Source organism: Myotis daubentonii, chromosome 2 (genome assembly GCF_963259705.1).
Source record: "Myotis daubentonii chromosome 2, mMyoDau2.1, whole genome shotgun sequence".
NCBI lineage: Eukaryota > Metazoa > Chordata > Mammalia > Chiroptera > Vespertilionidae > Myotis > Myotis daubentonii.
The window spans coordinates 41,439,589-41,711,244 of record NC_081841.1 but is presented as its reverse complement, the minus strand read 5'-3'; the positions used below and the strand labels follow the sequence as shown (position 1 = coordinate 41,711,244).

Sequence of the window (271,656 nt, the reverse complement as noted above, 5' to 3'; positions counted from 1 at the left end):
CTGGACTAGGTCCAAGAGAATGTGGAAGAGGAGTGAGTAAAGTATATCCTTGGGTTATGTCAAAGTTCCGTTCCTACGGCGCGACGTAAGGCGATTTTCACCGGAAGTCAGAACCCACCTACATAAGAACCTATGTCACTCCCATGGAGCACATACACAGCAGTAATGAAGTGAAACAGTAAAATAATTTAAAAGAAAGATAACAATTCCTGACCTTTACTAGTGGTAAATAAATAATGAAAAACAAAAAGCACATATGTACATACGTCGAAATGACGGAACTTTTTTTTTTATAAATAAATGGGAGATGGTGACATAACCATGAAATGACATATGTCGAGTCTGATGTAGCCCGAGGACTGTCTGTACAGTTACATCTTTAGAGGAGCTTAGTTGTAAATGGCAGCAGAGATGAGGCAGTGGTTGGAGGAAATGTGGGTACGAGTGTGCTGTGTATGTTGACTTTTTTGTTTGATTTTAAAATAAACTGTAGGCAATAATTTGCTGAGGTCTAAGATCTGTATTTAGTTGTACATTGTTTGAGGTTAAGACTGACCTCTTTGAGTAAAAAATAAACCAAAATAAAAATCCACAACACATTGATTAGAATGGCTAAAATCTTCTAAACACTGATAATCCCAACTGCTGGTGAAGATGCAGAGCAACAGGAATCCTTATGCAGAAATGCAAAATGCTAGAACCACTTTGGAGGACGATTTCTTATCAAACTAAACATAAACTCACCATGTGACCCAGCAATTATGTTCCAAGCTCAATTGATTTGAAAATGTCTGTCCACATAAAAACCTGCATGCAATTTTTATAACAGTTTTATTTATAAATAACCAAAAGCTGAAACAACCCAGATGTCTGTCCTTCAGTGGGCGAATATACAGGGGTGGGTATAGAAAAAGGCATGCAGGTTATGATTATTACAATAGTTTTATTAATTCTGTTTCACATATTCATAAGCTGTAAACCCACTTTTGCCCACTCCTGCATATATGGCAATGACACCCAGTAGCAATGAACATACCCAAGACTCAGATCTTGTCTTCTAATAACATTCTTCAATAAAAGAAACTAGACATCCTTGGAGAAATGGCTATTTCTAGGGCTGGGACAGAACATATATAAAATGAATCTGGAGCATAATGTTGTACCAAAAGTAAAGAAATTCGGAAAAAAATAACTTGATGGGAGTGTGTCAAAGAGACACAGGAGCCAACTGAATAAGTTTCCAAAGGCCAAACTGGGACCAATTTGAGCAACAAAACTAATACCATAGTATTGAATTTTAACCCTAAGTATAAAATAAATATCCATCAATCCATACTGAGATAGCTAAATGATTGATTAAATAAGTAAACAACAGAGAGAGAAATATGTCTCAGAGAGAATAATTCCAGATATTTTACGAAGAAACTTCAACTGTGGGCTGTGCTTAGTGACTTCCTTCCAAAGAGAATATTAAGAAAAAGGGGGGGAGTAAAAAAATAACTATACAGAGAAGAAATCTGACAAATACTTCCTCAGCCAGGTGGTCAAGGTTAATATCACCAGTGATGAGTGATGCTGATAGTACGTTTTGTGGATGGGTGGTGTTGAAAATGACATTTCACCTCGGTGATCTTCCTCCCCTAAACCTGTAATCCCAGTCAAATTGTGAGATAAACAAATCCAAATTGGGAGATATCCTACAAAATACCTGACCAGTACTCTTCATAACTGTCAAGTTCATTAAAATCAAGAAAACTCTGAAAAACTGTCATAGTTGAGAGTAACCCAAGAGAACAATGATGACAAATATCATGTGATGTTGGATAGGATCCTATTACATAAAAAAGACCATTCGGGGAAAACGAATGATATCTGGTAAAATATTGAGTTTAACAATGTATCAATTTTGGCTCATTATGACAAATGGATCATAGTAATGTAAGATGCCCACAATAGGAGAAACTGGGTGTAGGATAGCTGAAGATTCTCTGTACTAGCACTGAGACATTTCTGTAAAGACTTACTTTGGTGCAAAACATTTTATAAAATTACTTTAAGAGAAAAAAGCTTATGAAAAAGAAAACATATGGAGCTTGACAAGAGTTCACATATTTGTCTGGAGTTTGGCATCGACTTCCCAGCAGGAGTCACTGCAGTCACTGTTAAATTATCTCTTCAGGTCATCATCATTCCAGCTTCCCATTCGTTATGACTTCCTCCAAAGTTGCTGTGACACCAATATGGCACTTGTGCCTGGTTATCTTACGCTCCTACACAGTGTAAAATAATTATGGAAATATAATTATCTTTTTAATTTCAAGGGCTTCCAGCTGTTTACACTATTCTAATGAAACTGCTATTGATATCCAGATTGCTCTTGTATTAAATTTATGTTTGACCCAGAACTACAGAGATGTGATAAATATGGTGTGGATATCCTTAATGATACTCACAGTGTGCAACTCCTAGAATGGTCAGCATGGTATAAATAAACTCATTTATTTATGAGGTCTGTCATGGGCCCCCGCTGTGACAAGCATGTGCTGATCACTAGGGATATGAAGAGAAGACATCATTTCGACCTCTAGTCTAGTACATTTACAGCCTTTTTAAGGAGCCATGTCAGGGTCAACTAGAAAGGAGTGGGGGACTTGTGGCAAAAACCAAGTGTCTTGCCAACCTCTTTACAAGTCCCAGACACTGGTCCTGAGTTCGGATCCCCAGGTCCGAAAGCCTTGGGACAGAATAAAACTTCCTAAAGCCCCTTGCAGGGGCTCATGCAGATCAAGAGAGACAGTGGGAGATTTTTAAAAATACCACTCATCCTTGATGACCAAGGGAAATGACACCAAACATTTCTCACTGTGGAGGAACATCTTACCCTATAAACCCAGAGATGTATGAAATTTTCAGGAGGAACTTTTAGAGAACTACATGAAACAAACGTTTCTTTTCAGGAGAGGCAGAACACACCACACAGCATGCCACTACTGTAAGGATCTTTTAAGGGGCTCCATTGAATTCTTAGCTCTTTAATAATGTAAAAGTTCCCTCATGCTGCGTTTTCCAAAGCAAATGTGATTTTACAAAGAGAATGAATTTAAAACAGATCGAAACTAATCAGTTGACTATCACCTTAAAAATGTTCCTTGAACTACCCATTGACACTTTCTTAAACCAATCTCTGGGAACTTTTTATATATATATATACATTTTTATTGATTTCAGAGAGGAAGGGAGAGGGAGAGAGATATAGAAACATCAATGATGAGAGAGAATTATTGATCAGCTGCCTCTTACACGCCCTACGCTGGGATCAAGCCTTCAAGCCAGAGCATGTGCCCTGACGGGGAATGGAACTGTGACCTCCTGGTTCATAGGTCGATGCTCAACCACTGAGCTATGCCGGCCAGGCTTTCCTGGAAATTTTTAAAACCTGAAATCACTTAGAGTTAGACCACAAAATCTTTTATGGGATATCCATCAATAACACCCTATATGGCTTCTTTTGCTTTTTGGTTCTACATAGTATATATAGACTAATGTATTTTATTTTATTTTTGCAAACCCCCCTATTTATTTTCTTTATTGTTGATAAATATTACTAATGAGAGCATTATACAACCAGGAAACAGAACTCCTCTTTATAGGTGCCCCATTTTAAGGACTCTGAATAAAATCACATATCAGTTGTATTACATGCTGGAATTATTTCTTTAAATTTTTCTCTTTTTTTTTAAATCTTTATGTTGAGATTATTACAGATGTCCCTCTTTTTTCCCCCCCATTGCCTCCCTCCACCCACTTCCCGCCCCAGGCCTTCACCGCTCTATTGTCTGTGTTCATAGGTAATGCATATATGCATATAAGATCTTCCTTTAATCTCTTCCAACCCCTCCACCCCCTTCTCTCCAAGAATTGTCAGTCTGTTCCATTTTCATGCCTATGATTCTATTTTATTCACCAGTTTATTCTGTTCATTAGACTTCTTATTTATTTTGATTTTTAGTTTCAATTGTTGATAGGTTTGTATTCATTGCCATTTTGTTGTCCATATTTTTAATATTTTTCTTCTTCTTCCTCTTCTTAAAGAATACCCTTCAACATTTCATATAATACTGGTTTTGTGGTGATAAACTCCTTTAGCTTTTTCTTGTCTGTGAAGCTCTTTATCTGACCTTCAATTCTAAACGATAGCTTTGCTGGTTGTGGTCCTTGCTATTCATCACTTTGAATATTTCTTGCCACTCCCTTCTGGCCTGCATAGTTTTTGTTGAGAAATCAGCTGACAGTTGTATGGACATTCCCTTGTAGGTAACTAACTGCTTTTCTCTTGCTGCTTTTAAGATTCTCTCTTTGTCTTTAGTCCTTGGCATTTTAATTATGATGTGTCTTGGTGTGGTCCTCTTTGGGTTCCTCTTGTTTGGGACTCTCTGTGCTTCCTGGACTTGTAAGTCTATTCCTTTCATAGGTATGGGAAATTTTCTGTCATTATTTCTTCAAGTAGGTTTTCAATATCTTGCTCTCTCTCTTTTTCTGAAATCCTCATAATGCGAATGTGGGTATGCTTGAAGTTTTCCCAGAGACTCCTTATACTATCTTCATATTTGTGGATTCTTTTATTTTTTTGCTCTTCTGGTTAGGATTTTTTTGCTTCCTCCTATTTCAAATTGTTGATTTGAATCTGAGTCCTCTAGTCTACTGTTGAATACTTGTATATTATTCTTTATTTCAGTCAGTGTATGTTTAATTTCTTGCTGGTCCTTTTCCATGTGTTTGGCATTCTCACTAACATCCTTGAAGGTCTCACTAAGTCTCTTGGAGGTTTTTAGAAGATTCTTGAATAACCTTATAACTGTGGTCTTGAACTCTATATCCAGTAGTTTGCTTTCTTCCATTTCTTTCATTTGTGACATGTTTCTTTGTCTCCACATTTTGGCTCCTTCCCTGAGTTTGTTTCTATGTATTGGGTAGAGCTGCTAGGTCTCCTTGAGTTGATAGAGTGGCCTTGTGTAGTAGGTGTCCTATAGGACCCAGTGGCTCAGTCTCCCCAGTCACCTGAGCTTAGAACTATAGGTGCACCCCTTTGTGGGCTGTGAGGACAGTCCTGTTATAGTTGAGACTTGATTGCTGTTAGTGTCACTGGAAGGAATTGACCTTCAGGCCAATTTTCTGTGAGAACCAGCTGTGACTACAGTAGGAGAGCTGTTATGCAAGAGACACTCCTGTGGAGCAGGATTTGCTTCAGTGGGGCTTTGGTGTTCACTGAGTCTGACCCCTGAGTGTGTCACTTATGGATGTGTCAAGTTGTAATCTGGTATGGGCTGACACTGACCACTGGGTACACTGGCTCTTGGGTCTCCAGGGAGGTGCAAAGTCACAGTCACTGCTTGGGGCCACCCAGAAGGAGCTACAGAGAGATCTGCAGATTCCTGCTCTTTGTATCAGATGAGGCCCAGCTGTGAAGCAAGGCAGGCTGGTGCCAGGTCTAGGGCCTTTTATTGATAGGTTTGGGACTCCCTGATCCAGCTGCAGCTTGTTTGAGATTTTCAATGACAGGCTATTCATATGCAAAAGCCACTGCAGGCAGCTTGAGTGGGGTTGTAAATTGGATGAGGCTGGGTCTTAGGGAATCACCAGGGTGGAGCAAATAGAGATGGCTGTCAGTTAGCCCTGTAACCCGGGATGTCCCAGTGTAGGAACAATGATCGCTGTGAGTGCCACCCCCAAGTTCCTGCCTGGATGCCAGACAAATGTGTCCCCAAGATCCTTGCCCTGATGCTAGAGCTCAGAGGAAACGGGTAAGTTCAGTTCGTGGTGCTGACCTTTTAAGAGGAACAGCTGGGTCTCTAGCAGCCTCTGTATCACTGAGCTCCAGTCCCCACTGGTTTTTACAGCCTGTAGTTACAGGACTTCTTTCCCCAGCTCTGGGACCCTGGGCTGGGAGTTTGGTGTGGGGCTGGGACCCCTTGCTCTGCCAGGCGGCTTCCACAGAGATGATTAAAAAAGTGGCACATGTGGGTGCTGGACCTGCCTGCTCCACACCTCCTACCAGTCTCAGTTTGCTTTCTCCTTCACTTTTCTAGTTGTAGGACTTCCCTTCAGCCAGCTTTCCGGTGGTTCTAGAATAGATGATGGTTGTTCTGTGTTTTAGTTGTAATTTTGATGTGATTGTGGGAGGCGGCGAGTACAGGGGTTTACCTACGACGCCATCTTGGTTGCCCTGTATTTATTTTTTCAGCTTAAAATGTTTTACTATAATTTAGATGTTTCTCCAAAAGAAAAAAAAATTATAGCATTACATTTATTTTTACTAGGAAAAAAATAATATTTAACAAAAACAAAGTTCAGTGAAGGTAGTATGGTTATCAAGCCTAACAGTACACAGAAAACATGGGATTAATTTACTTTCAAATGTATTCTGAAGATGACTGCCTAGTCTGAACCCACAGAACATGTGAATTCAAACAGCATATATCAAAATAATATTATCTAGTCCTTTTACAGCCCCAGTATATATAGTGGGATGAGCAAGATGAGGGCTATATCACAAAGTATATTTCACATATTGATTATGAATCAGTTTCCCTTATTTTCAAACAAAAGAAGACCCTCTGCTTATTTTTGTCAGTGTACTTATATAGAAAGCAAACTCACTCTGTTTTTTCACACCAAGAAAAACAAATGATACTGCAATTGAGGGAAATTAGTGCCAATTAAGACCATTGTGCAGCTGTGAACAAGGGCATGTTTAGATCGCTGCCTTTATGGTATGCTTAATAATGGCAAATCTAACAGTGTGATGTGTAAATCAAGGCTTATAATCTTCAACAAAGTTTTAACTTTTATTTGACAAATTGTGCTATTTTTATTCGGCTCACAAATTGGAACAGATCTGTGTAAATTATTTAAAATGCATGCTGGGGTGTTCATTGTACCATCACATTTTTCCATTTGCTTTCCCCATTCCATCTGTCTTTCCCCCACCCCAGAGAATTCTGTGTGTTAAAATAGATAATTTCTTGTGGTGTTAATTATGTACAAGAGAAAACCCAACTGTGAATGGACTGTCATCATTAAGGACTTCACAGTTTTATGCTTTAAGTATATATATATATATATATATATATATATATATATATATATATATATAGTAGTAAAGTGTTCAGAGCTAGGCAGACACAATAATGTAAGTAGCACAACCTACATCCTCAGACATCTTATAGATGGATATATAGTCAACTTACAGACATAGAGACCGAAAGGATTCCAAACACTGAACAAATACATATGAAATGCAATGTTTGTATTGCATAGAAATGTAGTATAGACCATGTTTCTTGGGTAAACATCCCTGAGAGATGGGAAACAAAGAGGGTGAGGCTTTAGGAGTGTCTCAGAGGAGAGCTTCCAGGCCATGGCTCACAGAGAGGGCTCGGGCACAGCCCAACTGACTCCACAGTGCAGGAGACACAGTTTGGAGTGGGAGGCCAAGGTGGCCCGATTTTGTGGAGCAGAGGACCAGGGAGGAGAGAAAGCTGCTTTATACTTCTCTGAAAGCAGCCTAATGTGAGAGTCAAAGAAATCAAATATCGTTTTAAAAATTGAATTCTAACCTACTGATCTACAAATCTAACCCACTATCAATCGTAATCAAATTCTAAAATGCTTCCATATTTCAAATACTATTAAAAAGTACGATTTCGAATGCACAAGAGTTCTAACTAAAATCCCCTTCTGTCGCACTTTGCAGCTGAACTGACGGTTATACTTTATGGAATGTTTCACTCTCTTCAACACCTCAAACCCCAGCCAGAGGCAAGAATGGTCCTGGCCTTTGCTCTGATGGTCCCTCCTTCTCCTCTCCCATCACCTGGCCCTCTAGAGCAGTGGTTCTCAGCCTTGGCTGCACATTAGAATCACCTGGGAATCTTTTTAAAATCCTCATTTCTGGGCTTCATCCTCCAGAAATTCTGTCTCTTTGTTACTAATGTTTTGGTCCCACCCCATAACAAAGAAACAGAATTTCCGGAGGATGAGGCCCAGAAATCAGGATTTTAAAAAGATTCCCAGGTGATTCTAATGTGCAGCCAAGGTTGAGAAACACTGCTCTAGATGTTCCCTGCCTGTTCTCCATTAGGAAAGCCCAGCAGCCACTATCTCCTAAATCTCTCCCCAAGGGAGAGATGCTGAGTGGGTTAGTCTCCTAAGTAGTTTTGGTGGAGGAGGAAACACCTGCCCGTGAATAAATCTTGTCCCTCCCACAGAAAGATAAACTGTCATAGATACTTCTCATCCTTTTTAAAAATATATGTTTTATTAATTTTTAGAGAGAGAGGAAAGGAAAGGGAGAGAGAAATATCAACATCAATCAGCTGCTTCCTGCACACACCTGCTGGGGATGGAGCCTGTAACTCAGGCATGTGCCCTGGTCAGGAATTGAACCGAACTTCCTGGTGCATGAGTTGGGTCGATGCTCAACTACTGAGCCATACTGGCTGAGCTCATCCTTTTCTTCCTTCTTTCCTTCCTTCCTTCCTTCCTTCCTTCCTTCCTTCCTTCCTTCCTTCCTTCCTTCCTTCCTTCCTTCCTTCCTTCTGCATGGAATTAAATAATCTTTTCAATGGGGTGCCCTAAAATAAAATTAACTAAGTTTATGGCATTCTGCAAAAAGACCAGGGCTGATTTTGTAATTCATAGTATTTAAGATCACTGTGGCCAAACTGTTAATTAATTCAACTCCAAATATTCCTACAGTCTTCCTTTGGAAAAAAAAACCAGAAATTTCTAGAAAGGAATTTTGTTTGATAGTTTTCAGTCAAAAAGCCTAAAATATTGAATTTATTTAAAGGAAGCAAATGTAGAAGCAGAAATAACATTTCAAGCCTCTATTGTTTCTTGAATTTATTCATTTATTTTAATCACATTCTATACACATACACACAAAGATGCCAGATTCTTCCCACATAGGTTTTATTAGTAAGTAATGAAGCTCTCATAACCAATTCTAAGTGAGAAGTACAAAGGTAATACTGAGCAGATAGAATTATCAACATGATGATAATAACTTATGAAAATTTGTTAATCTATATTGAAAAAAGAAGAATCAAATGAGATCATTGCACATTTATATACTCTAGCTGCCAAGTTCTGCGTAAAATTTCTTGATTGCAAATTTTGAAGCATACATTTTAAGCTGAGTGCTATAATGGAGGATGACAACCTTATCAGAATTTCCTTGAGGAAAAAAATATTGAAAAATAAATACAATACCGCATTTATATTTAAATTCTTTGATATAATGTCACCATCCAAAGACACTCATTGAATCAGAATAATTTACAAATAAAAACATTTTGTTCTTTGAGCCTTGATTTTTTTCTTTAGCATCAAACACAAATACAACCTTAGCTCCTACCTTTAAGCTTGGATGAACTGCATAGCAGTATCTTATCGCAGACATTGCAAAGGCAATTTATTTACACCTTCTTAGACATAATTAGTAACAAGGCAGGAACAGGGCATATCAAATGGAAGTTGCAAAGATGCACTACATGGATCAGTCTGATTTCTATAGTAGTGAACAGTGCATGTCCTAGGCCTGTGTAAAGATCCATATCTATATTGGAAGAAGTCATGGGATCTTCAGGAGGAGGAAGTTGAGGAAAGGGGATGAATAATGGCACTATTGGTACCAAACGGAGATGGAATTGAGATGATAGAGTGCCCAGGATTCAGCATGAAGTGTCTATTACCAGCATTGTTTGATAGCACCACAAAACAAAAGACGGAAAAGCAGGTGTGGCCTCATGTCATAGCCCCTCTTCAGCACATCCAGTCCTGTCTTTCTGGCACTAGAAATCCCCCCAGTAGCAAATCAGAGATGATTTCTGGGCATCACTTGAACCAAATCCCCCTTAAAACTCAGCCTGAGAGCCAAAAACATCCGCACTAACACACCATTCACAGCACAAAATTCATAAAATGTGTACAATGGCAGAGAAACAGACTGTCCTTTAGGAGGACAAGTGAGAGCCTGACTCCCTCCAGTAAAAAAATCCAGGGAAGTGTTGGGGTTTGGGGGAGAAAGAAATGAGAGTGAGGCCAGTGGAATCATTCATTCTTTAGTGAAGAGTATCTTGTTGCAAGTTAGAGAATAGAAAAGGGATGAGAATGAGTAGAAACAAAGATTTATGTTTAAAGTGTTTGTTTTCAGATAGTGTGCCATTTCTTTTACTATTGACTATGATTATTATTTTACTCATCTTTAAAATTCTTAGATGGACCAGTTTATCCAGCTGAACTATCTCATTTCATTGATTGATCTACTTCAGGGAATCTCTATGTTAATAAATCTATATACTGGTGTGTCTCCATGTTAGTAATATGTCAGTAAAAATTAGACTTTTTTTTTTTGTGAGAACACTAACCAAGAGCCCCATGACCTCTATTTCAAAAGAGGAAAATTACAGAATTAAACTAAAACCCAGTAAATATATATGAATAGCATACTAACATTTTAGGATCTACAGTGTTTTAAACACAGCTTCCTGATAACCAGTGATTTTGTAAAAAAACAAACAAAACAAAACACACACACACACACACACACACACACACAACAACTGCTTTTTAAGCAGTAGCATATAGAATTTGCATGAAATGCCATGATAGCTACACAGAAAAAAGCCCAACCCAGCAATAAATACATTCGTTATAAATAAGATATACAAAAATAATAATTATAAACAAGGAAATTTCTTGTAATACACTTTAGTTACTAAATAAAGTGGAGACTTAAAACTTGAAAATTGTGAATGAAGAGTTTAAATGTACTTTCACTTAGTATGGTTTTCAAAATGTCTAACACATGATTTTGGCAATCTACCCACTTGTACATGGAATGCAAATTTTTTTGCACATTCTTTTAAAAATGTTGTATTGAGTTTAGAGGAAATTAATACACTTTTCCATATAAACATGGCCCAATAAAATGTGAATTAATAAGTACTTGCACTCTATACATTTTGGTACTAAAAACTAAGAATCATGTAAAAACAGATGAAATATGGTTATGATATGTAATTGAGTTAATAGTATTGTATCAGTATTAATTTCCTGGTTTGGGGTATGTATTATCCTAAATACAAAAACCCTGGCTCGCACTGAAGCTCCACCAGTCAGTCCTGCAGTCAGCTGCTTCTGCTGTAAGCCTGGTGCCCTGCTGATTGCCGAGGGGGCTGTGATTCAGGGTCAGGGAGAGGCCTAAAGAGAGAATCAGGGACTGATCTGTTGCCTCTGTGGCAGCTGTTGATCAGTACTTGCCTCTCTTGTTCTCTCCCAGCCTGGCCAGCAGCCCCGCCTCCATTTCTCTCCAGGGCTCCACTGGGGCAGCTGATCAGCCCTGCCTTTCTGACCAGGCCCTGCTGATAGGCCCAGAGATGCTGACTGGCATAGGAACCGACCAATCAGAACCAAATGTGGGTGTTGTGAAGAACCAATGGCTACCTAGGAGGCAGAGCTTTTGATGCTGACTGGCATAGAAACCAACCAATCAGAACCAAATCTGGGTACTGTGGGGAGCCAATGGCTGCCTAGGAGGTGGAGCTTTTGATGCTGACTGGCATAGAAACCATCCAATCAGAACCAAATTGGCCAGCAGAGGAGGGCAGTTGGGGGCGAGATCAGGCCAGCAGGGGAGGATAGTTGGGGGCAACTAGGCTGGAGTGGTGGGCAGTTGGAGGCGATCAGGCCAGCAGGGGAGGGCAGTTAGGGGCAATCAGGCAGGCAGGCACGCAGAGGCAGTTAGGGGTGATCAGGCAGGCAGGCAGGTGAGCAGTTAGGAGTCAGCAGTCCCAGATTGCGAGAGGAATGTCCGACTGCCGAAAGCAGGCGGACATCCCCCAAAGGGTCCCCAATTGGAGAGGGTGCAGGCTGGGCTGAGGGAACCCCCCTTCATGCACAAATAACCTCTAGTGGTAATATGTTTTCAGTGGGGAAGCAGGGTGAAGGGTAGATAAGATATTTACTTGTTTTTCTTTTTGTTTTTTATAACTTCTTGTGAATCTTAACTATCTATAATAATAAAAGTGTAATATGCTAATTCAGTGGTTCTCAACCTTGGCTGCACATTAGAATCACCTGGGAATCTTTTTAAAATCCTGATTTCCGGGCTTCATCCTCTGGAAATTCTTTTTCTTTGTTTCTTTGTTATGGAGTGAAGCCACAACATTAGTAACAAAGAAACAGAATTTCCGGAGGATGAGGCCCAGAAATCAGGATTTTAAAAAGATTCCCAGGTGATTCTAATGTGCAGCCAAGGTTGAGAACCACTGTGCTAATTAGACCAGACAGCCAAATGACCTTTCAGACATCATTCCAAATGTCCTTCTGGACAAAGCCGTGGTGGCAGGGGCCAAGGCAAAGGTGGCTAGCGGGTGATCAGGCAGGCAGGCGAGCAATTAGGGACCATCAGGCAGGCTTGCAGAGTGGTTAGGGGCTATCAGGCAGGCTGTTAGAGTGGTTAGGAGTGATCAGACAAGCAGGCGAGTGGTTGTTGGGGGAGATCAGGCAGGCTGTTAGAGTGCTTAGGGGTGAGCAGACAGGCTGGCAAGTGGTTGGGGGCAATCAGGCAGGCAGGCAAGAGGTTAGGAGTGATCAGGCAGGCAGGTGAGGGGTTGGGGTGATCAGGCAAGCAGGCAGAGTGTTTAGGGGTGATCAGGCAGCAGGCAGAGTGGTTAGGGGCAATTAGGCAGGCAGGCAAGCAGTTAAGGGTGATCAGGAAGTCAAGCAGAATGGTTAGGGGTGATCAGGCAGTCAGGCAGGCAGAGTGGTTAGGGGTGATCAGGCAGGTAGGCGAGCAGTTAGGGGTGATCAGGCAGGCAGGAGAGTGGTTAGGGGTAATCAGGCAGGCAGGCAGGTGAGCTGTTAGGAGCCAGCAGTCCCGGATTGCGAGAGGGATGTCTGACTGCCTGTTTAGGCATTGGCTCGATCCCACAGGAATTCCTGTGGAATCGGGCCTAAACTGGCAGTCTGACATCTCCCGAGGGGTCCAGGATTGAGAGAGGGTGCCGGCCGGGCTGAAGGCCTCCCCCCGGCATGAATTTCATGCACCGGCCTCTAGGCTATAATAATAAAAGCATAATAGGCTAATTAGACCAGATGTCCTTCCAGACAACATTCTGGATGAGCCAGGGCTGCGAGGGAAGCCCAGGTCCTGGGTGCCAGAGGGAAGCCAGTGCCAGCAGCCAGGGGAAGAAAGGCCTACTCTTGCAAGAATTTCGTGCATCAGGCCTCTAATTTCAAAATAAAAAAGAATCTTAAAAAGCACTATCAGGGAAGGCATTGTGTGGAGCATGTCTGTGTTTTCTTGGTGTTACTGACTTATAATATTGGGCTTAAATTAGGTTCACAAAATAAGTCATAACTATTCTTAGAATATATTAAAGGTACTTTGCCTTCAAGTTGGTTAGAATGTATTGATTATCATAATCTGATCACATTACTGAGATTAGGAACTAAACTATTTGTGTAAAAAAAGAAATCTTCAATAGAATTGATATAGCTTGTAGATCAATCTGAATTGGTACAGTGAATGTATTAACAATTTTTAGCTGAAAATATTTCTGTGTTCTGTAAAATGTGGTGAATTCATTCTAGGTCTTTAAAGTCAAACCTCATACTGCAATGATTAGAATTTGTGTTTCTATAATTCATTTTATAAGAGCCTTACTATTGCTAACTACATGTCAAATTTAGACTGGCCTTCTAGTGAGCAAAGGAGAATGAGGTAAAACAATTCATATTTATAGAACCCCTATTGTGCATCAAACACAATGACAGGCACTTCCATTTTCTTATTAAATCTATCTAATCACTGACTGCAAGTCAAGTATTATTATTCCCACTTGAAAGATGGGAAAATTGATGAAAAGAGACTAAACAATTTTTCAAATGTTTCACAGCTAGTGACTATTTCAGATCATAATTTAAACTCAGACCTGCATCTCTCATTTAGCCCTCACTGATTTAGCATGGTGACTGACATTGATTTTGATGCTAGCTTAGTAATTGCATTTGCCAATAGAGTCAATAAATCTTTGACTGAACATGGCCAGTGTGGCTCAGTTGGTTGAGCATCATCCCATGCACCAAGAGGTCAGTCCCAAAAGGGGGCTTGTAGGAGGCAGCCGATCTCTTCAATATTTCCATCTCTCTCCCCTACTCTCTCTCTAAAATCAATAAAAACATATTGAAATATATTTGATCTTTCCTAGTCTGGGAAAGTACTCTGTATTTTATTGATCATTTTGCCCTTCTAATCTTCCTGTACTTATGGGGAATACTTGTACAGATAAGGACTAATTTCTACTTTAAGTTTTCCTGAGCCACTTGTAGTATCCTACTGTGTTATATATAAGGGTTCACTCAGTGTTTTGTTTCCAAACACAATCTATCCCCACCACTTCCACAGAGAAAGGATCTATTTAAGATACTGGGTAGGTCACAGAATCTTCTAGTGAGTCAGACAAGCAAAGCTGCCAGAAACAATGTCCAACCAGATTGTAAAGGACTTTTCTAGCTAAACTATCACCACCGTTGCTGCTTGGTTTCTATGACACTCAGAACTGGACGTGAGAACCTCCAATATCGGTTCCTCTAACAAACCAATGCCTGCATCACACCAGCCAGAATGTAAATTTTTCTGACTGTAATTGCATGAATGTAATGCACATTTCCACATGCAAGTCTTGTGCAGGCGTGTTTGATTTGTAAAATCTAGAATTCGGTGTCGTCGTCTTGCATAACTAGAAGGCCAGGTCCACTTGAGGAAGCAGCTTTCAACAAGTGGCAAAAGCACACTTCTTCCTAGTCTTCACTGGAAACACTACAGTCACTTCTCAGTGTGACTGTGCCTTGCAGAAGGAGAAACGCCAAGGACTTTCAACGATAACAGAGCCCTGGCCCTGAACTGACATGAATCTGGAATACCTGAAATGCCTTCATGCTCCATCGGTGAGAGCAGGGACTGTGGAGGCCAGGAGGTAAATGGAGTTTTGGCTCAAGTTCCTGTTGAAGTGGACCCCTAGGTCTATGACCCTAGAGTTATTCACCAGGTTTCTGAATTCATAATTGGGATAGGTAACTCAGCACTTGCTGAATAACACATTTGTTAGCAGCGAAGACCTGCACTGACTATCTGATATGGCACCAATTCCCACAGAATCATCTGATCATCTTTCTTTTCATTATGAAAAGGGCAGCGATTTGATTTCAGTGGAGCAGACACTAAAAATATGGATTTGTTTTCTCTGCCCACAATGTTTTGGCCAGTATTATCATCTAAAGACCTAGTAAATGTTTTATTCAACATCATAATTTCCAATAACATTGATCTGATCAAAGAACTCCTTGGACAGCAAAATGATATCCATGAAGAAACACAAGTCTTATCACCTACGCTATCAACAGAAGGAGACATGATAGGACTGTGCAATGATATATTAAAGACTAACTTAGGTTGCATATTTAATAACCAACTACGAGGAATTGATATGCTTCTCCAAAAGATTAACCAGTATACGTTTATGATGCTTTTGTCTCCCATATTCAGAATATATGGATCAGATAACTAAAAGTAGAAAAGTGATTGACCCTAAGCAAAAAAATAAAATAAAATTGTTTTTTGCTTCTAATACCCTCAAGTCTGAACTCTATTAGTTTAGAAGTCTTATATCTGAAGAATGCAACAAAAGGAAGAGAGTCATTGTACTGGATAAAGTAACTGGTTCCAATTATCAATGAAAAAGAAAGCTTTTGTCACACAGTGGGGATCAGAGGAAGTGTGGAGCTCAGAGGATTCTCTGAAGCACCTATTTTTTTGTTTCTTTGTTGTTAATCCTCACGCAAGGATATTTTTTTCCATTGATTTTAAGAGAGTGGAAAGGGAGTGAAGGAAGGGGAGAAGTAGAGAGGAAGAAGAAAAGGTAGAGAAACATCCACATGAGAGGGACACATTTGATTGGTTGCCTCCTGCAAGGCTGAGGTACACGCCCTTGACCAGGAATCAAACCTGTGACCCTTAGGTCCACAGGCCAATACTCTAATCACTGAGCTACCAGCCAGGACTAGGGCACCTTTTAATATTTCCTTTTACAGTGATAGAAAAAATAGATGGCTACATCTACTCTTGCAGTTAAGAACACTAATGATTTAGATCTTTCAGAAATAAAGGTTTGGGTAAACAAACACAACAAACTTACAACTAATTGAAGAACCATATAATAAGTATTAGAAGAAGAAAATGAATATCAAAATGGCTTCATGACTGGTTACAGAAATAAGGACCATATTATCTATGCATATTTTCTTCCTTGCTTTGTTATGTATATGTTTGCATATGTTATTTTCCTCTCCACTCTCTCAATTTTATGTAGGATCTGTTAGTGACTTTTTAAAAAACCTTATTAATTCTTGGAAATGTGCACTTCCTTTGCTGTAGGGCTCTGCTTAGATCACATGATGAGAGGCAATTATGAGAAATTCTTAAGGAGAGAAGGACAAATAATTATTCTCTAGCAGCAGCTGCAAGCATTCTCATGGACATCAACGGACAGCAGTATTGGGAGCTGTGGAAATGTAACCCTGCTTGCATCACTCTATCCCACCACCGTTTCATAAATACTGGCAGGAGACATGAGACCCCTGGGTCGGAGGAAAGAACTGTATTACTCATGGCATCACAGGCAGCACAAGCTTCATGTTTACACCAGCTCCCCTGGAATAAATAAAGAGAAATATAGAGCTCTTATGTGATAAAACTTCATGATTAAATATTTAAGTGCTTTCTGAATTATATTAAAATTTAAATACAATGTTTATAAAAATTCCAACAGCATGAAGAATGGCTCAGAACAATGAAGAGGGAAACTATAGGTGAGGAGAAGTAAACCATCAAAGCATCCAGGAAGAGAGGAAACCTTGGTCTAGATGCACTAGAGAGGCATTAGAGCAGAGATGAAAAACAGATCTCATGATTCAAAGTGCTTTTCGTTCTTCTATTCAAAGTCCATTTATTCTATCATACTAAAAGTTTAAATTTGTATACATTTTTTATCACGGAAAAAGATTAATGATTACTTCCTTTGACCAACAGAATTTCTTCCATTTAATCCTGATATTTTAAATGTAAGGAATTCAAAGGTAGCATGTTAAATGTACTTTTTATTATATACTAGAGACCCAGTGCATGAATTTGTGCACAGGTGGGGTCCCTCCGGGTTGCCTGCAGGGATCGGGCTGAAACCCGCAGTCCAATGCTGCCTGCAGCTCTTACCTGCCACTCCTGCTCATCCGGGCCCCACTGCGCCTGCCACAAGCTAGTGCTCAATCAGTCCCCATCAGGAGAGGCTCACGCCACCACCACAGAGCTCACCAGCCATGAACCCAGTGCTGCGTCTGATGCCCTCCTGAGGGAAGTGGCCTGCAAGATCGGCCGAAACTGGTTCTCTAACATCCCCCAAGGGGCCCCAGATTGCGGGATGACACAGGCCAGGCCAAGGGACCCCCACCAGTGCACAATCAGGGCTGGCGAGGGACCGAGGGAGGGCTCCAGGGCGTGTCTGGCCCCATCTCGCTCAGTCCCGATCAGGGCCAATCAGGACCAGCTGGCTGGGGAGGGATGTGGGAGGTTGGCCAGTGGGGAGGGACCACGGGAGGGCTCCAGGGCTGCCGATTGGCCGGACCGATCAGCTGGACCCCAGCAGCAAGCTAACCTATCAGTTGGAGCATCTGCCCCCTGGTGGTCAGTGCACATCATAGCGAGCGGTTGAGTGGCCTTAGCATATCATTAGCATATTACACTTTGATTGGTTGAACAGTTGACCGGTCACCGGATGACCGGACACTTAGCATATTAGGCTTTTATTATATAGGATGAATATGATATCTGTGACTAAAATCATGTTTGGAAGCCTTTCTAATGGGCTGTGGTTTCTGTTACTCGGCATCCTCTCCTGGTTTGGTTTCTGGTTACAGTGCTGCTATTTTCCTTCAGGGAGCTACCTCACCTCCATTCTCATTCCATGTGTTTTGATGCACTGACACTTCTCAGCCCCAGCAGTGTACCTTGGTGTGGGGAGTGGGGAGTGGGGTGTGGGGTTGGCTAACCAATCAGAGTATCACAGCTCCCCAGTCCTGTGACTGAATTGAGATTCTGCATGGGTCCCAACCAGACCTAATGAAATGTAATCAGTTAGCTTTTTACCAGTTATCACCAAGAGAAGCAAGTTTTCTTCTCCAGTGTGACTATTGGCATTCTTAATGAGAGACTGGAGCTGACTAGGAGTATGATAATGAAGACAACAGAGGAGGAGGAGTGAACAATGTGAACTCCTGGGTCAAGCCCTGCTTTTAAAATATTATTTAAAATATTATTACTAATATTTTTCAATTTTTGATTTAATAAATTTTCTTTCTGTTTAAACCAACTGATAGAGTATTCTGTTACTGCAATCAAAAAAGAGTCCTGATTCAACCAACTATTTAAAGGTGAATAGAGTGAATACATTTTTTAGAAAGAAAGTGGAAAGATTGTATATGTTAATGTAATACACAAAATAAGAATGTAATACCAGACAACTTCAGTGGCAGCAATGTTTAAAGGCTTTTAAATCCTATCTGCATTATACCCTATAGCTTTTTTTTTTTTCAGACAAACAGTCCTTTCAAGAGACAGTTGCTTTTATATGCAAATTTCCTTAATAATTAAAAACTCATTTGAAGAACTCCATTTGAAGATGTATAATAACTCATACTCAAGATAAATATGTATTCACACTTATTAACTCTGAACAAAAGCCTGACTCATTTGTAAGAGGAAAATACAAAGTGGATGAGAGTTGACACAATTTACTGAGCTACGAACCAATAATAGACAAACATGGTAATTAACCATACCTTTGCTACCATCGCCATTGGCTGATCAGCATGCCATGCAAATTAACTGCCAACAAAGATGGCAGCTAATTTGCATACTGCAGGCAGGGCGGAACACTGGGAGCTGCCATCCAAGCCCCTGTGTGCGACCCCAGGAGTCGCCGGAAAGCCAGGCCGCAGACAAGGTGGCCCCCTGGGAACTAGGAGCCGCCTTGCCTGCCGCCCATGATCATGATCATGATCGGAAAGCCAGGCCGCAGGCAAGGCGGCCCCCTGGAACCCAGGAGCCCGTCGGCAAGGTCTGCAGACGAAGCAGCAATCAAGCTATGAGGGGGACAGTGGGGGGCGGAAGGAGCTACAGGAGCAGCTCTGGCCGGAGACTGAAGACTCTGGCTGGAGCAAGGAGCAAAGACTGAAGGCTCCAGCCACAGCGAAGACTGTGTCCAGAGCGAAGATGGAAGGCGGTGGCCAGAGTGAAGGTCTGGGTCCCGGGTGCCAGAGGAAAACTGGTGCTGGCAGCCAGGGGAAAGAAGGCCTATTGCACAAATCTTTGTGCAACGGGCCTCTAGTCCTATATAATAAAAGGCTAATATGCGAATAGACCAAACAGCAGAACAACTGGTCGCTATGATGTGCACTGACCACCAGGGGATGCGTGCAGAACATGGTGGGCATCAGCAGTAGGTGGCAGAGTGTGGAGCATGGTGGGCATTGGCCACAGCAGGATGGTGGAGCAGGTGAACGGGGGCGCCAGACCAAGGCGGGCGCTAGCTGCTGTCATTGGGGCAAACCTCTGGTGGTTACTGAAAATTATTTGCTCCCGTGCCCCACGGTCCCACCCGGGTGCTCACACCCACTGCCGGCACCAGCCCCACTCACACCTGCTGCCAGCACTGGAGCCACCACTTACACCTGTTGCCAGCACTGGAGCCACTGCTTGCACCAACTGCCGGCACCGGCCCCACTCGCATTTGCTGCCAGTGCCCAGTGCCAGTCCCGATCACTCAGTGCCATCAGCGGGTGTGAGCGATGGCTGCTGGCCCTGATCTCCCCTGAGGACTTCTCCACCTTCCCCTGCTCCTGAAGAGCAATGGGGGCAGCAGCCGCTGCTTGCACTCACTGAGAGCGCTGGCCCCGCTCGCACCCACTGTTGGCGCCAGTCCTAATTGCTCCATGCCATTAGCAGGTGCAAAAAGGGCCGGCACCATCAGCACATGGGAGCAGCGGCAACGGGGGAGGGGCTTCTGGCAGACAGTGGACCTGGGGCCATGGCAGGAGGGGCCAAGTGGGAGCATGGAGGATGGGCCAAGACCCGCCCCTGTGCCCACCTCAGCCTTGCGGCCCATAGTTCCTTTTAAGGTGCATGAATTCGTGCACTGGGCCCATAATGTAGATATAAAACTCTTCTTCCCTTCCCAATTGCTGTCTTTTTATACTAGTAGTTCCCTGTCACTATCCACATATCTGATCAATTTTGTCCAGTGTGGGGACCTCATCATCACTGTGATTACCCATTTGAAACCTGGCTGCTCAGTTCCTGATCTGATTTCCTACTTATAATGACATACAATGAACATTTATCAAGATTCTGGGCTTCATTTGCAGTGACCTAGCTGCCCTCAAAGACTGAATGTTCCACTGGAAAAGGCTTGAAAATAATAAAAATAATAAATAACTTTATAATATGATGTCAGGTAGTTAAGTGGGGTGAAATGAAATATAAAGATATAGGGAACACTTAGAGTGGTCAAGAGAGGACTCTGGGAACTGACATTTAAGTAAAGAGTTCAATGGTCTAAGGCAGTGGTCGGCAAACTCATTAGTCAACAGAGCCAAATATCAACAGTACAATGATTGAAATTTCTTTTGCGAGACAAATTTTTTAAACTTAAACTATATAGGTAGGTACATTGTTATTAACTTAATTAGGGTACTCCTAAGGCTTAGGAAGAGCCACACTCAAGGGGCCAAAGAGCCACATGTGGCTCGCGAGCCGCAGTTTGCTGACCATGGATCTAAGGGATGGCCCATGCAATATTTTGGGAGGGAATTAATGGGACAGCAAGAGTGTAGGGAAGCATGGGACTTGGTTGGAATGTCTGTAAGGAGGATTCTCCAAAAGATTGGGGGCCTCTGAGGGACCTTACTGAAGGTGGAGCCCCAACCTTGACTTTTCTAAACAATTCCAATCCCCCGGGGGGTTTTATGAAAATCTCTATGTTTAGTCTTTAAAGACCCAACCTTGTAGAAGTAGACACTTTCTCAAGGATACTTACCCTGCTGATTGTATCTAGAGGTTAATTTTAGTTCAAGCTGTTGTAAAAGCCTAAGAAGGCAGGTGAACAGGACTGCTTTTTACTTCTAAAGTAAAAGAGTCCCTTAGCCCTCTCTTTCACAGAAACCTGTGTCAGAGCAATCTGTTCATCCGTCCCTCAGGGTCTGCTGGTCAGCCCCTGCACAAGAGTATTGTATCAGAGACAGAGCTTGGGTGCTATGTTGGAGACAGAAGCCTGCTTCTAGAGCAGAAGAAACGAGTGTGATGGAAAACGAATTTGGAGAGGTAGCCAGAAGCCAGATACACATGGCCTTATATGTGGAAGCAATTTTGAATTTAATTCTAAAAGCCTTTGGAGGGCTTTGAACAAAAGGAGACATAAGATGGTTTACAATGAAAAAGGATTACTGTGGTTGAAGTGCAGAAAATACTAATAGGAGGAATAAGAATGATATGAGTGGAAGCAAGGGGCAGTCTTCGGGATTGCCTTAGGCAAGGAGAGAAATGGTGGAGTCTTAGATCAGAATGAAAAAGTGGCGGCATTTGTCACCTTGGTCACACACTCCTAAGGTTACACACAACCTTGTCATTAATCTTCTACTTAAAAATTCTGCTCTACAACCAAAAGTTCATATCATTTCAGCTGGCTTCATCAATTTGTCCAATGATGATCTTTCTTTGGCTTTACTAGGGCCTCCAGGCCATTGATCACTGTGCTCATTCCTGATCCATCACTCTTCTCCCCATTTTGCTATCCACTTTATCCAGCTTAGATTGTATGGTTTCTTATTAGTTAACATTGCTGCTAGCATCTCTAACACCCTGTATTTTAGTTTTTCCATCTCACCAATCTGTTAAAAAAGGCCAACCTAAATTACCCCATTATTTGCTTTCTCTATTTTTTGTACCACAACTTTGTACCACCACCCAACACACACCACAGAAAAACCTGGTTATCATCCTTAATATTCCTTCTCCTTTATCTCTGATACCCATTTACAATATATCACCAAGTTCTTTCCATGTAGTATCCTCAATATCTTTACAGTTGATTTACTCGTTATCTGCTCCTCTTCCATCTACTCTTCCTCTTATTTCTACTTCTCCAATTTCTCTCTCTCTGCCTCTCTCACTTTTTAATGAGGAAATGAACGCTAGATTTTAAGTGACTCATCCAAGACATTAACTTTCAAACTAGCAATTTCTGGAATGGAGATCATTAAATTCATATACTTGCAAGAAATATCTGTGAGAGTGTGTGTGTGTCCTTGTATGTGTTTCTCCCTGGAAACAGATCCTTTCCTTTCTTTGCACTCTCAAAAGAATCTGATAAGGATGCAGATCTCCTTGAGAATAAATATGGATGCAGAATCTGATGAGAACATAGACTCAATGGCCTATTTTTTTAATTTTAATTTTCATTAAGTGGTTAATTTTGTACATTTAGATATTTTCATTTCATTAACTATTAACAGTAAGGTATATACCTTCTTCTACCTTTAGACCTGGCTAAATTGCAGCTGTAAAATAATTAAAAGCTTTATTTCAGAGCATTTTATAATGAAGAATGGAAAGTTTTTTCCCTAATCACTCAAGAAATAGATGAATACTGATTGTAAACACAAACACACACACACACACACACACACACACACACACACACACACACACGCAGTAAATACAAAGAGCTAAAAAGGAAATCCTACTGCTCCACAAATTATTCTCCTTAGAAGTACCCACTCTTTACAGTTCAGTGTCTATCCCAGTGATGGCGAACCTTTTGAGCTCGGCTTGTCAGCATTTTGAAAAACCCTAACTTAACTCTGGTGCCATGTCACATATAGAAATTTTTTGATATTTGCAACCATAGTAAAACAAAGATTTATATTTTTGATATTTATTTTATATATTTAAATGCCATTTAACAAAGAAAAATCAGCCAAAAAAATGAGTTCGCGTGTCACCTCTGACATGCGTGTCATAGGTTCGCCATCACTGGTATATCCACTCAGACTTTTCTATGGATTTACATCTATATGTATGTTTAATAATATGTATTTTTTAAAATACATAAATGAAAGCATTCTATGTATTTTTTTTCTTGTGGCTTACTTTTTCTCCCTAAAAAAAATCATTAGCATACAATTCTGTGCAAGTTTGTATTTTCTGTAACCACTTTATTTTAATAAATAGTATGAATGCACTATAATTTAACTCATCTCATGCTGATAAATAAGTGAATTGTTTCCAGTGTTTGTATTGCAAATAGTATTGTGGTGCATGTCTTGTACATGTAACATTGTAAGATAAATGCCTATTTCTGCAGGATGAATTCCAAAAAGTAAAATTATTGGGTCAGTGGTTCTCCTTAAAATTGTATTCAGTACTACTAAATTGCCCTTCCAAAGGCTATATAGATTACTCACCCACCAGCAGTGAGTTTCAGGGCCCATTTCCCCACACAGATGGTAGTAATAGTTATTATCAATCCAATTCAGTTTTATGTACAAAAGTATATTTTTCTGATTCCTACTCAGTTTGAATGTCATTTACAGATCTATGGACCATTTCTACTTCTTTTTTGAAATTTTATCCCTATTCTATTAAAATAATTTTTTGTAGCCATCCTTTATACAGATCTTATTTTTCTATCCTATTAATTTCAGATATTCACTTTCAGTTTTTTGCTTGTCTTTAATTTTGATTGTATCCTTTGATATAGAGAAGTTTTAATTTTGTGTATTTTTAATTTTTTCAATTATATTTATTGGGGTGACATTGGTTAATAAAATTATACAGGTTTCAAATATACAATTCTATGATACATCATATGTATATTGCATTATGCGTTATAGTGTTGTTTCTTGCTAAGAAACTTCTCCTGCTCATCAAAATTTAAGAAGTACATGTATATTTTGAATGTTTCCTTTTAATAGTATCATAAGCTTGTTTTATATATTTTTATTTATAATCTATTTAAAACATTTTTAATAGACTGTGAGGTAAGAATTATTTTTTAACATCTTTGTTAAATTTTTAATAGCATTTATTAGATAAACTATCATTTTGCTATTGATCTGAATTGCCAATTTTGTCATAAACTATATTTCCATTAAACCAGGGCTTTTTAAAAATTTAAGAATTCTTTTGACAACATAGTAGTATTTTTTGTTTGTCTTAATTAACATAACCTTTCATATATTTTGACATATATTATGGTATATGTCAAAGATATAATACAAATGTCATAATATAATAATTCAATATATTAAAGAGGTAATATGCAAATTGACCATCACTACAACACACAAGATGGCTGCCCCCATGTGGACACAAGATGGCCAGCAGGGGAGGGCAGTTGGGGGCAACCAGGCCAGCAGGGGAAGGCAGTTAGGGGTGACCAGGCTGGCAGGGGAGGGAAGTTGGGGGTGACCAAGTCTTCAGGGGGGGTTAGTTAGGGAGGACCAGGCCTGCAGGGTAGAGCAGTCAGGGGGGACCAGGCCTGCAAGGAAGGGCAGTTGGGGCAACTGGGCTGGCAGGGGAGCAGTTAGACATCAATCAGGCTAGCAAGGGAGTGGTTAGGGGGTGATCAGATTGGCAGGCAGAAGTGGTTAGGGACAATCAGGCAGACAGGCAGGCGAGTGGTTGGGAGCCAACAGTCCTGGATTGTGAGAGGGATGTCCAACTGCCCATTTAGGCCCGATCCCTGTGGGCCTCTAGTATAATAATATAAATAATATAAATTATATAAATTTTTATGAACAATTTTCAAAGATTTGATTATTCATGCACATTTTTGATTCTTTTAAAATTTAGAACTCCCAAACCCTGATGGTATTTTATCATAATTGGATTTACTTTTTAGAATAATTTCAGCAAATGGGTTTTAATTTATTGGCAAAAGTAAAATATATCCAGGTAGTTGATATATTTTCCTTGCAATCCAATGTCATAGTTTTATTCTCAGGACTATTACATAGTTCTTATCATATGCCGGGGTCCAACCCCAGCAGGTCCAGGGGTTCCCAAAGGTTTGGACAGAGTCGGCGAAGAAGGAATGACACGGAGACAGTGTTCAGTTGATCAGCAGCCTAGCCAGGATCTCCAGCCAAGTTCTGGTCTGGATCTCCAGAGAAGTTCTGCTTAGTATCTCCAGCCAGGTTCTGTGTCCATGTTCTCTTGCTAGGTTCTCCAGCCAGGTTCTCCAGCCAGGTTCTGTAGCCATGTTCCCTCACTAGGTTCTCCAGCCAGGTTCAGTCACCAGGTTCTAGTCAGTTTCTCTTGCCATGTTCTATCCAGGTTCTGTAGCCAGGTTCTGTCTCTAGGTTCTGTGGCCAGATTCTGTCCAGGATCTTTTGCCATGTTCTCTCCAGCGAAGTTCTTCTGTCTCTAGGTTCTGTGTAGGTTCTGTGTCTAGGTTCTGTGTCTCTTGGTTCTCTCTTCTAAGTTCTGTCTCTTTCTGTCTTGTTACATCTGTATTTATACCAGTTGATTCAATCCTATCAATCTCTATTACAAAGGTTAGGGCGTTTCTTATCTCCATTCCAGGGAGTAAAGATTATGTAGCTTAAGCATGATTGCTCGTAGTTAAAGTGATTAATTACCCGCCTGGCACTTAGTTAAGAGGTTTTATTCCCTCCCTAACTTCAGGGGAAAATCCCTACCTGGGGAAACAACCTTTCTCAGAGACCTTGGTTAAAACACATAGTGCCAAGAAGGTGAGCAAACATATTAAGAACAGTATGCCATATATGCCAGGTCCTTTGAAACAGCAAGGATGGACCGGCTCCCGGCAATCATATGTATTCTAATTCTGGGACAAAAAAATATATAAGATGAACCTAAAACATCTTTTTATACCACAAAGCATGAAGCTCTCAAATACTACTAGGGTCATAGCAAAAAAAGACTCAGGAACCAAGTTAAATGGATTCCCAGGGCAAAGATGAGAAAAAATGATAACCAATATAAGCAGTATCTGGAATGGCTTCTAACAAGAATATATTTTAATCCATATGCTCACAATGGCACTAAAAATGTTGTTTGTTAACTTGGGAAATTGCTAAGAAACTTATTATTTGGAAAAATGGAAAAATTGATTCCTATACCTTTCCTATATAAACAGTGCTTTAAGGTAAAGTACCTGAGTAATTAGGGAGCTGTTTCTTTTATAGAAGCATTCCAGATAATAACCAAAGAGTAATTGCCAGTCTGAAATATCTAATTAATTAAGTGCACAGCAATGATTATAATCAATGGTTGCTGACATTACATAAGAACATACATTATGTATGTTCTAGCCAAAGTCTACATCATCACTTATCAAGTATTCTTGTCCTGATTTAAAAGAAAACTGAATCTATAGTAGTCCCCCCTATCAGTATTTTTACTTTTCATGGTTTTAGTTACCTGTGATCAGCCATAGTCTAAAGATATTACATGGAAAATTCTAGAAATTAGCAATTCATAAGTTATAAATTGCAAACTATTCTGAGTAACATGATGAAATCTCTCCAATCTTGCTCTGTCTTACCTAGGACATGACTCATCCCTTTGTCCAGAGTCTCCACACAATGGCACTACCCACCTGTTAATTGCTTAGTAGCTGTTTCAGGTTATCAGATGACTGTCCTGGGATCACAGTGCTTGTGTTCAAGAAACTCCTATTATACCTAACAATGGCCCTAAAGCATAAGAGTAGTGATGCTGGTAATTCAAATATGCCAGAAAAGAAGCTCATAAAGTGCCTTTTATACATGAAAGGTGAAAGTTCTTGACTTAATGAGAGAAAAAATATCATATGCTAAGGTTGCTAAGATACCCAGTAAGAACAAATTTTCTATTTGTGAAATTGTGAAGAAGGAAAAAAGAAACTAAAAGTAGTTTTGTTGTTGCCTCTAAACTGCAAAAATTATGGCCATAGTGCATGATTAATGCTTAGCCAAGATGGAAAATACATTAGATTTGTGCATGGAAGACACAACATCATCATGGCTCAATGAACTTCCTTCTGACTATTGTCATGTCAATGGAATTCTAATGCTACGTCACAATGTCTATGTCACTCAACTCACTTTTCTCATCATATAGGCATTGTATCACCTCACATTATCATAAAAAGAAGGTTGACTATAGTACAATAAGATATTTTGAGAGAAAGCACATTCATATAACTTTCATTATAGTATCTTGTTATAATTGTCCTATTTTTATTATTGTTAAATTCTTACTGTGCCTAATTTATAAATTAAACTTTATCATGGCTATGTGTGTGTAGGAAAAAAGCAGTGCATATAGGGTTTGGTACTCTCTGCAGTTTCAGGAATCCACTGGGGTCTTGGAACATATCCCCCATATATAAGAGGGACTAGTGTAATTAAGCCATTACATCTAACCTCCAATTTCTAAGACATACAGGGGGCAGAAGAACAGATTAATAGCTAAAGAAAAGGTGTAGCCAGCAAAACAAAGACTTTGACAAACTCCAGCCAATTCTTTAAAATATAACACCTCTAAAAAAATCACACGAAAAAATATGGTGGGAAAAATAGAGAATACAACATAACTAAAATATATACATGTTTTGATTCCTGATCCAATAAACTAGAGAAAATATTAAAAGACAATGGTTATATGTGAACTAACCAGATATATTATGATATAAGGACATTATTATGTTTTAAATGATATAATGAAAATGCAGTTGTTTTCAACTACATTCTGGGAAATTGCTTCAATGTTCAGCTCAATAATATAATTTTTAGCCACATTTATATAGCAATTAAGCCTACTTGTTGAATTTTTTATATTTTAGTAATTGCTTTTTACATTTCCACAAACTCTTTCCTAAAAATTCATTAATGTTTTATTGAATGTAATGGCTTTTTTAGTTTCTTTTATGACATTATTTTAATTTGAATGTGTTCTCATGTAGTATTCTGCTCATTCTATTCCCCCCTTTCAGATGTTGGTTGTTTTGTTGACTGAATTCAGTTGACTCTTTCACAATGTTGATTTTTCCTAAGTTTTTACAACTTTTTTTTATATCTTCACATTTATGAATAAGTGTGATGGCAAAGGTAAGACCTGGCATATAGATGAGAATTAGCTAGAAAAGACAAGGAGTGTAGCAGAAAAAGTGATAAAAGTGAGAGAAAAAAACAGGGCTAGTATGAAAATGCACATTATTTAGTATGGCTGAAATAAACTTGCTAAAGGGGTGTGATTATGATAGCGTGGATCAGAGAGGTTTTTTTTAAATAAAGAAATCACAAAAGGCTGTATTCTACTATCAATGAAAAGTAATAATTGTGGTTTATAAAAAGTACTTTAAGTGATTTTCAAGAAATTTAAGTATTCCTTTAAAAGATGAGCTTTGGTGATATAGGATTGGTTTGATAGTTGGTTTCACAACTTACATGCTTTGTGTGTTAGGTCAAGTTCTATCACCACACCTCCTAAATGTCAGGGTCTTTCAAAAAGTTGCATCAAATAATGCTCACCTCATGAGTTGTGTAAGAATTTAGTCTTGCACTGTACTTACCACAGTAATATAGTAAACGCTCAAGGAATAATAGCTCTCATGATTATTATCATGCTAGTAGATCTTCTTTTGGTCATAGTGAGTTGGAATTGCTGTAGGACATTATTAAAAGCCAAGCAATTGACATTTTAATTTGGGCTGAGAGTCTTAGTATATGCATAATATCCTATAGCTCCTCACCTCCCTTGCAGTTAAGTTTGGGGCCATATAATTAGTTCTAGCTACTGAAATCTGTGAAGTGATATATATGTTCATACCATAAAGAGATTGTAGGTCATATGTTTCATATGACATGGCTAAAATATAGAGATGGAATACCTGATTTGCACAGATATATGTTATCAAGAAAAAATAAAACTTAGATCATAGGGAACATATTGGAGGGCAGAGTCCAAGGCTCCACCATGGATCCTCTGATTCAGAATTTGTGTGAGTAACAATGTGAATCTTTTACAATTGACTCAGGTGATACTTAATCCATGCTGTAAAGTTGGAGAACCCCTGATCTGGAAGAAGTCTTTAAGACATTATCCAAATAGCTAAAGTAGAAGACAGAAGGAATGATAATTATCATTTAAGATAGAAAAGTAAAGTGTTAGAGATCTGAGAGTATATTTCTACTCTGACTGAGAGTGTGTTTTGTCTAGGTCTATAGTAGGGACTGGAGAAGACATGGATGAGGTTGCATTTGATTTGGGACATAAAAGGATAATAAGATTTTGGCAGATGGACATAAGCAATTCAGATGAAGGAAATAGTACAAAGGAAAGAGGAGGTAAATTTTTAAAATAATCATAATATTCAATTTAATTATAGGCCCTCTATAAATAGCTAATATTTGTAGAGGGCCTATAAGCTTAGACACAGGATTCCTAAATACGGATCTCCAGTTTTAACCTCTCAGGATCCTGTCATAACAAATATTAGAATTTTTGGTTCTATGTAGATACTCCCACACTATAATATGTTAGAAATACATTTTGAAAATGGCAATTGTATGATTAGAGATGTAACAATTTTATGCTAATATTGTAGGCTGATTTTTGTCATAAATTTAGGATGCTCTGATGGCAAGACTTAAGTTTATTAGTTGCTTAGATTCCCCCTCTACCCCCCCATAAGTGGATGGATTACTAACCCTTCTTGCCATGACAATTGTTGGATTTTCCTAGCCTTTTCACCAAATAATAGTTTTTAGGTCTCTCCTTAGATTCTGAGTCATAAAAAGATCTCTAAGATGTGTTAATTAATGACTTCCAATGGAAACAAAGCAGGAGGTTGTGGGGGAGTGATTGATACTTACATCCTGTGGCACTTGAGTTCAATTATACCATTGAAATCTAGAACAATGCCATGCTGTAAAGACCAACTTCTCATATTGTGGGTTGCTTACAGGCTGGGGAGGGGAAGGCCTTTATGTTTTTTTGGTAGGTGAGAACTCAGCATTGTGAGTCTATTATTTGTGATGATACCTTGTCATCTACAGCTACCACTATGGTACTTACATAATATTTCTCTAACCCCTGTTTGATGTGTTACTATAGAAACAAATGTTCATGTAAAAATACCTCGTTTGATTCAAAAATTAAATTTGGCTCAATTTCCTCTTCAATTTCCCCTTTGTTATGTTCTTTAAGTCAGTTGCATAGGGTCCTCTGGAGCAAGCGTCATAACATGGTACATAGTAGAAAATATATTTTTCCAAAGACATATTCTCCATGTAAACCCTTTCCGGCCTTTCAAAATAGAGATAATGACTGTGCTATTTCCTACAATTACTTGGTAGGAACTATATACAAGGGTACAGTAAATAAAACTTGTCAAGTCACCATCTTTCAATAAAAGCAAATCTTGGAATAAGGCTCCTTATTTTCACCAACTTTTAGGCATGATTATGTAGTGGTACTAATGCCAAAAATCAAAGTTGGAAATAAGAAATTGCATTTAATCTTGTAAGGAAGATATGAAGAGGGTGTTCTCTGGATTCAGCGTCTTTGGGTCATTTGGCTACCATTTCAGAACACTGGACTTGTGATACTACCTTTTTCTGCCAACTGGCCTGTATGGGTTACATTTTCTAGTCTAAATTCCAGACTTATTAACAATGAGTGACTTAGGAACTGGGGAGAAAGGGATTCTACTGATTTTTAGTTAAATTTTAAAAATAATCATAATATTCAATTTAATTTTCACTAAAAAAGGAACTCTTACCATTTGCCACAGCATGGATGGAACTGGAGAGCGTTATGCTAAGTGAAATAAGCCAGTCAGAGAAAGATAAATACCACATGATCTCACTCATTTGTGGATTATAGAGTACAACATAGACTGATGAAAAGGGACAGACCCAAAGACTGAGAAACAGCGATCAGGCTATCAATCCCCAGAAGGAAAGTAGGGGAGGGCGGGGGGAAGGGGAAGAGATCAACCGAAGGACTTGTATGCATGTATATAAGCCAAACCAATGGACATGGACAACAGGGGGATGGGAGCATGAGTGTGCGGGGCGGGGGGGGGGGAAGGTTGGGGGTTAAAGGGGGGGGATGAGGAGACATTTGTAATACCTTAACTAATAATAATAATAAAAAAAGACTTAAAAAATCATAATATTCAATTTAATTTTCACTGAGAATAAATTTTCGTTATGTGTGTATGATAATGGGGTGGGTGGAAACGTTCATTACTGTTGATGTTATACAACTAACAGAATCATCCTGCTAATGTGTTACTTCCCTACTTTATTCATTCATTCATTAAACACTTTTGAGTATTTATTCTATGCTAAGAGTACTATCAAAGGTGCTGAGGGTAGATAAAGAAGTGATTAAGACATGGTCCTCGATCTCCAGAAATTAATACAGTATAGTGAGTGTTAAATATTACCTTCAGTATAGGAGGAGACTTTCAATGGTTGTTTATTTAAATTTGGTGTTGTCACTGACTATATATACCTGTTTGGGGGAATTTTGTCTGTTAAGAAGGTATCATACATTCAACTGCTTATATAGAGAAAGGAAATTCTTATTTTACAAAACTCAGTCTCCCAAAACAAATTTATTTTTTCTAAAACCGAACTTACTCTCAGTCTCAAGTTTCTATTCTAGCCTGTAATAGAAGCCTAATCCTGCAAACTTAGGCTAACCTCAATCACTGTATGGTATTCTCTTCCTGTCCTCTCTCCCTAGGTTAGCAATTAATTTCTAGAGTCTAATATAGCATCATGAAAGCATATGTCCATGATCCAAAAGATTGAATGTCTCCGAGTAATATTAAAACTAAGAATCTATTCATGTCTGATTCCTATTCTTGTATCTCTGGCTTCTACTTCATTATTTATTTTCCTGTAATTTAAGTTCCTTGGACAGAAGCATGTTACATGGTATTCCATGACAGTAATTAAGGTTTGGATGTATTAACACTCAAGGCAGGAATGCTTTCAACTTATCAACACAGTAATGGTTCTGCTGAATCAGAAGCTGTTACTCCCAGTTAGACGGATGCTTCTTGCCTGGCTTTTTGAGCCTATTCAGAAGATAATGATTTGTGGTACAAAGAGGGTTTCCCATATACCCCAAGGCTGAGCAGCAGTTTGTCTTATAAAAGAGGAGAAGACTCAGTTACCGTGCCAGCTGGGAGACAAAGTCTTGTGAGGCTGTGCTGCTCTTCTACAGGATGGTTTATATGCTCTGAATTCATGAATGGCACATTTTCTCTCCTAGTCATAGTATTTGTTTCTTATGTATACAACTCTGCATTCTTCTCGTACAGGTTTGCATATATCTAAAGAGGAATGTTTTCCCTGGAGCTTCTATAACAGTTCTATTAAGTTGAAGCTGAGATAGCTGCCTGGCAATTTTAGGCTACTATTCCCATTACCTGAGAGGCAAAAACACTCAAGTGGCTTAGGTGATGTAGCCTAACTCTCCAAAGGAAACACATTTGCTACTGCATAGTGGGGACACAGAGAAGTATAGATAGAACCCAGGATGGGTTCTGGTCCGTCCATGTCCATTAAATGGAATAAAATGCAATATGATCGAGATAGGATTTCCAGAGTGTGCTTTCTATGAAATGAAGGCTTAGGCCAAAAGCTTAGGCAAAGAAATCAGGCCAGATAAAGTGTTGGCTGAAGGAAAAAAAGAATGCGGAAATGGGATAATTAATGAGATGTGAAGGTCATAAATACCAACTATTACCTTATAACCAGTTGTAGATTCAAAGAGGGATATACCCACATTTTTTTCCTTGCAGAGTCATGTATATAACACACATTACAAACTAATTTCCATTTTCTTTCCTCCTCCTCCCTTCTATGTTTCCCCCCTCTCTATATATTATTTTATTAGTTAGTCCATACTTTAAAAGTTATTGAAGCAGAATTATCTTGGAATAGGAAAAGAAATAGGCATACTCTAGAAATCTTGAAATGGGATGTGGTAACTAATAAATCTTTGTGGAAGGAATGAGTGAGTATTTTATGTGCAAAGCATACTTATGTCTTGTTATATGTAACCATACATGTAGATGTATGCATCCCAATACCCATTTAGAAATTATAATAGGATAAGAACCTCACTGGGTATTTTTTGGCTGTTCACTGCCATTATCCTGTTCTACATTTATATTATTCTCAGCTTGTGAATTTTAGTGGGAGATATAGGCGATTTCTCCCTAGCATCTGGAAAATGGGCTCTTCTTTCTCTTGGCCTAGTGTCCCTAAGGAAAAGAAGCTGGAATATTCTTTCTTTGCTAGTGCTGGCAGTGGTACCAATGGTGTAGGTGGTAAAATATGGCAGTAGACGTGGAAGACCTGTTAACAATGGTAGCAAGATAGCAGTTGGGGCTATCGTGTTTCATGCAGGTCAGTTTTCCAGAGACAATAATCAAGTGGTTCTAGGGGCAGTATTTTATAGCCTATGTTATCATAGCAACAATACCAAGACAATATCTAATACTTGTTTAGAGAAGTTATGATGTGCTCATTAGACTCTTTTTAAGGTGTGATTTTTAGGCATTGTTTCTTTTTATTTATTTTTTCTTTTTAACTTTTTATGGTTGAAAGCATTACATATCCCCCCCCCCCCTCCTTTATTTTCTTTTATTAACCTCTTCTAGTTATGGGCATTGCTTCTAACTTCATTGCCTTTGAGACTGATTCTCTTGAGTTCTTAGTGATTCTGGGAGCTATTCAATATCCAATTAATTAATTGATTTTCTGCTTCAGTCAATCAGAGCGTTAGTTGCTTATAATTAAATAACTTGACCAATGAGACCTGTTGATTTAAAACCTTCCTCTGAGAGAGAAAGGTATGTGGAGTCAGAAGGAGAGGTTTTGCCAATTCTTCTGACAACAAGGATTTTTTCATTCTTGTCTGATTACATTCCTTTTCTGAATATGAGCCTTGGAATTTCCATCCCACATATAGGTTAAACTTATAAGAACCTGTCTCCTATAACATTTAAAAAATCATTTATGGGTATTCTAAGTTCTTTAAAATGAGATTGGCTTTTCCTATATTAATACATTTTTTCTTATATATTATTTTGGGGGTTTCTTATAAGGGGAGTACTCTCAATTTCTTTTTCTGTTCTAGTGGTTTACCAAATATTATTTTTAATGAAGATTTTGGGTCAGTGTGAGAAAGCAAAAAAGCAAAAGACTAAGTACAACTGGCAAAGGACCTTTAATTAATTGCTTTGGGCTTGAAAATTCAGAGATGGCTAAATATAACACCAGTCAAATAAAGTTAAAACTGCTATATATTTGTTACAGGAAGTATTAATACCCAAGGTTAGAAAATATTGAATACTTTAGGGTTCTTGAAATTGACTTGGTGCTAAAATAAAATAATTTAGTGAAAGATTTTTTAAAAAAAAAAGCCCAAAGATTTTAGAGGCACTAGACATGTACAAGAGAGAATAACAAAAAATGTCCAAGTTATTTATATTGATATAAGAAATTACAGTAATTTAAAGAAATTATGTCTACTAATAGACAGCAGTGGGCAAAAGCAGGTTTACAGTTGTGAGTACAAAAACAGTATATTCTTGTATTATTATTTATTGAGTATTGTATTATTTATTTGTATTACAGCTGTAAACCTACTTTTAGCCATTCCTGTATATATAGTTTGTGTTCTCTGTGTCCCAGAGAGCTTACTAATAAAAGCTATATGTATCTCTTTAGGAAAAGCATTTCTCCAAACAATATTTTATACATAATTTTATAATGTTTATTGACTCCTTAAAGCCTATCTATCAATTCTTTCTTAGAGTCTTTGGCTAGCATATTAGAAATCTTTGTTCTACTGTAAATAATCTACAAAAAGAAATCCAACCAACTTTTCTGCCAATTTATTTGTAAATTTACATTATCACATCATAAGTTTAATCAGTTCTTTAGAATTTAAAATTAACTTGATCCAAGCAACTTAACCTTATTATATGTAACTAGAGGCCCAATGCATGGATTCGTGCACCAGTGGGGTCCCTCGGCCTGGCCTGTGGAATCAAGCCAAAACCAGCTCTCCGACACTCCCTGAGGGGTCCTGGATTGCGAGAGGGTGGTTCTCAAATGACACATCCCAGAATTGGGCTCCCTCCTCTCTGGTTCTGGATACGTCACCCGAGATCCGCGGCAGCCAAGTCACCGCAGCTTGGCAGCTCCTGCGTTGAGTGTCTGCCCTCTAGTGGTCAGTGTGCATCATAGCTACTGGTCGGACGGTTGGATGGTCGCTTAGGCTTTTATATATATAGATAGTTTATGTATAGAGTATGAGGAAACATTATACATTAAAAATATCATTAATTATTTTAAAAACAGATTCTTATTTCTATTTGACTTAAGGGGAAAAGGAAAAAATCTTTAGGAAAACAATAGTAATTAAAAAATCGAAGTCTGATTAGTCACAACAGTCGCAGCTGCTCACAACAGCAGGAGGAAAGGACACTGGCAGATAATTTGGTTACTGATTATTTGTGCTCACTAGCAGGTAGGCATGTGCCACCTGCTGGTCAGACAGTGTGAGCTGTGAGTATTCTTATTATGCTACAAGCATGAGTCAGAGTCTGAAGAGTGGAGATCTATTTTCACAAAGCAAAACCTCTTGGGAGTAGCCTTTTTTTATTTTGTCCTGTTCTAAAAGGAGGTATTATATTGCAGCATAATCCTCAAATTAGACTTTCAATGTCTTGTTGATTGAATTTATGAAGCAATTCATAAATTGAAATAGAATTGAAATCCACTTTCTGCACAAATATAAACTCTACTTTGATGTTATTATTGTTTTTCCTATTTTACTGAATTTCCTTTCCTCTAAGGCAGTGGTTCTCAACCTTCCTAATGCCATGACCTTTTAATACAGTTCCTCCTGTTGTGGTGACCCCCGACCATAAAATTATTTTCGTTGCTACTTCATAACTGAAATTTTGCTACTGTTATGAATCATAATGTAAATATCTGATATGCAGGATGTATTTTCATTGTTACAAATTGAACATAATTAAAGCATAGTGATTAAGCACAAAAACAATATGTAATTATATATGTGTTTTCCGATGGTCTTAGGCGACCCCTGTGAAAGGGTCGTTTGACCCCCAAAGGGGTCGCAACCCACAGGTTGAGAACCACTGCTCTAAGGCATATATAAGAGAATGTTCAACTGAATTATAGAAATAATCCCTGGGAAAAGACTCTTCTATCTTTCCATAATGGCCTGAGGTGGGATACATAATAGGTGGCTTGTCAAGTCTTCCCATGGTGATATTCAAAGATTTATGGACATTTCTCAAAATGATCATATACAAAGTCATAAAAGAAGTCTTTGACAAATTCTAAACTGTTATCACATGATCCATATTATCTCACAATATTGCAACTAAATTATTAAGCAAAAATAAAAAGGTAAAAAAAAACTCTTTGGAAAAAAGATAGGTTCTTAAATAATCAATTGTTTATAGATGGATTCAAAATGAAATCTATATATATAAAAGGCTAATATGCTAAGTGTCTGACAATCTGACTGGTCGCTATGATGCACACTGACCACCACAGGGCAGACGCTCAACACAGGAGCTGCCATGACATGCACTGGCCATTTACATAGAAACAGCACCACAGACCTGGCACCTACAAAGCAACACTTGGCTTCACCCAAGTGGGACACAGGTCCCGCCACCACCCTGGAGTGACAGTCCACCAAATCGCAGCTAACACTGCTGAGACCCCATGGTGCAAAATGAGGCCCACTGCCCAACCCAGCCTAAAAATGGTCGCTGTGGGCAAGGAGTAATGACAACACCCAGCTTCCTCTCCCTAGAGACTAGCCTCTTGCAGTTTCTTCATCCCAGGAACACAACTTGCTTTATGGCTAGATGCAAACATTTTACACTTCAACCACGCTCTAAAATGCCATTCAGTAGCCAATAACACATATGTACTTGCTATTTGTGTATCTTCTTTGGGGAACTTGTTAGCTTTCTTATTGAGTTTTGAGTGTTCTTCATATATCCTGAATACAAGTCCTTGATCAGATATATGTTTTATAAATTATTTCCACTTTGGTGCTTTGTCTTTTTATTTTCTTCACAATATCTTTCAAAGAATAGAAAATTTTACCTTTGATGAAGTCCAATGCATCAATTTGTTGTTTTATGCTTTTGGTGTCACATCTATGTAATATTTGCCTAACTCAAGATCATAAAAATTTCCTCCTGGTTTTATAATTTTAGGTTTTACATTGAGGTCTATGATGCATTTGGGGTACATTTTTGTATATAGTATAAGGTACATGTTAAAGTACATTCTTTTTTCAAATGAATATCCAATGCACTATTTTTAACTTTTACATTTCCACCAGCCATTTATGAGAATGTCTCTCACAGTTTCACAAACTCTTATTTACCTGGAAAAATAGTATCTTCATCTATTGTTAAATTTTCTCTTTTAAAATTATAAGTGAGTTGAGCAACATTTCATATATTTTAGAGCTATTTGCATTTCTTTTCTCTGTGTACTATTTCTGTCTTTTGCTCATTAATTTATTGGGTTTTTGGTCATTTTCCTTCTGTTTTAGTAAATTAATTTAAAAATTTTAAATCTATTTGAATGCTTTTTAAAAAAATAAAAAAAGATCAGAGTGTAACACATGTATACTAAGTTTGGAAAAAGCATTTAAACTTTAAAAACAAAAATGATGAAAACTATCGCTGAGTTAAATATGGCACTTTAAGAGTCAATTCTAATTAGCCAAGTTAATTTTCAATGGCATGGCTGACTAGACCAGCATTTGAAAAGTCCAGAGGCACAGTCAGGCCATGAACATAGTTACTTTGACTTAAATAGACTAAATGTTTTACTTTCATTTACTTTCTGTATTTGCAAAACAAGATCAAATAATACAAAAACTTGGCTCCAGTCAACAAAATATGTGTGGGTCTTCAACAGAAGGATTTCTGACTGTCACTCTCCTTAACAGCATCATCAGTGTTTTTTAGCACAAGTATCATTTATGGAGATTTGGTCCCTCAACATCAACAGGCAAAAACCGGCAGATTTTATGATGTAAACTTAAAAATAATTGTTCTGTGGGTAGCTCTTCATAGATAAATTTTAAATAAAAAGATCTTAATAAATGCCATAAATTATCCTTTTGTTAAAGCAGAAACTAAACCTTAACATATTCTTTTAGAATAAGTAACTCAAGTCCTTCCTTTTAAAGCAGTTACCACTCCAGTGACTGCGAAAACTTTTCCTCAACATCTAAAAGCCTAACAAAAACAATTTATTTCTATAAACCATACAATAAGGGACTCACCTTGGAAACACAATAACTAAATGATCTGAACTTGAATAGAAAACACGCCATCTACTGTGACAACTCATGGTAAATTTAACAGCAATTATCATGGTTATGAAAAACGCTTTTGTAAATTGCAAAGTTCTGGCCAAATCTCTTGGACAGCTAGAGAAAGGTCTTACAAAATGTTAGCATTTTTGCATTAAAATAACTATTTTCAAATAAAATGAAAGGCTGGGCTATCCTAGAAGAATGTTAATTTTACCAAGGTATTAAATAGATTCATATTTTTTTGTGTGTGTGTCTCTCTATTTGCAACAAAACTTTTGTTCTTTTGCATGGTTGCACATTCTAATTGTCCAAGCTGGAAAGACACCAGAGTAGACTCTGACCACACACTAGTTAACATGTATCTGCCCTGCTCTAGAAGGAATCCAAATCAGATTTGAAAATTAGGCATTCATTCCTCACACATCATGGCCATAACATGCCAGAGGGGTTGTTCCTGTGTGAGTTCCTCAGCATGCAATTTCTTTTTTTTAAAAAAAAAAATCTTTATTGTTCAGATTATTACAGTTGTTCCTCTTTTTTCCCCCCAAAGCTCCCCTCCACCGGGTTCCCACTCCACTCTCTGCCCTTACCCCCCCCCCCCACTGTCCTCATCCATAGGCGTACGATTTTTGTCCAGTCTCTTCCCACACCCCCAACCCCTATCCCCCAAGAATTGTCAGTCCACTCGCTTTCTATGCCCCTGATTCTATTATATTCACTAGTTTATTCTGTTCATCAGATTTTTTATTCACTTGATTTTTAGATTTACTTGTTGATAGATATGTATTTGTTGTTCATAACTTTTATCTTTACCTTTTTCTTCTTCTACCTCTTCTTAAAGAATACCTTTCAGCATTTCATATAATGCTGGTTTGGTGGTGAACTCCTTTAGCTTTTTCTAATCTGTGAAGCTCTTTATCTGACCTTCAATTCTGAATGATAGCTTTGCTGGGTAAAGTAATCTTGGTTGTAGGTTCTTACTATTCATCACTTTGAATATTTCTTGCCACTCCCTTCTGGCCTGCATAGTTTCTGTTGAGAAATCAGCTGACAATCATATGGGTACGCCCTTGTAGGTAACTAACTGTTTTTCTCTTGCTGCTTTTAAGATTCTCTCTTTGTCTTTTGCTCTTGGCATTTTAATTATGATGTGTCTCGGTGTGGTCCTCTTTGGATTCCTTTTGTTTGGGGTTCTCTGTGCTTCCTGGACTTATAAGTCTATTTCTTTCACCAGGTAGGGGAAGTTTTCCATCATTATTTCTTCAAATAGGTTTTCAATATCTTGCTCTCTCTCTTCCTCTGGCACCCCCATAATTCAGATGTTGGTTCACTTGAAGCTGTCCCAGAGGCTCCTTACACTTCATATTTTTGGATTCTTTTTCCTTTTTGCCTTTCTGGTTGGGTGTTTTTTACTTCTTTGTACTTCAAATCTTTGACTGGATTCTTGCGATCCTCTAGTCTGCTGTTGGATCTCTGTATATTATTCTTTATTTCAGTCAGTGTATGCTTAATTTCTAGTTGGTCCTTTTTCATATCCTCAAGGATCTCACTAGACTTATTGAGGGTCTTACTAAATTTATCAGCAGTTTCTAGAAAATTATTGAAAAACCTTATAACTGTGGTTTTGAACTCTATATCCATTAGTTTGTTTTCTTCCATTTCTGTCATTTGTGACCTGTTTCTTTGTCTCTGCATTTTTTATACTTCCCTGTGTTGATAGAGTGGCTTTCTGTGCTAGGTGTCCTATAGGGCCCAGTGGCTCAGTCTCCCCAGTTACCTGAGGTGGACACTCTTGGTGCACCCCTTTGTGGGCTGTATGCACAGTCTTGTTGTAGTTAAGCCTTGATTGTAGTTGGTATCACTGGGAGGAATTGACCTCCAGGCCAATTGGCTGTGAGAATCAGCTGTGTCTACAGCAGAAGGACTTCTGTGCTAGAGCCATCCTTATGGGGCAAGACTTGCTTCAGTGAGGCTTTGGTGCTCACTGAGTCTGCTCCCTGAGTGTGTCCCTTATGGATCTGAGGAGTTGTAGTCTGGATGGTCCCACACTGACCACTGGGTACACTGGCTCTTGGATCTCTAAGGAGGTGCTAATTTAGCCTCTTCCTGAGGCTACCCAGCAGGAGCTATGAAGAGATCTGCAGATTCCTCTTCTTTGTTTGGGGTTTGGAGGTGCCCAGATGAGGCCCAGCTGTGAAGCAATGAAAGCTGCTGTGGGACCTTGGGCCTTCTTTTGGATGTTCTGGTCTCTCTGACCCAGCTGCATTTCCTTAGGTAAATTTAGATTGCAAAGGGCCAGGTCATTCATATGCAAAAGCCTCTGCACACAGCTTGGGTGGGGCGGGCTCTCAGAGAATCAACAGGGCTGAGCAAACAGCTATGGCTGATCCTCAGCCCTGCCCTAAGAGGCCCCAGGTCTCAGTGTCCCATGGTAATCGTGGTAATCGCTGCAAGCACCTCTGAGAGAAAGCCGCCCTTGAGTTCCGCCCACTGCCAGACAGTCCAGTTTCTCCCATATGAGTCTGAGTCCCCAGAGACTCGCTCGGAACTGGAGTTCAGAGCAGTAGGGAGCTTGTGACTCCCTCCCGATTGAAAAAGACAACCATGTCCTCAGTTACCAGCCCTTTCTGCGAGCACCTCTGTACCTCTGCACTTTACTTCCTCACCTCCTCTGAGTCTCAGTGTGCTTTTCTCTTTCCTTCTAGTTGTAGAATTTCCACTCAGCCAGCCTTCCTGTGGTTCTGGATGATGTCCGTTTTTTCTTTTAGTTGTAGTTTTGAAGTGGTTGTTTGAGGCAGCAATTTCAGGTGTTTACCTATGCCGCCATCTTGGTTTCTCTCCTAGCGACCAGTTTAAGGTGGCATCTTCTTCAGGGTAAAGGATTGATAACATAAAGAGATTTTATCATTTATTTTCTGTCAACAGCTACAGCTGGCTTGGTGCATCCATTACATCAAGTTTCATTTACTTGACTATTTCTGCCATAGGCAATGAGTCAGCGCCGGGAGATGCTGAACACGGAGCTCTGGGTCCACGCAGCCAGGGGAATGCATTTCCAGGCCCCACACCACCCTCTACTTCAGCATGCAATTTCTTACTGGAGATCAATTTTCTGCACTGAAGACTTCTGGTATAGGGTGGGCTTCATGCTCAAGGAAGTGAAGCAGGGCTAGAGGTGAGCCAAGGGCATTTAAGTATAAGAATCTGAAAGACAGATCTGGAATGATAACTGAAACATTTTAGAGGATTCTATAACATTGGAAACTTCCTGAGAGAGAATTTGGCAATCTGCAGTGGCAATGAAACAAGGCAATAATACGACTTCTGTAGCTTCTGCTGTCATGATCCTACTGGCCCCCTCTTAAAAGCATCTTCTTCCTTGTCCTTAGTGTCCTTGTCCATCCTGGAGTTTTTCTCCCGTTTTTTCCAGTTCTTCTCCCCACCCATTTCTTCAGTGGGACCCTTGTTTGTCCTCCTCTCCCCAGGGAAGTTACTCATCAGATTTTATTTTTATTCCTCTTTCCTTTTCCCTGGAATGTTCACCGAAATCCTTGGCTTCTACTACTAACTCTAAGTTATTTACTCCAATCTAGAAAATCCTCTTCCCTCAGCCTAGTCCTAAATGCCTGTTGGACATTCCACTTGTGGGCTCAGCTCTCTCCTGAACTCAATATATCAAAGGAACTTTCAATAGTTGCTGGCCACCCAACACCTGACTCATATCAGTCGATATGCTGGGCACAGGAGAGAGCCAGTGAAAAAGAGACTGGTCCTGACGCTCTTGAAGCTCCAAGTCTAGCAGGGGAAACAGATATTAGACAAGTTGTCACACAATACTTATTCTAATAATATATTTAAAGGTAAAAGGTGCTTATTTGGGGCATTTAGGAAGGCCCCTGCAGGAACGAAATAATTTAGACTTCATATCCTACTCTAAGAATGTTTTCTTTCCTATATTCTTTTGATAAGTTTCAGAATTTTTTTGGCCTGCTCTTTCTGACTTAGTCTTACAGATGGATTTCTTCTGGCAGCCTTGAAAAAGCAAACTCTCTGAATTAGCAGTTTCTACTTGGAAGAAACTTTAGATAAGTTTGAAGGCTGAAAACATTCATCAAAAGTAAGAACTGTTTTGTGTTTAGTAACCATGAAAATATATCCTTAAAATTCTTACAATAGGCCCCTTTTAAAGACACCTGGATTTCAAGACGTATAGGGTTTATTTTAGGAAAGTTCTTAATGTTAACTGATTATCATTAGATAATAATAGTCAAATGAATGACTATACCTCTATAAGAAGTGTAAACTGCCATTGTCCCTTAATAAATATAAGAATCTTAGAATTTAATCTCTATCTCTTCTCTGCACATAAAGTAACTTATTCTGTTAGATTAGTTATGCGACTGAGTTATAGTATGTCATATGAGCTTTGTAAGTCATTTTAAATGATTACTTGACAGATTGGTGGCACTTCTTAGGATGCAACTTTGGATAGGTACATGAGAAAATAGAGCTAGAGAATTTAAACCATCATCACAAAATTATTATTCTCAACATAAGCGTTAACACTCCTCTCATTTTAAATGCTAAGCATTCACTGAGTTACATTCATTATCATTAATTTTCACCAACTGTGTATCATAGGTGATAGCATCATTTTAAAGATAAGAATAGTGAAGATCAGAGATATTTGAGAAGATTCTGTCAAGGAAGTGGCATCTAACTTGGGTCCTGAAGAATAAGTGTTAGTTAAGGAAAGAAGCACAGAGGAATATTCCTGGCAAAGAATGACATGAGTAATTTCAGCAGGAATTTTAGAAGACCAGATGAATGTTTTATAAAGTGCATTCTAGCTGCAGAATGGGGAGCAGATTGGAGAAAAGCATGACTGGAAACAGGGAGACAGGTAGGGGAGTGTTGCATAACCCAAGTGAAACACATAAGTAAACTGAACTAAGGGGAGTGGCAGAGGCAAAGTGAAAGGTGAATAGATTTCAGAAATATTGGGAAGTAGAATAGATTGTCAGTACTGTCTAATAAACCTCTAGCGTGTGAAGGAAATATTTTGTAATATGTACTATCCAATGAAGTAGCCACTAGCCATATGGGGCTATTGAGCATTTGACATGTAACTAATGTAATGGAGGAACTTCATTTTTAATTTTATTTAATATTAATGTAAACTTAAATAGCCACTTGTGACCACTCTACTGGACAGAGAGATAACTTTAGCTTACCCTCCTTTTACATATTTTCTCTGAAATTACAAAGTCTTTTAAGATGACTTCTCTCTATCCAAATGTACAGCCTTCCTCTTTGGAGACTTTGCTCTTCTCACTACTGTACAAACATATGCAATACTTATTTTTACCTCTATATTTGCTCATATTTCCTTACCTATATTGTTCTGTCCTCTCCTTTTACTATTTAAAAATATTAAGTACCATTTTCCAAGGAATGTTTTAACGATTATTCTCTCATTAATATGCCTTTCCTTGAGCATTAGTCACATCGGTCTATACCACATGATCTCATGACAAAGCATAGCTTATTTATTGCTCTTTCTTAAACTGATTTTAAGCACATTAAACTGATGCTTAAAAGCAGGGAGCATATTCTTCATGTTTTCTATTTATTCCTTCTTTGTTCACATGTAGATAGCAAGGCCATTCTTAAAGACAAATCCTTGCTTACTACTATGATCCTACTCATTACAATGTATGCTATAAGACTTCTGATTCCTTATATAGATTTTTTTTTTTCAAATAGAACAAATTAAAAGTAGTGGAAAAATTAGATCAGTGTGTGTGGTTTTTTTTTTTTAATGAGGGACATATAATTATTTTAGCCTTAATTAAATTGACTATTTTTAGTGGGTAGTCCCCAAAGATGACTGCTATCAATTCCTTCCCTTCCAATATGTGTATGCTGCTCTACCCTTTAAGTCACCTCAGCCACCACTCCTGCCCTGCATGTGGGCTGGCTAGCCTTATCATTTGCTTTGACAAATGGAAACAGTGGAAGTGACATTGAGCTGGTTCCAGGTCTAGCTTTTCAGAGGCTTGGCAGCCTCCTCTTTGGCTGTAGGAAAGCCAGTCACCATGATGTGAAGTTCTGGCTAAACAACTGAATGAAGAGAAAAGAGGAAAGCCACATGGAAGAAGAGCATTGAGCTGCCAGACATGGTAAAGAAGATTTCTTAGATTTTCCAGGCCAACCAGCCTCTAGCTGAAGGCAACCATGTTCATGATGCCAACTGACACTACATAGAGCACAACTGCCTGTCCAAGCCCTCCCATAATTGTTCCCTCAAAGAATCATGAAAAGGAGTAAAACTATTGTTATTTGAGTGCTTAAGTTTTGGACTCGCTTATTACACACCAATAGATAACTGAAATACTATTCATTAAACAACAACAAAAAAGTTTCAGTCATAGTAAGATAGCTATCCTCAGTTTGATCACCTTCCTGATCTACCCCTTCCCCAGTCCTCACAAGTTCATGGTGTCTCTTTATTGAATATTTAGTGGTTGAGCCAAATGACTCTGTGATAGTGGAAAACTAAATATTACCTAAACCAACCCAAGACTTTCAAAATGTAATTTGAAATATGTTCTTCTGTATGCTTATATATATATATATATATATATATATATATATATATATATGAAGTTCTGAAACTGAAAGCATTATGTATTCTAAATGGCCTCTTGAATATAAAATTTATTTATCAAACAAAAAAAAAAGTGCTTGAGACTAGGCTTACCTAAAGAACCACCCAAGATCCCTTAGAAAAGTGTCACTTGATTAAAATATTGGATTTAATGTTCCTGGACACTTATTCACAACATATCTTAATCTTGCTATTATTTGTAATATTTAAAAAGTGATATTATTATTCTGACTGCCTTAATCAGATACTGGTAAATAAATACTTTATTTAGTCACAAAGGTAACTTCAAGCTATTTTATTGTCTGAAATTATTGAATTATGTGCAGACTTGATTCACTTGGGGGAAATCATCTCCAAATGGTTAGCAGGTCAGAAAAAAGGCAGGTGCTCAGAGAACATGTTTTGGACACTCATTCAAATGTCTTCTGTCAGCTGCAGTTTTCCCGTAATTAAACAGCTAGTCCTTTCCTTGCTATTACATATGTTTATTTTATAAGCTGTGCCTACATAGAGCAGGTTATGTGGCTAAATTGATATAGCCATCCATAGAGGTTAAGCAATGCTGCAGCTCCCTATTTTCTTCAATTTCCTGAGGACATTTTGAAGGTGAGCATATGGCAATGCTGGCACTTCTGACTTATCGTGGGGCGGAAGAGTTAGGCCCAACCGAGCGAATTTTCCACTGATGTAGCTACAGCCTGAAAAACTGCTCAGCGCAATTTGTTTGGGATTTCTGTGTGAGCTGATACAGCACCTGCGTGATGAGGTAAATGAACTTTGTCCTTATAAGGATATATGCTCTTTCAGACAAGCTGATCCTTTTTGACCACGCTATTTTGTAAATAAATGCTTCTGAAATAAAATGGACAATGACAATTTAATTTACAAACTGAGGTCTTCTTGAATCTTGTGGAATAATGAAATCTCAGAGATAAAAACTCAATGATTGCCCTGGCCGGTTTGGCTCACTGGATAGAGCGTCGGCCAGGGGACTGAAAGGTCCCAAGTTCGATTCCGGTCAAGGGCATGTACCTTGGTTGCATTCCCAGTAGGGGTGTGCAGGAGGCAGCTGATCGATGCTTTTCTCTCATCGATGTTTCTAGCTCTCTATCCCTCTCCCTTCCTCTCTGTAAAAAATCAATAAAATATATATATTTAAAAAAACACACACACACAAAAAAACAAAAACTCAATGATTCATTCAGTATAATCTCTACGCAGTCATCCATCTCCTTGCCAGCAAGGAGCATTACCTCCCAGGTCTAGCACAGTGTCTAAGCACACAGTCAACATTCAAATAAGTTTTACTGGACCACAGACTTGGTGAATAATGGCTGCTTATACACTTCAGTAAATAAAATTCATCTTTAATTTTTAACACATTCCAAAGTCATTTATGTCATCTCAATACATTTTAATACATATAAATTTTTATTAAAAATTCTTTAAAATAAAAGCTTAAAGAAATAGACATGTCATGATGCATGGTATTTATTAAGCTATTAAAAGTTACTTTTAAACATTGCAATTCTTTATTGTGCTGACTACATTAACAGAGTTTGAATATACTTTAAAAGTTTTGTCACCTAAAGCTTACGTCAACATGATGAACTTATGAGTGCTGAATATATAGGGAACTCTCAAGACTCAAGAATAATAAAACAATTCAGTAAAAATGAGCAAAAGATTTGAACTGACACTTCATGAACGAAGATCTACAGATAGCAAATAAGCACATGAAAATATGCTTGCCATTAGTTATTAACCCACAGTGGGACCCATATGACAACCTCATTAGTCATTAACCTACTTCTACACACCTATTAGATTGGCTAAAATTTATTTACCTATTTCCCCTTGTATTGAATTTATTGGGGTGATACTGGTTAACAAAATTATACAGATTTCAGATGCACAATTGAACAGCACATCATCTGTACACTCTTTTGTGTGTTCACCAACCTAAGTCAAGTCTTTTCATCACCATTTATCCCCCACCCCCCCGTACCCTCCATTGGCTAAAATTTAAACAAGTAATATGATAAGTGTTAGTATGGATGTAAAACAACTAGAACTCACATAATGTTGTGGGAATGGAAAGTAGTACAACTATTTTGGTGCAATTTAGTAGTTTCTTAAAAAGTTAAATATTCATATTTCATATGACCCTGCTATTCCACTCCTAGATATTTACCCAAAAGAAATGAAAGCATATGTCCACATAAAAAGTCTACATAAATGTTCATAGCTATTTTATTTGTAGTAGCCCAAACCTGGAAAAAACTTAATGTCCAGCAATGCAGGAATGAATAAAAAATTTGTGGCACATCTGTATAACGGAATACTAGCAGGCAATGAAAAGGAATTAACTACTGATGAACTCAACAGCATGGGAGAATCTCAAAATAATTTTGCTCAGAAGAAGCTACAGAAAAAAATAGTACATGCTGTAGGATTCCATATGCAAGTTAGAAATGCAAACTTACCTACAGTTATATAAAGAATATCAATGGTTGCCTGGAGGGATTTTTAGTGGTAAAGGGAGGACAGATTACAGAAGGAACATGAGAAAACTTTTGGGCTGATGGAATGGGTTATTATCTTGATTGAGATAGCTCCACAGGAGAATATAGGCATCAAAATTTATCAAATGGTACAACTGAATTATGGGCAGTTTATTATATATCAGTTACAAATGAATAAAGTGGAAAAACTTAAGTAAAGGTCTTATGGGTTGAATATTATTTTCAAGTCCTCAACTTTTATTTCTTCAGTAGGTTTCTATAAAATAAAAGTCTGGTGAGCTTAAGGAAATACAGTAGTTCTCTTCTCCCAATTTAATTTTGGGCAAAATAATAGAAATGTATGGAGTTTTAGGACATTCCCCAATAGTAATAAACTAGTTTAATCTGTAATAGGGAAAGAGGAGGAGAAACAGAGAACTTCTGGACTTCAGGTGTGACAAGTGGTGTGTGGGAAGAGCAGGAAAGGAAACCAAGAATAAAATCTGAAAGGATACCTGGCCAGGGGTGATGACAAAACTGTGCCATCACATCTTGACCCACACGTCTATAGATTCGCTAAGGCAAGTGGCTCCAAGTGGGTTAAAATGTTACAACTTATGGCAGGTCCTCACTCAGGAAAATTGTTCCTCCCTGAGTTAGTCCTACCAGCTGCAAACTCCGTGGTGGGCGCACTAAATGAAGGCGGACAGTACCTCCATCTACTCCCCTAATTAGCAGTAGGGTGCATCCCTTCCCGTTGTCGGTCGCCCCTGGTGGCGAGCACCCGGGCCCTGCGGGCGCACGGGCGAGGCTGGCGGAAAGGTGCGGGCAATAGAGGTCCCTGACATGGAGGTGAGCGGCTGGTACCTCCCGGTGCTTTCGCCGCTTCTGTCTCCTGGCACCAGCCTGGCAGCCCGGAACCCGGTTACCCACCCGCAGAGCTCACTCTGGCTCCTCCGCTTCTATCCGTCCTGTTTCGTTCAGGTGTTGCCGCCGGGATTCTGGGTGACCTCCGGATTTCAGGACAGAACTTACATGCATTTGGAAAGGAGGGGGCGCAGAAGAGCTCTGACTGGAGAAGAACTGTCACCATTAGACCTCCACGTTCCGAAGAAATGGGGGAAGAATTCGGAAACTAGGTGGGTCCCTTAAATCCCCAACACCCCCCACCCCCTTAGAGTCCAACCGGCTCCCACCGTGTCCCACACATCGATCTGTCACTTTCCCACCTCTTCCAGAAGGTCGGAGATCAGCCTCACGTCCCATCGTCACCCAACACTCAAGTGGCAGAGGGTGGGCAGTCCCGCCGCGGACCCGGTTCCTCTGCAGAGGGCAGCGTGGGAGGGACCTCGGAGGCTCGGGGAGACCTGAGGGCCAGCGCGGGGTGGGGAGGGGTGGACTTGTGATAGAGGCGTTCGGCACCCGCAGGGGCGCCCACACCTCCAGCTTCCATCCCAGGCGAGGAAACTGCGTGACATTCCCGTCCACACCTGATTGACAGGAGGGAGTCACGGCCCAGGAAGCGGGTGTGGGTGTGTAGAGGCGGAGACAAAACCTCCACCGCACGCGCAGCGGGCCGGGGCTGGCGCTCCTAGACGGTCTGGAGCCGGGGCCACTATCCCCCCAGGTGCCCGGAGGCTTCGCGGGGCCAGAAGAGGCTGACGGAGTGTCCCCCCGCGGGGCTGCTGCCTGCAAGAAGGGGGCAGGGACGCCGGCGGCCCCGGGCGTCACTTGCCCGGCAGCTTCGCCCTCCGCCCGGACTAACTCGCGGTTCCCTCGGGGCAGCGCGCGGAGATCGGCCAGCCTCCTCCCTCCTACTTGCAGCGAGCTGCCTCCGCCTCCCGCTGCCTCCACCCTCCACCTCTATCCCCGTCTGTCTGGAGCTGAGCTCAGAGACCTCAGTCGCCTCGAGCTCTGGAAGTGGGCGCCGGACAAGTCCACGGCGCCTCCCCGCAAGATGGACAGCCGCTACACCAGCACCGCGGGCATCGGGGACTTGAACCAGCTGAGCGCGGCCATCCCGGCGACGCGGGTGGAGGTGTCCGTCTCCTGCAGGTGAGCACGCAGCCTCTCCCCTCCCCCCTCCTCCTGCCCTCCCCGCTCCGGGTTGGGAGCGCTTGGCAAGCGCCCGGGATACTCCGAGGCTTGGAGCGGGTGAGAAGTTGTACGATGAGTGGCCAACAGCCCAATTGTGGGTCTGGAGTCACCCCTGGGTCGAGGGACCCCGGGCGGATAGCGGGAACTAGAAGCGAGCGGGGGGCTACGGGACGGAGACTTCTTGTTTTCTTCCTGGGGAAATGCTGTAAAAGTTGGCTGGGCTGTGACTCAGCGGGGAAAACTCCTGCCGCCGCCCACTTTGCAAGCCCTTTTTACGTCCCAAACCCGAGCGGTACGGTTGGGTGATGACGGGAATCGAAGGGACAGCGTTGCCAAAAGCGCTCGTGACCGCGGCGCGCGGTGACTCGGGACTCCCCCAGCTAGGCGTCTGCAGCCCTGCTATTGACCCGGTTGGCTCCAACCTCTGCGGCTTCCTCCCCACCCACTTCCTGGAGCCCTCGGGTTCGCCTGTCCCTCCTCCTCCCCTCCCCTTCCCTCAACACACCCGCACACACACTCTTCCGGGCTCTGCGCCTGCCTCCTGCCTGATAGGTAGAGATTTCGGCTCCAGCCCAGTGGTTGCAGAAGAATCTGTGCCTTACTTAAAAGCTGGGAAGTCACGATTTTCTACCAGCAAATAGACACATTGTGCTTATAACAATCGACACCCTTGCCCAAGGTTCTGTAAATTTCAAATTCCTTTGCCTTGTGTTCTTTGGGTCAGTTTCCCCGTAAACAAAGCAGCCCAGTTGCTCTATCGCCGATTTTGAGGAAATGGGGGGGGGGGGGGGGGGTAAGACTAAACTGATTTTAGCAAAAGGAGCGGGAGGATTTGCCAGCTATAATTCACTGCCTTGTTGGCACATTTTGATCTCGTTGGAAAACTCTCTTCTCACGTGTCCACCTGCCTCCCCAAGATTGTTTTTCATGCCTTGAAATCCTCCCCTTCCTTTCCTGGGTAAAACTCGCCTTAAGGAAATCTAATAAACCTGGGGAATCTCCCACGTAAATAAGACCTGGAGCTTAAAGTGCTGTCAACCTAGTGGTACTTGATTTTGCATTTTTACAAGACAAAGTCTAAAGCCAAAGGAATGATTTTTCTTGCGGACAGGGGTAGATTGGGGGGGGGGGGGCGGGTGTGGAGGGGGAAAGGAATTTCAAGCACCAACCCAGGACTGAGGTGTTAATCAGCTATCTCTGAAGCGATGTATAATCCTTGATTGCTTGATTCCTCTCACTGCTGACCTCAAACTGTGGAAACAATAATGCTGCTAATGATAGCTAAGCATTAGCCTCTTGTCTTATGGTGTGGCCACAGTTTTAAGTGCTTCCACACATTTCTTTCTGTCAATTGAACAGGTGAAACTTTATGGGAAACTCTTTTTAAATATTAATTTGTAAGCCTTTATTTTTCTCTCCGAAGTTGGTTTTGGATGCTAGAGGGAGGTTATTAATACATACAGATACTGCAGAGTCAAAAGTCCTACATTAACAGCATTTTCTAGAGCTCGTACCCTCTGCCAAACATCCTATAAAATCTGAATGCCATGTGGCCTGTACATGGAATGGGTATAAACATATTGTAAATTAAATCTGAATTTCCCATAAGCTCTTTAGGGTGATTATACCTTTAGAGAAATTATACCTTAACTGGTCTTTCTGCCAATAGGGTCCATGTTTAACCACTCTGGGTTATTATTATTATTGTTGTTGTTGTGTTTTTCCCTGTGGATGCTTGTTTGCTGTGAGTGTGCTGGGAATCCTGAAGTCTGTTAGCTTTAAGGCAGTTTGCCTCAGCTTGCTACCTCAGACCCGGAAATGCCCTTGTTCAAGCCTTTTTTCAGATCACTGATTTGGTGTCTTGTTTTTAATTTTTCAAATAGAAGAAAAAAAGTTCTGAACGAGACCCAAATACTTACATTGTTAAGAATTGAATCTTGTAATTATAGATGGTGGTGTCCTTTGGGCTTTGGCATAAGAAACCTAGTTACACATTCTGGCTTTGTGACTTTCTGATGTTCTTAACTTGGAGCAAGGTCTTACCTCATCTGCTAGTAAGCTTCCTCGTCTTTAAAATGAGGATAAATTATGGTATTTATCTTATATATTAGTAGAGCGTTGTCAGGAGTTTTTAATAAGATGATGACTGAAAAGTGCTTACACATTATGACACTAAGAAAGTGCTAAAATGTTGAGTTGTTATGATACTGGCAATAGTATTTATTGAGTAAGTGTATTATATGATTCACCTGTAATTAGTCCTCTTTCGAAGTTCAGTAAATTGGTTAAAGAAGACAAGGCTAGAAACAGCTTTGAGATACCTGTTCCTTCTTTTTCTTTGTTCTTTGGTGTGCATAAAAAGCATATATCCTAGAATGCTTGTGGGGATTTCAGGGCACAGTTGTAGGCCCCTAAGCCTTACCATGTGCAAGCAGGGCAAAACATTCCCTTACCCTTTTCATCAGAGCCCTCTGGTGACTTGCTGACACTTCAGCAACTCAATAAAACCCCTTTGGATAACCTCTTTTCACTGCCTCCAATCTAAGACTTTTAAAAACTTGATAATATTTTCATCTTCATTTGGGGGGAGGTGAGAAAATCAGTTGAAGCTAAATATAATTCCTGGAAATCATTTTGTGTGTTCACTGTCCAAGTATTTGAGTGTCTTTTATGTGTCTGGCATTATGCTCCATGAGGTGTGCAAGAGAAGTTCTCTGAAAATGTAAAATCAAATCCAATGATGAGGTTCATGCACAGGGAGGGGACAGGTCATTGTGGAATGGAGTGTTTGGAATATACTACAAAGAGGAGATGGGACTTGAGGGGAGACAAGACAGATGGGCATGGTTTGCTTTAGAGAAGGGACTGTATCCATGGCGGTTTTGTAGGGCTACAAAATTTGTGTGTTAGGATGACAAGCATACCTTTCTTGCTGGGTTTATGTAGAAATAAACTCCTGCTCTTTTGACATTCTTTCTACCTATTATTTAGCTCTTGGATTCATTTTTCTTCATGATGTTAATTCATAGATTTTTATGTTAATTGGGTTACCTAATTAAAATGTCTGTAGCTGTAATGATACAACATCAGAAACAGAAAATAATGTCTATAATATTTCCATTTTATTCTGAAAACAGGTGAATTAGAATGAGATAAAGCAGAAGCAAAAAATATCTACATATATATAAAAGCCTAAGCAACTGGTTGACCAATCCCTGCAGGGCCAAGACCAGCAGTCTGACATCTCCCAAGGGGTCCTGGATTGCGAGAGGGCGCAGACCAGGCTGAGGGACCCCAGCAGTGCACGAATCCGGGCACCAGGCCTCTAGTACAGTAATGTTTTCCCTGGGACTTTTGTTTGTTGCACATTTCTAACACATCCTTTTGGTGATGTTGTCACTTTCTCTGATTGAGAAGTTAGCAATTACAAAAGCATTGAGAGAATTCTGTATTTGTAGGCTTTGTAGGTTAGCTATCCTATGTAAATCCTTTCTCTGCAATAATCCTAGAATGGTGGTAAAATTAATTTTAAACATTAATGTCTAAGGAAGGGTATAAAGTGGGACTTTATTGAGCACTTACTTTGTGCTAGGCATTCTAAAAAGTCCTTCTTAACCTGGCCATAACTCTTTTGTCTAATCTCCCAGCACTCCGCTTATGTACTCCGACTGAACATAGTCTAACAAATATGTGTCAACATGTGTTCCAGCCCTAGCCTGTTTGGCTCAGTGGATAGAGTGTAGGCCTGTTGTCCTAAGGGTCCTGGATTTGATTCCAGGCAAGGGCACATACTGCGCAGTTGCAGGCTCCTGCCCAGTCGGCCTGGTCGGGGTGCATGTAGGAGGCAACCAATCGATGCGTTTCTCTCACATCGATATTTCTCTGCCTTTCCCTCTCTCTTCCACTCTCTCTAAAAACCAATGAAAAAAATATCCTTGAGTGAGGATTAAAAAAAAAAAAATGTGTTCCAGATAAATGTGGCTGCAAAACACAAATAAGCGGTACAGTCCCAAAGCATGTGCTGTTATCCTAGTGAACCAAATTCTTTTTCCTACCTGGCCATGGACATGCTGCTCTCTCAGCCCTGAATGTCCCTGACTCCCTTCCCATTCTTTTCTTGATTAGCTTGTCCTCTTTCAAGACTCAGGTCTCTTATGACTCCCAAGCTGGATTTTGCTGTCTTCCCACAGCAGCTGGTATGTAGCAATATCATAGTGTTGGTGGAGGAAAAATTTCCCTCTACCCTCAAGGTTCTTCTGGCTGGTGTATGTCGTTTTCAGAACTTTTCCCAAAGCTGCTGTTTCTTAAAATTAACCAGCCTAAAATAATCAATATCCCGAAAGAGGTATATTTTGGAGTGGCCAACTTATCTCCGCTTCAGTAGTTGCATCATAATTCTTAGTCTTTGTATTCTTCTTAAGGACAAGTTTTCTCTCTTTTGTGTCCATGTTGTTGAGGTAAGAACATCCAAACCTGTGAAGAATTTTTATAAGAATTTATTTGAGCCAAACAGAGGCTATGCCTGGAAGCAAGAACTCAACAGAATGAGAAAAATGTCTCTCAGAATGGCAGTCCGCAGTTTCTTTTATGCATTTGGAATTAAGGAAGGGACATAAGGAAGATTACATGAAAGTGGGAGAAAGCAAGGGGAGACTGGATTACAGGATAGCTAAGATTCTGTGCTGTCTCTTGAGGGTGGTTATATTTCCTAGGGGTCTGAAAAAAGCATTTCAAAGGTGTGTCAAGCTAGATGCACAGAAACAAGGGACAGGGCTTGTTTAAGGAAACGATAAACCTTTTAGTAGAGAATCTGTATTTATTCCTGGGGCGTGACTCTACACCGTGACCTACCTAGTTAGGAATCTATGATTGGATTACTCTGTAAGGTTACTTTCTATCACTGGACTTGTCAGTTTTATTACAGAACCTGTTTTTCATCCATAATATGTATATTCTGAGTTTGGCACAGCATATTTAGTCAATGAGTGCTGAATTCTGTAATTCTTTGGATGAATCATCTGGCACGAGAAAGGCATTTTGCCTATTAAAATACAGACTCCAAGGCCCCCACACCAGCTTTACTGAATCAAAATCTCTAGGCTCACCATGTACTAGTTTTTCACATTAAAATTTTTAATCAACCAGTTTGATGAGCAAATGACTGTAGTCACTTGATGTAGATTAGCAATACCTACCCTACTAAGGTATTAGGATGCTACTTTTCAATGGTGTGTTGGAGCTGGTTTAAATGGGATTCAGACAGGAATTTGTGTCAGTTGTTAAATAAAGAAATTATTAAATATGTAAACCTAAAATAAATAAATTACATTTTAAAAGAAAGTTAAGACATACTCCAAACTTCCCACATCTAGTTATTTTACTATATGTTAGTATTATCTGTACTCCTTACTATCATCTATGCTCAATCTTTTTCATCTATATGGTGAAAATATGCAGTTGTATACTATTGTTCATCTCTTCTCAATCAGTGTTCAGTGACATCACATTAGTAGCTTGAAATTGGCCATAGTGGGAATATTTACACCATGGAAACTGGCAAACACTGCAAATTAGAGCTTGATTATTGTTCTGTTATTGTCTGCACTTAAGACATTCCATGAGAATCAATTAGTTCTATGAAATTTACAATTATAAATGTCTAGATGTATTACTATTATTTGTAACTTGTGTGCTCAGCTACACATACTTTATATCAGTAAAATTTGTAATAAATTATCTAAACACACACATACATACACACATTTAGCTTTTTTTTTTTTTTTTTTGAGAGTCTCTTGTTAAACACATACCTACTTTTACATTACTGTTTATGGGCCTTTTGTAAAAGATAAAGCATTATACAAAGGAAGGAAATTGCTGCTCTTAGGCTGTCACTATTAGAAATGATAGTGTCAGATTCAGCACTGTCTCTGATCTTGCTTCTCTACTGGAATAAGTGGGTTGTGTAATTTTTCTTTAAATTAATCTTTATTCTTCAAAGTATTTCAGATGTCCCCTACCTCCCCCCTGCACCACCCCAGAGGACCCCCTCCTCCCTTATCCCTTCCCCTCCTCAGGCCTTCCCAGCACTAGTATCTGTCCATGGCTTCTGCATATATGCATATACATTCATGGGGCAATCTCTTCCTGCTTCCCACCCCCTTCTCTCTGAAATACATCAGTCTGTTGCATGATTTTATAATCCATGAAAGGTTGTGACAGCCTGCCAGTGTACTGTCACCGGAAGTACAGTGCAACAGGAAGACTGAAATTGTGTGTGCTTTTTACTTTCTTCTCCTTTTCATGTGGTCCTCTCCACATGTTCTTTATTCTCTTCTAGGTCTTTTATTTGTTTGTTTGTTTCTCCACTCACTGTTGGCATATACCATGCACGTTTATGTGTCACAGCTCCAGTTACACAGTGACGAACTGGCCACCTGGGAAAGCACATTCAGATTCCAAAGGGGAGAATCTGATGAGCCCGGCGGGAATCGGCCCATTTGGGAGCAGATGCCTCTACTGTTCCGATTATCTGCGGCGAATGAGAATCCGTGTTCAAATACAGTTGGGGGCTCCACCCCAATCCGCATGGGTTTATCTCTTAGACACACTTTACCCTTCTTTAGTCAAAGCGTTTGAAGTTAGTGTGCAAGTAGGTTTCCAAGTGATGTTAGCTGATAAATTATGTTACTATAAGCTAGGGAAATTAGAATTCTGTTAGCCCATTAATGAGGCATATGATAGGCAAATTGAGGGCCAAGCTGTGATAGGGAGTTCACATCTATTCTTATGGCTCTGCAGTTCCTGAGGTCTTGTTCAAAAACGTAGTCACAGTGCTTTCTGGGGGGCCATGCTGGGGTGTTTTTCTTTTTTAGCTTCCAAGTTTTAGGAAAATTGGTTGTGGTGATATTTCTGGGCAGTGGTTTTGAACTCTAAGTGTGGGAGTTGCCCAGGTATATCTTAGGAGAGAAAAGTCTTACTCATGTTGTTTCACCAGTATTTTGGCCCACCCTGCATTTGTTAGCATTTGGGGCTTGGAGTGTTCTAAAAATGCCCTAAGATGTGGAGAACGGAGTCTAGAAGTAATTCACAAAGCAAGACCCCACAGGATAGGTTGGCTATTCACAGTTGTGCTGTCTTAGGTACATTATTCGTGGCCTGACAGGCAACAGCCTGCATTCGTTCCCTATTTGAGTTTATTCAAGGCAGGGAAGAAAACCAGTTCCTCTCACAGAAGTTTTATTCAGTTGTTAGCCTGGTTTATAATAGTAACACTTGCTTATTAGAGCCAGTTTTGTTTTGCCTTGAAGAGCATAGGTGTGAAACTAGACCAGCTTTACTAAAACTGGCTGTGAAATCTGGGAGAGTTACTTAATCTCTGTTCCTCAATTTGCTCATCTGTAAAGTGGGGATAATAGCAGCCTCTACCTCTTATATTTGTTTTGAAGGTTAAATAAGTTAATACCTGAGTTAAAGCACTACTTGTCACATGAGGTAAGTACTCAGTAATTAAATGGATATAAACACAAAACAAAAGCCACCCACTATTCCATCATACTATGAGCATGTAGTTCACTTCTCTCATGTATAACATCACATTTATCGTCTCTCTCGTGTGTCCATGCTCACATACATTGTATAATGAAACCATACTATATTCTATACAATTTTTCTTCTCTACTTTTCTGTTAGTATTATATCATGTAAATGTTGCTGTCATTAGTTTTTGAAAACATAACCTTCCATGACTGTGTAATAGTCTATTATATGGTTATACTATATTTATTTTCCAAAATGTATTCCAAAAAGTTAACATTCAAAATGATGCTACAGATTACGGATGAGCATTGTTATTCACCAACAATTGCCAACTCCTATGATTTCCCCTACCCCCACCCCAGGATAGTTTTTTAGAGCTGAAGAAATTCATAACTATCTTTTGAAAGAGATTGAATACCTTGTTTTGGTTATTTCCTCCCTATTCCTCTTTAAGCAGAGTCAAGTCTAAACTACTGGCTGCACCTTTCTAAATACTTTTATTTCCCTGAGAAACTTGCATGTAAAGATTGATGAGAATGTGGGGCAGCAGAGTGTAGCAGCAAGAAAATGGAATTAGGAGCCAGACAGATGTCTTTAAATCCCTTTTTTATACCTTTTTGAAATGTTATTTTGGGTAACTTATCTCAGCTTTTGGAACCTCATATCCTAATCAGTAATACGGAAATGATTAAAAAAAATTGATAAGATTTTTGGAGAAGTGAGTGAAATCAAGTCTATAAAATGCCCCACACCATGCTTATCACAAGAAAAGCACCTAATAGCTGTTAGTCTTATCTCATTTTTTGGGGGGTATATTATTGTGTGACACATAGCAACACAGAAGAGAGTTACCTATAGTTTGGACAGAAACATGAACTGCAGGGTGACCATTACTAGTATAAAGCTGCATGTTAAGGGTCATATGTCCTAGCCCAGGCCGAATACTGTCTAAATGCAGAATCAAACAGTGGCCAGAGAGTATAGATTTGGAAATGCATGTACAATTTCTACAGATTCCACTGCATGGCTCCCCACACCAAAACACACAGATATGTGGCCTTAATGAGATTGGATAGGTAGGAGGTAGAGCTTAACAACAAAGTTTGGAATGAAAGCGCTTTCTAGCATATTCTTACATGTGATCAATAAAAGCTATCGGCTGATATTTCGATTGCTCTTTCCTGTTGGACATATGATAAAACAGGTATCACAGTAGATGACAACACTGGCCAAGGGACAGCAAGAATATACTGCCGGTAATAAAATAAATGTATTGCCGATAATAAAATAAAGTATTTAAAGGGTGTCTTGCTGCAATGGTCAGTGTTCCCTGCCTGACATACAGTACCTTAATTTTTAAAAAAAATACATTTTATTGATTTTTTTTACAGAGAGGAAGGTAGAGGGATAGAGAGTTAGAAACATCCGTTAGAGAGAAACATCAATCAGCTGCCTCCTGCACACCCCCTACTGGGGATGTGCCCCCAACCAAGGTACATGCCCCTGATCAGAATTGAACCCGGGACCCTTCAGTCCGCAAGCCGGCGCTCTATCCACTGAGCCAAACCAGTTAGGGCAGTACCTTAATATTTTTAGCCTTATGACAACCATCAGTGTTAATGCCTCTCCAGCCAGGGATATTAGCTGTCAGACATTCTTTTTCAAATTGTGAGATATTTTGTCAAGTTTATTTTATAAAGAATAATACTCCAAACTTCCTGAGGAAATTATCAGTTATCTTTTTGAAACTCTGAAGAAACAAAATATCATTGATGTTCGCCGAGGAATATTTGTATTTATCAGCCAGTGAAGCTATTCAAATATAAAAGCTGGCTTGGCCAGCATGGCTCAATGGTTTAGCATTGACCTATGAACCAAAAGGGCACAAGTTTAATTCCATGTCAGGGCATATGCCTGGGTTATGGGCTCGATCCCCAGTAGAGGGGCATGTAGGAAGCAACCTATCAATGATTCTCTCTCATCATTGTTTATATCTCTCTCTTTTTCTTCCTTCCTCTCTGAAATCAATAAAAATATATTTAAAAAAAAAACTCTTTAAAAGTTATTCTATGAGCCCAAGAAACATGAAACCTTTGGACATTTGCTATATATTTTATTTAAATTAATGCCAAAGTCTAAATCTATGAAGACAATGTGTAAAGCACTTATATGCCAATACACTCATCCTTCCAACAATTCTGTAACCCAGGTGATGTTATGGCCTATTTTGCAGGTGAAAAGATTGGGATTCAAAGGGAGTGTAAGTCATTTGGCCTAAGTCTCACATCTAGGAAGAGAAAGGATTGAGATCCTAATCCATAAACAGTGTCTAGTTCTAAGATGTATGCTTCTGACAACTGGCCATCTTCTGTCACTCTTCTACAAGTTCTTTATTTTAGGCTTTAAGGGTAGGGCTCATTCCTATCTGTGTCCATGTGCTGGTGACTGAAGAAAAATTACAAAGCTGGGAGACACAGTTATAATAGATGATATTAATATTATTACTAAGGGGAATATGAAATTCGTGTGTGTGTGTGTGTGTGGGGGGGGGGTTCTGTCCCCAATTGGTAAGAGCTGTGAATAACACATTCAGATGAGTGGCATACATGTTAACCATTTGATGTCTAATTTCCAAGTATTGATTCTATTCTTTTTTCTGCTGCTGAGTTACCTAATGAAGCTGTGGGAAATTAAGTAATGAGGAGACTATTTCACTAGAAATCAGCAGGCAGGATAAGATGAAAGCTAAATGCTGGAGAAAGGTAATGGACCGGGCAAATGAAAAATAGAGGAAAATTAATTGAATTGACTCTGACATTCATATTTGTCATTAAGATTTGAAAATTGGCCTCAAGTCCTATTATTTCAATCCACCGTTTTCTTAATAATGAGGAAGTCACCATTTAAACATGCTAGCTTGTTAATAATAAATTCCAAGTTTTCCTTTCAAATATGTTCAAATATATTCCTATGACAAATGTGTTCTTCAGAATTCCATGTAAATAAAGTAGTTACTTTGGTAGTGAAATATCACTACAGTACTCTATGTGAATTGTGACATGAATTTGATAAAGTCAGTATTTTCTACTTTGCTAATTAGCTACTCTCTTGATCTCTCTATATGTAATAAATGACATTAATTTTATTAAAAATGATCACAAATGTCAGAGAGTGTAATGGACCAGATATGATTATAATCAACCATAACTAGTTGAAACCAACACATTTCTCAGCTTTACTTAGCACAGTAGTGCTTTTAAAATCATTTTGAGAAATTGGCTTCTCACTGCCCACAGATCCTTGTTAGTGCATCATCTCAATGTGTATAACTCTGTGTGCATTCTTACAGACCTTTTCTTAAAAAAACCTTAATGTATTCCTAAACGGAGTATCATATTCTTTGTGGTTCTCTCCATAATTAAAAGCTCAATCATTCTTCTTTGATGTCTTCAACAGATTTTTATGTTTTCCAGCTATAAAGCAAAGACTTAGTGGAGTAAAAGCAAATGAGTGAGATTAAGTGATATCTGAGAACATACAGAATAATAACTTTATTTGCTAATCCCATTAAATTACATATTTTATTTTTCCTTTTAAAAGTATTTATTGTTGGAAGTATTGCATATATCCCCTTTTTTTTCTCTCATTGACCCTTTATAACCTGCTAAGTTACCTATTTTAGAGACAGCTCACTGTCTGGCTTATCTTGATATCTCAACTTTCAAATTAATTGCAGAAGCGGCAATATTAGAAGTTAGACTGCAGTTGATTTCCATGCCATTGGGTTCATCCAAAGCCTCTTTGTAGGCATTGGGAAAAGGAGACATATATTAAGTTGTTAGTGAATGTTGGTCTTAATTGATAATTTAAATTAGTGAAGTTAGAGACTATTTTTGGAGAGAAGTTTAAAATATACTAGCTAAAAGATGATTGATTTTTTTTTAACTCAAAATTTGTCTCACAATTTAAATTAAGTGGTTTTAAATTCTTTGTTTCACTTAAATCATTTTGTCCTTTGAATGGCATTTATTTGACTTCTTGCTTCCTTATGGAACATGCCAGCAAAGTACAGTGGAAACCCCACGGTTTCATTCTGTTCCTGACACTGGCTCTGTAACGATTGACGATCCCTCCACTTCTCTGGGCACGAGTTCCTATGAAAGGTTGAGTCCCTGGTCTAGAGGACCTGGGAGGTTACTTAGAGCTTATTAGAACCTTGAAATAAATTGAAAAGATGTTCTGATTTAAGGAAAATTTGTGATTGTCAATACATTGAAAACTTAGGCCCTAATTCTAATGTCTGGGTTTTTGTTTTTTTTTAAATTTTTTAAAATTTGTTTTTTTAATTGATTTTTGGAGAGAGAGGAAGTGATAGGGAGAGAGAGATAGAAGCAACAATGAGAAAGAACCATCCATTGGCCACCTCCATGGGGATCAGCCTCTTGGTTCATGGGTGGATGCTCAACCACTGAGTCACACTGGCCAGGCTGGTGTCTCAGTTTTTTAAAAAAATATGTTTTTATTGATTTCAGAGAGAGAAAGGGAGAGGGAGAGATGGATAGAAACATCAAGGGATATTAAGGTACATTATTACTAATGTCAACCACTTCCTACTTCAAAGTTCTCATTTCACTTAATATTCTCCCAAAGGGATATCAGAGGTGTTCTGCTGTTGCTGCTCTAGTTTTTCCTGTCAATAGGGATCTATAGCTAGCTTTCTTCACCCTGAAAACAAACTTTTGATATTATTAGATATCTGTGTCTTACTTATAATTTACTCTTGTACTGTGTTTACTATGTTTTCACAATTTATATCTCTATGACATCCTATATAATAAAAGGCTAATATGCAAATCGCCCAAATGGTGGAACGACCAGTCGTTATGACGTGCACTGACCACCAGGGGGCAGACACTTAATGCAGGAACTGCCCCAGGTGGTCAGTGTGCTCCCACAGGGGGAGCGCCACTCAGCCAGAAGCCAGGCTCACGGCTGGTGAGCACAGCGGTGGTGGCAGGAACCTCTCCCACCTCTGTTGCAGGCGGGTGGTAAGGAACGAGGGGTCCCAGATTACAAGAGCCCCAGACTGTGAGTGGGATGTCTGACTGCCGGCAGGTGGACATCCCCCAAGGGGTCCCGGACTGTGAGAGGGTGCAGGCTGGGCTGAGGGACCCCCCACTCCAGTGCAAGAATTTTGTGCACCGGGCCTCTAGTATAGCTTATAATAGAGATGGTAAATGGGCCCAATCTTGTGTTAAATGATTAGCTGTCACTAAATGCCGGCTCCTAAAGTAGTACCTGGAAGAATTCTTAGGAGACATTTGGCCTTTGTGGGAAAGAGTATTATGGGTGACGTCTATTTTTATTTTTTATTTTTTTAAAGGTGCTATTTATTTATTTATTTATTTAAATCCTCACCTGAGGCTATTTTTCCATTGATTTTCAGAGAGAGTGGAAGAGAGAGAGAAAGACAGACAGAAATATCAATGTGAGAGAAACACATCAATTGGTTGCCTCCTGCACACACCCTGACCAGCACCTGGGCCTGGGAGGAGTCTGCAACCAAAGTACGTGCCCTTGACTGGAATAGAACCCGGGACCCTTTGGTCTGCAGGCCGGGGCTTTATACAGTGAGCCAAACCCGCGAGGGCTAGTGGACTTTTAAAATAAAGCAAACTAATACGATGTGGCGTGTATGCTGTTATTTTTAATAGTTGCAATCTTTAACTTACAGTGACTGATGAGGCACTGAAACTTATACTCCTGTCTCCAATGTGTTTGTTGCTTCCTTTCCATTCCTGCTGCCATCACTCTTATTCAGGAAGTTGTTCCTTTCCCCTGGACTACTAGAATATTTTCCATGACTCCAGAATTCCCTTCTTTGGTCTGTTTTTCACATATTGTGTAGTTATTTTCCTAAACAAAGGTTGAATTGTGTAATTTTTCCTTTTGCAGAAACTTTCAATGTTTCGCCTCACCAAGGTGTTCAGCAATATGATGTTCAGGGTCTTTCCTCTCCCGCCCACGCAGCCTCCTCCAGGCTCCTCTCAGACGTGGAGTACTTTGCTAATCTCCAAGTGTCTTGTGTGGACTCTCACTTTCTACTATTGTTGATGCTTTCTTGAAGTGGAATGGATTGTTCCTTTTTTTGAGTTCCTACACCACAATTCTTATCCTTTTATTTTCTTCTGCTTATAATTATTTTGGTTTCTGCATGTCTGTCTCTCCCACCAACTCTAAGAATGCATATTTGCTTTATCATTGATTTTCACAAAAATTGTGTGCTTTGCACATAGAAGTTTTCGATAAATGTTTGCTGCCTGATGGAAAGATTGGTAGAAAGAATCTAGACATCCATGAATCTGTGTATGCCTATAACCTTAAAAATATTAGTTTACATACACAGAGCATTAAAATGACTCACTTTCTAGTTCAATTTAGTAAAACATAATATTTTGATCTTCGTTTATAAACTAAGATTTATTAAAGTACTTTATACAAAGTTTTGTTTTAGATTTTTAGAAAGTGAAAAGGAGGAGGGAGGGAGGGAAGGGGAGAGACAGAGAGAGAGAGAGAGAGAGAGAGAGAGAGAGAGAGAGAGAGAGGAGAGAGACATATCAGTTGGTTGTATCCACACTCGCCCTGACCTGGGCAGGGGATCCAACCTGCAACCCTTGACCAGAAATTGAACCTATGACCCCCTTTGGTGCTGGGGTCAATGCCCTAACCACTGAGAACACTGCCAGGGCTATATACATTTTTATTTGAAGAAATGAGAAACAAATAATTTCAAATTCACTTTGTCGTCAAGCATAGCAAAGACACTTAGAATTTTCTTATTACTGAAAACTTTTTTATTTAATTTTGGATGAATACTATGCAAAAAGAGAGAGAAGTAATAGAATTTATATGTATGATATCATAAATAACATTTTTAAGTAGGGAAATAAATGAACATATCTGTAACCAAATGAAGATTTTTGTCTTTGGGAAAGATGTTTGTAATAAATTACTTGGTGGGCTGAACTCATAAAGGGCAACAGGACATTATGCTTTCATTTGGGCATAATCTAGGATAAGAAGAGCTGTTTGGTGGCCTGGACTCTTTAAGAAGTAATAGGTATTTATTTGCTAATGTGCTTTCCCTGTGTATTTGTTTCACCAATTTTAACTTGGAGCCACACAGTGTTAAATTTTAGAAAAGCTGAAATTCAACTAAAAAAAAAACCACACAAAACAAACAACAACAAAAAACAACTGTGGAGAAAGGGAAGATGGAAGAGGAAACTGCTTTCTGTAGAAAAAGGGGGGAGGGGAGCCAGAACTTGTTTTCATGTGCACAAGTAACATATGAGCATGTTTATTTAAGTCAAGTCACTATCCATCACACATCATTTCTTACATTGATCTGGTTATGCTAATTTGTTGGATTGCCGAAATAATTTCTCAAGTGCTTGAAACACAGCGAAAGTACCTCCGTGCTCAGTTGATTATATTTAACCTAAAATGTCCCCCTGCCTGATTACATCAGATCTTTCAAGAGACTGACCTCAATAGTGGTTTAACAATAAAATGAGAAAAAAACCAAATTTATAAAACCATTTCGTTTCAGTGAAGACAATGAATGGGTGAATTAGTGTAACACAGGCTGCTGCTAATGATGTTTGGTGAACATTTCCAGCACACACAGAATAGGCTGTAATTTAAAAAATGAAATGATTATGTGGTTGTGTCACGTTCATTTTAGGGTCATGGTCTAAACCAGCTATTCTAAACGAGGATTATCATCGTCTCAGAATTGCATCAGAGATTTTTCAAACCACATATGGGCACTCCTGAAATTCCAGTTTGCTTCCCGCCCAGGGAATAAGTAAGCCCTCTCCACCATTTTCTCTACCCAAACAGACTTTCTGCCAGTTAAGTCTCAATCCCTGATCTCCCACTTTCACTTCTCCATTGTCTCTTTAACGTAGTGGACCACTCTGCTTCTGACTGGCCTGTCTGACTCCAGCAGAGACCATCGCACATGATTATTGGACCTTTCAACCTCACACTTGCTCTGGGCAAACCTTCTCCCTGCCATGAATCCTATACAGTGGTCTATCTGTTCAAAAAAAGCAAATATTGGCATACTCTCTCTCTCTTTTTAATTTTTATTGATTTCAGAGAGAAAGGGAGAGGGAGAGAGAGATAGAAACATCAATGATGAGAGAGAATCATTGATCGGCTGCCTCCTGCACACCCCCTTTTGGGGATCGAGCCCACAACCCAGGCATGTGCCCTTGACTGGAGTTGAACCTGGGATCCTTCAGTCCATAGGCAGATGCTCTATCCACTGAGCCAAACCGGCTAGGGCAAAAAAGGGTAAATGCTGTCATACTTTTACCTTCGTTACAAATCCTTTTATTGCCTCTGTAATAAGTCTGCGAGAATCTTCCAAACCCTGACCTGGCTTTTCAAGCCTGTTCTCTTTCATTGTCTCCATGTCATGCCACCCTCTCTCTCCCTACTGTCCTCTCCAAGCTGTGTCCTGAACACTAAGCCATTCCGTCCACCTGCATTTCCTGAGGGAACCATGATGCTCAAGCCTTGGTTCCTGTGGGAATCATTTTGCTTTCCTTTGTTATCTGACTCGATAGACTTTACTGATAGTTCAAGCATCATTCTCACTGTGAAGACTTTGCCTGATTCTTCAGATGGAATTGCCTCTCCCTCCTTTCCTGTAATCTGTGATGAATTTATTATACACATTCCCTATTTTGCTGCACATATTTGTTTACAAATCTGTCCCGTTAATGGAATATAAATAATCTGGGGCCAGAGCCCATGTGTGTATATCACAGTTTTCAACACCACTCCTTTTTTTCTGTCACTTAGTAGCTTAGTGCTTGTTGAATAAACATTTGAAAGGATTAGATAATTATTAAATGATAAATTCCCATAGGGCAGGACCTGGGTCTTGTTCACCTGTTTCAGCTTTGTACCTAATCCAATGGTTTGCATGTAGGAAGTGCTTAACAATTATTAATTCAATGTATAGTTGTAAAAAGGAAAGTCGAACATCTTAGAAAGTTGAACATGACTGAAGGCATAAATACAGGGAAGAGTGTAATATCAAATGTCTTGAAAAAATAAACAATTTTATAAAGGCAGGATGAAGGTGACATGGCTAAACAATGGCCTATGCCTATTTCACTCTGCTATTTTATTATTACTTTTTATTTTTGGACCTAGGTGAGTATTTTTGAGTCAGGGACAAATTCCTGTCCTAATCGTTTGTAACAAGGATAGCAGATGCATGTTAGAAAACTGTTTTCAATCTCTCCATCTCAGCTGGTTGGTCATTTGTGCTTGCCTTTTCAGATTAATTCCTTCTCTTTAAATTCTGTTGTTGATCCTGCAAAGCTCAGAGGGCTCTTACAGATATTTGAATTATTCAGTGGTTAGTGATCTAAAGAAATTACAGAAGGTATTACTTAAAATATGGAGGACAAAACCAAACCAAACCCTGCCAACCTAGCCTTATCTTTATAGGTATAGTGTTTTTCTCACTGGTATAGCCTGTGTATTGATTGATAAATCTTAAAGGAAGCTGATTCCAGACAACCCTGCATATAGATAAAGATTTTCTTTACAGATATTGAGCCTGGAGACCTATGACTTTTTCCCCATATTGAAGCAGTATATTGCGCAACAGCTATAGGGTGTCCCAAAATTCACGCCAGAAGTAATTTTGATAGAAAACACAGGTTTATAATTAAAAATTGTAAATTTTTTATTGATTTATAAAGTATACAGTATAGGGTTATGTATGGAATTGCACATCGGGTAAATGGCCTCCACGGCTTTGCTGGCACATACACAAAGCCGTGGTCTTCATTGGCCTTCATTGTCCTTGCTCCTGGGCCATAATTGGTACTTGGTAATGCTTATCACATTGAAGGGATTGAAATCAAAGGGCAACAGATATTAGAATCTGATTCAATAAACCAAGTAAAATTAGGCTTTTATTTTTGTTGTTAATGCTCACGCAAAATTCAAATCTTGTGTGAATTTTGGGACATCCTATAGTAGAGAAGCAGAAAACCTAGTCCTATGATCAACATGTTTTGGGAGTGGTGCTTGGAAGACATCTGAGCTGATGTTGAGCAGAGTAGTCAGCCTTCAGTTTTTTACCTTGGGGTAGATCCATCACAGTCATCAGCTCTTGGTTTTTGGTCAGTGATTGTCACCTACAAATATGCATTGACTCTGGGAGAAGTAATAAATTCTGAAAGACTGCTAATAGGGCTAATCGTTTGAAATAGGTGCAAGCTTATTGCCCACTTTGCTGTTAGCAAGTGAGCTAAAAGTGGTTACTTTTAGAGTAGGCAGGAGGAGGGACTGAGGAAAATAATGATTCACAATCTCAAGAATTGTAACTTAATTAGTGTAATGGTGTAATGTATTAAGGAGCAGAGCACAAATTCAGAGATGGAAACATCTGGATTTAAACTCCAGCTCCATATATTACCAACAATGAGCATTCAGCTGAGAGTTAATCTCTCTGTGCTTTGGTTTATAAATGAAGATAGAAATTCCTTCTCATATAGTTGCTATGGGGATTGTATGCTATGATATCATAAAGTGTGAAGAAAGTTCCTATCACTTAGCAAGGAACTCTTTTTTTAAAAAAAATATATTTGATTGATTTTTTTACAGAGAGGAAGGAAGAGGGATAGAGAGTTAGAAACATCGATGAGAGAGAAACATCGATCAGCTGCCTCCTGCACACTCCCCACTGGGGATGTGCCCGCAACTAAGGTACATGCCCTTGACCGGAATCGAACCTGGGACCCTTGAGTCCGCAGGCCGATGCTCTATCCACTGAGCCAAACCAGTTAGGGCAGGAACTCTTTATTTTTATACTGGCATTCAACAGAAATAGTTGAAAAATAATGGACCGACATCCTGAAGATAGTGAAGGCTCTCTAATAAAAACCTTATAATAATTGTTACAAAAGTGCTACATGCTCATTGTAAAAACACACAAAGAAACAAGCCAAACAATGTTGAAAAGGAGAAAGGAGACCATTCAAATCATCCCAAATTCAACCCAGTGATGGATCATACCAATTAGATACCTCTCTGTGCATTTATGTAGGCATATATAAAAAGCAGGTATCATTTATTCCCATTTTATCCATTTATCCATTTGTATCATTTATATCCATGTTTTGATGACTAGGGAAAATGGGCACAGGTTTTTCCAGATAGTAATACTGGAACCTGGCTTCCTCTCTGAAAGTCTGGCGCCCCCTGCCTGGAGGGCAGGAACTGCAGTGCTCCTCTCTGAGCGAATGACCTCAGCTTCCATCCGGGGAAATCCCTCCTCCTTTCTCTGCTGCACCCACAGAGCCCTCACTGCTGTTGTTCAAATGCCCGTGTTGAGTGCCACTGGGGAATTGCAGTAATGCCTTTTTGCTGCAGGGCCTGCCCCATGGACTAGCTGCCTGCTGTCCCTGCAGCCCTGCTCATTGCCTCACAGTGTGGTCTCTCGTTGATTTACCGGGTCTTTGTGGTTCTGTTCTTGTTTAGTTCTTCCCATAAGGTCATTTATGTTCCTGACTCTGGGCTCCATAAAACATCTCCATATTTTCATCATGAATTTCCTTCTTTGATGTCACCAGAATATTGTGGCATCTGCCTATAGGTGCTGTTTCTGAAAGCAAAGAGAGCTGGGGCTTGATTAAATTCGTAGAGCTTATTGCATGACTGTTTTGAGTTCCAGTTGGCAGAGTTTGGTCTGAGACTTGCTTTCATGGCATCATATAGGATTCGGGAGTGAGGTTGTTGTGACAGAGAGCTGTGTAGCCCTCACATACTTCAGCAATGGAAGGCAACAGAGAACTGCCAAGAAGTATGAATTGGATAGGACAGTTAGTAAATGTTGATACCCCTCAGATTATAGACTCTTCTATTCATCATGCCACCAATCACTTTACTGAATTATCTTACTAATTTTGAAAGATTTTATTAGTTAATTCTATTTTTTTTCTACATACAAAGTTAAATCTTCTGCAAGTAAAAATTTAATTTTTCTCTTTACAATGCTTTCATTTTTATTTTATATTTTATTCTCTAGAGTCTAGACCTTCTGAAGTGATGCTGAAGGATGACATTATTTGCAGCTCATTTCATTTTGTTCTCAATAATGTAGTCAATATAACAGATACAAAAATAAAAATTAATAGTCAATGAAAAATTTACAAAAATGCACTGTGACCATTTACTATTCTTCTGTCTTTGGCCAATTTCTTTAACCCCTCTGAATTTTAATACCTCATCTGCAAAATGGATTCTGATAACAATTGCTACCTGCTAGGATTATGTGAGGGTTCCATGGAATGATCTGTTTAAAGTGCTCAGCCCAGCACCTGGCACCTGGCTCAGTACATGATGAGTAGGTGCAGAATTTGTGATATAGGTTCCCGTTGGGCATGGAGGGAGTAATCAGTTCTACCTGTCTGGGACACAGCAGTGGGGAGACAGTGAAAAAGGTTCACATTTCCCAGCAGGAATGAGGTTGGCGAGGAAATTTCAGAGCGAGGGAATGCTATGGGTAAAATTGCCTCAGGACTGTGAGGCAATGTTAGTTTAAGGGACTGCAAAAACTCTGACATGTGTAGAGCAGAGTGTAGATGATATGGAATATGGATAGAGGTGCAGCTGGAGATAAAGCCAGGGTGAGAATATGGCAGGTATTTGGTGCTATATTAAAGAATTTGGAGTTTCTGAAGGTAATGGGTTTTTATTCAAGGGAGCCATTTGGTCAGGAGGCATCTTGGTGAGACCAAGGGAAGACCAGTTAAGAGCTCTAAGGTTTGGGAAGTAGTTGGGACTTGGAATCAGAAGCCAAAGTGGGGAGACGCATTAGGGAAGAGGGAGAGAGAAAAAGGGAGGATGACTCTGGGGTCTCCCTTGGGAGACAGGTGGGATGGACAGTGTTTCTGTGTTAGTTTCCTGTGGTGGTTGTAATAAATTATCACGAATTGGTTGGCTTAAAACAGCAGAACCTACTCTCTCACTATGCTGGAGGCCAGAAGTCTGAAATCTGTGCCACTTGGCAGAAACCACGGTGTTGGTAGGGCCATTCCCCCTCTGGAAGCTCTAGTGGAGAATTCATCCATTCCTTGCCTTTTACAGCTTCTGGTGCCTGCTGGCATACGTTGGCTTGTGGCCACATCACTTCAGTCTTCAGGGCAGAGACCTGAAATCTCATTCTGCTCTGTTCACACTGTCTTCTCCTCTGTCTGTGTCAAAGCTCCCTCTGTCTTTTTTTTTTTTTAATGTATATTTTATTGATTTTTTACAGAGAGGAAGGGAGAGGAATAGAGAGTTAGAAACATCGATGAAAGGGAAACATCCACCAGCTGCCTCCTTCACACCCCCTACTGGGGATGTGCACACAACCAAGGTCCATGCCCTTGACCGGAATTGAACCTGGGACCTTTCAGTCCGTGTTGGGGTCCAATCCCAGCAGGTCCAGGGGTCCCCAAAGGTGTGGACGGAGTTGGCAAAGAAGGAATGATACATAGACAGCGTTCAGTTGATCAGCAGGCTAGTCAGGATCTCTAGCCAGGATCTCCAGCCAAGTTCTGTCTTTTATTGTCTTGTTACATCTGTATTTATACCAGTTGATTTTAATCCTGTCAATTTCTATTCCAAAGGTTAGGGCGTTTCTTATCTCCATTCCAGGGAGTAAAGATTATGTAGCTTAAGGGTGATTGTTCATAGTTAAAGTGATTACCCGCCTGGCATTTAGTTAAGGGGTTTTATTCCCTCCCTCTCTTCAGGGAAAAATCCCTACCTGGGGAAACAACCTTTCTCGGAGAGGTGACCTTGGTTAAAACGCATAGCGCCAAGCTAAGAGGGTGAGCAAACATATTAAGAACAGTATGCCATATCCGCCAGGTCCCAGGTTTCTTCCCTGCAGCAACTGTGCCAAGCAGCAAGGATGGACCGGCTTCTGGCAAGTCCGCAGGCTGATGCTCTATCCACTGAGCCAAACCGGTTAGGGCATCCCTCTGTCTTTTTAAAAGGATATATATCATTGCATTTAAGGCCCACTCAGATAATCCTGGATAATCTAATTTCTCGTCTCTGGATCTGTTATTTAATCACATCTGCAAAGACTCCTCCTCCTCCTCCAAATAAGGTCATATTTATAGGTTTGAGGGATTAGAACCTAATATGTTTGGGGTGGGGGGCGTTATTCTGCCGGTCACAGTTGCCATTTCACTGAGGTAGGAATAGAGGGGCCACAACGTGGAGGAAAAGATAGTAAGGTTAGTTTTGTATGCGTGTTTCAGGTTTTTAAGGAGACCCATATTCTGTTCTCAGTTTCTTTTTATCCTGCTCAGTTTTGTTAACATAAATGTTGTGTTTCTCCAGCAGAAATCAGGGACTGGTTCGGTACCTTTTTTTAATCTAAAAATAATGAAACCAATGGGTTCTATTTATTTTAGCTCAGGCAAACCAGAACTCTGACATGTCAGATTTTGCAAAATACCTGGGTTTCCTTTGAAGCAATTTTCAAGAATATCAATCATAGTTGAAGACCTCAAGAAAATCATAAATATTTTATCTATTAATTATCTTCCCCTCAAATTTTCTTAGGATCTAAACCAAATTCAACACACGCCTACGTTGAAACTGTTATTTTTATCACTGACCTTTTTAGCTCACTAGTACTAATTAAGAAATACTTTAAATATCCTATTTCAGCAAAATCTGAGAATATCTTAGTTTATTTCATCCTCAGTTTTTTGCGGGGTAATATGTATTATGTCTGGTAAAGTTCTATTTGCATGTTCAGGCTATGAGAGGAAGCTGTTGAACTGAATTTTTAGTTTATTTGTACAATTTCACATCTGAAAGTCTATTATTTTCTTGAAAGCCAGATAATCTTGTTAAGTACTTTCCAATGACCCCATCCATCAGAATTACTTGGTATCTGAGATTCTAGCTGACTTTGACTTTGCAGTGAGCTTCAGTTTCAAAATACTTCATTTTTTTTTTTTCATTTCTAAGGCTTGATTTTTTACCTGTACACAATCTGTTTCCTCTTGTCATACAAATTGTAGTTTCAGGAAAAATATTTTTTCCTTAAATTTGTATGCTAAGTTTCCAGAGATAATGTTTATTTAATGAATAAGATCAAGAATAAATAAATGAGGGGATTAAGTTTTACATTCAAATCACTTCCACATTTGATCATTTTCCTTTCAGTTGGTTAAAAAAAAGTTTTGATTTCATTGTTTTTATTTAAAAAACACACACATCCCTGAAAATCATTTTGTGTGTATGTGTATTTAAAAATGCGTATCCCTCCCCTCCCCCCAAGAACTCTCAAATTCCAATCCATAAAGCAATATAATGCCCAAAGTAAGGGCCCTGGGCAGGGTGGCTCAGTGACACAGGGCTTGTTTCCAATCCCAGTAACGCAGCCACTCTCAGGTATTCTCAGTTAATGGGTTACTTATTAGGGCAAAGGCTCTAAATGCCACCTCCCTAATCATACACGTCACTATATTTCACGTGTAAAAAGCTGATGCTGCCGTAACTGGTTTGGCTCAGTGGATAGAGCATCAGCCTGCGGACTGAAGGGTCCCAGGTTCGATTCCGGTCAAGGGCATGTACCTTGGTTGTGGGCACGTCTCCGGTGGGGAGTGTGCAGGAGGCAGCTGATCGATATTTCTCTCTCATTGATGTTTCTAGCTCTCTATCTCTCTCTCTTCCTCTCTGTAAAACATAAATAAAATATATTAAAAAAAAAAAAAAAAGCTGATGCTTTTGCTTGGATACTGAAACCCGTTCATTCATTCAGGAGGTGCTTGTTGAGCCCTTCTTGCTCATGTGCAAGCCTGTGCTAGGTTCCACGGTTGCCAAGTGAGACTTGGTCAACACCTTGCCGGTAGTCAGTGGTCCTGAGACTACACTGAATAACATGTAAACAAAAGCCCCCTAATCATTTCCTAAATTTTGATTTAACCCAGAATCATTTTTCTTATAGATACAGAACAATCATCAGGGGAAATTGTATGATGCAGAGGTGTGGTTCTCTGTTCACACGGGGCAAGTTTATGCTGGACAATGTTTGTAAAGTGATTAAACATATTTTGACTCTATTTATAGGCTATGTTTTTGCTCCTGTGGAATATTAAATAGAACAATTTTGTTTGGCTCTATTTATAACCCATGTCTTTTTTCTTATTAAAAGAATAAATAGAACTATTCCACCCAGGTGCAGCCGTAGGCCCTTTACATGTTGTCTCAGCTTGCTTTCTGGAACTCACGTCATACCTTCAATTTGGGGACTTATTCCCTAAAACAAGTATAGTGTAGGTTTTGTTAAATTAGCACTTTAAAAGGTCACAAGTAATAGGGTTGCCTTTCATCTGAAATTATTCAGTTTAAGATTCATAATATATACCAAGTATATTTTCTTTTTCAAATTGCATCTGTTAGCATAATGATATTTGCTTTCTCTTTAAAGCATTTTAAAAAACTTCTATATTTACCACATTATCGAAGAATGATATTTATTAGGTGATGTCATTTGCTAAGTAGGGAGGAGTTAGCAGCAGGCCTGCAACATTAGTTTAACTGACAAATCACGTTTACCTTAATAGACCATGTTGTTATGCTCATTTTACGTAAGAATTAGACATTTTAATTTTCTACCAATAAAGCCTTGTTATATATAAATATAGAAGAAAAGGATACTTGAGCTAGATCCCTGTTTAAATTATTTTGATCATATAGACATACCTATAAAATGTGTGATCTTGGGTATATTTTTGAAAATGGTTGGAATAAGAGTTAACTATTGTACCTATTTTTTTTTTTTAAAGTTGTAGCTGAATCAATTTGCGTTTGTTTTTAGGTTATTGTTCCTTCTTCCCATAATAAACTGTTTTCTTATATACCATCTGATATTGCTATTTAATTATTTCTGTGAGTTTGTCTTCCTAGTAAAATCTATGTTTCTTGAAATAAGGGGCCTTGTCTTTAATATTAATGGTGTCTTCGGAAGTGCTCAGTTAGATCTTAGGCCTAGACTATTTGCTTGAAAATCACTTGCAAAATTGCACTGAAGTTTAAAGAGAACGGCTAACTTCCAGGTAGAGGAAGACAACCTGAGATATCATTTTAAGAGCTAACTGGCTGATCCGTGTGGGTCTTGGAATGCCAATTGAGAATAAAAATAGAATTGTCAAGACAACTGTAATATTCATTGTTGGCCACTTAGCGCAGTTCTGTGCTAATAACTGTATGAGAAACTATTTTAAAATTGAAAGGTGATTTGAGCATAAAACCAGAGCAGGAAGGGTTATTGGATGCGCGAGCTGACTGTTGTGCTCAGAGAGGATGCCTGGTGCGTTGGTCTCTGTCATTAGGGACTAATACCTGTGAGCATTGATAGGAAAGGTGGGAACTCGGGAAGCCTTTCTATTGGATGGTCCTAGAGAGATGTTACTAAATTCTTGCTTCTCTACTCCTATTCCAGGCTTCATACAAGACACGCCGTGTCCATTAACTGAGTATTTCTTCATGCTGGTTAGAGTTGAATTGATGGAGCCTTAGCTAGTTCAGTTGAACTTGTTTAAGTCCACAGTCCAGGCATTTTAATTGGCATTTGGGGGTAAGTGGTTACTAGAACAACCCAGGCAATTCACAGATCATAGTTTTCCAACTCATACACTGTAAATTTCTTCAGGTGAATTTTCTAACTTATACGCTGTATTTTTTTCATAATTTCTTTTCGGGAATTTGTTCTCTTCTTTGTTTGGGCTGTATTTAGATTTACAGCCTAGAAAGACACAGTCAGGATTTTTCACCTAGTGAAGTTTGACATGTTATAAAATTATAGGCATAAAGCTATAGGCATCCTAGCTCAAGCAGATGACACCCCACTGGAGGGAAGGAGTAGTCTCCCTATATAAAAGCTGATAGGGAGTGTGTGTGTGTGTGTGTGTGTGTGTGTGTGTGTGTGTGTATGTGCCTGCGCTCTCGAGCGCTATTTTTTTTAAAGTGCCTCAAATGGAAAACAACAATATTTTTCTATTGAAAACAGTTATGTTTGGCCACCCTAGTTCTTTCTCTTCATTCTGTAGGCAGCCTCTCTACTTCAGATCAGTCCATGAACTAGAATGTATTTTATTTTACACTCTAGTAGCTCATATTTTTGAGGCCTTCTGCATGTCTAACATTCACAGGAAAATAAGTTGTTTCTTCTGGACGTCTCCAGACGGTGTGGAATTTTGTAAAAAACAGGGCGATCAGATTCAGAAGGCGCTGGCTGCACTGGATTATCCCGTCCGGGGCTGTGTGCTCTTATTCATTTACTCAGTGTCTCTGAGCCTCAGCATACTTTGTTTTCTGATGAAACGGCCTTTGCAACAATACCTATCTCGTTTTACTTAGTGTGAGTGTGCTTTGTTGCTAATAGAATTTGGGAAGGTAAAAATCTTGTATTCCTTTTATAAATCCAACCTGGATGACATATTTTGACAATCACTGGCATTTTGCAGTAAATATATATTATTTAAGAATACTTGCCTTTCCCAAACTTTTCAAATTATATATGTTTGGGTATGTAGTCTTTGGAAATTAAGTATAGTCAGAGATCCTGTTACATTCATATGACTAAAGAATAGATCACATTTATCATCAGACAGCAATGGGATATTTAAATTGTACATTTCAGGGACTACGTGATGAAGAGTTTTATTTCTCTTCATATAAAAGAGCTAAGATTTTTTGTTTCTTTGTTTTTGACTTTACCATTATGTTTTATGGATCATAATGACTGGAAGAAACAACGTGACCAGTAAAGTCTCCGATTAAGACTATTTATCTTTTGGTTGCTAGAAGCCCATTATTTTGCATTTGTGGTTAAAATCAAATTATTTTCTTTTAAATAAGCATATAAGATGGTTTTTGAGTCCCAACCACTCTGCAATGTTTTCCTCTGTCATTGCTCCTTGATATTAATGAACTATGAGAGAAAGTTGAATTACATTTTCTTAGGACACTTAATTAGCAAAAACTGGAAACACAGGAAGGGCTGGAGAATTTCTCCGTAAGTGGAGAACTGGTTTTTGTAAATATATCACAGTAATTTCTCAAATGGAAATGTTTTAATTTACTACTTACCAACTATTTCTGAGTCATGGTGTCTGCTTTTAGGGGACTGAAGTATTATTTTAATTTGATTTCTGACTAGTGATTTTTGAATCTGATTTAATTCCAAATATAGATATGGCAGATATTTTCTCTTCTTTCTAGGAATAGAAACAACTAAAAGGATATCAGATTGATATGAAAACAGGAGGCCTTTCAAATAGCAAGGGCAGACAGATAAATGCACACAAGTAATAGTCCTTTTGGAGGAATAAGACAGCTTAAACATGGGATTCTTATAAGTATTAAGTATAGAAATATACTTTATGAATTACAAATTAGTACTAATTAGTGAAGGATGAGTATGGAGTACAAATTTAACTTCTGGAACCTTCAAGCCATCATTTTGGACAACCAAGTTTTTTAGACAACGTTATAGCTTCAAATGATGACTTTTTAGAAAAAAAAAAGTTTTAGATATTTTTTTCTAATAATTATCTGCCTTATTAATCAGAGCATAGTGAACTTAACCTTTTTATATTCCTCAGCGTTATTATGAGCATAAAGGGCTGCATTACTACTCATTGAGTTTAAGAGGATATTCCAGTACCAGAGAAATCCAGATAGCGACATTTTCTGAATACCCATCTTTATTGTAGAGGTGGAAATATCTGTAAAAAAAGAACAAGTAGGTTCTAGTAATGGCCTTGTCTACCTTTTTAATCTTTTCCTCTACTGGGAAGAATCTTCAAGCAAGATCTGTGCGTACCCATCTTCAATTTCCAAACCATAATGGCGACATAAAGCTCATCAGGCTTGATGTCAGGCACGGCAGTAGATGGTGCTTCACTGTTGCCTTCTAATGGCGGGGACTGATGTGATCACATGCTCTGAATCCCAAACACTTTTGCATTAGTAACAACTCACGATTCAATTCAGGAAACATTTTTGAGTATCTATGTACTCATTAATGAAGGACGAAAAGGAAACCTAAAAGTTAATTCTCTCAAAGGATTTTAATCTTAGACTGTGGCAAGTCTTGTTATCAGCTAACTTCAGTGCAAGGCTGAACAAATAAACCCCCCTGGCTTCCCAAACTCCAGTGATGTCTTTTGAATAAATACAGGCAGGTCTGTGGCGAGTTTTTATTTGGTTGTGTGTGTGTACTATATATACATATGCAATACATTACATGCAATATATATATATATATGCATTAGATGTATATGTATATATTTATATAAATATTTTGGCCTTATATTCATCTAACATTTTCTGTTTTATTCAACAGAAATCTTCTTGACAGAGACACATTTTCTAAATCTGATCCAAGTAAGTATCTGTTTACTTGCTTTTGATATCCTATTTATTTTACTTTCTGATTTTGCAACAATTGTATGGAACTCATAATTTTTGTTTAAATATTTGTTTTAAAGCCTGGAAAGAAAGAAGGGGGATGGACTCAGGCCCTGTGTGCTTATCTCCCTGGGCAGTACTCTACCTAAAGAGGGAGTTGCTCAGCTTTTTGAAAGTAGGATGGAAGTGCAGATGACTCCGATGCAGGACAGTTCACCTTTGAACTACAGTCTCATGCTATGGCCATGTGGCAGAAATCATATTTGAAAAACAATCATATGTGTTTAAGTGTTTTAGTCACAGAGTAATACTCTTCCTTTTTTTTTTTGTAAATACAAGTAGTGTATGAGGCATATATAACTACATGAAATATATAACATCTTATATGAGCTGAATTTTTTGATGCCTAAATAGAGATTTTGAAAATCAGAGATAATTTGTAAAATAAAAAAAGATAGTTTGAATTAGAAAACAGCCAAATTAATGTATAAATCAGTTAGTACAAATTGTGTACTATTTAGAAGTTGATAGCTAACTGCTCTCCATATCCACAAATGTATGAAAAAATGTGGGTTAATTATAGGGGAAAGGTTTTGTCAGATGTTAGAATTCTTGAGGTACTCATTGGGAAATGGTATTATAATTTGTGGGTATTAAGTTTTCTATAGCTCATTTGATAAGTAAGTGGGACTTTTTTTGTAATTCCTTAATCTTTACCCCAAACCCTTAATCTCCCATTTGCATCTTCTCTTTATGGTTGACAGTCAGAAATCAAATTAAAATAATACTTCTGTCCCCTAAAAGCAGACACCATGACTCAGAAATAGTTGGTAAATAGTAAATTAAAACATTTAAGTAGGGGTAGATTCCATCTCAAGAAACCACTTTCTTTGCTCGTCTTGAGAAGCAACTCCTCATCTGTTAAAGTTTTATGATACGATCACAGCAATTCAGTCACATCTTCAGACTCTACTTCTAATGCTAGCCCTCTGGCTATTTCCACCCCATCTGCAGTTACTGCCTCCGCTGAAGTCACGCTCCTCAAAGTCATCCGTGAGGACTGGAGTCAGCTTCTTCCAAACTCCTGTTAATGTTGATATTTTGCCCTTGCCCCATGAGTCAAAGAAGTTCTTAATGGCATCTAGACGGTGAATCCTTTTCAGGAGGATTTCCATTTGTTTCACCCAGATACAACAGAGGAATCGCTCTCTATGGCAGCGATAGCCTTATGAACTATATTTCTTAAATAATAAGACCTGAAAGTTGAAATTACCCCTTAATATGTGGGCTGAAGAATGGCTGTTGTGTTAGCAGGCATGAAAACAACAACCTCAGCGTATATCTCCAGCAGAGCTCTTGGATGACCACGTGTAGTGTGGATGAGCAGTGATATTTTGAAAGGAATGTTTTCTTGTCTGAGCAGTAGGTCTCAACAGTGGGCTTAGAATATTCAGTAAATCATGTTGTAACCAGATGTGCTGTCATCTAGGTTTTGTTGTAGACTTAGCATAATTCCTAAGGGCCCCAGGATTTTCCGAATGGTAAATGAGCATTGGCTTGAACTTTAAATCACCCGCTGCTTTAGCCCCTAACAAGAGAATGAGCCTGCCTTTTGAAGCCTTAAAGCCAGGCGTTCATTTTCTTTCCTGAAACCTCATGAATCAAGCTCTGCTAGCTTCAGACTATTCTTCTGCAGCTTCCTCACCTCCCTCAGTCTTCAGAGAACTGAAGCGAGTTAGGGCCTTGCTCTGGATTAGGCTTTGGCTTAAGGGAATGCTGTGGTTGATTTGATCTGTCCAGACCACTAGAACTTTCTCCATGTCAGCAATAAGGCTGTTTTGCTTTCTTATCACTTGTGTGTTCACTGGAATAGCACTTTTAATTTCCTTCAATAATTTTTCCTTTTGCATTTACAACTTGGCTAACTGGCAGAAGAGGTTTAGGGCCTGTCTTGGCTTTTGATAGACCTTCCTCACTCAGCTTTATCATTTTTAGCTTTTGATTAAAGTGAGAGTCGTACAACTCTTTCTTTCACTTGAATATTTAGGGGCCATTGTATGGTTATCAATTGGCCTAACTTCAGTCTGGTTGTGTCTCAGGGAAGAGGGAGGCCCAAGGAGAGGCAGAAAGGCCTGGGAACGACTGGTCAGCGGAACAGTCAGAACACACACAACATTTATCAACTAAGTTTGCCATCTTATATTGTCACCCCAAAGCAATTATAATAGCATCATCCAAGATCACTGATCACAGATCACCAAAATCAAAATAACAATAATGAAAATATTTGCAGTATTGAGAGAATTACCTAAATGTGACACAGAGGCACGAAGTGAGCAAATGCTGTTAGAGAAATGGTACCGATTGTCTTGATTAACACAGGGTTGTCACAAACCTTTTATTGTAAAAAAAAAAAAAATACAATATCTACAAAGTACAATAAAATGAGGTATGACTCTATTGAGGATGGCAGTATAATTTGTTCTAGGTTGTTCTTCCGGTGATGGCTTTGAGTACAGTAGGTATTTAGGAAAAACTTCTGACTTATGTCTAGTAGCATACTGAAATGTCTCAAACCATAGTTTTAAAAGTTATCTACATCTGTAGCATAATGTAGCGACATTAGTAAATTATCATTATATTTTTTTATGTGCCAAGCTCTCTAATTAAGTTTTAAAGATCTGATATAGTTTGTTCTTTGTTTCTTTACACAAAAAAATTCAGCCATTTAATGATTTACTAGCAATTTTCTGGCAGGAGGAGGGCCGGGAATTAGGAATTAATTTTGGTGTTGTTTTTGAACAGTAGAAAAATAAATGATGCATTCATATCTGATTTTTATAAATGACATATATATGTTTTTCATCTTTTGTAGTTTGTGTCTTATATATACAAGGAGTTGGAAATAAAGAATGGAGAGAGGTAAGAATTAAAATTTTTAAAAAATCACTGTGCTGGAAGGCAGGGTATAAGTTACAATTTGAGGATGATACTTTCCTGGTTTTAGTTATTTTAAGTCTTTTTAAATCCAAAATGAATTTCTGCTTCATTTTGTGAAAGTAACCGTTGTGTTTTATTTTTAATAATCCTGAATATTTGGCTCATTTATGACTTTCCTGTGGAATATTCTAGTCTTGAAACTTTGTATTTTCCTCAGTCAAAAGTAAATTTAATGTGTTTCAATTCTTATGTAACTGAAGTCTTACTTTTGCAGGTCCACTGCTGATTTTCTAAAATACCATTTTAAGGGGGGGGTGGTTTAAGTGTGCTGCGTGATATCAACTATCACCTGCTGCCAACTTATTATTTGAAAATAAAGTAGAAACTTAGTTTCCTAATACAAATATACTTTGTTTAGTAAAGCAAAAGCAATGAGGCAGAATTTCTATTTTAGTCCATTTACTTTCTAATGCATGTCTAGGTTCCAATGCAAACATGGATGCTGGAGGGGAGGGGAGCATATTCAAATAAAAGGCCTTTCCATCTGCTGGTAGCTGCTGGTTACCCCAGGAATTTAGTGCATTGTTTTAATGAGGTTACAGTTTCTGGTGAGATTTCCCTGGTGAAATCCGTGCTCTTTGTCGCCACAGATTGCTTTGCAGCCAGCCATTTTACCCATGTGTCTCAATCGTGAGAGAGAGGGCAAGAGCAGATCATTATAATTTATCCTGGAAACTGAGAGAGCAAACCAATTCAAAAAATGTCTCTACTGATAATGGGTAGGTGGGATACTGAGCACCAGTTTCTCTTACGTAATTGCTTCTGGTGATTCGATATTTATGTCAAACTCTGCGTATACAAGTGTCAGCTCACCAGGCTTGCTTCTTCCCTCCAAAATGTAGCTGATGACATCACCAGCCAAAATACCCAACTGCAGTTTTTGCAGCCATCCTTGACTTTCTTCCTACACCTCCTTCATTTAATCGGTTATTGAGTGTTATGAATTCTTTTTCATAAAAGATATCTCAGATAAGCCGTCTCCTTTATTCAGACCCATGTTATCTTTTGTTTTCTTATGAGTCTCTGTCCCTCTCTCTTGTTCCTGTAGTTATTCCTTTGATTATTTTCCTGAGGGATATGCTTTCCTTTTGTTATTTGCTCTACAGTTCATTTTCTCAAAGGCCTGGGACATTGCGGTGGAACTGCTGACTGACCATAGGTCAGGAGTGTTTAGAAAATAGCATTACTTTACCAGGGGTGTTTAGAAAACAGCATTGCTTGAGGGGCCAATAAAGAACTGAGATAAGATCCATAGGTACAGGGATAGGCATCTGGACCAAAGCAAATGCCTAACGATGAGACTTTCCTGATGCTTAAGCAATGAGATCCTTAATTTACAAAGTCTTTTGTAATAATAATGACTAATGTTGTAAGCCCTTTAGATATATTGACTGATTTAATTTTCACAACAGCCCTAAGGGGTAGATATTATGTTCATCCTTTTTTACCCCCAGGAAACGGAAGCGCAGGAAGCTTAGGTGATTTGACAAGAATTACCCAGTGGTAAAACACAGAGTAGAGATTTCAACCCAGGCCATTTGGCATCAGAGCCTCTGCTCTTAGCCCACCTTGCTTTCTAGAACCCTTTTCTAATCCCAACCTTTATGTTTTGGTTTTATTAATGGAAGGACATTCTATAAATTGATCTTTGGAGCTTTATACTTACTCTTTAAGGTTTGACTCTGAAGGAAAGACAATAGGAGAGGGAGGCCTACTATTTAAGGGAAAATTGTGTAATTACAAACAATAGTGTGGTGACTGATGTGAGGGGAGGTGGGTGGAGGTGGAAGAGAGTCTATGGGGGATACATGGTGATGGGATAAAATAAATAAATAAAAATAAAAACAGGAAACAATATTTCACCTGTTTATTTTTTCTTTTTGAAGGAATAGAAAGTACTAGTAAGAGGCAATAACACTCAAATGGGGTTATACAAACAAAGTAGAAATTGAGAAAGTGACAAGAAATAGGACGCAGAATCATATAGAGTGAGTGGAAGGCAGGTGGACAATATGGGGAAATGCCAGTTAAGAGGCAATTTCAGTAGAATTGCAAAAGAATTAAAAGTGTTAAGAACTAGAGAATGATCTGCAAGAATAGAAAGGAAATGCCAGATGCAAGAGACAAGCATTTTGTAGCTAAAATCTCTTGCGTTTAGCAGCTAATTGATCATGCTGGATAAAGGAAAGAGATGGAAAAATGAAATACGCTATGTATGTTATTCAATTATCCCAAACCACTTGAGAAAGACAGTTTCCTTATTTTGAGCGCCGGTGTAATAGAGCGATTAAGAGAGTGCACCTGTCGTCTCAATGTTTCTGTTTCCCCCTCTGTAACATGGGGAATGAGATAATGATTCTAGCTCATGTGGTTGCTCTGAGGATGAAATGTGAACCACCCATAATGACTATGTGTCTGGCATATAGTCAGCACCATATGATTTCGGATACATTGGAACTCTAAGAGATCAAAAAAATTTCATAAGCATAATAAAACTAGTAAGTGGCAGGTAAGTAAATTCCTGCATTATATATTCCGTAAAATTCATTGCACAAGTTGATGGGAAAATGACCTGAGGGATTTACTTGGCCTCAAACCTAATATAAAGCTGTGATGTTATACAGCTGCTAAAAAGCTAATGCAATCTGAGGATTCATTGATGGATGTGCCGTGCTTACATCAAGGAAGATAATGCTGTTAATGTCGAGCTATATGAAATTGTCATTTTTGTAGGTCAAAAATGGTTGTATTGGCAATTTCATGTCATTGAATCAAACACTATTGTATTTTGCTTTGGTGTGAGCAAACCTAGAATGTTATTTTTCAACCATTCAAATGCCAAGTGTGTATTTAAGGAGGGCTACCATCTTGAAGAAAGGTATGGAAGTTATGCCATACCAATGAATGAATGTGTAACCGGAAAAATACAAAGATTCTGGATAGAATAGTCATAATTATTATCCTCAAATTCTTATTTTCATTTAGAAATGGGGCTATACTTGACATTCAAACAAACAAACAAACAAACAAACAAACAAAAAGGGAAACAAAAAGTTTGGCCCAAAGGATGGAAGGGCAAAGAGGCTTTAGATAGGCCACTGTGAAGAAGACATTGGTAACATTTTTTCATTTATTTTTATTTTTTTAAAAATATATTTCTTTATTGATTTCAGAGAGGAAGGGAGAGGAGGAGGAGAGAGAGAAACATCAATGATGAGAGAGAATCATTGATCAGCTGCCTCCTGCACGCCCCCCACTGGGGATCAAGCCCACAACCCAGGCATGTGCCCTTGGCCGGAATCGAACTTGGGACCCTTCAGTCCGCAGGCCGACGATCTATCCACTGAGCCAAGCCGGCTAGGGCAACATTGGTAACATTTAGAGTATCCCACAGTAGATCAGGTTTTTAGAACTGTATCCTGGACGCTAGTGTTTGTCCTGCATTCAAACAGGTGTTAGACCGATTCACCAGGTAACAAGTTGCACTTGATCGGCTCTAATTTCCTCCCAAGTCTATGATTTTATGGTGGTGTTGTGCCCAGAGTTCGGGGTCCCCAATAATCCACCACCAGGGAGCCTCTTCCGATGCAAAAGCAAGGAGTCTTTATTTATTAATCAATCCTAGGATTGGCTCCCAGCCTCTGTCCGACGCAGCGGTAAGGCGAGAGACCGTGTCCCAGGAGAACAAAGGTTATATAGGGCTAGTTATTTGGGTGGGCTTAGGGGGTGACGTGGGTTACAGAGATTGGTCATTTAGGTCAGGGCTTTTCATCAGGGTCTTACAGTACAAAGGTCAGGAAGTGACCAGCACATTCTGAGGCTTGGGCCGTCCCCCACTATAGCCTTATCAGGACCTTAGCTGCATTCCTGGAGCTTCATTGGTCCACTCAGGTGGTGGTTGGGGGAGTTAGGTCAATACCGGCATTCTTGTGGTCACTCAGAAAAGGAGGGGGCTTGGGCTGAGGGCCCAGCCCTACAAGGCAAGATAGGGGAGAGGGAGGGGAGTATGTTTCTGCTTTGTCCTTTCAGTGGGTACTCATCAGTTCACCCAAGTATCTTTTAAGTATTGTACATATTTAAAAAATATAATAGCAAAATTCAGTATAATAAAGTGTGTGTGTGGGGGGGGGGGGCACGGAGGAGGGGCAGGGAGCTTTCCTCCACCCTTCTAGCTTCTTCTGGTTGGTCTAATAATAAAATAGACAAGAGGCAAATTAACAAAAGAAAATGTCCAAATTTAATTACAAATGTGCATATGGGAGCCCCACATGCATGAGAGAGTTACAGACCCAACATACCCAAGGGGTTCAGCTACACAAAGGTAAAATGAGGCCTATATGGCATTCTGAGCTAAGGATGAGGTGAGGCACCTCGGTGCTTCAGAGGTGAGGAAGGTCATTGCAGGATGATAAGAAGCACACCTGGCCAATAATTAAAAGTTTGCCCTGTCCTGTAGACAGGTCATAAAAAGTTATTTCTGGTGATAATTCTTTTAATGGGCTGGGGCCGTTATTTAAATTCTTTAAAGGAGAGGGAAAAGGTTCTCTTGAGCCCTCAGGGTCTCGATTGCTTTCAGCTTAAAATAATTCATATGCCAAAGTGCCTCACCGTGAGGAGGACTGGTTTGAACAGCCTTGATAATTATTCTCAGGATATTTGGCATCAGACAAGTGAAAGGATATTATAGATGCTTGATTAATAATTTTAAATATATCCATCCACTTATCAATTTAACCTGTATTTACTGGGTGGCTCTCAGCTGTAGTTATGTGTAAAAATGTAAATTAGACAATATTTCTACCTCAAGGAGCATGCAATATCGTTGGAGAATTTTATCAGGAACGTCAGTATGTTTATGCAATCAAGTTACTGATTTAGGTGTCATCACTGTGTCAATAATATAGTGGTTGTGTTTGTGTTTGAATTTAGATGTATTCTTGAAAAATAGGTAGTAACTAGCCACATGACTTTATGTTCTGGGATGAATTACTTTTAGATATTAAAAAGGAATAAAAAAAATAAAAAGGGGCCTAACATGTTGAAACAAATCCTCCAAATAAAGTGATAGAAAAATTATTTTAAGTTATTCTATAGCTGAAATCTGCAATTTTAAAATTATGTCTGACACTATTAGAATTACATGAATATCAGTAAATTCTATTTAATGATTGTGAATTATCAAAAGCTCTCAAAGTAATGGATCTTTTAAAACAAAAATTATATTTTAGTGCATAATAATTTTGGAGCTAGAAATGATACTTAAGTGCCATGAATTACGAAAATATGAAAACCTCTTAGTGGCAAGTGGAACTAGCAAAGTAACATCTCTAAGGATGCACACTTGACTTGAAAGCTTCTGAAAATGTTGCAATTAGCTCCTTTGCATTAAATTTCAGTTATCCATTAGTAATCTGTTTTGTGAATTACTTTTAAACATGTAAAATTATAGAGTTGGTTCCAGATTTCCTAAGTTAGTATGCGATGAAAGAAAGCAGGCTGAAGTTGTTTGTAACCAACAGTGATTGTAGTTTGGAAGCAAATCTACTGCCACGTGCTGATTGTAATAGTTAGGCACTGTCTCTGCTTCGTTCCATTGACATTGAGCTGTTTTCACATTTACTCATCTCCATACTGAATAATATCTGCCTGATATATAAACACGCATCTTCCGAAAGGATGAGAAAATTCTTCATAGCTCAGTTTACATGTTACTTTACCTATTGGTCTTTCCTGACCTTCACAACTAGAATTTTCTCCTTGCACCTTTGAAATGCCATAACTTCCGTATCTTTCTTCAGGTCCTTGTCACCTTCTATTTTGTATCATTCAACAAACAATATTTTCTCCTATGTTTTATCTTCACCTTTTAACTCAGTGTTCCTGAAAGGTCAAGCTCCTGTGCTGCCGCTTTTGGGATGGGGCTGTAATCTGAGAAGGTGCTCAGTTAATATTTGTTGAAAGGATACATTTGAGGATAGCCTCAAACATGGGCACACACTGCTCATGGCTTCAGAATTTATGAGTTGAAAGAATCCCTTCAGAATCGTTTGGTACAAAGGTCACAGTGTTCATGTGCGGACATTTATGTGGGATGCTAATTACTTCTGAGAAACAAATGCTTATTGTACTGCTTTTTATCTTTAAAAAAATATATATATATATATATATATATATATATATATATATATTTTATTTTTATTTTTTTATTTTTTTTAGAGAAGGAGAGGGAGAAAAAGAGAGAGAGAGAGAGAGAGAGAGAGAGAGAGAGAGAGAGAGAGAAACATCGATGATGAGAGAGTGTCATTGATCGGCTGCCTCCTGTACACTCCCTACTGGGGATTGAACCCTCACCCAGGCATGTGCCCTGACGAGTAACTGAACTGTGATCTATTGGTTCATAGGTCAATGCTCAACCACTAAGCTGTGCCAGCTGGGCTGGGCTGCTTTTTATCTTAACGTTAAAGCGTATTTTAAAATTTCAATGATAGCATCTGTTGAGAACATGCTATTTACCTCTTAGAGCTGAGGGGGTATTCATTTTCTCTGTTTTGTTCTGTAGAAATATTGTAGTGAAACATCTCAAGTTATTGATGTAGGAGAGAGGAAGCTCCCCACGGTCTTTGGGCAACACTGTGGCTAAAGCACTGAGGGCCCGGTTGCAGGACAAGGACATATTTTTGCTTGGTCAGATTTTCTTTTCTCTTTTTTAAAACAACATTTAAACGACACTATACTGCTGAGCATGTGTTTGCTCCGCATGGGTCATATTACTGTAGACATTTGAAGAGTTCTCACTGTAGGTATCATGACTTCTCCACTGTGACTGATCGAGGGGATTGTAGCAGAAGACATTTGGTGTTCTCTTGCAAGCACAGTTGTGCAGCATGTGGTTGAAAAAACTTTGTAAAACCAATATATCCTATGGCGTGCATAGTCAGTCTTAAGGCATTGCTGTTTTAGCAGAAATACATTGTGTGTCCCTAAGGAAAATACTATGTACATTCATTTGGATTTCCATGTCAGCCATACTAGTCTTGGAAAGAGTGCTGTAGATTTGTTTTGAATTTTTTTTTTTTTTTTAGATTTTGCCCAATTTTCTCAAGGTATAATTGACAAATTTGTAGTAATCACTGAATACTGAATAAGACAAATTAGAGATAACTTGAGGCTTTGGTTGATTTTATATTTTTCCAGAGTGGGTTTACTTTTGCTTCTGGAGAGATAGCTAAGCTAGGAAAAGTTATAGGAATGATTAATTTGGAAGATTTCTGAGAAATTTATTAAATGTTAATTTTGAGTATTTTAAATACATGATTGCCTACATTTTAATGACTATCAGGCAACAACCTTTATTGTGTATGTGTGAAGAACTGTTTTTAAATATTCAAAAATAACAGGGTTGGTGTGACATTTTTAAAGTTTATTTTCAATTGAATTTAGATAACCATCTAAATAAAATAACCTAATTTAAAATAATTGGGCAATCTAATTTAATTTAAAATAATTAAAATAATAATCTGCCAAATTTATTTAAAAATATTTTGAATCACATAAATGATAAGCTAACAGGTCTGTGATAAAATTAACCCATAATCACCAGTAAGAACCTCATGGATAAACTGATTCCATTTTCTTCCTCCTTTTTCTGATGTTAAAACATGTCATTAATCATAGAATTAACAGCAAGCAATGACATGGTAAAAACAGTTCCTTAATATATTTTAAAGGTATAATTTAATGTTAAAATGTTTTAAATAAGGTTTTAACATTAAATCATCTAATTTTAAAAATGGATGGAGTTTAGTCCTTTCTATATTTTATGTGTAGCAATTATAGTGAAATGATCAAGGTGTCTTTTTTTGATGGTTAATAAGTCAGGTTCATTCCTAAAAATAGAAGATCCTAAAAAAGGAAAATAATCCCTTATGTGAGATGTTCTTTTTAACCAAGAATGTTAGAAGGAAGTCACTTCTCATTCTCTCTCTCCCCCCCTCTGTGTATGTGTGTGTGTGTACATATATATCTACTTCTATAGCTACATCTACACTAATAAAAGAGAAACATGGTAATTAGTGTCACTCCGCTACCCTTCCCATTGGCTAATCCCCCGTCACTCACAGAGTAGGGCCGAGATATTCGAATTAACTGGCAGCCAAGATGGCGGCCGCCAGCCAGGCAGCCGATGCGAACAGGGAGGCTTGCTTGCTTCAGTGACGGAGAACTCCAACGTTCCCCGCCTGACTTGCCGGCCTCTCAGCTGCAACTCTCAGCAACTATGTTGCGAATAAAGAAGCTAAAAAAAACCCAGAAACCTGCTTTACTCAGAGGAGCTTCAGCCAGCCAGACCGCAACATTGTATCAAATACAGACGGTAAACAAAGGCCAGAAACCTGTTTTCAGCAGCCAAGGCCTCAGAGCTAAAGCTGGCCCAGAATAATAAAAAAAAAAGAGAAAGAAAAAAAGGAGTGGTTGGGAGTTTCAGTCCCAGCCTGAAAACAGCCCTCAGCCGCTCAGCCAGACTGGCCAGGCACCCCAGTGAGGACCCCTACGCTGATCCAGGACACCCTTCAGGGCAAACCAGCCAGCCCCACCCATGCACCAGGCCTCTACCCTATATAGTAAAAGGGTAATATGCCTCCCAGCACTGGGATCAGCGGAGCTGAGAGGCCTCCCGGCACCGGGATCAGCATGACAGGGGGCAGCGCCCAAACCTCCTGATCACCCTGCAGCTCTGTGTGTGACAGGGTGCGGCGCCCCAACACCCCCCCCCCCCCGCCCCCCATGGGCCCTGCTCTGTGTGTGACGGGGTAGAGCCATAACCTCCCCATTGGCCCTGCCCTGAGTATGAGAGTGGCGGCGCCCCAACCACCTGATCGGCCCTGCTCTGTGGGTGTTAGAGGGCAGCGCCCCAACCCCTCCCCCCCCATCCCCCCACGGGCCCTGCTCTGTGTGTGATGGGGTAAAGTCATAACCTCCCCATCTGCCCTGCCCTGAATGTGACAGGGGGCGGTGCCCCAACTCCCCTTTCGGCCCTATTCTGTGAGTGACAGGGGGGAGCTCCTCAACCCCCTGATCGGCCCTGCTCTGTGCATGACAGGGTATGGAGCCGCAACCCTCCTGATGGGCCCTGCTCTGTGCGTGACAGGGGGTGGTGCCACAACCTCCACATCGACCCTACCTTGAGTGTGACAGGGGGCGGTGCCCCAACCCCCTAATCGGCCCTACCCTGAGCGTGACTGAGGATGGCATCTCAACCTCCCAGTCTGCCCTGCTCTGTGCATGACAGGGGAAGGCGCCCCAACTCCCCAATCAGCCCTGCTCTGAGCCTGACCAGGGGCTGCACCTAGGGATTGGGCCTGCCCTCTGCCACCCGGGAGCAGGCCTAAGCCAGCAGGGCGTTATCTCCCGAGGGGTCCCAGACTGCAAGAGGGCACAGGCCGGTCTGAGGGACCCCCCCTTACCCCGAGTGCACAAATTTTTGTGCACCGGGCCTCTAGTCTATACTAATAATAGAGGAATATGCAAATTGTCTGGGACACCGTCACAGTAACATTAACGATCAGCAGGCTGCATGGGGTGACAAGGCTGGCAGGGAGGTAGGTGAAGGACGACCAAACGACTGAACAGCAAGCTACGTGGGGCGACCAGGTCAGCAGGGGGGTTAATGAGGGGTGACCAAATGACTGAACAGCAAGCTACGTGGGGCGACCAGGTCAGCAGGGGGGTTAATGAGGGATGACCAAATGACTGAACAGCAGGTTGTGTGGTGCGACCACACTGGTGGAGGAGGGGGGCTAGTAAGGGGCAACCAGGCCAGCGGTGGGGAGGACAGTTAGGGGCAACCAGGCTGGCAGGGGGTGGGGCAGTTAGGGGTGATCAGGTCGGCAGGCACAGGCAGTTATGGGTGATCAGGCTGGCAGGGGGAAATTAGGGGTGACTAGGAAAGCAGGTAGGTGAGCAACAGTTAGGAGCCAGCAGTCCCGGATTGTGAGAGTGATGTCCAATTGAGGTCCGGTTGGGTCTAAACTGGTAGTCGGACATCCCCTGAGGAGTCTTGGTTTGGAGAGGGTACAGGCTGGGCTAAGGAGACACCCCCCGACCATGCACAATTTTTTTGCACCAGGCCTCTAGTTGATCTATAATAATGTAAGATCTGGATAAAGCCTTCAGATTTTATTTTTGTGTTCCTTTTTTTAAATTTTCTTTATTGATTAAGGTATTACTAGTACATATGTGTCCTTATCCCCCTTATGCCCCCCACCCTCCTGCTCATGCCCTCACCCCCCTGGTGTCTGTGTCCATTGGTTATGCTTATATGCATGCATACAAGTCCTTTGGTTGATCTCTCTCCCTTACCCCCACTCTCCCCTGCCTTTCCTCTGAGGTTTGTCAGTCTGATCCATGCTTCTCTGTCTCTAGTTCTGTTTTTGTTCATCAGTTTATGTTGTTCATTATATTTTAAAAATGAGTGAGATCATGTGATATTTATCTTTATCCAACTGACTTATTTCACTTAGCATAATGCTCTCCAGGTTCATCCATGCTATTGCAAATGGTAGGAGTTCCTTCCTTTTTACAGCAACATAGTATTCCATTGTGTAGATGTACCACAGTTTTTTAATCCACTCACCTGCTGATGGGCACTTAGGCTGTTTCCAAATCTTAGCTATTATAAATTGTGCTGCTATGAATATAGGGATGCATATATCCTTTCTGATTGGTGTTTCTGGTTTCTTGGGATATATTCCTAGAAGTGGGGTCACTGGGTCAAATGGGAGTTCCATTTTTAGTTTTTTGAGGAAACTCCATACTCTTCTCCACAGTGGCTGCATCAGTCTGCATTCCCATCAGCAGTGCATGAGGGTTCCTTTTTCTTTGCATCCTCGCCAGCATTTGTCATTTGTTGATGATAGCCATTCTGACAGGTGTGAGATGGTACCTCATTGTCGTTTTGATTTGCATCTCAAGGATGATTAGTGACTTTGAGCATGTTTTTATATGTCTCTTGCCTTCTGTATGTCCAGTTTTGAAAAGTATTTAGGTCCATTGCCCATTTTTTGATTGGGTTGTTTATCTTCCTTTTGTTGAGTTGTATGAATTCTCTGTAAATTTTGGAGATTAAACCCTTATCAGAGATAACATTGGCAAATATGTTCTCCCATGCAGTGGCCTTTCTTGTTGTTTTGTTGATGGTTTCTTTTGCTGTGCAGAAGCTTTTTATTTTGATTTAGTCCCATTTGTTTATTTTCTCTTTAGTTTCCATTTCCCTAGGAGCTATATCGGTTAAGATAGTGCTTCAACAGATGTCTGAGATTTTACTGCCTGTGGGTTCCTCTAAGATTTTTATGGTTTCCCGTCTTACGTTTAAGTTCTTCATCCATTTTGAGTTTATTTTTGTGTATGTGGTAAGTTGGTGGTATAGTTTCATTTTTTTGCATGTATTTGTCCAGTTTTCCCAACACCATTTATTTAAGAGACTGTCTTGACTCCATTGTATGCTCTTGCCTCCTTTGTCAAATATTAATTGAGCATAGTGGTTTGGGCCAATTTATGGGTTCTCTATTCTATTCAGTTGGTCTATATGTCTGTTCTTGTGCCAGTACCAGACAGTTTTGAGAACAGTGGCTTTGTAATACAGCTTGATATCTGGTATTGAGATCCCTCCTACTTTGTTCTTTGTCAGGATTGCTGTATCTATTTGGGGGTCTTTTTTTATTCCAGATGATTTTTTGGAGAGTTCATTCTAGATCTGTGAAATATGACATTGGTATTTCAATGGGAAGTGCATTGAATCTATAGATTGCTTTGGGTAGTATGGACATTTTAATGATGTTGATTCTACCAATCCATAAACACGATATGTTCTTCTATCTGTTTATGTCTTCCTCTATCTCTTTTTTCAGTATCCTATAGTTTTCCTAGTATAGGTCTTTTTCATCCTTAGTTAAGTTTATTCCTAGGTATCTTAATTTTTTGGTGCAATAGTAAATGGGATTTTTTTTTTTAATCTCTCTTTTTGTAAATTCACTATTGGTGTTTAAGAATGCCATAGATTTCTGGGCATTAATTTTGTATCCTGCTACATTGCTGAATTCATTTATTAAGTCTAATAATTTTTTGATGAAGTCTTTAGGGTTTTCTATGTACAGTATCATGTCATCTGTGAATAATGACAGTTTTACGGTTTCTTTTCCAATTTGGATACCTTTTATTTCTTCTTCTTGTCTAATTGCTATGGCTAGCACTTCTAGTGCTATGTCGAGCAGGAGTGATGCAAGTAGGCATCCCTGTCTTGTTCCTGTTCTTAGGGGAAATGATTTTAGTTTTTGACCATTGAGTATGATGTTGGCTGTGGGTTTGTCATATATGGCTTTTATTATGTTTAGATGTGATCCCTCTATTCCCACTTTGCTGAGGGTTTTTATCAAGAAAGGGTGTTGGATTTTGTCAAATGCTTTTTCTGTATCAATTTATGTGATTTTTTTATCTCTCAATTTGTTTATGTGATGCATCATGTTTATTGATTTGCGGATATTGTACCATCCTTGCATCCCTGGGATAAATCCTACTTGGTCGTGGCGTATCATCTTTCTGATATAATGCTGGATCCAATTTGCTAGAATTGTGTTGAGGATTTTGGCATCTATGTTCATGAGGGACATTGGTCTGTAATTCTCCTTCTTTTTGTTGTCTTTATCTAGTTTTGGTATTAGGGTAATGCTGGCTTCATAAAATGAGGTTGGGAGTGTTCCTTCCTCTTGAATTCTTATAATTGAGTTTAAGATTATTAATTTATGCCAAAAAAGGTCTTGGATAATGAGTTACATGACAAAACTATATTTCTTTCCCTTAGAAAAAAAGGTTCATGGATTCTCTGGTAATCCCGGTGTTTAACATTCAAGAGGAATTGTATAAGAATGTAAATCTTCAATTTCTGGTTTGTGTTCATACACTAGTACATGCACTTCCACTTGGTATCTTCTATGCAGGTTAAATATGTATAGTCCTAAACTGAGGTTCTTTTTCTTGAATTTATCTCAATAATGTGCCTGCACTACTCAGTTTATCTAATCCTCTAGTCTAATCTCTGGCGACTGTCCTCTCTATCACCACTACTAAGATTTAATTCTAATGTAACAACTGAATTAAAGATGTGTGCTGGTCCAGGTGACCTTTTAACTTCATCATTTTTACTTTAGTTGAAAAATGAATATGATACTGGGTGGTTGTTCTGGGCCTTCACAATATGTTAAATATTTCTGAACATTTTTCTCAAAACAAGAGTTCATCTGCTTTGTGCCATAAATAGATGAATGTTCTTTCCAGTACTGCTCCTCTGAAACAGTCTAACAATTAGTTCATTTAAAAATCAGGAATATTTCTATTCCACCATTTTCTACACGATTTGTTCCTAAATTGGAAAAGTACATATTTATCCAATTAGCTCAAGCACAAAACAAAGGAAAATTTTCAAAGTCTTGATTGTGAATTGTTTTTTAATTTTGCTTAAAGTTTTACAAGAAACAGTGTTTTGTGTTCTCAAAAATAACAGTGTATCTACTTTTTTTTTTTTTCAAATGACTGAAAACTTTCACTCTTGGTGACCAAAAGAACATTTCTCTAACAATTGTTTGAATTGTGAGATGATGAAACTTACTACTGTACAATTATGTTAAAGTGCTTGACTGTCCACCTATTTGGATAAGGTCATTGTGCCAGAGATTATTATAATCAGGTTTGCAGGTACCTCTGACAATCCAGTATTATTGATATTCAGAAAAAGACTTTTGAGGATATAAGTTACAATTCTTTCAAATGTAGCTGTTTTTAGATGTGTGCCATCATAAATATTATTAATAATTGTCTTTCTGCAAAATTCTAACCCCCCTCAGAACTGCATAGCATTGTATGTAACTACATTTTTCTAGCAATTAGAAAAGTTTTATTTAGTAATATAAGGCATTAGCTAAGACAAATTTTATTTTAAGTCATAAGGATTAATCACTTGGTGGGTAGCTAATACAATTCCAGCCTCTGGGAAGGAACCAACATATTTCCCATGAGCTGAACTAATCATAATATATCTGAGGAACAGGAGCAGTGCTTAAAAGGTTTATGTTTCTGATTTTAAAAGTAAATCATACTCACTGTAAGACATTAGGAAAACCCAGAAATACATAATAAAAAATAATTCGAAGGTAATATCTACATTCTAGTATACCTTCTCTTTTTATCTGTATACATATAAACTTATATTTTTATAAAAATTGATATACTATACATTGATTTTTTTTCTCTGAACAATAGGTTGCATATTTCCTTTAGTTAAACATTTGTTCAATTTTGTACAGGTGTAAATCAAATATGTGTACGTTCTGTGTCTTCATGGAGCTCAATTGTCTGGTGAGGGAAATATAAAACAAGCAAACAAATAAAACTATAATTCCAAAGTTTAAGTTTTATGGAAGAAAAAAACCAGGTTCCATAGGAGAATAAGTTCAGAGGAAGGGACCAGCTTTAAAGTGGGTGTCATATAGAGCCAGAATGCTGACATTTAAACAGAGGCTTAAAGGATGAAAAAAAAGTCCGCAGTGCAAGAGTGGGGTTAGGAGAATCCTAGGAAGAAGACAGAGCAGGTGCAAAGGCCATAAGATGGAAAGGATTTGGTGTGCAAGGGGACCTAAAGGAAGAGAAGCTGGCTGGGGCAAAGAGAAAAGAGGGGATACCGGCCCATGATGAAGGTCAAGAGGTAGGTGGGTCCAGGCCCTGTAGACAAAAGAAAATATTTATGTCAAGCACCATGGGAAGCCAATAAAGACTTTTAGAGTGATGAAACTGCATTTCTGTGTTTTCATTTTTTGGAAGATTACTCTGGATGTTATACGGAGGATGAGTTGGAGAGAGAAAAAGAATAAAGAGGGATGTGAGTTAGGAGGCCCTTGAAGTGATCATGAGAAAGATGAAAGCTTGAATTAATCTAATGACAGGAGCTATGGAGAGAAGTAAAGAGCTCGAAGATGTGTTTTCGAGTTGGAATTGACAATTTCTGAGATTGTGATGAAGAGGAGTTGAGGAGGATGACTCCCATTTGTCTGTGGAATCAAGTAGATAGTGGTGTCATTTATTGACAAAGGGTAGATTTGGTAAGCATTGGAGTGGTGGTTGTGGTTTACAATAAACGTTTAAGTTTAGATGATAATTCTGAAGGGCCTGTAAGACAGCTGAATGTGTAAGTTAAGAAGACAGCTGTATGCATAAGTCTACTATACTCAGGTTGAGTCTGGGCTAATGATACACATTTGGAAGTTAGCATGTAGATGGGATTTAAAGTCAATGGAGCAGATAAAATAACCTAATTGAAGAGAGAAGAAAGAGAGATGAAGAGGTCCAAGAACTGTGCTTTGACAAGCAGAGATTGCACTGAGAATCTAAGAGGGGGAAAACAGGGTGGTGTGCTGTCAAAAAGCCAGAAAAGCTGGCTTCGGAAAGGAAGGAGTGGACAGCTTTGTCAAATGCTGCTGAGCCGTCTAGTGGGAGGAGGCCCCAAAAGTGACCATTGGATTTAGCAATATGAAGGTTATTGGTGATACCATCAAAAGCAATTTCAGAGCTATGTGTTAGAGGCTTATAGTAATAGATGTTAATAATTTATAGGAGATTAGCTAAAATTTTAATGGCTACATATTAATCTTCACTTGAGATAGTAGAATATGCTCAGTCACCCATATTGCTGACAAGCCAATGTTCCCTAAGAAACAGGCTGGTGGATGTTTTAATGGTTCAGTGGCCCTTGGGAATCGCTGGCTTGCAATTCAATGGGGTTTACCCTTGGGAACTGTACGTTATCTTCTTACTACTGAGTGTGGGTGTGGGTTGAAATCCACAAGAAGGATTTGGGCGCTGGGTAATATGAATACTGGCTGAGTGTCTCTTTGAGACTATTGTGTATTTGCCCATTTGATGCTCTGGCCTGGAATCCGTTTTGCCCTCAGTCGGTAGGAAGGCTGGGAGGGCTCAGGCTGTCTCTGGTTCAGATTTGCACTCCTTGACCTCTGCACTGCCTGCCTGGGGCTATTAGGTACCTGTTCTTGTTCCCATTCCCTGAAAGTGGGGACCATGGATAAGCTCATTGTGGAAGCTTTTCAGGTAGCATGTTCTATGCTGAAATAGAGGAGAGACCTAGAGAGAACAGATTTAGTAGCCACAGTGACTTAGGTCTGGACCCTCTGCTTGAATTCTGTAATCTTTTTTTTTTTTTTTAAATATATTTTATTGATTTTTTATAGAGAGGAAGGGAGAGAGATAGAGAGTTAGAAACATCGATGAGAGAGAAACATCGATCAGCCGCCTTCTGCACATCTCCTACTGGGGATGTGCCCGCAACCAAGGTACATGCCCTTTACCGGAATTGAACCTGGGACCTTTCAGTCCGCAGGCCGACGCTCTATCCACTGAGCCAAACCAGTTTCGGCAATTCTGTAATCTTTAAAGTGGGACAAACATTACTCACATTCAGGGTTATGATAAAAATTTAAAGTAATGTGTGAAAAGTGCTTAGAACCAAGTAAGTACTCAATAGTGGCTGTCATCATCATTATTGTTCAAAGTAAATGCTCAGTATTTTGGAAATGTTGAATTAGTTGCCTTGGTTATGGTTTATCTATATGATATTTGTCCATGATTTAAAACATTGCCCAGTGCAAACATTGCCTCTGCAAACTAGTTCTTATTTGGATAATTAGCAATAGCCATAGTAAGTCCTTTGTCATTGGTATTTTGTACCATCGTTTCATTATCAAAATTTATGTAAGCTCATGACCTTCACTTTTTAGTGGATTAGCACAGTTCTTTTGTTCCTATTAAAAGGATAGTTTTTCCTTGAACTTGAATAAAAGTTGGTTCTCTGATAAGACAGCATGCATAATGCTGTTCAGAACCAGAGGTTCAAATTCCCTCATTAGAATTCCATGACAACAGGAGGGTAAGAATGTGAGCCTAATACAAAAAAGAGATAAAAAGTTTCTGCTTGATCTTAGGAGGCAGTGCCTGGTGGCCTTCCTTCACATTGAAAGGAAAGGAGGGAAGTCTAGATGTGGAGTTTTGTTTCTTAGTTTCACATCCCCTAAGTTGGGGAAACTTATTTTTTCTGAGTAAAAATGCAATGTACTAGCTTAAAATGTGTAAGAATCATAGATTCCGTGTTGGCTGTCTAGGTACCATAAGAATGAAAACAAAACAAAAACCAAGTGATTAAAGTGTATAATAGAGTATAAAAAACTTCTGCCCAAAACATGGCTAATCACTGTATTGTGTAGAGCAGCGGTTGCCAACCGGTGGTCTGCGGACCACTAGTGCTCTCTGGGCCAGTGCCTACATATCCTGGCTATACCCTCACCTCCTCTCTCACACCTACATCCTGTTGGCTCTACCTCCAGGTATAAGAATCCAATCACTTCTTTCCCCCCACTCCTGCTCATCAGCCAGGGCTGAGCCGCTGTCACCTCTGTGAGGTCTGAAGGTTGGCGACCACTAGTGTAGAGGACTGCTTGATTATGAATACTTTGACTCCTCCAAGTGTAAGAATATGTGTTGCTTAGATGAGTTATGCACTAGGTTAGGCAAAATATATGTGATGAATTTAAATTAAGATAGAAATAACTTTTTTTGATTAGAAAGGGATTTGGCGTTCAGATGGGGAGCAAAGGGGAAGCCTTTTATATGAATTTTCAGAAGCTGCTTTTCTAGTAATTTGAATGAACTCAGTGCTCGTGTTCTGATTCCCATAAATAAGAGGGAATGATTTGATCTCTAAAAACTTTCTGCAGGACTTTATTTTATAAAATCACTTGGATATTTGTTGTTTATATTTTCAAGGAACTATGTTAATACTAAGTTGATACTATAAAAGTAACGCAAGGCTTGATTTAACCTCTCTCTCCCTCAACAGTTTGGAAGGACTGAAGTAATTGATAATACACTCAACCCGGATTTTGTAAGAAAATTTATTCTGGACTACTTTTTTGAAGAAAGAGAGAATCTTCGTTTTGACTTGTAAGTTCTACTAAAACTTGCATTTAAAAGAATTAATATTTAAAGGCAATTTTAATAACCGAAGGCTGGGTCCTATGGTTGCACTGAATGCTAGATTATATTGTCAGGAAGCTAGATTAATTTTATTTAGCATGTGAGCTGAGCATTGCCATAGTACTGCTGTGCATTTTACAGGTTTTTGGTTGTATGTCTCTTGAAATAGTAAGTGAACAATTTAACCATGCAGAAATGCTGAGCAGTATATATGGACATTCTTTCAAACTGTCCTATGCCTTAATCTTGCAAGTTCTGCCTGTACTCCACAGTGATCTCGTCTACCCATGGGGGATGTCTCTCAGATCTTTAAGTTTCTTTCAGCTGCCTCTTTATATAGTACATGCATCCCTGCCTAACTATGGTTTCTTTTTATCACATCATGGCCTTATATTTCCAAGGCCCGGGATGCTTGATAATTTTGGTATTTTCAATATTCCTGTGATTTTTGATACTGTATCAGCCATATTAAAATACTATTGTTAACATCAACTCCCTATTCACAGAGAATCTGGAGTCAGTCTGCTTGTAAGATAGTATCATTGAGTTTTTGTTCCACAGAGATGAACTGTGGTGATTGTTGAACTTCCTGGATTTTGTTAAAAGGAAATCTATTGAGAAAAAAAAGTATGTCATATTATAATATGTGCTTAAAATATTGAAATAATTAAAGAGAGTTTATGAACATTATGTGTATTTAAAGAGACCAACCTTATTTTGAATAGCTGAAAACAATGAAGTATACTTAGTGGAATGTCATGATTTCCTGACCATGTTTATCATGGAGATTGCATATAGTGTTGTTATTTAAAAAACATATAAATCAGGTCGAATGCAGTTTGATTTTCCCATTGTTCAGGGCCTTCAGAGTAATTTTAAAAATCTATTTTCCTTTTTTTTTACATCAGCATGGTACCCCCTTAATTTTCCCCTCTATTTTAGACTTAACTTTATCCAAAAACCAGCCACTATTTCATGATTCTTTGTTTCTCTTTTTATTTCCCTTTCTCTCTTTCTTCTTTCTCATTCATCTGTATTGTTTTCTCTCATTTAGAAGTTAAACATATTTATTATAAACTTTAAATAATATAGGCATTGAAAAAGTGAAAGTTTCTTGTTACACCAATACCAAAAAAATTGTTTTAAGTTTTCCAATAACTGTCCCAAGTCTGTCAATTCCAGTTTTCCCTATTGGTTAATGGCTCCTTTATTTAATATTCTAAATTCATGACTTTTGAGTGATTTTTTTTATTAGAACCATCTTACTTTTTTTAAAAAATATATATATTTTATTGATTTTTTACAGAGAGGAAGGGAGAGGGATAGAGAGTTAGAAACATCGATGAGAGAGAAACATTAATCAGCTGCCTCCTGCACACCCTACTGGGGATGTGCCCGCAGCCAAGGTACATGCCCTTGACCGGAATGGAACCCGGGACCCTTGAGCCAAATCGGTTAGGGCAAGAACCATCTGACTTTGAATCGTTATGCACTCTTTACTTTAAAACTTTCATCTCAAACTTAATTCACAACCTCTCTTCTCCATTGGAGCTACCCTCCCAGCTACTTGTAGGAGAAAAGGGAGGTGGATGAGCAGAAAGGTAGGGGAGTGGGAGGCAAAGATGTGGCTCTCCTACCTCCTGAAAAACCTCCAGGGGTGGGCAAACTTTTTGACTGGAGGGCCACTATGGGTTCTTAAACTGGACCGGAGGGCCGGAACAAAAGCATGGATGGAGTGTTTGTGTGGACTAATATAAATTCAAAGTAAACATCATTACATAAAAGGGTACGGTCTTTTTTTTTTTTTTTAGTTTTATTCATTTCAAACGGGCCTTAGTTTGCCTACAGCTGATTCTAGAGTTGACAGTAGAGGGTACCAACCTCCAGGGACCTGTGTTAAGCACTTGTCTTCCTCATCTGGAGGAGGAACTAAATAGACCATTGTTTCTGTTCCTCAGCTCTCAGCAGGCATTTCCTGGGGCTGAACTGACATTCTCTTCCCCTGGCAGCTGCAGGGTGGACCTGCAGGCAGGTTCAATCTCTAGCTGTCCAGGGAACCAGATGCTGTCCTCCCCTTCTGAGGAGAGCCCAGGTTTTGGAGCTTCCCTTCCCTTGGCTTTGGGCAGTGAATGAACCGCCTCCTGCCCTCCCTTTATGGGAATGGGCTGTCACTTTATGAGCAAGCTTCCTGGAGAAGGGCCTGACTCATCCAGTGGCAGCTCAGAGCTAAGCATGATACTTGGCTGCTTTTGTTTTCAGCTTTGGACCTTAGTAGGAATTTTAGAATACAGGAATCATTCCAGTCAACATCTGCCACAGTGTAATAGAAAACAGCCCTTAGGATCCATCCAAAGCAGTTACTGCCAATCAGGTACTCTAATAATGGGATTTCGGTAGCTAGATGAAGTTGCTTACAAAATTCCCCTTAGTAAATTTAGGCACAGCGGGGTGCACAGTCCTCAGGGTAAACTACGGAGCTTCCTGCTTTGCAATGTATCCTCTCTTAAGCAGAGTATGGCATTCATAACCCCCTACCACCACCACCACCACGACCACACACACACTCTGTAACCATTAGGATATAGTGTTTATGTTCTGACTTGTGAGGGTGAGGACCACAGTTAGTCTTGATACTTTTAGAAATGTTAGAAGGAAAATTCCATTGATGGAAAAATCACTGTCATTTAGAATGCATTATAATTCAACATATCTGAAGCCTTTAGAGATATGCTATCAATTACCCATTTTGAGATAATAGCATTTAAAAAGCTTTGCTGAAGACAATGGGAGAGGGTTGTATTTGAAGGTAAATCTTTGTCATGAAAACCTAAACGCCTTTCTTTTTGCTTCCTGTAGCAGATCACACCATGTCGTGTCTCCCCAGTCCACACTAAAGCCTTTATAGAAACCAGTTTCAAGGACTGAGTCTTGGGAAGGAGCCAGTGTAGTTATGTTTCACCTTTGATGTTACTACAGTTGCTAATTTCAGTCTTAGCCTTAAAAAAAAAAAAGCCTTGAATAAGAACAATGTCTTGAGTAAGAAGTACTTTTTGTACTAACATCTGCTGGTCTTCAATAGATGCTGGCCGTTTGCTGATGTAAAATTCTAGGTTCCAGCTGTTGCGAGTGCCCAGAGCACCCTGTTTGTGTAATTCTTCTGAGGCTGGTATTTGCATCACATCATTGTAAAGCCAATCTGTGGTAAACGGTCTTGACTAGGGGTTAAGTGCACCTCTGTCCTGCATCAGTGCACTCGGTGAACTCCCATTCTTGGCCTTTCATTGATTGAGATGCTTTGTTTCTTTGTGAGAACATTCTTGCTTTGTGTGAGGGAAGACTTTAATTAACCTTAAAAAAAGGCAGTTAATTTTTTGTAGGAAGTTATGCATAAGGGATGTGCAAGGAATATGATTTGGGAGGAAGACTGGAACGAGTACAAATATTTTCCTATTCAAGAATTTGGCAAATTCTGGTTGTTTTGACTATCAGTGATTTTACCATTTCTACAAATTCTTTAAAAAGAGGAGCCAAAGTGGTAGTGAATGATGTCTTCCCGGTATCTCTTCAAGAAATCATTTATTTCAGTACAACTAGTCTAAACAGGACATATAGTAATCCTGTAGAAACACATTTTTCTTATTATAACATACATGTTTTCTCCAAGTTCTGTGATTGGGGAAAAATAATGTCTCCTTACTTTAGCCAACTTTCCAAGTTAACAACAGCATTTAAGATATTAAATAAGAATTAAAATGCATGCAAATGACAGTCTGTGCCCTACCCGGTTTGGCTTAGTAGATAGAGCATTGGACTGTGGAGTGAAGGGTCCTGGGTTCGACTCCTGTCAAGGGCACATGCCTGGGTTGCGGGCTTGATCCCCAGTAGTGGGTGTGCAGGAGGCAGCCAGTCAATGATTCTCTCTGATCTTGATGTTTCTATCTCTCTCTCCCTGTCCAAATCTATAAAAATATATTTAAAAAAATAAAACAAAAAACAAACAAAACCCGCAAAAAACAAATGGCACCCTGTTATCAGCCTCTCTGCTTCTTTTTTAATGATCCAGAGAAGAGGAATTGCAGTTTTGGGGGAATTTTGAATAGTATTAGAACACTATTTGCTTTGCAGGAAAGAGAAGTTTTAAACTTGTATTTTCAAGCAGCAAAATTGATGACTGAAATATTAGGACTCCTATTTAGGTTGTAGAAGTAAAAATTTCTCTCCCCACTGATATAATTTTGAATGCTTTCTATATTATTTATGTTTTTTAAAAAATGCTGATATTTTTCTCTAGTTGTGTGTTATGGAAATAATTTGAGTTTCCCATTTTAATCTTTTAGGTACGATGTTGATTCAAAGAGCCCCAACTTGTCCAAACATGTAAGTTCATATTTTATGTTTTTTTATGATGATTTAATAACATAAACCATAATATCATGATTTTTGATGGATATTGATTTATTACCATTAAACTTACATGCCTATAACCTTCCTGTAAGAATTGTCATAGAAAATAAATGACAATTTTAAAGAACCCTAGAATAACATTTAGAAGAGCTTTTTACAGAAAGATTCCTCAGTATGTGAAATGGATTAGTCTCATCTACTTTTTATTTTTTAAAGGAATGATGTCAGTTTCCTGTAATGTTTGAAGCTGGGTGAGGTCTTTTTGGGACGCTTCACTTCTGAGAGAATGGGAAGTGCGTACTTGGGTGCAGGCGGAGTGACTACTATCCCGCCGTCCTGGTAGCTCATTTGTTCATCAGTATTTTCTAAGTACGTCCTCATGCTGTCTCCCAGCCCAGCTTCTGAGGGTACAATATAAGCAACACAGACATGGAGTCTGTCCTCAGGTCACTTACAGTCTCTTTTTTCCTGATCTTTCCATTCCTCTATTGTTAAGAGCTGCTCTACTCACCTGGGGAATTTGAAGGTTCAGGGCCTCAGAGGGAGGCAGATAAAGAGGCGGAGATAGGAAGGGAGGGAGGAGAGTGGGGCTCTCTGGCTAGTCATTGGTGGCCCAGATCCGCTTGTTTGTTGACCTGTGGGATTGGAATTAGGCCAGACCTAGCAGGAAGGGCTGAAGGGGGTTGAAAAGAGCATCCTGAAAGGGACTTAACTGGGTGTCACATGAAATCTGAGTACAGAGAGAATTGGCAGCTGCACCAGGGCTGAGAGGCCAGCGGGACCACTGTCCAGGCCCGGAGGCTCAGGAGGGTCAGATTGTCCACCTTCCATGGTTGTAGGCTAGTACCTAGGCTCGAATATATATGAGGTATGATTACATGTGTTATCTGATATATCTGATTTCCAGTGCAGTTTGGAGAGGAGGAATGTTTTCTTTAGAGAATTGAGGTGACATAGGGGTGAGCCCAAGCTCAGAGACTGATTTGGGGAAATTGGGAGCCTGGGTATAGTGGTAAAAATAATAATTTACTGATCCTTTCTTTCATGGAAGGAATATTGATTTTTGTTATGAAGCATAGAACAAGCATTTGAAGAAAAATTCAAAGAACCGTCTGTTTTAGTTACTTTTCCACAGATTGAAGAAAAGTACTGTAATAAGCTCATCCTTTTCCATAAGTAAAATTCAGTGCATTTGCCATGTCACCTTCCTTCTCCTCATGATAAGATTGATAGCATTGTAGCTGGACATTTAAATTATCCATAGCTTTGTATGGGAAGTTTTCTAAATTTCATTGGAAGGATCAGAAAAGGAGCCATGTTTTTTAGGCAAAATTACTTAGTTGCTAGGAAAGAAAATGCATTCACTTATCTCACATGCAGGTGGTTTATTAAAGGGATTTAGGAGCATTTCGTGTGATGTGTAACTTGCCTTTATGGGAATAAACTGCAGTAGAAACAGGCACAGTGGATTGGGACTGAGGCAGCTATTCATTCTCTCTCTCTCTCTCTCTCTCTCTCTCTCTCTCTCTCTCTCTCTCTCTCTCTCTCTCCCCCCCCCCCTCTTTTTTTGATCCCTTTCAGGCCACATATTCTTTGCACTGACTCTTCTCTGAGCTTCTGTTTCTCTCTGAAGATCACAGTTCTCTGTTTATTATCGTGTATATAGGGAAAATGACCTCCTTAACCCTGAGTGGACCTACTCTCCCTGATGTGGTTTCTGCATTTCTTGTTCAAACTAATCCTCAGAGGGAATGATAGCTGGGCAGTGAAGGACACTCCCACGGGGATGGATATTTTGAGGGTGAGTGTGAAGGTGGTAACATGTGGTCCCAACCTGCTTAGTTGCCTTGAGTTCAGGGCAGGGAGTAGTAGTGGGATAGGAAGGTACCTCATATCTGATTAACTCTATCTTACTTCAATAGTCAGTAATGTCCAAATATTATTATGCAAGAGATGTCTCTTTTTGAGTAGTCTCATTCTTTTATTTTTTTAAATTTATTTTTCAATTGCAATTGACATATAATAGTATATTAGTTTCAGGTGTGCAACATAGTGATTAGACATTTATATTAATTTATATTAATATAAATTGCAGAGTGATCACCTTATGAAGTGATCACCCCAATAAAGCTAGGATCCATCTGATACCATACAGAATTATTACAGTCTTATTAACTATATTCCCTATGTTGTACATTACATCCCTGTGACTTTTTTTTTCTGTGACTATTTTTACAATTGGCAATTTGTACTTCTTTGTTGTTGTTGTTGTTATCTTCACCCAAGGATATTTTTCCATTGACTTTTAGGGAGTGTGGAAGAGAGAGGGAAAGACAGAGAGAAACATCAATGTGAGAGAAACACATCGATTGGTTGCTTCCTGCATGAGCCCCTACCAGGGCCAGGACCGGGGAGCAGCCTGCAACCAAGGGACTTGCCCTTGACCGGAATCGAACCCGACACCCTTTGGTCCACAGGCCAATGCTCTATCCACTGAGCCATACTGGCTAGGGCCAATTTGTACTTCTTAATCCCTTTCACCTTTTCCACCAGTTCTCCTACCCCCAACCCCCATATCATGATCATCAACCTGTTCTCTGTATCTAGGAGTTTGTTTCTGTTTTGTTTGTTCATTTATGTTGTATTTTAGGTTCCACATATAAGTGATATAATAAGATATTTGTCTTTCTCTGATTCATTTCACTTATCATAATATTATATGAATCCATCTATGTTGCCACAAATGGCAAGATTATATTCTCTTTTTAGCTGAGTAATATGCCATTGTATGTATCCACCCTAACTTCTTTATCGATTCATTTATCAATGGACACTTAGGTTGCTTTCATATCTTGGCTATTGTAAATAATGCTGCAGTGAACATAGAGGTACATATATCTTTTCAAATTAGTGTTTTGAATTTCTTTAGATAAATACCCAGAAGTTGAATTGCTGGGTCATATGGTAATTCTGTTTTTAATTTTTTGAGGAACCTCCGTATAGTTTTCTATAGCACCAGTTTACAATCCCATTAATAGTGCATGCGAGTTTCCTTTTCTCTACATCCTCACCAACACTTGTTTTTTATTGCTTTATTGATGATAGGCATTTTAACAAGTGTGAGGTGATATCTCATTGTGTTTTTTATTTGCAGTTCTCTAATGATTAGTGATCTTGAGCATCTTTTCAAATGTCTGATGGTCATCTGTATGTCCTCTTGGGAGAAATGTCTATCCAGGTCCTCTGCCCATTTTTTAATTTGAATATTTGGGATTTTTTTTTTTTTTTGGTGTTAAGTTATATGAGTGCCTTATCTATAATAATAATAAAAGCATAATGTCCTCATTAGACCAGACATCCAAACAACCTTCTGGACGTCCTCCCTGACGACCTTCCGGATAAGGCCAGGGGTGCAAAACCCAAGGCAAGCCCTGGCAGCTGTGAGAGCCAAGCCCCTTGTACGAATTTTGTGTATTGGGCCTCTAGTATATTTTGAATTTTAACCCATCATATGTATCATTGGGGAGTGTCTTCTACCATTCAGTAAGTTGTTTTTGTTTTGTTGATGGTGAGTTATGTCTTGTAGAAGTCATGAACGTACATATCTTTTCAAATATATATGTTTTGTAAAATAGCTTTTTTATTCCCATAAGAAAAGTTTTATGTCTTTCTCATGGTAATCATTCTTGACTGCTTTATCCACATGACATCTCCTTTACTATGTTCTCATCAGCATCCTTCTTTACAGAACAGCCTGGGTTTCTGTCAGAACTTCTTTTTCATTCTCCAACTTACTTTACTGCATTCTGGTTTCCATTTCTGCTTAAACTATCTGAATAGGTTACATTAAAATCTAGTGGCCTCTATTCATTCTTTATCTGAAATACTCCTTTGCCTCCATGAAAATATCTCCCTTGCTTTTCCTATCTCTCTGCTTACTCGTTATCTACCATGGTTTAGTTTCTCCTTATTCTCCTATCTTTTACTATTACTGTTTCTTATGACTTTATTTTTAATTTTTATCTCATCTTCCTATACAAGCTCTTCTTTTGAGAACACAACCATTTCCATGACGTATCCTGATGACTCCCAAATGTCTAATCCCCCTGTAACCTCAGCAAAGCCAAGTTCCAACTGCTTGTTAAGTATTTCCTGTTAGATATTTTGTAGAAGATTAAAACCTATACATATATAAAATGTATAATCTTTTCCATCCCAATTTTGTTTCTCTGCCTATATTATCTATCCAGCTTGAGAATTATCGCTAATATAGTAATACTTACTTGGTGGAATTATGCAGTGGAATTCTCAAGTGCAGTTGTTTAACATTTCCCTCCCCTTATGTCTCAGGGTCTGTTTTCCTTAACCTTTCTCATTTAGAAAAGAAAGCTGTTAGGTTGAAATTTGGATGCATTGTCAACCCCTTATTTATTCATTTGATTGTTGGTTGGTTTGTTTATTCATTTATTCATTCATAGTAGTGAGGATGGATGCTATTGACCCACACAGTTTCCCTGGTCTTTATTATGACAAACACATTTCAAATTTCTGAAATGATTCCTTAAAAAATGATACATCTAGCTCTTGAACAACCAAGAATAAAAATAAATAATCAACAACACAGGCAATATTGGCTCATTGAACACCGTAACACAGTGTTCTAGGGATCTTTCAAAAGAACTGAGAACCAAATTGAGTTTGACTGAAAACACATTAAATCCACCTTTATCAAAGTCAGGGACTCTGGGATATTATGTCTGGGCCTTTCCACCCAAGGCTGGAGTGCCGCCTTTAGAGAACCGTGGTAGTCCCACCCCAGGGGAGATTTTGGAAATCTCTAGCAGCCCTGAGTTAATTGCAGAAAGTCATCTCTTTGGAAGTCATGTATGGAGGGGTCTCTCTTTTCCGCGTCCAACGCGGCTAGAGAGTGGTCCGGTTCTTTGAGTAGGGGCGGCTGGGGATTGAGAAAATGAAGGAAAGAGACAGAATGCAAAGATGGAAGAAAAAAGCTGGGACCGGGTGGTACCGCTGTCCTCTTCTGATGGAGAGACAGAGACCCAGAACCAAACAGCATGTTTATTTTATACCCCCAATACCAGGAAGTTGCACCAAAGGTCAAGACAAAGGAGATTATTTGCATTCTTGTAATGTCAGTTCTGGGTGGGCCTGAGTCCTATTCATTCCTGGTGCTTGGCTGGATTTACATACTAAAACCCACTCCTCAGCACCTGAGCAAAAGTGAAGGTCAAGCTGAGGACACTTATGCTTTTTTGGCAAAATGCATATCCAGGACATGATTCTGCCCTGGATTCAGCTGACAATTTATTAAAGAAATGCCCATGTGCCTTCCCAGGGGCCCTCTACAGCCATGTTTCTCATTCAGTTATCATTTTTTTTATGAATCTTATTCCATTTCCTTGCCTGAATGGAAACTGAGCGCTAACTCTTAACATCTTCCTTCCCCTGTATTTCAGGGTCAGTCTTCCTTAACTTCTTTTTGTCTCACACACAGATTCTATTCATTCTAACAAAGACTTGTTTCTCTTCTGTCTTCTATACCTTCTGCTGTTACTGCTTTAGTTCAGATTCTCATCACCTTTGTCCTGGAATATTACATAGCCTCCTATAGTCCCTGTGGTTTATTTATCTTATATTTCAATGTTTTCTGTACATTTTTCTCTGTTTTCTTAAATGTATTTAGTAAGCCATACAAATTAGTTGATAGGAACCTGAGTTTATAAGTGGATGAATCATGTCAAAAGAGGAAAGAAAAGTGTTTTTGGGTTACTACAAGAATATTGTTAGAAATTAACATCAAAAGTCCTTTTTTATTTGAACACATCTGAGTACAGACTTTAGGCATAAGAGCATAGAACTCATTCAGCTCAAATGACTCAGGAAGCATTTGGAAGATCAGAGGAACCAATAAACAAGCTAAGTCTATTTCCTGAGAATACAGTTCTTTAAAAGCGCGGCTGTCTACCGGCCAATTTTGCAAAGTGAAATGAAAAGTGGAACCTTTTAGGAAATATTTCTAACTGCTTGGGCCTGCATGTGGAGCGCAGGCACTCAGCTTTTACAAAAGGAATTTGATAGCAAGAGAGACTCCTTAATAATAAAATAGTTTTCTTTTCTTTTTTTTTTTTTTTTTAAATATATTTTATTGATTTTTTACAGAGAGGAAGGGAGAGAGATAGAGAGTCAGAAACATCGATGAGAGAGAAACATCGATCAGCCGCCTCCTGCACATCCCCCACTGGGGATGTGCCCGCAACCCAGGTACATGCCCTTGACTGGAATCGAACCTGGGACCCTTCAGTCCGCAGGCCGACGCTCTATCCACTGAGCCAAACCGGTTTTGGCAATAGTTTTCTTTTTCATTCTCATTTCTGATAATTTTGAAAGAAACCCCTCTGAGAATGACTTTATTTGGTTTCTAGAACTTAAAGATCTTGGGTCTTAAATTTGGGGTACTATTAGGGAAAATGGAAATATAGGGCTGTACCTTAGATTTCTGACATTGTAAATGAACAGTTGGTAAGTTGATAAAGGATCAGTATAAATTTAATTGATACTATTGATGATGCAGAAGTTTTTAGTAGAGAAACAGTATGATCCAGGCTGACTTGTGAAATCTGGAACATATTCCTTTAGAGGATCTATCCATTTTATGATTCTCTGAGGAAATTACTTCACTAAAATATTATCCCCCAAAGTGTTATATACTGTGAACAAAATCTGACATTTTGTTCAGCAGCTTTGTTCTCTAGTTGCTGTTCAACCCACTCATCTTAATGCCATTAGCAGAACTACATGGCATGCTTTCATTTGCATAATTGCATCAGCCAAATTATTAATGAAAAGTTTAATAACAGGCCCATAATTGGTGTATCTAAGATTCTGCTTGGTGTTCTGAATCAGATGACAATGCAACTGTACTTGGTGCACTAAATTTTCATACCCATGAGGCAATCCAAAATGCATGTATCCATTTGGTTAACCTCTGAAGGTACCCACTAAAATTTTTGTTTTAAGTGTGTTTATGGCTCACTGGATCATTGTGGCCACAAAACAACAACCTTCAGTTAAGGTGGGTATGGTCTTTACTATATTTTCTATATGTTATCTATATAAACCCTCACATGCAGAACAGTTATATTTGAAAATTTTATTTGAAAGTTAATTGTTTGGGTCATGAACTGCATTTTCTCATAGGAGCAAGATTTTTTCATTAGAATAAAAGACCTCTTAAATAATAAATAATTGAACTGAATTCCAATGTATGATCATACAATCTGGCAAACAATCATATGTTCTAGACAGCATTCTAGTGCTGAGGAATATAGCAGTCAATAAGAAAAACATGTCCATGTTCTAAAATAGCTTACATTTTTGGAATTGGGTAGGTGGAGTGGGCAGATTTATTCAATAGAAATAAATGTAAATTAATGGTTAATATAACTTACTTTTTATAGCACTTATATTAATAAGATAGTGATACTGAGAGAGAATGACTGATGGAACCCATTAACTAGAAGCTTAGGTTTCTCTCAACCAGGCAGCATGATTCTGCATCAGTTCTCACCCTAGGACCATATAAAAGAGAAGTAGGAAACTATTGAAAGTTGAGGGGGAAAGTATTCCAGGCAGAAGAAACAGCAGTGCAAAGACCTTGATTCAGGAAAAAGTTTGGAGAATTGGAGTGACTGAAAGATAGCCACCGTCTCTAGAGTACTGTGAATGACGAGGAGAGCTGAATAAAGTAGTTTGGAAAGGTACACAGGATTCCGATGATGTGGAGATTTGTAGGCCATGGTTAAAAACAAGTTTGGTATTTTTTTCATGGATTTCACTGGAGGAGGATGAGATCTTATGGATACATTTAAATAATGACTGGAAGCTGAAGTGAGAATGGGGTAAGGAAGCCAGACTGGAGTTAAGGAGACTATTGGTGGAGGTCTGAGGGGATGTGATTGCTGATTGGCCCACAAGCTGGACCCAGGCAATCAGGCTCCTCTCCCACCCCCTCCCTGCCCCTGGCCTTCAAATGTTTGTTCTGCCCCATAGCTGGAGCCATTTCAAGAACACATTCTTGAGAGAGTAATGTGTTGTTAGACTGTTTGGACTGAATACATGACAGAACCCCATTAAGGCCTCTATATAAACTTTTGAGATTTTGGAGGGCAGAGGTAGTAACCAACTTGTTTTTCGGCTCCCCAAGACAAGTCTGGTGTGTAAGTTCCCTGGCTTATTAAAACTGTCACTACCAGTATGGAGTGGTCTGCCTCTTTCTTTGGTCTCGTCTTGCTTTTTGTGTTAGGGGGCAGTTTTCGATTTCACCCAGAGAACTCCCATAATTGGGAACCAACAGAGACCAGTTAAAGACTGTTGCAGGTTGGCTAGGTGCACATGTGGTGGGTATAGCCCTTTTAGTGGTAAGAAGTGATCAGATATGCCCTGACCAGTTTGGCTCAGTGGCTAGAGCATCGGCCTGCAGACTGAGGGGTCCCAGGTTCGATTCCGGTCGGGGGCATGTGCCTTGGTTCTGGGCACATCCCCAGTGGGGGGGGTGTGTGGGGCAGCTGATCGATGTTTCTCTCTCATCGATGTTTCTAGCTCTCTTTCCCTCTCCCTTCCTCTCTGTAAAAAAATCAATAATAAAAAAAGAAGTGATCAGATTTGGAATATATTTTGTTGTTGTGTTTTCTGATGAATTAGATAGCAGGTATGAAGATAAGAGAAGTAAGAATGACTACTAGGTTAATGGTGAGAGCACCTGGATAAATGGTGATACAGTTTTTTTGCAGTGGGATCCATTGGGAAGGAAGAGATTGAGAAGATGGAAGTGAGGATAGTGAAATCAGTGGTTAGGGCAGATTTATATTGTTTGAGACTACAATAGAATCCAACTGGAGATACTGATGAGGCCATGACTGGAGACTAGAGATATAGACTTGGTAGCTATCAACCTATAAACTTGAACTCAATAAAGTTATTGAATAAAATTATAAATGGAGAAGAGGGGAGGATAGAGGGGAACTTCAGCACTTAGAACTTTGGTGGAAGATTACCAAAATTATCAACTTAAAAGGCGGGGGAGGACATGTCACTTTCCAGTTCAAACTCTCCAATGGTTTTCCTCCACACCTATGAGGGAATTCATGGTCTATCATGGGCCCTCAGTTCCCTCCTCTCCTTCCATTCTCTTTTTTGCTCATTCTCCACTAGACCCACTGTCTCTCCTGCTTTTCCTTGAACACCCCAAGTATATTCTTATCTCTGGGCATTTGTTCTTGCTTTTTCTCCTACCTGGAATGATTTTATCCCCAATATTCACCTGGTTCTCTCCCTCCCATTGTTCAGATTTCTATTAAATTGCTAACTGAGAGCATTGTCTGTCTGCCTAGTATCCTCTGATGACTCTTCAATAGTAACTTTCTTTTCCTATGTAGCATACTGTCTGGCCCTTATTAGATGATGAGAGCTAGCCTTATAAGCTATATTCAAGCTAAAGAATTGATGACTGATACTCTATTAGTGGATTATGTTTCCATTTGCATTTTCAGTAGGGCCTTGTAGATCTCTCTTAGACTTTGAGACAGAGATAGGGACAATGCCTGAGGTATGTTTGATGATAGTATTTTCAGCACTTATTAAGTTACTAGAGGCCCGGTGCACAAAAATTTGTGCACTCGGGGTTGGGAGAGGAGGTCCCTCAGCCTGGCCTGTGCCCTCTCACAGTCTGGGACCCATCAGCAGATAATGACCTGCTGGCTTAGGCCTACTCTCGGGTGGCAGAGGGCAGGCCCAATCCCTAGGTGCAGCCCCTGGTCGGGCTCAGAGCAGGGCCAATTGGGGAGTTGGGGCGCCGCCCCCTGTCATGCACAGAGCAGGGTGGATTGGGAGGTTGCGATGCCACCCTCAGTCACGCTCAGGGTAGGGCCGATTGGGGGGTCGGGGCACCGCCCCCTGTCACACTCAAGGCAGGGTCCATAGGGAGGTTGCAGTGCCACTCCTGTCATGCACAGAGCAGGGCCCATCAGGGGGGTTGGGGCTCTGTACCCTGTCACACACAGAGCAGGGCCGATCAGAGGGTTGGGGCTCCGCACCCTGTCACACTGATCCTGGTGCTGGGAGGCCTCGCTGCTCTGCTGATCCCAGGGCCAGGATGCCTCTCGGCTCCCCTGATCCCTGGCCTGGAGGCCTCTCGGCTGCTGATAACCATGGCCTGTAGGCCTCTCGGCTCCGCTGATAACTGGGGCCTGGAGGCCTCTCGGCTCCGCTGATCTCTAGCCAGGAGGACTCTAGGCTGCTGATAACCTGGCTGGGAGGCCTCTCGACTCTGCTGATCACCTGGGCTGGGAGGCCTCTCAGCTCCGCTGATCGCGGGGCCTCCGACTCCGCTGATCACGGGCCTGGAGCGGGCCGGGAGGCCTCTTGGCTGATCACCGGGGCCGGGAGGCCTCTGGACTCCGCTGATCATCGGGGCTGGGAGGCCTCTCGGCTCCGCTGATCACCTGGGCTGGGAGGCCTCTCGACTCTGCTGATCACCTGGGCTGGGAGGCCTCTCGGCTCCGCTGATCACCTGGACTCCGCTGATCACCGTGGCTGGGAGGCCTCTTGGCTCCGCTGATCTCGGGGCCTGTGACTCCGCTGATCGCGGGCTGGGAGGCCTCTCGGCTCCGCTGATCACCGGGGCTGGGAGGCCTCTCGACTCCGCTGGTCACCTGGGCTGGGAGGCCTCTCGGATCCACTGATCGCGGGGCCGGGAGGCCTCTCGGCTCGGATGATAACCGGGGCTGGGGGGCCTCTAGGCTCTGCTGATCGCGGGGCTGGGCCGACTCTCGCCTCCCTGATTGCGGGGCTGGGCCGACTCTGGCCTCCGCTGATCACCGGGCCGGGAGGCCTCTGGACTCCGCTGATCACCGGGGTCGGGAGGCCTCTCTGATCCGCTGATCACCGGGGCCGGGAGGCCTCTCGGCTCCGCTGATCCCAGGCCCTGAGGCCTCTCTGCCCTGCTGCTTCAGGGCTGTTTGGCTTCGCTCTGCTTGGAGCCTGAGTATGCAAATTAACCGCCATCTTTTAGCTTCTATAATTGAAACATTGTATCTTTTGGAGTTGTTGCTTCAGGAGCTCAGAGCCCCCCAGCTGCGGGGATCCTTGACTTTCTCCATCGCTGGGGCAACCAAGCCTCCTATTCTCAGCTGCCTGGCTGCCAGCCGCCATCTTGGCTGACAGTTAATTTGCATATCTCACTGATTAGCCAATGAAAAAGGTATCGGTCGTACGCCAATTACCATTTTTCTCTTTTATTAGTATAGGATATTAGGTAGGATTGTTTATATGTAAAACTGGCTCTTACTCAGGACTTAGTATTTAATAATGATTTTGTTCTATAGTTGTTATATTTAATATTATCCCATGTAATAATAGACAAACATGGTAATTAACCGTACCTCCGAAACGCTTCCCATAGGCTAATCAGGGCAATATGCAAATTAACTGCCAACCAAGATGGCGGCCGGCAGCCAGGCAGCTGAAGCGAACAGGAGGCTTGCTTGCTCCAGTGAAGGAGGAAGCCAAGGTTCCCCGCCTGCCACTGCCGGCCTCTGAGCTTGTGCTCTAAGAAACAATGTTGCAATTATAGAACCTAAACAAACCCCAGAAACCTGCTTTCAGCCGTCAGAGCTGGAGCGAGCAGGACCTAAACAATGTTGCAATTATAGAACCCAAACAAACCCTAGATTCCTGCTTTCAGCAGCAGAGGCCTCAAGCTGGAGCCAAGCCTCAGAGCTAAAGCTGGCTCTCAGCTCCAGTGACAGCCATAAAAGGTAAATAAATCCCAGAATAATAAAAAAAGAAAGAAAAAAAGGAGAGGCTGGGAGCTTCAGTCTCCTGCCAGCCTGAAAACGACCCTCATCCCCTCACCCAGACTGGCCAGGCACCCCAGTGGGGACCCCCGCCCTGAAGCAACAAGATGGTGGCTAATTTGCATACTGAAGGCAGGCGGCAGCGCTTGAGGCTGTCGGTGGTCTGGGACCCGGATCCATGTCCTGGTGGGCGGGGGGCAGTGCTTGAGGCTGTCCGCAGTCCGGACCCGGATCCATGACCTGGTGGGCGGGGGGCACTGTGGAAGGCTGTCCGCTGTTATGGGACCTGAATCTGTGACCCTGCCTGGCAGGGGGCAGCGCGGGAGTCTGTCCACTGTCCCGGGACCCGGATCTGTGACCCTGCCAGGCAGGGGGCAGTGCTTGAAGCTGTCCGCGGTCTGGGACCCAGATCTGTGACCTGGCAGGTGGGGGGAGTGCTTGAGGCTGTCCGCGGTCCCAGGACCTGAATCTGTGACCCTGCAGGGCGGGGGGAGTGCTTGAGGCTGTCCGTGGTCCCACGACCTGAATCTGTGACCCTGCAGGGCGGGGGGCAGTGCCTGAGGCTGTCTGCGATCCCGGGACCCGGATCCGTGACCCTTCCCGGCAGGGTGGCAGCTCGCACAGGGGTGGATCGGCCGGGGTTGGGCAGGGCAGGACACCTGGCTTCCACCCAGCCCCAGTCACTCTGGGCAGGTGAGCAGCACAGAGAGCCTCTGGACAGGGGAGGCAGTCTGGCGGAGGGCGGCCTGTACTCCCCACATTGCGGTGGTGACAGCTGTGAGTGTGCCAAGCGGAGCCTGCAGGCTGAGCTGAAGTAGCGCCTGCAGGCCATCAGCGCCCAGGAGTGGCTGCACAAGTCTCGCCTCCTGGCCCAGAAGGTGCAGGATCGCAGGGACAGCCACCGTGGCAGGCCAGACTGACGTCCTCCTGGCCGCACCACGGGGGTTTGCGGATCTGCAAAGCCAGAGGCCTTCGGTGTGCACATCCCCCCCTGGCATGCGAATATCCCCCAGCACACTGTCACCCTCCCACGCCTGCAACAGTTGCAAACCAAGGTGTGCACAAGTTCCCCCCGCCTCTCCACCGCACTTCCATCGACCCAGAATGCCTAACACCCCCACAGGATGTGCACACATCCCCTCTGATGTGCTCACGCCCTTTGGAGAGTGTCTGGGTGTTCTAGGTGCTGAGGGTGAGCGCCTGTGAGATGACAGAGAGAGGGTGGAGTGGTGATACCCTGTTCCCACAGAGGCCAGCGCAGCTATGAGATCACCTCTGGGGGGTTAATGCAGGTGCTGAGGCAGGAGCAGATGCAGACAGACACACCTGGTGGGCGTGGGCAGCCCTCTCTGAGGTGCCTTCGGTCAGCATTCAAGATCAAGAACCCAGAGGTGGAGAGGAATTCCGTCCTCTCAGTGAAACAGTGGGATAGACGGGGTGACTGTAGAGAAGGAATGTGCACTTTGGGTGCCAGCACCCATGAGCGAAGGCTGCCCTGACTGAGCCTCACTTGCTTGGGGCCTAGCGCACTCTTGCCAGGCAAGGGTGGCAGGACGTGCTTTTCCGAATTAATGAGAGAAAAATGTTGATTCTCCTGCTGCCCACGAAGGTGGAAAGTGAAGTGGGGAGACATGTGGGGAATGATCGAGGTTCCCTGTCTGGGGGTTCCAAATCTGCTGTTGGTTTCTTTCACCGCTGACTAGAGATATAAAGGGTGTCCCCCCAAAATGTATACACACTTTGAATACCTACTAATTCCAATGGTTTTAAGCATAAGAAAGAAACAACAATGGAGCTGTTATCTGTTAAAAGTGTGGGCACAAACAGGTAGTTGGACATTCCCTGAGGGTCCTCAGATTGGAGAGGGTGAAGGCCAGACTGAGTGGCCCTTCCCCCACACCCCCACCCCAGTGCACGAATTTCGTGCACCGGGCTACAAGTTTTTTCATAATGATTTAATATGTTTCATAGTATTTAATAATAATATTTAGTAAGTTTTTCTAGTTGTTTGGCCTATTGATTTGTCTTGCCATGTTTATATAGTGAGAATATTTACTTATTTTCTGTTAGCATGTTACATTTCTCATTTATTTATTAATGAGTATCAGTATTCTACAAACATGATGTGCCTCCTTAAAGTAAATATTTTCTATAAATTTGTTATATTTTTGGATTATATAGTTTTATTTTAAAATCTATTCATATTATATAGTTAGCAAGTGTTAAATATATATGTTGTGGATAATTTTTAAAAAATTGCTTAATTTAGATCAATGGCCACTTACTCATTGTTGAAAGCTTAAATTTCATTCAACTGCCTTATTTAACTGCCTTTATTTGGACTCTTAGCAAACAAAAAATATTTTGAAAATTAACAATTATCCTGGGGGAAAATAAATAAATTAAGCTTTAGAAAATAATTTTAAAATTGTACTTATAATTTAACTACTGATGTCTGAGTAGAAATTTTTATGAATCTTGAATGTAGAATTAGCATTTTGATTTGTAAACCAATCTATTCATTAAAAAGAAAATTCTTGCTTGAAAACAAAAGCTTTTATAGTAATGCTAAAATGTGACATCTTTTTTCTACTAAAATGTTGAATCCAATTGTTTCATATTAAGGTTGCCTTATTCTCCAAACAATATATACATGTGCTAACAACCATTAAGTTAGTATGAGTCATTACTAAAGTAAAGAAGCACTTTTTTTGATTATTAGGAATTGTTGCTATATTAATACATAGTGCATAATATAACAAAGTCACATCCTGATCTTTATAGTTGATATGATTTGTATGAATTAATTAAATAACAAAGTAAGTCAGCAATATTAGCAGGGAGTGCCAATAATGAAATAGTAGTAGATAATAACCGTAAAATTTAAAAGGCAATAGAAACTTTCCTCACCAATTTTTTTTTCTTACTTGGTTAAAATATTGTAAAAGCAAGACATTTTGTATAACTTGTTCTCTCTTGCTCTTACTGGCACAGTGTGACTGTGTTTAGAATCAGTATAATGAACACAAGGTAGAAGGAATTAATGGAAGCAAATCATGACTCTATCTTATCAAGAAATTGATTAACTCCTGGATAGTTGACTGCACCCAATTACTGTGCTGTATTAAAACTAGCTATCAATAGCCTAGTCAATGCCTCTTAATTTAAATTATTTATTAATTAGAGATATCATATTTCAGGTGTTCATTAGACCACTTTATAAAACAAGAAAGCCATTTAAAGATCAGCATTGTAGACATTTTAGGAGAAAGATACCATGCTATTGAATACTTATGAAATTGTTAATGATGATGCAAGTGATAAATTGCAGGCATTAGTTTGCTTTCTAATAGTATAGAAATCATAAATTTCACTTTCCATTATTGCCTCCTGGTTTATTATACCAGTGGTTTAAAAAAACTGTCCTTTTTTCATATATATATATATATATTAGAGGCCCGGTGCAAAAAATTTGTCCATGGGTCGCTAGTCCTGGCTGGCGATCAGGGCTGATCGGGGCCAGGCCAATCAGGGCCGGACCTGAGAGGAGGCGACGGTCACTGGGCCGGGCATTGAAGGAGCAGACACCCAACGCCGACTCTGCCATTGTTGGCACCCCACAACTGTGCAGTTCCCCCCCACCCCCCACTTCTCCTTCCCTTGTCGCCAGCAGCTGGGTGGCAGACCGATTGGGGCCTGCTGGCCGGGGGGAGGGTTGGGGTACAGGAGGTTGGCCACCAGCCCCGAGGAGGGTGCTGGCCCTTGGCCCCTCTGGGAAAGGAGCCACATCTGCTGCCACCCACCCCTGGTTCCTTGTCCCAGCCTGGGGGCCAGGGGAGGGACTGGGAGGTTGGCTGGCTGGGGGAGGTTGGCTGTGGGAATTCACTGACCATCAGGGAGCAGTTCCTGCATTGAGCATCTGTCCCCTGGTGGTCAGTGCATGTCATAGCGACTGATTGTTCTGGTCATTTAGGCTTTTATATATATAGACTAGTGGTCTGGTGCACGAAATTCCTGCATGGGGGTGGTTCCCTCAGCCCAGCCTGCACTCTCTCCAATTGGGGACCCCTTGGGGGATGTCCGACTGCCGGCAGTTGGACATCCCTCTTGCAATCTGGGACCGCTGGCTCCTAACTGCCTCTGCCTGCCTGCCTGCCTGATCACCCCTAACCTCTCTGTCTGCCTGCCTGATTGCCCCTAACTGCTTCTGCCTGCCTGCCTGATTGCCCCTAACTGCCCCTGCCTGCCTACCTGATTGCCCCTAACTGCCCTGCCTGCCTGCCTGCCTGATTGCCCCCAACTGCCCTCCCCTGCCAGCCTGGTTGCCCCCAACTTCCCTCCTCTGCTGGCCTGATCTCCCCCCCAATAGCCCTGCCCTGCTGGCCTGATCTTGCTCCCAACAACCCTCCCCTGCCGGCCTGGTCACCCCTAACTGCCCCCCCTGCCAGCCTGGTCACCCCTCAATACCCTCCTGCTGGCCTGGTTGCCCCCAGCTGCCCCCCTCTGCCGGCCTGGTCACCCCTGACTGCCATGCTGCCAGCCTGGTCTCCCTTCACTGCCCCCCTGCCGCCCTGGTCACCCCCGACTGCCCTCCTGTCGGCCTGCTCGCCCCCAACTGTACCCCCTGCCAGCCTGGTAACCCCACACAGCCTGCTGTTCAGTCGTTTTGTCGCCCCTCAGTAACCACCCTGCCGGCCTGGTCACCCCACGCAGCCTGCTGTTTGGTCATCCATCCAGTTGTTTTGGTCGTGATGGCCCCTGGCTTTTTATATATTAGGATATTAGTTAAGATATTAGATCAAGTTGGTGTATAAGACACATTTGGATTTTATTATTTATTTATTTATATTTTTATTAATTTCAGAGAGGAAGGGCGAGGGAGAGAGAGTTAGGAACATCAATGATGAGAGAGAGAGAGAGAGAGAGAGAGAGAGAGAGAGTCATTGATCAGCTGCCTCCTGCAATGGGGGTCTGGCTGCAACCCAGGATGTGCCCTGACTGGAAATTGAACTGTGACATCTTGGCTAATAGGTCGATGCTCAACCACCGAGCTATGCCACCCGGGCCGGGTTTTATAATTACACTCACTCAAAATAAGCATTTATATTGACCATGAGTGTAAAGTAGTTTTAGAAAAGAAATATATTTTTTTATTCAGATAATTGTAGTGTATCTCGTGTACTGGCATCTAGTAGTAAGTGATACATTTTGAGTATATGGTAATATTCTTTTAACCCCAGGGAAGTAGGGAGAAGAGGGGAATATATTTTTTAGACACTTACCATGTTCCAAGTCTCTGTTCTAAGTGCTTTACATATATTATCTTATTTAGTCCTCTCAACAATATAATATGTAGGTATTATTATCTTTTTAAAAATATATTTTATTGATTTTTTTACAGTGAGGAAGGGAGAGGGATAGAGAGTTAGAAACATCGATGAGAGAGAAACATCGATCAGCTGCCTCCTGCACACTCCCTACTGGGGATGTGCCCGCAACCAAAGTACATGCCCTTGACCGGAATCGAACCTGGGATCCTTGAGTCCGCAGGCTGACGCTCTATCCTCTGAGCCAAACCGATTAGGGCTAGGTATTATTTATTATGTCTATTTTATAGAGTAGGATACTGATGCATAGAGACATTAGTAAATGGTCAGCCAGAATATAAACACAGGTAATACAGTATAGATCCTCATAATTCTCACTGTCAAGGAATATGTTATACTGCTTTGCTATGTACAAAAATATATGTAAAAGATCTTTTTAAAATAACATATAGGAGTCATTAAAACTGGTAACTAGCAAGTGAGCAAAGAGACCAATAAACAACACCAGTTTATTTAAAAGGCAAAGTGTATTACCTCTTAATATGTGTAGAATTATTAAAGCACATAGAATTAATGTAATTTTTATGAACATAGAGAAGTAGCTACATTATATAAAATGTAAATGCATAGAATTGATCAGTAACTATTGCTACAAAGGAAATAATAAAGTAATAATTTTGAAGAAATTAGAATATTACCCTCCTTTATACAGTTATGCAGTTAAAGTAGATATTCCCCTGAATATTAACAGGGGAGAGAAAAGAAACATAAATGTATGTAATAATTAGCTGGAATCTGATGCTATAGCAATGCTTCCCTGGATTTTGAGCTGTGTTATCTATAATAATAAAAGGATAATATGCTAATTAGACCAGACATCCTTCGGGACGACCTTCTGGATGAAGCCAGGGCTGCGAGGGAAGCCCGGGTCCCGGGTGCCAGAGGGAAGCTGGTGCCAGCAGCCGGGGGAAGGAAGACCTACTGTTGCACGAATTTCGTGCATTGGGCCTCTAATAATAATAAAACTAGATTATATTGGTATTGGAATAATGCAAACACTCCCTCTGATTTGCTAATATTGTTAACTACCTGTGCAATGCACAGCTCATATTATTGTTATCATGCTTTGCATTGCTGTGCTGTATGCCTCTTGTCTCCACTTCTCACAGTAGTTCTTTCCGTTTTAACCAGCATATGAGATTCAGGGCAACATGTGGATGCTTTTCACAGAGTGATATAATGCATCCAATATGTAATAGCAGTATGGTTTATGTACATCTACACTAATTTCAAAATTAAGTTCTATCTATGTATTATTTAGATTATAACGTAAAAATTAACTCAACAAATATTTATTGATCTCATGATCAGTTTGGGAAAAACCCAAGAGTTAATAGGATTAAATACTTTGAAGTTTTTCTCAACTCACAACCACCCCAGACTACATTTGGTCTATGTGTGTGAGCTGGGGAAAGGTACCTAGATTTATTACTGGAAATACTAATATGACTATAGTATAATGACTCATAAACTGGAAAAAAAACACCACAGTAAGAGATAATAACGCAGTTCATGTTATATACCTAGATTTTATTTTTATATTTATCTAACTACAGTCTGTCTAAGAATATCCATTATAGGACACTAATTATATTACTAATATTGTGTAAATGCATAGGGCATGTGAGCCATTGAGATGACCAAAGAATGGGTTCAGTGTTGACAAATGTTATATTCTGATCTTTGCATTTTGAGTAGTAAATCTGTTCCTTGATAGGGAATACACTAGCAGAGACAGTGTAAAACAACTACAAAAATGCCATAAATATTTAGGGACAAAGTGTGCACTAACTATGAAGATAATGTGTGTAGGTGCATTCTATATCTTTTTTTGCACATTTTATTCATTTTATTATTTTAATTTCCGTTTTGTGTCCAGCAATGGTGATATTTGTCTGTTCATTGTTTGATAGTAGTATGTGTCTCCTCGGATATTGATAATATGCTCAAGACTTCCGTTTTATTTTCTTTGATAACTACAGCACAGAATAACTTTTACTCAGACATGTTAGTTCATTGGCCAGAACCCTTTAATATGTAGCATGTGCAGCTTCCCATCAATATCAGTATCTCTGGAAAGGAATTCTGGATCCCTCATATGTGATTTTTGCTGCTCATTCAGAAGAGCAATGATAGATTCCAAATCTTTAGTATTTAGCCCTAACTATATGCAGTGAGTCTTAGAAAAATTTAGGGTTGCTTAAAAAACCCAGAAACATTTTTGAAGTCTAGTTTGAAAATGGAAAAAGACATAGAATTACTAAGAATATTTAATTTAGATATGTGACAGCTTTACCTTACATACTTTTTACCTATTTGAAAGCAAAATTTTAGATGATTTGCAACTTTATGAAGGTATTGTCATTCCGTCAGCCATCACGTTCCAGGTCCAGATTATTTTCTGTCTCTCCCTCTCGATACTGTACCCCCTCCCCACAATGTACAAGTACAGTTTACACCAAATCCCGTCACTTTTCTGTGCACTGTTCCCTACTATTTTCTACAACTTCAGTTTGATCCTTAACACTATGCTTATTAATTACTATCGCCTTCTGATTGATCTGGCTTCCAGAGTTTTCCTCCCTCCTCAGTCCATTCTGCAAGCTGGTACCTAAATAATCTTCAGAATGCTTCTGATTTTCCTAAGGCAAACTTTTTTTTTTTTTTTTGGCCTGGCCAAGGGACCCTCCACAGTCTTGCTCTTCATCTTCATTTCTGCCTTTTAATTTGGACCCAGTCTTTCCTCATTATGGATGTGCCTATAGCTCTGATCTGTTCTCTAGGACTAGAGTGGCCAGCTTTCTCCTCTCCATGATCTTATTCTTACCTGGCTCTCAAGTCTTACTTCCTTTGGGAAAATAGCTCCCTGACTAGCCTAGCCTACAGTGGTCTTTTTTTCTCACATGGTCCTTAGAGCACCCTTCCTTCACTTCCCTACTTTTTTTTTTTTTTTAACTGAATTACATTGTTTTTACTTTTGTGGCTTGTTAGTCATTTAAAATTTTTATTTAGTAAAACCTAAAACAACATTTTGTTCGCTGTCATTCTTTTTCCCCTCTTTTCTGGAGCTTTGTCTGGCCCCAGTCACTGCACAAATTTGGGGAGATCGCCCACTTGTTCCTTTAGGGCAGATCGCAGTTACATACGGGCTCAACTAGAAAGTGGCTCTGCCTAAACCATCTCCATATTTCTTGCCCGAAATATCCAGATGATGTTGGAGCCCTTATTTTGTTGGCATGTGAAGCTGCATTGCATTTATGATATTTAACTTCTTAGGCAGCATATCCACGTAGAATATGAGTTAGCTCTGACTTTGCTGCTTAGGGACTGCTTAAAACATGGGTACATCAGCCTCCTAGAAGTTTAGTTTCTTTTTATGTGAAATGAAGTATTAATAACAGGTCTTGCATTTTGAAAATTAAAATCATCGAGTGTACTTTAATGAACTTTATAGTGTTTTATACTTAACCCAGTTTCAGGCACTTACATATGTACTAACATCAACTCATGCAGTAAACTGATTGAACCCTCAAAACAAATTTGTGAGGGGGGCTAATACATGTTAGAGAAGAGGAAACTGGTGAGAAATCATGTGCACAGTCACAGGTAGTGGAAGTGATACTGGAAAGACACGTGGCAGTGTGGCTCCGGGACCGGCTGTAGCCAGGACCTCTCTGTAAGTGGCGCTGGAACTGTTAGCCACCACTGCTCTGTGCGTTCCCACTTTGCCTCCTCAGCCAAAAGCTTAGCAGATTCAGAGACATCCAAAGGCAAGCCAATGGTGACTTCAAATCTTGGAACTTTTTCCCATTTCCATTTTAATGTGAAAAATGAACGCAATGTCTAAACACAATAACAAACCTGCCCTGGGATTAAAAGGACAAAATGCTGTATAAACTTAGGGGAGAATCACATTGCTAAAATGAATGCATATTGAGCTTATTTTATTTAATATTAGAAGTTAGAGAAGTCAGCATTTCAGTAATGAAGGCAATGCAAGTGTGATTTACAAAATATATAGTATAAAGACAGCCTGGGGACTCATAAACTTTAATTCTTTTGTCTATTTTAGGACTTTCTGGGACAAGTGTTTTGTACATTGGGGGAGATTGTTGGTTCACAGGGAAGTCGCCTGGAAAAGCCAATAGTGTAAGTATTTTTAAATTTAGACAATGAAATGTTAACTCTCATTTTTATTTTTGCAGTTTGGAATTGATAAATACATGCTTGTGTACAAAATGTGGGTTTTAAAATCTTATTTATGAGTTTTACTTCAAAAAATAATTTTGACATGTTTATAAAGGATAAGTTATATTTCAGCTGTCATATGCCTTGCTACAAAATGTTCACAAAATGAAATGAGCACATTTAAACAAGGAGATATGTTGTTTTCCTTTTGGTGTACTATTTTCTTAGATTTCATACTTTTTCTTATTTAGAGAGTATTTTATTAGTTTCTGTTATCAAACACATGTAGATTAAAACCTTACATATTTAATACAATGGAAACGTTGTTGAATGTTTCTAGACCGATATGGCTGTTAATTTCTGTACAATGCCAACCCAACTCAGTACAAATGGGAGAGTTTTTCTGAAGTTGACAGCACAGCTTCCAAAAATTCAAAAAAAATATTTTTATATATTTATATAAAAAGACCAATAGCAGTGTGGTATGCATCAATAGCAGCAAGAGCTTTTCCAAATTCTGCAGTCATGTGAACAAAATTATAGAGATATCTAGCACAAACCATTAAAGAAAAAAGATTAAAAGGTCCAGAAAACAGCAAAGTTCTGTTACTGTTGTGATACCTGGCACCGTTTTTTTTTTTCATTAGCTTCTTTGTCATCATCTGGAAAGAAAACATTCTAGAATAACATCATCAAAACCAGCTCTGGTAAAGCATGGTCACTACTATTGTATCATAAAGCAGGTAGAAGATATTTTACATTCACAGAGGTATGATATAGTACTGCCCTCCATCTATAATGCTAGTGATACAATTTTAAAGGCATTGTTTGAGACTTGATTCTGTTTCCCCAGCAGAGGGCCTCAAGAGAGGAATGACAACTTTTTGAAAGACATTTTACTCCTTGGGGCCAGGACTATATGTAACACCACCTTTTATACCATATGTTTAATAAATACATTTTTGGTGATTGAGGTGTTAATAACTTTTATTACAAAATTGGTTTGTAAAGGAGGAGATAGGTGTAAATGTTAGAGAAGGTGGTTGCTGTGGGTTACGTCTTCTACCTTCACCTTCAATTACTGGAATTATGCTTCATTTTTTTTTATTAGTTGAATGGGATAATCCTATTTTCTCTAGTTCCAAAAATGCGGAAAACAAACTCCTGACATTTTTTCCTTATTCTTTCCTTCCCCTGTCCTCCTTCTTCTCCTCTTGCTAATTTTAATTATTTGGATGCACCTAATTGTTTATAAAAGATCAAAAGATCTGGGAAGAATACTAAGGCATATGCAGAGCTAAATGCAATGTCTAAAGGTTTGGGGAATTTTGAATCTATATCTTCACCAGTCTTTTAAGAATCTTAACCTTACAAAATAAATGTCAAAACTCCACATATCTATTCACCTTTGACATCAAACACTATGGCCAAGGCATCATTTTTACATTCCCTGCATAAAATTCAATACTTAATGTGTTCAGTGCTATGCAAGAATTTCTTAAGATAATAAGAGGTCTATGAATTCTAACTTCCTTTATTTAATTTGATTTTCTTAGAAAATTACTATAAAATGTTGGTTTGGAAACATTTGGCTATGAACTACCTTTTAAACATTCTTTTCAAGTGTAACTTGTTTTCACATATAATTATAGGATGTGGAAGCTTATTTAAATATATTTTGTTCACTTTAATAGATAAGTAGTACGTTATTTATAAAGCAACTATACATAAATATTTTATTAAGTGCATGTAATTTTTTTAATGAATATAATTATTGCATTTTTTAATCTAGTGCTCAAGTCCATTGAGATTCCTGGAAAATCACAAAATCTATCTTTATTATTTTTTTTCAAGAAAAAAATCAATAATATAAACAATGACAACTTAAAGATATCTTTTAACATTCTTTGAGAGAAAACAAAAGCAGTTAAAATATAATTTTTATTTCCGAGCAACAGAGTAGATATTTTTATGGAACTTGCACTCATATTTTGAAATTAATTTTATTAGAGATTTTTATCTGATTTTTTTCTCCATAAAAGGAAATCATAACTTTATTTCAGAAAGCTCTTAAATTACATAGCATTTTCCCCAGTGAAAAATCATTGTTATATTAGTCCTGAAACATGTTAAAAAGTTTAATGATATTGGTTGCAGTATATGGTAAACAGAATATAGAGTTGGTAAAAATAGGTTTAACGTTGGAAGTATGTGAACATGGAGTTAATAAAGATATTATAATAATCATAACCTACATGTCTTTTTCCACCCACATATTGTGCAAGATGTGGTCCTTGTTCAGCTAACTCAACAATTCCCACTAGATAAGACTAAGGAAAACAAATTCATGCTACTTAGATACCTAGAGTAGTGATTGGCAGAATATGCAAATGTGGGGAGTATTTGCTGGCATTTGAGTCACTATCATTTTACATAACTAGAAGAGATGAGATGTCCTTTAGATTTTTCCTAGCTCCTGCTGAGGACAGTGTAGCATAAATGAGGTAAAGCCTTAGAACCCTGTTCAGATAAAATGAAGGTATTGTAACTGCACACTTCATGTCATCTGAGGGTATTTTGTAATTTAGGAAAATGTTGGTACTATATCTATCTTATTGAAAAAGGTCTAATTAATTCAATTTTTAAAACTATGTGCAACTAATCTTTTATTCAGCCGTTGACCTTATTGGGCAGTCTTCTCAGGCAAATAGACATTATGAAAGGATTTAAAGATGGGCTTAATGTTTGAGAAGTGGGATATTTTAAAATTTTAGTAAGTATAGCTAGGCAAATATTGGCATTAAATGGGTAACAAAATGACAAAATGTAGGGCTTTCGAGTGGGAAAGAGACTGGCTACAAAAGAATGAAGCAAAGAACAAAACGATAAGAATGGTAGAATGGTGACCTGCTACCTGAGGAAATTACATTAACTGCTTGAGATAAAGAGAATGTGAGAGAAGGAATTCAAATGGAAGATTAACCAAAAATAGGACAGTAAAATTGAATGTCATTAGCCTTCTAATGGAAGGGTATCTTGGATTCATTAATTAAAGCATAGAGGAATATAGTCACATGCTCTCATCTGAGCAATTACTCCGACTCAGTGGATTGGGGGGAAGGGGAGTATTTTGTAGTCATTCACCCTCTTGCTTGAGAAAATAATGGCTTTTATAAAAAAATTCTAGCTATGAGAGAAGCATGTGTCTCGAGGAAGGGGAACATGGGGATTGAAGAACCAGGTCCTCTGAACTGAGCATGCTTGCTGTCTTGGGTTCTTGCGAGTTCAAGTGCTTTAAGAAAAGATGTAGCTTCTATTCAAATGGGATTTGACCCCTTTCCTTCAATGTTACTGAAAAGCAATCAAAAGCATTCATACACTTTGTTTTAAAACGCATAGTTAGGGTGAGGAAGAGAGTGAAATGCTGTTTGCATGGAAATTTTCTCTTTCCATAATGTCAGAGTAGCTCTTCAGAGCAGCTGGTCCACTCCACGGATTCGTGCAGATTCCACCCTCATCCCTGCTTCCCCTGCTCAGTGACATCCTTTCCTATGTGCTTGCTTTTTTAAATCAATCTAATGGGCAGATGGTGGGGAGAGATCGGCAGGGTGGACGATACGGAATATTTTAGTAGAAGAAAGAATAGCTTTGGAAGAAAGGAGGGAGCCAGTGAGAAAACTGGAAATAATATAAGGTTAGGGAAGTGTTTTCTTCTCTGATAGGCAGCTTTAGGACAAACACAGTTTCTAAAGCCTTCATGATTTACCATATAATATATGAAAATAGTGGAATAGATAAAAGCATGATGGAAATAATGAAGTTCATATTAAGGAAATGATATGTATTTTACATGTAGCTCTTACATCTCTATCTCATAGTCCCTTTTGCCTCCCCCTGTTCCTGTCTTCCCCTGTGAACCTGCCCTGGCCAGGACTCAGCCATGTAAAGATAACATTGTAGGGTGGTCACTAAACATCCTACCAGTTTTTGTGGTCGGTTCCTCCTGGCTGGAGGTAGAAATAGAGTTCGTACACTCTCCCGTTGCAGCCGTGACTTTTGTCAGTCTTGTTAAGAGTTAGGGGATTGTCCCCTGTGGATGAATATAGGCTTCCGAATGCAGCACCAGATACCTCCTGAGGCAGATAATCCACCTGCAGTTCACAAAATGGACTCATCTTGTGTCCTGGATGTTATTTTTCTTAAATGGCATCATCAAAGTGACTTAGTGCTTATTTACTAATTTGTTTTAGATTAGAGATTTATTTTCCAATTAGTTTCCCCTTTGTATTCTAAATTATTCATAATATTCCCTTGTTTTTTTTTCCCCTCTAAATGGCCCAGTTTAAATTATTTTCTGTTCAGGTATTCAGAACAATTTCTTCTAGCTTCCTAATTGCAATTGTGTTATAATATCTCTTCAGAAGTAGACTTCTTAAAACGATGATAACTAGAAAATTTGAAGATGCAAAGCAGGCGTAGTAGAGCTTTAAGTTATTTATTATTAATCAAGTCTTTGAGAACTAAGTTATGTTTATTACAAAGGAAAAATAGTTTCTTGTACATAGCCATATGCCCTATTAAATAATCCGTGTTTGAATTTAAACTCATCTTTTTATTTTCAGTTTTTCAGTTATTGTTGTCATTTTAAAATATTTTTCTCATTTTTTATGACAATAAAAGTTATTTTTTAGCCCTTACCGGTTTGGCTCAGTGGATAGAGCATCGGCCTGAGGACTGAAGGGTCCCAGGTTCGAATCCGGTCAAGGGCATGTACCTTGGTTGCAGGCACATCCCCAATAGGAGGTGTGTAGGAGGCAGCTGATCGATGTTTCTCTCTCATCGATGTTTCTAACTCTCTATCCCTCTCCCTTCCTCTCTGTAAAAAATCAATAAAATATATATTTTAAAAAAAGTTATTTTTTAATATCTTGTAGAAACTTAGGTGAACTATTTTGAAATTGATGTTTAGCTATTTTTAATTTACTTTTTAATAGCAACTCAGGATTTTTACAATTTCCAACAGTCTCTTCCCTTGGATTCAAGTTTTTAGCAAACACATTTCTCATATCTTAATTCCGTCCTACACTTTGCTTTCCCCTCCCCCTCCGAAAATGAGTCTTGTGCTACTTAATTTGTCTGCAACATTTACTGTGACTTCCTATGACTCATCAGCTCTTCTCTTTTAGATCATCCCATTATGATCTGGCATTATACCCACTCGGCAGTGGCAGTGTGTCTGTTCATGCTGTGAGAGTGTATCTAATTTTCTGCGTGATGCTGTCAGTCATACTTCTTCTATCTTTAGGGACCTCAGTGGTGGATTCAGAAAGTCTTCCAGAATGCTAGGGTCAGTACCAGTTTAAGAAAGATTGCCATTTTCTACTCTGAGAGGCAAGCATTGATTACATGCATCAAATAACAGACCTGTTTGTTCCTGTTACTCTGATCCAGGCTTGACTGACTGGTTCTGTATGAGAGCATGGGGCAAGGAGGCAGGGACTGGTATGATGAGAAAGGCGATTCTGGCTCTGGGAGATGCTGAAACTCCAAGGGTAACTGAACTAGCAGAGATTGGGCACAGGGAGCAGGTTGTGTTCTTTGTAGGCTGGCTGTTGCAGCATTTGATCTTGGCGATTAGTGGAAGGTAGAAAATAAGAGAGGGATCCAAGAGGGATTAGTAAGTGTCCTGATAGGTGTTGAAGACTACAGGGATAGGGACTTGGAGGCAGGTGATAATTGGAAGACCAGCTTGCGGTGGTCTAATGGACACAGAATCCCAGCTCTGACATAGGACTCAAGAATGAAGTCCTGTGGGTGCTGAAGTTCAATGAGAGAATTATGGGGAGGGGAAGAAAAACAGAAAGGAAGCTTGGGAATAAGGCAGAAGACATGACATTAAAGTACAAGAATAGGGCCTGAGGGCAACTTGAGCCTGAGCCTTAAAGGGTTGGTTTAAAGATCTGACTCAAATGTGGCCTTATTCTGAGAGCTGTGCTGTGGCCCTCCTGCTTGTAGAGATCAATAGTCAGTGTGAGAAGGAAGAGGAAGAGGAAGGACAGGAGAATGGTTAGTCTTGAAGGTGAGAAACATACAAATTTACAGTGAAGCAGTACATGTCTTTACTGTGCAATCTTTGCATGTGAACATACCGTGAACTTTTGGGGAATAGTTGACCTTCAAAGTCATCTTTATTAACTTCCCTGAAAATTAGACTGCTACTGTTATTCTCTGGTTTATTTTACTGGGCAGAGAATATTGGGCTGTGAATGAGATAAGGTTTTTAGTCCTATTTGATATTTTTTCCATTGAGTTGTAGGGGTTCTTTATATATAGTAATTTATATCAGAAATCCTGAATATTAAGCCTTTATCAGGCATATGATTGCATATACATCCTCCCATTGCCTTTTCACTCTGTTTATGTGTTCTATGAGGTACAAATGTTTTAAAGTTTGATGTCCCAGTCATCTATTTTTCTGTGCTTTTGATGTCATATTCAAGAAATCAGTCAAGACCAATGTCATGAATTTTCTCACTGTGTTTTCTTTTAAAAGTTTATAGTTTTAGGTCTTACGTTTAAGTTGATTTTTATATATAGTATAAAACAAAGGTCCACTTTTATTCTTTTTATGTAGATATGCAGTTTCCTCACACCAGTTGTTGAAGAGATGGTATTTTCCTCCTTGAGTGGTGCTGGAATTTTTGTTCATTTGACCATATATGTGAGGGTTTATTCCTGGGTACTCTATTTTATTTCATAGGTCTAGTTGGCTGTCCTTATGCCAGCACCCACACTATTTTAATTACTGTAGCTCCTTTGTAATATGTTTTGAAATCAGGGAATATGAGTCCTTCAACTTGGTTCTTTTTCAAAATCGTTTTGTCAATTTGGAGTCCCTTGAGATTTCATAGAACTTCATGATGACTTTTTCTTATTTATTTATTTATTTATTTATTTATTGTCTAAAGTTTTATGCACACCGAGTTGCCATTTTGCTTATAAATTTTTTACATACAAAATACTAAGGTAGTATAATGTTTCAGGTATTAGTTTTATTATTGTGCAGTGCTAAGTATTCACTCTTTTCTATTTTTTTATTGTTTTAAACAATGAGTTTTTAAAAATGTTTTAAAAATTGACATTTGTCATTAGTGTCTAACCAAAATTTCTTGACTAATAAATGTGATATATTTTAGTAAATTTTCTATGACATAATGTTTGGTCCATATTACAAATGTTCCATAAGTTAAAGCAAATTTGAAGTATAGGTAGAAATCCCTGAGATGAAAAGATTCTTTGAGTGGTTGGTAGGCTGACTATTTCAGGTGAGGTCAGGGAGAAATGAAACATTTGTTATGGATTTAGGGAATGAAAAGTGTGGCTCTATTGAAAGTGTTGGGAAAGATGAAACTAGAAACTTAACAGTGGCTGGATTTTATGAAGGTGATTATGTCCTAATTATTAAGTTTAAAATTACCTAGGATGTATGTAGAGCCACTGGAAGATGGAAGGCTTCATGATTAGCATTAATGAGCAGATCAATCTGGCATCATGGAGAGGATAAATTAAAGGAGTACCAGCCTGAGACCAGATAGGAGCAAGAAAAGTCCAGTAACCCAAGCAAAAGTGTAAAGGTATGAACTAAGAGTGGTAGCGGTAATGGAGAAGTAGTATGAGTTATCGAAAAATGTTACAGTTAGGAAAAAACCCAACTGTAACAATCAACAAAAAGCAAAACAAACCACATCAAACAAAAAACAAGCCACCCAGTCTCTCAAAAGGCCTTTTATTCTTCGTGCGTTTAATTTTGGAAAGAATTACTCATCTCTAATAATTCTCTTGAGATAAACCTTTAACTGTTTTGAGCTTGAGTTCTATTATTTTTCATATATGCCACAAAATATCACAGTAAAAACAAGTCTGGGAAACTTTTCAAAACATCGTTTTGGGATAACTTTCTACTTTGATATAATTTCAATTGTATAGAAAATTTACTAGAGTTGTACCAGAAACTTCTGTATGATCTTTACCCAGAATGTTTACTTTGAACAGATGTTAACTTTGTTTTATGAGCTTTATCATTTTCTCCCCCACCTCCATCCCTCACGTCTTCCTCTCTAATATTTTAGATTTTGTTGATTTTTCTGAACCATCTGAGAGTAAGTTGGAGACATTGTGCCCCCTTTCCTCTAAATGCCCGAGTGTATATTTCCTATAAGGATGCTCTCTTACATAGCCATAAACATGATGATCAAAACAAGAAACTTCGCAGTGATACAATTATATTATCTAATCCACACTCCATATTCAAATTTCAACAGTGGTTCCATTAATGTTCTAAAGCTATTTCCCCCCCAATTTAAAGTTTAATCAAGAATCACACATTGAATTTAGTTGTCCTGATTTTAGTCTCTTTTAAACTGGAATACTTCTTTAGCCTGTCATTGTCTTTTCTTGCTTTACAATGTTTTAAATACAGACTTTATATTTTAGAATTGCTTTAGATTTACAGAAAAGTTACAAAGATAGTGCAGGGAGTTCTTGTATATTCTTCATCCAGTTTCCACTAACCTTAACGTCTTACATTACTCTAGTACATTTGTCACAACTAGGAAACAAACATTGATACATTAGAATTAACTAAGCTCCAGACTTCATTTAATTTCACTTGTATTTCCATGAATGTCCTTTTTCTGTTTCAGAATTCAGCTCAGGATATTTAGTTGCATTTAGTCATCTTGTCTTCCAGTATCTTCTGTTTTTTGACAATTTCTCTGACTTTCCTTGTTTTTGATGACCTTGCCAGTTTTAAGAAGCACTACTCAGATATTCTGAGATTGTCCCCCAAATTGGGATTGTCAGGTGTTTTTCCCATGGTTAGATTGGGGTTATGGGTTTGGAGGGGAAGGAGACAAAGGTGAAGTGCCTTCTTATTGCATCATATCGGGGTACATGACATAAACATGACTTACCACTGGTGGTAGTAGCCTGGATCACTGGCCAAGGTAGTCTGCAGGGTTACTAGTGAAATTGCTCCACATAATGGCATACTTTTTGCTGGGTAGTACAATCAGTTCTTTCTGTATATATTTTGGAGCTATAACTATAAATGCATTCAGTATTGATATCATATCTCCCTAATTAATTGAATCTTTGTTATGACACAGTAACTATTTCTAGAAATATTTAAATTTAAAATCTATATGTTTGCTATTAATGTATATACACTGGTTTTCATTAAGGTTAGATTTCTCGCCCTGAGTATATCCATTCTTTTCTTTTGAATTTTCTGAAGCCTTAAATTTTGATATCTATTGTAAATTACTAATGGATAAATTTTATTATTTTTACATAGTGTGACAATTTTTATTTCTATTTTTTATTAAAAATTTTTTTTTATTGATTTTAGAGAAAATCATTGATCGGCTGCCTCCTGCACACCTCATACTAGGGGTTGAGCCCATAACCCCGGGCATGTGCCCTAACTGGAAATCAAGCTCTGACCTCCTGCTTCATGGGTTGATGCTCAACCACTGAGCCACACCAGCTGAGCTCTCCAAATATTCTTGATTATTTTTATTGGCTTTTGCTAGTTACCCAGCTTTCCATTTTTCTCTTTAAGTTTTAGTTATATTATCCATATTTACATTTTGTATACTATGCATAATATTTCTGAAACTGGACACAATGTGTTGGAGGCCGCCTGTCACTACTTGAGCCAAATTAAGCAGAGACAGGGTTGAATCATATCTACGCATTTATTCCAATAATTCCGGCAGCACGGGGAGAGCAGTCGGTCACCTGGGAAAATTCTACTCTGACCCCCCACTTGCCAGTTGGATGATTGTATACACACGAGGGAAAAGTTAGCTACGAGCAGCTGTGAGCTGCAAGTGTAACATGGAAAAGGGGAGGGGAGGGTCTCAGGAGCTCAAAGTTTGGTAACAGGTGGCTAATCTTGTATGATGTTACAAACAGCTCAGCCCACTCCTGGGACCAGAGAATAGTCAGCATTCCTGAGAAAAACTCCTGGAGGGGGTCAGGGTCCGGGCACAGCAACCAAATCAAAGTGTGTCCTGTCCTTGGTCTGTTCTCAAAATGTATTTCTTTTAGTAATTGACTCATCGAGACATCTTGTCTTTTTACAGCCTTGTTTCACCCTGCAGTTTCCCAGGGTCTGTAAGAAAACCTCTTATCTATAATTAGTAAGGTGAATAATTATTAAACAACTGTGGCTCTACTCTTATTACATGCCCTTCCCCACTATCATTCCCACTATTCTATGTCCATGTTGGATTCTGCAGTCGGTTGTTTCTGGAGACTCTAACCCATGGTACACTTTTCCTTCAGTGTTTTGTAAATATATATTTAATGCTTAATGTGAGATTATTTTCAGATGTAGTTTCAAGGCAAACTCTTTCAGAGAGGTTTTGCATTTACCAGGCACTTATGATCACTAGCATTTACTGAATTTTTGGTTAGAAGCTTTTATGACCACCTAGGTAGTAGAAATTAAGGCAGCAAGCCTGGGTAAGGTCTGAATTACTAAGAGACATACTTTTCTCTTTTATTCATCACCAAGTTTTCAGGCAGGGATTTATTTTGTACATACCTCCAAAGGGGATGTTTATATCTAATAAATGCTACAATCAACCAGTCAATATAGTCATTGTGAGTGAAGCTTTATGCTGTGAGCTGCCCATGTATTGAATTTCTCATCTTGTGAGTCTCCCTTCCTCCCTCGCCCCCCCTCGCCCCCCTCCCCAGCCATTAAAAACAAGCCCAAGATCAAACTCACCAGGGTTCGCCTCTGCTTGTTTCCACTTCTGATTGGTTCTTACTTTCTTGCCTGGTTATCAGAGCCATGAGAAAAATTTTTGCAAATTGTAATCAGCATTTCAAAGTATTTTCAGGTGGTTGTTCAGTTAAGGTGTTTAGTTTGCCATAATGCCGAAAATATACATTTTGTGATTTCCACACAGAAAGAAGAAAAAGAAGGTACAGCTGGATTAGAAAAATTAACTGAGAAATGCTGCTTGTAATATTGTAAGAAAAAAACATACAAGGATAAATTAATTGATCTCTTAGTCATAAAGACCTGGAGAAAATGGAAGATCCTGACATTTACAATTTCCCGAATAGGTTGTAAAGAGATAGAGGAAACGAGATTTTGTGATAGGAAGTTTCCTGCACAATCTGGCATTTTTAGCTCAAGACAGAGTGGTGCCCTCCAGAAGAAATTTTAGAATAGAAAGATAGAAAGGGTAGAGCAGTTTTAGAGTGAGTATAATTTCATTGGTATATTCACAATTGAGAATACTTGTCCGTTCTTCCACCTTGTCCCCAGTCGAGATACTAACACTCTAATCCCTGTATACATGGAAATTAAGGGGCATGTATTTGTTGCATACCTGCTGGTACAAATAAAACTATCAGGGATGAATAATATATTTGAGAACAAAAACATCCATTGGGCTTTAATTTCACAATTTAGTTTCCAGGACAAACAGAAGAGTTGAACTATGACGTGTGAGAAAAGAAGCATGAAATATACTGTTAGAACAAACATCGCCCCTTGGAAAGTTCTCCTTGACTTCTCCCTTTGTAAAGCAGGAAACCATGCGCACACCTTGCATTTTCCTATTGAACCTTTCTCTTAGTGTCAGCCAGAAGCTTATGTGAACATAAATATACCAGAGACACATAAAAGGAAAATTGGATGGCAGTTGCAATTTGCTTAATTCTGCTTATGTTACACATTTTTCTTATATGTATGGCCAATTGCTAGGTATAGATATTTAACTCTCTTGGTTTACAAGAGGTTTGTTCTCATGAGTTTTGCTCTTATACAGCTTATAATCAACTTGAGAAAACAAGGGGAAAGAATATATGATTCTAACAATTTAGGAAAGATTAAATGCTTAGCCTGTAAGTGCAGTGGGAGTGCAGAGAAGGCCGAGCTTTGTGTGAAATTGATTGGGATAAGGTTTCATAGAACAAATGGAGTTTCATAGAAAGATATGGAAAGTTTGAGGCAGGGTAGGGAATAAACACATTACGGTATGTCAGGGCATGGGAATGGCAGAAAGACATAAATGCAAATAAGTTACCATGTTGATGAAAGGAGAAAGAAATATGAAACCAAGATTAGGATAGGTTTTAATTACATAATAGAAATATTAGTAACCACAGGAGAAAGTTTTGTTATAGATTTATACCATATATCATATCATATTATATCATATCATATTCTATTACATTAAATATGCTAGATAATATGAAGCTACTGAAGATTCTTGTGCAGAGAACTGACATGTTGAATGCGATCGAAGTTTAGCTTCATCAGGATGTGTGGAAATACAGGATAAACTCAATGCTGGAACTGGGAATATATTTTGTTAGGAAAGAGCCCACCTATTAGTAATACTCTCTTTATTTGGTTGTATACAAATATTAAATATGTAATATCGTAAATATAAAATATTAATGTATATACATATATTTTTTGCTGTTTTAGAGGAATTCCAGGGAAGAAATGTGGCACTATCATACTTACAGCAGAGGAACTAAACTGTTGCAGGGTAAGTCAATTTCTTTGGTTTAAATTGTGTTACCAACACTAACTTGAAATAATATTTCTGAAAATCTACACAAATGATTAACTTGAGTAATTGTAGCAAATTTAATTGAAAGTATGTGTTAAATTAATTTATAACTCATTAAATATCACTTTAGATACTTAGTACTTTAACCAGAGAGACTATATTCTGTAGTCCCAAGAGAATAATCAGTTAGTTTAATGATCTTTTTATAGAATAGAAAATTTCCAAATAAAACCTAATGTCATTATCATTTGGGAGAGGCATTAATATAAGGAGTTGTCAATTGTACCAATCAGTTTAGTTCTTGCAAAAATCTTGAAGATTTATGTGTGACTTTGAAGGAATATTTCTAGTCATTTGACCTTGTCCCTTTTGCATGACATACCCGTGTTTCCCTATTTCTAATTGAATTAATTCAGAATATATACAGTCCCATCTTTTGTTAGCTTGGTAAGTCCACATTTGAAAGAAGGACCAACTACCACTCCAACTAGAAACAAGTGCATAGTCAGTATTTTTAGAAAGCTGCTATTTTTAGTCGTGATTTGCTGAACAGCCATTGACTCATGTTCAGTGATTTCATTGTTGTCAAGATGAGCTGAGAGCTGGAAGTAATGAGGGTTCTGAATCAGAAGTCAGTGCTGTCTGTTCTGAGTGGCCCAATGGGTCCCTGGGAATTGTTATTTTGGGGGAAAAGAAATTACGTTTCAGTACTCTTTATTTACAATGTTTGCTTCATGATTTTATGAACAGAAGCTCCCCCAAAGTACCAAAACTTAATACTTTGACATTGGCTGTAGTTTTTATACAGAGCTATTAATTAGTACCTGAGTTTTTCACTTTAATCCCCAGAGGTTGTTTGTTTTTTTTCCTTTAATTTTCAAGATAATCACTATGGCTTTATATACGTAAGTATGGATATAATGGCATATTGGTCAGAAAAACATCATATCACTTGCCTGCAACTGCTGAAACTGAGCATTTCAATTAACTATGCACACTTGGGACTCTGGGGGCTGGGATAGTGAAATAACAAAAGGAACGTATAATAAGAGGCTTGTGGAGATAATTAAACAAGAATATTAGAATTTAAGCAGTTAGAAATGCATTCAAAGCGAAGGCCTTCCTATTCTTTTTCCTTATTCTTTGTCTTTATTCCCTGGGCAGGTCACAGCCACCTCAGTCTCAGTTCTCTCATGTGTAAAATGCCAGAAAACTACTTACAGTATAATGCTGTAAAAGACCATCTGACTGAACCGGGTTTGGTTTTGCTAGTAATTTGTACTTTGGCTTATTAAGTCACTTGATTGCTCTGAGTTTCACTTTTCATATTTACAAGGGCTGATGGGGGCGGGGGAGGGAGCCAAATATTTGAACAGGTAACTAGAATATTTTTAAAAATTTCCCCATCTCTGAAAATTGACTACTATATCATTAAATCTGAAAATATAATGTATATGAAAGCATTTTATGTGTACTAAAATACTTTACAAAAATACTGCAGTTATTTAAATACAGGAATAATACCCACCACCATCCTGTTTTTCAGTTAAACTGGCACAATGATTTCTTTTAATGATATCATCTAATCATCTATTACACTTCTTGTTTCTGAATTTCTCTATGTGTATGATGATAATGAGTTTTGTATAATGATGGAGGAAAGAGAAAAAGAAGTTCCAAGTCAATAAGATACTTGTTCTTTACAGTGACATTAACATGCTATTTTGTCAAAATCTGGTATTAAGGTGATTTTGTATAAATATGCCAGTGAACACATTATTATTCATCTATTTCAGAAGAAAATCAAGATACTGAGGCATATATTGCGTATGGCCAGGCTGCATCTTATGGCCAGGATGCCATGAGTGGTACAGTCAGTGGTTGAGCATCGATCTAGGAACCAGGAGGTCACGGTTCGATTCCCAGTCAGGGCACATGCCTGGGTTGTGGGCTCTACCCCCAGCGTGGAACATGCAGTAGGCAGCCGATCAATGATTCTCTCTCATCATTGATGTTTCTATCTCTCTCTCCCTCTCCCTTCCTTTCTGAAATCAACCCGAGCCTGTGCCCTTGACTGGAATCAAACCCAGGACCCTTCAGCCCACCGGCCAACACTTTATCCACTGAGCCAAACCAGCTAGGGCAAAATGCTGATATTCTTAGCACCTCCCCCAGATGGCTCCTCTGCAGGGAAAACAAAAGCATCATTTGAGTGATGTGTAAACCATAGCTTAAAGTAACTTGAAATTATCCACAAAGAATATTTGTTATTCCGATTGAATGATTCAGCAATATTGTACAAACGTGCTAGTCTCAGAAATGGAAGCTTGGAGTACAATGGTGAGAAAAACAACCAACCACCTTGAGCCTTGTTTTTAATGAACACGGCTTGTGGGAAATGCAGATGACTGTGCAGGTAAATATGTCATGATGTTTACTAAGTGATCAAATATATTATGGGGAAGACAGTGGAAAAGCTAACTTATAAGAGGGAGGATGTCATGTGGGCCTCTGTGAACAAAGGACATGCAAGCTAAGCCCCGAGGAATGGTTTGCCTGCCGCAGGGTAGTAGGAATTCCTGCAGTGTGCACAGCTCGTGTAAGATCCTAAGGAGGAAGGGGAGTGTGTCCGGTGTTTGGTGACAAGGGCCTAGGAGTGGGGGACGATTGAGGTAACACTTTGCCAGATGCAGGTGGAAAAGGCAGCTCAGAGCCCATTTGGTGTTCAGCTTCATTCATTCATTCATTCATTCATTCATTCATTCGTTCATTCATTCGTTCATTTAGTTAGTTAATTCTCACCTGAGGATATTTTTTCCATTGATTTTTAGAGAGCGGAAGGGAGGATTAGAGACAGAGAAACATAGATGTGAGAGAGACACATAGATTGGTTGCCTCCTGCATGATCCCCAACCCGGCCGGGGATGGGGCCTGCCACCAAGGTACGTGCCCTTGACCTGACTTGATCCCAAGACCCTTCAGCTGGCAGGCCTCTGGTCCATCTGAGCCAAGCTGCCTAGGGCTGGTGTTCAGCTTTGTAGAACATTTTAAGAGTCTGTTTATCTGAAACACAGGAGAAAGCCTTGGAGCACTTTTGTTATGTACAGAAGTATTTCTTTCACATTTTAAGAACATGTCTGCTAAATGGAGAATGGATTGGATAGGTCCAAGAGAGGAAGAGGGAGAAAGGAATCAATGCCACACTGTACAAGTGCAGGTGAGAGAGGAGGTGGGCTTGGGCTAGAGTGGTGCCAGTGTAGCTGAAGTGAAAATTTGAGGAGAGTTTTAGACTCAGAACGTTACAACTTGGTGAAGAAATGTGTAAAGGGTAAGGAAAAGGGAGAAATTGAGAACAACTCTTTGATCACTTGAGTGGATGATGAACCACTAATTGAGCTGGGACAATTATAGGAGAAGCAAGTTAGATTTGAACTTGTTAGAAATGCCTGTGAAATATTCAAGTGGATTTCTTCAATAGGAAGTTCGTTGTACTGAAGTGGTGCATTGAAGAAAAGTTTGAAAATTCTCTCAGGTGGTACTAAGCATAAAAGATTAAAAAAGAAACAAACACCTTTGCAATGATGCCTGTATATTTCTGAAAATAAGTAAATGCTTGGATTTTTTTTCCTTATAAATTGGATACCTTTTGTGCTTGTTACAGATGAAATCCCCGCTATGTTATTAACCTGAATAATAGCAAAATATATTTTTTCCTAAATTTATATAATTTGATACATTGAAAGAAATCTTTATTTTGAATTGGTTATTCATGTTGTAAGCCTTAAGGAATATAATTTGAAAAATTACAGCTTGGTATTACATTCACCAATGATCATGTGAAAATTTATTTTTAAACAATACTTGATCTGTTTGAAGCTTAATTCACAACCAGTTTGAAAAATACACATTTTATTGATCTATTAATGCCTTTCAAGTATATCAGAATGTTTTTTGGGAGTTTGTGTTTTGATTCAGGTGCTTTGGGAAAATATCTTCAAGGGGCTATTTATTTTTCTGTGACAAGAACAATGTCCTCGTCCCATGTTATTAGAAAACTACTCTCACCCAAGGGCATGTAATATATAGGAAGATGAACGGGCATTCGAAACAAATAACGCAAAACAAAACAAAACAAAAACCCCAGCCCTCTCTTCTCAATTTGACTTTATTGTTCGATCACCCAGGTGATTCTCTCACTACTTCCTTAATGGATAGTATATCAATTTTTAATCTTTAAACCTTAGATTTGAAGAGTGATCGTGGTTGAGGAGCTTGAGTTATTAATGATATTCCTATTCTTCCTTGTGTTCCCTTTGTAATTTTCTTTGCACTGTGTATTGTAACTATACCTGCTTAGAAGCATAATGCCTCCTTTAATATGAGTATCCTCTGGTAGAAGATATCACATCTGTATTCTAAATATCGAAGTAAAATGACACTCTTATCGATACTTTTGAAAATGAGAAATCTAGACCTATGAACTTCTCTGAGTATTGCTTGAGAAATGTTTATTAAGTAAGTATATCAATGAATGAATGAAAAACAGAGAGCATCATCTCTGGTATAGTGTTCTGGAATTACTGAAAGGAAATAAGGAGAATTTAGGTAAACGCTTAATCAGTATTGCTGGACTCTGCAAAGAAATGGTTGAATAAGAAAGTGCCTTTTTAGTCATTGTTAACATTTTCATCAAATAGGATTTGAAACTATGACCTCTTGATTTAATCTGAATTACTTTGACCCTCTACCTCTTTCCAAAATTGTTAGCATTTTCTTCCAGTTAAAAAAGCAAGCAAACCAAAATAGCAATTTTATTCTTGAAATGGCTAGTATTTTCTACTTTATTAAAAAGCTTACACTGCCTAATTGAATAATAGTTCATATCTTTGATTTATTATACCCCAGTTTGATTAACTTTAAGCTAAATTACGTAGATTATGGATGCTTGAGTATATAAACTGAAAAAAATGATTGGTTTGGCATAGTGATCAACATGTTACATGTTTAATTTAAATTACAAATGAAAATGAAGGTGCTTTGTTTTTCTTCAAGTCCAATGCAATGTAAATTATTTTAATATGTAGTTATGGAGATATTGTGGAGCACTCTGTATAATTAAGAAAAACACTTTTTTCCCCTCCAGATAGTAAACTATGTGGTCAAAGTCTGGATCAGTCTTGTTCCTTATCTAATCATCTAAAACATCTTAACATCTAATAAATGAGAGCTACTTAATAGATGTTTAGTAAATATTTCCACAGGAATTTAAAAAATTCTTATGTTCTAAAAATGTGTATTTGAATAACAGGAGAAATGAATGAAGATTTGTCTTATGATATTGGATACCTAGAGTTATCTAGCTTAATATCACTTTTCAGAGGAAAATTGTTACGGATTTTAAAGTTATAATTTTGTGACTAGAACAAACACAAAGTCAAGTTTTCAGTCTCATGGTCCTTTAAAGCAATTTTATGTTGCCTGGGATTCTCACACACTTGGCCATTTGCAAGAAAATTTCACAAATTTGTTTTCTTCTCAAATCTTATTTGTGATCTGTAGTTTCTGGTTATTTGTAATCCACATTTTGAGCTATTATATTCATTTTGTTTTCAGGATGCTGTTCTGATGCAATTTTGTGCTAACAAGTTGGACAAGAAGGACTTCTTTGGAAAATCAGATCCTTTCCTTGTGTTTTACCGAAGTAATGAAGATGGCAGGTAGATTTATATTTTATGCATTTTAATACTATAGTGAGGATGCTGTTTGAATTATTTATCTCAGAGAAGCTCATTAAATTGATAAACAGAGTACAATATTTTTATTTTAAAAATTGATATGATTTCCATCTCAATAACAGTGCATCACTTTCTAAGTGTTTCATATGTTCTGTTTGATATTTAAAATGAATGATTTTCAGCTTCATGGAAACATTTCCTCTTTACTTTTTATAAAATTATAATGTCTTAATAGTATGGAAGAATTATATTTTTGTAGACATATGATGTGTTTTGTTATAGACTTTATTTTCTTAGAAAATGAAATGGACTTTATGGGTTGATTTTTTTAATACTATAGGGTTGTTGTTTTTCAATAACATCTAACATTCAGTAAAAATTTTTATTACATTCCTGTAATTTGAATATTTTTAGCAGTCATTATTAGACTGGTTTCTATTTGGTTTGAAAATGTATCCATGGGTTATAGAGTATAATACATATGACTCTATCACTAAATACATTTTATTGTTTTCTTTGATTCATATTGTAATGTCAGTATTTGTGGGAAAGTTTAGCAGTTAAAATTATGGGCTAAGTTTTTGTTGCTGTGGTTTAAGTCATGATGCTACTACTTACTAGCTATGGGATCATAGGCAAGTTTTTCAATACATGTGAAACTCAGTTTTCCCATCTGTAAATGGACTAATAATTACATCTACCTCATAGGGTTGTTGAGATTATTACATGGGTTACTATGCAAGAAGCATTCAGAAGCTTGCCTATAACATAAGAATAGTTTAAATGTTAGCTGCTGCTGTTATTATTTTATAGTAAGGTGTTTTTTATATTGTTTTTCTTAACTATGCATAATAAAATATGAGCTAAAGAGGAAACATCATTTAGAGATTAAAAATTAGGGGACTGGAATAAAAAAAAAAAACAATACCTGTTGATAGTGCTACACTTATAAATATAGTTATATAATATGTTAATGTTATGTAATAAGTATGCAATATGTTACATAAAAATAAAAATTTTTTATTTAAAATGAATACATTGGGCAGTAGAAAACAATGCTTTTCTTATTATGGGATTTTTTTTTCAATGCAGATACTGGGCAATTCTTGGCTATCATGGCATCCTATTATTAAATTTTGCATACTTCTCTTCTGTTTTGGTAGTTAGGATGTCAGAGTAATATTTGCATTTAAACACTGATTTTATCCATGTGAAAAATATTGGACAATAAAGAAAATAATCATATTTGCATGTCATTTTAAAGATATAGAAAAATTAAAGAATGAGCTCAGAACTTCTTGAATCACAATGTTCTTTTGTTTCCTCTTTTCTGAACTACTTGTTTCTTGAATTTTCTATTTTTATTCTTCTAGTTTTCTTCATTGGTAAAGATTAGTTACACATTTCAATTTATCACACATTTAATGCTACTGGTGAGAGTTACATTGCAGGAATTTATTATGCTTGTCTGAATGATAACTTAGTCATTAAATGAAATCTCAATATTAAGAAATTAAAGTACATACAAGTAATAAAAATATCTCAAATTATTTAAAAAAACAACTACTACTAGAATTTGATAAATCTCATTTCAGAAAATTTCCCACAAATATAGGGTGTCCAAAAATGTATACATATATTTTGAATAACTATAAAGGCAATGTTTACTAAAATGCATTTTATTTTCATAATTGAGCTATCAGCTATTAAAGTATATATACATGTTTTGGGACACCCTGTATTTACACACATAAAACTAGTTCACAAGCTAGATGCAAGTATAAATACTAAGACATATTTATTAGTACATTAATATATATGTTTTGTTTTAAGTGAGTAAAAATGCATTTACTTTTCACTATTTATAAGCCTCTATTTAAATATATATATATATATATATATATATATATATATATATATATATATATATATATATATATATTATTGATTTCAGAGAGGAGTGGAGAGGGGGAAAGAGAGACAGAAACATCAATGATGAGAGAAAATCATTGATTGTCGCCTCTTGCATGCCCACAACTGGAGATAGAACCAGCAACCCAGGCATGTGCCCCAGATAGAAATTGAATCTGGGACCCTTCAGTCTGCAGGCCAACACTCTATCCACTGAGCCAAACTGGCTGTCTCTATTTTTGACTGTAAAGATTTTAGTCTTATTTTTAGCATTTATTTGAATATGGAGCTATTTCAAAAACTGCCTGTTGCTGAATGTGTTTAAGGCTCATTTTATAGGAAAGAATAAAACTAATTTCCACCAGAAGCACTATTAAAAACCTTAATAATATGTGATTATAAATTTTTCTTTTCTGCTTTCCAATTAATTTGGTAACTTGACCTGTATTTATAATTAGGTAATATTTTTCCTTTAGAATAGCTATTTTTTGGTAAATGGCTTCATTTAAAGCACTTTAATACATATTATTTAATACGTTTTTCTTATAATGCTATTTATAATATATGCATACACTTTATATTTATAAAACAACTAGTGGCCCGGTGCATGAATTTGTGCACACTGAAAGGAAATTAATTAGAAGAAATATTTTAATATCGCTATTCGCCCTTTCTCTGTAATAGAAGTGTCAACCAAATTCACGATCGACAATGACAGATAGAAACACGTGCATGCAAATAGTGCCAGCAAGAGCTTGATATGTATCACACATGTGCGAGTCAACTTAGCCTTTTATATCTATAGATAAACTTGCTTAATTAAACCTGCTTTCTGATTTAGCTAAACTTTTTCCAGCCCAGCAAAGCACCCCAACTTCTCTTTCCAGTAATTGTCAGCAACACAGCAGTAAATATCAACACGAAGCAGATTATTATTGTAGATCATGGAGAGAGAACAAAGGGTAAAATATGTAACTGCAGCAGTGTTTGACTATATTCTGTGCAGTGAGAAAACCTGAAGTCATTTTGAAGGTCCACCATTACTTCTTTTCAGTCTGGTCAAGTTTCTAAGCTTTCTAAATCTCTGTTTTCCGGCTAATGAAAATAAAATAGGATTCCACCAAGTCTCCTATCTACCTACTCCAGGACTTCTGTGAGGATCGAATGAGATGAGGCTCGTGAAAACACTTTACAGACATTTGGTTACGGTGTGAAATGTTTCCACCTGGCTATAAAGCAAGCCGTGTTCCTGGGCTGAAGAAACTGCAAGGAGGCTAGTTGCTAGGGAGAGGAAGCTGGGCGTTGCCACATGATGTCATTACCTTGATGGTTGGACACTTAGCACATTATACACACACACACACACACACACACACACACTCTTGAATGTTAGAAAGAGCTACATCAGACTCCTGTCAGAATTTTCATTAGTGACAGTAGCACTGGAATTTCTGGTGAGATTTTGCTGTCTGTATCACATCTCATGTATTACAACTGAAAATGATTAGTCAAAGACAGATGACTACCTGGCTCAGAAATACCTCACTAAGAAGATGATGCACTGTCTTGAAAGAAGTTTCAAGTGTCAAAGTATTTAATTACTATGGTTGGTGATATTAGGGCTATAACAGAAGTTTTGATTTAACCTTAAGCAAAGAGGCCAGAAAGAAGTCAGTAGATTTTTGAACATGTGGGTGTGAAATAGTCAGTTAGTTGCTCCTCATTCTATCTATCTATCTATCTATCTATCTATCTATCTATCTATCTATCTACCTATCTATCTATGTATCTATGTATGTATGTATGTATGTATGTATCTATCTATCTATCTATCTATCTATCTATCTATCTATCATCTATTTATCTACCTAATCTATCACCATACCGAAGACTTAATACAAAGTAGAATATGATACAAGAGAAGAAGAGAAGGCCCCTTTGTAGATCTTTAAGAATGTATTATATTAAGAAGGAAGGCAGGTATCTTTTTCTGAAACAAAACAATATATGTAATTTTGTCCCTAAGAATGTTTCTTAACCATTTTTTTGTGTACTTTTGCTTTTTCTCATTTGAGTGCCTGTTGTGTGTTTTTTCCTGCCTACCTCTCCCTGATCCCATCTGTTTTTCTTCCCTCTGCTTTAGATAGCTTGACTACACCTTTCTGAGTCTTCTCTTTTAATAGCTTTTGTCCCCAGTGGCCCCTAAATTGCGTAAGTGAGTCAATTCTGACAGCGTTGACTATAGAACTCTTTCAATTTAGTAAGAAGCATGTGTTTCTTTAGATGGGTGAGGATACTACCAGGAAAGGGACGGCACTATGCCATAATTCTTACAATGAATACTTGATCTCTTCAAATATTTCTATTTGACATCTTAATAGAAGCAAACCTTCTTGCCTTAAAGGAAGAAGATAGACTCAAAGGCTTTACAAAAGAGATTATTTGCTTGTGGGGGTTAAGTGCACAATGTTCATTATGGCAATTCTCATGTTCATGACTGTTAGAGAGAATCCTGTCTTTAGAATACGTCACGACTAAGGATTGGTGAGGACCAGGTTTATGTATTGTTCTAACCAAGACTATTTTACACATTTAAAAAAAATATATTTTATTGTTGTTGTTTTTTTATAGAGAGGAAGGGAGAGGGATAGAGAGTTAGAAACATCAATGAGAGAGAAACATCCATCAGCTGCCTCCTGCACACCCCCTACTGGGGATGTGCCCGTAACCAAGGTACATGCCCTTGACCGGAATCGAACCTGGGACCCTTCAACCTGCAGGCTGATGCTCAATCCACTGAGCCAAACTGGTTAGGGCTATTTTAAACATTTTATAGCTCATGAACTGCTGCATAATTCATGCCAGGCAAGAACATTTACAGGACTCTATTTATGTCTAGAGATTGCATGGTTTGGTGGAAATAACACCAAAAACTGAGTTTGAGGCTCCATGGATTCCAGTTGTGTATTCTTATTGTGTATTCTTTTTTTTATAATATATTTTATTGATTTTTTACAGAGAGGAAGGGAGAGAGACAGAGTTAGAAACATCGATGAGAGAGAAACATTGATCAGCTGCCTCCTGCACATTCCCTACTGGGGATGTGCCCGCAACCCAGGTACATGCCCCCGTCCGGAATCGAACCTGGGACCTTTCAGTCCGCAGGCTGACGCTCTATCCACTGAACCAAACCGGTTTCAGCTTATTGTGTATTCTTGAGTTATTTTCCCTCAAGGAATTCTTCAGATATATAGGGCCAACATTTTAGCTAAAGAAGGAACCATATATGGAGCAATTTTTCTAAAATTCATGATGTTAATTTAATTTTGTTTAATTAAAATATATTTCTATTGACTTCAGAGAAGAGGGGAGAGGGAAAGAGAAATAGAAACATCAATGATGAGAGAGGATCATTGATAGGCTGCCTCCTGCACACCCCTTACTGGGGATAGAACCTGCAACCCGGGCATGTGCCCTCATCAGGAATAGATCAGGTTCCATAGGTTAAAGGGTGTGCAGGAGGCAGACAAGATTTTTCTCTCATCACTGATGTTTCTGTCTCTCTCTCTCCCTCTCCCTTCCTCTCATAATAAATTCCTGCAATGTTCCTCCCAAACACTGAGCCACGCCAGCCAGGTTCATGAAGTTAATTGTAAATAGGCCCTTGGGCTCTGCAGGAGTCCTCCTCCTTTTCCTCAATCCATCAACTTTTCCTCTCTCCCAGACTCTTTGGCTGGCTGCCCTCTTCCTTCTTTGCTGATAATCATGCTTCTTGTATCATAAGAAAATGGCAGCAACTGGAGGACTTCCTCATGGTCTCACGACAGCATCGACCCTGTGCTGTGATACTGGGGCTCCTGAAAGTTCCTGGAGAATGACTGTCCGTGCTCCCCAGGGCAACTCCTCCAGTGAGGCCCTGGACCCACTCGCATTGCCCAAAGGACGTTGCTCCAGCCTTCCTCCCCTTCCCCTCGCGCTTCACAGCTTGGTTCCTCTTGCGGATAGTTTCCTGTAGCTTGCGAGCTTTCTGTGGCTGCCTCCTTCTTGGGAAAAAAAATTAAAAAGCAACCAACCAACCAACCAACCAACCAACAAAACCAAAACAAAACCTTTCACTTGACTAATCTTTCCCCCAATTTCTCTTTAAAGCCGAACTCCTCAAAAATGTTTATACACTCTGCCTCGGTTTCTCTTCTCTTTCTCAAACCCATTCCAATCAGATTTTTATCCCCAATACTCCAACAAAACAGCTTTTCTCAGGGTGTGATAACTCATATTTTTAGCGGCCTGTGGATTTTTTTCCCTGTATTAATATGTCATCACAATATTTAGAGGTTGTTTACAAAGCAGCTTTAGAATGTATTGATTTTGCAGAATATCATTTGCAGTAAACTTAATTCAAAATCTTATTGCTTTATATTATAGTGAGCTAATCTTTAAAGTTTTAAAACCACAAACCCCTTCTTATTAAATGATATAGTAGCAAAAAACGGAATGGCAACATTTATTCTGCACCGAGAGAAAGAATGACTACTAAAATTATATATTATAATTGAATCACAGAAATAGCTGAAAATTCTTTTTTTTTTTTTTTTTTTACAGTTTTACAATTTGCCATAAAACAGAAGTTGTCAAAAATACTCTGAATCCTGTATGGCAAGCATTCAAGATCTCAGTCCGAGCATTATGTAATGGCGATTATGACAGGTAAAATAAATGACAGCTTTTCTGAGAACTTGATTATTTACTATAGATGCTGTATTCAATAATCCTAAGTTGCTTAAAAAATTAAAATAGCTTCTTTACTGATGTAAGTGTATATGCACAAAAGAATGAATAACTTTTTTATGTTTTGGGGAAGAGGGATAATTTGATAAGTTAAAATTGGTTAAACTGACTGTATTTCCAAGAAGAAAAATGTGGAAAGTGCTAAAAAGATATTGAATATTAGTTTAAGTTTCTTAACATATTACTATTCAAAAGTCATTCCACAGTGTTCACTGCCTCAAGGCTTTCATTTGGTATTGTCTTTCTAGGCTGACATAAGTAAATATATAAAATATAAGACTATGACTAGATATATTATCAACCCTGAAAAACTCCTTAAAATTCTATTTGCAGCACTGTTCTCGTGGCTGCTGAATCTAGAGATCTAGTAGGTGGGTGTGGTGGCCCTGAAGATCTTTCCATTATATACCTGAAAATTTCTTAATATCAAAGGTGTATTTTTTTAAAAATTAACATTGATGGGAAGCTTATAATATAAAAACCCCTATTCACCCCAAAAGAAAAGCAAATAAATAGAAAGTAAAAGCTTAGTCTCTTTATTTTATTTATCTCAGTACTTGTATATTAGGAAACTGGGAATTTATTCTGTTAACTAATATCATAGAAGGAACTATTGATTACCAATATGTCATTATTTTTATTCTAAAATGTATCATGCCATTTGACTGTCATTTTATTCTTTTAATTGGATTATAATTTAATTAACTGGTTATCCTTTCTCTAAGAAGGTGCTTTTCATACTGTAGTTCAGTATCACCTGGTGAACCTTGTAGAAATTCAGGTTCTCAGGCCCCAACCCAGGTTACTGACCCAGGAACTCTGGGGATGAGGTCCAAGGATGCATGTTTTTAACAAGCCCTTCCTGGGATTCTGGTCTGTGCTGTGATGAGAAATCCTGTTCTGACACAATGTTTTCAAAAGGAGAGATGTAGCTGAATGTGTCTCCCTGTTGAGGAGGGAGCTCTGTCACACTACATGCCTCTCCCATATACTTTCCCTGCTTCCTTTACAGAATCAGTGCAGATTGTAGAAACCTCGGCTAAGACACCAATTGAATTTAGCAATCAAATGATCAAAGACAAGTTCAAATTACTGTGTAAAGCCTTCAGGCGTACACTATTTTGTCTCTAAAAACTACAATTCATTTATTTTGTTTTTGATGGATATTTTTTATTGTGGATAGTATTACAGATGCCTCCTGTTTACCCCCCTTAACTCCCCGTCCTCCAAGCCCCTATTCCCCCCAGATCTTCACTACCCTATTGCCCATGTCCATGGTCTATGACATATAAGTTCTTGGGTTTATATATCATTTTGTCTTACTAAGTAACTTTATGTGTGCGTTTTTCTCATGGACAGAACAATCAAAGTACAGGTGTATGACTGGGATCGAGATGGGAGGTAAGACATTGTTTCTTCTTTTACTCTTGCTCTTGGCACTTAATATGTTTTAATAAATAAGTATACTGAAATGACCATGTTTTTGCATTTTAATTTTGTCCTCTTTTTCCAAATATTGCTGAAGTGTTTACATGAGATTTTAAGATTGAGTGTATTTTCTTTAATGTGGAGATTAAAATAGAGAGGTCTTCCTCATTTCCAGTAACATAGTACATTTGGATCTGATATTTCTCATGGTATCCAACTTACAGATGTTGTTTTATTTCTGTATCTCACAATCTCTCCGAAGATTCCTATAATCTTTATATCCCATATCATCCATGGGAACACACCTGAGTCTTCACCCCTTCCCCTCCAAAACAGACATACCCCTCACAACAAACAACAAAATAAAATGCAGGATTATGTCTGATGATTGCCAGTAAAAATAGTTGTTCCGAGTTCCGCAATTATGGTCTCCCTCTGCACATCACAGCAGACGTTAAAGACTAAAAAAGAGGGAATGTACTACCTTTTTTCTTTCTCCTTACGTATTGTCCCACTGTTTCTATTGTTTTAAATAGGGTTGATTTTGAGGTGTTTTTAGATGATGTTAAAGCCAAGGTACCCAGTAATGCTCAAATCTCGCCTTGGCCTAGAAAACAGCCTCTCCGAGTGGTTCCAGGAAGTGAACATAGGGAGGCCAAGGAGAATGACAAGTTGGAAAACAAAGGGCATTTAATTTTTCTTGGCTGCATGCCCTAAATTCCAGCCCAGAGGTGACTGGTAAATGGAGCTAAAGCATGAGGTTAAAGCTCAAGATCTAAGGCTTTTCTCTCTGCATTGTATGCAAGCCAGCACCCAGGCTCTAAGGGTCTGGATACCTGAACACTCCTATTAATATAGGAACAGGTTGGATCAAAAAGATTGGCTGGTCCTGAGAGGGCACCTCCCCTCACCCTTCTGCTGCTTGGATAGGAAAATGTCTAATTGGAGCACCTCATGCAAGCATGCATGTGCCATTTACACATACACTCACACATACGGTCCATTACGTGTCCTGGAATTTAGCCCAATTATCATTTTCTCCTTTCTAAGGAGTGATAAGGGAGGATGGAGCGAAAGGTAGAGATTATACTCCACACGGCGGCAATTACCAAACAGTTATATAAGACTCAGTGATTTCAATCTTCAAACTATAACCCAAACATGATGGTGCTAAAGTGGCCTAACGTTTTTTGACTTAACGTTTATACCTAGAGATGATCAATGCTGTATCACTGATCTTTGGATTCCTGTCAGATTACTCATTTAATTATTTGTTTATTTAGAGTTTCTTTACACAAATTCTGCATGCATTCTGAAGAAATCTCACAAGATAACCTAATGTGTTTCCATAGGGACTGATGCCTGATTGCTTCACTAAACTTTATTCACTGAGAAAATGAGTTTTGCTCCTCAGAATAAATAGGAAAGAAACAATGCCAATGTGTAAAGTAGGCGTTCTGCCTTCTATAATATATCCAATGATATACATATAGGGTGTGTCATATAGAGTTTTATAATAGATCACATACATTTTAATTGAGAATGGGCAAAAGTTGTGGCCTTTTTCTAGTATTTTTAGGAAATTGGGGGAAATTTTAACTTAATAACTTATGAACTAGGTATAAATTCAGATTACATGTGTATCCATGACAATTCAATCCTAATTTGCAAACTGTAGATATTTTATTGTATTGCTTTGAAGGGTGAATTTTTATTACTCTCCTGTTGTCTTCAGTCTACGTCTGAGCCACAAAATTTTTAAATAGCTTTGAAAGTGAGAATTACCTTGAAATTCAGTTATCTTTTCTTTTGATGTTGGAGTGTTGAGCATTTCTATACAGGATATGACACATTGACTATTTCTAATGTGCCAGATTTCTTTGAGCATTTTTTATTTTATTTCCCACTTAATTTTCACAATAAGGGATAAATACTATAAAGGCTGGGGTAAAAGTAGGTTTACAATAATTAATAAATAATAATTCAGGTATAAACTCTCTTTCACTTACAACTGTAAAGCTACTTTTGCCCCACCCACCCCATATCGATACCATTTTATAGATGAAGAAACCAACGCAAATAAGTAAAATGCCTAAATCACACAACTAGTAAATGGTGGAGCCAAGACCCAAACTCTCCAGTATGCTTCCAGTGGTGCATTCATAATTAATACACTATATATTTTTATAACATTATAATTAAAAATTCTGACACTTAAATAAAAGCCTTCAACCTGGACATTGGTCTTATCCTATGATTCTTTGGTAATTGACAATGTGGTGATTAGAGGAATTCAAGGGCTATTTAAGAAAGCTTTTAACATAAGTATGTTATCTGACATTTTATATTATCTGGAAAAATGGATGAAACATTCGCAGGAAGCAAGTCTTGTGTAACAGGCAGTTAGGTAGAGAGAAGTATTACATATTTTGAAAGAATCTTAATAGACATTGAATGGGTCAGTTAAATGTATAAAACACCTGATGTAGATTATGAGAATGATAGCTAAAATGAGATCAAGAGCAAGTGAAAGAGAGATAGGGAAAAAATAGAGATAGAGAAAGAGGCCATTTATGAAATGTACTGAAAAGAAGTGAAGGATTTGGATCTTTATATTGGGAAAAATTTTTCAACAAAAACAATGATTTACTTTTTGAGACATGGATTTAGAAACAAGTTAAATATTTTGATTTATTTTGTAAGCTCATGTTGTCATTGTATCATCAACTCTTTGGGGAAAGATTGGAATTGGTGGATATGGTGTTGATTAATTTTTAAATTTCACTTCTACATACCACCCATAACAGCACATTCAAAAAAAAAAAATTGGGGGAATTAAAGACTTATCCTATATAATAAAAGCCTAATATGAAAATTGACCAAATGGCAGAATGACCAGTTGCTATGATGCACACTGACCACCAGGGGGCAGATACTCAATGCAGGAGCTGCCCCCAGCCCACAGGCCCCAGGCCATCCAAGGCGGGTGCCAATGGGGTCTCCTCCCTCCCCAACAGAGGGCGGCGACCAGTGGTGGGGGCGGGGCCAGCAAGCAGGCGGCGCCAGACCAGCCAAGGCGGGTGCCAGCGGGGCCCCCTGATCGCCCACCAGTTGCCCCACAGATCATCCCTGATTGCCAGCCAGGCCTAGGAACCCTACCTGTGCATGAATTTCATGCACTGGGCCTCTAGTTGATAATAAAGGGAGTGAAATTAGGAGGGAGAGGTTGTTAGGGGTACTTTAAACATTTCTTAGAAATGAATTATGATTAGTAGAATATTTAGAGGAAGGTTTTGTGATTTTACAAGTGGTATAATAGCTTCTTAATGTTGGGGTAAAATTATCTTTCTTTGATCCAAAATATAGCTTTACATTTTGTATGAAAAATTTCAGTGTAAAAAAATTTTTTTCAGTGTATAATTCTATATAATTCATGTACGCTAAAGCAGCACTTTTCAAAGTTAGCAAAATTATTAGAATGTGGGTGAAATATAAAAGGCAAAATTAAAATCATGATTAAATAATTATTGAAAACCCTTTCAACTAAATAATATGTAGGAAATTATAAAAGCATATTAATCTCCAATAAAAATGAAGTATAAAACGTGTAAAATCCATATATTAATTTTATAATGCAGTAAAAATAGGCACTGTATAGACTGTTATATAAGTGATATTCCAGCTTGTGGTTCTGTGTGATATAATAAAATCAGGTTATTATACCTTTTCCATGAATTTTTGTTTATCTGACATAATTTCCCAAGTTCTTCCCTTAAGTCAGAGTGAATATATGATACCCATTATATTTCATAATGAATGTAATTACCGGCAGAGATTGTTTTCTATTTTTTATGTTTTTTTCCCCATCATCTTTAATATTTGTCAAAAATCCTGTGCACTTATCACTCTTTTTAGAAAGGATTATTTGTTCAGTGGATTTTTTTTAACAGTATAAACCAGCATTTTCTAATAGAAATATAAGGTGAGTCACATAAGTAATTTTAAATTTTCTAGTGGCAACATTAAAAAGTAAAAATACACCAGTGAAATTAATGTAATGATATATTTTATTTAATCCTATATGTTTAAAATATTACTTTAATATAAGGTCAATATAAAAATTATTGATATATTTTACATTTTAAAAATATTTTATTTTATTGATTTGAGAGAGAGAGGAAGGGAGAAGGATAGAGAGATAGAAACATTGATCGGCCACCTCCTGCAGGCCCCTCACCAGGAACCTAGCCAGCAACCTGGGAATGTGCCCTGAACTGGAATTGAACCAACCCCTTGGTTCAGGGGTTGACACTCAGTCACTGAGCCACACCAGCAGGGCAAGAATTTCTTACATTTTTTTTATACTAAATTTTGAAATCTGTTATGTATTTTATGCTTACAGCACATCCCAGTTCAGACTAACTACATTTCAAGTAACCAACCTATATCAACATATGGTTGGTGGCTACCATGTTGGACAACATCATGTAAACTTTAATGAAGTATACAGTCTACATCCTAAATAATTTCATATCAGATGAAATGTTTTCCAAGCATGTAACAGAAGTTTAGAATTATTCCCTTATAAAAAGTGGAAAAACTGTTCAGATATCTATATTTTTTTGTGTATAAATTTAACCATGAGAAACCAAGAAATGATGTGATCTTTCATCTAGAGAGAATATTTTGTTCAAAGATTCAAGTGGAAAATACTTGACAGTGTTGCTTGCTTACAATTACATTTTCTTTTACTAGCTAGGTACTTCAGATAGTTGAGATAATGATATTCACAGACTTTCAGAAATGGTGTAGTCTTGAGTCACAATTCTGATGGTGTGTTTGACTCAGTTCATCAACTTGAAATTATTTCTGAAGCAAACGTCTCGTGTGTCTATGAGGCCTACAAAAATGTGGTAATGCTGTTGAGCAAATAACCAGTTGACATGAAATGAGGTACCTTGCCTTGAGTTCCTCTAGAACAGAAGAAATGTAGTCATTTGTCCTTTTCTATTTCAACAATTAACAGTGGCTTAGCGTGCAGAGGCATTACTTGGCCTTGATATGAATAATCAGTTTAAATGGACTCAATTTTCCACAAGTTAAACCACTTTGCTTAAATCACCCCCGTAGTCCCCACCATTTCTTCAAGGAATGTGCAAAATGAATGTTTAAATCTCATTTTAACAATTGAAAGCCTGAAGTGCTGAGGAACTGACTAGTCTTGGTTACAAAGCAATCAGTGGAGGTATCCTTGAAAAGCTTCACTTGATGGAAGTTGCTTCGGCTGACTTTGTGTGGCTTAAATTAAAATTCAGGGAGCATTAGTGGAACAGCTCTGCATTAAATCCGTGTGGCTTTAATGTGGGACTGATTGTAAAAGGGCCACCAAGTGCGTCACTGTCTCCCATAAAATGATGATGGGAAGAAAGGGCTCAGCCAGTGAACTGCTTCTGATGTCTATTATCACTCTGTATTTTATCACATCTAGTCATTTTAAATAGTGATACTTATTATCAGTGCAAACTTCATTTATCTGTGAAATGTGTATGGATGCTGTCAGCTTGTAGTTACCTTTGAAGGTAATATTTGATAAATGCATTTGATGTTTTGTTCCTGTGATTATGCGTCATCCTGGTATGAAATAAGTGTTACTTGTAAGGAGCATGTGTAAATCTTTTATATTTTTTCATTTATTTTAAATATCTTCACGCATTCTAATTAACCCTTTTCTAACAATAGCCCTCTATTTGCTTGCAGTTAACTCTGTGTCCTAAAAGCATATTCAATAGACAAAATTCAGCCGCTTTCCTTGTTCCACTACCTATCACTTCTTTGAGACTTAAAAAATGTTGATAAACGGAATTGCATAATGTACATATTGCTTACTGACATACTATTGTTTCTTCCACCTATTAAATTTTTAAGTAATTTTTTTTGTTTGTTTGTTTGTTTTTGTTAATCCTCACCTGAGCATATTTTTTCATTGATTTTTAGGGAGAGTGGAAGAGAGAGGGAAAGACAGAGAGAAACATTGTCGTGAGAGAAACATATCCATTGGTTGCCTCCTGCACAAGCCCTGACCAGGGCCTGGGCTGGGGAGGAGCCTGCAACCTAGGTATGTGCCCTTGACCAGAATTGAACCTGGGACCCTTTGGTCCACAGGTCAATGCTCTATCCACTGAGCAAAACCGGCTAGGGCTTAAGTAATTTTTGTAAATCACTTTTGGAAAAAAATTGTTATTGATCATTTATTATGTACTAAAGTGTTTTCCAGGTGATGCAACTTAATGAAAAACTCTAATCTTCATATAACAATATTTTTAATTTTTCTTAATATGTTTTGTTATATTCTTCCACTCACCTGGTGTGATTTTGGATTCTATCAGATCTATATTTCAAGGGGGGGGGGGAGGGGGAAAGCTTGTTCTAATTTTCAATAAAAAGAAAATTATATATACATTGACTTTTACTATAAGATATTTGCAGGATAGGTTTGGGGATATTTCAGGGTTGGCCATGTGCTTTTTTATCACCATAAACTTGCTTAGATAACCTCGACACTTTGAAAGCTGTTCTGTGTTCATTTTTGCCTGTTGGTTTTCTGTTCAGGCCCAATTTAATGCTATCAGTTGTCAGAAAGCTTTCCTTTATGCATCTAAATTCATTGAATTCCATTCTCCTGTGTGTTGTGCTTACCATTTAGGAATGGGTATTAGCATATCTAACACATTATGACTTAGGTTGAAATGATTTCTTTCTGCTTTATCTCTCATATGAAATTATAAGCTGCTGAGGTTAAGGACCGTGTTTTGTTTTGATATTTCTCACAAAGCATATTGCAGTGCCTTTAATGCAGTTGCTTCTTGCTGTGTTATTTCAGTACTATAGGAGAGAGCATTTGAAATAACTGTCATCTCTCTAATGAACACTCAATCCTCCATCAGTGCTTTTAGATCTCCTCCTTTCCACCCTTTACTTGAAACTATGAAATTATCTTGAATAATATGAGAGCTTTTATTTCTCTAGTGAAATTTCAGGCAGTGAGGAATTAATTCAGCTGTCATTTTTGTCTCTTTTTTTCCCACCATTTGCAGACATCTTAGATTTTATATTAAGATCATATATCTGTCATACAGATGATATTTTCTGCTTTATTCCATATTTAAATACTGATGACTTTCACCAACTCAACAGTAGAACTATCTAATTCAAGTCAACAAATAGAATAAATTTTGATTTTCGATCACCTTACTATTTATTTGACTCCATTAGAATGTCATCAGTCAAACTGGAATATAAGTTAATTTCTAATTTTGCTATAACATTAGAGTCCTCAGTGATTGAAAGGACCTTTACAGTTAGCTTTTTATTTTATAAGAAGGAGGCTGAGTCTAATTATTTCCAATTTTGAGTTAATCGTCAATTTTAGCACTAAATCTGCCTTTCCTTTTATAGATTTTGTTTTATTGTGAGAAGATCAGGGTTGATGTTCAAAATTTTTATCAAGTAAATGGTGGGTTGGGTACTTGAAGCCCTTGCTTTGCCAAGGTAACCTTTTAATTGCTAGGTTGTGGGGTGGCCTGGAGAGTTCAGGAAAGTGTCTTTAGAAGCTGGAGTAGTAGGAGGCACATAGAGATTCTCACCAGAGGCTAAACATCAATGTGAGAATAGACAGATGTTTCTAAATTTTTTAAAAAATATATTTTTATTGATTTTAGAGATGAAGGTAGAGAGAGATAGAAACATCAGTGATGAGAGAGAATCATTGATTGGCTGCCTCTTGCATGCCCCATGCTGGAGATCGAGCCTACAACCTGGATGTGTGCTCTGACTGGGAATCAAACGGTGACCTCCTGGTTCATAGGTCAATGCTCAACCACTGAGCAACACTGGCCAGGCTGTTTCTAAATTTTTACATTGGCATTTAATCTACTGATTCACACAACTTGAATCCTAATCTCTAGGCATTACCATAATCCCAAACTTGCAGACTTGAAAAATTATAATCATATTAATCCCTCCCTTGCTTTCATCCACCATATCCTGTCAACTGCCGCCTCTTCCATCGGTAAGAAATAGACAGTGAAATGATGCTGATTTTCTTAAAGTTAATTTTAAATTATGTACAGTTTCCACTGGGTTAAAAGATGGACTAAATATGGGCATTTATAAAAAGAGTATAAATACTTATTGCAAAGTTAAAATGAGTTTTTGCAATAGTGTCATAATTTTTATAATATAATGGAAATAATAAGATAATCATAAGAAGATGATAGTAAGATACTGGAAGAATAGTAAAGAGAGCAACTAAGCCATAGAAAATAATTTTACAATGCAGCTTAGGGAAAGGGAATAGAAATCAAAATTAAAGAAAGTTTGAATCATAGAAATGGAAGAAAAAGAATTAAAGTCATAGAATTTAGCTATACTAATAAAAGGGTAACATGCAAATGGTTGGGACACCCTCACGCATAACAACTGATCAGCAGGCTATGTGTGCAGCAGGTGCAGGTGGGCGGGGATTTGCAGCGTTGGGGACTTGAATCACGCCATCACAATCCATCACCAGGAGGCCAATGGCCCAGTGGAGGCCTCCACACGGTAAGGCCTGGGGATCCCTCGGTGCCATGTGGCATGGAGGCTGGGCCCCCAGCTCCAGCCTACCTCTTTGGGGCAGTCTATCGAGGAGCCTGGATGGGTGGGCAGGGCCTACCTCTTTGGGGTGATGGATTGTGGGACTTCCATGCTGTGACAGGGCACTGGCCAGGCTGGGGGACTTCCCCCCACCCCGAGTGCATGAATCTTTGCACCGGGCCACTAGTTTAGTTATAAAAAAAGAAGGAAATATATGGTGAAGGACTGAAGAATAGAACAAAATATTCTAATGAACTCTGAAATGGGGCAAAAGAGTGGAGCTGAGGTTTTATAAATTTGTGTGAGAAAAGATGGGGGTTATAAGTCCACCTTTGCAAAATAAATAATTTTATATCTCTAGTGCCACCATTGCTGAATTAGGGTTAACTCTTTGTCATAAAAAATAACAAGGTATCTGGAAATCTTAGTCTTTTATTTAGTCTGTAGACATAATTTAGTATTAAAACCTATAACTCCTGGAACCCAACATTCTACAGAAACTCAAGTGGAGGCCTGCTAGGGAGGTAGGCGATTTGTTTGAGGACAACCCAGATTCTACTTTTAATGAGAATAGACAGCATATATATGGGTCTTGTTTTCTTCTCAGTTGAGCTACTCTATGTCTTTTGGTTGAAACATTTAAGCCATTTACATTTAAATCGATTATTGAGAGGTCCATATTTAGAGCCATTTTATTCTTTATAACTATGTTTCTATTTTATTTTATTATTTGTTTTCTAATTCTTAAAGAAGTCCCAATAAAATTTCATGTAATACTTGTTTGGTGGTAATGAACCCATTTAGCTTTTTCTTGCCTGGGAAGCTCCTTATTTTTCCTTCAAATCTAAATGATAGCCTTGCTGGGTAAAATAATCTTGGTTGTAGGTCCTTGGTTTTAAATACTTTCAATGTTTCATGCCAATCCCTTCCTGCCTGAAATGTTTCTTTTGAGAAATCAGCTGACTGTTTTATGGGGCTCCCTTGTAGGTAACTGCCTTTTTCTTGTTGCTTTTTAGATTCTATTTGCCATTTTTATTATGAGGCGTCTTGGTGTCCACCTCTTTGGGTTCAACTTGTTTGGGATTCTTTGCATTTCCTGGAATTGTGTGTCTTTTTCTTTCACCAGCTTAGGGAATATTTTAGTCACTATTTCTTCAGGTAAATTCTTAATCCTTTGTCCTTTCTCTGTCTCTCTTTTTCTGGTACCCATATGATGTGGATGTGTTATGCTTGATATTGTTCCAAAGGTCTCTTAAACTCTCCTCATTTAATTTTTTTTTTCCTTTTTGCTGCTATGATTGGGTCTTTTTACTGCCATGTTTTCCAAATCTCTGATTCATTCATCTGCTTCATGTAACCTACTGTTGATTCCTTCTGGTGTATCCTTCATTTTACATTTTCTATTCTTAATTTCTTACAGATTCTTCTTTATGGTTTCTATATCCATTTTTAATGCTTACTATCTCTTTAAGTTCTCACTAAGTTTATCCATTCTTCTTCTAAGTTCCTTGAGGATTCTTATAACCATGGTTTTGAACTCTGTATCTGATAGATGGCTTGCTTTCATTTCATTTAGTTCTTTTTCTGGGGATTTCTTCTGTTCTTTCATTTGTGGCATGTTTCTTTGTCTCCCCATTTTGGCTGCTTCTCTGTGTTTGTTTCTGAGTATTAGGTAAATCAGCTATGTCTTCCAGTATGGGTATGGTAGCCTTATGGAGTAGGTGTCTTATGGGGCTTGATGGTGCAGTCTCTCTGAGCACCTGCACTAGGTGCTCCAGGAATGTCTGTTGTGTGGGTTATGTGAGTTCTCCTGTTACAGTTGAATTTTGATTGCTGTTAGCCTATTCGTGGGTGGGGTTAACTCTCAGGCTGGCTATGAGGATTGACTCAGACCACAGTATATGAGGTAGTGTGTGGGAGCTGAATTTATGAAGCGGAATTCGCCCAGCAGGGTCTGGTGCCTGCTGAGATCTCCCTTTGAGTGCGCTGTTTGTGGAGCTAATTGGGTCATGCTCTGATGTGGTCTGAAGTCATCCACTGGGTCTGTTGTTCCTGGCCTCTTGGGAGGGATTCCAGTGCAGGTGGATGTCAGGCACTGCCTGTGATCAGCCCTGGGTTACCTGTTTCAGGCTATAAAGTGATTCACAGTTTGTGATTGCCTCTGCTGGGTCTGGGTGCACATGGGAGTGGCTAAGCTGCATACCAAGTCTAGCTTTTACCAGCCCCGAGCCCAGAGACAGGCCAGCAAAAGGCCCAAGACAGCTCGAGATCTACCTCTGCCTGCCAACTGCCTGTTAGCCCAGTCACAGAAAGAGGCTCTGGCGGTACTCAATTAGGGGAGGTGGCTTCTTAGTGAGTCACCAGGTCAGCACCAGTGGTGTTCACCAGGTTGATACAGATTTAAACTCGGCACCAGTTCTGGGTTTGAGGTCACTCATCAAAAGTGTCAGGGTACACCAACACCAGCCCCCACCTACCAGGGCCTTATATACCTTGGTGGTAGAGCGGGCTCTCAGGGAATTTTCAGGGTGAGGACAAAAGAGTTCATCAGGCTAACAAAGACCAAGATTTAGCCCTGTGGAAGGAGGGCTCTGCGTAGGAGTGGTGGTTCCAGTGTGCAAGGGAAAAATGGTCCTTGATTTAGAACTACACAACTCAGTCTTTGCCACCTCCTGAGACTGCCCGGACCTCTTCAAGAGCCTTTCATGAATGTCTGCCACAGGAGTCCAGGCTGGTGGCAGCCAGCTGATCCTCCACAGGGCCAGAGCTTCTCAGGGCAGGGCCACAGGGAGTTTGGAGGGTCGCGCTAGTGCATTCCCTTAGCTGATGCCATATGCAGAGTAGTGCTTGAGCAGGAAGCTCAAGCTTCCTGTGGGCAGTGTGGGTGAGGGACTCCGCACAGGGATCTTGGCAGCTGTACCTTTTGCCTTTTCCTCAAAGTCACACATCCTCTGAGCCACCCTCCCTCTGCTGTAGTGCAGGGTGAGTGGCTGCCAATGATATTTTGTGTGCTGCCCCTTTAAGAGGGTGCTAGGTTTGTATCAGACACCTATCTCTCCCTGAAGGTCAGAATCCCTGCTGATCGTCACAGTCAGATGTTATGTGGGCTCCTCTTTTTGGCTCTGGTACACTGGGCTGGGGGTCCAGCAAGAGGTGGAGACCCCATGCTCCTCAGGGTGAACTTTGAGGCTGAGATAACCCTTTGGTCCTCAGCCACTGCATGTGCGTGGGAGGCCAGCCCTTTTGCATTTCTGCCCTGCCTTCCAGTCTCAATGTAAATTTTTCTCCAAATCCTTGGCTATAGGACTTCTGTTTAGTTAGTCTTCAGCTGGTTATCCAGGTTGATTGTTCTATAATTTAGTGGTAATTCCAGTTTGGTCTTGAGAGGAGGGGAGTGTAACTTCCACTTACTCAGCCATGATATGGGATAGGTCAGATTCTTTTGTGTGGTCTGATGATAGTAACATTACTTAAAAATACCACCACTACCACCAACACAAATCTATGTGTGTTTTGGGGATTGTTAAAAAGAACTCAATGAGTTGCCTCTACGTGGTTGGGGAGAGCCTTTTGTGAGTAGCAGACATTATTAACACTCTTCGGCTCTCTTTAGAAAATGACGACACATAAGTATATGTATGTGTATGTATACGCATAGATAGGTATATGCATGTATGTGTATATGTATATGTATATGTATATGTATATGTATATGTATATGTATATGTATATGTATATGTATATGTATTCTTCAGCAGCTGGGCTGCCTTTGGAGGTGAATTGGCAAAAGTAGCCAAAGAGAGCCCAGTGTCAACTAAACATTCAATCAACCCTCTAGGAAATGACATCAAGATGATTTGTTCACCAAAGTTTGCAGTTTCTTGCAACTTTAGAAATAATTCACTTGGGTAACATTTATCCAGAACTGCACAATTGCCTCAAAAGTCTGAAAATCTAAATTTACAAAAAGTCTTAATAGGAAAAAGTCATTATATCTTCATATTATCCTCCAGTCTGTGACCGTCCTTCAGTCTTTCTGAGCCTCCAAACTTTTGTAGAGTATCGGCCAGTAATTTTGGCTAATGCCTTTCAATTTTTGTTTGCCTTATTTTTCTTATGATTAGATTTGATTATGCATTATTGTGTTGTCCTCATCAGTGTTTTCATATCCAGGGGTAGTTGATGACAATATATGGTTTGAAAATGTCACCCAATGCTATTCGATTGTTTAGACCAGTGAAGAGACAAAAGAGGAAATGTATCTCTGAAGAGACAAGAGTTGGATTGGGTCACAGGGGTTGGAAGTAGGAGATAATGAACTCTTCTCCCTGTGTCTTACTTATGCTGCACACTTCCAAGCTACCACAAGGTAGGGAAGGACAGATTCCTCTGTGAAATCATTCATGGCACCTGAGCTCCCTTCCTAACTCTGAAATTCACTCTGAAAGGTCTAAGCTTTTGTCTGAACGTGATTTTCTGCTTCAGTAGCCTGGGGATAGTGATAGTGGAAAGAAGAGCACTAAATGAGTAAAAAGCATTCCAAATAATTTGATTCCTCTCTGACCTTATTCATGTGCTCAAAACAAGCATTAAAAGACAAAGTTGGTTGAAAACCAACATACAACTTGCATTATGATTAAAGTGGAAAGTTTATATTGAAGGTACTCATTATGTCTGGAATAACAGGGTATTACTGTAGAATCACTCCTCATAAGAGCCTTTGAATTTTACACATGATGAGAAATTATAATCAGATCAATCAATTAAAGGTACAGAATTAATCTCTTCCTTAATCATTGACTTTGATGGATATTTTAATTTTATTCAGGAGGCAAATAAGACTTGTGCTTGTGTGTAAATAAAAATGAAAGGATTGTGATTATAAAGACTTTTGCTTGTGCTCCCTGTTGAATACAGTGATTTTCTGGTTACCTGATCTGAAATGAATTGTAAGTCAGTGGCATAAGAGAGCACAATACCATAATTCAAGGTGCCATGTTTTGCCTACGAAGCATAAATATTTAAACATTTGCATTACTATTTCTGAACGAGTGGATTAAGTAGCTGTGACATATTAACTCATGTTCTTTTGGGTATGATTGAAATATTGCATTCAATCCATACACCCCTGTGGGGGGAAAAACACACAAATCCCTGTGTTCTATGAAACGTTAAGAAGAAAATCTCATTTCAATGTCTTGCTTCCTTAACTGGTGCCAGCTTTGTGATATGATATGGCAGCCATGTTGCAGGTGAGAATTTAAGAGTTCCATTCTGTTCATGGGAGGAGCAGTACACAAGTACACCCCAGTCTTCCTACTTTCTCTAAAAGTTGTTTATAAATTGAAATTTAGAAAATCAGAAGCAGAGCTGGAAACCTAAAGTGCTGCTTTTTTTGTGTGTTTTATTTTTAAAGGGAAGGTTGTTTAATGCAATGCATTTTATGTTTTGTAAGCTTGTTATTGTAAGTATTAAGGGGTATTAAGCAAAATTTGTTGCTTACATTTCCAAGACCAGGACTTCCTTATATCTAGGACCATGTACTGACATTCTATTTTACAGAGGTCATATTAGTCTTATCTATAAAAAATATATAGGTCTTAGCAGGTAGTGTTTTTTAATGGAAAATGATAAGTATTTCACCGTAATAAAATGTTGTTGTTATTATTATTATTATTATTATTATTATTATTATTGGGTAAATAACACAACCATAGATAATTGTATACCCTACCCCCTGCCCCAGATAATGCATTTGCCAAATTCCCAGCTACTATGTTGCTATTATCAGATATTTTAATTCTACATGTATTTTAAATCTCACCAGACATTATAATAATAATTTTATAGCCAATATTGACACATTATTGTTACCAAAAGTCCATAATATATTCAGATTTCCTTAATTTTTACCTAGTGTCCTTTTACTGTTCTATGATTCCATCCAGGATACCATATTACATTTAGTTGTCTTATGGGCCTATAGGCACCTCTTGGCTGATGTGTGTGTTTTTTTTATGGTTAGGCTATGGATGTGGACTTTTGAGAGGAAAACCAGAGGTAAAGTGCCATTTTTATCATGTCATATCACACTATCAGCATGAGTTACCACTTTTGATGTTGACCTTGAGCATTTGACTGAGGTAGTGGCTGCCAGGTTTCTCCACTATCAGCTACTCTTTGATCCCCTTTCTACACTGTACTCGTTGGAAAGAAGTCACTATGCACAGCCTACACTAAAGGAGAGGGAGTTACACCCCTCTTTAAGGGCAGAATATCTACATAAATTATTTGGCATTCTTCTGCATTGGAGTTTTGTCCCTTCTTCCCATTTATTTTGTTGTCCAATCATTTATTTAGGTTGTGGACATTTATTTTATCCTTTGAGTTATACTACAAATAACTTCCTTTAATTTAAATACATCTTTCTCAGCCTGACTACTGGCAGTGTGAACTGGGAATAGAAGAAATCTCCCAAGGAATATGTTCCTTTAAAGTTTATCTAATTTACATTGTCTGGGGGATGTGTAACTTTTGAAAATTAACATTAGTTCCAATATGTTCACAAGCTACAACACTGTCCACACAGCATTAAGAGCAAGGTGCAAGATGGGGAGCCATTTCCACCTGGGATCAGGCGGAGCAGAACAGCAGAGGACCCACCACACACTGGCTCTTTCTGCAAATCTGCTTCCTGTCAATTTACCGACGGGCAAAAATAGTGCACATTTAAGTTTAACATCGGCAGTGCTTCAGGGCAGGGGAAGGGTGCTCCTCCCAGGGATTCAAGACTCATCAAAGGCTTGAAATTGACATTTCACTGTAGAATTCTTTGCCTTTACTTATATCACTTCCACCAACATTGTGCTTAAAACTGTGTTTGTGTGTGTTAGGGGGTGGAGGGTGTTCAGAAATGCAAAAGTTAGCTTTCTTCAAGAAGTGTAAAGTTTACCAGGGAGATATAAAACTTACCCTCAAACCATTATTACACAAGTTAGAATTCGCAATAGATGAAGCCTAGAATGTGTGGTTAACAGCGTGCTCCTTGGATTCAGACAGAGTTGGAGTTTGGGTTGTGAGTCCACTGCTTAGGAGTTGAGTTGTTTTAGAGAAGATACTCCACTTCCCGAAAACCTAGTTTCCTCATCTGTAACATCAGGGTAACAACCTCTGTGTATTATTTATTACACGTAATTGTGCTCATGATATATTTATGTAAATGAATTAACACAGTTTTGAACACATAGTAATTGCTCAATAAATGTTAGCCTTATAATCCTATCTAATAAAAGAGAAACATGCAAATTAGCCATCCCTCCACTACGCTTAAGCCATACCCACCATCCTCACCCTACAGCCAATGAGGAGTGAAGGCGGGGCAGGTACTTCCCCCATGTTGCCATGGCGATGCTGGGGAAGTTCCAGCCCCATGGCCACTTGTGCATGCACAGGTGCAGGGAGACGGGGTCAGGGCAGTTGCTTGCGCGCACACGGGTGCTGGGGAGCTGGAGGTGGGGTGGGGCGTGCAGATGCCCCCGGGGAGCCAGAGTCAGGGCGGGAGCTTGTGTGTGCATGGGCACTAGGGAGCTGGGGATGGGACGGGGTGCAGGGATGCCAGGGAGCCGCCATCGGGGTAGGAGCTGCCCCCGTGTCGCCATGATGATGCGGGGGAAGCTTTCACCCCATTGGAGTGGGTGGGTGGGCGCTGGTGGAGGTTCTCGCTCTGCAGCTGCTTGCACGCGCTGGCACCAAAAGGCCTGTGTCCCTGGGATAGGCATCCTTGGGAGTCAGGAAACCCCGAGCCTGTAGGCCCAGGGTCCCAGAATGTGACAGAGGGTGCACGTCGGGCTAAGGGGACTTCTCCCCCCCTACCCCCGTGCATGAATCTTCGTGCACCGGGCCCCTAGTTATTATACATATTTAAATAGTTTCAGTTATCTTTCTGTTCTAATAGAGGCTACATTTTATATTGAAATATCATTAGTAAAATTGTGAAATGGAGAAAGTTCAGGATGTCTGGGAATGTGGCCCAGTCCCATTTTGTCCAGAGTCTGGTATGTGTGTGGAGAAGTCCTGAAATATGAGATAAATCTGGAAGGGTCAATCAAGTTGAAGCTTTAAGAGTGTGTTGAGAGAAAAATTGAGGAATCAGATGTAAATCAGATCAGGGAGTAAACTCTATTTTGTAAATGTAGTCAGAGAGGCTTATAGTACAGGAAAGTTATTTTAGTTTCAATTAAGTTAATAGGAAATAGCGAAACAGTATTATTGAATCACAAGGAAATTGTGATTTATTATGAAAATCTTTTGTCATATTTCTCTGTATAGTGAAAGTTGTTTCAATGTTATACCATTGAAAATCATGAACAGATATAAATATATAGCACATTTAATTTTCCTCCCTTTAATCTTAATAAAATCTAGGAATAATTGATGATGGGGGAAAAGATAATTATAAGAATAAATCAGTGAAAACCATGTTTAATACTTTTTTAAAGTACCAATCTATAATTTAATATAGTTTTTTAAGTAGGACAGGTAACAAAGAAAACTATAAAAATGTCCAATATTTTGAGACATCTATAACAAAATTGACCTGAGAATCTCTCTACTTATCCATCCAAATTCTCTGACTTATTCTGGAGACAAGGCACCTTACTTCTAAGATTGACTATTTTATTGTGCTACTTACTGCCTTATGTTCATGAACTTTGAACACATTCTCACCTCTTGATCATCCATTTTTAATTTCACAGAAATGTCTCAGAGGCTGAAAAGCAATTTGTGACTCACTTAATTCATTTTCTCCTCTATAACACAAGAATAGCATTTCATTTGTTTGATATGCAAATTCATTTTTTTATTCAAAATAGCCATCTTGAACAAGATTCAGAATGGGGGGCAAGTTTTTACTCATTTTTAAATTTATGTATGTCCTCTTATTCTTAAAAGGATCCAAGGCAGCTTATAAGATATAATAAACATCTATCCTAATAAAAGGGTAATATGGTAATTAGACCTGATATCTTCCAGACTTCCTTCCTGACAAAGCCAGGAGCGTGGCTGGCCTGCAAACTCCCTGCAGCCCCTCGACCAGGCCACCCTGGCCCCCAGCGGGGACCCCCATCCCGATGTGGGGCATGGCCATCCTGCAAACCGCTGGCAGCCCCTTGCCCAGGCTGTCCTGTCTCAGTGGGGACCCCTATCCTGATGGGGGCATGGCTGGTCTGAAAACAGCCCCAGACCCCTCACTTAGGCTGGCCCTGCCCCCTAGCTGGGACCCCCACCCTGATCGAGGGCAGGGCTGGCCTGAAAACCCTGTGGCCCCTGTCCTGGCGGCCCTGCCCCCCAGTGGGGATCTCCCCACCCCAATCCAGGGCCCCCATCACGGCAGGCCAGCTGGCCCCAACTGTGCACCAGGCTTCTATCCTATATAATAAAAGGGTAATATGCAAACTGACCCTAATGGCAGAACAACCGCTGGACCAGTCACTATGAGACACACTGACCACCTCTTAGTCCCTTTTCCTGGCTGGCAGACTCTGATTGCTTGATGGCCACCCGAGACAGGGACAGGGCGGTGAGCGGGCGGGAACAGCTGACCTCTTGGTCCCTTCCCCTGGCCATCAGGCACCAATCACCCTATGGCGAATGGGGAACCGGGAGTGGGTGGTGGCAGGGGGCAGGGCCGGCTGCGGGCAGCTGGGGAAGATGGCCCTGATTGCAGGCCAGGCCTAGGGACCGTACCCGTGTATGAATTTCATGAGCTGGGCCTCTAGTATTATATACAGCACATAGTAGAACCTAGTGAACTAAACAATGTGAGCAAGTTGAAGCCAGGAGAAAATATTGGAGAACTATCGGAAAAGGCTGTAGGGGACAGTGCAGAGAGTTGTACCCCAGGCTGAGAGTTGTACACCCTGGGACATGGAAGCTGATATGCAATGCAGTCCATCCTAACCTTTCCCGAGAACTGCCTATCATTATGGAAAGATTTACAAACCTCGTGGCTGAAACAATTTAGTCCTGGAGGCACCCACTCTTTACAACCCTGGCCCCTATTGCCTGTAATCTGGTCCTGGGGTGCCTGGAGGCACCTACCCTCTGTAACCACGCCCCCCCCCCCCCCCCCGCCATAGCCTGCATGTTTTGTAATCTATAATGATTCTACCTTGCCTACTTTCCCATGCTTATAATTCCTACTTTCCCACATAATCTTTGTTCTACTGCCCAATATAAGCAGCCAGCTTATGGGGAGAGGCAGAGCAGATTTTTGTGGATGACCTGCTGCTCTCCCATGCTGCCAGCAGTATTGGAATAAACACTCATGTATGATTCAACCCTGTCTCTGCTTAATTGGCTCAAGTAGTGACAGGGAGCCCGAACCCCTTGGTTGTCCAGTTACAACTGGACTGGCTTTATAGATGGATGTATTACTTGGGACTTGATCAATTACATTTACTTGAGGACAGTAAATATTGCTTATCTCTAACAAGTTTTTGATTAGTGTTAAGTGGCAGGAATTTAATGTTAACAATAAGAGTTGAATTTAAACAGTTAACCAAGTGGGATTAAGATTTGTAAAATCAGAAAATTACCTAATGGCTTAAATAATTCAGGCATTATTTTTAAGGCCTCTATAATAGATTCCTACCACTCGTGTGGTGAGCTCTGGTTATATTAGGCTTGTCCATACTTATCAATATCAAAATGTTGTGGTGGAGTCCTATAAATAGAACCTTTATCTCAGTAATTATCACTTAAGATATCAGAAACACGCATAACAATGAAGGAGGATTGATTCAAAACAGAATCTCCCTAATTTAAGTTGTTAAGATCTGCAGAGGAAGATATCACAAGTATTAACTTGCACTTCTGAAGGTCAAAGAGAATTATTTATAAGAAATGTGTATCACTGCCCTAGCTGGTTTGGCTCAGTGGATAGAGCTTTGGCCTGCAGACTGGAGGGTCCTGGGTTCGATTCCAATCAAGGGCACATGCTCAGGCTGCAGGCTCGATCCCCAGTAAGGGGCGTGCAGGAGGCAGCCGATCAATGATTCTCTCTTATCATTGATGTTTCTGTCTCAGTATCTTCCTCTCCCTACCTCTCTGAAATCAATAAAAATATATTTAAAAAAAAAGAAATGTGTACTGTTTTATAATTTTCCTGTGTATCTTGAAAGAGTGAGAGTGCTTGGGGTTTGGGCTCATAAATGCAAATATATTTATCACAGCCTTCAATTAACTTTTTCCCCCCACCATTTTCACGTGTATAGATCTACTTCTGAAAATTAAATCTTGAAGAGGTTAAGGTTATACTGGGGTAGAGGAGTGCCATGTATAGAATACTGTGAGAAATGTAGAAGATCTTTGAGATAGAACTGGAAGCTAGATATCTAAGTGAGCTATATTTTAAATAATTCTTTAAAAAAATTTTAAATGTTTTTATTGTTTTCAGAGCGAGGAAGGAAGAGGGAGAGAGTGATAGAAACAGTGTTGACCATTAATGATGAGAAAGAATCATGGATTAGCTGCCTCCTTCATGCCCCCCACTGGGGATGAGCCCGCAACCCAGGCATGTGCCCTAACCAGGAATAGAACATGACCAGGGTTTCATAGGTCAGCGCTCAACCACTGAGCCACACCGGCTGGGCAATAATTCTTTTTAAAGAAACACTTCTTATTGCAGAAATTCTAATCAAATGAAATGACAGCTGGTGTTTTTCTTCCACATTCCATCTTTTAGAAATCGTATTTGCTTGGCTAGACACAACTTTTTTTTGTGGCTTGTCATTGGTCATCAGGTCTGTGGGAGGTTTATAGATTTTAGTGACTCAGCTAAGCATTAAACCAAACCCGGTGGCAGGGGGGAAGGGGGGGCAGGCGGGGGGGGGGGGGAATGTTCATTTTTATGATAATGAACAGATTTCATTTGCAAAGCAAATGGACCAATCTTAATTTCTATGGTAAGAATAGCAGCAAGATCCCTTATGTTTGTTATAGGACTTTAGTTCCTACAGTCTTCATCTTCTTCCTCTGAGGCACTACATTTTACCATGGGACGGATACCAACATTTCACCCTTATTTCTTAGCAGTTTGTGTTCAACCTAGCGCTGACCATTAAATTAGCAAAGAATAGTGGAATATAGTTCCCTCTAAACTGCTGAATGCATAACATGTCTTAAAGTTGCATAGGTCAGTCTCAGTAATCATGCTGATACGCATTTTATAGTTGGTGCTAACACATGCTTACTCAACCCCTCCCCCTCCCGCCGAAACTGAGAAGGCATCTGTAGAAGTTCTGCTTTCTCAGTGGCTATTGCTTTTAAAAGGTGAAGAAACTCAGAATAACCATGTTGGATATTCACGGTATACTTTTAAATTGTCCTTATTGAAAATAAGGCTTGGTGACTATTATCCATGTTAACAAGGGATAACCTTTTAAAAAAGAGTGTCCTATTATATCCTGATCACAGGAAAGTTTGGTGATTTTTTATATTTGTGATTATTGACATGTGTAATAATAAATTTTTGAATGTCTTAAACTTTCATCCCAATAAGTAATTATTTGGATACACAGGAGTTGAAATGTTTTTGAAATCTCAGTTGTTAAGCTAATATTCCTGTTTAAAATATTAATATTGGTGGGATAAATTAAATATTATTTGAATGTTAACAAAATGCAGTTTTTAAGTACACAAAATTTGGGGTTAAAGAACAATGAAATTACGTATCAGTCTCCTTTAAATTATAAGCTAAGCTATGTTTATAACAATATCAAGCATTTTCTTCATGATTAAACTATACATTTCTTAAAAACTTTAAACATAATTGACAGATATATGAAAACTAATACTATATGTCTTTTTCTCCCTTAATTTTAGTCATGATTTCATTGGAGAGTTTACAACGAGCTACAGGGAACTTTCTCGAGGGCAGTCACAATTCAATGTGTATGAGGTAAGAGGAATTTTATTATTTCCTCTGGAATAGATATATTTATGCTTTAAAAGTATAGACTTTGCAAAGGATAGTTGTCAAAGGTTAACTTAGTACATATATATATATGTATATATGAATCTTTAAAATTATTGACAGACTTGTTTCTGAGATTAAGCGATATTATTTCTCTTCAAGTGACATGGTCTTTTAAACCTATTTTGAGACATTTAAAGTTTTTGCCTATGTAACTTTTTCTTATTTTTAAAAATTTCAATAGTATGCAAGTTTATTTTTTTCTTAAGCTTCACGCTTCATGTTTGCCTTCCCACCAACCTCCTCCTTAAGCCCTTTTAAATCTAAAGAGTAAAATATGCATTTTAGTTGTGTCAGCATGGTGATATAAAATGAACTGTACTTGGCTTAGTGTGTTTGTGCACATTCACTGTGGTTTAAATGAAGACTAAAGGGAATGGCAAGGCATGATTCAGTTGTTAAAGAAATCTAAATTATTAAAGCAAACACACTGGTGATTTCTGCCTTAACAGCCAGGTCTGTGTTGAGCATATGCTATGTTTTAGCACTGTTAATCCTTGAGCTATGTTATCTGTACATTCTCTATATTTCTGAATTTAACATACATGGATAACAGATGAGAATACCTCAGTATTTAGTCAATAATGGTAACTATTTCCCTGCCAGATTGATGCTAAAATTGACCTCTTTTAGTTAAGAGTGGAGGAATCACCTCCTTCTACCACCTTACTGGCCTAAAGCAGTTGTATTCCATGCATTCATTCATGCATTAACTTATAAATGAAATATTTATTACATGGCTTCTATATTCTCACTCTGTATCCGGCCCTGGGGACACAAAGATGAATAAAAATTTCAGCGTCTGATGGGTGAGACAAACACAGGAAATATATTTAGTGTATTTTGAAAACTGCTATATATAATAGTATATACTTAGTGGACTATGAGATATTTGGGTTGGGGGCAAACTCAACCCAAGAAAGCTTTGTAGGCAAGGACAAAGATGGAGTAATGGATCAATTTTTTCTATCTAAGTCTTTAAAGGAAGGAATATTAAGGCTCTAAACAGGTAATGAAAGGAATGTAAGACAGGCTGTACTTACATAGAAGCCTGTTTTCTCTGTCTACCCTCAGAGCTGAGGAGGAACGGCCTGTGTACCAGTGCTCCTGGTACTTTGGACTCATCTACTGCCAATCACCACATAACCCTCCACAAACCAACCACTCTGCATGCGTTGGTGCCCTCCATATGTGCCCCAACAGTGTAAAACTCTGCCTTGGCCATCACCTGCCCTTTCAGCAGATTCGTGGTCAGCCAGTAATTAAGAATTAGAGCTTCCTCGGGTCTTTCCTGGCCATGCAGAGACCTGCTCATATACTTGACCTTCTAGATCCCAGCCATATATGCCTGAGCTTTTAAAAATCTAGATTAGTTTGGCAGGAAAAGTTTGTCTGATTTGTGGGATTATAGCATTATCTCCAGAATTGCAGTTATACTGGGTTGGAACTCATTTTGAGGCTATTGCTAGGTCTACAGTGGGGTCCTCGGTTGGTGTGCTTATTACCAGGGGCTCGATTGGTCCCTAGGTGGAAGAGACTGGCTTAGTGCCTTGCTCAGTAGGATGCTACTGGGTCTTCAGTCAGCTGACCTGTTAGTAGGTGCACAGGTCGGTGTGGCTTCTGCCAGGTGCCTGGGAGGTCTCCCCGCTTAGTGGGCCGGACCTGGGCCATGCCTACCAGGGCCTGGAACTAACCAGTTTCCATAGCCAAGACTGAGATCCATAGATCTGGCTCTGGAGGCATAGATGAGTGTCCTGTTAGGTCCCTGGGTGGGCTGGACCCAAATATAGGGATATTTCAGGATCTCCTGAGGTGCACACGAGTGTTTTATAGTGGGTCTCTGTGTCAGCAAGATTGCCTACAACTGTGGCTGGGTGGGTCTGGAAGTGAGTGTTGAGCCCTTTAAGGATCTAAGGGGTTGCAGATAGGACCATTACCCTGGATCTGCAGGACTGTTGGTGGACTGCAGCTGTGAAGGGGCCAGACCCAAGTAAAGGGCCCTTTTAGGATCTCCAAGAGTGCAGAAGGCGATGTGTCCTGCTGGATCCATATGCCAGCAAGCCGTCAGACTTTTTTAATCTTTATGATTTTTTGCGCTCTGTTTCAGCCAACCTGGGCCGATTACTTTTTTCTCTTGACCATTGCATTTGTCTATTCCCTTTCATTGGAGCCCTAGTTTAAATGAATAAATTCTAGTTCAAATAATACTTACTTATAAATTCTTTCATTTCCCTATTAAAATGCGCCCTTTACATTTTGGATTGAGACATGCTGAAAGATCCTTTCTTAAGGCACTTATCCTGTTAGATTGATTTATCCTATTAGATTAAGAGGCTTTCCTCGTCTTCATGTTCTCTCTATCCTCCCGTATAGAGAGAATATTACTGCACTGTAGGATGCAGTAATATTTCTCATGGCACAAACAGCCCCAAATTCAGTCTTTTGTCCACAAATTTTACCTTTACCAATTATTGTGCAGCCTGGGTGTCTGGTTGACATTATTACCAGAATAAAGCAATATAGTCCATAGAGCCCTTATATATCTACATATTTGGGTGATCTGCTATGTTAGTGTATTTAACCTACTGAAAAATTAAGTCTTTTGAGTATACTTTTCTGTCACAACGTATATATATTTTTTTCTACAAAGCACTTATTATTATTTAGAACCTTCAGTATTAAAAGTCTTTCTCTTATCAAGAGATGCAGATGGGTAAGAGTAATCAATGCATAACGTCGTTGAGAACATTAATAAAATAAAGCTTTTTAAGATGAATGAATAACCCTAGTAACTATGGCAGAGGAATTTTGGCTAAATGACTGCAGGAGTCATAATCAAGGCATTGGTAAATGAAGAAAGGCATTAGAAGTAAAGGCAGCAGGTTGAGCTACACATTTCAAAATAATTTTATTATCAAACCTAACACATTGTAATTGTTTCATCTTTTTAAGGTGGTGAATCCCAAAAAGAAAGTAAAAAAGAAAAAATACATTAATTCGGGAACAGTAAGTCAAGTATTATGTTATTCTTTAAGGATTCAAACAAATGAATAAAAATGTATATGTATAACAGTTTTCATCAGAATCGAAGCAACTCTTCACTTAGAATTTTAATATGAAGGTATATAATAGAAAAATAAACCGCCATGGGAATGTTTCTAATGGAGAACACCTTGTAGGAGATAGTGAGCCAGCTCTCTGCAGGTTGCTCTAGGTCAGTGGTTCTCAACCTGTGGGTCGCGACCCCTTTGGTGGTCGAACGACCCTTTCACAGGGGTCGCCTAAGACCATCCTGCATATCAGATATTTACATCACAGTTCATAACAGTAGCAATATTATAGTTATGAAGTAGCAACGAAAATACTTTTAGGGTTGGGTCACAACATGAGGAACTGTATTTAAAGGGCCAGAAGGTTGAGAACCGCTGCTCTAGGTCAAGGGGGTCATAATGCCTGTGAGGGAAGCTGAAGTTTTGTTAAGAATAATTCTTCTTTGGAACCACCCTAGAGAGAATCAAGCAGACATGAAAAAATGTAAGTGGTAGTGAAAAATACTATAGTCCTTATAGGCTAATCTTAATTATTATGACTCATTTTATAGCATGAGAAAGTACTTGTTTATAGTTCATTAACATTTACAACTCTGTAGGAATGCTTCACTAAATCAGTGCAGAAGGTGCAAAAATGAAAGTATCCTAAAATTGTGAAAAATCAAAATCATCCTATTTTGATAAAAAAATATACTGAAGATTTTACCCTAAAACTAATTCTCTTTGGGGGAAGCAACTTCTGCATTCTCTCCAAGTTTCCTTTTAAACATTTCTATAAAGCAAGACACCTAAAATATTAGATGGTCTCATTACAGAACCATGGCAGAGACACACATTTCCTTTGACACAACGAAGCTTATTCATTTTGATTTTTTAGTTTTAACCATTTTTCAACTCCCTTTCATCTTTTCTTTTATCTAAAATGAGAAGTAACACAGTGTCCTTGAAAATAATTTTTATGCTATTCTTTAAAGGAACTAAACCGGTCATAGAAATTAGTTAAAAATTTTTGGCCCTTTTCCTTCTGATAATTTTAAATGTAAGAAAAATCAGTCCTGCAGATTTTAATAAAGAATATCTTTGATTTTCAAATGCTAGAAAATATGATTTTCTCCCCAATAGTTGGGGAGGGGGGTCCATTTGGGGTTGCAATTAGTACTAGCTGGTGATCCTGCCCTGTTTTTCTCTTTCATTCTTTTCTTTCTTTCCTTTTTTTTTTTTTTCTTCAGGTAACCTTACTCTCTTTCTTGGTAGAAACAGAAGTTTCATTCCTTGACTATATTAAAGGAGGGTAAGTCATTTTCTGAAATTGTTTTATTGTCCAATCATTCCTTTAAATATGTGTAGCAAGTGCTACCACTAGGTAATAGACAACTGAAATAATCACTTTTATTATGTTTTGATGGCAGATGAATTGCACTTTTGTTTCAGACCTATGAGATAAATTTATATGCCAAGAGCTATTACTTTTAGAAAAAATTGTAACTTTTTTTTGACCAAGAGAAAAAACTATTGTGTTAGTAATAGCTGTAAAAGTATATGTGCTTTCATAGAATGTTTTCATTTGTCTGACACCTGGGACTTTTTAACTTCACTTTTTATTATTTTTAAAATTGAAGAAAAATTTTAGCTGAAGGCTTATTGCAAATGTTTATTCTAGCTCCAGATTATTAAAGAATGTATCTTGTCATGAAATCATAATGCAGATATGGATGGTGAATAATCATTTAGTTGCTCCCTAAGCTTCTAGAAATATATATTAGAAAAAAAATTGGTGGTTGTAATCATTCTTAAAATTTGCCAGAGTCCATACAGACCCTGTCTAGGTAATGTATTATGGATTTTGCTCCTATTTTTTTTAAAATCTAACCAAGCATCCCCAGAGATTGCAAACAATCATCTATTACCATATGGTCTAAAATAGCCACATTTTCTAATTTATTTGCTGTCACCTTGTATTTACAATATATAAAAATGGTAAGAAGACAGATTTGAATTTTTCATAATATCATGGCAAATAAGAGCAGACAGAGACAAAACTCATGTAAATCTCTTCCTAATTACGATTCAGCAAGTGTTTATTTTTATTTTCAATACTCATTCACTGATTAATTGTCATGAGCCAGAAGAAGAAGACAGGATGGAAGACTGAGGGGGCAAGAGGAGCAAGGATAGTTTCCCCCAAAAGAGAGAGCTTTCTCCATTTTGCTCTTATTTAAGGAAACAAAACAAAAAAAACAATGCTTGCCTAAGTGGAGAATCTTGGCTATATATAGACAACTTGCAACCTGCCACCTGGCTGCACAGTCATAGAAGCTATGGTGGTTCTTTCAATAAAGTTAAAGGAAAGCATACTAAGTGGAAGAAATGTTTGCCAGCTCTCCTTAGTATTCCTGGGTCTGCACATATTCTTATCTTTATATGATGGGATAATAAAACACTGTGTTTATAAAAATAATAATAATAATCATAGACCCTGGCCAGTGTCCTTAGTGGTTAGAGTGTCGGCCTATACACCTAAGGGTTGCAAGTTCCATTCCAGGTCAAGGGCATCTATCTGGGTTGCAGGTTAATTACCACCTGTGCTCCCTCTCTCTCTTTTACCCTCCCTCCTTCCCTCCCTTCCACTTTCTCAAAAAATCAATGGAAAAAATATCCTCAGGTGAGGTTTTTTTTTAAAAAAAAGATACCTTCTTAGTAGCTGTAGCAATAAAGAAAGGTGGTAAGACAATGGATATCTCAGCATAGTCTCTCTTTTTTTTTTTTTTTTGCCATAAGGAGACTTTACTGAAAACAGAAAACCGGGCGAACCAAGTATTACAAACAGGAATGTAGACTTGTAGCAAAACAAAACTGGGGGGGGGGGGGGGGGCGCGAAAAAAAAGCAAAAAGCAAAAAGAGTGGGGAGGAAAGGTGGAAGGGTGTCTGTCGGAAGAATGGAGGGGGCGGGGGCAGAAAGCAAGGAAAGGGAGGAGTAGTTTTCTTCTTCCTATTTCTTAAAAAAAACCAACACAAAAAAACACACACGCACACAACCAATGTTTGTTCCGGAGTAGAAACATAAATAGGGCAGAATCGAACACTGTTCTCTCTTCCAAATGCAAAAAAGTAAAAGAAAAGGCAAGAAATGTTTAGAAATGTCAGCATAGTCTTTTTAAACTAAAAATAAAAAAGTGTTTGCTCTATCTGGCTATTATTTTCCTGTTGAAATAATAATTTGAAGTTTTAAAATGTTAAAAATGTCTTTTGTTTTACTTTGTGGGCATGTTTTAGGTGTGTGTGTGTGTGTGTGTGTGTGTGTGTGTGTGTGTGTGTGTGTGTAAGAAATACCCAATATGTTTTGTCAGCAGGGAAAATCTAATAACATTAAAGAAATCATTTTTATTGATTTTTCACATTTTCCTACTATACCTGGTGCAATGACAGTCTTGACTATATCACACTGTCATATTTTTCTGCTGCTTCCAACCTCCAATTTTATTTTATTTTTTTGGCTTACACACATCCTATTTTTAGCCCTGTCTGTGCTAGAAGAAATGCTTGTGACCTTTTCCCGGCAGAAATCAGTATATAAATGGAGCCCCGACCTATGAGGTACACTTTGTTTCAATCCTAACTTCCCTTGAGTTGATAAGATTCCATTTTTGATTTACAAATGGGACCTAGGGAAATAGAGTTTGAATTTCACTACATAATTAATCTAGCTGGACTTATATTAACTTTTATATTATAACCATATTATCTAAAAACTAGAGGCCTGATGCATGAAATTCGTGTAAGAGTAGGCCTTCGGATCCCTGCCTCGCAGCCGTAGGGGCTGCCTCGATCCTGCAGCAGCAGCCCCAGCTTCCTCCGGAAGGTCTTCCGGTCTAATTAGCATATTATGCTTTTATTATTATAGATGACATGAAATATTATTTGCATAGAATACATTTTTATGTGAAGAAGTACATAATACGTATTTTTTGCCAATCCGACAAAAAAAGATAGGTATAATTTTGATTCATTCACACCAGATGGCTATTGTGTTGACTGTTGTCATCTTTTTATTTGACAGTCTAAGGGGAAAGAGGTCTGTGCCCCTGACTAAATAGTCAGCTATTGCATGTTTCAGAAATCCTTGTGGTACACCAGTATGTCTGCTGCTGCACACCGGTTGAAAATTGATGATCTAAGTGTACAAATGCACTGCAGTGGTGGGAAATCATATTAAAAGCAAAAACATTATTACACAAAACTTCTGAATAATAGCGAGATAGAATATAATGAGCTATACTTATTTTACATTAAAATTAATTATAATAATTGACCATTAATTATGTATAGTTTCAAAAATGGATACTGAATCTCATCTGAACAACATCAAATCAGAATTCCTAGTCTTTTGCAACTAAAAAAAAATTGGGAAAACTGTTAAACACCTCAGTAATATTTAGTATTCCTCATAGTAATTTTTCCCAAAACCACACAATACTTTCCTTTTATTAGTATTTTATTTTCAGGTTTTGGGAAAGAAATATTATGTCTCCCAAATTTTAAACAAAAATATCTACATTTGTGTTTCACATTATAACATTAAATATGAAATGGTACAAAGAAAAATTAGGTAAAATGAAAATAACTTAATATGAAGCTAGATCCCATGTAATCATACTCTGTATAAATAATTACTGCTAGAAATTTATTCTCAAACACACATTGTTTTTATATCAGTGTGATCATACTGTGCACAATATTTTAGAATGTATATTTTTTTCATTAAATATATTGTATATATATATATATATATATTTCCATGTCAGTACCTTATTTTAACAGTTTTTAACTGTATGGATGCACACAATTTAGTTTAAAAATATCTTGTGCTACATATTTTAGTTGCAACTATTTCATTTTTCCATTATAAACAAGGCTTCAATATAAAAACAAACCCTGGTGCATATGTTTTGTGCACGTCATTAAACATGTCTACAAGGTTACTTTCTAGAAATAGTGTTGTTGGATGAAAATGGTATGTGTATTTCATAGTTTGTTAGATATATCTAAATGGTGTTCCTGAAAGGGCAATAATTTACACTTCTAACATTTGCATATGAAAGCACCATATCTTTATCCTTACTGAAGAGTGCCACTCCTTTTTCATTTTTGCTAATTTAATAGCTAAATATTATAAATCGTCAATGTTTGTCTGTGAAACCTCTGCTTATTAATTGTGAGGTCCTTTGTCAAGGCTGATTTTTAACTAGTGGTGTCTCTGGAAACAGATTTCAGAACTCTTTTTAAAAAATTGTTTTACGTTTTTTCTGCTGCTGCTTCTCTCAGTCCCATCAAAAAAAGGTTGAGTGTTTTCAACTGAGAACAGAAGGCAGAAAGCTGACTGGCAGCTATATCCCTAGTGTTGTCAACACTTCAGCTAAACTTCCCCAATATTCACATTTTGGTCTTTTGGTCTCTACTCCTCTTCAGCACACATCTAAAAAGACTCTTCTTAATTTAGCCATCTGGCCTTGTTTCTTTTTGCCTTGTGATTGCATTGAAGAAGAACAATAAAATAAGCTAACACGTTGGGCTATAATCAAGCAAGCAACCCCAAAATAGTATTTGGAGGTTGTATTAGCATATTTGAAGACTCGTTTTTCAACATTAGCTTTTTTGAAGAAATGCTCCACCATTATATCAAAATATAATATTGCAGAAGCTATTGGAACTAAATGTTGAATTCAGTTTTGTTTTTATAATAAATCATAGAAGATACTCACTTTTAACTTAAATACCCAAATATCAGCATTTGTTACTGGCATTTGTGGATTGTTTTGTTGTTAATTTGGGTTAGCGTCATTGTTGCTAATTGTCATGGCATCAATTCAGGGACCTACTCACCATAGCCTTTGTAGTCTAGGAGAAACTGTTGTTGAGTTATGCTTATTTGTGCTGAATCTTAATTGGCAAGTAAAGCTAGAGGTCTTCAATAAAGGTGAAAAATCATCATATAAAATATGAGTAACAATAATTAAATTGGTAGTCTGGCTAGCTTGGGCCACTTAAAATAAAGTTAGTTGAGCTTTTTCTGTATTTTTTTTCTCTACATGAATTTTCTAAACTATTTCCCTTACATGGGTTGTGTGGGAGAATGAAAATAAAGGGGGCAAAACGGTTGACTGATGTGGAATATGTAGGACTAGTAGATTGTGATTAACTCTTTGAAATGCTCAAATTGCACTTTAAAATGTCATCTCTCTTCTTGTTTCATCTCACACAAATATAATAAAATAGAAAGTTATAAACATGTTATTTGTTTCCTCATGAATCCAAGTAGAAATTCTGCAGAGTTAAGAATGAACACATTTAAATACTAAACAAAACTGTTTTCATAGACCTTTAATATCTTCCCTTTCAACTGAAAGTTTTTACAGGCCTAATTTTTAGTGTTGCATATTCCAGGAGTCCATTATTTTCATCATTATCGAAGTAGGCATTTACATGAAAATATAACCTTGATTGTGAAATCATTTGTTAGCTTGTTACTGTTCATTCACTGTCTGAGCTCCTAAAACACTGTCTTTGGCTGCAGTCTACAGGTTTATGGGTTCAGGTACATGGTGAATAGAGGAGGCATGAGACAGATGCATTCAAAATCAGCCAAAATCCTATTTTTATGTAAATAGCTTGTGAAATAAAAATCTGAATTTTGGAACTTTTTTATTTAAGCAGTACCATGATTTTCCTGTAGCGTAAGAAACATTTTATGACTTGAAGTAGTAAAGAGTTTTATTTTCTACATCGAAGAATAATATCCACAGAGGAGGTCTTACTGTAGAATAATAAAACCTGTTTGCCTCTTCTGGGTTGTTGACCTTAGGGTCATTATTTTTAATCACACTCTGTACAATTATTGCAGTGTTTTTAAATTTTTTTTTCTTATTAAAATATAATTTTATGAACATAGGGGTACATATATTCTTTCTTATCGGTGTTTTGGGTTTCTTAGGATATATTCGGAGAAGTGGGATCAATGGGGGGAGAAAACAAAGGGGACATCTGTAATACTTTTAACAATAAAGATACATTTTTTAAAAGAGAAATAATTTTAAATATTAAAAGTCTGATATAATTGGCAACTAAAGATGTTTATTCAGTAATTAATTTATGGTATTCAATATTCCAATTACTATTTTGTTGTTGTTGGTAATTCTTACCTGAGGATATTTTTTTCCATTGATTTTTTTAGAGAGAGTGCAAGGGAGGGGGAGAGACAGGGAGAGAGAAACATCGATGTGAGAGAGAACATCGATTGGTTGCCTCCCACAACTGAGGTATGTGCCCTTGTCTGGAATCAAACCTGGGACCCTTGGGTCCGCTCTATCCACTGAACAAACTGGCCAGGGCAATTCCAGTTATTACTGATAAAGGTCATGTCAGATTTATACAAAATTACAGAAATGTTTTGAAATCTGTGACTTCCTTTAGGGTAACACCATTGATTATCATTGGTGAAATGGCTTTATTGATCTCTACAGATTTATAAAATATATTCCCAATAGTTCACACTCTAGGTATCTGAGGGCAGAATAATAAATTTCAGTTTGGTTTTATCTACTCTTCCATCCTCTATGTGTCTTAAGTCTTCATGAAACTACTCCACCACTAACATGACCAAGAACAAATGTTTGTAAAGCTTTCTCCATCTACTAGTATTTGACTGGCAGATGAGGGGGGAAAACAAATTCTGATGCACACCAGTCACTCTAAGCTCCCAGGATTTCACATCAACACAAACCCTCGTCTATGCTTTTATCAGACAATCGAGTGTATTAGAAACTTGCAGGTCTGCAAATGGTCAATTTTCTTCCTGGGAAGAACACCCAAACTCTCATCCAACTGGTCCTGATATCCTACCACTTACATCCAGTGTTAGTTTCCCTGGGTGTTATTTTAATTGTCTGTTTGTATGATGTGTCTCTCAAGGAGACTGGCAATTTTTAAATATTTTATAGAGCTGAACACACAGTAGCCACTGACTAAACATAATTTAATTAGCAAGCCATTTTAAGCTGGACTTTTGACTCTTTCCCCCAAATCTCTTATCATAATAAAACATAAATAAATAGGGCTTTTAAACAAAGAGTGTGACAATTCAATGATCTGGATAACAAAACCCCATGTGTGTCTCTCTCAGAATTTCTCAACTTGTGACCTTTCTCTTTGCATGCCTCATACCACAATTACCAAACAACACAGATGGACCAGGCTTTCTGGGATAAGAAAAGATGCTTTGGTGTTGCCTCTGCCAGAAATGTTCTCAGCTTAACTCCATATCTGGGTTTGCAGTGACTTGGAGAAGGCAAGTCAATACTAGAAGCATCAGGTGCTTATTCTCCTCACATGTTAGAAAGGAAACATGAGAGAAGGTAATTGGGAGATGCTAAGTGGGCAAGTTCAAAATAAGAGGTAAATGTTTGACAAGAGGTCAAGTACAGAGGTGGCTGCTGATAATTGGGGTAGTGCATAGCAGGGGCTAAGAAGCTGGGCTCTGGCATTAACTGCGTAGTTCAAATCCTAGATCTGTCTCTTGTTAGCATAGCCTGTTTCCATTTCTGTGAACTAGGAATAAAAATAAACATGCCCGTCTCATAGAGAAGCTATGTGGATTTAATGGCATATAGTTAATCTTCAGTAAACGCTACTATCATTTCTCTGAATAATTTGAATTTCTTTGAAATTCCAATATATCTTACCTCATTTGATCATCATAATATCATTGGTGGTAGTTGTCCTATTTATCTGAGACATGGAGAGAAAACAGATATATTCATATTTACAAAGTCACTAAAAGTCATTTTTTGTAGTTCAATTCTCTTTGCAGGAATGCCAGGACATTCTTTTGATTCTAGTCGATCTCAATGCAAACTGTGACCCTGAATCTAAAATTTCTCTGACATTATTGATAAAAGCTTTATCAATAATTTGGGGGGGGGGAGGGGAGGAAGAGCTACCTACTGTTGTAAACTAATTTTAAAGACTAAAGTGGGCTTCTTGATACTGTGTATTTTAAATGTGAGTTGAATATCAGTAAGTTCTGTTATCAGCAAGCTCCATAAGGATTCTTTTTTTCCTTAAAAAATACTTGAAGCCAGTACAATGATGCTATTAAATGTTTGCCTTAATTTTATAAAATTGGTGGCAGTATATTGGTTATGTTGCCTAAGGGAGCATATCTTGCCAGAACATGAAACACTATAAGGCTTTTGGTTTTTTTCAAATCCAATTTCTTATTGGAAAACTGAATATACATGTCCAGGATTTTTTATAGTGCTTCTTGTGGTGGCACCCAAGTGTTTTGCTTTCATCAAATCAGTGGAGAGCTAAACCCTGCAGCACTAAGTGGGGATAAATCTAATGAAAATAAAGCCATTCTGCCTATAAGTACATTCACATAGAACATTACCATACATAAACTAAACTCATCTACCCTAAGATTTAGAAGAGAAATTTTTATACATATTAAGGCTCATCAACATTGTTTTGGTTAATTCTTGACTCTAATTTTTTAAGATGCAAAATGCATGCTTTAGAAGTCTAGAGATGTCCAGTTATCTCTCTGGGGATTGCCAGCTTGTTCACTTTCAAATGATGTTTTCAGAGCTATCTATTTCAAAGTCAGAGGAAACTTATATAGTGTCATCATCATAACCATGGCTGGTTTAGCCAAAATATTGATAATCTATTTTGTATCAGGCTGCTTCTTAGTTATGTTTCATGATCGGAGTGTGCACTTTTAGCCACACTGTCTCTAAAGTATGGTATCTCTTTGGTGGGCAATTGAAAGGTTGGGCTGGGGGAAAAGAAACAAAGATAAGCAAGGGTGGCTTCTAAGGGCAGGTTTTGGTAGGGTGGGAGAATCTATTACTAACATTGCTTTGATTGCTGGTATGTGGTGATATTAGAATGTAAAGTAGAAGATTACACTATTGTTTTTAAGTTATCTACAGACACTCCTTACTGCCTGTACTGGTTGGGGGTTCATAGCCCCGTCATTGACACACCACTGACCAGCACTGTGAAGTAAAATTTCTTGGGGCCAAAACCAGAGAAAGAGGCTGACAGTTCCATCTCTGTATCAAGAGTTCATTAAGGGTTGGGAGAACCAAGATGGCGGCATAGGTTAATGCCGGAGTTTGCTGCTTTGAACAACTACTTCAAAAGTAAAACTAAAAGACGGAAGGGACATCACCCAGAACCACAGGAACGCTGGCTGAGTGGAAGTCCTACAACTAGGAGGAAAGAGAAACGCATACGGACACTCAGAGGAGGCGCAGTGCTGAAGTCAAATTCTGAGGTGCGGAGTGCGCGGAGCGGGCTGGCGGCGGAGGGCACGGTTGGCGTTTTCAATCGGGAGGGAGTTGCAGACTCTGAGCTCCAGATACAGGCGAGTCTTTAGGGACCCAGACTCAAACGGGAGAAGCGGGACTGTCTGGCTTCGGTCAGAGCGAGTGCAGCTTTCTCTCCGAGCTTTGCAGAGGGTGCTGGGACTCAGAGAGGCAGAGCCCCTGGGGACAGGACTGAGAGCCGCCATAACTGCTCTCTCAGGCCCACCCTGTTGATCCTGTGCAACCCGCCCTGCCCAAGCCCTGCAGAGAGGCATTTACTGGATAGCCTCAGGCAAAGGCTAAATTAGCACCTCCCTAGAGGACAGAAGTTCTCTCACTGCTGACACAGCTGATTCTCATAGCCACTTGGCCTGGAGGTCAAACCCTCCCTGGGATTAGCTACAACAATCAAGGTTTAACTATAAGACTGCGAACAAAGACCACTAGGGGGTGCACCAAGGAAGCATAACAAAATGCGGAGACAAAGAAACAGGACAAAATTGTCAAAGGAAGATATAGAGTTCAGAACCACACTTTTAAGGTCTCTCAAGAACTGTTTAGAAGCCACCGATAAACTTAATGAGATCTACAAGAAAACTAATGAGACCCTTGATGCTATATTGGGGAACCAACTAGAAATTAAGCATACACAGACTGAAATAACGAATATTATACAGACTCCCAACAGCAGACCAGAGGAGCGCAAGAATCAAGTCAATGATTTGAAATGCGAAGAAGCAAAAAACACCCAACGGGAAAAGCAAAATGAAAAAAGAATCCAAAAATGCGAGGATAGTGTAAGGAGCCTCTGGGACAGCTTCAAGCGTAACAACATCAGAATTATAGGGGTGCCAGAAGATGAGAGAGACCAAGATATTGAAAACCTATTTGAAGAAATAATGACAGAAAACTTCCCCCACCTGGTGAAAGAAATGGACTTACAGGTCCAAGAAGCGCGGAGAACCCCAAACAAAAGGAATCCAAAGAGGACCACACCAAGACACATCATCATTAAAATGCCAAGAGCAAAAGACAAAGAGAGAATCTTAAAAGCAGCAAGAGAAAGAAACCGAGTTACCTACAAGGGAATACCCATACGACTGTCAGCTGATTTCTCAACAGAAACTTTGCAGGCCAGAAGGGAATGGCAAGAAATATTCAAAGTGATGAATACTAAGAACCTACAACCAAGATTACTTTATCCAGCAAAGCTATCATTCAGAATTGAAGGTCAGATAAGGAGCTTCACAGATAAGGAAAAGCTAAAGGAGTTCATCACCACCAAACCAGTATTATATGAAATGCTGAAAGGTATCCTTTAAGAAGAGGAAGAAGAAGAAGAAAAAGGTAAAGATACAAATTATGAACAACAAATATGCATCTATCAACAAGTGAATCTAAGAATCAAGTGAATAAATAATCTGATGAACAGAATGAACTGTTGATTATAATAGAATCAGGGACATAGAAAGGGAATGGACTGACTATTCTTGGGGGGGAAAGGGGTGTGGGAGATGTGGGAAGAGACTGGACAAAAATCGTGCACCTATGGATGAGGACAGTGGGTGGGGAGTGAGGGCGGAGGGTGGGGCGGGAACTGGGAGGAGGGGAGTTATGGGGGGGGAAAAAAGAGGAACAAATGTAATAATCTGAACAATAAAGATTTAATTTAAAAAAAAAAGAGTTCATTAAGGGTCCTAACATAGGAGGTGCTTCTTGGCTGCTTCTTGACATGGATATCTTAGTGCCTTCCACCCCCCAGACTGTGTGCTTATGTCTCCTAAGCAGCAAGCCTCCATGCTGGGAAAGGAATGCTTGGGTGAGCAAAGGAACCAGGTGCTGGGAGGCTCGGGATCCAGGGCCTGTTATCTCACTCATTTGTGGAATATAATGAACAACATAAACTGATGAACAAAAACAGAGCCAGAGACAGAGAAGCATCAATCAGACCGTCAAACCTCAGAGGGAAGGTAGGGGAGGGTGGGGGTAAGGGGAGAGATCAATCAAAGGACTTATATGCAAGCATATAGGCCTAACCAATGGACACAGACAGCAGGGGGGTGAGGGCATGAGTCAGGGGGGATGGGAGTAATGTGGGGATAAGGACACATATGTAAAAACTTAATAAAAAAATTAAAAAAAAGACATGGATATCGTTGAGGGCATCTTGCTCTGGAGGCATGTGGGAGCCCTGATCAGAGTACACTGGATATTCAAGGCCAAGTTACCATACGCAGTTGCAAAAGCAAGGACACCACGTTTGTACTGTACGCAATGTGCAGGCGTGCATTTCTGTAACCCAAGTATTGATGTCACTATTTGGCAAGATGCCTCTTTTGTCTAAGTTGGTATAAAGATGTGTTACTGACCAGCCAAGGCAAGGCTGCTTTTTAAAAAAAATATATTTTTATTGATTTCAGAGAGGAAAGGAGAGGAAGAGGGAGATAGAAACATCAATGATGAGAGGGAACCATTGACTGGCTGCCTCCTGCAAGTTGGACGGAGTTTGCAATCCAGGCATGTGCCCCCGACCAGAATTGAACCTGGGACCCTTTGGTCCACAGGCCGATGCTCTGCTTTTATGTGTACAATGGCCACTATGTTTGCTGAGGCTGCTTTGCACAGCTACTGCTCTGTAAGGCTACTTTGAAGAACTGTTCTGGTAGTTCCTTGTTAGCAATGGGTACTTTGTCTGCAATAAAGACTCCCCTTTAAGCCTATAACTACTTATATCTCCTCTAATACCTGGCATCCATGAGGGGCCAGTCCCTGGCAGAGGGACTTGAACCCAACAAAGCAGAACTAATGGGAATTTGTAATTAACCCAGAGCTCTCATGTACATTCCACAACCCATTCCACAGTCAAGGCTCAGGGTTCATTCAGGAGTCAAAATGTTATATTAGTTTCAAGATGGACCCACATTTGTTTCTCACAAACACAATGGGAAGAATTAATGAAACACACACACACACATTAATGTAAAGATAGAACTGACTCTTCTGACCCTGGAGGAAAGAATTAATATGAACCAGGAGAGAATGGCATGGATTGCTGAAGGTAGCTTTTCTACAGCCTGTAGAATATTTGTTATGTGCAGGTATTTGGGGTTTTATTTCTAACTGGAGGCCAGGTGCATGAATTCGTGCATGGGTGGGGTTCCTCGTCCTGGCTGGTGATCTGGGCCAATTGGGGCCATCTCGCCCAGTCCAGATCTCGGCCAGGGGGTGGGACCATGGGAGGTTGGCCGATCGTAGGAGATTGGCTGTGGAAGTGCACTGACCACCAGGGGGCATTTTCTGCATTGAGCATCTGCCTCCTGGTGGTCAGTGCGTGGCATAGCAACTGGTTGTTTGGTCATTTGGTTGCTTAGGCTTTTATATATATGTATAGATAGATAATTAGAGGACTTCTTCAGAGTAGCTATTACCTATTTATCATGAGATTATTGGGGCTCAGACACTTGGCAATTTTGCAAAGGATTAACAACAAGGGGACTAGTTGTGATTCTGGGTTTCAGACTCGTCTGTGATTCAGAAGCTCATAGTCTTTCTACTAGGCACCAGTGCCTCCTCGGTACCTACCTTAGTGAAAAAGGGATTCGGCTGGGTAGTGCTTATATTTTTTGTTTGGGATTGATATTTTGATTATGCCACTCATGAGATATTCTCTAAACTAGTGGTTTGAAAAAAAAGTAGAACATCTTGCATACCTTCCTTGATGAGTTCTTGAACTGTAAGACCTTGAGCAATTGTACTTTAGATCACCCTTACTGTGTTAAAAACAAAAAACAAAACTGAAATCAGTCTTCAGTCTAGAGAAAGCACAAAGGTTTGTTAATTTGTGAAAATTAGATTTAGTAAAGACCAAGATTATTAGCATAAATAGTTGAAGAATCACATCACTTGTCTCCAGTTTTATTCTTTCTTTTGACATTTCACTGATCCCTCAGAAATCCAGAAAGCTTGGAACGATAGAAAGGAAAATAAGGCAGGGCTCAAAGCTTATGATTACTTAATGCAGAGGGGTTTTGTTTGAGGAAGGACCCAGGTAAGTTCTAAAAGGTTGGATCACTCGGGGTTCAGTTTGAGGTGGGCATGTTAGGGACTTAGGGGCTGGTGAGAGGAAAGGAAGTCTGACATGGGAGGGTCAGGCGCTGAGGAAGAACCTGCAGCTCTCTGGCAGGTCCAGAAATGTAATCACAGAATCCTCCAGTTTTCCAAGAAGTACACAAAAGTCAAGTCCTACAAAACTAGCATCAATGATATGATAATAATTAGAACAACTACTTACTGAGTGTCGGCTATAGATGCTTTTCTTGTCCTCACAACAATCCAAGGAAGGGTTTTTTTAATTTGTTTTTCTCCAATCAAGACCATATTTTATTTCCCCCTTATTATTATTACATATCACAGAAATGTCCATGTTGATGCCTGTTCTAACATAGTCTGGTCCCTGTAGCTGCCTCTCCTGATAGTTCGTGGCTGGGTAGTTGCCTCTTACAATAGTGCCCGGCCTGTAGCTGCCTGATAGTGACAGCCTTTCATGGTAGTGTCTTCATCTTAATAGTGTCTTCCTCTCACGATAATGCCTGGCTGGGAAGCTGCCTCTGGCAGTAGTAGCTGCCTGTCTCGATAGTGTCCAGCCCAGTGGTTGTCCATCGTGTTGTTGTCCAGCCCCATAGCTGCATGTCATGAGATTTAGGGGATTCTGTTCACTAAACTCCACATATAAGCAAAATCACATGGCTCCTGTCCCTCTCTCACTGGCCCACTCCCCCCAGCACAATACTCTCCAGGCCTATACACATCTCTGCAAAAGGCAGGATTTTCTTCCCCTCCGTGGCCAAGCAGCTTTCCATTGTGTAAATGACCATGCTTGTTTTACCCACTCATCTACTGATGGGCACTTGGGTTGCTTCCAGATCTTGCCTATCATAAATAATGCTGCAATGAACATAGCGGTGCATATATTCTTTCGAGTTAGTGTTTCAGGTTTCTTCAGATATATTCTCAGAAGTGGGATTGCTGGGTTATCAAAAGGCAGTTACATTTTTTATTTTGGGGGGAACCGCTATACTGTTTTCCACAGTGGCTGCACCAATCTGCATTTCCACCAACAAGCATGAGGGTTCCCTTTTCTCCACATCCTTACCAGCACTTGTTTGTTGACTTGTTGATGATACCTATTCTGACAGGTGTGAAGTGACATCTCATTGTGGTTTTAATTTGCATCCTCCTGATGACTAGTGACTTTGAGCATCTTTTCATATCTATTGGCCATTTGTATGTCCTCTTTGGAGAAGTGTCTATTCAATTGCTTTGCCCATTTAGTAATTGGATTGTGTGTGTGTGTGTGTGTCTTTTTTGGTGTTGTGTTTTAAAAGTTCTTTATAAAATTTTGAATATTAACCCTTTATCAGATGTATTGATTAATGTATTCTCCCATTCAGTGGATTGTCTTTTCATTTTGATGGTGGCTTCCTTTGCTGTGCACAAACTTTTTAGTTTGATGTATTCCCATTTGTTTATTTTTTTCTTCTGTTTACCTTGCCTGAGGAGATTTATCAGAAAAAAAATATGGCTATAAGAAATGTCCAAGATTTTACGGCCTGTGTTTTCTTCTAAGATTTGTATGGTTTTGAGTCTAACATTTAAGTCTTTAATCCATTTTGAATTTATTCTTGTGTGCAGTTGTAAGAAGGTGGTCTAGTTTCATTTTTTTATGTGTATCTGTCCTAACACCATTTATTGAACAGACTATCTTTATTGCATTTTATGTTATTGTCTTCTTTGTTCAATATTAATTGGCCATAAAGGTGTAGGTTTATTTCTGGGCTCTCTGTTCTGTTCCATTGATCTATAGGTCTATTTTTATGCCAGTACCAGGCTTTTGTGAGGACAGCCGCTGTGTAGTATAACTTGATATCAAGCAGTATGATTCCTCCAACTTTGTTATTATTTCTCAAGATTTCTTTGGCTATTTAGGATCTTTTTTTGATTCCATATAAATTTTTGTGACATCTGTTATTGTTCTGTGGACTATGCCATTGGTATCTTGATAGGAATTGCATTGAATCTATAGATTGCTTTGGGTAGTATGGACATTTTAATGATGTTAATTCTTCCTATTCATGAACATGGTGTATGCTTTCACTTATTTGTATCTTCTTCAATTTCTTTCCTCAGTGTCTTATAATTTTCCAAGTACAGAACTTTTACATCTTGGTTACATTTATTACAAGGTATTTTTTATGCAATTGTGAATGGATTGTTTTCTTAGTTCACTTTTCTGATAGTTCATTGTTGGTGCATAGATGTGCAACTGATTTCTGGGTATTTTGTATCCTGGTATTTGACTAAATTCATTTATCAGTTCTAGTAGTTCCTTGGTGAAATCGCTAGGGTTCTCTATATACAGTATCATGTCATCTGCAAATAATTACAGTTTTACTTCTTTCTCTTCAATTTGGATGCCTTTTATTTCTTCTTACTGTCTGATTGCTTTGGGTAGGACTTCCAGTACTATGTTGAATAAGAGTGATGCTGGCAAACATCCCTGTCTTGTTCCTGATCTTAAGGAAGACACTTTTAGTTTTTGCCCATTGAGTATGATGTTGGCTATGGGTTTGTCATATATGGCCTTTATTGCATTGAGATATGTTCCCTCTATTCCCACTTTACTATGAGTATTTATGATAAATAATCCAAGGGAGGTTTCATTATTCTTAATTTATTACAAATGAGGTGCAAAGAGATTGAATAGCTTTCCCAAGATCACATTGCAAGTAGGTGAAAGTATTTATATTTGAATTTGCATCTCAAAGCCTGCCCTCATTCTAGCAGATCTCAGTTGTCAAGGGTAATGAATCCTCTAAAGTTTATGGGCATGGGAAGCAGGGATTGTGAAGATGCAGCGAAACTTAGAATCTGGCTGCTGTTTGTGTTGCCAATTAGGTAGTTGAACTACTTTTACGAAAGAGGAAAAAGGTAAGACAGAAAAGGATTCAAGTTTTAGCCCACAGTGAGCTGAGGTTATGCAGGATTAGGCTGATGATAATGCCAGAGGCAAGTGAACAGGTGTAGGGCAGGTTCTAGAACTGAAGTAGAAACCTGATTGCATAGCCAGTAAATCAAGGCAGAAGCAAAGTCTATGTACGAGCATGGCAATAATGAGAGGGATATTAAGAGTGGGAAGACATCTCATCTGCACTTTTTGGTTCTAGAATCTAACAGCTTGTGGATCTGAATCTGCATTTGTCAAGATTCATTTAAAGGAGGAAGGTGGAAAGTTTATCTTCCATGTTAATAATGTTAAGTTTGTGCCTAAACAGAACTTGAAATTGGGAAGAAGGTAATGCAATCCTTCTGTACACCCCCAGCACGGTTGTTAGTTCTCAAGAATTAATGTATAAAGACAGTTGTAGGAAAGTTATTTTAGATGGTATTATTCTGTGTGTGCATGTGTGTGGGCGTGCATACATATGTGCAGTTTTCTTCAGTATGCACACCTGTACTTGTTTTCTATGGATCTTTGCTTTGCTAGTTACATTTCCCATCTTGACATCTGATGTGTCTGTCATTCACAGTTTTTGGAAAGGTGGCAGAGTTAAATAAGGACTTTTTCCAAGAATATATTTTAGCAGTAGTAGGATGTATGAATTGGGAAGTCTCATAAGATGTTACTACTAACTCATGAAATTTGGCAGGCATGCCTTGTTTTATACTCTAGAATGTAATGTAACATAAATGTAGACTATAGTAAAACAGAATGACAGCTAAAGTGACACTTATTGAACAGAATATTTTGAGACTTACATGTGATAGTTTTATGAATATTCTGAATATGAATATTCAGTCATTGCCTGTAAATTCAGATTTCTTATTTTGACACATGGTTGATTTTTTTTCTCTAACATTAGTCTTTAAGAAATATTGAAGAATGAAAAAGGGTAACAAGATTAATAATGAAGATGTTTTGTCTGGCTTACTTTTATGACACAAATAATTTATCAGAGTCTTGAAGAAATCTGCCTTATAGTCTAAAGTTATGGTTTTGCTAGCAACTTAAAAAAAACTTTTATTATTTTTTTTCAAAATACACTTGGTATATAGTAAGTATACATTATATTATTAATGTCAAATTCTTAGAAATCATGGGAATGAACAAATTTTAAATGCACAGTTGAGATTTAGGTTATGTTATTAACTATGAATTGTTATAAACTCCTGTGCTGTTTTTTTCATTTTTTTGTTAGTAAGAAGCTGGAATTGTAAACTCTATGAGTTTTCAAGGATAGTGTTTGGTTTGCAACTGCTTTCTCTTTATCACTTAAACAAAGGGCTTGACCATCAGAAAATGCTCAATAAATAATTGTTAAATTATAGTTTTTTAAATGAAAAATCCAAATGGTGTAATAACAGGCTAAGGGACTGTCACAACCATGAAGCACTTTGTGAATTGAACTATCATATTTTTCTTCTGATTTGCATCCTGCTGATTCAAAACAGTAAAACAGTAAGATTCTTTCTGACATGCAGAATGAGGCAAAGAACCAATCAAATCTTGAAATCAATCAACCACCAGGTGGGCATTCCAATATGTGGAAAGCATTGTGCAAACACTGTTATAAAAGAGAATTGAGCCCTGGCCCTTATAGCAAAGTGGTTAGAGTATCGGCCCACACACCGAAAAATCAAAATCGTGCCTTGGATTCCAGTCCAAGGCACTTATCTGGGTTGCAGGTTGTCCCACCCCCATCTGGGCCCCTGCAGGTGGCAACCAATCAATGTGCCTCTCTCACATTGATGTTTCTCTTTCTGTCTCTCCCTCCCTCTCCCCCTCCTTTTCCCTCCCTTCCTCTCTCTTTAAAATGCAAGCAATGGAAAAAATATCCTCGGGTGAGGGGTGGGGATTAACAAAGTGAGAGAGAGAGAGAGAGAGAGAGAGAGAGAGAGAGAGAGAGAGAGAGAGCATGTTATTGTGCCAGGCACCTTCCCTCTGAGAATTTTAAAACTTGACTAATGTCAGTAACTAAATTGTTGGAATTCAAACCCAGTTTTTTCAGACTCAAAAGCTGTACCCTTTCTAATACACCATACTCCCTGTAGTACAGTCAATTCAATCCCTTTCAGCAGAATGACAAGGTAATTCACCGATGGTGACAGTTCTTTCAAGTTCCTTAAAAAGATTTATTATCTCAAAATGTATCCCAAGTATGTCCCTATATTCTTTTTCTAAAAATTTTAAAACTCATTTTGGTTCATACTAGTTAGTGTATGTTCCAAATTAACCTATATTCTTAGCCTATAAACCTAATTTCTAATCTAAAAAGAAATTACCATGTAGCTATAAAGAGAATCTTTATTAGTTTTTTTTTTTTTTTTATTAAATGTAAAGCATAGAAGATACATTCCTTAGGAAATAATGATTGAGTTTGTTTCAACACCTGAATAGTATTTAGGGCTCTTCAGGCTTAATTTTTAAAGACAGAAGGAAATGTTACTATAGTTAGTGCTAAGAGAACTAAAAGGGACCCTATGCTGAAATACCTAATGTCATCATCGCCACCAGCAACACTACCACCATTAAAACACTTTCAGACCTGAAGTGGTAAATCAATTGTGCAGTATCAAAGTAATTTGTTACTAAAAATAGTCTAAGTAGTCATGTTTTCAAATGATTTGCTTTTTCAATTAAAATTATTTTTTAAATTAAATATGATGCATATTTGTGTTTTTATGCCTTACTTGGTAAAAAAGGGGCTAAATTACTTATAGAAAGACTCAGAGGTATATCTTTCTATCAGAAAAAAAAGGAAGAATATAATCCCCCCAAAATCATTTTGGGTTAATTATCAATTGCTGAAAGTATACACAACCAATTTCATCCAAATAAACATCTATATCTACACACACACACACACACACATACCAGAAGTCAGTAATCACGAAGAGATGGATCTGTGTCTGAAATACTTCATTTTTTTAGGAAAGCAGGAGAAAATCATGTGTTTTTTTTTTTAATTTTGGAAAGAATGAGTTCAAGAAATGATATTACTAGAGTCCTAGAGATTATTTTAGCCACATCACACTTTTAAGGGCATAATAATTTAACATGGATTATAGAATAATTTTGAAAGCAAATTAAAAATGAATGTGGACATTGGAGACTGGCAAATAATTATTTGCAATTTGACTTCTTCATTTTTATTGCGGACACCTTATGTTTTATTTTACAGGTGTATAATTGTAAAGGTATTTTGCCAAGTTCTTACCATTGAAAACTGCCTATCTGATACTATCCAGTGTGTATGTACTGTAACATAGTTGCCAGTAATATTTAAGAAAATCAGTTATGTTAGGTAATATGGTAACACAAATGGAAATCAAACATTTTGTGAAATTACTTCATTATTAATGATTTTTATTTACTTATATTCTAGAACACAAATCAATTTCACGGTGGCTATTGATTTTACAGCATCAAATGGTGAGTTTTATGACTACCCCCTAATAAAAATGATCAGCAACTACGTGAAATATAAATATTTATTTTCATGATGTTTTGATATTTTATTTCTATATTTTCATACTTCTGAAGTGTTTCATATAAAATTCAGATATTCAGATAAATTTTCCTTTTTCTTTTTAACATTATGAATTAGTTCAGGTATAGAGAAGGCTACAAGAAATATAACAAAAGTATGTAATAGTCCCATTCAAATTTATTAAATATCAAAATATGGTCATTTTTGTTTTGCATATTTTTAAAAAGATAATTCCAGATTTAGTTAAGCCCATTATGTACCCCACTCCATTTCTTCTATCCTCCCCCCTTCTCCATACATAATTATAATCCTGATATTTGTTTATAGTCCTCATTTTTATAGTATTTCTATGAGTATTAATTTATATGAATGTAATTCAAGTACTTGTACCTTAGTTGACATGCTTTATTTTTACTTGAATAGTTAAAAATTATTCATGTTAACACATTTATATTTAATTAATTCAGAAGAGGTGTCATCTAATAGTCCATGTGCAGATATTTATAATTTGCATATCAAATATTTTAAAAAAGAAAAGTAGTGGACTTTTAATTTTATTTTGAGGTAACTTTATTTCAAATAGGACAGTTATCTGCTATCAATTATGTATCATTAGAACATGAATCTCATTATTTAACTTTTACCAGAGTTGTCATCAGTTTATATTTATATAGGTTTTTTTTCAAATTATTTATTGTGCTTATTATGGTCCTCACTTTATATTTCCTTTACCTCACATTTCTTTCACAGTGACTCACATTTCACAAAATAATAGAATTTTTAGGTAAGAAAGCACCTTGGAAATCACTTATTTCAATTGTCCTCTTATACAATGGGGGAAAATGATCCAGAATATCTTTTTAGTAATAAATACATCTTGGCTTATTAATTCCTGAGTTAGAAATAGAAACTAGGAAACCAAACTATAATTCAGGAACCTTAGACTACATATTAAATTTATTCTCCAGCATTATGACTTCAAGTTAATGATTTTTATTCATGTGTTTTATTCAGTAAAATGTGGAACATAGAAGTAAAACCTAAAGCCCCACTGGTTTAAAATACTAGCTTTTATTCACTGATGAACATTAGCAAGAAGAGCAAGAATCTATTCAATAGAAAGACACAAACTTTTGAAACTGTCTTAAAAAGTAGATAATCTGAACAGACCTTTAATAAAAAATTGAATTTTGTAATAAAATGTTAACACTACCCACAAAGTTTATCTGGACCTAGGTCCAGATAGCTTCACTGGTGAATCCTACCAAATACTTAAAGGAGAATTAATGAAAATTCTTCATACATTCTTCCAAAAAATAGAAGAGGAGGGAACACTTCCCAACTCATTCTATGTGGTCAGTATTAGCTTGATACCCAAACCAGACAAAGATATCACAAGAAAAGAAAAACTAAAGATCAATATATTTTATGTAAAATGGATATAAAAATTCTCAATAAAATGTTAGCAAATTGAGTTCAGCAATACATAGAGAGAATTATATACTCTGACCAACTAAGATTTTTCACAGGAGTTTACTACATTGTCTTAATATTAAAAAATCAAATAAGGTAAGTAGAAAATTATTTAAAAACCACACAGTCATCTCAATGGATGCAGAAAAAGCATTTGACAAAGTCCAACATGCTTTCAAGATAAAAACACTTAACAAACTAGGAATAGAAGTTGCCTTAATAAAGAAGGGACTAAATGAACAGCTCATAGCTAACATTATACTTAATAGTGAAAAGCTGGATGCTTTCCCCCTAAGATAAGGAAGAGGACAGAATGTCTAATATTACCACTTCTATTCAACATTGTACTGGAAGTTGTATCCAGAGCAACTAGGCAAGAAAGGGATATAAAATATATCCAGATTAGAAATAAAGAAGTTAAACTATTTTTATTTGCAGATGACATAATCTTGTATATAGAAAATCCTAATTAACCTCTTAAAAATCTATTAGAACCTATAAATGAATTCAGTAAGATTGAAGGATAAAATATCAATATATAAAATAATTTTTTTCCTACACATTTCCAATGAACAATCAGAAAATGAAATTATGACAACAATTATATTTACAATAGTATCAAAAGGAATCCAATACTTAGGAGTAAATTTAACAAAGTGAGTATAAAACTTATCTTCTAAAAACTATTCAGAAAAAAATTGTTGAAAGATTAAAGGTCTAAATAAGTGTAAAAAATGCCATTTATTGATTGGAAAAGTCGATACTGTTAAGATGGTAATATTTCCCAACTTGATCTCCAGATTCAATTTAATCTCTATCAGAATTTGGGGAAATGGGAAACTGACTCAATTGAAAGCAGACTTGAGGGAGAAAAAAAGATTCACAATTCTCAGTTAGCCATAATCTACAAATCAGTTTTTAAGTATTGGTGAGCATGAAGAGAAATTGGAATCCTCATATTCTGCGGGTGATACTGTAAAATGGTGCAGCCACTTTGGGAAATACTTTCACAGTTTCTCAAGTTATTATAGTTACCATGTGACCCAGCAATTTCACTCCTGGATATAAACACAAGAGAGATGAAACCATGCCTCCATACAAAATCTTGTGCATGAATATTTTTAGCAACATAGCCAAAATGTGAAAACAACCCAAATGTCCACGAGCTCATTAATTGGTAGAAAAATGTGGTATGTGGATATGAATACTATTCAGCAATAATAGGAGTGAAATATGAAGTGAAACATGCTATAACATAGATGAACCTTGAAATGACTATGGAGTGACAGAAGCTAGTCACAAAAGACCATATCATATGTAACTCAACTTATATGAAATGTACAGAATTCCCAAATTAATAGAGACAGAAAGTAGATTAGTTATTGTTTAGGGCTGAGATGGATGGACTGACAAGGAAATGATAGTGAATAGCTACAGAACGTCTTCTTTTTTATTTTTTAAATATAAGCGAAAATTTATTTAGAAAGTCACAGAGGTAGAAGAAGTGAGCCTTAGAAGAAGTAAGTCTTCTGGGCTGCGTAGGCTCAAGAAACAAATCCTGAGGTGATGAAACTGTTCTAAAATTGATTGTAGTGATGGTATATATATATAATCTGTGAATATACTTAAAGTTATTGAATTGTATAGTTTAAAAGGGTGAATTATAAGTTATATGAATTATATCTCGACAAAGCTTTTTTAAAGAGCTTTTTAAAAAATAATCATATCCAAGTAGGATTATATTTTACAAAAGCTTGGTGTATCTCTAAAGCAAAATTAGATGTCAATTTGATAATATTCAGGGTTTAAAATATTACAAGAGCCCTAAGTAAGAGTTACAGCTAAGGATAAGAACTATGAAACTCGATTGCCTAGATTCATATTCTAGTTTTACCAAGTATTGTTTTGTAATTTAGGGCAAGTTATTTAATCTGAAAATTATGTAATCTAAAACATAGGTATAATAAAAATACCCATACATCATTGAAAAGGAATTAGTGAGATATGAAGTAAGGAGTTCAATACATGTTAGAGTCCATGCTATTATAATTACTATTATTATTAATTGGGCTCCAATATTATCAACCTACTATAAATTCATCCTTCATAGACATTGTTGCAGATACAGAGGTGGTATAAACATGGCCTCGGATTCAGGAATTGACACTCAGTTTGGCAAATTGCTGTATTTTGTGGTGCAGAACACAAGAGCCATAAGAGTAAGAGAGGACAGTAAGTGCCGGTAGAAACAAGGAAGACATAAGCTGGAGGAGAAGAAAGCAAATTTCAGGTCAGGGTGGTAACTTGAGAGGTAATGATTGGAAGGAAGACACCTTTAGCGGTCCAGTGAAAAGACTGATCTGGATGAAGTTGCTGGAAAGAGCTAAGCAACATCTTTGAATGGGTAGGAGCAAGCCCAGCTGTGCATGAGGCTAAGTTGTTTAGACGAGCTGGGTATATTAGTGCTATTTTTATTTTAGGTTGTGGTTTTCTAAGTGAAATTGAATTAGTTGCCATATTGCAACCATTGGGTAACAACTCTTATACTTGAGAATGTGGCTAAATAACCACTTAGCCAAGGAATGGTATTGCTTATCTGTGGCTCCAGTGGGCTTTTGACTAAGTGGCAAAATTCCTACTTTAGAAGAAATTTGTCAAAGAAGGATTGTACCAGACAAATTAAACAGGCTAGGAAGACTCTATTCAGGACTATTACAATAGGGATCAAAGCTATTACAGTAGAAGAAAGATACTGACTTAACTCCTCCAAAACAAAAGAAGGGAAGGAATTTAAGTGCTGTGGTGAACTGGTAGGCAAGTACTGGGGGACATTATAGAGGAGGTGGTTTGTGTGATTTTGTCATCTCTATTTGCTAATTAATATTTCTTAAATTTAGGCTCCTACTGTCCCACAGAGACTTTAGGTGACAGGGATGGTATCTTTCTTTTCTTTGTTCAAATTTAAATTCTTTATTGTTTAAAGTATTAAATATGTCTCCTTTTCTCCCTATTGACCTCTCCCTGGCTGCTTCCACCCCCCGCCCCCAGCATTTGCCCTCACCCCCTTACTGTCTGTGTCTATTGGTTATGCTTATATGCATGTATACAAGACCTTTGGTTGATCTCTTACCCCCACCCCACCCCACCCCCACTGCCTTCCCTCTGAGGTTTGATGGTCTGTTCGATGCTTCTATGTCTCTGGATCTGTTTTTGTTCATCAGTTTATGTTGTTCATTATATTCCACAAATGGGTGAGATCATGTGATATCTCTTTCTTTCTCATGATGACATTTTAAAGAGCTGGCTCCCAGGTCCTTGAGAAAGATATTCTTCTGGGTTGTAGGAGATTTAGGCCTCAGAAGGTGGAGTTTTACAATTGCAAGTTATCTAAAGTAAGTGCTCTGAGTAAAGGGAGCTCGGGCCTATAGTCAGGAGAAACCTGTCTAAAGTTTAGTCAAACTGAGGGGAATATTAAGGCCATCTTGGTCAGGAGACACTTATTTTAGAAATTACGTCATGTGGAACTAGCCCTTGAATGCTTGTAACCCTTTGGAAATAGAAACGCATTTACACAGTGAATTATTTTTAGACCAGAAATGCTCTTGATATAATTATATGAATTATAAACCAAGGGAAGATCTCGCCTTGATTTTGTGTCTCTCTGGATCTCAGGTGCTTATTGTTATTATTTTTCCTTAGCAGAGAAGAACTATGCCTCGAGGCTTTCGTTCCTCAGGCAATATCTTAAAGTAGAAGTGAGTTTTATGTGTTATTAAGAGTTCCATTTAACTTTTCCATTTTCACTTAGGAAACTTAATAGACTTTCAGGCTTCCTGGTGCTGGTAATTAGGGCAATTCAGTGTGAATCTCAATGTGTTTAAGTGGCAGCACATATATTACTTTCTCTCACATTCATCTCTCTTCACAGGCAGCATCCCACATAGTATAAGATATTGAAAATTCAGGACATTGTGGATGACCCAACATTAACAACAGAAGCATTTAAACCTTACATTTCCAGGGTGCTTTATTGTTTTTAATCACTTCCACACACATAATCTCATCTTGCCCTCCCAGTAAACACTGTGGTAGGATTTATCACAAGCATTTTAAAAATATTGTCCTGCAAATGGCAATACTCAACCCTGGGCCTTCTGCCTCCTACTTTGTCTAGTTAGAAACTCTCAATCATTTTTCAGATATAGATATTGAAATTAGCTTGAATTTAAAAACCACTATGCTCTCCTTTTTTTAAAATGATAAATTGGAATACTTCTGAAATATTCAGTTTATTTTTGTGATACAACTTTGGGAAAAACCTCATAATTATTCAAGCTCATTAATTCAGTTGAGTCTTCTAATTATAGGCATAAGAATTCAAGCTAAAGGCACATATTTTTCTTAAAAAACTAAATATTATGATAAAATAAAATTAACAAAAGTACTTTTATACTACTCTGGGACTGAATTTTAATAATAGCCTTTGATATTGACAGTGAAGAATAATTTCTGAAAATAATCTGCATATACTTTGGCATATCTTTGGGAAATTGTCTACATATGTGATTGAATTTAATAAATATTTCTGTTTTAATATCCATTCTCCCCCCACCACCACCACCAAAAAAACAATAACTATATTTGACATACCATGGGTATAGGCAGAAAAAACACAATTTTTAAATATTTCATTCTGAAATAGATATCAAGAATAATGTTGTCCAAAATATTGTCTCTTTAGCCTGATCACTCATGTTTGAAATATTTTTTTTTTTTTTGTCATCAGGCAACCCTGCCCAGCCCACTTCTCTCCACTACATGAATCCTTACCAACTGAATGCCTATGGGATGGCACTGAAAGCAGTGGGAGAAATCGTTCAAGATTATGACAGTGATAAAATGTTCCCAGCTCTAGGTTTTGGTGCAAAACTGCCTCCAGATGGAAGGATATCTCATGAGTTTGCTTTGGTAAGGATATGTCACAAGGATTGGATATTTTGAAAAAAAAAATAACATGTTGAATTTTTAAATATCGGTTCACTGTTTCTTCTTTAGTCAGTCATGTAGCAGGCTTTTGTGACAGTAGACTCTGCTTAATTTGCTCAGTGACTGACTTAGGGATGTGGTATTAATGGAAACAAAGACAGTTAAATAGATTAGCAATAAATCTTTACCTAAGGTGCATCTGGTTTATAAATAGGGGGTCTCTTATGGTTTTCTATCGCTGCATAACAAACCCCCCTAGACGTTTTATGTGTAAACCAACACCATTCTGTTTTGTTCATGACTTGTAACGTTTGGGGTCTCCCCCAGAATGGCTTGATTGGCTAGAGACGGCTGGAATTGTTCAGACAGAACCATACTCTTGATTCTGGCTGTCAGTTGGATTCCTCTGTTCTTCATGTCCCGTCTCCTGGGGCTAGCATGCTCCCTAAGATGGCTTCTTTGCTCGTGTCTGATGACTGAGCTGGGATGGCTGAGATAGCTGGGTGGCTTGGACATCTTCCCCTCTTTCTACATACAACCTCTCCACGTGGTCATCATGGGATCCTCAGCATGGTGGTCTCCTGGTAGTCGGATTTCTTACATAACAGCCGGTTTCCCCAGAGTGAATATTCTAGAAGGCGGGGGCAGAGACTACAGGACTCTTTATAACACAGGATGGAAGTCCTGGAAAGCTCCTTGAGCCACATTCTCTTGCTCAAACAAGTCAATAAGGCCAGCCCAGTTTCAAGGTAGGAGAAGTAACTTTTATCCCTCAGCGGAAGGCAGATCAAAGAATGTGTGACTGTATTTAATCTACCTAAAATGCATCTGATTTATAAATCCTCTAAATAGCTTCTTTTAAAATGGCATTTCAAATTTAAAGAACTAGTCATGGCTGGAATTAATTTTTTCCAAATATGAAGCAGCACTTATGGCTATAATTAATTAAGATTTAAGTATACTGGAGTAGATATGAGTGGAATAAAAACATTTCTCTAGTTAATGTTTAATTTACATAGATCTATTTTCATTTGTGTGACTGCAGGTAAGCAATGTGTTGCAGTCTACCTTCAAAATAAACTCCACATAGATAATGCTGATAGGCCCAGCCAGCCTTACTCTTACATGCACTTTCTGATAAATAATGGGGAAATCAATATATGATGGTGAGCTATTATTTTGGAAAAAATTTCGATTTTTCCTAATAGAGGTACCTCCCTAGCCTTCACTACATGTTATAACAGGTAGATAATCTCTCCAGTCACTTGTATTTTTGTAGGTCTTTGTTGTTTTTATTCTTATTACAAAAGCAATGTATGCTCCTTATAGGATTTTTTTAAGTTCTATAAGCAAAGTAGACAAACATTAACACATATGCTATCTTTACTAAGTAATTACTGAGTATCAATCTAAGTCTTTTATACTTGTTTTCTTATTCAATCTTCATAAAACTTCTGTGTGGTAGAGATATCATACCTCTCACATTATTCTACTGTAGCAAGTGCCATTCATATTGAATATGATACGAAGACTGCATCCAAAAGTTATATCACTCGGCTCAGAGGATTAACTAGGGTTTTAACAGACAGGACTTGAACCCAGATCATCCTATTTTAGAATCCATTCTCTTAACCACTAGTAAGCCACATTTTATAAAATACCTGTATTACTACTGCTCAGAAATGTGTTTTATTAACACCATTATTGTAACATAAAATACTGTTTTAAGAACAGTATTTTAATATTATGACTGCTGTATTTATTCTTGCTTTCCTATTCTATCCCCCACACAATTTCAGAAAAAAAGGTTGCTATAGGGTTTAATTCTTTCTCCCATGAAATAGGCCACATGCCACACTCCCAATGTCATATAAAAATGAGTATCTGTTGGGATTTTGTTTCTGGAGAATTAACATTTCCCAGAATCTTATAAGACCATGAAAATCACTCATGTGATCCTAAGTCTTAAATGCCTCAGGAAAAAGGTCACGAGCTATTTTAAGCCTAAGAGAAGAAATAATTACGTTAAACTAAATGAGGTTTATTACTTTTCCTTCCATGAATGTCCTCTCACCCTTGTGTATGATTTTCTTCCTTTCTCTCTCTCTCTCTAATCCCCTCCTCTTCTTTTTTTTCTTACCTCTACATTTATTCTTTGTATCCAAACCTATGCCAATAACTACTGCTAAGGAAGGCTTTTTTTTCTTATTTGCACCTTGAACTGTTCTTTCAATTCAATTCAAATACTTATAGGATAGAGTCATACCCCCTTAACTTTATAAAAAATAATCTCCCAAATGACTATGAAAACAATGAGATGCTGCTGCTGATGATAATACTTCAGTTTTAATATTACTTAATTGTTGTATCACTTTAATTTTTTTCAAAGCACTTTTGTTTACTTAGAAAAGCCAGATGAAGGTTAAATAAGTCTTCAATGAGGTAGCATTTGTCTTGATTTGTAGGAAAATATTCCGAATTAAGCTCATCATAAATAACTGCAATATACATTCTATAAGTACCCAAAATATCAAGTACAAAAACTTCAGTCCCATGTCAATATGGCACTTCATGTTCATAAACTCTCAGGTTTCCCTGGTAAGAATTGTGATGTGTAGTCACAACCATTAATCTTTTTATCCACACCAAGTTCACGTAATCTTTCAAGTGGCAAGGGAGGCCTTTTAAAAAATTAAATACTCCCTGCTTGGTGAGCTTGGGGTTGTCTCAAAAGCTGAAATTGAGCTTTGCTGAATCAAAAAGATCTCAGGTAAACCCAGGCTTCCCATGTGAAATATGTGTAAGAATGGATGTAGTCGCATAAGAAAAGGGGGTGGGAAAAGGAAGGCAAGAAGTCCTAGCATCACCTGTGAAGCTCTCTGGGTCGTGAAAATGATGAGTCATTGCTCCCATCTCTTCATGATTCTCTGTGACTCCTTCTGGGGTTGTAACTGAACATACAATAGCGTGGGGCTTCAGAGGACGTATTTCTCATAGCCCTGTGGCCAGTGATCCTTACAAGAAGGATCCTTCTGCATCGATCAACAGAGAAATGCTACGCCTGTCCGAGCACTTTCTCCTACTGACTGTCTAAAAGAACTTGAATGCTTTTCACTTATTTGGGCATTTATAGGTATCTATGCAATTTAATATCTATGTGTATGCCTTTTCTTTAAACTAGACATAACAATTTAACAGCTAAGGGTCTTTACCGCTGTTTGCATTAAATAGCAGCTCCACAGATGTTTGTTTATTGAATAAAAGGGCGAATTCTCTCAGCTTTTCCCCACAGTCAGCAGTCTCTGGGCAGCCACAGGTAACATTTCAAAGAATAGAGCCCGGGCTCCTGAGAGCATTTGGTCAGTGTGCTGGCCCTGCTGGAGAATATGATAGGCCGTAGGTAACAATGGACCATAGGCTTCTTGCCCAGACCTGAATCTAACTCCCCAATTACAATCCCTTAGGGAGCCAAACGGAGGGAAAGTGGGTGAGGGCGCGACACCCCTCCCCACTGAAGCCTGCACAGTAGGATTATTGCTCATTTTGAATTCTGTTCTGTATATTTCTATGTGTTCCACCAATTGACATTCATTATTTTATAAATGGAAAAGTTGTTAACCCCTTGAGTGCCGGGGAGCGCGGTCACGCTCCTGCTGTCTTTCGCCAAAAGTGCCGGGAGCGCTATCGCGCTCCTCCTGCAGTGTCCAGTCTAAGTCTGCTTTTATTAGTGATGATGATATTGCTAAATATGTCAATTCTTGCTGTGAAGATGACGATTTTGTGGAAGATATTGAATATGTAACTTCATTTACTTGCGATCCATAATTTTTTTCCTAAACTGCTGTAAAATCAGCAAAAATGCCTTGGCAGTTTTAGCATAGTTCCTAGATATTGGTTGGCACTCTGAAAAGGGAATATAAAATGGAGCATCCTTTGCCATCTTCATTAATGTAAGATGAGATCCTGATACAAGCTTATTTTATTTTGTTTTAACAAGCAAAAACTAATTTCCAACATAATTATTTTAAGAAATGAGTTTTTAAAAAGGCTTAAAAATCATTTTATAACTCATTACAATGTTGTCATTAAGAAGAAAATCTTCCCACTAAGAAAATTAAATGGTGAGAAAAATGGTGACCTTGTAATTTCAATTCCAGAGAAATAGAGGAAATATATAGTTTTATAGAAATATAAACTCTCACTCAAATGTTAAAAAGACAAAAAGCTCAGAATTATCCTCATTTGTAAACCTCAGAATTATTCTTCAAGGGAGATATATTATACATTTTAATGCCCAAAATGAATAATGAGCTTTAATTTTAATTGCTTCATACTTTATCAAGGGAAAAGAACACTGTAAAATTTTATCTAAATGAAGGTTAAATAGGTCAGCTCAGATTAACATCAAAACCACCCTTAACTGCTTTGTGCTAAATATTGAACTTTTATATTTTAATTTAATCAACTGCTGTAACCAATTTTATAATATAAAGAGGTCTTTATGAGTTTTATGCTTTTAAAATTTACATGAGGTTTAGTTAATAAAAAGTTTGAAGGAAAAAAAAATAAAAGGAAAACGTGTATACATTCTTGTCTCACAAAATGGCAACATTGAAGTGGTTGATAATAATCTGGCTTAGTTTCCTAAGATCCCCAGGCTTTTAATATGCTCAGGGTTTCATAACGTGATGGCATAGTGTGGTGAAGAGACTGGACTCTGGGGTTAGACTGCATGGGTTCAAATATTGGCTATTTCATTTGTGTTGTGTGGCTTTGGGGCATAGTATTTAAGTTCTCAGTGTCTTAGTCTATTTGTAAAGCAGAAAAAAATGACACTAGTTTATCTACTTTCTTAGGGTGGTTATAAAAACTAAATAATGTATGTAAACATTTTCATATAAAGCTCAGTATATAGAAGTCAACAAATTTTAGTTACACATTAGCAGTTCCTTGTGATTGTTCAAACACAGACATGCGAAAATTATTGCTGTTTAAACATTGTTACTGTTTAGTGTTTTAAAATATATCCACAACTTTTATTTATGTCTCTTCCCCCCTTCCAAAAGTGGAGCCTGATTCCTCTTCCTTTGAGCATGAACTATACTTAGTGTTTCATTTCTAGCAGACAAATTAAAGTAGAAGGAATAGTGTGCAATGTATGAGACTAGCTTATAAAGGCATTGGGACTACCTCCTTGCTCCTTCTCTTGGATTGTTCATTCTGGGGACTTTAGCTGCCATGTTGTGAGAACTCTCAAGTAGCCCTATGGAGGGCTCTTGTTGGACTCCTGCCAGCAGCTGTGTACGTGAGCCTTCTCAGAAGCACATCCTCCATCTCTGGTCAACCTTTCAGATGCCCAAGTCTGCATCTTGATTGCGAACTCATGAGATTTTTAGTGAGAACCTCCTGGCCAAGCTGCTCCTGGATTCCTGCCACCCCAAAAGTGTGTGCGATAATAAATGCTTATTGTTTTGAGCCACTAGCTTTTGGGATAATTTGCTGCATAGAAATAGGTAACGAATGCACTGCCTTATGTGTGTTATCTGTGGAATCTGGATGAGGAGAATTAAACCTACTGATCACAGAGCATGCAAGGTTTGAAAGGCTAGACCAGGTCTCCAGGTTTAAAGTTGCTTTTCTGGGTGCTGTCTTTCAGAATCACTCCTTGGTGGCAGCTCCATCTCCCTTGGACAGCATGGATATATTTCTTGGATTCTTTTTCTTTTACCTTGTTTTCATATTTCTGACACCAAATTACATTCCCTCTGACCCCTTCTCCAGTTGGAGTTGTCAAGTATGACCTGAAGGTGTGCATGTAGCAGATGTTTTACACTTTTCTTTCTATAAGGGAAAACTGCATAGATAGCATTTTTTTCTGATTTTAATACATAACTGCATGAAACTTGAAAATATAGATTTGTTTAAAGGGTGAAATAAAAGCCCCCAATTATATAACCACTCAGAGTTAACTATTTAATATTTTGTTTACTTTTTTTCCAGGATTTTTACATATTCATCTCCACATGTACACAGGCCTGTGTAAAATTAAGACTGTTAATTATAGAATGTGATACTCAGCTTCTCAAGATTACTTAAAATCTTCTCCTGCCATTGCTTTTAACACGTTAAGCGCCCTATCAGTCACCGGTGACTGACACTCTACTTTCCGTCCAGAAGACAAAACAGGCTGGGCGCTTAACGTGTTAAATGTATCTACTTTTAACTATTGTGCACATTATGTTATCATATCACAATCTAAAAAATGCATTGTACTCTATTACTGACCACTTAATTTTTGCAATTATAAATATATAAATTAATATTCTTCCAAAAATTCTTTATGGGTATCAGTGTGTACTATTCTCTTTTTTCAATTGACCTTTATTGACCCTTATTTTTTTACTGTTTTTTTACTGTGATGTTCTACAGAATGGGAACCCTCAAAACCCCTATTGTGATGGCATTGAGGGCGTCATGGAGGCTTATTATAGGAGTCTGAAATCTGTGCAGCTGTATGGGCCAACCAACTTTGCTCCTGTCATTAACCACGTAGCAAGGTAAGTTGGAAGTACACAAGGTATTTATTCTATTGTACTGAATCACAGTGAAATCATTACATTATTGTTAGAATGCCCTCGCAAATGAAAGGTTTTTTTCCTCCAAGAAATTGAGGTAAATTTTGACATAGAGTGGAAAGTCTCCAATGAGTTATCATGATACTTTCTTTGCTAAAACTTTTACATCAAAATCTCGAGTGAAGAAACATACACTGAGTTATGTTAGGACCTGCATTTGTTCAACCAAAGAAAATTTCTTGTCTTTGAAAAGGCCTTCATGGGAGCAATAACAAGATTAATCATGATCTCATCTGTGTAAATTATTCAGATCTACTATCGCATTCTATAGTAGATAGAATTAATAAGAAACTGAATTCCATGAAGACAACTTCCTTTCAGTGATATATAGGGCACATTATTTTCACTCTTCTGAAATTAATATACTTGTTAATATTCTAAATTCCCAGAGCTCTACCTGTATATAATACATAATATTGAGATCAGGATATAATTGGTATGATTCCAAATACATGTTCTGAAAAAAAATTTTTTAATGTAAAAATCCATATACATTTCTTTATCATTTTTTCATTAGTGCATAAAATAAATTAGGTATCACTTTAGAAATACTTACAAGTTTGGCTTGGCCCAGTGCAAATCTTATGAAACCTTGCCAATTTTCAGATTGTCAAACAAGTATGGCTTTTGTATTCTTTCTAATATGTAGTCAACATTTGAATAAATGACTGCTTTCGGAACCGTTTATCAGTGCGCAAGAGCAATGTGAATCTTCAGTTCTCTGTTTGAAGGTTCTGGTACTTTACCATGTTCCTTTTGCACATCATGAGCAACTTAAGTGTGTTCTACTTTTCATTATCTGGGACATAGAGAAGATGCTAAAATAACCCCGTACCCAGGGCTGACCCCAGGGGCCTCTACTATGGAACTCCATCTCAGTTTGGCAATGATACATCGATGACGATTCTCTAAGTGTGACCCTTTAACTCAGGTTTTCTGAACATTTTTATCCACCACCTGTACTAAGTTGTAAATTTTACATCTCAACATACAACATAAAAAAGATTATGGAATAATACTTATATTTTCTTTTTATTTCCATGGTGTCTTTTTTGTTCTTATTACTTTTTTATGATGCAGGTCTTGACCCACAAAACTGATTTCAAAATCCACTAATGGGTCATTACCTGTAATTTGAAAAACACAGTTTAGCTTATTGTATTAGCTTGTATAAGCAGTGTTATCTGTACCCTATTTTCCTACTGTTTTTTTATGGCTGTCAAGTAAAGCAGAATCAAAATAATATTAATGCAAGATCAATTATAGTTGACTCTTTCTTCCTGTCACAGACGACCATCCAGATCACTGTTTTATATACAAAGATAAGAGACAAATGATTGGACTTAATTTTGTCTGAGCTCATGCTAGTTATAGATGTTCCCATTGGTGCTTACCAATTAATTTTACTTTTTTTTTTTTTGTCCTGGTATATCTCTACTACAAAAGTTAAGCTTTCAGATGTAAAGTTTCTAGGTGCATTTCGATGTGCCATTTTTTTTTGCCATGTATTTTATCTTATTTATTTATTTTTTATTTTATTTTTAATCTTTAGTTTCTTTATTGGTTAAGGTATTACAAATGTGTCCTCATCCCCCTATTAACCCCCAACCTCCACCCCCCCCCCGACTCATGCTCTCATCCCCCTGTTGTCTGTGTCCATTGGTTTGGCTTATATGCATGCATACAAGTCCTTCGGTTGATCTCTTTCCCTTACCCCCACCCTCCCCTACTTTCCCTCCGGAGATTGACAGTCTGATCGCTATTTCTCTGCCTCTGGATCTGTCCCTTTTCATCAGTCTATGTTGTTCTCTATATTCCACAAATGAGTGAGATCCTGTGGTATTTATCTTTCTCTGACTGGCTTATTTCACTTAGCATAATGCTCTCCAGTTCCATCCATGCTGTTGCAAATGGCAAGAATTCCTTCTTTTTTACCTCAGCGTAGTATTCCATTGTGTAGATGTACCACAGTTTTTTAATCCACCCATTTGATGGGCTTCACCCTGCTCTATTACCGTTTTTTATGTTTGGTCCAGCACTTTTAACATTCTCAAACATAGGTGTAATTGCCAGCTAGCGGTTTCAGCCTCTTTAAAAATAATCCGTTATTTCCCTGGCTCATGGGGATCAGTTGGTTGGGCTTCATCCCATGCCCAGAAAGGTTGCTGGTTCAATTCCTGGTCAGGGCAGGTGCCCAGGTTGCAGGTTCTATCCCTGGTTGGGGGCATGCAGGAAGCAGCAGACTGATATTTGTTTCTTGTTCTTTTTCTCTCTCTCTAAAAATCAAAACAAACACTTTTTAAAGAAAGAAAAAAGTCTGTGATCTAATAGTTCAGTATTATTATTTTTTAATGAGAAAAAAAAGAAACATAAAGATAAGGCTTTTGGGGAATGATCTCTTCCAATACAATTAGAAATCTCATGTATTGCTAGCTTGTTATGACTCTGAGTCAGTTTCTTATCTTTTTTCTTGCTCTCTCTATTCCTGAGAACTAGTTGTGAACTAAAAGAATATTCCACAAATCTGAGCCAACCATTTATGAGTCTACAAAAACAATCCCAGGAACTTACTTGACAAAGACTCCAAAGAAATGTGTTTGAATTCCAAAATCCTGACAAAGTGAACCTCTCCCTCAGATTTGTCATATAATATTAAAATATAAATTAAAGATATTCTATACTTGAAAAAAGATAGCAGCTTTTCAATAATAAGAGTTTTTTCTAGCCTGTTTGACTCAGTGGATAGAGCGTGGCCCTGTGGACTGACGGGTCCCAGGTTCCATTTTGGTCAAGGGCACATGACAGGGTTGCAGGCTCAATCAGCCTCTGTTTTCTACTTTACACATTTCTATAGCACTTAAATTATTTTTTCATAAACATAGAATACTTTTAGTACAAAGTATGATTTTGTTTAAAATTAAATTAACTTGTGAAATGCCACAATATGAGAATGTGTAGAACAAACACCATAAAAAACAATGCATACTTTAAAATAACTAACTTATGATGCTTATGGTAATAAATATAAAATTGGATTGAATAGTTCTTATGTTGAATTTAATTTAGCTTTAAAGCAGGATATCTAAGCAGAAGTGAGAACATGGTAATCTTGTATATCTTTCTATAGCATTAATTTTTCTCAAAGTTAAGAAATGTAATACAAGTCATATTTATTATAAAGTAAAATGCAAAATTTCTATGAATTTTAAAATAAAATAACAAACTTTAGAGAAATTTCTAGTTTACTGCCTGCTTCAGGATCTAACCCTAACTCTCTTGGTAGTATCAAAATATTCTCCTGTTCTTTTTAGTATACTTTCTAATGATTAAAAAAACCCAAAATATAAGTGGATTAAACACACCAATCTAAAGACAGAGTTAGTGAGTGGTTAAAAAAAAAGCAAGACCCAACTATATCCTCCTATATAATAAAAAGCTAATATGCAAATCAACCGAAAGTTGGAAGAACCGGTTGCTATGATGTGCACTGACCACCAAGGGGCAGGCGTTCAACTCAGGAGCTGCCCCCTGGTGGTCAGTACACTCCCACGAGGGAGTGCCACTCAGCCAGAAGCCGGGCTCATGGCTGGCAAGCGCAGCGGCAGTGGCGGGAGTCTCTCCTGCCTCAGCAGCAGTGCTAAGGATGTCAGACTGATGGCTTAGGCCAATCTCCCTAATCAGTGGTTTGCAAACTGCGGCTTGCGAGCCACATGCGGCTCTTTGGCCCCTTGAGTGTGGCTCTTCCACAAAATACCAACTTCTGCGCATGGGCTACGAAATTTCAGTCGCACTGTACACGTGCACCCGCACGTGGTATTTTGTGGAAGAGCCACACTCAAGGGCCAAAGAGCCTCATGTGGCTCGCGAGCCACAGTTTGCCGACCACTGCCCTAAGTCATCAGTTGGATGTGCCCTGAGGGCTCCTGGACTGCAAGAGGGCACAGGCCGGGCTGAGGGACCCTCCCAAGTGCACGAATTTCATGCATCGGGTCTTTAGTTTTGTCTATAATAAACTAAACTTAGATTTAAGGACCTACACTAGCTGAAAATGAAAGGATGAAGAAAGATATTCTTTGCAAATGGTAACTGAAAGAGAGCAGGCAGGAGTGTCTATATTTATATCAGACAAAATAGACTTTAAGTTAATTACTTACACAGGAGACAAAGAAGGTCATTACAAAATAAAAGCGTCAATTTATGTGGTATATATATATATATATATATATATATATATATATATATATATATATATATATATATATACCCTTTTGTATGTATACAAAATCAGCCTTAAAAAAAGGAGTACCTGCCATTTGCAACAATATGGATCAATCTGAAGGATGTAAAGTATAATGCTAGGTAAAATGAGCCAGATACAAAAAGAAAAAAAAATAAACTTGCATGATCTCAATCATATGTGAGATTTTTAAAAGTTGAATACATAGAAACAGAGAGTAGAATGGTGGTTACCAAGAGTAGGGAGGTAGGGAAAATGGGGAGATAATGGTCAAAGGGTACAACTTTGGTTTATGTAGTATAAATATGTCTAGAAATCTAACATATTACATGATTACTATAGTTAATACTATATTGAGTACTAGAAATTTGCTAAGAGAGTAAATCTCAGGTACACTGATCACAAAAATATATGGGAACTATGTGAGGAGATAACATGTTAATAAGCTTACTGTCATATTCATATCACTATACATATAAATCATGTTGTACACCTTAGATAAGTACAATTTTTATTAAAAAGAATAAACAATTTTAAAAGGGTTAATTCACAGAGAGATATAATAATTACTAATATGTATGCCTGGGGTATCATAGCAGTTAAATATATAAGCAGAAACTGAGATATCTAAAATGATAAATAGACAGCAATACAATAATATTAGACTTCACTGCCCCACTTTCAATGATGGATAGATCATCCAGACAGAAAATGATACGGAAACAGCTAACTTGAGCAAACACTCTAGACCAGTGGTTCTCAACCTTCCTAATGCTGCGACCCTTTAATACAGTTCCTCATGTTGTGTTGACCCCCAATTTCATTGTTACAAATTGAACATAATTAAAGCATAGTGATTAATCACAAAAACAATATGTAATCATATATGTGTTTTCCGATGGTCTTAGGCGATCCCTGTGAAAGGGTCGTTCGACCCCCAAAGGGGTCGCGACCCACAGGTTGAGAACCGCTGCTCTAGACCAAAATGGACTTAATAGAGATATCAGAATATTCTACACAACAGAAGCAGGATACACATTCTTTTCAAGCACACGGAATATTTTCTAGGATAGATCATATGCTGTCAAAATTTTTTTTAACACATTTAAGAAAATTGAAATCATTCTAATCTATTGTTTTTTAGCACAATGGAAAAAAAACTGTAAATCAATAACAAACCACAAGTCAATCAACCACAAATCAGGAATACTCACAAATAATTGGAATTAGCATACCCTTGAATGAGCATTGGGTTAAAGAAGAAGTCAAAAGGAAAAGGAAATTAGAAAATATTTTTTGAAACAAATGAAAATGAAAATACAACTTACCAAAACTAATGGGATTCAGCAAACGCAGTATTAAGAGGGAAGTTTAAAGTGACAAGCACCACATTTTAAAAAAGAAAAAAAAATCTTAACCTAAAATTTACCCCAAGGAACTAGAAAAAGAAGAACAAACTAAGCACAAGTTAGCAGAAAAAAAGAAATAATAATGATTAGGATAGAAATAAAAGAAATAGAGAATAGAAAAACAATAGAAAATGACAAAACTAAGCTGTTTTTTTGTTTTTGTTTTTGGAAAGATAAATAAAATTGACAAACCCTTAGCTAGACTGAGGAATAAAAACTCAGGTAAAATCAGAAATGGAAGAAGAGACATTAAATTGAGGTCATAGAAATAAAAAATATCACAAGGTACTATTATGAACAATTAAATTCCAACAAATTGAACAATGTAAAAGAAATGGATAAATTCCTAGAAACATACAACCTACCAAGAATAAATCAAGAAATGAAAAGCCTGTATAGACAAATAACAAGGAGATTGAATCAGCAATCAGAAACCTGCTAATAAAGTAAAGCTCAGAACCATATGGCTACATTTTTGAATTTTACTATTTAAAGAAGCATTAATACCAATACTGCTTAAACTCTTTCAAAAGAATAGAAAAGGGAACACTTCCCAACTCATTTTATGAGGCCAACATCACCCTCATACCAAAGACAGACAAAGAAAATATCCCTGATACAACAGATTGGTGGTCACCAGAGGGGAAGGGAAGTGAGGGGAGAGCAAATTTGTAAAGGGGGTCAAATATATGGTGATAGAAGGAAACTAATATTTGGGTGGTATACGGATATTGAATTACTGTGTTGTACACCTGAAATTGACATGTTGTTGAACAATATTATCTCAATAAATTTAATTTAAGAAATTATTCCTGCTGAAGTATATATACTACAGAGCAATATCCCTGATAAACATGGATCGAAAAATCCTCAACATATTATTAGCAAACTAAATACAATAGCACATTAAAAGAATCATACACATAACCAAGGAGGATTCATATCTGGGATGCCATAGTTCTACATATTCAGATCAATAAATATGATATGCCACATTATCAAAATGAAGGACAAAATCCCTTGATCATCTTAAGAGACAGAAAAAAGCATTTGACAAAATCCAACAACCTTTCATGGTAAAAAAAAACAAATGAGGTACCGGAGGAACTTACCTTAACACAGTAAAAACCATCAACGAAAGTTCCATAACTAACATCATACTCAATGATTAAAAAAATGAAAGCTTTTCCTCTAAAATCTAGAACAAGGCAAGGATGCCCACTCTCTTCACTTTTATTCAGCATAGTATTGGAAGTCCTAGCCAAAGCAATTAGGCAAGAAGAAGAAAAGTCCTCTAGATTAGGGGTCCTCAAACTTTTTAAACAGGGGGCCAGTTCACTGTCCCTCAGACTGTTGGAGGGCCAGACTATAGTTTAAAAAAAAACTATGAACAAATTCCTATGCACACTGCACATATCTTATTTTGAATTAAAAAAACAAAACGGGAACAAATACAATATTTGTATTTGCATGTGGCCCGCGGGCCGTAGTTTGAGGACCCCTGCTCTAGATCATAGAAATAGAAGTAAAATGATCTCTGTTTACAGATAACATAGTCCTATATGTAGAAAGCCCTAAATATCCTTCCCCCAAAGAACAAAAAACCTACCTTGCCCTAACCGGTGTGGCTCAGTGGATAGAGCGCCGGCCTGTGGACTGAAGGGTCCTGGGTTTGATTCCAGTCAAGGGCATGTACCTTGGTTGCGGGCACATCCCCAGTCGAGGGTGTGCAGGAGGCAGCTGATCGATGTCTCTCTCTCATCGATGTTTCTCACTCTCTATCCCTGTCCCTTCCTCTCTGTAAAACAAAAATCAATAAAATATATTTAAAAAAAAAAACCTACCTAAAGAACTAATAAATGAATTCAGTAAAGTTGCAGGATACATAAGTAATCTACAAGAATAATTTTTGTTTCTTTACACTAACAATAAGTTATCAGAAAAATGAATGCAATCGACATGACACCAAAAAAATAAATAAAGTACTTAGAAATAAACTTAAGAAGGCAACATACTGTTACACTGAAACCTATAAAACATGGATGAACAGAGACACAAATAAATGGAAAAGCATCCAGTCTTCATGGGTCACGAGAATTAATTTTGTTAAAATATCCATACTACCCAAAGTTTTAATGCAATACCTATCAAAATCCCAAAAGCATTTTTTTTTGCAGAAATAGAAGCAAAACAATCCTATAATTTATATGGAACCACAGAAGATCCCAAATAGCCAAGGCAATCTTGAGCAAGAACAAAGCTGGAGGTATGACACCACCTGATTTTAAAATAAACCACAAAACTAAAGCAATCAAAATAGCAAGGTACTGGCACAAAAAAAGGCATATAGATGAGCAGAACAAAAAGGAACCCAGAAAAAAACCTGCACGTCAATGGCCAATTGGTCTTTGACAAGGGTGCCAAGAACATACAATGGGGAAAGGAAAATTTCTTCAATAAATGGTGTTGGGAAAACTAGATATCCACATAAAAAAGAATGAAATTGGATCCTTATCTTACACAGCTCACAGATATTAGCTTAAAATAGGTTAAAGACTTAAATGTAAGACCTGAAACTGTAAAACTTACAAGAAAACATAGGGAAAAGCTTCTTGATTGGTCTTGGCAATTGGTCTTTCTTAGGTATGACACCAATATCACAAGCAACAAAAGCAAAAATAAATAGACAAGTGGGACTACGTCAAACTAAAAAGCTTCTCAATAGCAAAAGAAAAAAAAAAGATGAAATGGCAACCTCTGCTGTGTGATAAAATGTTTGTGAACTATATAGCTGATAAGGGGTTAAATTCTAAAACATAAAGAACTCCTACAACTTAATAGCTAAAGAAAAATAACCCAATTTTTTAAAAAATGGGCAAAGGACCTGCACAGACATTTCTCCAAGAAGACATAAAAATGGCCAACAGGTATATGCAAAGATACTCAACATTACTAATCATCAGGAAAATGCAGATGAAAAACCACAATGATCTGCTATCACTTCACACTTGTTAGGTTGGCTGTTATCCAAAGGTCAAAAGATAAGTGTTAGTGAGGATATGGAGGATGTGGGGAATGTAACCTGGTGCAGCTGCTATGAAGAACAATATCAAGATTCAAAAAAAAAAAAATAGTGCTATTGGCAACCTGCCTTCTGAGTATATATCCAAAGCAATCGACATCAGGATCTCAAAGAGATACATGCATCATTATTCACAACACCCAAGATATGGAAACACCCCATCAAAAAATAAATGAATAAGTAAAATGTGGTATCCTATATAATAAAAGTCTAATATGCTCAGTATCCATTCGTCCAGTTGGCTGTTCAACCAACCAAAGCATAATATGCTAATGTTATGCTAAAGCCGCTTAACAGCTTGCTATGATGTGCACTGACCACCAGGGGACATACCATCAACCAGTAGACCAGTTGCTATGACATGCGTTGACCACCAGGGGGCAGGTGCTCTGACAGGTAGGTTAGCTTGCTGCTGTGGTCCGGCCGATCAGGACTGAGAGAGATGGGTTGGACACAACCTGGAGCCCTCCCGCAGTCCCTCCTTGGCTGGTCAACCTCCTGCGTCCTTCCCCGGCCCCAATCGTGCACTGGTGGGGTCCCTCAGCCTGGTCTGCAACTTCTTGTGATCCAGAACCCCTAGGGAGAGCCGGTTTCAGCCCAACAGCAGAACAACCAGTTGCTATGACGCACACTGACCACCAAGGGGCAGACACTCAACACAGGAGCTCAACACAGGTGGTCAGTGCACTCCCACAGTGGGGAGCGCCACTCAGCCAGAAGCCAGGCTTATGGACATCCCCAGAAGGCTCCTGGACTGTGAGAGGGCACAGGCCAGGTTGAGGGACACCCCCCACCCTCCAGTGCACAAATTTTGTGCACCAGGCCTCTAGTCCTATATAATAAAAGGCTAATATGCAAATTTTCCCTTCGACCCGGAGTTCAACTGGAGGTTCGACAAGGGACGGGGCTGGCTGGCCAACAGCCTGCAGCCCCTCCTCCCAGCCAGCCCGGCCCGATTGTCCCTGACAATCCCCACCCATGCATAAATTCGTGCACCGGGCCTCCAGTATACATATAAGATATTCTACCTTTGAAATGAAAGAAATCCTACTGTTTGTGACAACATGGATGGGCCTGGAAGACATTATGGTATGTGAAATAAGACAGTCATAATATAAATACTGCATGATTCCTCTTAGATGAGTCCTCTAAAATAGTCAAATGAATAGAAATAGACATAGAATGGTGGTAACCAGGGGTTGGGAAAAAGGTTATGTGGAATAGATGTTCAATGGGAATAAAGGAGCATATATACAGGATGAGTAAATGCTGGAGCTCTACTGTATAGCACAGTACCTATCTTCTATAATAATAAAAGCATAATATGCTAATTAAACCAGACATCCTTTTGGACGACCTTCTGGACAAAGCCAGGGCTGCGAGGGAAGCCCGGGTCCTGGGTGCCTGCTGGCGGAGGCAGCCGGGGTCCCGGGGGCCAGAGGGAAGCCAGTGCCTGCAGCCGGCGGAAGGAAGCCCTACTCTTGGACAAATTTCATGCATCAGGCTTCTACTAGTTAATAATAAGATACTGTGCACTTAAAATTTTAAGAGGCTAGATTTTATTTTAAATGGTTTTAACACATACACACACAAAGGGATACAAACTTTCAGAGGTGAGGGATATATTTATTTACCTTGATTCTTTTGATGGTCACAAGTGTACATATATGTTCAAATTCATCAAATTACATACAGCACTTATTGCAGTTTTCTGCATACCAATTATACCTCAAGCTGGGGGAGCTGTGGGGAGGAGGCATACTAACAACTGAGACTTTCTCCATGGTTAACCAGAAGCATTGAAAGAGAATAAAAAATAAACACACACACAGAAAACAGACCATTAAACCACTTGAAGTGGTTTTTGCAGGATTGCATAATACTCGACTTTTTCATATTGTTTTTGAACCTGGTAGAAATTTGTTATTTTAAGAACATCACAGGGAAAGAAAAGTATAATAGCCTTACTGTTGTACTCATAGAAACTTTTCTCACTACTATTTATAGCCTTCCATCAATCACATGAAGTATAAAATCCTATGTTTCTGAAGCATAGTCAGTAAGAAATACTTTTTGAAGAATAATGGGTATGCCCTGGCTGGTTTGGCTCAGTGGATGGAGTGTTGGCCTGCGGATGAAGGGTCCTGGGTTTGATTTCTGGTCGGGGAACATGCCTGGGTTGCGGGCTCCTTCCCCTGTAGGGGGCATGCAGAAGGCAACCAGTCAATGATTCTCTCTCATCATTGATGTTTCTATCTCTCTCTCCTTCTCCCTTCCTCTCTGAAATTAATAAAATTGTATTAAAAAATAAACTCCTGAGAGAGATTATCAACTTTTTTTATTAAGGAAAAAATTAAGGTAAAATAGAAGAGGCTCATATCTGCTTTGGAATGTTTTTCATTCATTGTGTTGCCATCAAATTAATACAAATATACAAATTTTTATTGTCCAAGATCAATGTTCAATATCATGGGAGTATTTTTGACCAGTTCAGCACTACCTTTACAGGGGGTGAACAGGCCACTTACTGTCATCTCTTCATTAATCTGTAAAATTGTTTAATCAGTAGCATGAGCAACTATTAGTTTCTCTAGTCTATGGCAAAGTGGTAACTATTTTTTTTGTTTATATGGTAGTTAATTCTGCTCTCCAAGAAAGAAATTTTATCCTGAAATGTTATGCTACTGATCTGTCCCCGACCTGTTCAAACTTGCTTCCTTAGTATCCTTTAGGCTGTGAAGGTATTTCATTGGTAATCCATGGAAGTTTTTTTGAACCTAGTCTTTCTATGACTCACTCAATGATTATTCCAGGAATCAACCAAAGTCTTCTTGTTTACTGTCTCCTAAACTTAGGCTTTTATATATATGGATTGTATTCACCATGCCAAGTCACGTCTCCTTCCATCACCATTTATCCTCCTTTTACCCTCTTCTACTTCCTCCCACCCCACTTTCCCTCTGGTAATTACCATACTGTTGTCTGTCTATGAGTTTTTTTTATTTTTTTGCTTATTCCCTTCACTGACAGCTGTCAATCTGTTCCCTATAGCTATGAGTCTCTTTCTATTTTGTTAGTTCATTTTGTCCATTAGATTCCACATATGAGTGAAATCATATCGTACTAGTCTTTCTCTGACTGGTTTATATCACTTAGCAAAATATTCTCCAGGTCCATATATGCTGTCCCAAAATGTAAGATTTCCTTCTTTTTAATAGCCTTATATGCCTAATTTTTGTCTTTTTGTCCCAGCTTTTATTAATTTAACATGTGTTAAGAACTTGAACTCTAGATGTTTCAAAAGCTTTTCTTCTGTTGCATTTTTTTTTTATCCAGGTGAATTCACATAGTATAAAAGTAGCCATTTTAAAGTGTACAGTATAATGGCATTGAACACATTCTGGGTGTTGTGCAACCATCAACTCTGTCTACTTCCAAAACAAAAGGCATTTATGATTATTTCTAACTTATAGAACTGTACTATATATTGAGTACCATACATGTGGTTTCAATATCCTATATAATAAAAGGCTAATAGGCAAATTAAACAGAGGAACAACTGGTCGCTATGATGCGCACTGACCAGCAGGGGCCAGACACTCAATGCAGGAGCTGCCCGCTGGTGATCAGTGCAGTCCCACAGGGGGAACGCCACTCAGCCAGAAGTCAGGCTCATGGCTGGCGAGCACAGCAGTGGTGGCAGGAGCCTCTCCTGCCTCAGCGGCAGTGCTAAGGATGTCCAACTGATGGCTTAGCCCGCTCCCCATGGGTGGGCCTGAGCCATCAGTCAGACATCCCCCAAGGGGTCCCGGACTGCGAGAGGGTGTGGGCCAGGCTGAGGGGACCCCCCTCCCCGTGAGTGCACGAATTTCATGCACTGGGCCTCTAGTTAACAATATAAAGGTATATCTTAATTTTAAGACTAGTAAGATAAAGTTTAGATAAAGTAATTTACTGAAGATCATATATGTAATATGTTGCTTACCCACAATGTCTATTTCCAAAAGTTATATCCATTCCACTGTGCCAAACATACCTCATTCATCTTACCTTTTGTTATTGAATAAATTTCTAAGGCAGCCAGGAATTTCCAAGTGCCAGCATCCAGTAATGTTGCTATTATTCTAGTGTGCTATTTCAGGGAAATGTATATTTAAGAGTTTGCATGTTATAGGCTCCTAACATATATTTAAATACTCTCTTGAGATTAAAAGGTTTGTTGACTATTCCAAGTTGTATTTAGCAACCATCGCGTAGAGAGGAACTGTTTTATTTTCTGTGGTGATTTTTACCTACTTCTTGCCTTTCAGATATGCTTCTTCTGTAAAGGATGGCTCCCAGTATTTTGTGCTCCTGATTGTGACAGACGGTGTTATCTCAGATATGGCTCAAACGAAGGAGTCTATAGTTAACGTAAGTAGGAGTCATTTAGTCTTGGGCTGGCTACGTGACAGCATGGTGCTACTCAGGTTGAGACTAGTGTCTAGTTGACTTCACAGTGAAACAAAATGCCTGTGCCTTTGGGACCAATTGCATTTTAACTTTACCCAGACAACTCAGACACATTTGTACCATTACTAGTAATCCATAAAGTCTAAGCTAAGAGTGTGGATAACATGAGTTGTAACAAAATTATTTCAAAAAAATTTTTTTTAAGGTAATAGCACTACCTTCATGTGCATGAGGATGTTTATCTATATTAGTTTGATGTACATGTGCACAATTTTATAATTTTGCACAAAATATTTCTTAATATTCACATTTCAGTTATGAGAGAATTTTGCTAATTTCTATTTCTATAGAACTGCATGGGAACTGGACTTGATTCAAAACCATGTTTCTCATTGTAATTCCTAATTGTGTTATAGTTAGCTAGAGGCCCGGTGCATGAAAATTCATGCACTGGAGGGGGGCTCCCTCAGCCTGGCCTGTCCCCTCTCACAGACCAGGAGCCTTCAGGGGCGGGAGGCGACCCGGCAATCAGGGGAAGGCGACTCCCCATCACACCTCTGCTGCTGCCACTGCTGGCAACGCAAGCCTCAGCAAGCCCTGGTTATCTGAGCCTCAGCCAGCCCTGGTTACCTGAGCCTCAGACAGCTGGGCAGCCACCATCCAAGGCTTGCCTGTACCTCAGGCTGGCCCAGGGAGGCTAGGCAGCCGACATATGAGGCTTGCCTGCGCCTTGGGCGTTGGCTGGGCAGCCGCCATCAGAGGCTTCCCTTCGCTTCGGGCCGGCCCTGGGCAGCTGGGGTGCTGAGGGGACTGGGGGACTCCAGAGGCAGGCACGCATACCTGCCACCCCGGCAGGACTGAAGGGACTGGATGCCACCATCTTGTGGCTCTGGGCACTGCCATCTTTGAGGGCAGGGCAGTCAATTAGCATATTCCCTCCTTATTGGCTGTGGGCGCTGCCATCTTTGAGGGAGGGGCAGTCAATTAGCATATTCCCTCCTTATTGGCTGTGGGCTCTGCCATTTTTGTGATGGCATGAGTGTCAGTTAACATATTCCCTCTTTATTAGATAGGAGGATTTTTTATTGTCTTCATTGTTAGTCTATAATCTATAAAGTCTACATTTACTAGATTATCTATGTATATAAAAGCCTAACGACCATTAAGACAGGTTGACGGAACGACTGGTCAACTGGTTGCTATTACACACACTGACCACCAAGGGGCAGATGCTCAGCACAGGAGCTGCCCCCTGGTGGTCAGTGCTCTCCCACAGCCAACCTCCCGCACTGGCCAACCTCCAGCAGTCTCTACCCCCGGCCAGCTGGCCCCGATTGGCCCCAATCAGGACTGGGAGTGATGGCCCTGATTGACCCCAATCGTCGGCCAGGCTGAGTAACCCTACCCATGCACAAATTCATGCACCCTGCCTCTAGTAATTAATAAAATTATTTCTGATTTTAATCCCCTTTCATATTCAGGTTTAGCAGTGTTTGGCACACAATAGACATTTAGTAAAAATGGGTTGCATGAATGTTTATCATACCTCATAATTATTAATAGCATGGAAAAAATACAATTAGGTATCTGTTGTGAGAAAATAGGTTCATATAGGGGCAAAAATCAAATACTTTATATACATATGCTTAGAAAAACTAAATATAAAAAGGAAGAGGAGGAGTAAAAGTTCACATATTTATTTACTTATTTTTAAATCTTGATTTCCCTAATATTCTGATCAGTGGCATTAGTGTACACTTTAAAATATGGACTTACTAATTTAAATTTAAATTAACAGTCACAATGCACTGAGGAACAATTATTTTTAATTCAATGGCCTTCATAGATGAAGATGTGATTGCTATAGTATTGCATCTGTCTGTTGCTAGAGCTTACATTTTTACCATTAAAGTATTTAATGTGATGATGTCATTTAAGTGATACCTATAATGAGAAAGCCTGCCATAACATATTCAGTATCCCTCACAATCTCATGGATATTTAATACATAATTTAATCATACTAAGAATAACTTTCTATAAATGAGGTAGAATAGAATACTGCTGTTTCATAAATATGGTAACCCTTTCCCCTTTAGCAACTAAAAGATATTTTAGAGGAGAGAGAACATGAAAAAAGAGAGATCAAGGATACCCAGTGTCATCTTATTTAGATTTTGGCTGATAGTAGCAAGTGAAAGCTAAAGCTCAATACTTTTTATTTTTTATATTATCCAAGGCTGGTCATTCCTGAGGACTGTACCACTGAATCAGCATATGTATAGAGTTGGGAAAGCATAAGCATTGAATTAAGTATATTATCTTGTAGTTATTTCAAGTATCTTCAAAACTACTGTAATGAACATCTGTGAAAAATATAAACTAAAACAGGATATTAATTTTTTTTTCTTAAGTCTTAATTCCTTTCTTAAGAACTCAATTTCTTAATTGTGTACTAATTGTGTATTCTTTTCAAAGGCTTCAAAACTTCCAATGTCAATAATTATAGTTGGTGTTGGACCAGCAGAATTTGATGGTAAGTAATACAATTTCAATAGTATTCCTTGGTAGTTTATTTAATCTGAGTCATCATGCCTTGAAGTTTCTATCACTCTTTTTAAAAATTATGAATGTGAGTGTGCATGTAGATTTGCATATAATGTCCATGTACACTAGGCATAAATATAAATATCTCACCATGAAGTCTGTTTAGGTGAGCAAATTAAAATATTGTCTTCTGAGTAGAGCATTATCTTTCTAATATAGATTCATGCAACATGTATTTTTTCATTTTAGTAGAGATGGTTTGTACCTAAAGATAATATTTTTTAAAGACTTACAGAGTGATAAATTGAGTTTTTGTTCCCAAGGCAAATTACTCTCTGAGTTTCCTAAAAACCTTTAGGAATAAAAACTAAATTAATAAACCATTAGGTTGTGAATAGAAATGTTAATACAGCAAAGTATGCTTCGGGAATGGATTTTCAGACCCTGGCTAGTTGATAGACATTAGCTTTATAAATACATAAGTTCTGTCATATGAAAACAGAATGAAAATGGAACTGACCATACAGTAGTTCTCAACCTGTGGGTCGCGACCCTTTCACAGGGGTCGCCTAAGACCATCAGAAAACACATATATAATTACATATTGTTTTTGTGATTAATCACTATGCTTTAATTATGTTCAATTTGTAACAATGAAATTGGGGGTCACCACAACATGAGGAACTGTATTAAAGGGTCGTGGCATTAGGAAGGTTGAGAACCACTGAAAGGAGACTTTATATAATTATGCTAAATTGACTTACTGGGAGTTTTGTTTGGGCTTAGGCCTTGTTCAGATGCTAATTAAGTGACAGGTGTTTGTGTAACTCGTGATCTGGGCAAACTTCGTTCAGGATAGTCTGTTACTAGTTATCTGGTGAATTTCTTCAAGAGAACTTTATACTGGACAGCACCTGTATGACTTCGTAACATTTACCTGGTTCAGGTGTTTTAGATTAACAATAACACTTTCTTTAGCTTGGCAATTTGGAAATGAAAATAATTATAGACTATTTGGAACAACCTCTGGTATGTTACAAGGTAATTTAGGCATACAGGTACTAATGTTAGTATGATTATCACTGGATTGATTCTCTGTTAAACACCAGTGCCTTCTCTGTAAAGGTAGTATGGATCTGTCCATCTCAGGTAAAGAACCACAGGGAAAGTCATACTGGTGACTCCGAAAATTCCTTTCTTTCATTCTATGCTTGGCTAGTCATCCTTTTCATCCTTATAATCTTCCATTTTCTAAAGCAAAAGTCATTTAGTCTGATGGCTGCTGCTTCTGCTAATATTTTCTTGTCTCTGGGTATTTGCATCTGTTTGCATCATCTTTCAGGCATCAATATAACACATTTCTCTGGAGTCAGGAAACCTAAAACACATCTTTCTTCTTAATGCTTTGTACACTTGATCGTTTGCATTAATTAGTGATAGACAAAGATCCACAAACTTCACCCATTGCTAGGTTATAATAACCCATGCTTTTTTCTTCAGTCACTAATTTGCTTTTGCCTCTCAAGGATACACCTCTGATAGGGCACATGTCAGGACTCCCAGACTCCCGTGGAAGTCCACCACTAGATGTATGACCTCAGGGATGGTGAACCCTAGCACCTGTTCATCAACAACCCCCGCACATAATGTTTGAATACAAAGCCACTTCCTAGTCATATACCGTATTTCTACTTACTACACAAGACAGCTATTTGTTTTCTTCTTTTCTTTAGTGCCCAGTGAATTATTTATTAGGATTTGGGGTGTGATAATTCATCATTTTCCTCTCTGACTTCCTGAAGTAAAAAAAAAAAAAAATATATGCAGGAAACAGAAACTAGAATATAAGCTTTATTTCTAGCGCTGCAGAATTAGAGAATTTGGGTTAACCTGTGCACAGAGGCAGACTTCTCACTACCTTTTCCCCCCAAGATTAAATGACCTCACCCTTATCTCCAGGCCTACTCCATCCAGGGGCTAAGTCTTGCCTATTAAGCCTGCTACAGAGAGGAATTGCCTTCACTCTGAGGATAGGCAGCTCCAAAAAAGAGAGGCTCAACGTCAGTTTTTTCTAATAGTAATCCTATGAATCCTGCCTCTTTCCATGTGGAAAAGTGAGTGAAGAGTGTAGACAAAGAAGGAAGTTGCCTTCCCAGTAGAATTCTATCCTGGGAATTAGAGTGAAACTTTCCTCTGGGGAACATTTAACAGGGAATTGGGATCCTGCTCTCACCATGATGGAAGTTTAAATAGAGTGGAAAGTCTTCCAGGCCTAGTCCTAGAAAAGTAGGCTATTCCACCAGGAGACAGTAGATGCTTCTCTAAAGAATTTTTTTCTTTTCTTTTCTCTCATGGCTAAGAAGAAAAGGACAGGATACTCATGTTTAAGATAGAAAATCTCCAACTTGCATTCAAATTGCTGCTGTCTTTTTTTTTTAAATATATATATATAAATATGTTGTGTATTGAGAGGAGAGAGAGTGTGTGTGGGAGAGAGAGAGAGAGAGAGAGAGAGAGAGAGAGAGAGAGAGAGAGAGAGAAACATCAATGATGAGAGATAATCATTGATCGGCTTTCTCCTACATGCTCCCTACAGGGGATTGAGTCCAAAACCCAGGCATGTGCCCTGACAGGGAAACAAACCTGGTTCATGGGTCAACACTCAACCACTGAGCCACACTCATGAGGCAAATTGCAGTGGTCTTATCAGAAGAGCCTTTCTCTGGCCTCTTTCAAGTCTACCATAGAGTAACTTTATATTCCACATAGGAAAAAAGTGACATAAAACTTGCAGATTTTATCAGGTAACCACCTAAATCCAATATCTACATATTTTTAACCAGAAGGGCATTGTTTGCATGGGCAAGAAAGGTAATATTTTGCTATCCATTCTTTGAAGGTTGAGAAAATAGGAATAAACTATTAGATTAGTGAGTATTCAAATTTCTTATTTTTATATTTTAATTTTTTTATATTTTAATAAGAACAGTATACAACCATCTCTAAATCCCCCCCCCCCAAATGACTTGTCATTCCTTTATAAAAAGCACCGTCATTAAGAGAAGGATTTTTCAAGGTGGGATTTCTTTATCCTAAAAAGGCAAAAAGGCAAATTGAAGCAGCGTCTGGCTACCTGCTTTGATCATTAGGAGAAGGGGACACCTAAAAGGGGCTCGGACTTCGTCCCATCTCCCATGGCGAGAAAGTAGTGCTGGTCTGTCTCACATTGTTTTTCCAAGGGCAAGTCCTGGTGGGGACCTGGGGCTTATAACATCAGGCTGCTGAGGACCTGATGGTCTGGAAACCTGAAGGGAGAACATTACCCTCCCACCACCTGCCCCCTATTTCTTTTCTCCTTGCTAGCAGAAGTGTAGTATTGCTACATACAGACTTTTAACCTAAAACACATGCTGGAAAGTGAGAGATCCTTTATAGCAGTGGTTCTCAACCTTGGCTGCACATTAGAATCACCTGGGAATCTTTTTAAAATCCTGATTTCTGGGCCTCATCCTCTGGAAATTCTGTTTCTTTGTTATGGGATGAGGCCACAACATTAGTAACAAAGAAACAATTTCTGGAGGATGAGGCCCAGAAATCAGGATTTTAAAAAGATTCCCAGGTGATTCTAATGTGCAGCCAAGGTTGAGAACCACTGCTTTCTAGGATCTCATTCTAGTTATTCAGTTATTGCCTAACTGACTGTCATTTTCTTTAATTAGTAAATTAGATAATAAAGGAGATGTTTTGGTGGCATGTCATCATCCATATACATTTATGTCTCAAAGTAATATGAAAATTTTGAAAACAAACCTAAACCAAAAAGAGGAATTAACTCTTAAAAATATTTGAGTATAATGAATTCTCTTATTAACATTCCTAATGAGTAGGAAAGAAAAAAATAGGTTTTTTTAAAAAATAAGCTAATTACCTTATACATTTTACTAAGTCAAGACATATATTGTATATTTAAGCAAACTGAGTGTTGGCTCGCTATCAGTTAGGTGTGCTAGCAATGCTTTAGCCCAGACACTGATTCATGAACATGTATAGAAAAAGTAAAATGTAAAACAATGTTTTTAATCCAAATTCATTATCCACGCACTAAAGAAAATAACAAAAGCCTGGCTGGTGTGGCTCAGTGGTTGAGTGTTGACCTGTGAATCAGGAGTCACAGTTTGATTCCTGGTTAGGGCACATGCCCAAGTTGCAGGTTCGATTTCAGGTAGAGGGGCATGCAGGAGGCAGCTGATCAATGATTCTTTGATGTTTCTATCTGTTTATCACCCTTCCTCTCTGAAATACATAAAAAATATTTTTTAAAAATCTTTAAATAATGGTGAGGATCGTATTCTGATTGAACAATGTTTTTTGGAGGGGTAGGAGGCAAACATTATAATTGCAAGTGGCTCTCTGTAATCTAGTGAATGTCATGTATATACAAAATGAATTATCAGCAATAAAATTATACTTTAAGCACAAATTAGCATTCCTTATGTAATTAATTATTTAGAGAATTCTGGCTGAAAACCTAATAAACTCTGGAAAATGTTCTTAATTGCAGCATAACATTACTGTATCAGCAGATGAACCATTATATCACAGCATTCCCAAATACCCTCTGATCTTTGTGATGTTGAAATTCTCCTTTAACCAGCAAAAAATCATGCCTCAGAAAAATCGTACTTTATCCAAGCAGTACAAGGGCAGAGCAAATGTCTCTTTATTGTTCAACCTATGTTTAAAGTTGGAATTGGGCAATATGGATATATAGCTTTGTTATAGTTTTGATAAGAATGAAGTTCAGCCCAGCCTATGTGGCTTAGTGGTATTGTCCCATTAACCAGGTGGTCACGGGGTTCAATTCCTGGTCAGGGTCAGGGCACATGCCCAGGCTGTGGGTTCAATCCCCAGTAGGGGGCATGCAGGAAGCAGCCAGTCAATGATTCTCTCTCATCATTAATGCTTCTATCTCTCTCTCCGTCTCCCTTCATCTCTGAAATCAATAAAAATATACATTTTGAAAAAGAATAAAGTTCAAATTGTTATTGGGAATTCTATGACAACTATCACCAAGCTTATTAGTTTAGAAAGAAAAACTAAAATTGAATGTTTTAGTCTCAATTGCTCAGTCCTGTAAGCACATGACCCCGGTTTGAGCACCCCTGGGATGGAGAGACGCACCTAATGCCTGCTCTCTACTGCACTGGCTCTTCTCATCTGTCACAGGGTCACCTGAGGTGCTGGCCTGTTTTCTTCATTTGTGAAATGTACCCTCAATCAAGTTCTGTGGGAGAAATGATTGAGAAGATGCAGGGGATCAACAGCTTTTTGACTTTACATAGGATGTTTTGCTACTTCATACATCTTGATTTCTGTATTGCCTACATTGTTTTAGTTAGTATATGGCTAAAATACACTGGATAAATAATTCTTTTTTATTTTCAAGCAATGATTGAGTTGGACGGAGATGATGTAAGAGTTTCCTCCAGAGGAAAATATGCCGAAAGGGACATTGTGCAGGTAAGAAAGTTAATGAAAATTGTTTGTTTTGTTCATAGTGAACAGCTCTTGTTAAATAAACAACTTTAAGTTGAAATGATGAGTGTCAGGTTCTGTTTAATCTGTGAGATGCCTATTAAGTATTAGGGCCTAGAAAAAGCACTCATGCTTTCCCCTGGACTTTAGGTTCACAATATGTAAATAAATTGTCAATAATTTATTTTTATCACTATTTTATTATTACCTTCTTTATTATTACCAGAAAATAGTGAGAGTTTCGGTAAAAATAGAATCTAGAAACATAATGAACTTTTTAATAATGCTTATATATTCATTTTTTAGCCTGCAACAAAGACTAAAAGTATTTTTAGACAACTGATATATATTTAGAGTAGATAAATTTAGTATAAATGAACCAAAAATGTAGATATTTTCATACTTTCTTTGTAGATTATGATTAGAAAGTGGAGAAATGCATTTAAAATTATGTATAAATATATAAATTATATATAAATAATATATAACCATAAATAAATCACAATATATAAAATAATAAAATATGATTCACAATTCTCTTAAAATTTTAAAAGAATACTTAACTAAAGCCTACTATTCAAGGAGTGGCTTGAAAGAAAATAATTAGTAACAAATATAATTAAAATTTATAGTTGAAAACAAGGAGTTAATTCAACTAAAGTTCTGCATATATTACAGCCTCCATATTTTTAGGGTGCCAGAAGAGAAAAAAGACTATGAAGTCTACCTTCTTAAATAGAAAAGGGAAGAAGGTGTCAGTACCATTGAAGCACATGACATGAAAGTTTGGGAGGAGCAAACAATGGACTTCAGCATTTTCTCTTAATTAGTAAACTATATATTCACCCATAATACAGTGATTAAGAGAATCTAACTTGGAATTCGACAGAAATTGGTTCAAATCCTGGATTGTCCAACTATAAAAACTTGGACAGGCTTTCTAAATTCAGTGTACTGGCATTGTTATAACGATCAAATGAGGAAACATATATGAAATGCATTCCTGAAATAGTAAAATACAACAAAAATGATTAAAATAATTTCAGGGAGAATATAACATAAAGTAATTTGTAAAAATTAATTGGCTAAATTTTAAAAAGCATTGTTCTTAGTCTGTCAGCAAAATTTAATTTTCAATGAGAAACATTTTTTAAGACAATTAAATATGACATATTTTTTAACCTAATGTTCTTAGTAGAGTAAAAAGCACACGTGTCCGCACACACACACATGAATGATGAGGTTAAAAGCAGCTAAGAAAGGGAACATGGTAATGTGGTCATCTATTTAAGAATCCCGTGGTGTTTTGTTTTCATAATTAGACACATGATTATTCACCTGAACCTCATTAGCATAATTATAGGTTTAAGTAATTACACCTTATCTGAAAGCTTTCCACAATGTCTGGCCCACAGTTTCAAAAAATTAAATTACTAATGTGAAGTATGAATTTGAAGTCCTTTAGAATGTGTTATGTTGCTGGTGTAATGCACTTTTACAAAGTTAGCAGAGGCAACCCCGTATCTCATACTATAATCTAAATGATGCTTATGAGAAACTTGGTATTTCTTAAGATTGTCCATATTGTTAAGGTTTTCTTTAAAAGGGCTAATATCTTATGTTGGTGACAACCAGCAGTTCTTATTATAAATATAAAACAAAAATTTCCTTGAAAGTATTTAGTCTCTCAATGGATATCCTATATTGGACAGAATATTGCTATAGGACTCAAATCTATGAAGTAATATTGTGGGCACTCTGACCTTGAACAAGTCAATAAATCTCTTTAAGCTTTTGTTTCATTACCTCTAAACTCTAAATTCTTTCATCTTTGCCTTTCTTATGTTGTTGTGATTCTCAGAGGAAGTAGAAATCATGAAATACTTTGTTACTTACTAGTATAAGCTATATATATATATATACATATATATATATATATATATATATATATATATATATATATATATGCAAATAATTATGTTTCCTCTGTTTGATACTCAGAATCCTTAAGACCAGTCCACTACCATAAAATGATACTGAGATCCCCAAAGGTTTTGAAGGGACCTGGGGAAATTAGCTAAACACTCAAGAGATTTTACCCCATAAAGTTGAACTGAAAGAACTGTGAGATATTACAGATTCTGAACATGAAATTAAAATGTTCCCAGACAATTAGTAGCCTCGTGAGTGATGGTGAGATCTTGGCTTCTATGCCTATAGTTCAGGAGATTTGATGTGTTTTCTCAAATTTCATGCAGAAGTTTCTAAATGGTGATTAGTCTTTTAAAAATAGTAAGCAAGGTAAAAATTTATGTATCTTATTGTATTTAAGAAGAATTAGCATCTTCTCTCTCTCCTTAAGTAAGATTTTAAAAACATTCCAACAGCCTCTACCATCCACTAAAATATTTTTAGATGACTTATATTCAAGACTAGAAATTTCCTTGAGCCTTGTCTGGTTAGATCTCAGTCCTTAGAGAGTCTGGGGTTTGATTCCTAGTCAAGGACACCTTGGTTGCAGGTTTGATCAGGGCGCAAGCAGTAGACAACCAATTTCTCTCTCTCTCTCCCTCTCCCTCTCCCTCTCTCTTCTTCCCTTCCCTCGCTTCCACTCTCTCTAAAAAACAAATCAATAAAAAACATATCTGTGGGTGAGGATAAATAAATGAATGAATGAATGAATGAATGAATGAATGAATGAATGAATGAATAAATGGATGGATGGATAGATAGATAGATAGATAGATAGATAGATAGATAGATAGATAGATAGATAGACATTTCCTTGAATAGTTGGGGATATAGAAGTTACAAGGGCACACCAAGAATAACAATTCCAGTCCTCCCATCATCAGAAAATATCAAAGCCATCATAATGCTATAAACTCTGCTGGCTAAAATACTATCAGAAAATAGGGTCTATTTAGTCTCTCTTACCTTTTCACTACTTTCAAGTTTTTTACATGTTGAGGCTAATTAAGTTAATGCACAGCAAACAAAAGCCCACATTTCTTAAATGGACAAAACCCTAAGGCTGCAAATAATAGTAGGCAGCTGAATTTCAGTAGCTAATTAGGGGTAATAGATAGGGTTTTCATTATATTGTCAAATCTTAAGTGGCACCCAACTTCATTCTAATTAATCATTTATAAAGTCCTTCATGTGCTAGGTAAGCTAAGAGCTATACCATTACTTCACTTAGTCCTTAATTGACTTTGTGAGACAGGTACTTTGATTACCATATTTTTAAAAGAAGAAATGAAGTTTAATTCCTCTTGTTCGTAGTCACAAAGCCAGTAAGAACTGGAGTTACGATTTAATCTTAAGGTGTTTAATTCTAAAATTTTTAACAAATATTCTGTATAACTTTGATTCTAAATCCTAAATCCTAAACAGCATTTAAGAGTCTCCATGCCCTGACTCCAATCTTCCTCTTTAGCTAACACACACACACACACACACACACACACACACACACACACACACACACACACACACTTTGTCTAAACAAATAGGACTATTAACTATCTTTGCATCACACATTTCTATTGTTCTTTCTCTTATTTTTTATTGTCACTTTATTGGAATAATCTTCCTCCTCACTGGGCTGACTAAAATTCTACATTTTGAAATTTCTCAGTGTACTGCCTTGTGTAATGTCCTGTCTCCACACACTTGAACTAATTTCCCCACCTTTTTCCCCTACTTTTTTCACCTATCACTTTATATCTTCATAAAAATACTGGACAGTTTTTGCCTTGTAATAATTTATAAATAAGGAAACTGAAGCCCAAGGTGGGGTGTTAAGCAACTTATACAAAGCTGTTTAGATCATAAATTGGTAGATCCAAATTTTCAACAAAGTTCTGATTCAAAAACCTGTCTTCTTTTTGTAATCAATACACCTACTCTGTAATGAAGATTATTAGGATCTGTTCTCCTTTTCATATTACTATCAGGGTTAATGTAAAAGCATAAGATTAATTTGGGTTTAAATAATGACAGATATCTATAGCTTTCTGACGTTGGGTAAATTCATTAAACTGTCTAAGTTTCAGTTTTCTCTTCTGTAAGTTCAAAATATGGATAGCATGCTTATAAAAATTAAATAGTGTAAGATCTCTTAGCAGAAGGCCTCCCACTGGCCAGTTGCTCAATAAATGCATTAATATCAGTATCAGTTTTTATTATTAGTTAGTATGTTGGCATAATCCAGTCAGAAGGCATTTTAGATCACTATTTCATAGTGGCTGGATCTTGACATATGACACTGTGGTCAGCCTTATGTGTGATTATATTCATTGTCTTGGTATTCAATCTCATATGACTATGGTATAAATAGCAAGCAGGATAAGATCCTACGGTGTCTATCCTAAAACTTAAATGAGTTATTTTCTTAAATTCTATGTATTCATTTGCTTGTTGGGCTATGGATTGGCCATTGTGTATGAAGCAATGTCATTTCTCTTGGTTGCCTGCAGATGCTCGCCAGCCTATCATTTCCTTAAAAATTATATTTAAATCATATTTTCCATTAAATGGAGAATAATAACCTTGAAGACTTATACTTGAAAATCACTAATGGAGCTCTGCACAGTAGGAACAATCTAGTAAAATTGAGCAGAACAGCAACTAAAAGCCCATTTACCCAAACTAATTTAAACTTGTTTTCATAAATAGTCAAAGCTGGCCATTAGAGCAGCTGTGAAAAACATTTTCCTTACAGTGGGTGGATGCTAAGAGAAAGATGTAGAGTATCAAGGACATAATATATTTCTACAGAACAGAATGCATTTATTGGTATTCTTCTTATGAATGTGATAAATTAGTGCAAGTGAAAATTGATTTATTCCTCTAACCCAAGCATTTTAAGGGTCCAAGTTAATTTGTGATAATAGTCAACGATCTCCATTCACAAATGTGTGAGCATTATTCTGAAGAGGAGGTCCCCAAGTATGGTGATCAGAAATGAGTGATTAAAAGGGATAATAAACAGAGTGGTCTGAGATGTTAAGGGGAAAGTTGTGAATGTAGAAGGGTTTGAGCAATAGTTTAAGTAAGAGGGCATATATTTTTCATGAAAACTGTCAGATTGAACATTAGTACCAAGTAGAGGAAATGAAGAGTGACTTGTCATTTTTCATTTCTCAGGAGAGTACTTCCTGACATGACTGAGTTGATGAATGTCTCATTGGAAAAGGTTTAGATAATCTAGGTTATGAGTAGAAAGTTCTCAACATTTTTTTCTACACCCAACACACATAAGACCCAACTTGTTATTACAGTGATTTTCAATCTGGGGCAGTCCCTTAATACTCAGGGCATATCTGTGCCGCCACCTAACAAGCATGTTAAATGTGATATATATGTATATATTATTACCTGTTATTTACAAAAGTATTTTTAGATAAGTATAACTGTATACATTGTGAGAACAGTGAGCGTAGTTCTTAGTTTTGATATTCCAAAATATTGTAACATTCTTAAGAATACATTTTAATTTAATAAAAAATTTAACACATCTTATAGCATTTGCTGGAAAGGTGAAACAACAGGTGTTTGGGTGTGTGTGCATTTTTTCAAATTATAAGAGAAAGTTTATTTAGAAAGGTACCGAGGTAGTAGAAGTCAGCCAGCTGGGCTGCGTAGGCCCAGGAAACAAGTTATAAAAGCAAAGGAAGGGCCCCTGGAGCTTAGGAGAGGAAAAGGCAAGGTAATGCAGGGGGTACGCGGGAAGGTGAGGGGGTGAAGAAGGGAAGGGGAAGAGAAGGGCCCAAGTATGTTCCAGAGACAGAGAGTGCAAACTGGGTCCTTCATCTTGAGGGTTTTTTAACAGGTGTTTTAAAATTACAAAAAGACCATGAATTACTATTTTAGATTACAATACTGACATTGTACTTAAATCTGAAAGAGATCAAATTAATAAGAATGTAAATATAAAACTTTTTTACAAAACATATTTCTTTATTGATTTCAGAGAGGAAGGGAGAGGGAGAGAGAGATAGAAACATCAGTGATGAGAGAGAATCATTGATTGGCTGCCTCCTGCATGCCCCCCACTGGGGATCAAGCCCTGCAACCCAGGCATGTGCCCTTGGCCAGAATCGAACCTGGGACCCCTCAGTCCGCAGGCTGACACTCCATCCACTGAGCCAAACCAGCTAGGGCATAAATATAAAACTTTTAAGAAGATAGTTTTATATTTATATTGAACATGTAATTAAATATAAATTGATGAATAATGATAATAATAACTATTATATATAGTACATATTATGAGTTAAATATGGTTTTAAGCACTTTACATGGTAACTTACTTATATAATAACCTAATAAATAGGTATTATTATCCTCATTTTATAAAAGAGGAAACCAAGGCAAAGAGTGAAAAATAACTTGTCCAAGTTCATGCAGCTAATAAGTAGAAGAACCAGCCACTGATCCTAGGAAATCTAATTCCAGGGTTTGTGAGAATAGTGGTGAAAAGGTAAGTGAGTTTGATACCCCTGGCGTAGAAGAAAGGTAAAGAATTAAATAAAAATACAAGGCAAACTTTAGGTAAAGGAAAGACAAGGAAGGCCAGATTTCCTTCTCCCTTAAGGCAGTATCAACTATTTCCCTAAAATGCAGGTATTAGCTACATATTTTTGGGGGTGGATGAATCCTTTAAGAAACAGCTTAAAAGATAATTAGATGTACACTAAACCTTACTAATATTACTAAATGTTAATTTTTAAAATACTATACCTTTTAAAATAAGGATGAAGTAAATTATAGCTACAATTAGACATATTTTTTCATTAACCCTTAACTATGTTGATTCCTATTGCCTCACTTGTTTAATCATAGTTTCAGAGAGAAAATAGACCTTAGCTTTTTTTTTCACCTCTTTGATTTTTTTTTTTATTAAAAACATCAAGTTTTATCCATATAGTTAGGTAATGCAACTTCACAAAAGTTCACATCTTCCACTTCTCAGCTGAAAATGATATTCTATTAGTTTTTTCTTACCCTTACTTAGCTACTTTCAGGGTAAGAGTAAGATCTGTCACCTTTCTAGCACACTTTTCTAAAAAGTTGAGTTTTCTTCCTCAGACAGAGAGGGGAAAATTATTGTCATATAGGTATGCTTCCGCCGACTTCTGCCCTATCCTGTATTTCAAGTTCCCACTAATGCGAACTGTGAATTTCACATTCATGTCCCTATGATTTGATGCTCTAGTTCTAATGAAGAATACTTTACATGTGTTTAGGAGTCTTTAACGATATACATTTTTTTTTACTCTTCATTGGGTAGTAGTTTTGCTTTGAAATCTGAATTAGACATGGATTAACTCCATTGGACAGAAAGTGAGCCCTGAAGAGGTTCAGTGTTCCATCCTACTGGGAGTCAGGCTAGGTAGAGAACTCAGAACTGCAAAACATATGTAGGTAGCAACATGATGGGCGTGTCAGGACAAGGAGACGAGTTATTGGGGGGCAGGGGACATAGAACACAAATACACAATTTTGTTGTTGTTGTTAATCTTCACTTGAGGATATTTCTTCCATTGATTTATAGAGAGTGAAAGGGAGGGAGGGAAGGAGAGAGAGAGAGAGAGAGAGAGAGAGAGAGAGAGAGAGAGAGAGAGAGAGAGAGAGAGAGAGAAATATTGATGGGAGAAAGAGGCATCAATTGGTTGTCTCCCACATGGCCCAACCAGGATTGAACCAGAAATCTAGATACATGTCCTTGACCAGAAATCAAATCCACAATCCTTTGGTAATGCACTGACACTCTTACCACTGAGGCAAACCAACCAGGGCTACATCCCTTTTTAGGTAAAGTTTATATTAGAAAGTTATGGTCACTGTTATAGTTGTTGGTAATGAATCAAATGTCTTTACCATGCATAGTAATTATTGTCCACTTCACCAGAACTCTGATCTTCTCTGATACTCCTACAACCAGATATTGACATGTGCCGATTTTTTGTGTCTATTAACTACCATGCTGGAGTCTGTGAACTAACTTTCTTTCACCTCTGCTTTCTAGTTTGTGCCTTTCAGGGATTATATCGACAGAAGTGGAAACCACATATTGAGCATGGCTAGACTGGCTAAGGATGTCCTAGCTGAGATCCCTGAACAGTTTCTCTCTTACATGAGGGCCCGAGGAATCAAGCCATCGCCGGCGCCTCCCCCGTACACCCCACCTACACACGTGTTACAGACTCAGATATGACTGTGCTCGAAACGTTCGTGTTAACTGTATGTCAGTTGGAACTGCTGAGTCAGGCTTGGTCCTGGTGCTCTGTAAGGAACCAGGGAATGGAACCGTTCTCCGCTTGGCTTCAGCAGTCCTGGTTAATAGGCTTTCTGGGATCCAAACTTATTCTCTTCCTAAACCAAAACTGTAAATATGGTTGTTGCATGAGCAACAGAAACATTGTTTGAATGCTTGAAGCAAAATATGGATGTCTTCTCTGAATCTTTACCTTTTTTTTTTTTTTTTTTTGGACAGAAACAGCTAATTTCCAATGTGTTGTTGGGAAAAAGCACAAACTCTGTTTTTAACTCAAATATTGTCCTCGACTGCTGTGTGTATTGGGAAGCAGTCTCTCTGTATCAATGTTTACATGTTCCTACTTTTTAAATTTCAATACTTTTATAACTGTTCTTAAGAATAAGAGTTTTGAATATTGAATCCTTTGTCTTCTAAATTGCAATAGCTATAATTACAAGAGCAATATCTCTTTGAATGACTGTCTGGACAAATACAGTCGCAAACAAGGAAAGGGAAGATACTTTCATATTTCTTCCGTGAGTTGTTTTATGAAGCTGCATCTGCTCAGTAGTCAGTTCCTCTGCATTGGCCAAGGATGGGAGTTCAGCTTAGCAGGTGTGTATCCTGTAAGAACATGCATTTTCCATGGAGTTTGGGTTCTAAATTTAGACTGCAGTCAGTTTATGTTTTGTGCTGCTAAGTAGACATTTTTTAAAAGTCAAAACGTTGTGAACTGTAAATGCACAGAAAAGACTGTGTGTTTGTGTAAAAAGTAGCATCTTTATATTATAATGCTATCTAGAAAGACTAAAACCCAAAATATTTAACTGTGAACCATGTAGCAGAAGTTTTAAAACTTTTTATTCCACTATATCTTGTCTAGATATTTTAATTCAAAGGGATACTGTCTCTCTTTCTGGTTTCCTATCACCTTTCCACGTTGCCACACAGGGTGCACAAGCTGGAAGTTCTTTTGTGAAATTCCCAGTGAAATATACACAACCATGTGACTTAGTGCACAACACATTTGTGAAATAACCTACTCCTATATACGAACCTGCCTGTCCACAATTAATTGTGAAGAGTTTTTGCACGTACAGTTTTTACAAGAATTACAGTTTTGTGATGTTGTGTCCAAATTAAAGCATTTCTTTAGAACAAATGGCCTTAAATTCTCACAGAATTCCTGGAAATGATTGTGAATTGCCTTCAAATAATAGAAAAGTGTATTTATTTATTTTTTTCTTTTGTGTCAACAATGTAACTGCTTTATAACATTTTTCCTTACTTATATATTTACTACTTGGTTTGTTTTTACTGTATGTTGTTCTCTTTGTCCCAAGTTGACTTAGGGTAACTTTTATAAGCATGAAACTATTTTACTGAAAAGAAAAATATATACATCCACATATCTAACAGTATCAATATTATATAATTATGTAATATTAAAGTGTCCATTTTTAAGTATGTATTAAAATCTTTAAAAGGATAACTATTTGCTCTGTAAATTTTATTCATAATGACATGGAGTCTGATGACTTCCTTCACTGAGCTTACATATTTATGCCAGTATAGTTTATTAACCTACATATTTTTTATGTGTCTTCATCAGTCCAAAATAACAAAAATAAATGAAATCAATATTATTTTTTTCTTTCTTTCTTGTCAAATATCAGTGATTTTTTTCCTTTGAATTGATAAGCGAAAATGAAAGATGTGCCCTTTCTTACCTAAATAAGTGTGCCCAAGCCTAGCAGGGGTAAATGGCTAAGCATGGGGAAATCTCAGTTACAAATCTATCTTTTGTATGGCTGTCAATAATTATCAGAAGCCTAGATGATGTTAGTTCTGTGGGTAAGATTAGTAAATACCTAGTCTTGTCCTGCCATTGCCTAGAAGATGAAACCAAGACTGAGGGGCTGAGAGATTATCCAAGACTGCAGAACGAGAGCAGAGTTTGTTACCATTGTGAAAATACTGGTTATGACTCCCCAAATGTTGTGAAAGTTGCCGTTAGGGGCTATGCAGTAACAAATGCCACAGAAGATTACTTGCCGTTGCTGTGCACCTCACTCTACCTTCCCACCCATATTCCTTCATTGCCTGTGCTAATACCTGAAAGTTATGTAAAAACCAGCAACAATAAAAAATATATTTAAAAATGAAAAAAAACAGCAAAAACTTTCATTCCACAGAATATAGGGAGGTGCTGAGATGAAAGACTTGTGACTTTTAAAAATTAGACATTTTATAAACATACTCATGTAAGAGTTTGCACCAAGTTGTTGTTGCTGCTGTTTTTCTAAATGGCTTTTCTTCATTAGATCTTTTCTTAAGCTCTCCCTTCCCTTTGATAAGGGAAGACTTGAGTACGAAACTGCTAGAAAGGGCTTCTCTGGAAGATGTGAAAGGGAAATTGAGAAAAACAGCAGTCCAAGCCTGGGCTACGTTGTCTACTCTTCATAGATGGTCATCCTGACAGTGTTCATAACTCAGATTTCAGTCTCACAACCAGAGTAAGGACCCGCCAAGTAGAAGTGTTTTTCCAATGGAGAGTAGGGTAAATACCTATATTAAAATTATTTTTTTACATTGATGTGACTCCCAACAATTCTTTTCATACAGTAAAATGTTTACTGTCTGAAAATGTTTGTATGTAGTTTAAGAAAAAAAAATGCAAACATAATAAACAGAAGTCTCCAAACAGTGTTCTAATATATATCACAGCACTCTGAACAGTTTTAAAGGAAACATCTTCAAATCTCATAAGGAAGGATAGTTGCTTATTTCACACTTTATTAAACCACCCCTGATCCCATCACCTGGCATTGTTCTTACTGTGTCTTGGAGATGCTCTAACTACCAATATCTGAGAGACATGGCACTGAGGTCTTATCATGGAAAGAGCAAAAACTGTTCTAAAGATTTGCTCATTTAGTTTCAAGCAAGAATGGCCATGACCTCATGATTTTCTCATCACAAAGTTATTCACTAATTTAATTTCCATGAAACAGGCTGCTGAGCATTCCTAATGTATTTAGATAAGCTGATTTCATAGAGATAGGATTTGCTATTAGTCAAAGAGGTCGATATCATTGACCTTACAAATTAGGAGGAAGGATGAAGGAAGGAATATGCTCAGGGTTGGCTTAAAAATAGCTCCTCTTTCAGAGATCTTCATCTTACGAAATAAGTTAATGGAAATTATAACACAGATTCAGTTATTTTGACAGAACAAGTTTGGTAACTCAACATTTCCACAAAAATAATTTTGACAAACGCTAAATAAAACACCTTTTATTTAGTTATCAATTTTATTATTAAAACATTAAAAAAAAAAAGCCCTACCGGTTTTGCTCAGTGGATAGAGCATCTCCCTGTGGACTGTAGGTTCCCGGGTTCAATTCCTGTCAAGGGCACAAGCCCGGGTTGCGGGCTCGAGCCTCAGTGTAGGGCCTGTAGGAGGCAGCCGATTCTCTCTGTCATCATTGCTGTTTCTCTCTCTCTCTCTCTCCCTCTCCCTTCCTCTCTGAAATCAATAAAAATATATATTTTTTAAAAACTTAAAAGATATTAAAATCCAAATGTACTTAAAATTAACAAAATTGACTAGTCCATCATTTCAACAATAGCAAAAGACATATTCCATAATTTAAAGATGAGCAGATTTGACATGCACTTTAGAAAATAACTCTGCACCAGAAGATTTTAAAAAAGTCAGGAGCCCAGCCCTGGTTGGGCATCGTTGTCCAGGGCACCTAGAGGTTGCTTGCAGGGCACATGCCTGGGTTGCGAGCTCAATCCCCAGTAGGGGCTGTGTAGGAGGCAGTTGATTTATGTTAGGCTCTTACATCAATGTTTCTCTCTTCTTCCTCTTTCTAAAAAATCAATAAACTTATTTTTTTTTAAAGTAGGGAGCTCTGATAAAACAGCAACAATCACTAAAAAACCCTTTGAATTCATTAAGAACAAACTTTCAAATCCCTAAACATTACATGGAGCTACCAAGACTGTGATTGATGGATTAGGTCATCATATGACAGTATAGAGAGAAGAATTATAGGTACTTTTAATTTTTTATTTATTTTCTGAGAACATATAGTAGTTTTAAATTAATGATTTGAAATCTAAATCCAAATAATTATATATGTGCTGGGCATTTTTAAATAGACTGGTTATAAAACTTCTAGAAGCTTCACCAGTAGGAAGGAGCATAACTCACTTCACATGCCATAAAATGAGTCAAAAGACCTGAGCTTTCATCTTGACTAACTGATTTGGGCAAAATATTGCTTAAATACATAAACCTAATTTTCATCACCCATTTATTGGGATGATAATTCTGAAGCTCCTTACAGCACTATCTTGTGGTTCTCTCAATAAAATTTATTTTAATTATGGCACACTCTGAAGCTTGATGGGAGGAGATTACTTAATGAACTTAATAGACTGAGCTATTCAAGGGCCTTCTGGGAGATTGGTCAGCAAGTGAAAAATCTTAGCTTATTAAAAAGGCAGGTCATTAGCTCAGTCATAACTCCAAACCAGTCACATACTCTCAGCATTTTCTTGATCTGAGAACCAGGAGGATAGGGGGAAATGGGAGAACAACCCAGAGTTCCATTGTTCTGTGAATGTCTGAGTTTCTTTGTTATGTGCCCTCATGCCTGTGTGTGTCCCTGCTCTTATCCTCCTGTCATTTATTACTTGTTTGTTGTCTCCATCAGCAGGTCATCAGTTGAGTTATTAAAAGTGAATTGAAGGAAAGATTGATCATTAAGAATGTTACATTAGTAACTTAATATTTCAAGATAAGCCTAAATTTCAATGTATCTAGACTGAGAGACATCAGTAAAATCTTAAAACAGCAGCATACAGTACTTTTCCCATATTTATTCATCCCTCCTGTAAACCAGAACTGTGAAGAGCATGAATAGAGATTAGCAACATCTTTTTTTCCACCTGCTCTCAGGCTAATTAGCAGTGAAATGGTCAAAAGGCAGGCAGGCAGCAGGGGAGAAGAGATTAATGAAGCTTTGAGGCATCTGATAGCTATAGGTCCTGACTCAGGATAGTCTGAGAAAAAGAATTCACAAATGACAGGATCTTACATTTGAAATTGCCTTTGACCAATTATAGTAAATAAAAACAAAACTAAATGAAATAAAACACTTTTGAAACAGGATTTTGCACTACATTCTACCTTAAAAATGAAAGCAATAAGAATTTATATTTTGGGTACTGGAAGAATGTTCTGTATTTTCACCTTTGAATTGTACCTGTGCATTGTGTATTTCCAAGTGGGTTGCGCATGCGTGTGTGTTGGAGGTGATTACATACCTTCACACATGCATGTACCTGCATAGATGTGTAGGCAACAGTAAATGTGGGGACAGTAAACAAGGACAGAAGAAATGATGATGCTTGCAAGCATTTACTGTCTTTCCTGGTGCTGTTATCCATCCTGGGGGAAGTACTCAGGCCTGCACAGAGTGTGGACAAGAGCACACAAGGTTAGACCTTTGCAACTGCATTTGTAATAGGATGGGTTGACTTGCAAATTCTATGCTAATATTTATAATTTTTAATGTATTCTTGTTTCTGCTTAGGAACAAGGGAAAAGGATTTGATTAATATGAATTTGGCTGTGGAGACATGTAGTTATTATATATTTGTGTTTTAGTTCAGAAATCCACCCACCAGTTGATGACTAAACTCCATTTAACTTTCCAAGAAGGAATACATAAATATTCAAAATTTTGCCTAAATCTGATCATGTATTTCCTATAACTATTTTCTAAACCATAGTAATGACCTTGTTTTAGCATTTAATCATGTACAAAGCACTGTCTCACATGAAACCTCTGTCCACACCTGTCAAAATTCTGCTCATCCACCAAGCCTCAACTCAAATGCTGCTTTCAGCAAAACTTTCCAGCAGTCCCTGAATTACTTGGAATCAATGTCTCTTTTTCTCCAGCCTGTAGAAGATCCAAATAGCCATTCTTCCTCCCTACTGGTAGACCATGTTTGCAGTGGGGAGGTCTTACTGCTATAACATTCTATTCCCTTCTATAATGAAAATTCCCTAAAGACAAATAATATATTTTTGTGGGAAGAGGACGTAAGGAGACTGAAGTGTCAAGAAAAGAAATTGACTAACGGGTATCTGATTTGAGGAATAGTAGAGTCAAGGTTCAAAATTCATTTATCCATTCATTTAAATATTTATTGAGTTTCATGCTACTGAAATGGTGAAATATAGCACAGGAAAAACTAAGGCCTTACATAGGTACACTATCACCTGACATCAAAAAATATGAACGAGAATTCATTTGCATTTTCTTCCTTCTTAGTTTATAAGCAAACATGGAACATTTCACGATCTGCTCTCTGTTCATCTGTCTAGCCCTTAAAATTTTATCTCTCTCAGCTTTGATACATGCTTCAGCCACACTGAACTACTAGCTGTGTCTCAAGGGGTCATGGTATCTTTTATTTGTAGGTTCATTCACATCCACCACTCTCCATCATTTCCTTGAGGATGTTTCCCTGAGCCTGTCAGACTGGTACAGATGTCCTTTGTGTATGCTCCTACAGGGCCCAATGCTCACACTCCTACTCACAACCGTGTTTGGACAGAATATTTCTCATTTACAGGCCTGCTTCCCTCACCATAGTGAGCCTCCTGAGGTCAGAACCTCCATCTCTGTGTTGATTTTCCATAGCCAGCACAGGGCCTGATACACATTCAGGACTCAATAAATACACATTAAACCAAATTAAAGTCTAGTGAGTTGACAATACAGAAATAGTCGAGAATCTTGAGCATACACTATAACTTGAAAGAAAATTTTTAATTCCACCCACTCTACTACCTTTTTTAGAAAAAGCATGAAGCTCAACAGAGTTTTCACACTGTTCGGATCCCTTTTTGATGGAATCTGTTTTGTAAATAGCTTCACAGACTGTGTTGTTTTCCTCTCTTAAAATGGAAATCATTCCTTGAATCTCAATGTCAAGCACCAAGCCAATAGAAAGATACTGTTTTCATATAGATTAAAAATAATAGCTCTGAAAGCCTTGGGCTACTCACAGTGGTTGATGTTTCCTCACCCTTTGGTTCAAATAAACTTCAAAATGAAGCCTTGAGCCTCCCAGCCACCAGTCAAACCCAGTTTCTTGGAATTGCATCTGCTCTGTTCTGTGCCTAAGCTCCCCCTCTCCCTACCCCACCCATTTTTAGGGCAGCAACATCAAAGACCAACCAAACATTTCAGTGTCTTCAGTACATTTTTGTTTGTTCGTCATCTGATAATGTTATTGCTTTGGTTACTGTTTCCTAACTATTTTAATAAACTCTCAAGAAACCACCTTCCCATAACATTACAATATTCTCATGCCCATTTAAGAATTGAATTTGCAATAACCCATATTCCATCAAATACTGGGAAAGACTAACATGTAAATATGGTATGTAGATGTATTTTATGTAATTTCAAAGGGGAAAAAAGCAGGATTAGTTATAAAGTTACAAGGAAACATATTCTGCATCAATATGAAAAATTTTTTAAAAGTTAGAATTCTTCAACTGAAGAATAGCTTGACCTAGAGATACAAATCTTCTCCCACTGGGCCTATTTAGCAATAGAGCTGGATGACCCCTTGGAGAAAGTTTTTAGCAATACGTTTTTATAAGATGACCTTAAAGCTTTAAGCCAAGCAATGTTGCTTTGTTAGTATTTCCCTCAAGTCATGCTTCTTCTAAAAATGCTTATATATACACAAAATAGCCATTTTTGCATATATTTTAAATATACACTATGTATAAATTTATATATAAGTATATCATATTTATAAGCACAACAGTGAGGCAAAAGTAGGTTTGCAGTTGTTCATATGGAAAATAATATAATAATAATTAATAGTAATAATACAATAATAAATTGTACTTCACTTATTCACAACTGTAAACCTATGTTCACCCCACTCTGTATATATAATATTGTATTCAAAGTACAATGAAGAAAATAAACTCAGTGATATAATTAAAAGTGTTTGGGTGCTTATTTTAGACTGAAATCTAAAAGCAAAGACTCACCTCCAAGATACAGGAGAAAATATTTCACAAAGAGGAAACAGCTAGCAAAAAGGCTCTGAGGAGGAAACTATTTGTCATGGAAGAAAACCAGAAAAAGGAGCCACTCTGGTGACAGCCTAGTGAGCAAGGGCAGGGATGGTACAGAACGAGGTGGGGGAGGAGGGCAGGGTCGCTAACTCCCCACGGGCCTCAGATTGATCAAACACACTGAGATGTTCGGGTAATTCGATGACACACTCATCATAACGCCTCTTTGATCCTTCACCAAACCACATCTCTGAAGTTCAGCTTTATTCACAGGTACTGCTATCTCTCTGCAGGTAATGTGGTTTCCTACTGCAGCCAATTAATGGAACTGTCATATGCCAAAGCTGCTCTGTGTCCTACTGCAGAGTGGATGGAAATGCCCCTTTCCCTTTCTGTGATGTAGTCTATTAAATTGTACTACATTCCCTAGTGTCTCAAAACCTGCTCTTTGGTGGGTCCCTCGTTGTAAGTCAAATTATCTTATTGAAAACATTTCATTAACAAATACCTATTTAGTGCCTAAAACAGGGTAGGGCAAAAGTAGGTTTCTAGTTGTGGGTACACAAAACACAGAGTTTATTCTTTTATATTAGTATTTATTAATTATTGTATTATTTTCCATAGGAACAACTATAAACCTACTTTTGCCCTACCCTGTATGTACATGAAAAAAGCCACTGGGCGTGAATCAAATATGGGAGTGGAAGAAGCAGTGAATGCGTAGCAACATTCACCAGGTTGGAGTCAGAAGCATGGGTCCCTCTGCTAACATAGTTACTTGGTACATCTGGTTATTCGGGCTCTTTAGTTCTTCAGAATGAATTTCCTCAAGAGGACGCCAGTTTAGTGGTTCAGTCCCTCCATTCGTCGGATAACCTCAGACTTTTTGAGCCCAGTGGTAGACCTTGCCTAGGTTTCATCTGATACTTTTACCTTATTCTATTCATTAAAGGTTTCAAAGGTTGATTTTGCCAGATAATACACAACAAAACATGACAATATTCTAAAACTGATTATAGTGGTACTAGTAGCTGTAAAACTCTAAGTTCACTAATATCAATGAATTTGTAATTATTTGTAAGTGGTGAAGTTTATGGTATGTAAACTATACTTCAACAAAACTTTTTTTTAAGTCTAGAAAAATACTGTTGTCTCCTCTGATCTATAGAAGCCAACGTTTTTTTTAACAATTGTATTTATTTATTGTTTTAGAGAGAGAAAGGGAGAGGGAGAGAGATGTGAGAGAGAAAATCAGTCCGTTGCCTCTTATACAACCCACAGCCTGGGTATGTGCCCTGACCAGGAATCCAGCCGCCACCATTTGGTGTAGGAGACAATGCTCTAGTCTAACCAGTTAAGCCACACTGGCCAGGAGTAATAAATTTCTGAAAGTCATAGCGGCTCACCCAAACTCCCTCTTAAACCCACCACTTTTTACCAGAAATGGGACAATTGTGGCATGAGTTTATTAGCCATCTGCAAAACAAAGCATCGGCATGGGTTTTTAGGCAGTTCCCTGGCAAAAGGAGCCACATGCTGACCTACGTTCAGAGGCAGAAGAAATTTGGGGACAAGATGAATTTATAAGGAGATTGGCAAACATTTATTAGACTCAAACATATAGCAAATAGCAAGTGTATCAAGATGAAAAGTTGGCTGGATTGTTGCGTGGTCCACGGAAACATCTCTGGGGGCTGTTTTTCCTATACTGGAACATTAGCTACTCCATGGAATTTCACAGTTCTCTGTAATTCTTTATTATCACTGGTTTCATAAACAACTTAGATATATCCCTGTATTTTTAAATAAAAAGCAGTGAAATAAATAAAAATAAACTAATAAGAGAAAAAAAATACAGGATTTACATTTTTTCATGTATTTCCCTATTTGTTCTAATTCACTTTCAGCCAGTTTTTCCTGCTACACTTGTTTAAAAATGTTTTCATAACATTTAATATGTTATAACTTACTTGAGTAAATTCATCGAATTATTAGAGAACATTGTATGCATATGCATATGGCCCATAAGGAAGGTCAGTAGTATGATTTTGATCTATAAGTTCCTCCATGATTACTTTAAAAATTCATTATCTCTCAGCTAAATATTACATGAAACTAAGACCATGCTGCTTTAGGTGTTTGTGTTGCAAGATAGTTAAAGCAGAAAAGAATTGTGCCTGGAAGTGTCCCACACGGGCAATTCTATTTGAATGGCCCACTAAAACCCCAATGCAACTTTAGTTATTTTTTCCTCAATGTCTGAGATTAACAATAAGACCACAGGGCATTTTCTTGGGATTAAAATCTAAGAGCAGTTTCTTAGATTTAAAACATTTACTTCAGTTGCTTATTACACCCTAGGACAAGGGTGGGCAAACTTTTTGACTCAAGGGCCACAATGGGTTCTTAAACTGGACCGGAGGGCCGGAACAAAAGCATGGATGGAGTGTTTGTGTGAATTAATATAAATTCAAAGTAAACATCATTACATAAAAGGGTACGGTCTCTTTTTTTCAATAGTTTTATTCATTTCAAACGGGCCGGATCCGGTCCGCGGGCCGTAGTTTGCCCACGGCTGCCCTAGGATGTAGTCCAAACACTGTTTTCCATATATTTATATATATATATTTACATTTATTTTTACAGTTTGCCTTTCCATTGCTAAGACTCTTCCTTTTTTAAAAAACAGATCTGCTCCAATGTCAGAATGATTACTACAGATGCTCAGCGTGTTCTTCATTGTAGTTACGTGTTGTAATTCATGAAATGTAACCTGCACATCTTGTATTTGGTAGATTTTTGCAAGCACAATTCTCCATCTTCTCAAGACTGGCTATCACTTTGTGTCTGATTGCCAACTTTCCTAATATAATGTCAATTGGATTATGTCACATCTCTGCTTAAAATCCTTCAATAATTCCCCATAGCTTTCAGGATAAAATCAGAACCCTTTGCTTGCAGGCTCTTAATAACATGGCTGATTCCTGCTTGCTACTTCAGGCTCATTTCCCACCATTGTCCTCACATAACCTTTGATTTCATTATTTGGAACTTTTTGTAGTGCCCTTGAACATCAGACTTTTGAGTTAGTAGATTTCTCACTTAAAAATTTTTATTCTTCTCACTCGCCGCTTCTCCCTTCTTCATCTAATTAAGTTTAATTATTAAAACATAGCCTCCCCCCCTTGCTATTCTGTACATTCTGGTTCATCCTCACCCAAGGATATTTTTCCATTGATTTTTATAGAGAGTGGAAGGGAGGGAGAGAGACACAGAGAGAGAAACATCCATGAGAGAGACACATCGATTGGTTGCCTCCTAGATGAGCTCCAACCAGGGCCAGGGATTGAGCCTGCAACCGAGGTACATTCCCTTGACCAAAATTAAACCTGAGACCCTTCAGTCCTTAGGCCGATGCTCTATCCACTGAACCAAACCAGCTAGGGCTATTCTGTACATTCTTGGTCACATTATTTATGACATAATGCTGTTATGGAGTTAATGGCTTCTAAAAACACTTCTGTTTTTTGAGAGAAAAATAACAATTATTTGTCTTTAAACTTGAGTATTCAATGGGTGTTTGTCAAATTAAAGAATGAAAGAATAAAGAATATTTGTGCTTTGCACAATTAATCAAACTAATAAATTTATCAGCTATCTTATGGGATAAATATCTTGAAAGCCTTTTTAAAGTGTTAGAAAATAATTCTAATGGCATTAATTAAATCTGATTTTTTTCATATGCCTTAAGCTATAGCCATAGTCTCCTTAATAAAAATAAATAAATATGATGCCAGGTGAGTACTTGAAATATCCAGGGGACCACTTTGTAAAGTATATGATTATCTAACTGTTAACAGGGAGCCACCTGATTCTGAGGGAGCTCTCCCTTTCTTGGCTCTTGTCACACTCATGAGAAAAAATTCAGATGAGTGTCAGAAAGCAGTCTTGAAGCAAAGCAAGTGAATTTATTAAGGAAGCAGAGCAAATGAAATTATTAAGAATACAGTTGGCAAAAAGCACAAGCAGGCAATTCACTTAGTCTGAGCACACCACCTGGTGGGGGTTCAAGGGTTTTATACTCCCCCCCCCTTATAGGTTTCAAGAATAAATTTATATTAAATTTAAAATACAGAATAGACTTCAAGGTCCCCCTTTTATATTGCTGTGGCTTTTCACAGAGTTTATGAGAACATCTGGTGATTTTATCTTGACAAGTCCCAAGACTGCTGAATTCTTTGTTCAGTGGGTGAGATAAATTCCCTCCCCCTCTTCCTCTCCTCCTGCCCGGGCAGCTATCTTTCTTGCCTAACATTCTCCCTCAAGTGATACCATCTAAATGCTTTTTTGGGGGTTTCTTATTTATCCTCCAGACTTTATCTGTCCTTGGGTTTAGCTGGCACAAATGGCATTAATTGGGACTTTGCCCTGTATTTTTCAAGCCAGGGTGACTTAAGCTATGTGTTCTCTGGTTAGGAAGGAAAACTATAAACCATTTGTTCTCAAGTGTCCTTGGTTGGGGAAGATAAGGTCTTGTGATTCACAAGCTGTCTGCAAGCTTCCCTAACTATTTGGCCTTGTTTAATTTTCTTGCCTCAGTTTCCTCATTATACTTGCCCAGGAATTTTCCCAGCTTCTTATTATCCTGCCACATAACCACTATATTGTATACACTACTGTGATTGGAAAATAAATTTTAAAAAAACCCTCCTTCCTTTTACCTCTTCCCTTTTCTTATCAGGCTATTGAAAACTTCTGGCTTCATTTTAAACCTAACATTCAAGTTGTAGAATCCTGGAATGAACTAGAAGCGGTTACGTAATCATGTGTTAAACAAATACTTCATTGAACTATGTATTGAAATACTAAGGCAGATGGAGTATTCTGAAATATCAGTAAATACAAAGTCAATTCACTTTTATCTGTGGTCCCATACCTGATTGGTACAAAGTTTTAAGGGAATCCCCCAAAGTATCTTTAATATCATATTTTATGAATAAATGGGAAGCTATTCATAAAAACTCACCAAATTCCTCCTTGTTCTTTTTGGATTTTTAATAGCCTCAGTCACCACCACTTTTTCATATACCTCATACCTCAGGTTTATTCACTGAAAGTCCAGATTATATATTTGCCATGACCTAGCAATGTTCTGAATTGCTATCAACCCAGGAATCATCAATGACTTAATAAGAGAGGCAAGTGCACGTGCTGAAACTGCTCTGTTGGATAAGGCCCTGTTGCGACTTTGGAGTTAGAACACTGTTGGTTCTTGCTTTTGCCAAAACAAGGAAATAAATACTAGCTCTGTCAACAGTAATACGCATGTTCAATCCAGATATCACTTTTAAATCCTTTTTTCATCTTCTCTCATGTCTTGTCACTCAGTCCCTCCTGTGTATCTATTCTACATCTTGAATACCTCTTAAATCCACCAACTCTCTCATTTTCCACTGCCACCACTCTGTATGAATGCACCATTATCTCCCACCTGAAGGACGACAACTGCCATCTAACTCATTTCCCTTTCTTCTCTGTCAATCACAGCCAGCCTCTCTGCGTACTACAGCCTGGGAGCTTCATCGGTCTGATGATGTTGTTCTCCTAGTAAATCTATCATGGTTTCTCCTGCCCTTGGAAAAAAATGTAATTTGTTATCACCCTTGGATTCCAATTTACATGTCTAGCATCATGTCTTATCCCTTCTCCCCTTTCCTTAATGTCTTTTCAAACACACACACACACACACTCACACCAGTAAACCTTTCAATTCATTAAATGTGAAATGTTTTTGTCTCCTCTCCCTTTTCCTGGCTACTCTTTTTCAATTATTATTTACTCTTGGACAAACTCCCTGGCCCCACATACCCTGATAGGTGCTACTGAACTACCTTGTTACATCGTATTATAATATATTTTCTTCCCCCTCCCTTCCTTCCTTCCTTCCTTCCTTCCTTCCTTCCTTCCTTCCTTCCTTCAACTTCCTTCCTTCCTTCTAACTTCCTTCCTTCCAACTTCCTTCCTGCCTCCCTTTCTTTATTTACCACTGAGTTACAGAGCCCAGTCAGGATCTAATACTGGCTAGGTACTCCGTAAGTCAATATCTTAACCAGATGGTTCAGAACCCATATAGGATGAATGCCTTGTGATAATGAAGCATACTTTAAATACTGCCCTGAATTTAATAGAGCAATTACATTGATCTCCTTAGGAGTCACATGGCACTGATATTTTCATCTGCACATCCAGAGGACTTTATCATAAACTAGAGGCCCAGTGCACAAAAATTTGTGCACTCGGGGGGAAGGGGGGGTCCCTCAGCCCGGCCTGTGCCCTCTTGCAGTCTGGGACCCCTCGGGAGATAACGACCTGCTGGCTTAGGCCTGCTCCCGGGTGGCAGAGGGCAGGCCCAATCCCTTGTGCAGCCCCTGGTCAGGCTCAGAGCAGGGCTGATTGGGGAGTTGGGGTGCTGCCCCTGTCATGCACAGAGCAGGACGGATCGGGAGGTTGCGATGCCACCCTCAGTCACGCTCAGGGTAGGGCTGATTGGGGGGTTGGGGCACCACCTCCTGTCACACTCAAGGAAGGGTAGATGGGCAGGTTGTGGCGCCACCCCCTGACACGCACAGAGCAGGGCCAATCGGGGTTGGGGTGCTGCCCCCTGTCACGCACAGAGCAGGGTCGATCAGGGGGTTGGGGAGCTCCCCCCTGTCACTCACAGAGTAGGGCTGATAGAGGAGTTGGGGCACTGCTCCCTGTCACACACAGAGCAGGGCAGATCAGGGGGTTGGGGCGCCACACCCTGTCACACTCAAGGCAGGGAAGATGGGGAGGTTATGGCTCTACCCCATCACACACAGGGCAGGGCCCGTTGGGGGGGGGGCACCACACTTTGTCACACACAGAGCAGGGCCGATCAGGGGGTTGGGGCACCACAGCCTGTCACACACAGAGCCACAGGGCAATCAGGGGGTTGGGGAGCTCACCCCTATCGGGCACAGAGCAGGGCTGATCAGGGGGTTGGGGCGCCTTCCCCTGTCATGAACAGAGCAGGGCAGATAGAAAGGTTGTGGCCCCAGCCCTGCCCCCTGTCACTCTGATCTGGTGCTGGAAGGCATATTACCCTTTTACTATATAGAGGCCTGGTGCACGGGTGGGGTCCGGCTGGTTTGCCCTGAAGGGTGTCCTGGATCAGGGTGGGGGTCCCCACTGGGGTGCCTGGCCAGCCTGGATGAGGGGATGATGGCTGTTTGCAGCTGGTCACATACCCTTCCGGGTGGAGGTCCCCACTGGGGTGCCTGGCCAGTCTGGGTGAGGGGCTGAGGGCTGTTTTCAGGCTGGCATGTGACTGAAGCTCCCAACCACTCCTTTTTTCTTTTTTTTTCTTTTTTTATTCTGGGCCAGCTTTAGCTCTGAGGCTCCAGCTCTTAGGCCTCCACTGCTGAAAGCAGGTTTCTGGCCTTTGTTTACCTTCTGTATTTGAAACAATGTTGCGATCCTGCTGGCTGAAACCCGGCGACTAAAGCAGGTTTCTGGGGTTTTGTTTAGCTTCTATATTTGTAACATAGTTGCTTAGAGTTGCAGCTCTGAGGCTGGCAGCGGCAGGTGGGGAACGTTGGAGTCCTCAGTCACTAAAGCAAGCAAGCCTCATGTTACTTTCAAGCTGCCTGGCTGCCGGACACCATCTTGGCTGGCAGTTAATTTGCATATCTCCCTGATTAGCCAATGGGAAGGGTAGCAGTCGTACCCTAATTACCATGTTTCTCTTTTATTAGATAGGATTACTATGGAGACAGTGATCAACAAGAGCTTCTATTAACATTTGACATTCATCACCCAAAAAGAAAAATTCTGCTTTAAACATTTTTAGTTTAAAATTCAATTTGCTATGAGATTTCTCCACATATATTATGCAGGCTATGCTGTAGAAGGGTTTCAAATGTGATGATCTACATAAGTAATGTCATGATCACAGAAGTCAACAACACATGAAATTCTGGAATGACTTCAGGAGGTCCTGCTTCATCTCAGTATGACAAAGTTAAATTTTAAAAAATGACATTTTCAACTTAAAGAAATAAAGATGATCGACAGCGGCCGAAATAGCTCAGTTGGGAGAGCGTTAGACTGAAGAAATAAAGATGATCGAACAAAGATGAACAAAAAGCCCCTTTGAAGGGACTGGTAGAGGATAATTTGAATGCTCTCCCCTGCACCACCCAGGACTCTGCCCCATGCATATTTTTACTGAGCAAAGACTTACTGAGTTGAAGGTGCTAGTACACTCAAAAGTGAATACTTTTCCTCAGAAACTATTGTCATAAAATATTCCTTGCTTCTAGTTAAACATGTTTACATATTAAGCATATTTTCTCAGACAATTCTACTTAATATTCCTAGAAATATATTAACAAAATTTTACTTCTATAGGCTTGCCTGTTTGGCGTTGTATAATCTAGCCTAAAATAAAATTACAACAGTGCAGATATTAGTGTAAACAGTTTTATACATGTTCTGTTTGCTCTATTACATGTACCCCTGTTGGGGGAGTTGAATATGTAATAGGGCATTACCTCTTTAACCTTACTGGATGGGTTGTTTCCTGCCCTCCTAACTTCTATATCTTTTAGTTCAATGGTTACCAGTTATTTACTTAACAAATCTTATATAATAAAAAGGTAATATGCAAATTGACCCTAACAGCAAAATGACTGGGAATGACTGGTCACTATGACACACACTGACCACTAGAGGGAAGACGCTCAATGCAGGAGCTGCTCCCTGGTGGTCAGTGCACTCCCACAGGGGGAGCTCTGCTCAGCTACAAGTGAGGCTGATGGCTGCCAGTACAGCGGTGGTGGTGGGAGCCTCTCCTGCCTCCCCAGCAGCACTAAGGATGTCCGACTGCAGCTTAAGCCTGCTCCCTGCTGGCAAGTGGACATCCCCAGAGGGCTCCCGGGCTGTCAGAGGGATGTCTGACTGCCAGCTTAGGCCTGACCCCCCGGGGAGCAAGCCTAAGCCAGCAGGTGGTCATCCCCTGATTGGTCCCAGACTGCGACAGGGCACAAGCTGGGCTGAGGGACACCCCCGAGTGCACAAATATTTGTGCACTGGGCCTCTAGTATTTAATAAGAACCCACCATTTTCATGAAGTTGCACAATGTAATGGTGATCCAACAGTGAACAGGAAAATAGAAACATGTTTCTGCTCTCATGGAACTTCCTTCTTAGTGAGAATGACAGAGAATCATAATTAGCATCATTACTCTTTGGGTAGACTGTAAAAAGTTAAAAAAATAAACTAGATAATCAAGGTGGGAGGAGAGTAAATGTAACTAAATTTAAGTAATTTTAGTAAATTTAACCAAATATGCCTTACCATCTTTTATTTTGGAGCTATAGATTTTTTAAAAATATGTTTTTATTGATTTCAGAGAGGAAGGGAGAGGGAGCGAGAGATAGAAACAATGATGAGAGAGAATCATTAATCAGCTGCCTCCTGGGCAGCTGCCAACCAGGGATCGAACCTGCAACCCAGCATGTGCTCCAACCCTAATCAAACCATAACCTCCTGATTCATAGATTGACATGCAACCACTGAGCACACTGGCCAGGCTCAGAGCTACAGATTTTTAACATCGAAGGGGCTTATCTTTATCAGTGTTAAAGAGAACATTTATCTGCATTAGCATTTTAACAAGATTTCTACACAGATTCTTTTTCTTTTAAGTGATTAAAATCCATCAAAATGTTTATAAGTCATCCATTTCCCTGAGTATGAGAAGATTTATGTACATAAAGAGGAACAGTCCTTTTCAAACCAGTCCCGATATCTCATAAAATCTATGATGGGCTATTCGGTTGTGAGACATTTTTCTCCTTCACATAGGCCACTATTCTGTGCCAAAGCAAGCCTCGGGTAATTGCTATAAAAGCACTCTTATCTTACTAAGCCTCTTTGGTGAATAAAAATAGGGCACATTTAACTAGGTGAATAAGAGAAAATTTAAACTTCTAGGTTTTGATATTTTTACATGTGGGAGGTGGTAGGTATTGACAGGGAACAAAACGACTCTCCACGAACCAGTATTTTGTGGCTACACAAATGCTATTTTCCTTCACTGTTGCAAAAGGAGATAGAGTCTGTCTTTAACTCGCAACTGCCTATGGGAATTATTGAAAATGCAGCAGCCCCCTGGGATCCCCATGTAGCTATTTAGAATCCTCTGATTTCACGTGCTGTGAATAGTCTATATTATAACGGATTTAGAATTTCATCCTTCCTCTGGGATGTCCTTCTTGTTGAACCTGAAAATATGCTGCCTGGGAAGGGGCAGGGATATGGGAAAAGGTATGAAGCTTCCCCAGTGGAACTCCGTTCTTGTCATTCACTCATTCATGCATACATTCATTCAACATGAATTTCATGAGTGTCCATGTAAGTAAATAAGTGTCAATATAAGGAAACTTCCTGGCTTACTTAAAGTAACAGAGCCCAGGCTAAGTTCACAATGGAGGGGTGCCCGGGCTTCTCTTTCCTTGCAGAATTTGCTCCCTCACTCTTGCTGCCCTTGGGATTTCCCTACGCCAGGCACTGTGAAAGCATTAGAGCACAAAGATAAGTAATATGTGGTCCCTACTCTCAAGGAGCCACACGATAATTTTAGGAAAGCGTGGTATGTGTTATAAATGGGTATTCACAGGAGAATTAATGAAGCACAGACTATGTTTTAATTCAGGTGGGTCAATTAAGCTTCTTAGAAATGGAGGGACAATGACACTACTTTTTAAGATGTGTAGAAAGGAGTTAAGCAAATGAGGAAGGTAGCAGGAGGGAAAGGACACAGGTATTCCAGATAAAATGATTAAGGGTACAGAGGCATAAAGCATGAAGCAGCACAGCATTCAGAGAAATACAATTGCTTAGGTATAGATGGAATAAAGAATATATTAAGGATATAGAAGTAAGTTGAGTGAGGTAGATCAGAGAAAATTTATGAAAGATCTTACATCTTTGATTGAGGAGTTTTGATTTTGTCATAAAGCTTTATAAGGAGACTATCAGGATTTTGAGCCGGGGAGTAAAAGGTTCAGATTTATATTTTAGATATTTGGATTTGGTAACTGTGGAGATGGTGGACTCAAGTGGGATAGAGGCAGGGAGATTTCTGAGGTCATTGCAATCATCCAGACAAGAAATGATGAGCACCTGAGGCATGATAAGGGTAATGATTGTTAGAAGGGAGAGAAGAGAACCGTTTTGAAAGCAATCAGGAAGGAATTTGTAAATGATTGACTTTTGAGGTGAGTGAGGAAGAACAAGTCCATCCCAGGTTTTGATGGGGGAACTGGATATAAGCTGATGCTTGGTATAGGGGCAGAGAATAAAAGAGGTGGAGCAAAATGTCACTGTCAAGTTTAAAATACCCGTGGTATCTCCTTAGGGAGATGTCCAGTGGCCATTCATACCCAACATCTGAGAAGACAGCTCTGGACTAGTTCTGGACCAATATTTAAGGATTTTCAGTGCTACCATTAGCCTCCTACTCTGTTGAAAAAGGTTATAAAATGCACAATATAACCAAACAAATGTAGTATCATCTTAGCATTATTGTGCAGTATCTTTAGACCTACTTAATCTAAATACAATGAATTAAGTTAAATTAAAAAGACAATATATTGCCCTAAGCAGTTTGGCTCAGTGGATAGAGCGTTGGCCTGCAGACTGAAGGGTCCCAGGTTTGATTCTTGTCAAGGGCACATGCAGAAGGCAGCCAATCAATGATTCTCTCTCATCATTGATGTTTCTACCTCTCTCACCCACTCCCTTCCTCTCTGAAATCAATAAAAATATTTTTAAAAGATAATATATTAATAGCTTATGAACCTAAATGTGAATATCTTTAATGCTTTTACACAGGACCACACTTTAATGCCATTAGATAACATCATAAAAAAGGCTGTGCTATAAAATAAAAGATCAAGTGCAAAAAGTTACCATTCTTCCTTCCTTATAATTTTATCATGCATGAGGTGGGGAGGGACCACTGTTTTACAATGCCTATTCTCTCTCTCAAAACACAAATGACCTTGGTTTTGCCAAGGAGTTTAGATTTTAACCAGGTGATAGAACACCATTGAATGGTTTTACAAGGACAATTACATTATCATACTTAACATTACATAAAGTTCATACTAATAACACTGGGAATAATGAGAAAGAACAAGAAAGATTGTGGTCAGGAGAGAAAGCTGGGAAATCATTTCAATAATCCAGATTAAAATTTGGATCATATACTCACAATAGGAGAATAGGTAAAAATTCTAGGAATAGTATTAATAATAGTATTAGTGGTAGAAATAGCTAGTAGTTATTGAATTCTCTTCATATGCCAGGTATTTTTCTAATGCATACATGTGCTATTTTACTTAATTCTTATAACCACCCTATGATATTATCGTTTTTCCCATTTTATATATGAGAAAACTGAGGTACGAAGAGATTTGGTACACCCAAAATTACACAGCCACAGAGTTATGGTGCAAGGATTCAAAATTAGACCCTGTGATTCTACAGTCCTTGCCTTTGACTATTGTGCCTCAAAGGAATCCTTGATAAAAAATGGAGATCTGTGGACATTTCTGATGGCATGGGGCTTGTGCAGTTATTATGAGTCATCATGTGAAAATTAAAATTTCATCAAAACCATTCAATTAGACTGTCAATAATGGCCGGGAGAAGGAAGCGGTAAAATGGTTAGCTGTCTACATTTTTGAAAATTACTGGATTTCTATCCACCATGTATCAAGTGTCAATGGCACTTGACTAGGAGTGAGGAAACATTAATTTAATGTCTGTCCTCATCACCTAGCTGAGTGACCAGAAAGACTATCACCGAGTCTTGGACTCCCAATATACAAGGTGAAAAAAAAATAGACTGAATTATTTTCAAGGTCTTTTTCAGCTCTAAAATTTTGTAGTTCTCAATGTCAGCCAAGAGGGTGCTACAAAGCAGCTACTGGTTTGGCTCAAGGGCAGAAATTTTGAATAAGGCTATTATTGCATGCAAAGCCTTGGCAGTAGCAATATGCTTGGCAAATGTAGCTTGTACTGAACACTCGGGGTGAATGCCTATGTCCTTGCCAAAAACTAATTACCTTACTCTGTGGTTACCTTCATATCAGCTTGTTGGATTAGTTTGCCTGGGCAGCAGTTGTTAATGAAAAAATAAAATTTTAAAATTAGGGTCCATCTCTACAAAAACATACTCCATTGATGTAACTTGTGAGCAGTCCTAAGGCCAAAGAGACTTGTCAGCCAGGAGTAAGGATGGAAGTAAACTACCTGGACATTAAGCATTGGGCAACAGTAGAAGAACCCAATGTGTTTGTCGGCACCCCTTTGGAGTGTTTTCATTCCCCTTTTTAAATTTGAGTGCAATAAAATAGTCCGGATAGATTTATAGTGAACAGCACATTGCTGCCTCCTGTCACCAGTTCCTCAAGTGCCACTCCTTGGGGTAATCACTATTTGCAGTTTATTTCATATCGTTTCACAAAACCTATTCAAATACCTATGCTATTCTTTTCCCATACATACTCACATTTGATGATATACTTTTTTTTTTCTGAAGCTTGTCTTTACTATTGAATATATTGGACATCTTATCTATACACAAAGATAAACACTATTTATTTATAACTGCTACTAAGCCATAGTTTATTTTCCTGTTTCATATTTTTTTTAGCTGTTTGGCTATACCATAATGTAATAAATTGTCTCCTATTAATTGGTATTTAGATTTATCACAGATTTTTATTATTACAAATAATGTTTCAGCAAACTTAATTCACACATTTATGTTTGCATATCTGGGATAAATCCCTAGATGTGAAATTGTGGAGCTATTGTTAATTTGAAGAGTTCTTTATATATGAAGAGAAGTTGTGCTTTATCTATATATGTGCAGTTAATTTTTCTAGATTAAAAATTTTTTTATGGTATTTTGCTCTACATAACGTTAAAACTGTGCAGTAGAAAATTTTATTCCTTTATAGCTTCCATTTCTTTCTTTCTTGTAGAAGGGACTTTTTTACCTAAAGATTATTTTCTTTGCTCTCTCTAGTACTTATTTTTTAATATTTAAACATTTGAGCCATGGAAAAATTATTTTGATATAATAGATGACAAGGGGAACCAGATTTATTTACTATCTAGCTCTTTGTCCCAATAATATTTATTGAATAGTTCATCATTCCCACTGACACTTATATGCTAAAGTCCACATACAGCATATTTAGTTCCATTTTTTAATTTAATCTCTCTGTGTTTCCCTACATCAGTGCAATCTTCTTTAATTAAAATGACATTTTAATATGCTCAGTGTCTTATATGGTTATACTCTCCCCTTATTCCATTTTCTATTTCCCTTTTTTAAATTAAAAAAAAAAAAACCAGGTTAAAGATAGTACAGTTTGACACTGGGCCATTAGAAGAAGGACAAACTAGTTTTTGTTTTTTTTTAAGTTTCAGGCTCCTGAATGTCAAGTTGGATCTACAAGCAAATCCAAAAGTTTTATGAAACATATTTGCAAATTTTGTGGTACTTATAATTTGTGGTCCTAGGGCTTATTGTCAAAAATTCTAATTCATACACTTTTGGATGATTTCTGCAATAAAATACAGGATAAACTATATGTTGATACGAACTCAGATCATCCAGTGTGAACACCTATCTATACAGGATATGCTTCCATGGGCACAGCACATGCATGTGAAAGTTCAAATAGTTCATAGCTTTGTTTTTAAAATAATTTTTGGTATTCAGCACTTATAACTATGATTAATTTGCAAATGCTTGTTGTTTAAATTCTATGTCATATTTTCTATACCTAATAGACTCTAGAATATCTTGCATTTGAAATGTGATTTTCCTTGTGTTTGGTAGTCCTATAAAATGTTCTATTTTCTAATTAAGTTTGCTTTAGTGACTATGTGTCTGGTGGCAAGTGAAAGGGAAGCAGCAAATCTGAGCATCTTAATCTTTAAAAAAATGTCATTGATAATTCTGTTTTGAATGTTAATTTAGCGCTCAGTGCTGAGTTTTTTTTATTCTACAAAATTTAGGCATATCTGCAGAGAGAGAGTTACTTAGCTGCCAATACCAAAGGGTTAAACCTTTTATTAGCACAGTAAATGAACTTGAACCTAGCATAGACTAGCTGCACCTCTACAATTACCTGCTGCACTTTGGAAATAAAGAAGTGCGAATGCAATCAACATAATTATATGGCCAAGCTCTGGAGGAGAGATTTCAGAGTTAATGTACAGCACATTTGGAAAAGAGTCAGCATAAAATCACCTGAATCTACAAGAAAGGCAATTTTGAGAAAAAAAAAAAAACTACTTGAAATAAGCAGTTAACTAAATTCTAAGTACTTTTGGAAAATAGTAGATATTGTCATAGGGTCATTTTGAGCTTAAATCAGAGACTATCTAATAAAGAAAGGCTTCAAAGTGCCAACCAGAGACTAGAGGTTGTATCTATAGTGCTTCTCTACCAACTTTGGCATTTTCCCAATCAGCTCTAGCTGCACTGAACAACTTAACCGAGAATTTGGAGCTAATCTTTGAACAGTATGGAGATAGGTAATCCAGATAAAAGTGAAATAATGTCTAAAGAAAATGGGTACCACAAGCTGGAAATAATAAATAATTTTTAAAAATATGTACATGAAATAAATTAGGCTAAAGGAGTTGGAGACCTATTAAGCTTTTCAGTGGTCGGCAAACTCATTAGTCAACAGAGCCAAATATCAACAGTACAACGATTGAAATTTCTTTTGAGAGCCAAATTTTTTAAACTTAAACTATATAGGTAGGTACATTGTTATTAACTTAATTAGGGTACTCCTAAGGCTTAGGAAGAGCCACACTCAAGGGGCCAAAGAGCCGCATGTGGCTCACGAGCCGCAGTTTGCCGACCACGGGCTAGGGCATTCCATTTCCCTGGATGCAGGGGGATGGTGGGTGGTGGTTGTAGTAGCATAGGAACTTAAGTTGGGTACAGAATTAAATAACATTTGGCTGGGATTGACTGTATACACATAATTGAAATATGAGGAGGTGAGACAGATGCAGAGAGAAATCAAATAGAGGCCCTGATAACTGCTCCATGAAAGACCCTAAAAAAACAAGAATATGAATATAAATAATCAGAGGAAAGCAAGAAATCTAAACAAGATCAAAGATGGAAGTGGAATTGGTGATGGGATATATATGCATAATTTTCCTAAATTCCTAAGTGACTGGCATGGCTTTTTATAAGGAAACTAGAGGCCCGGTGCACAAAATTGGTGTACGGGGGTGTGAGGGTGGTGGGGTGGTGGTGGTGATGGTAGTGTCCCTCAGCCCAGCCTGCACCCTCTCCAATCTGGAATCCTTCTCACGATCCGGGACTGCTGGCTCCTAACTGCTCACCTGCCTGCCTGCCTGATCACCCCATAACCGCTCCCCTGCTGGCCTGATCACCCCAACTGCCCTCCCCTGCAGGCCTGATCACCCACAACTGCCCTCTCCTGCCACGATCTACCTCCTCCAACAGGACCCGCCTCCTCCACGTGTGGGGCAGAGATGCCGGGACTGGCCTCCTCCACCCCACATGGAGCCGCGGACCCGCAGGCCTCACAGCACAGAGCAGCCGCTGGGCCCCGCCTCCACTGTGCATGCAGCCACCTTGTGGTGGCCATCTTGTGGTGACCATCTTGTGACAGCTATCTTTGTGGTGGCCATCTCGTGGTGACCAACTTGTGGCGACGTCACGTGCAAGAGCCACCTAGGCTTTTATTAGTATCGATATTAAAAACATTGACACTTTCTTCATGCTGGCCTGAAATGTGTAATTTCTGCTCTGCTATTCTATCCACCAACCCAAACTCCACCCATCCTTTCCGGGTGGATTAGTTATGCCTCCCCAACACAGTCTTCTGCTATGACAGAGTCAATGATTCTCCATGATGGCTGTGCAGTAGAATCAATGACAAGTTTTTTATTTTGATTTTGTATTCCAGTGTCCATACCTGACCCCAGACAAATAATATCAGGCTCTTAGGAAATGTGTTCTGGATAACTCTATAGTAGATGCACTTTTAGAATTTCCCCAAGTGCAGTCAGGAGTAAAATTAGACCTCTCTGATCTCACATTTCTTCAAATGTTATGACTCAAGATATACTGATCTAGTAGAATCTGATTTAAAGTTCATTTTCTTAAAGTTTCCTTTGATAATTATAATAATAATAATATAAAATTTTATTCCTTCCTTTTAGAGTAGTCTGCTTTTCCTCTTTTTTTTTCACTTTTTTTATTGTCTAAAGTTTTATATATGTCTCATTTTTCCCCAACTGCCCCCCCTCCCCCAAGCCATTCCCACCTGGGCAAGCTCCCACCGCCCCAGTGTCTGTGTCCATTGGTTATTATGATATGCTTTTCCTTTTAAAGTGCATGTTTCTAGTATATCAAAATTGGTCAGGATTTATCTCCCATATGAGGGCTTTCCTGAATAACTGGGAGGACAGTGTGACAGTCTAGCAAGTTACTTAACCCATCTGAACTCTATTGACCAGATAAAAATTATAAGACTCAGTCCTGCTTTGTTCAATTATATGTGTACCATGGTTTAAGGAGTGCCCTATTTCACATAACACTATAGGGACCTAATTAAACTTGAAAGTAAGCACGAATATTTTGTGGGACTAAAAGATAATCAAATCAGTTAACCAACTGATAGCTGAAGGCAGTTTAGCTTTCCATTATCTGTGGGAATAAAACTAGGACCTTCAAATAGAAAAAAGGTACATTACCTTCAACTTAAAGTATCTTAGATCTGCTCTTCATAAACACCACAGTGAGCAGGAAAAAAAAATGCTATTAAGTACTTGGATTTACTATTGGTTTATAAAGAAACCTTAATTGTAAAGAGGATGGAGTTGGTTTCCAATGAATATCATTAATTTTTCCTCCCAGGAAAATTAGCATTAGAAAACTAATTGTTCCTCTCATTTATTTTAGCAATTTTGTCTTGAATATTGTATATTATTCTTGGTTTATGTGTTGTTTTTCCTTGCAGTTAGTCTGTTGCTTGTTTTATTTTTTAGAAAATATTTTATTTTGCTTCTTCTGAAAGTTTTTAGCTATAGTTCTATGTCTACTCAGTTTAATGGGAATAGATTGCTTCTGAGATGAAAGAGAGTTCTGGAAGATGTACAGAGTGCTAGACTGCCCCAGCTTTAATAAGCAACTCTAGTTTTTATGGTGTGATGAACAGTTGGGGGAATTAGTTCCAAGTTTACCATAATTTCAGCCAAGGTGCCCTAATCATTACTGCTACATGTTTCCAAGACTGAGAAAGTGATGTTTCTCAGGATGCAGTAAGTTTCCATCCACTGGGCATCTCAAAGCAGAAAGAAGGCAGCAAGAAATAGAGAAAGTGATGTATGGTTCAATCACATTAATGTTTTTCTGAGAGCATAGCAGTCACATTTCAAGATACAGTGCCAGCAAAAAAATGTGGTCCTGGTTTATTACAAGATTCTTTCATTTTTCTGGGCCATTCATAGCTGTCACAAACAAACCAACAAACCTTTCTAAAAAAGCAAAGAAACCCTTTCCATGTAGCTAAAACATTGTCACCGAGAAAAGAACACTTTGGTACCCCCTCACATTTATTAACCCTTTCCTTACTGCTGTTATTTATTTTCTAGAAATTTCTTTTTTTACTTTGTTATTATTTTATGTATATTCTTTGATTTTCTTTTTATAGAATGTATGAAAAATTATATAATGCAATTTTTATGAGAAAAAAAATCATGGGAGAGAAACACAGAAAACAACCAAAATAAGAATTTAACTGGATAAGTTAGGACACATAAGTATAATAAATAGTTTGAAGCCAGTGAAAATGATACAATAGAATTTCAATGACTTGCAAATATACCTATACTTATTACTAGTTGGGTAAAGGAGGTTATATCTAGCAAATTTCCATTGACACTATTCTCCTGCTCTGTACTGCCAGAAAACTCCTACAAATGACACACTTCTACAGGAAAAATAATAAATTCCAAGAGAAAAATATATTAGGAAAACACACAGCCAAACTCACCATGAAGAGACAAATGGGATTTTCTCAAGGAGAAACATTACCACAGAACTTTAGGCCGTTATTAAAGAAGCTCAGAGGCATGGGACCTGGGGCAAAGCTGACAGACTGGAGTATTGTTGCTTATGTTAGAACGGAGCTGTGGTTTTGGCTTTGCATAAGGCGTTGAGCTGGAATGGAACCCTCTGCAAAGAAAAAAGGAATTGGATGGCTGTGGAAACTGGCTTAGAAAAACCACAGATCGAGGGAAGCATCAGGAAACATGCCAATTACCAGATCTGTAATGAAAAAAAATGTAACCCGGGTAAAAGAAACATCCCAATTACAAATCAGATGCTCTTAGTTCTGAATGTTTACTACTCATGAGGTAATTTGCTTGAAATTCATAAATTACCATTGGTCCCAACAGAATTTACAGCCCACAGCACATGAGACTCCCACAAAGAAAATCCATCCTTTAATTAAAAATATTTCATGCTTAAATGATAAACAGCAATAAGTTATTCTGGGCACCTACTGATCAGGGAAAGGAAGAGAAGGCAAGACTGCTTTAAGAAGAGCTCAATCTTCAGCTGCTATCAGAGAAGGCAGTAGAGGTCACTGAGACCCACATTCTTTCTTGCTTTGCATTAGTGCTCTCCGACAGAAAACATGCTTTAAGAAGACATGCAGGTCTATTACTCTCTGCCTCAAGGCTCCTCCCAGGTAAAAGGTAGAGTCTTCAATAGCATTTTCCTCTATGTACAGATTTAGGATCTGCTTATATAGTGGAGCTGTGGGAATGATAACTTCATCAATATCGTTGTTTTCAGACTTCTCTTCGAGTTTCTGATGACGCTGTTTCAGGTCCTCCTCTGTACGTTTCAAGGCACTGAGCTCTGCCTGGGCGCTGTCCATTTCCTCCTTCTGCCATCTCAGCTTTTCACTGACCACTGAGATGAGAAACGCCTGGAAGGTGTCCTCGCTGATTAGCCATCCCCACTGGGACCAGCAGTGCTCACAGGAGGCTGGGAAGGGTACTGGGAACTTTTTGTGGCAGATACGGACCACCAGGTGGGTAAGAACAGCCGAGGTAATCATCAGGATCGGAGCGGTCTCAGGATGGGTATGGAAAGATTCCACTGGGCATGCCTGGCATGTAAGAAGTATTTGGCGGCCCTGTTCTGTTTCCTCTTGATAAAGACTGGCTTTTATTAATGTACTTTCTATCCTCTGTAAACTTTTTGTGCTGGATGTTGGGGCTGACTATGCTAAATAAATTTGTTGTATGTTAAAAAAAAAAAGAAAAGAAAAATACACCCTTCCTGGAGAGGACATTACAATTTTTAAGAAGGTCAAACTATACATAAAATGTAATTACAGTGCAAAACGAGTCAACAAATGAAGCAAATGTGAAAATTAACTTTTAAAAACCTAGGGATAAAAATGGTCTAAATATGACTAATTGGTATTAGTATTTAAAATTATTTTTAAAAATACAAGAAGTACAAAACCCACAATGGAAGCAGTATGACAATAAACAAAAAAACACAACTAAATGTGGAACAGAGCCAAATGAAATATTTCAGAATGACAAACATAATTATCAAAATTAAGAACACAAGAACATATTATATGGAACATTAAACTCAACTGAATAGGGATAATAAATTAGAAAATAGATTTAATTGTTTGTACAGAATAAAGTAGGGTGAGATAAAGAGATGAAAATACTTATAGACATGAAAGATAGTGAGTGGAAATCTAACAGATAGTAATTGAAATTCCAGAGAAGGTTAGAAAGATAATAGTCCAAAAGAAGTTAATGGCTAATTATTTGCTAATATTAAATGACATTATTAGTTTTTAGATTGAAGAAGTTCAAAAATAGGCAAGTGAAATTAGATGCATTCTATGTATCTCCTAGTGAAGGCTAAAATCACATGATCATCTCAGTTGATGCTTAAGTGCATTTGATAAAATTCAATGCCCTTTAATAATAAAAAACTTAAAAAAATAGGGATAGATAGAATTAAACCTTAAAATAATAAAATCTACTTATGAAAAACCCATGGAGAGCACCAGACTCAATGGTAAAATACTTTTTCTCTAAGTCAGAAGCAAGGCAATAATCCCTGCTTTCACCACTTAATCTCCTTATTAGTTATAGTTCTAATCAGAGTTTCTGTTTCTTCATGATTCAGTCTTGATATGTATTGTGTTTCTAGGAATTTGTCCCTTTCATCTAGGTTACCCAAGGTGTTGATGTACAACCATACTCTTTTGTAACCCTTTTTATTTCTGTAGAATTAGTAACAATGTCCCACATTCATTTCTGACTTTTGTAATTGGGGTTTTTATCTTTTTCTTAGTCTATCTAGCTAAAGGTTTGTCAATGTTGTCAATCTTTATACAGAGCTAATTATTGGTTTTGTTGATTTTCACAATTTTTAAAAATTTTCTATATGATTTATCTCTTCTCGAATCTTTATTATTTCCTTTATTTTGCTATCTTTAGGTCTAGTTTGTTCTTCTCTTTTTAGATTCCTGAGTTATAAATTTAGGTTGTTGATTAATATCTTTTTAATGTAAATACTTATAGCTATAAAATTTTTTAACATTACTTTTATTGTGTCCCCTAAGTCTTGGTAGTTGTATTTTTATTTTCATTCATCTCTAAGTATTTTTAAATTTCCTTTGTAATTTCTTCTTTATCCATTAGTTGTCAATTTTCCTGTTTTCCTTTTGTTATTGATTTCTAATTTCATTCTTTTGTGTTTTGAGAACTCATTTTGTATGATCTATCTTTTTAAATCTATTGAGACTTAATTTATGTCTTAACATAAAGTCTATACTGGAAACTATCCCATGGGCACTTGAGAAGATGATGTCTTCTGTTGTTTTAGGGTAGAACGATTTGTATATATCTGTTAGGTCTACTTGTTTTATTGTGTTAGGTCTTTTTATTTCCTTTTAATCTTCTATCTATTTGTCTATCCGATATTGACGGTAATGTATTGAAGCCTCCAACTATCATTATAGAGTTTTCTCCCTTCAATTCTGTCCATTTTTGCTTCTTATATTTTGATGGTCTGTTATTAGTTGTGCAAATATTTATAATTGCTATATCTTCTTAATGCATTGAATAGTATGTAATGTGGGTCTTGTTCTCTTGTAAACTTTTTTGATTTAATGTATAGTTTGTTAGTATATTCTTACCTGATCTCTTTTGACTATTTGCATGAAATATCTATTTCTATCCTTTCACTTTCAACATATTTTTTTCTTTGGTTGAAAGTGAGTCTCATGTGGACAGCACATAGTTGGATCATGCTTTATTAATTTATTCTGCCAATCTCTATCTTTTATATATATATATATATATATATATATATATATATATATATATATATATATTGATTTTTTACAGAGAGGAAGGGAGAGAGATAGAGAGCTAGAAACATCGATGAGAGAGAAACATCGATCAGCTGCCTCCTGCACATCTCCCACTGGGGATATGCCTGCAACCCAGGTACATGCCCTTGACCGGAATCGAACCTGGGACCTTTCAGTCCGCAGGCCGACCCTCTATCCACTGAGCCAAACCAGTTTCGGCTCTATCTTTTGATTAATAGTTTAATTCATTTAAATTTAAAGTAATTATTGATGAGAAGGGACTTACCTTTGTCATTTTGCTATTTATTTTCTCAATGTCTTGTACTATTTTAGTTTCTCAATCCCTGCATTTCTCTCTTCTATTGTGTTTATTTCATTTTTTATACTGAAATGTTTTAATTCCTTTCTTATTTCCTTTTGTGTATATTTTATAACAATTTTATTTGTGGTTATCATGGGGCTTACATTTAACATGCTAAACTAGAATACTCTAATTTGCATTTAAACCAGCTTAACCTGTATAGCATGCAAAACTTTGTACCTATACCTCTCTAGCCTCAACCACATCCAGTTATTGATGTCACAAATGTACAATGTTATACATTTGTCTCCAAACATAGACTATAAAAAAATTTAATAGTTTGGTTTCAAAAGGAAAATTTTTGGTAAAAGACAAAAAGTGAAGTTACAAAGCAAATTTATAGTATTACTAGCTTTTAAACTAATGATTTAAAAAATGTATTTGTCTCTTAGATACTGAAGAAAATCAAAAGTAGAATTACAAGCTAAAGTTACAATAATGCTAGTAGTTATAATCCCCTATGTATTTACCTTTATTGAGACCATGGTTTCTTTTTTAAAATATATTTTTATTGATTTCAGAGAGGAAGGGAGAGGGAGAGAGAGAGAGAAACATCAATGATGAGAGAGAATCATTGATCAGCTGCCTCTTGCAACCCGGGCATGTGCCCCTGACTGGAATTGAACCCGGGACCCTTCAGTCTACAGGCCAACCCTGTATCCACTGAGCCAAACTAGCCAGGGTGAGACCATACTTTCTTCATACAGCTTTGAGTTTCTGTTTAATGTTCTTTCTTGGCAACCTGCAGGACTCCTTTCGACATTTTTTGCAGGACAGGTAACAAACTCCCTTATCTTTTGTTTATCTAACAATGTCTTAATTTTTCTCTGACTTTTAAAGTAAAATTTTGCTGCATATAAAATTCTGTTTACTATTGACTCTCTGGCAGGTTCTGTAAGCTGCTGGGGTGCGTAAAGTCATAGCTACATCTGCAGATCGTGACTGCTGGACCCTGCTAGGCCTCATCAGTAATGTGTTCCAACCAAAGAGCTGAGCCCCAGATTCTTACTGATCCTCAAATAAGTCAGAATTGTCAGTTGGACC

At 38.3% G+C, this 271,656-nt stretch overlaps 1 protein-coding gene across 4 annotated transcripts; it reads left to right on the top strand.

Moving 5' to 3' along the window:
* The first annotated feature begins 49,399 nt into the window (after positions 1–49,399).
* Positions 49,400–241,236, top strand: CPNE8 (copine 8). Of its 4 annotated transcripts, XM_059682550.1 has the most exons (20): positions 49,400–49,831; positions 77,871–77,911; positions 80,811–80,857; positions 98,883–98,986; positions 103,357–103,396; positions 124,753–124,829; positions 137,386–137,449; positions 143,087–143,190; positions 149,722–149,826; positions 151,267–151,308; positions 172,855–172,930; positions 175,958–176,011; positions 177,285–177,346; positions 196,865–196,911; positions 203,229–203,410; positions 209,858–209,985; positions 223,102–223,204; positions 225,721–225,778; positions 231,236–231,309; positions 239,360–241,236. In XM_059682550.1, the coding sequence occupies exons 1-20, from the start codon at positions 49,734–49,736 to the stop codon at positions 239,546–239,548; spliced, it is 1,695 nt and encodes a 564-aa protein (XP_059538533.1). In that variant the 5' UTR covers positions 49,400–49,733; the 3' UTR covers positions 239,549–241,236. The 4 variants fall into 4 exon arrangements, with proteins under 4 accessions (XP_059538533.1, XP_059538534.1, XP_059538535.1 ...); XM_059682551.1 differs by lacking the exons at positions 80,811–80,857; positions 124,753–124,829 and having other exon boundaries at positions 49,735–49,831; XM_059682552.1 differs by lacking the exons at positions 49,400–49,831; positions 77,871–77,911; positions 124,753–124,829 and having other exon boundaries at positions 80,823–80,857.
* The last annotated feature ends 30,420 nt before the right edge of the window (positions 241,237–271,656 follow it).

Coding starts and splice junctions, on each gene's coding strand:
- CPNE8 (XM_059682550.1), top strand. CDS start 49,734: ATGGACAGCCGCTACACCAGCACCGCGGGCATCGGGGACTTGAACCAG. Junction 137,450..143,086: donor AGGAACTAAACTGTTGCAGG/GTAAGTCAATTT, acceptor TTTTGTTTTCAG/GATGCTGTTCTGATGCAATT. Junction 231,310..239,359: donor CCGAAAGGGACATTGTGCAG/GTAAGAAAGTTA, acceptor TCTGCTTTCTAG/TTTGTGCCTTTCAGGGATTA.